This window comes from Schistocerca piceifrons, unplaced genomic scaffold (assembly GCF_021461385.2).
Source record: "Schistocerca piceifrons isolate TAMUIC-IGC-003096 unplaced genomic scaffold, iqSchPice1.1 HiC_scaffold_2171, whole genome shotgun sequence".
Classification (NCBI taxonomy): domain Eukaryota; kingdom Metazoa; phylum Arthropoda; class Insecta; order Orthoptera; family Acrididae; genus Schistocerca; species Schistocerca piceifrons.
This window is the reverse complement of record NW_025728088.1, coordinates 889,644-1,178,001: the sequence shown is the minus strand read 5'-3', so window position 1 is coordinate 1,178,001 and position 288,358 is coordinate 889,644.

Genomic DNA, 288,358 nt, shown 5'->3' with positions numbered 1-288,358 from the left:
TGTACTTAAGTCGGCATTGTGCCTTTTGTATTTAATTCCGATACAATTTCTGTGTTTCATCGTCAATACGAAGCTCAGCGGTATACAGTAAACCTGAAGTGAAGCATCGCAATCTATAACTAGTGTCACAGGAATGGTTCAAAACATAGTCAGTAAGAAGAGTCAGTCTTCATGTCCTTATGGCGTCAATGTGACTTTTCTATTTAATTCCGATGCAATTTCTGTGTTTCATCGGCAATAAGGTCAGAGGGATACAGTAAACATGAAGTAAAGCATCGGAATCTATAACTAGTGTCACAGGAATGGTTCAAAACATAGACAGTAGGAAGAGTCAGTCTTCTTGTACTTAAGTCGGCATTGTGTCTTTCCTATTTAATTCCGATGCAATTTTTGTGTATCATCGTCAATAAGAAGGACAGAGGGATACAGTAAACCTGAAGTGAAGCATCGGAATCCAAAACTAGTGTCACAGGAATGTTTCAAAGCATAGACAGTAGGAAGAGTCAGTCATCTTGTACATAAGTCGGCATTGTGCCTCTTGTATTTAATTCCGATTCAATTTCTGTGTTTCATCGTCAATAAGAATGTCCAAGGGATACAGTAAACCTGAAGTGAAGCATTGGAATCGACAACTAGTGTCACAGGAATGGTTCAGAACATAGTCAGTAGGAAGAGTCAGTCTCCTTGTACTTAAGTTTCATTGTTTCTTTTCTATTTAATTCCGATGCCATATCTGGGTTTCATCGTCAATAAGAAGGTCCAAGGGATACAGTAAACCTGGAGTGAAGCATCGGAATCTATAACTAGTGTCACAAGAATGGTTCAAAACATAGACAGTAAGAAGAGTCAGTCTTCTTGTACTTAAGTCGGCATTGTGCCTTTTGTATTTAATTCCGATACAATTTCTGTGTTTCATCGTCAATACGAAGCTCAGCGGTATACAGTAAACCTGAAGTGAAGCATCGCAATCTATAACTAGTGTCACAGGAATGGTTCAAAACATAGTCAGTAAGAAGAGTCAGTCTTCATGTCCTTATGGCGTCAATGTGACTTTTCTATTTAATTCCGATGCAATTTCTGTGTTTCATCGGCAATAAGGTCAGAGGGATACAGTAAACATGAAGTAAAGCATCGGAATCTATAACTAGTGTCACAGGAATGGTTCAAAACATAGACAGTAGGAAGAGTCAGTCTTCTTGTACTTAAGTCGGCATTGTGTCTTTCCTATTTAATTCCGATGCAATTTTTGTGTATCATCGTCAATAAGAAGGACAGAGGGATACAGTAAACCTGAAGTGAAGCATCGGAATCCAAAACTAGTGTCACAGGAATGGTTAAAAACATAGAGAGTAGGAAGAGTCAGTCCCCTTGTACTTAAGTCGGCATTGTGCCTTTAGTATTTAATTCCGATGCAATTTCTGTGTTTCATCGTCAATAAGAAAGTCCAAGGGATACAGTAAACCTGAAGTGAAGCATCGGGATCTATAACTAGTGTCACAGGAATGGTTCAAAACATAGACAGTAGGAGGAGTCAGTCTTCTTGTACTTAAGTCGGCATTGTGCCTTTTGTCTTTAATTCCGATGCAATTTCTGTGTTTCATCGTCAATAAGAAGGACCAAGGGATACAGTAAACCTGAAGTGCAGCATCGGAATCTAAAACTAGTGTCACAAGAATGGTTCAAAACATAGAGAGTAAGAAGAGTCAGTCTTCTTGTATTTAAGTCGGCATTGTGCCTTTTGTATTTAATTCTGATACAATTTCTGCGTTTCATCGTCAATAACAAGGTCAGCGGGATACAGTAAACCTGAAGTGAAGCATCGCAATCTATAACTAGTGTCTCAGGAATGGTTCAAATCATAGCCAGTATGAAGAGCCAGTCTTCTTGTACTTAAGTCGGCAATGTGCCTTTTGTATTTGATTCCGATGCAATTTCTGTGATTCATCTTCAATAAGAAGGTCCAAGGGATACAACGAACCTGAAGTGAAGCATCGGAATGTATAACTAGTGTCACAGGAATGGTTCAAAACATAGTCAGTAAGAAGAGTCAGTCTTCTTGTACTTAAGTCGGCATTGTGCCATTTGTATTTCATTCCGATGCAATTTCTGTGTTTCATCGCCAATAAGAAGGTCCAAGGGATACAGTAAACCTGAAGTGAAGCATCGGAATCTATAACTAGTGTCACAGGAATGGTTCAAAACATAGACAGTAAGAAAAGTCAGTCGTCTTGTACTGAAGTCGGCATGGTGCCTTTTCTATTTAATTCCGATACCATTTCTGTGTTTCATCGTCAATACGAAGGTCAGAGGGATACAGTAAACCTGAAGTGAAGCATCCCAATCTATAACTAGTGTCACAGTAATAGTTCAAAACATAGTCAGTAAAAAGAGTCAGTCTTCTTGTCTTTAAGTCGGCATTGTGCCTTTTGTATTTAATTCCGATGCAATATCTGTCTTTCTTCGTCAATAAGAAGGTCAGAGGGATACAGTAAACCTGAAGTGAAGCATCCGAATCTATAACTAGTGTCACAGGAATGGTTCAAAACATAGGCAGTAAGAAGAGTCAGTCTTTTTGTAGTTAAGGCGGCATTGTGCCTTTTGTGTTTAATTCCGATGCAATTTCTGTGTTTCATCGTCAATAAGAAGGTCCAAGGGATACAGTAAACCTGAAGTGAAGCATCGCAATCTATAACTAGTGTCACAGGAATGGTTCAAAACATAGACAGTAAGATGAGTCAGTCTTCTTGTCCTTAAGTCGGCCTTGTGCCTTTTGTATTTAATTCCGATGCAATTTCTGTGTTTCATCGTCAATAAGAAGGTCCAAGGGAAGCAGTAAACCTCAAGTGAAGCATCGGAATCTATAACTAGTGTCACAGGAGTGGTTCAAAACATAGTCAGTAGGAAGAGTCGGTCTTCCTGCACTTAAGTCGGCATTGTGCCTTTTGCATATACTTCCGATGCAATTTCTGTGTTTCATCGGAATAAAAAGGTCAGAGGGATACAGTAAACCTGAAGTGAAGCATCGGAATCCAAAACTAGTGTCACAGGAATGGTTAAAATCTTAGATAGTAGGAAGAGTCTGTCTTCCTGTACTTAAGTCGGCATTGTGACTTTTGTATTTAATTCCGATGCAATTTCCGTGTTTCATAGGCAATAAGGTCAGAGGGATACAGTAAACCTGAAGTAAAGCATCGGAAAATATAACTAGTGTCACAGGAATGGTTCAAAACGTAGCCAGTAGGAAGAGTCAGTCTTCTTGTACTTAAGTCGGCATTATGCCTTTTCTATTTAATTCCGATGCAATTTCTGTGATTCATCGTCAATAAGGAGGCCAAATGGATACAGTAAACCTGAAGTGAAGCATCGGACTCGACAACTAGTGTCACAGAAGTGGTTCAAAACATAGACAGAAGAAGAGTCAGTCTTCTTGTACTTAAGTCGGAATTTTGCCATTTGTATTTAATTCCGATGCAATTTCTGTGTTTCATCGTCAATAAGAAGGTCCAAGGGAAACAGTAAACCTGAGGTGCAGCATCGGAATCTATAACTAGTGTCACAAGAATGGTTCAAAACATAGAGAGTAAGAAGAGTCAGTCTTCTTGTATTTAAGTCGGCATTGTGCCTTTTGTATTTAATTCCGATACAATTTCTGTGTTTCATCGTCAATAACAAGGTCAGCGGGATACAGTAAACCTGAAGTGAAGCATCGCAATCTATAACTAGTGTCTCAGGAATGGTTCAAATCATAGCCAGTATGAAGAGTCAGTCTTCTTGTACTTAAGTCGGCATTGTGCCTTTTGTATTTGATTCCGATGTAATTTCTGTGATTCATCGTCAATAAGAAGGTCCAAGGGATACAACGAACCTGAAGTGAAGCATCGGAATCTATAACTAGTGTCACAGGAATGGTTCAAAACATAGTCAGTAAGAAGAGTCACTCTTCTTGTACTTAAGTCGGCATTGTGCCTTTTGTATTTCATTCCGATGCAATTTCTGTGTTTCATCGCCAATAAGAAGGTCCAAGGGATACAGTAAACCTGAAGTGAAGCATCGGAATCTATAACTAGTGTCACAGGAATGGTTCAAAACATAGACAGTAAGAAAAGTCAGTCGTCTTGTACTGAAGTCGGCATTGTGCCTTTTCTATTTAATTCCGATACCATTTCTGTGTTTCATCGTCAATAAGAAGGTCAGAGGGATACAGTAAACCTGAAGTGAAGCATCCCAATCTATAACTAGTGTCACAGTAATAGTTCAAAACATAGTCAGTAAAAAGAGTCAGTCTTCTTGTCTTTAAGTCGGCATTGTGCCTTTTGTATTTAATTCCGATGCAATATCTGTGTTTCGTCGTCAATAAGAAGGTCCAAGGGATACAGTAAACCTGAAGTGAAGCATCGCAATCTATAACTAGTGTCACAGGAATGGTTCAAAGCATAGACAGTAAGATGAGTCAGTCTTCTTGTCCTTAAGTCGGCCTTGTGCCTTTTGTATTTAATTCCGATGCAATTTCTGTGTTTCATCGTCAATAAGAAGTTCCAAGGGAAGCAGTAAACCTCAAGTGAAGCATCGGAATCTATAACTAGTGTCACAGGAGTGGTTCAAAACATAGTCAGTAGGAAGAGTCGGTCTTCCTGCACTTAAGTCGGCATTGTGCCTTTTGCATATACTTCCGATGCAATTTCTGTGTTTCATCGGCAATAAAAAGGTCAGAGGGATACAGTAAACCTGAAGTAAAGCATCGGAATATATAACTAGTGTCACAGGAATGGTTCAAAAAGTAGAAAGTAGGAAGAGTCAGTCTTCTTGTACTTAAGTCGGCATTGTGCCTTTTCTATTTAATTCCGATGCTATTTCTGTGATTCATCGTCAATAAGGAGGCCAAATGGATACAGTAAACCTGAAGGGAAGCATCGTACTCGGCAACTAGTGTCACAGAAATGGTTCAAAACATAGACAGAAGAAGAGTCAGTCTTCTTGTACTTAAGTCGGAATTTTGCCATTTGTATTTAATTCCGATGCAATTTCTGTGTTTCATCGTCAATAAGAAGGTCCAAGGGAAACAGTAAACCTGAAGTGAAGCATCGGAATCTATAACTAGTGTCACAGGAATGGTTCAAAACTTAGTCAGTAAGAAGAGTCAGTCTTCTTGTCCTTAAGTCGGCATTGTGCCTTTTATATTTAATTCCGATGCAATTTCTGTGTTTCCTAGGCAATAAGGTCAGAGGGATACAGTAAACCTGAAGTGAAGCATCGGAATCCAAAACTAGTGTCACAGGAATGGTTAAAATCTTAAATAGTAGGAAGAGTCAGTCTTCTTGTACTTAAGTCGGCATTGTGACTTTTGTATTTAATTCCGATGCAATTTCCGTGTTTCATCGTCAATAAGAAAGTCCAAGGGGTACAGTAAACCTGGAGTGTAGCATCGGAAACTATAACTAGTGTCACAGGATTGGTTCAAAACATAGTCAGTAAGAAGAGTCAGTCTTTTTGTACTTAAGTATTCATTGTGCCTTTTCTATTTAATTCCGATGCAATTTCTGTGTTTCATCGTCAATAAGAAGGTCAGAGGGATACAGTAAACCTGAAGTGAAGCATCGGAATCTATAACTAGTGTCACAGGAATGGTTCAAAACATAGACGGTAGGAAGAGTCAGTCTTGTTGTACTTAAGTATTCATTGTGCCTTTTCTATTTAATTCCGATGCAATTTCTGTGTTTCATCGTCAATAAGAAGGTCAGAGGGATACAATAAACCTAAAGTGAAGCATCGGAATCTATAACTAGTGTCACAGGAATGGTACAAGACATAGTCAGTAAGAGCTGTCAGTCTCCTCGTCCCTAAGTCGGCATTGTGCCTTTTGTATTTAATTCCGATGCAATTTCTGTGTTTCATCGTCAATAAGAAGGTCCAAGTGATTCAGTAAACCTGAAGTGTAGCATCGGAATCTATAACTAGTGTCACAGGAATAGTTCAAAGCATAGACTGTAAGAAGAGTCAGTCTTCGTGTACTTAAGTCGGCATTTTGCCTATTGTATTTAATTCCGATGCAATTTCTGTGTTTCATCGTTAATAAGAAGGTCCAAGGGATACAGTAAACCTGAAGTGAAGCATCGGAATCTATAACTAGTGTCACAGGAATGGTTCAAAACATAGTCAGTAAGAAGAGTCAGTGGTCTTGTACTTAAGTATTTACTGTGCCTTTTCTATTTAATTCCGATGCAATTTCTGTGTTTCATCGTCAATAAGAAGGTCCAGGGGATACAGTAGACCTGGAGTGAAGCATCGGAATCTATAACTAGTGTCAATGGAATGATTCAAAACATAGACAGTAGGAAGAGTCTGTCTTCTTGTACTTAATTCGGCATTGTGCCTTTTGTATTTATTTTCGACGCAATTTCTGTGTTTCATCGTCAATAAGAAGGTCAGAGGGATACAGTAAACCTGAAGTGCAGTATCGGAATCAATAGCTAGTGTCACAAGAATGGATCAAACATAGTCAGTAAGAAGAGTCAACCTTCTAGTCCTTAAGTCGGCATTGTGCCTTCTGTATTAATTCCGATGTAATTTCTGTGTTTCATCGTCAATAAGAAGGTCCAAGGGATACAGTAAACCTAAAGTGAAGCATCGGAATCTATAACTAGTGTCACAGGAATGGTTCAAAACATAGACAGTAGGAAGAGTCAGTCTTCTTGTACTTAAGTCGGCATTGTGCCTTTTGTATTTAATTCCGATGCAATTTCTGTGTTTCATCGTCAATAAGAAGGTCCAAGGGATACAGAAAACCTGAAGTGAAGCATCGGAATCTATAACTAGTGTCACAGGAATGGTTCTAATCATAGACAGTAAGAAGGGTCAGTCTTCTTGTACTTAAGTCGGCATTGTGCCTTTTTTATTTAATTCCGATGCAATTTCTATGTTTCATCGTCAATATAAATTTCAGAGGGATACAGTAAACCTGAAGTGAAGCATCGCAACCTATAACTAGTGTCACAGGAATGGTTCAAAACATAGATAGTAAGAAGGGTCAGACTTCGTGTACTTAAGTCGGCATTTTGCCTTTTGTATTTAATTCCGATGCAATTTCTGTGTTTCATCGTCAATAAGAAGGTCCAAGGGATACAGTAAACCTGAGGTGAAGCATCGGAATCTATAACTAGTGTCACAGGAATGGTTCAAAACATAGTCAGTAGGAAGAGTCAGTCTTCTTGTACTTAAGTATTCATTGTGCCTTTGCCATTTAATTCCGATGCAATTTCTGTGTTTCATCGTCAATAAGAAGGTCCAAGTAATACAGTAAACCTGGAGTGAAGCATCGGAATCTATAACTAGTGTCAATGGAATGATTCAAAACATAGACAGCAAGAAGAGTCAATTTTCTCGTACTTAATTCGGCATTGTGCCTTTCTTGTTTAATTCCGATGCAATTTCTGTGTTTCATCGTCAATAAGAAGGTCAGAGGGATACAGTAAACCTGAAGTGCAGTATCGGAATCTATACTAGTGTCACAGGAATGGTTCAAAACATAGTCAGTAAGAAGAGTCAGTCTTCTTGTCCTTAAGTCGGCATTGTGCCATTTGTATTAATTCCGATGCAATTTCTGTGTTTCATCGTCAATAAGAAGGTCCAAGGGAAGCAGTAAACCTCAAGTGAAGCATCGGAATCTATAACTAGTGTCACAGGAATGGTTCAAATCATAGACTGTAAGAAAAGTCAGTCTTCTTGTACTTAAGTCGGCATTGTGCCTTTTTTATTTAGTTCCGATGCAATTTCTGTGTTTCATCGTCAATAAGAAATTCAGAGGGACACAGTAAACCTGAAGTGAAGCATCGCAATCTATAACTAGTGTCACAGGAATGGTTCAAAGCAGAGTCAGTAAGAAGAGTCAGTCATCTTGTACTTAAGTCGGCATTGTGCTTTTGGATTTAATTCCGATGCAATTTCTGTGTTTCACCGTCAATAAGAAGGTCCAAGGGATACAGTAAACCTGGAGTGAAGCATCGGAATCTATAACTAGTGTCACAGAAATGGTTCAAAACATAGACAGCAAGATGGGTCAGACTTCTTCTACTTAAGGTGGCATTGTGCCTTTTGTATTTAATTCCGATGCAATTTCTGCGTTTCCTCGTCAATAAGAAGGTCCGAGGGATACAGTAAACCTGAAGTGAAGCATCGGAATCTATAACTAGTGTCACAGGCATGGTTCAAAACATAGTCAGTAAGAAGAGTCAGTCTTCCTGTCCTTAAGTCGGCATTGTGCCTATTGTATTTAATTCCGATGCAATTTTTGTGTTTCATCGTCAATACGAAGGTCCAAGGGATACAGCAAACCTGAAGTGAAGCATCGGAATCTATAACTAGTGCAACAGGAATGGTTCAAAACATAGTCAGTAAGAAGAGTCAGTCTTCTTGTCCTTATTGCGGCATTGTGACTTTTCTATTTAATTCCGATGCAATTTCTGTGTTTCATCGGCAATAAGGTGAGAGGGATACAGTAAACCTGAAGTAAAGCATCGGAATCTATAACTAGTGTCACAGGAATGGTTCAAAACATAGACAGTAGGAAGAGTCAGTCTTCTTGTACTTATGTCGGCATTGTGTCTTTTCTATTTAATTCCGATGCAATTTTTGTGTATCATCGTCAATAAGAAGGTCAGAGGGATACAGTAAACCTGAAGTGAAGCATCGGAAACCAAAACTAGTGTCACAGGAATGGTTAAAAACATAGAGAGTAGGAAGAGTCAGTCTCCTTGTTTTTAAGTCGGCATTGTGCCTTTAGTATTTAATTCCGATGCAATTTCTGTGTTTCATCGTCAATAAGAAAGTCCAAGGGATACAGTAAACCTGAAGTGAAGCATCGGGATCTATAACTAGTGTCACAGGAATGGTTCAAAACATAGACAGTAGGAGGAGTCAGTCTTCTTGTACTTAAGTCGGCATTGTGCCTTTTGTCTTTAATTCCGATGCAATTTCTGTGTTTCATCGTCAATAAGAAGGTCAGAGGGATACAGTAAACCTGAAGTGAAGCATCCCAATCTATAACTAGTGTCACAGTAATAGTTCAAAACATAGTCAGTAAAAAGAGTCAGTCTTCTTGTCTTTACGTCGGCATTGTGCCTTTTGTATTTAATTCCGATGCAATATCTGTGTTTCGTCGTCAATAAGAAGGACAGAGGGATACAGTAAACCTGAAGTGAAGCATCGGAATCTATAACTAGTGTCACAAGAATGGTTCAAAACATAGAGAGTAAGAAGAGTCAGTCTTCTTGTATTTAAGTCGGCATTGTGCCTTTTGTATTTAATTCTGACACAATTTCTGCGTTTCATCGTCAATAACAAGGTCAGCGGGATACAGTAAACCTGAAGTGAAGCATCGCAATCTATAACTAGTGTCTCAGGAATGGTTCAAAACATAGACAGTAGGAGGAGTCAGTCTTCTTGTACTTAAGTCGGCATTGTGCCTTTTGTCTTTAATTCCGATGCAATTTCTGTGTTTCATCGTCAATAAGAAGGACCAAGGGATACAGTAAACCTGAAGTGCAGCATCGGAATCTAAAACTAGTGTCACAAGAATGGTTCAAAACATAGAGAGTAAGAAGAGTCAGTCTTCTTGTATTTAAGTCGGCATTGTGCCTTTTGTATTTAATTCTGATACAATTTCTGCGTTTCATCGTCAATAACAAGGTCAGCGGGATACAGTAAACCTGAAGTGAAGCATCGCAATCTATAACTAGTGTCTCAGGAATGGTTCAAATCATAGCCAGTATGAAGAGCCAGTCTTCTTGTACTTAAGTCGGCAATGTGCCTTTTGTATTTGATTCCGATGCAATTTCTGTGATTCATCGTCAATAAGAAGGTCCAAGGGATACAACGAACCTGAAGTGAAGCATCGGAATGTATAACTAGTGTCACAGGAATGGTTCAAAACATAGTCAGTAAGAAGAGTCAGTCTTCTTGTACTTAAGTCGGCATTGTGCCATTTGTATTTCATTCCGATGCAATTTCTGTGTTTCATCGCCAATAAGAAGGTCCAAGGGATACAGTAAACCTGAAGTGAAGCATCGGAATCTATAACTAGTGTCACAGGAATGGTTCAAAACATAGACAGTAAGGAAAGTCAGTCGTCTTGTACTGAAGTCGGCATTGTGCCTTTTCTATTTAATTCCGATACCATTTCTGTGTTTCATCGTCAATACGAAGGTCAGAGGGATACAGTAAACCTGAAGTGAAGCATCCCAATCTATAACTAGTGTCACAGTAATAGTTCAAAACATAGTCAGTAAAAAGAGTCAGTCTTCTTGTCTTTAAGTCGGCATTGTGCCTTTTGTATTTAATTCCGATGCAATATCTGTCTTTCGTCGTCAATAAGAAGGTCAGAGGGATACAGTAAACCTGAAGTGAAGCATCCGAATCTATAACTAGTGTCACAGGAATGGTTCAAAACATAGGCAGTAAGAAGAGTCAGTCTTTTTGTAGTTAAGGCGGCATTGTGCCTTTTGTGTTTAATTCCGATGCAATTTCTGTGTTTCATCGTCAATAAGAAGGTCCAAGGGATACAGTAAACCTGAAGTGAAGCATCGCAATCTATAACTAGTGTCACAGGAATGGTTCAAAACATAGACAGTAAGATGAGTCAGTCTTCTTGTCCTTAAGTCGGCCTTGTGCCTTTTGTATTTAATTCCGATGCAATTTCTGTGTTTCATCGTCAATAAGAAGGTCCAAGGGAAGCAGTAAACCTCAAGTGAAGCATCGGAATCTATAACTAGTGTCACAGGAGTGGTTCAAAACATAGTCAGTAGGTAGAGTCGGTCTTCCTGCACTTAAGTCGGCATTGTGCCTTTTGCATATACTTCCGATGCAATTTCTGTGTTTCATCGGAATAAAAAGGTCAGAGGGATACAGTAAACCTGAAGTGAAGCATCGGAATCCAAAACTAGTGTCACAGGAATGGTTAAAATCTTAGATAGTAGGAAGAGTCTGTCTTCTTGTACTTAAGTCGGCATTGTGACTTTTGTATTTAATTCCGATGCAATTTCCGTGTTTCATAGGCAATAAGGTCAGAGGGATACAGTAAACCTGAAGTAAAGCATCGGAAAATATAACTAGTGTCACAGGAATGGTTCAAAACGTAGCCAGTAGGAAGAGTCAGTCTTCTTGTACTTAAGTCGGCATTGTGCCTTTTCTATTTAATTCCGATGCAATTTCTGTGATTCATCGTCAATAAGGAGGCCAAATGGATACAGTAAACCTGAAGTGAAGCATCGGACTCGACAACTAGTGTCACAGAAGTGGTTCAAAACATAGACAGAAGAAGAGTCAGTCTTCTTGTACTTAAGTCGGAATTTTGCCATTTGTATTTAATTCCGATGCAATTTCTGTGTTTCATCGTCAATAAGAAGGTCCAAGGGAAACAGTAAACCTGAGGTGCAGCATCGGAATCTATAACTAGTGTCACAAGAATGGTTCAAAACATAGAGAGTAAGAAGAGTCAGTCTTCTTGTATTTAAGTCGGCATTGTGCCTTTTGTATTTAATTCCGATACAATTTCTGTGTTTCATCGTCAATAACAAGGTCAGCGGGATACAGTAAACCTGAAGTGAAGCATCGCAATCTATAACTAGTGTCTCAGGAATGGTTCAAATCATAGCCAGTATGAAGAGTCAGTCTTCTTGTACTTAAGTCGGCATTGTGCCTTTTGTATTTGATTCCGATGTAATTTCTGTGATTCATCGTCAATAAGAAGGTCCAAGGGATACAACGAACCTGAAGTGAAGCATCGGAATCTATAACTAGTGTCACAGGAATGGTTCAAAACATAGTCAGTAAGAAGAGTCACTCTTCTTGTACTTAAGTCGGCATTGTGCCTTTTGTATTTCATTCCGATGCAATTTCTGTGTTTCATCGCCAATAACAAGGTCCAAGGGATACAGTAAACCTGAAGTGAAGCATCGGAATCTATAACTAGTGTCACAGGAATGGTTCAAAACATAGACAGTAAGAAAAGTCAGTCGTCTTGTACTGAAGTCGGCATTGTGCCTTTTCTATTTAATTCCGATACCATTTCTGTGTTTCATCGTCAATAAGAAGGTCAGAGGGATACAGTAAACCTGAAGTGAAGCATCCCAATCTATAACTAGTGTCACAGTAATAGTTCAAAACATAGTCAGTAAAAAGAGTCAGTCTTCTTGTCTTTAAGTCGGCATTGTGCCTTTTGTATTTAATTCCGATGCAATATCTGTGTTTCGTCGTCAATAAGAAGGTCCAAGGGATACAGTAAACCTGAAGTGAAGCATCGCAATCTATAACTAGTGTCACAGGAATGGTTCAAAACATAGACAGTAAGATGAGTCAGTCTTCTTGTCCTTAAGTCGGCCTTGTGCCTTTTGTATTTAATTCCGATGCAATTTCTATGTTTCATCGTCAATAAGAAGTTCCAAGGGAAGCAGTAAACCTCAAGTGAAGCATCGGAATCTATAACTAGTGTCACAGGAGTGGTTCAAAACATAGTCAGTAGGAAGAGTCGGTCTTCCTGCACTTAAGTCGGCATTGTGCCTTTTGCATATACTTCCGATGCAATTTCTGTGTTTCATCGGCAATAAAAAGGTCAGAGGGATACAGTAAACCTGAAGTAAAGCATCGGAATATATAACTAGTGTCACAGGAATGGTTCAAAAAGTAGCCAGTAGGAAGAGTCAGTCTTCTTGTACTTAAGTCGGCATTGTGCCTTTTCTATTTAATTCCGATGCTATTTCTGTGATTCATCGTCAATAAGGAGGCCAAATGGATACAGTAAACCTGAAGGGAAGCATCGGACTCGGCAACTAGTGTCACAGAAATGGTTCAAAACATAGACAGAAGAAGAGTCAGTCTTCTTGTACTTAAGTCGGAATTTTGCCATTTGTATTTAATTCCGATGCAATTTCTGTGTTTCATCGTCAATAAGAAGGTCCAAGGGAAACAGTAAACCTGAAGTGAAGCATCGGAATCTATAACTAGTGTCACAGGAATGGTTCAAAACTTAGTCAGTAAGAAGAGTCAGTCTTCTTGTCCTTAAGTCGGCATTGTGCCTTTTATATTTAATTCCGATGCAATTTCTGTGTTTCCTAGGCAATAAGGTCAGAGGGATACAGTAAACCTGAAGTGAAGCATCGGAATCCAAAACTAGTGTCACAGGAATGGTTAAAATCTTAAATAGTAGGAAGAGTCAGTCTTCTTGTACTTAAGTCGGCATTGTGACTTTTGTATTTAATTCCGATGCAATTTCCGTGTTTCATCGTCAATAAGAAAGTCCAAGGGGTACAGTAAACCTGGAGTGTAGCATCGGAAACTATAACTAGTGTCACAGGATTGGTTCAAAACATAGTCAGTAAGAAGAGTCAGTCTTTTTGTACTTAAGTATTCATTGTGCCTTTTCTATTTAATTCCGATGCAATTTCTGTGTTTCATCGTCAATAAGAAGGTCAGAGGGATACAGTAAACCTGAAGTGAAGCATCGGAATCTATAACTAGTGTCACAGGAATGGTTCAAAACATAGACGGTAGGAAGAGTCAGTCTTGTTGTACTTAAGTATTCATTGTGCCTTTTCTATTTAATTCCGATGCAATTTCTGTGTTTCATCGTCAATAAGAAGGTCAGAGGGATACAATAAACCTAAAGTGAAGCATCGGAATCTATAACTAGTGTCACAGGAATGGTACAAGACATAGTCAGTAAGAGCTGTCAGTCTCCTCGTCCCTAAGTCGGCATTGTGCCTTTTGTATTTAATTCCGATGCAATTTCTGTGTTTCATCGTCAATAAGAAGGTCCAAGTGATTCAGTAAACCTGAAGTGTAGCATCGGAATCTATAACTAGTGTCACAGGAATAGTTCAAAGCATAGACTGTAAGAAGAGACAGTCTTCGTGTACTTAAGTCGGCATTTTGCCTATTGTATTTAATTCCGATGCAATTTCTGTGTTTCATCGTTAATAAGAAGGTCCAAGGGATACAGTAAACCTGAAGTGAAGCATCGGAATCTATAACTAGTGTCACAGGAATGGTTCAAAACATAGTCAGTAAGAAGAGTCAGTGGTCTTGTACTTAAGTATTTACTGTGCCTTTTCTATTTAATTCCGATGCAATTTCTGTGTTTCATCGTCAATAAGAAGGTCCAGGGGATACAGTAGACCTGGAGTGAAGCATCGGAATCTATAACTAGTGTCAATGGAATGGTTCAAAACATAGACAGTAGGAAGAGTCAGTCTTCTTGTACTTAAGTCGGCATTGTGCCTTTTGTATTTAATTCCGATGCAATTTCTGTGTTTCATCGTCAATAAGAAGGTCCAAGGGATACAGAAAACCTGAAGTGAAGCATCGGAATCTATAACTAGTGTCACAGGAATGGTTCTAATCATAGACAGTAAGAAGGGTCAGTCTTCTTGTACTTAAGTCGGCATTGTGCCTTTTTTATTTAATTCCGATGCAATTTCTATGTTTCATCATCAATATAAATTTCAGAGGGATACAGTAAACCTGAAGTGAAGCATCGCAACCTATAACTAGTGTCACAGGAATGGTTCAAGACATAGATAGTAAGAAGGGTCAGACTTCGTGTACTTAAGTCGGCATTTTGCCTTTTGTATTTAATTCCGATGCAATTTCTGTGTTTCATCGTCAATAAGAAGGTCCAAGGGATACAGTAAACCTGAGGTGAAGCATCGGAATCTATAACTAGTGTCACAGGAATGGTTCAAAACATAGTCAGTAGGAAGAGTCAGTCTTCTTGTACTTAAGTATTCATTGTGCCTTTGCCATTTAATTCCGATGCAATTTCTGTGTTTCATCGTCAATAAGAAGGTCCAAGTAATACAGTAAACCTAGAGTGAAGCATCGGAATCTATAACTAGTGTCAATGGAATGATTCAAAACATAGACAGCAAGAAGAGTCAATTTTCTCGTACTTAATTCGGCATTGTGCCTTTCTTGTTTAATTCCGATGCAATTTCTGTGTTTCATCGTCAATAAGAAGGTCAGAGGGATACAGTAAACCTGAAGTGCAGTATCGGAATCTATACTAGTGTCACAGGAATGGTTCAAAACATAGTCAGTAAGAAGAGTCAGTCTTCTTGTCCTTAAGTCGGCATTGTGCCATTTGTATTAATTCCGATGCAATTTCTGTGTTTCATCGTCAATAAGAACGTCCAAGGGAAGCAGTAAACCTCAAGTGAAGCATCGGAATCTATAACTAGTGTCACAGGAATGGTTCAAATCATAGACTGTAAGAAAAGTCAGTCTTCTTGTACTTAAGTCGGCATTGTGCCTTTTTTATTTAGTTCCGATGCAATTTCTGTGTTTCATCGTCAATAAGAAATTCAGAGGGACACAGTAAACCTGAAGTGAAGCATCGCAATCTATAACTAGTGTCACAGGAATGGTTCAAAGCAGAGTCAGTAAGAAGAGTCAGTCATCTTGTACTTAAGTCGGCATTGTGCTTTTGGATTTAATTCCGATGCAATTTCTGTGTTTCACCGTCAATAAGAAGGTCCAAGGGATACAGTAAACCTGGAGTGAAGCATCGGAATCTATAACTAGTGTCACAGAAATGGTTCAAAACATAGACAGCAAGATGGGTCAGACTTCTTCTACTTAAGGTGGCATTGTGCCTTTTGTATTTAATTCCGATGCAATTTCTGCGTTTCCTCGTCAATAAGAAGGTCCGAGGGATACAGTAAACCTGAAGTGAAGCATCGGAATCTATAACTAGTGTCACAGGCATGGTTCAAAACATAGTCAGTAAGAAGAGTCAGTCTTCCTGTCCTTAAGTCGGCATTGTGCCTATTGTATTTAATTCCGATGCAATTTTTGTGTTTCATCGTCAATACGAAGGTCCAAGGAATACAGCAAACCTGAAGTGAAGCATCGGAATCTATAACTAGTGCAACAGGAATGGTTCAAAACATAGTCAGTAAGAAGAGTCAGTCTTCTTGTCCTTATGGCGGCATTGTGACTTTTCTATTTAATTCCGATGCAATTTCTGTGTTTCATCGGCAATAAGGTGAGAGGGATACAGTAAACCTGAAGTAAAGCATCGGAATCTATAACTAGTGTCACAGGAATGGTTCAAAACATAGACAGTAGGAAGAGTCAGTCTTCTTGTACTTATGTCGGCATTGTGTCTTTTCTATTTAATTCCGATGCAATTTTTGTGTATCATCGTCAATAAGAAGGTCAGAGGGATACAGTAAACCTGAAGTGAAGCATCGGAAACCAAAACTAGTGTCACAGGAATGGTTAAAAACATAGAGAGTAGGAAGAGTCAGTCTCCTTGTTTTTAAGTCGGCATTGTGCCTTTAGTATTTAATTCCGATGCAATTTCTGTGTTTCATCGTCAATAAGAAAGTCCAAGGGATACAGTAAACCTGAAGTGAAGCATCGGGATCTATAACTAGTGTCACAGGAATGGTTCAAAACATAGACAGTAGGAGGAGTCAGTCTTCTTGTACTTAAGTCGGCATTGTGCCTTTTGTCTTTAATTCCGATGCAATTTCTGTGTTTCATCGTCAATAAGAAGGTCAGAGGGATACAGTAAACCTGAAGTGAAGCATCCCAATCTATAACTAGTGTCACAGTAATAGTTCAAAACATAGTCAGTAAAAAGAGTCAGTCTTCTTGTCTTTACGTCGGCATTGTGCCTTTTGTATTTAATTCCGATGCAATATCTGTGTTTCGTCGTCAATAAGAAGGACAGAGGGATACAGTAAACCTGAAGTGAAGCATCGGAATCTATAACTAGTGTCACAGGAATGGTTCAAAACATAGGCAGTAAGAAGAGTCAGTCTTTTTGTAGTTAAGGCGGCATTGTGCCTTTTGTGTTTAATTCCGATGCAATTTCTGTGTTTCATCGTCAATAAGAAGGTCCAAGGGATACAGTAAACCTGAAGTGAAGCATCGCAATCTATAACTAGTGTCACATGAATGGTTCAAAACATAGACAGTAAGATGAGTCAGTCTTCTTGTCCTTAAGTCGGCCTTGTGCCTTTTGTATTTAATTCCGATGCAATTTCTGTGTTTCATCGTCAATAAGAAGGTCCAAGGGAAGCAGTAAACCTCAAGTGAAGCATCGGAATCTATAACTAGTGTCACAGGAATGGTTCAAAACATAGTCAGTAGGAAGAGTCGGTCTTCCTGCACTTAAGTCGGAATTGTGCCTTTTGCATATACTTCCGATGCAATTTCTGTGTTTCATCGGCAATAAAAAGATCAGAGGGATACAGTAAACCTGAAGTGAAGCATCGGAATCCAAAACTAGTGTCACAGGAATGGTTAAAATTTTAAATAGTAGGAAGAGTCAGTCTTCTTGTACTTAAGTCGGCATTGTGACTTTTGTATTTAATTCCGATGCAATTTCCGTGTTTCATCGTCAATAAGAAGGTCCAAGGGATACAGTAAACCTGGAGTGTAGCATCGGAATCTATAACTAGTGTCACAGGAATGGTTCAAAACATAGACAGAAAGAAGAGTCAGTCTTCGTGTACTTAAGTCGGCATTTTACCTTTTGTATTTAATTCCGATGCAATTTCTGTGTTTCATCGTCAATAAGAAGGTCCAAGGGATACAGGAAACCTGAAGTGAAGCATCGGAATCTATAACTAGTGTCACAGGAATGGTTCAAAACGTAGCCAGTAGGAAGAGTCAGTCTTCTTGTACTTAAGTCGGCATTGTGCCATTTCTATTTAATTCCGATGCAATTTCTGTGATTCATCGTCAATAAGGAGGCCAAATGGATACAGTAAACCTGAAGTGAAGCATCGGACTCGACAACTAGTGTCACAGAAATGGCTCAAAACATAGACAGAAGAAGAGTCAGTCATCTTGTACTTAAGTCGGAATTTTGCCATTTGTATTTAATTCCGATGCAATTTCTGTGTTTCATCGTCAATAAGAAGGTCCAAGAGAAACAGTAAACCTGAAGTGAAGCATCGGAATCCATAACTTGTGTCACAGGAATGGTTCAAAACATAGTCAGTAAGAAGAGTCAGTCTTCTTGTCCTTAAGTCGGCATTGTGCCTTTTATATTTAATTCCGATGCAATTTCTGTGTTTCCTAGGCAATAAGGTCAGAGGGATACAGTAAACCTGAAGTGAAGCATCGGAATCCAAAACTAGTGTCACAGGAATGGTTAAAATTTTAAATAGTAGGAAGAGTCAGTCTTCTTGTACTTAAGTCGGCATTGTGACTTTTGTATTTAATTCCGATGCAATTTCCGTGTTTCATCGTCAATAAGAAGGTCCAAGGGATACAGTAAACCTGGAGTGTAGCATCGGAATCTATAACTAGTGTCACAGGAATGGTTCAAAACATAGACAGAAAGAAGAGTCAGTCTTCGTGTACTTAAGTCGGCATTTTACCTTTTGTATTTAATTCCGATGCAATTTCTGTGTTTCATCGTCAATAAGAAGGTCCAAGGGATACAGGAAACCTGAAGTGAAGCATCGGAATCTATAACTAGTGTCACAGGAATGGTTCAAAGCATAGTCAGTAAGAAGAGTCAGTCTTCTTGTACTTAAGTCGGCATTGTGCCTTTTGTATTTAATTCCGATGCAATTTCTGTGTTTCATCGTCAATAAGAAGGTCCAAGGGAAGCAGTAAACCTCAAGTGAAGCATCGGAATCTATAACTAGTGTCACAGGAATGGTTCAAAACATAGTCAGTAGGAAGAGTCGGTCTTCCTGCACTTAAGTCGGAATTGTGCCTTTTGCATATACTTCCGATGCAATTTCTGTGTTTCATCGGCAATAAAAAGATCAGAGGGATACAGTAAACCTGAAGTGAAGCATCGGAATCCAAAACTAGTGTCACAGGAATGGTTAAAATTTTAAATAGTAGGAAGAGTCAGTCTTCTTGTACTTAAGTCGGCATTGTGACTTTTGTATTTAATTCCGATGCAATTTCCGTGTTTCATCGTCAATAAGAAGGTCCAAGGGATACAGTAAACCTGGAGTGTAGCATCGGAATCTATAACTAGTGTCACAGGAATGGTTCAAAACATAGACAGAAAGAAGAGTCAGTCTTCGTGTACTTAAGTCGGCATTTTACCTTTTGTATTTAATTCCGATGCAATTTCTGTGTTTCATCGTCAATAAGAAGGTCCAAGGGATACAGGAAACCTGAAGTGAAGCATCGGAATCTATAACTAGTGTCACAGGAATGGTTCAAAACGTAGCCAGTAGGAAGAGTCAGTCTTCTTGTACTTAAGTCGGCATTGTGCCATTTCTATTTAATTCCGATGCAATTTCTGTGATTCATCGTCAATAAGGAGGCCAAATGGATACAGTAAACCTGAAGTGAAGCATCGGACTCGACAACTAGTGTCACAGAAATGGCTCAAAACATAGACAGAAGAAGAGTCAGTCATCTTGTACTTAAGTCGGAATTTTGCCATTTGTATTTAATTCCGATGCAATTTCTGTGTTTCATCGTCAATAAGAAGGTCCAAGAGAAACAGTAAACCTGAAGTGAAGCATCGGAATCCATAACTTGTGTCACAGGAATGGTTCAAAACATAGTCAGTAAGAAGAGTCAGTCTTCTTGTCCTTAAGTCGGCATTGTGCCTTTTATATTTAATTCCGATGCAATTTCTGTGTTTCCTAGGCAATAAAGTCAGAGGGATACAGTAAACCTGAAGTGAAGCATCGGAATCCAAAACTAGTGTCACAGGAATGGTTAAAATTTTAAATAGTAGGAAGAGTCAGTCTTCTTGTACTTAAGTCGGCATTGTGACTTTTGTATTTAATTCCGATGCAATTTCCGTGTTTCATCGTCAATAAGAAGGTCCAAGGGATACAGTAAACCTGGAGTGTAGCATCGGAATCTATAACTAGTGTCAAAGGAATGGTTCAAAACATAGACAGAAAGAAGAGTCAGTCTTCGTGTACTTAAGTCGGCATTTTACCTTTTGTATTTAATTCCGATGCAATTTCTGTGTTTCATCGTCAATAAGAAGGTCCAAGGGATACAGGAAACCTGAAGTGAAGCATCGGAATCTATAACTAGTGTCACAGGAATGGTTCAAAGCATAGTCAGTAAGAAGAGTCAGTCTTCTTGTACTTAAGTCGGCATTGTGCCTTTTGCATATACTTCCGATGCAATTTCTGTGTTTCACCGGCAATAAAAAGATCAGAGGGATACAGTAAACCTGAAGTGAAGCATCGGAATCCAAAACTAGTGTCACAGGAATGGTTAAAATCTTAGATAGTAGGAAGAGTCAGTCTTCTTGTACTTAAGTCGGCATTGTGACTTTTGTATTTAATTCCGATGCAATTTCCGTGTTTCATAGGCAATAAGGTCAGAGGGATACAGTAAACCTGAAGTAAAGCATCGGAATATATAACTAGTGTCACAGGAATGGTTCAAAACGTAGCCAGTAGGAAGAGTCAGTCTTCTTGTACTTAAGTCGGCATTGTGCCTTTTCTATTTAATTCCGATGCAATTTCTGTGATTCATCGTCAATAAGGAGGTCAGAGGGATACAGTAAACCTGAAGTGAAGCATCGGAAACTATAACTAGTGTCACAGGAATGGTTCAAAACATAGTCAGTAAGAAGAGTCAGTCTTTTTGTACTTAAGGCGGCATTGTGCCTTTTGTGTTTAATTCTGATGCAATATCTGTGTTTCATCGCCAATAAGAAGGTCCATGGGATACAGTAAACCTGAAGTGAAGCATCGGAATCTATAACTAGAGTCACAGAAATGGTTCAAAACATAGACAGTAAGATGGGTCAGACTTCTTCTACTTAAGGTGGCATTGTGCCTTTTGTATTTAATTCCGATGCAATTTCTGTGTTTCGTCGTCAATAAGAAGGCCGAGGGATACAGTAAACCTGAAGTGAAGCATCGGAATCTATAACTAGTGTCACAGGCATGGTTCAAAACATAGTCAGTAAGAAGAGTCAGTCTTCCTGTCCTTAAGTCGGCATTGTGCCTATTGCATTTAATTCCGATGCAATTTCTGTGTTTCATCGTCAATAAGAAGGTCCAAGGGATACAGTAAACCTGAAGTGAAGCATCGGAATCTATAACTAGTGTCACAGGAATGGTTCAAAGCATAGACGTAGGAAGAGTCAGTCTTGTTGTACTTAAGTATTCATTGTGCCTTTTCTATTTAATTCCGATGCAATTTCTGTGTTTCATCGTCAATAAGAAGGTCAGAGGGATACAATAAACCTAAAGTGAAGCATCGGAATCTATAACTAGTGTCACAGGAATGGTACAAAACATAGTCAGTAAGAGCTGTCAGTCTCCTTGTCCCTAAGTCGGCATTGTGCCTTTAGTATTTAATTCCGATGCAATTTCTGTGTTTCATCGTCAATATGAAGGTCCAAGTGATTCAGTAAACCTGAAGTGTAGCATCGGACTCTATAACTAGTCTCACAGGAATAGTTCAAAGCATAGACAGTAAGAAGAGTCAGTCTTCGTGTACTTAAGTCGGCATTTTGCCTACTGTATTTAATTCCGATGCAATTTCTGTGTTTCATCGTTAATAAGAAGGTCCAAGGGATACAGTAAACCTGAAGTGAAGCATCGGAATCTATAACTAGTGTCACAGGAATGGTTCAAAACATAGTCAGTAAGAAGAGTCAGTGTTCTTGTACTTAAGTATTTACTGTGCCTTTTCTATTTAATTCCGATGCAATTTCTGTGTTTCATCGTCAATAAGAAGGCCCAGGGGAGACAGTAGACCTGGAGTGAAGCATCGGAATCTATAACTAGTGCCAATGGAATGATTCAAAACATAGACAGTAGGAAGAGTCAGTCTTCTTGTACTTAATTCGGCATTGTAACTTTTGTATTTAATTTCGACGCAATTTCTGTGTTTCATCGTCAATAAGAAGGTCAGAGGGATACAGTAAACCTGAAGTGCAGTATCGGAATCTATAGCTAGTGTCACAAGAATGGATCAAACATAGTCAGTAAGAAGAGTCAACGTTCTTGTCCTTAAGTCGGCATTGTGCCTTCTGTATTAATTCCGATGTAATTTCTGTGTTTCATCGTCAATAAGAAGGTCCAAGGGATACAGTAAACCTGAAGTGAAGCATCGGAATCTATAACTAGTGTCACAGGAATGGTTCAAAACATAGACAGTAGGAAGAGTCAGTCTTCTTGTACTTAAGTCGGCATTGTACCTTTTGTATTTAATTCCGATGCAATTTCTGTGTTTCATCGTCAATAAGAAGGTCCAAGGGATACAGTAAACCTGAAGTGAAGCATCGGAATCTATAACTAGTGTCACAGGAATGGTTCTAAACATAGACAGTAAGAAGGGTCAGTCTTCTTGTACTTAAGTCGGCATTGTGCCTTTTTTATTTAATTCCGATGCAATTTCTATGTTTCATCGTCAATAAGAATTTCAGAGGGATACAGTAAACCTGAAGTGAAGCATCGCAATCTATAACTGGTGTCACAGGAATGGTTCAAAACATAGATAGTAAGAAGGGTCAGACTTCGTGTACTTAAGACGGCATTTTGCCTTTTGTATTTAATTCCGATGCAATTTCTGTGTTTCATCGTCAATAAGAAGGTCCAAGGGATACAGTAAACCTGAGGTGAAGCATCGGAATCTATAACTAGTTTCACAGGAATGGTTCAAAACATAGTCAGTAGGAAGAGTCAGTCTTCTTGTACTTAAGTATTCATTGTGCCTTTTCCATTTAATTCCGATGCAATTTCTGTGTTTCATCGTCAATAAGAAGGTCCAAGGGATACAGTAAACCTGGTGTGAAGCATCGGAATCTATAACTAGTGTCAATGGAAAGATTCAAAACATAGACAGCAAGAAGAGTCAGTTTTCTTGTACTTAATTCGGCATTGTGCCTTTCTTGTTTAATTCCGATGCAATTTCTGTGTTTCATCGTCAATAAGAAGGTCAGAGGGATACAGTAAACCTGAAGTGCAGTATCGGAATCTATACTAGTGTCACAGGAATGGTTCAAAACATAGTCACTAAGAAGAGTCAGTCTTCTTGTCCTTAAGTCGGCATTGTGCCATTTGTATTAATTCCGATGCAATTTCTGTGTTTCATCGTCAATAAGAAGGTCCAAGGGATACAGTAAACCTGAAGTGAAGCATCGGAATCTATAACTAGTGTCACAGGAATGGTTCAAAACATAGACAGTAGGAAGAGTCACTCTTCTTGCACTTAAGTCGGCATTGTGCCTTTTGTATTTAATTCCGATGCAATTTCTGTGTTTCATCGTCAATAAGAAGGTCCAAGGGATACAGTAAACCTGAAGTGAAGCATCAGAATCTATAACTAGTGTCACAGGAATGGTTCAAATCACAGACTGTAAGAAAAGTCAGTCTTCTTGTACTTAAGTCGGCATTGTGCCTTTTTTATTTAGTTCCGATGCAATTTCTGTGTTTCATCGTCAATACGAAATTCAGAGGGACACAGTAAACCTGAAGTGAAGCATCGCAATCTATAACTAGTGTCATAGGAATGGTTCAAAGCATAGTCAGTAAGAAGAGTCAGTCTTCTTGTACTTAAGTCGGCATTGTGCTTTTGGATTTAATTCCGATGCAATTTCTGTGTTTCACCGTCAATAAGAAGGTCCAAGGGATACAGTAAACCTGGAGTGAAGCATCGGAATCTATAACTAGTGTCACAGAAATGGTTCAAAACATAGACAGCAAGATGGGTCAGACTTCTTCTACTTAAGGTGGCATTGTGCCTTTTGTATTAAATTCCGATGCAATTTCTGTGTTTCGTCGTCAATAAGAAGGTCCGAGGGATACAGTAAACCTGAAGTGAAGCATCGGAATCTATAACTAGTGTCACAGGCATGGTTCAAAACATAGTCAGTAAGAAGAGTCAGTCTTCCTGTCCTTAAGTCGGCATTGTGCCTATTGTATTTAATTCCGATGCAATTTCTGTGTTTCATCATCAATACGAAGGTCCAAGGGATACAGTAAACCTGAAGTGAAGCATCGGAATCTATAACTAGTGTCACAGGAATGGTTCAGAACATAGTCAGTAAGAAGAGTCAGTGTTCTTGTACTTAAGTATTCATTGTGCCTTTTCTATTTAATTCCGATGCAATTTCTGTGTTTCATCGTCAATAAGAAGGTCAGAGGGATACAATAAACCTAAAGTGAAGCATCGGAATCTATAACTAGTGTCACAGGAATGGTACAAAACATAGTCATTGAGAACAGTCAGTCTCCTTGTCCCTAAGTCGGCATTGTGCCTTTTGTATTTAATTCCGATGCAATTTCTGTGTTTCATCGTCAATAAGAAGGTCCAAGTGATACAGTAAACCTGAAGTGTAGCATCGGAATCTATAACTAGTGTCACAGGAATAGTTCAAAACATAGACAGTAAGAAGAGTCAGTCTTCGTGTACTTAAGTCGGCATTTTGCCTATTGTATTTAATTCCGATGCAATTTCTGTGTTTCATCGTCAATACGAAGGTCCAAGGAATACAGTAAACCTGAAGTGAAGCATCGGAATCTATAACTAGTGTCACAGGAATGGTTCAAAGCATAGTCAGTAAGAAGAGTCAGTGTTCTTGTACTTAAGTATTCACTGTGCCTTTTCTATTTAATTCCGATGCAATTTCTGTGTTTCATCGTTAATAAGAAGGTCCAAGGGATACAGTAGACCTGGAGTGAAGCATCGGAATCTATAACTAGTGTCAATGGAATGATTCAAAACATAGACAGTAGGAAGAGTCAGTCTTCTTGTACTTAATTCGGCATTGTGCCTTTTGTATTTAATTTCGACGCAATTTCTGTGTTTCATCGTCAATAAGAAGGTCAGAGGGATACAGTAAACGTGAAGTGCAGTATCGGAATCTATAGCTAGTGTCACAAGAATGGATCAAACATAGTCAGTAAGAAGAGTCAATCTTCTTGTCCTTAAGTCGGCATTGTGCCTTCTGTATTAATTCCGATGTAATTTCTGTGTTTCATCGTCAATAAGAAGGTCCAAGGGATACAGTAAACCTGAAGTGAAGCATCGGAATCTATAACTAGAGTCACAGGAATGGTTCAAAACATAGACAGTAGGAAGAGTCAGTCTTCTTGTACTTAAGTCGGCATTGTGCTTTTGTATTTAATTCCGATGCAATTTCAGTGTTTCATCGTCAATAAGAAGGTCCAAGGGATACAGTAAACCTGAAGTGAAGCATCGGAATTTATAACTAGTGTCACAGGAATGGTTCTAAACATAGACAGTAAGAAGGGTCAGTCTTCTTGTACTTAAGTCGGCATTGTGCCTTTTTTATTTAATTCCGATGCAATTTCTATGTTTCATCGTCAATAAGAATTTCAGAGGGATACAGTAAACCTGAAGTGAAGCATCGCAATCTATAACTAGTGTCACAGGAATGGTTCAAATCATAGACAGTAAGATGGGTCAGACTTCGTGTACTTAAGTCGCCATTTTGCCTTTTGTATTTAATTCCGATGCAATTTCTGTGTTTCATCGTCAATAAGAAGGTCCAAGGGATACAGTAAACCTGAGGTGAAGCATCGGAATCTATAACTAGTGTCACAGGAATGGTTCAAAACATAGTCAATAAGAAGAGTCAGTGTTCTTGTACTTAAGTATTCATTGTGCCTTTTCCCTTTAATTCCGGTGCAATTTCTGTGTTTCATCGTCAATAAGAAGGTCCAAGGGATACAGTAAACCTAGAGTGAAGCATCGGAATCTATAACTAGTGTCAATGGAATGATTCAAAACATAGACAGTAAGAAGAGTCAGTCTTCTTGTACTTAATTCGGCATTGTGCCTTTCTTGTTTAATTCCGATGCAATTTCTGTGTTTCATCGTCAATAAGAAGGTCAGAGGGATACAGTAAACCTGAAGTGCAGTATCGGAATCTATACTAGTGTCACAGGAATGGTTCAAAACATAGTCAGTAAGAAGAGTCAGTCTTCTTGTCCTTAAGTCGGCATTGTGCCATTTGTATTAATTACGATGCAATTTCTGACTTTCATCGTCAATCAGAAGGTCCAAGGGATACAGTAAACCTGAAGTGAAGCATCGGAATCTATAACTAGTGTCACAGGAATGGTTCAAATCGAAGACTGTAAGAAAAGTCAGTCTTCTTGTACTTAAGTCGGCATTGTGCCTTTTTTATTTAGTTCCGATGCAATTTCTGTGTTTCATCGTCAATAAGAAATTCAGAGGAGCACAGTAAACCTGAAGTGAAGCATCGCAATCTATAACTAGTGTCACAGGAATGGTTCAAAGCATAGTCAGTAAGAAGAGTCAGTCTTCTTGTACTTAAGTCTGCATTGTGCTTTTGGATTTAATTCCGATGCAATTACTGTGTTTCACCGTCAATAAGAAGGTCCAAGGGATACAGTAAACCTGGAGTGAAGCATCGGAATCTATAACTAGTATCACAGGAATGGTTCAAACATACACAGTAAGAAGAGTCAGTCTTCTTGTACTGAAGTCGGCATTGTGCCTTTTGTATTTAATTCCGATGCAATTTCTGTGTTTCATCGTCAATAAGAAAGTCAAAGGGATACAGTAAACCTCAAGTGAAGCATCGGAATCTATAACTATTGTCTCAGGAATGGTACAAATAATAGTCAGTAGGAAGAGTCGGTCTTCATGTACTTGGGTCGGCATTGTGCCTTTTGTATTTAATTCCGATGCAATTTCTGTGTTTCATCTTCAATAAGCAGGTCCAAGGGATACAATAAACCTGGAGTGAAGCATCGGAATCGATAACTAGTGTCAATGGAATGATTCAAATCATAGACAGTAAGAAGAGTCAGTCTTCTTGTACTTAATTCGGCATTGTGCTTTTTGATTTAATTCCCATGCAATTTCTGTGTTTCATCGTCAATAAGAAGGTCCAAGGGATACAGTAAACCTGAAGTGAAGCATCGGAATCTATAACTAGTGCCACAGGAGTGGTTCAAAACATAGACAGTAAGAAGAGTCAGTCTTCTTGTACTTAAGTCGGCATTGTGCCTTTTGTATTTAATTCCGATGCAATTTCTGTGTTTCATCGTCAATAAGAAGGTCCAAGGTATACAGTAAACCTGAAGTGAAGCATCGGAATCTATAACTAGTGTCACAGGAATGGTTCAAAACATAGACAGTAAGAAGGGTCAGTTTTCTTGTACTTAAGTCGGCAATGTGCCTTTTGTATTTAATTCCGATGGAATTTCTGTGTTTCAGCATCAATAAGAAGGTCCAAGGTATACAGTAAACCTGAAGTGAAGCATCGCCATCTATAACTAGTGTCACAGGAATGGTTCAAAACATAGTCAGTAAGAAGAGTCAGTCTTCTTGTACTTAAGTCGGCATTGTGCCTTTTGTATTTAATTCCGATGCAATTTCTGTGTTTCATCGCCAATAAGAAGGTCAGAGGTATACAGTAAACCTGAAGTGAAGCATCGGAATCTATAACTAGTGTCACAGGAATGGTTCAAAACATATACAGTAAGAAGGGTCAGTCTTCTTGTACTGAAGTCGGCATTGTGCCTTTTGCATTTAATTCCGATGCAATATCTGTGTTTCATCTTCAATAAGCAGGTCCAAGGGGTACAGTAAAACTGAAATCAAGCATCGGAATCTATAACTAGTGTCACAGGAATGGTTCAAAACATAGCCAGTAAGAAGAGTCGGTCTTTTTGTACTTAAGTAGCCATTGTGCCTTTTGTATTTAATTCCGATGCAATTTCTGTGTTTCATCGTCAATAAGAAGGTCCAAGGGATACAGTAAATTTGGAGTGTAGCATCGGAATCTATAACTAGAGTCATAGGAATGGTTCAAAACATAGACAGTAAGAAGAGTCAGTCTTCGTGTACTTAAGTCGGCATTTTGCCTTTTGTATTTAATTCCGATGCAATTTCTGTGTTTCATCGTCAACAAGAAGGTCCAAGGGATACAGTAAACCTGAAGTGAAGTATCGGAATCTATAACTAGTGTCACAGGAATGGTTTAAAACATAGTCAGTAAGAAGAGTCAGTGTTCTTGTACTTAAGTATTCATTGTGCTTTTTCTATTTAATTCCGATGCAATTTCTGTGTTTCATCGTCAATAAGATGGTCCAAGGGATACAGTAAACCTGGAGTGAAGCATCGGAATCTATAACCAGTGTCACAGGAATGGTTCAAAGCATAGACAGTAAAAAGAGTCAGTCTTCTTGTCCTTAAGTCGGCATTGTGCCTTTTGTATTAATTCCGATGCAATTTCTGTGTTTCATCGTCAATAAGAAGGTGCAAGTAATACAGTAAACCCGAAGTGAAGCGTCGGAATCTATAACTAGTGTCACAGGAATGGTTCAAAAAATAGACAGTAGGAAGAGTCAGTCTTCTTGTACTTAAGTCGGCATTGTGCCTTTTGTATTTAATTCCGATGCAATTTCTGTGTTTCATCGTCAATAAGAAGTTCCAAGGGATACAGTAAACCTGCAGTGAAGCATCGGAATCTATAACTAGTGTCACAGGAGTGGTTCAAAACATAGACAGTGAGAAGAGTCAGTCTTCTTGTACTTAAGTCGGCATTGTGCATTTTTTATTTAATTCCGATGCAATTTCTGTGTCTCATCGTCAATATGAATTTCAGAGGGATACAGTAAACCTGAAGTGAAGCATCGGAATCTATAACTAATGTCACAGGAATGGTTCAAAACATAGACAGTAAGAACAGTCAGTCTTCGTGTACTTAAGTTGGCATTGTGCCGTTTCTATTTAATTCCGATGCAATTTCTGTGTTTCATCGTCAATAAGAAGGTCAGAGGGATACAGTAAACCTGAAGTGCAGTATCGGAATCTATACTAGTGGCACAGGAATGGTTCAAAACATAGTCAGTAAGAAGAGTCAGTCTTCTTGTCCTTAAGTCGGCATTGTGCCTTTTGTATTAATTACGATGCAACTTCTGTGTTTCATCGTCAATAAGAAGGTCCAAGGGATACAGTAAACCTGAAGTGAAACATCGGAATCTATAACCATTGTCACAGGAATGGTTCAAAACGTAGACAGTAAGAAGAGTCAGACTTCTTGTACTTAAGTCGGCATTGTGCCTTATTTATTTAATTCCGATGCAATTTCTGTGTTTCATCGTCAATAAGTACGTCCAAGGGATACAGTAAACCTGAAGTGAAGCATCGGAATCTATAACTAGTGTCACAGGAATGGTACAAAACATAGTCAGTAGGAAGAGTCGGTCTTCATGTACTAAGGTAAGCATTGTGCCTTTTGTATTAAATCCGATGCGATTTCTGTGTTTCATCGTCAATAACAAGGTCCAAGGGATACAGTAAACCTGAAGTGAAGCATCGGAATCTATAACTAGTGTCACAGGAATGGTTCAAATCATAGACAGTAGGAAGAGTCAGTCTTCTTGTACTTAAGTCGGCATTGTGCCTTTTGTATTTAATTCCGATGCAATTTCTGTGTTTCATCGTCAATAACAAGGTCCAAGGTATACAGTAAACCTAACGTGAATCATCGCAATGTATAACTAGTGTCACAGGAAAGGTTCAAAACATAGTCAGTAAGAGGAGTCAGTCTTCTTGTACTTAAGTCGGCATTGTGCCTTTTGTATTTAATTCCGATGCAATTTCTGTGTTTAATCTTCAATGAGAAGGTCCAAGGGATACAGTAAAACTGAAATCAAGCATCGGAATCTATAACTAGTGTCACAGGAATGGTTCAAAACATAACAAGTAAGAAGAGTCGGTCTTCTTGTACTTAAGTAGGCTTTGTGCCTTTTGTATTTACTTCCGATGCAATTTCTGTGTTTCATCGTCAATAAGAAGGTCGAAGGAATAAGGTAAACCTAAAGTGAAGTATCGGAATCTTTAACTAGTGTCACAGGAATGGTTCAAAGCATAGACAGTAGGAAAAGTCAGTCGTCTTGTACTTAAGTCGGCATTGTGCCTTTTCTATTTAATTCCGATGCAATTTCTGTGTTTCATCGTCAATAAGAAGGTCAGAGGGATACAGTAAGCCTGAAGTGAAGCATCCGAATCTATAACTTGTGTCACAGGTATGGTTCAAAACATAGTCAGTAAAAAGAGTCAGTCTTCTTGTACTTAAGTCGGCATTGTGCCCATTGTATTTAATTCCGAAGCAGTTTTTGTGTTTCATCGTCAATAAGAAGGTCAGTGGGATACAGTAAACCTGAAGTGAAGCATCGGAATCTATAAATAGTGTCACAGGAATGTTTCAAAACATAGTCAGTAAAAAGAGTCAGTCTTTTTGTACTTAAGTCGGCATTGTGCCTTTTGTGTTTAATTCCGATGCAATTTCTGTGTTTCATCGTCAATAAGAAGGTCCAAGGGATACAGTAAACCTGAAGTGAAGCATCGGAATCTCTAACTAGTGTCACAGGAATGGTTCAAAACATAGATAGTGAGAAGAGTCAGTCTTCTTGTACTTAAATCGGCATTGTGCATTTTTTATTTCATTCCGATGCAATTTCTGTGTCTCATCGTCAATATGAATTTCAGAGGGATAAAGTAAACCTGAAGTGAAGCATCGGAATCTATAACTAGTGTCACAGGAATGGTTCAAAACATAGACGGTAGGAAGAGTCAGTCTTTATGTACTTAAGTCGGATTGTGCCTTTTGTATTTAATTCCGATGCAATTTCTGTGTTTCATCGTCAATAAGAAGGTCAGAGGGATACAGTAAACCTGAAGTGAAGCATCGGAATCTATAACTAGTGTCACAGGAATGGTTCAAAACATATACAGTAAGAAGGGTCAGTCTTCTTGTACTTAAGTCGGCAATGTGCCTTTTGTATTTAATTCCGATGCAATTTCTGTGTTTCATCTTCAATAAGCAGGTCCAAGGGGTACAGTAAAACTGAAATCAAGCATCGGAATCTATAACTAGTGTCACAGGAATGGTTCAAAACATAGCCAGTAAGAAGAGTCGGTCTTCTTGTACTTAAGTAGCCATTGTGCTTTTTGTATTTAATTCCGATGCAATTTCTGTGATTCATCGTCAATAAGAAGGTCCAAGGGATACAGTAAACTTGGAGTGTAGCATCGGAATCTATAACTAGAATCATAGGAATGGTTCAAAACATAGACAGTAAGAAGAGTCAGTCTTCGTGTACTTAAGTCGGCATTTTGCCTTTTGTATTTAATTCCGATGCAATTTCTGTGTTTCATCGTCAATAAGAAGGTCCAAGGGATTCAGTAAACCTGAAGTGAAGCATCGGAATCTATAACTAGTGTCACAGGAATGGTTTAAAACATAGTCGGTAAGAAGAGTCAGTGTTCTTGTACTTAAGTATTCATTGTGCCTTTTCTATTTAATTCCGATGCAATTTCTGTGTTTTATCGTCAATAAGAAGGTCAGAGCGATACAGTAAACCTGAAGTGCAGTATCGGAATCTATACTAGTGGCACAGGAATGGTTCAAAACATAGTCAGTAAGAAGAGTCAGTCTTCTTCCCCTTAAGTCGGCATTGTGCCTTTTGTATTAATTACGATGCAACTTCTGTGTTTCATCGTCAATAAGAAGGTCCAAGGGATACAGTAAACCTGAAGTGAAGCATCGGAATCTATAACTAGTGTCACAGGAATGGTTCAAAACATAGATGGTAGGAAGAGTCAGTCTTGTTGTCCTGAAGTCGGCATTGTGCCTTTTGTATTTAATTCCGATACAATGTCTGTGTTTCATCGTCAGTAGGAAAGTCAAGGGATACAGTAAACCTGAAGTGAAGCATCGGAATCTATAACTATTGTCACAGGAATGGTTCAAAACGTAGACAGTAAGAAGAGTCAGACTTCTTGTACTTAAGTCGGCATTGTGCCTTTTTTATTTAATTCCGATGCAATTTCAGTGTTTCATCGTCAATAAGAATATCAGATGGATACAGTAAACCTGAAGTGAAGCATCGGAATCTATAACTATTGTCAAAGGAATGGTTCAAAACATAGACAGTAAGATGAGTCAGACTTCTTGTACTTCAGTCGGCATTGTGCCTTTTGTATTTAATTCCGATGCAATTTCTGTGTTTCATCTTCAATAAGGAGGTCCAAGGGGTACAGTAAAACTGAAATCAAGCATCGGAATCTATAACTAGTGTCACAGGAATGGTTCAAAACATAGCCAGTAAGAAGAGTCGGTCTTCTTGTACTTAAGTAGCCATTGTGCTTTTTGTATTTAATTCCGATGCATTTTCTGTGTTTCATCGTCAATAAGAAGGTCCAAGGGATACAGTAAACTTGCAGTGTAGCATCGGAATCTATAACTAGAGTCATAGGAATGGTTCAAAACATAGACAGTAAGAAGAGTCAGTCTTCGTGTACTTAAGTCGGCATTTTGCCTATTGTATTTAATTCCGATGCAATTTCTTTGTTTCATCCTCAATAAGAAGGTCCAAGGGATACAGTAAACCTGAAGTGAAGCATCGGAATCTATAACTAGTGTCACAGGAATGGTTTAAAACATAGTAAGAAGAGTCAGTGTTCTTGTACTTAAGTATTCATTGTGCCTATTCTATTTAATTCCGATGCAATTTCTGTGTTTCATCGTCAATATGATGGTCCGAGGGATACAGTAAACCTGGAGTAAAGCATCGGAATCGATAACTAGTGTCAATGGAATGATTCAAATCATAGACAGTAAGATGAGTTAGTCTTCTTGTACTTAATTCGGCATTGTGCTTTTTGATTTTAATTCCTATGCAATTTCTGTGTTTCATCGTCAATAAGAAGGTCCAAGGGATACAGTAAACTTGAAGTGAAGCATCGGAATCTATAACTAGTGTCACAGGAATGGTTCAAAGTATAGACAGTAAGAAGAGTCAGTCTTCTTGTACTTAAGTCGGCATTGTGCCTTTTGTATTTCATTCCGATTCAATTTCTGTGTTTCATCGCTAATAAGAAGGTCAGAGGTATACAGTAAACCTGAAGTGAAGCATCGGAATCTATAACTAGTGTCACAGGAATGGTTCAAAACATAGTCAGTAAAAAGAGTCAGTCTTCTTGTACTTAAGTCGGCATTGTGCCTTTTGTATTTCATTCCGATGCAAATTTTGTGTTTCATCGTCAATAAGAAGGTCAGAGGGATACTGTAAACCTGAAGTGAAAAATCGGAATCTATAAATAGTGTCACAGGAATGGTTCAAAACATAGTCAGTAAGAATAGTCAGTCTCCTTGTACTTAAGTCGGCATTGTGCCTTTTGTATTTAATTCCGATGCAATATCTGTGGTTCATCGTCAATAAGAATGTCAGAGGGATACAGTAAACCTGAAGTGCAGTATCAGAATCTATAGCTAGAGTCACAGGAATAGATCAAAACATAGTCAGTAAGAAGAGTCAATCTTCTTGTCCTTAAGTCGGCATTGTGCCTTTTGTATTAATTCCGATGCAATTTCTGTGTTTCATCGTCAATAAGAAGGTCCAAGGGATACAGTAAACCTGAAGTGAAGCATCGGAATCTATAACTAGTGTCACAGGAATGGTTCAAAACATAGACAGTAGGAAGAGTCAGTCTTCTTGTACTTAAGTCGGCATTGTGCCTTTTGCATTTAATTCCGATGCAATTTCTGTGTTTCATCGTCAATAAGAAGGTCCAAGGGATACAGTAAACCTGAAGTGAAGCATCGGAATCTATAACTAGTGTCACAGGAATGGTTCAAACATAGACAGTGAGAAGAGTCAGTCTTCTTGTACTTAAGTCGGCATTGTGCATTTTTTATTTAATTCCGATACAATTTCTGTGTCTCATCGTCAATATGAATTTCAGAGGGATACAGTAAACCTGAAGTGAAGCATCGGAATCTATAACTAGTGTCACAGGAATCGTTCATAACATAGACATTAAGAACAGTCAGTCTTCGTGTACTTAAGACGGCATTGTGCCTTTTCTATTTAATTCCGATGCAATTTCTGTGTTTCATCGTCAATAAGAAGGTCAGAGGGATACAGTAAACCTGAAGTGAAGCATCGGAATCTATAACTAGTGTCACAGGAATGGTACAAAACATAGTCAGTAGGAAGAGTCGGTCTTCATGTACTTAGGTCGGCATTGTGGCTTTTGTATTAAATCCGATGCAATTTCTGTGTTTCATCGTCAATAACAAGGTCCAAGGGATACAGTAAACCTGAAGTGAAGCATCGGAATCTATAACTAGTGTCACAGGAATGGTTCAAAACATAGACAGTAGGAAAAGTCAGTCTTCTTGTACTTAAGTCGGCATTGTGCCTTTTGTATTTAATTCCGATGCAATTTCTGTGTTTCATCGTCAATAACAAGGTCCAAGGTGTACAGTAAACCTAACGTGAATCATCGCAATCTATAACTAGTGTCACAGGAAAGGTTCAAAACATAGTCAGTAAGAGGAGTCAGTCTTCTTGTACATAAGACGGCGTTGTGCATTTTGTATTTAATTCCGATGCAATTTCTGTGTTTCATCGTCAATAAGAAGTTCAGAGGGATACAGTAAACCTGAAGTGAAGCATCGGAATCTATAACTAGTGTCACAGGAATGGTTCAAAACATATACAGTAAGAAGGGTCAGTCTTCTTGTACTTAAGTCGGCATTGTGCCTTTTGTATTTAATTGCGATGCAATTTCTGTGTTTCATCTTCAATGAGATGGTCCAAGGGATACAGTAAAACTAAAATCAAGCATCGGAATCTATAACTAGTGTCACAGGAATGGTTCAAAGCATAGCCAGTAAGAAGAGTCGGTCTTCTTGTACTTAAGTAGGCTTTGTGCCTTTTGTATTTACTTCCGATGCAATTTCTGTGTTTCATCGTCAATAAGAAGGTCGAAGGAATAAGGTAAACCTGAAGTGAAGTATCGGAATCTATAACTAGTGTCACAGGAATGGTTCAAAGCATAGACAGTAAGAAAAATCAGTTGTCTTGTACTTAAGTCGGCATTGTGCCTTTTCTATTTAATTCCGATGCAATTTCTGTGTTTCATCGTCAATAAGAAGGTCAGAGGGATACAGTAAACCTGAAGTGAAGCATGCGAATCTATAACTAGTGTCACAGGAATGGTTCAAAACATAGTCAGTAAAAAGAGTCAGTCTTCTTGTACTTAAGTCGGCATTGTGCCTTTTGTATTTAATTCCGAAGCAGTTTTTGTGTTTCATCGTCAATAAGAAGCTCAGTGGGATACAGTAAACCTGAAGTGAAGCATCGGAAACTATAAATAGTGTCACAGGAATGTTTCAAAACATAGTCAGTAAAAAGAGTCAGTCTTCTTGTACTTAAGTCGGCATTGTGCCTTTTGTATTTAATTCCGAAGCAGTTTTTGTGTTTCATCGTCAATAAGAAGCTCAGTGGGATACAGTAAACCTGAAGTGAAGCATCGGAAACTATAAATAGTGTCACAGGAATGTTTCAAAACATAGTCAGTAAAAAGAGTCAGTCTTTTTGTACTTAAGTCAGCATTGTGCCTTTTGTGTTTAATTCCGATGCAATTTCTGTGTTTCATCGTCAATAAGAAGGTCCAAGGGATACAGTAAACCTCAAGTGAAGCATCGGAATCTATAACTAGTGTCACAGGAATGGTTCAAAACATAGACAGTGAAAAGAGTCAGTCTTCTTGTACTTAAGTCGGCATTGTGCATTTTTTATTTAATTCCGATGCAATTTCTGTGTCTCATCGTCAATATGAATTTCAGAGGTATACAGTAAACCTGAAGTGAAGCATCGGAATCTATAACTAGTGTCACAGGAATGGTTCAAAACATAGACAGTAAGAACAGTCAGTCTTCGTGTACTTAAGTCGGCATTGTGCCTTTTCAATTAAATTCCGATGCAACTTCTGTGTTTCATCGTCAATAACAAGGTCCAAGGGATACAGTAAACCTAACGTGAATCATCGCAGTCTATAACTAGTGTCACAGGAAAGGTTCAAAACATAGTCAGTAAGAGGAGTCAGTCTTCTTGTACTTAAGTCGGCATTGTGCCTTTTGTATTTAATTCCGATGCAATTTCTGTGTTTCATCGTCAATAAGAAGGTCAGAGGGATACAGTAAACCTGAAGTGAAGCATCGGAATCTATAACTAGTGTCACAGGAATGGTTCAAAACATATACAGTAAGAAGGGTCAGTCTTCTTGTACTTAAGTCGGCATTGTGCCTTTTGTATTTAATTCCGATGCAATTTCTGTGTTTAATCTTCAATGAGAAGGTCCAAGGGATACAGTAAACCTCGCGTGAAGCATAGGAATCTATAACTAGTGTCACAGGAATGGTACAAAACATAGTCAGTAGGAAGAGTCGGTCTTCATGTACTTAGGTCGGCATTGTGCCTTTTGTATTAAATCCGATGCAATTTCTGTGTTTCATCGTCAATAACAAGGTCCAAGGGATACAGTAAACCTGAAGTGAAACATCGGAATCTATAACTAGTGTCACAGGAATGGTTCAAAACATAGACAGTAGGAAGAGTCAGTCTTCTTGTACTTAAGTCGGCATTGTGCCTTTTGTATTTAATTCCGATGCAATTTCTGTGTTTCATCGTCAATAACAAGGTCCAAGGTATCCAGTAAACCTAACGTGAATCATCGCAATCTATAACTAGTGTCACAGGAAAGGTTCAAAACATAGTCAGTAAGAGGAGTCAGTCTTCTTGTACTTAAGTCGGCATTGTGCCTTTTGTATTTAATTCCGATGCAATTTCTGTGTTTCATCGTCAATAAGAAGGTCAGTGGGATACAGTAAACCTGAAGTGAAGCATCGGAATCTATAACTAGTGTCACAGGAATGGTTCAAAACATGTACAGTAAGAAGGGTCAGTCTTCTTGTACTTAAGTCGGCATTGTGCCTTTTGTATTTAATTGCGATGCAATTTCTGTGTTTCATCTTCAATGAGATGGTCCAAGGGATACAGTAAAACTAAAATCAAGCATCGGAATCTATAACTAGTGTCACAGGAATGGTTCAAAGCATAGCCAGTAAGAAGAGTCGGTCTTCTTGTACTTAAGTAGGCTTTGTGCCTTTTGTATTTACTTCCGATGCAATTTCTGTGTTTCATCGTCAATAAGAAGGTCGAAGGAATAAGGTAAACCTGAAGTGAAGTATCGGAATCTATAACTAGTGTCACAGGAATGGTTCAAAGCATAGACAGTAAGAAAAATCAGTTGTCTTGTACTTAAGTTGGCATTGTGCCTTTTCTATTTAATTCCGATGCAATTTCTGTGTTTCATCGTCAATAAGAAGGTCAGAGGGATACAGTAAACCTGAAGTGAAGCATGCGAATCTATAACTAGTGTCACAGGAATGGTTCAAAACATAGTCAGTAAAAAGAGTCAGTCTTCTTGTACTTAAGTCGGCATTGTGCCTTTTGTATTTAATTCCGAAGCAGTTTTTGTGTTTCATCGTCAATAAGAAGCTCAGTGGGATACAGTAAACCTGAAGTGAAGCATCGGAAACTATAAATAGTGTCACAGGAATGTTTCAAAACATAGTCAGTAAAAAGAGTCAGTCTTCTTGTACTTAAGTCGGCATTGTGCCTTTTGTATTTAATTCCGAAGCAGTTTTTGTGTTTCATCGTCAATAAGAAGCTCAGTGGGATACAGTAAACCTGAAGTGAAGCATCGGAAACTATAAATAGTGTCACAGGAATGTTTCAAAACATAGTCAGTAAAAAGAGTCAGTCTTTTTGTACTTAAGTCAGCATTGTGCCTTTTGTGTTTAATTCCGATGCAATTTCTGTGTTTCATCGTCAATAAGAAGGTCCAAGGGATACAGTAAACCTCAAGTGAAGCATCGGAATCTATAACTAGTGTCACAGGAATGGTTCAAAACATAGACAGTGAAAAGAGTCAGTCTTCTTGTACTTAAGTCGGCATTGTGCATTTTTTATTTAATTCCGATGCAATTTCTGTGTCTCATCGTCAATATGAATTTCAGAGGTATACAGTAAACCTGAAGTGAAGCATCGGAATCTATAACTAGTGTCACAGGAATGGTTCAAACATAGACAGTAAGAACAGTCAGTCTTCGTGTACTTATGTCGGCATTGTGCCTTTTCAATTAAATTCCGATGCAACTTCTGTGTTTCATCGTCAATAACAAGGTCCAAGGGATACAGTAAACCTAACGTGAATCATCGCAATCTATAACTAGTGTCACAGGAAAGGTTCAAAACATAGTCAGTAAGAGGAGTCAGTCTTCTTGTACTTAAGTCGGCATTGTGCCTTTTGTATTTAATTCCGATGCAATTTCTGTGTTTCATCGTCAATAAGAAGGTCAGAGGGATACAGTAAACCTGAAGTGAAGCATCGGAATCTATAACTAGTGTCACAGGAATGGTTCAAAACATATACAGTAAGAAGGGTCAGTCTTCTTGTACTTAAGTCGGCATTGTGCCTTTTGTATTTAATTCCGATGCAATTTCTGTGTTTAATCTTCAATGAGAAGGTCCAAGGGATACAGTAAACCTCGCGTGAAGCATAGGAATCTATAACTAGTGTCACAGGAATGGTACAAAACATAGTCAGTAGGAAGAGTCGGTCTTCATGTACTTAGGTCGGCATTGTGCCTTTTGTATTAAATCCGATGCAATTTCTGTGTTTCATCGTCAATAACAAGGTCCAAGGGATACAGTAAACCTGAAGTGAAACATCGGAATCTATAACTAGTGTCACAGGAATGGTTCAAAACATAGACAGTAGGAAGAGTCAGTCTTCTTGTACTTAAGTCGGCATTGTGCCTTTTGTATTTAATTCCGATGCAATTTCTGTGTTTCATCGTCAATAACAAGGTCCAAGGTATCCAGTAAACCTAACGTGAATCATCGCAATCTATAACTAGTGTCACAGGAAAGGTTCAAAACATAGTCAGTAAGAGGAGTCAGTCTTCTTGTACTTAAGTCGGCATTGTGCCTTTTGTATTTAATTCCGATGCAATTTCTGTGTTTCATCGTCAATAAGAAGGTCAGTGGGATACAGTAAACCTGAAGTGAAGCATCGGAATCTATAACTAGTGTCACAGGAATGGTTCAAAACATATACAGTAAGAAGGGTCAGTCTTCTTGTACTTAAGTCGGCATTGTGCCTTTTGTATTTAATTGCGATGCAATTTCTGTGTTTCATCTTCAATGAGATGGTCCAAGGGATACAGTAAAACTAAAATCAAGCATCGGAATCTATAACTAGTGTCACAGGAATGGTTCAAAGCATAGCCAGTAAGAAGAGTCGGTCTTCTTGTACTTAAGTAGGCTTTGTGCCTTTTGTATTTACTTCCGATGCAATTTCTGTGTTTCATCGTCAATAAGAAGGTCGAAGGAATAAGGTAAACCTGAAGTGAAGTATCGGAATCTATAACTAGTGTCACAGGAATGGTTCAAAGCATAGACAGTAAGAAAAATCAGTTGTCTTGTACTTAAGTTGGCATTGTGCCTTTTCTATTTAATTCCGATGCAATTTCTGTGTTTCATCGTCAATAAGAAGGTCAGAGGGATACAGTAAACCTGAAGTGAAGCATGCGAATCTATAACTAGTGTCACAGGAATGGTTCAAAACATAGTCAGTAAAAAGAGTCAGTCTTCTTGTACTTAAGTCGGCATTGTGCCTTTTGTATTTACTTCCGAAGCAGTTTTTGTGTTTCATCGTCAATAAGAAGCTCAGTGGGATACAGTAAACCTGAAGTGAAGCATCGGAAACTATAAATAGTGTCACAGGAATGTTTCAAAACATAGTCAGTAAAAAGAGTCAGTCTTCTTGTACTTAAGTCGGCATTGTGCCTTTTGTATTTAATTCCGAAGCAGTTTTGTGTTTCATCGTCAATAAGAAGCTCAGTGGGATACAGTAAACCTGAAGTGAAGCATCGGAAACTATAAATAGTGTCACAGGAATGTTTCAAAACATAGTCAGTAAAAAGAGTCAGTCTTTTTGTACTTAAGTCAGCATTGTGCCTTTTGTGTTTAATTCCGATGCAATTTCTGTGTTTCATCGTCAATAAGAAGGTCCAAGGGATACAGTAAACCTCAAGTGAAGCATCGGAATCTATAACTAGTGTCACAGAAATGGTTCAAAACATAGACAGTGAAAGAGTCAGTCTTCTTGTACTTAAGTCGGCATTGTGCATTTTTTATTTAATTCCGATGCAATTTCTGTGTCTCATCGTCAATATGAATTTCAGAGGTATACAGTAAACCTGAAGTGAAGCATCGGAATCTATAACTAGTGTCACAGGAATGGTTCAAACATAGACAGTAAGAACAGTCAGTCTTCGTGTACTTAAGTCGGCATTGTGCCTTTTCAATTAAATTCCGATGCAACTTCTGTGTTTCATCGTCAATAACAAGGTCCAAGGGATACAGTAAACCTAACGTGAATCATCGCAATCTATAACTAGTGTCACAGGAAAGGTTCAAAACATAGTCAGTAAGAGGAGTCAGTCTTCTTGTACTTAAGTCGGCATTGTGCCTTTTGTATTTAATTCCGATGCAATTTCTGTGTTTCATCGTCAATAAGAAGGTCAGAGGGATACAGTAAACCTGAAGTGAAGCATCGGAATCTATAACTAGTGTCACAGGAATGGTTCAAAACATATACAGTAAGAAGGGTCAGTCTTCTTGTACTTAAGTCGGCATTGTGCCTTTTGTATTTAATTCCGATGCAATTTCTGTGTTTCATCTTCAATGAGAAGGTCCAAGGGATACAGTAAACCTCGCGTGAAGCATAGGAATCTATAACTAGTGTCACAGGAATGGTACAAAACATAGTCAGTAGGAAGAGTCGGTCTTCATGTACTTAGGTCGGCATTGTGCCTTTTGTATTAAATCCGATGCAATTTCTGTGTTTCATCGTCAATAACAAGGTCCAAGGGATACAGTAAACCTGAAGTGAAGCATCGGAAACTATAAATAGTGTCACAGGAATGTTTCAAAACATAGTCAGTAAAAAGACTCAGTCTTTTTGTACTTAAGTCAGCATTGTGCCTTTTGTGTTTAATTCCGATGCAATTTCTGTGTTTCATCGTCAATTAGAAGGTCCAAGGGATACAGTAAACCTGAAGTGAAGCATCGGAATCTATAACTAGTGTCACAGGAATGGTTCAAAACATAGACAGTGAAAAGAGTCAGTCTTCTTGTACTTAAGTCGGCATTGTGCATTTTTTATTTAATTCCGATGCAATTTCTGTGTCTCATCGTCAATATGAATTTCAGAGGGATACAGTAAACCTGAAGTGAAGCATCGGAAACTATAACTAGTGTCACAGGAATGGTTCAAAACATAGACAGTAAGAACAGTCAGTCTTCGTGTACTTAAGTCGGCATTGTGCCTTTTCAGTTAAATTCCGATGCAATTTCTGTGTTTCATCGTCAATAAGAAGGTCAGAGGGATACAGTAAACCTGAAGTGCAGTATCGGAATCTATACTAGTGGCACAGGAATGGTTCAAAACATAGTCAGTAAGAAGAGTCAGTCTTCTTGCCCTTAAGTCGGCATTGGGCCTTTTGTATTAATTACGATGCAACTTCTGTGTTTCATCGTCAATAAGAAGGTCCAAGGGATACAGTAAACCTGAAGTGAAGCATCGGAATCTATAACTAGTGTCACAGGAATAATTCAAATCATAGACGGTAGGAAGAGTCAGTCTTGTTGTACTTAAGTCGGCATTGTGCCTTTTGTATTTAATTCCGATGCAATTTCTGTGTTTCATCGTCAATAAGAAAGTATACGGTAAAACTGGTGTGAAGCACCGGAATCTATAACTAGTGTCGCAGGAATGGTTCAAACATACACAGTAAGAAGAGTCAGTCCTTCTTGTACTTAAGTTGGCATTGTGCCTTTTCTATTTAATTCCGATGCAATTTCTGTGTTTCATCGTCAATAACAAGGTCCAAGGGATACAGTAAACCTGAAGTGAAACATCGGAATCTATAACTAGTGTCACAGGAATGGTTCAAAACATAGACAGTAGAAGAGTCAGTCTTCTTGTACTTAAGTCGGCATTGTGCCTTTTGTATTTAATTCCGATGCAATTTCTGTGTTTCATCGTCAATAACAAGGTCCAAGGTATACAGTAAACCTAACGTGAATCATCGCAATCTATAACTAGTGTCACAGGAAAGGTTCAAAACATAGTCAGTAAGAGGAGTCAGTCTTCCTGGACTTAAGTCGGCATTGTGCCTTTTGTATTTAATTCCGATGCAATTTCTGTGTTTCATCGTCAATAAGAAGGTCAGAGGGATACAGTAAACCTGAAGTGAAGCATCGGAATCTATAACTAGTGTCACAGGAATGGTTCAAAACATATACAGTAAGAAGGGTCAGTCTTGTTGTACTTAAGTCGGCATTGTGCCTTTTGTATTTAATTCCGATGCAATTTCTGTGTTTCATCTTCAATGAGAAGGTCCAAGGGATACAGTAAACCTCGCGTGAAGCATAGGAATCTATAACTAGTGTCACAGGAATGGTACAAAACATAGTCAGTAGGAAGAGTCGGTCTTCATGTACTTAGTCGGCATTGTGCCTTTTGTATTAAATCCGATGCAATTTCTGTGTTTCATCGTCAAATAACAAGGTCCAAGGGATACAGTAAACCTGAAGTGAAACATCGGAATCTATAACTAGTGTCACAGGAATGGTTCAAAACATAGACAGTAGTAAGAGTCAGTCTTCTTGTACTTAAGTCGGCATTGTGCCTTTTGTATTAATTCCGATGCAATTTCTGTGTTTCATCGTCAATAAGAAGGTCCAAGGGATACAGTAAACCTGAAGTGAAGCATCGGAATCTATAACTAGTGTCACAGGAATGGTTCAAATCATAGACAGTAAGATGAGTCAGTCTTCTTGTACTTAAGTCGGCATTGTGCCTTTTGTATTTAATTCCGATGCAATTTCTGTGTTTCATCGTCAATAAGAAGGTCCAAGGGATACAGTAAACCTCAAGTGAAGCTTCGGAATCTATAACTAGTGTCACGGGAATGGTTCAAAACATAGTCAGTAGGAAGAGTCGGTCTTCATGTACTTAAGTCGGCATTGTGCCTTTTGTATTAATTCCGATGCAATATGTGTGTTTCATCGTCAATAAGAAGGTCAGAGTTATACAGTAAACCTGAAGTGAAGCATCGGAATCTATAACTAGTGTCACAGGAATGGTTCAAAACATGGACAGTAGGAAGAGTCAGTCTTCTTGTACTTAAGTCGGCATTGTGCCATTTGTATTTAATTCCGATGCAATTTCTGTGTTTCATCGTCAATAAGTGGGTCCAAGGGATACAGTAAACCTGAAGTGAAGCATCGGCATCTATAACTAGTGTCACAGGAATGGCTCAAAACATAGACAGTAATAAGAGTCAGTCTTCTTGTACTTAAGTCGGCATTGTGCCTTTTGTGTTTAATTCCGATGCAATTTCTGTGTTTCATCGTCAATAAGAAGGTCAGAGGGATACAGTAAACCTGACGTGAAGCATCGGAATCTATAACTAGTGTCAATGGAATGATTCAAATCATACACAGTAAGAAGGGACAGTCCTTCTTGTACTTAAGTAGGCATTGTGCCTTTTGTATTTAATTCCGATGCAACTTCTGTGCTTCATCGCCAATAAGAAGGTCCAAGGGATACAGTAAACCTCAAGTGAAGCATCGGAATCTATAACTAGTGTCACAGGAATGGTTCAAAATATAGTCAATAAAAAGAGTCAGTCTTCTTGTACTTAGGTCGGCATTGTGCCTTTTGTATCTAATTCCGATGCAATTTTTGTGTTTCATCGTCAATAAGAAGGTCAGAGGGATACAGTAAACCTGAAGTGAAGCAACGGAAACTATAAATAGTGTCACAGGAATGGTTCAAAACATAGTCAGTAAGAAGAGTCAGTCTTTTTGTACTTAAGTCGGCATTGTGCCGTTTGTGTTTAATTCCGATGCAATTTCTGTGTTTCATCGTCAATAAGAAGGTCCAAGGGATACAGTAAACCTCAATAGAAGCATCGTAATCTATAACTTGTGACACACTAATAGTTCAAAACATAGACAGTAGGAAGAGTCAGTCCTCTTGTACTAAAGTCAGCATTGTGGCGTTTCTATTTAATTCCGATGCAATTTCTGTGTTTCATCGTCAATATGAAGGTCCAAGGGATACAGTAAACCTGAAGTGAAGCATCGGAATTTATAACTGGTGTCACAGGAATGGTTCAAAACATAGACAGTAAGAAGAGTCAGTCTTCTTGTACTTAAGTCGGCATTGTGCCTTTTGTATTTAATTCCGATGCAATTTCTGTGTTTCATCTTCAATGAGAAGGTCCAAGGGATACAGTAAACCTCGCGTGAAGCATAGGAATCTATAACTAGTGTCACAGGAATGGTACAAAACATAGTCAGTAGGAAGAGTCGGTCTTCATGTACTTAGGTCGGCATTGTGCCTTTTGTATTAAATCCGATGCAATTTCTGTGTTTCATCGTCAATAACAAGGTCCAAGGGATACAGTAAACCTGAAGTGAAGCATAGGAATCTATAACTAGTGTCACAGGAATGGTACAAAACATAGTCAGTAGGAAGAGTCGGTCTTCATGTACTTAGGTCGGCATTGTGCCTTTTGTATTAAATCCGATGCAATTTCTGTGTTTCATCGTCAATAACAAGGTCCAAGGGATACAGTAAACCTGAAGTGAATCATCGCAATCTATAACTAGTGTCACAGGAAAGGTTCAAAACATAGTCAGTAAGAGGAGTCAGTCTTCTTGTACTTAAGTCGGCATTGTGCCTTTTGTATTTAATTCCGATGCAATTTCTGTGTTTCATCGTCAATAAGAAGGTCAGTGGGATACAGTAAACCTGAAGTGAAGCATCGGAATCTATAACTAGTGTCACAGGAATGGTTCAAAACATATACAGTAAGAAGGGTCAGTCTTCTTGTACTTAAGTCGGCATTGTGCCCTTTGTATTTAATTCCGATGCAATTTCTGTGTTTCATCTTCAATGAGAAGGTCCAAGGGATACAGTAAACCTCAAGTGAAGCATCGGAATCTATAACTTGTGACACAGGAATGGTTCAAAACATAGTCAGTAAAAAGAGTCAGTCTTTTTGTACTTAAGTCGGCATTGTGCCTTTTGTGTTTAATTCCGATGCAATTTCTGTGTTTCATCTTCAATAAGAAGGTCCAAGGGATACAGTAAACCTGAAGTGAAGCATCGGAATCTATAACTAGTGTCACAGGAATGGTTCAAATCATAGACAGTAAGATGAGTCAGTCTTCTTGTACTTAAGTCGGCATTGTGCCTTTTGTATTTAATTCCGATGCAATTTCTGTGTTTCATCGTCAATAAGAAGGTCCAAGGGATACAGTAAACCTCAAGTGAAGCATCGGAATCTATAACTAGTGTCACAGGAATGGTTCAAAACATAGTCAGTAGGAAGAGTCGGTCTTCATGTACTTAAGTCGGCATTGTGCCTTTTGTATTAATTCCGATGCAATTTGTGTGTTTCATCGTCAATAAGAAGGTCAGAGTTATACAGTAAACCTGAAGTGAAGCATCGGAATCTATAACTAGTGTCACAGGAATGGTTCAAAACATGGACAGTATTAAGAGTCAGTCTTCTTGTACTTAAGTCGGCATTGTGCCATTTGTATTTAATTCCGATGCAATTTCTGTGTTTCATCGTCAATAAGAGAGTCCAAGGGATACAGTAAACCTGAAGTGAAGCATCGGCATCTATAACTAGTGTCACAGGAATGGTTCAAAACAAAGACAGTAATAAGAGTCAGTCTTCTTGTACTTAAGTCGGCATTGTGCCTTTTGTGTTTAATTCCGATGCAATTTCTGTGTTTCATCGTCAATAAGAAGGTCAGAGGGATACAGTAAACCTGACGTGAAGCATCGGAATCTATAACTAGTGTCAATGGAATGATTCAAATCATACACAGTAAGAAGGGACAGTCTTCTTGTACTTAAGTAGGCATTGTGCCTTTTGTATTTAATTCCGATGCAACTTCTGTGCTTCATCGCCAATAAGAAGGTCCAAGGGATACAGTAAACCTCAAGTGAAGCATCGGAATCTATAACTAGTGTCACAGGAATGGTTCAAAATATAGTCAATAAAAAGAGTCAGTCTTCTTGTACTTAGGTCGGCATTGTGCCTTTTGTATCTAATTCCGATGCAATTTTTGTGTTTCATCGTCAATAAGAAGGTCAGAGGGATACAGTAAACCTGAAGTGAAGCAACGGAAACTATAAATAGTGTCACAGGAATGGTTCAAAACATAGTCAGTAAGAAGAGTCAGTCTTTTTGTACTTAAGTCGGTATTGTGCCGTTTGTGTTTAATTCCGATGCAATTTCTGTGTTTCATCGTCAATAAGAAGGTCCAAGGGATACAGTAAACCTCAATAAAAGCATCGTAATCTATAACTTGTGACACACTAATAGTTCAAAACATAGACAGTAGGAAGAGTCAGTCCTCTTGTACTAAAGTCAGCATTGTGGCTTTTCTATTTAATTCCGATGCAATTTCTGTGTTTCATCGTCAATAAGAAGGTCAGTGGGATACAGTAAACCTGAAGTGAAGCATCGGAATCTATAACTAGTGTCACAGGAATGGTTCAAAACATATACAGTAAGAAGGGTCAGTCTTCTTGTACTTAAGTCGGCATTGTGCCTTTTGTATTTAATTCCGATGCAATTTCTGTGTTTCATCTTCAATGAGAAGGTCCAAGGGATACAGTAAACCTCGCGTGAAGCATAGGAATCTATAACTAGTGTCACAGGAATGGTACAAAACATAGTCAGTAGAAAGAGTCGGTCTTCATGTACTTAGGTCGGCATTGTGCTTTTTGTATTAAATCCGATGCAATTTCTGTGTTTCATCGTCAATAACAAGGTCCAAGGGATACAGTAAACCTGAAGTGAAACATCGGAATCTATAACTAGTGTCACAGGAATGGTTCAAAACATACACAGTAGGAAGAGTCAGTCTTCTTGTACTTAAGTCGGCATTGTGCCTTTTGTATTTAATTCCGATGCAATTTCTGTGTTTCATCGTCAATAACAAGGTCCAAGGTATCCAGTAAACCTAACGTGAATCATCGCAATCTATAACTAGTGTCACAGGAAAGGTTCAAAACATAGTCAGTAAGAGGAGTCAGTCTTCTTGTACTTAAGTCGGCATTGTGCCTTTTGTATTTAATTCCGATGCAATTTCTGTGTTTCATCGTCAATAAGAAGGTCAGTGGGATACAGTAAACCTGAAGTGAAGCATCGGAATCTATAACTAGTGTCACAGGAATGGTTCAAAACATATACAGTAAGAAGGGTCAGTCTTCTTGTACTTAAGTCGGCATTGTGCCTTTTGTATTTAATTCCGATGCAATTTCTGTGTTTCATCTTCAATGAGAAGGTCCAAGGGATACAGTAAACCTCAAGTGAAGCATCGGAATCTATAACTAGGGTCACAGGAATGGTTCAAATCATAGACAGTAAGATGAGTCAGTCTTCTTGTACTTAAGTCGGCATTGTGCCTTTTGTATTTAATTCCGATGCAATTTCTGTGTTTCATCGTCAATAAGAAGGTCCAAGGGATACAGTAAACCTCAAGTGAAGCTTCGGAATCTATAACTAGTGTCACGGGAATGGTTCAAAACATAGTCAGTAGGAAGAGTCGGTCTTCATGTACTTAAGTCGGCATTGTGCCTTTTGTATTAATTCCGATGCAATTTGTGTGTTTCATCGTCAATAAGAAGGTCAGAGTTGTACAGTAAACCTGAAGTGAAGCATCGGAATCTATAACTAGTGTCACAGGAATGGTTCAAAACATGGACAGTAGGAAGAGTCAGTCTTCTTGTATTTAAGTCGGCATTGTGCCTTTTGTGTTTAATTCCGATGCAATTTCTGTGTTTCATCGTCAATAAGAAGGTCCAAGGGATACAGTAAACCTGAAGTGAAGCATCGGAATCTATAACTAGTGTCACAGGAATGGTTCAAATCATAGACAGTAAGATGAGTCAGTCTTCTTGTACTTAAGTCGGCATTGTGCCTTTTGTATTTAATTCCGATGCAATTTCTGTGTTTCATCGTCAATAAGAAGGTCCAAGGGATACAGTAAACCTCAAGTGAAGCTTCGGAATCTATAACTAGTGTCACGGGAATGATTCAAAACATAGTCAGTAGGAAGAGTCGGTCTTCATGTACTTAAGTCGGCATTGTGCCTTTTGTATTAATTCCGATGCAATTTGTGTGTTTCATCGTCAATAAGAAGGTCAGAGTTATACAGTAAACCTGAAGTGAAGCATCGGAATCTATAACTAGTGTCACAGGAATGGTTCAAAACATGGACAGTAGGAAGAGTCAGTCTTCTTGTACTTAAGTCGGCATTGTGCCATTTGTATTTAATTCCGATGCAATTTCTGTGTTTCATCGTCAATAAGAGGGTCCAAGGGATACAGTAAACCTGAAGTGAAGCATCGGCATCTATAACTAGTGTCACAGGAATGGCTCAAAACATAGACAGTAATAAGAGTCAGTCTTCTTGTACTTAAGTCGGCATTGTGCCTTTTGTGTTTAATTCCGATGCAATTTCTGTGTTTCATCGTCAATAAGAAGGTCAGAGGGATACAGTAAACCTGACGTGAAGCATCGGAATCTATAACTAGTGTCAATGGAATGATTCAAATCATACACAGTAAGAAGGGACAGTCTTCTTGTACTTAAGTAGGCATTGTGCCTTTTGTATTTAATTCCGATGCAACTTCTGTGCTTCATCGCCAATAAGAAGGTCCAAGGGATACAGTAAACCTCAAGTGAAGCATCGGAATCTATAACTAGTGTCACAGGAATGGTTCAAAATATAGTCAATAAAAAGAGTCAGTCTTCTTGTACTTAGGTCGGCATTGTGCCTTTTGTATCTAATTCCGAAGCAATTTTTGTGTTTCATCGTCAATAAGAAGGTCAGAGGGATACAGTAAACCTGAAGTGAAGCAACGGAAACTATAAATAGTGTCACAGGAATGGTTCAAAACATAGTCAGTAAGAAGAGTCAGTCTTTTTGTACTTAAGTCGGCATTGTGCCCTTTGTGTTTAATTCCGATGCAATTTCTGTGTTTCATCGTCAATAAGAAGGTCCAAGGGATACAGTAAACCTCAATAGAAGCATCGTAATCTATAACTTGTGACACACTAATAGTTCAAAACATAGACAGTAGGAAGAGTCAGTCCTCTTGTACTAAAGTCAGCATTGTGGCTTTTCTATTTAATTCCGATGCAATTTCTGTGTTTCATCGTCAATATGAAGGTCCAAGGGATACAGTAAACCTGAAGTGAAGCATCGGAATTTATAACTGGTGTCACAGGAATGGTTCAAAACATAGACAGTAAGAAGAGTCAGTCTTCTTGTACTTCAGTCGGCATTGTGCCTTTTGTATTTAATTCCGATGCAATTTCTTTTTTCATCGTCAATAAGAAGGTCAGAGGGATACAGTAAACCTGAAGTGAAGCATCGCAATCTATAACTAGTGTCACAGGAATGGTTCAAAACATATACAGTAAGAAGGGTCAGTCTTCTTGTACTTAAGTCGGCATTGTGCCTTTTGTATTTAATTCCGATGCAATTTCTGTGTTTCATCTTCAATGAGAAGGTCCAAGGGATACAGTAAACCTCGCGTGAAGCATAGGTATCTATAACTAGTGTCACAGGAATGGTACAAAACATAGTCAGTAGGAAGAGTCGGTCTTCATGTACTTAGGTCGGCATTGTGCCTTTTGTATTAAATCCGATGCAATTTCTGTGTTTCATCGTCAATAACAAGGTCCAAGGGATACAGTAAACCTGAAGTGAAACATCGGAATCTATAACTAGTGTCACAGGAATGGTTCAAAACATAGACAGTAGGAAGAGTCAGTCTTCTTGTACTTAAGTCGGCATTGTGCCTTTTGTATTTAATTCCGATGCAATTTCTGTGTTTCATCGTCAATAACAAGGTCCAAGGTATCCAGTAAACCTAACGTGAATCATCGCAATCTATAACTAGTGTCACAGGAAAGGTTCAAAACATAGTCAGTAAGAGGAGTCAGTCTTCTTGTACTTAAGTCGGCATTGTGCCTTTTGTATTTAATTCCGATGCAATTTCTGTGTTTCATCGTCAATAAGAAGGTCAGTGGGATACAGTAAACCTGAAGTGAAGCATCGGAATCTATAACTAGTGTCACAGGAATGGTTCAAAACATATACAGTAAGAAGGGTCAGTCTTCTTGTACTTAAGTCGGCATTGTGCCTTTTGTATTTAATTCCGATGCAATTTCTGTGTTTCATCTTCAATGAGAAGGTCCAAGGGATACAGTAAACCTCAAGTGAAGCATCGGAATCTATAACTTGTGTCACAGGAGTGGTTCAAAACATAGTCAGTAAAAAGAGTCAGTCTTTTTGTACTTAAGTCGGCATTGTGCCTTTTGTGTTTAATTCCGATGCAATTTCTGTGTTTCATCGTCAATAAGAAGGTCCAAGGGATACAGTAAACCTGAAGTGAAGCATCGGAATCTATAACTAGTGTCACAGGAATGGTTCAAATCATAGACAGTAAGATGAGTCAGTCTTCTTGTACTTAAGTCGGCATTGTGCCTTTTGTATTTAATTCCGATGCAATTTCTGTGTTTCATCGTCAATAAGAAGGTCCAAGGGATACAGTAAACCTCAAGTGAAGCATCGGAATCTATAACTAGTGTCACAGGAATGGTTCAAAACATAGTCAGTAGGAAGAGTCGGTCTTCATGTACTTAAGTCGGCATTGTGCCTTTTGTATTAATTCCGATGCAATTTGTGTGTTTCATTGTCAATAAGAAGGTCAGAGTTATACAGTAAACCTGAAGTGAAGCATCGGAATCTATAACTAGTGTCACAGGAATGGTTCAAAACATGGACAGTATTAAGAGTCAGTCTTCTTGTACTTAAGTCGGCATTGTGCCATTTGTATTTAATTCCGATGCAATTTCTGTGTTTCATCGTCAATAAGAGGGTCCAAGGGATACAGTAAACCTGAAGTGAAGCATCGGCATCTATAACTAGTGTCACAGGAATGGTTCAAAACATAGACAGTAGTAAGAGTCAGTCTTCTTGTACTTAAGTCGGCATTGTGCCTTTTGTGTTTAATTCCGATGCAATTTCTGTGTTTCATCGTCAATAAGAAGGTCAGAGGGATACAGTAAACCTGACGTGAAGCATCGGAATCTATAACTAGTGTCAATGGAATGATTCAAATCATACACAGTAAGAAGGGACAGTCTTCTTGTACTTAAGTAGGCATTGTGCCTTTTGTATTTAATTCCGATGCAACTTCTGTGCTTCATCGCCAATAAGAAGGTCCAAGGGATACAGTAAACCTCAAGTGAAGCATCGGAATCTATAACTAGTGTCACAGGAATGGTTCAAAATATAGTCAATAAAAAGAGTCAGTCTTCTTGTACTTAGGTCGGCATTGTGCCTTTTGTATCTAATTCCGATGCAATTTTTGTGTTTCATCGTCAATAAGAAGGTCAGAGGGATACAGTAAACCTGAAGTGAAGCAACGGAAACTATAAATAGTGTCACAGGAATGGTTCAAAACATAGTCAGTAAGAAGAGTCAGTCTTTTTGTACTTAAGTCGGCATTGTGCCGTTTGTGTTTAATTCCGATGCAATTTCTGTGTTTCATCGTCAATAAGAAGGTCCAAGGGATACAGTAAACCTCAATAAAAGCATCGTAATCTATAACTTGTGACACACTAATAGTTCAAAACATAGACAGTAGGAAGAGTCAGTCCTCTTGTACTAAAGTCAGCATTGTGGCTTTTCTATTTAATTCCGATGCAATTTCTGTGTTTCATCGTCAATATGAAGGTCCAAGGGATACAGTAAACCTGAAGTGAAGCATCGGAATTTATAACTGGTGTCACAGGAATGGTTCAAAACATAGACAGTAAGAAGAGTCAGTCTTCTTGTACTTCAGTCGGCATTGTGCCTTTTGTATTTAATTCCGATGCAATTTCTTTGTTTCATCGTCAATAAGAAGGTCAGAGGGATACAGTAAACCTGAAGTGAAGCATCGCAATCTATAACTAGTGTCACAGGAATGGTTCAAAACATAGTCAGTAAGAAGAGTCAGTCTTCTTGTACTGAAGTCGGCATTGTGCCTTTTGTATTTAATTCCGATGCAATTTCTGTGTTTCATCGTCAATAAGAAGGTCCAAGGGATACAGTAAACCTGAAAAGAAGCATCGCACACTGTAACTTGTGTCACAGGAATGGTTCAAACATAGTCATTAAGAAGAGTCAGTCTTCTTGTACTTAAGTCGGCATTGTGCCTTTTCTATTTAATTCCGATGCAATTTCTGTGTTTCATCGTAAATACGAAGGTCAGAGGGATACAGTAAACCTGAAGTGGAGCATCGGAATTTATAACTAGTGTCACAGGAATGGTTCAAAACATAGACAGTAAGAAGAGTCAGTCTTCTTGTACTTATGTCGGCATTGTGCCTTTTGTGTTTAATTCCGATGCAATTTCTGTGTTTCATCGTCAATAAGAAGGTCAGAGGGATACAGTAAACCTGACGTGAAGCATCGGAATCTATAACTAGTGTCAATGGAATGATTCAAATCATAGACAGTAAGAAGGGACAGTCTTGTTGTACTTAAGTAGGCATTGTGCCTTTTGTATTTAATTCCGATGCAATTTCTGTGCTTCATCGTCAATAAGAAGGTCCAAGGGATACAGTAAACCTCAAGTGAAGGATCGGAATCTATAACTAGTGTCACAGGAATGGTTCAAACATATACAGTAAGATGTGTCAGTATTCTTGTACTTAAGTAGGCATTGTGCCATTTGTATTCAATTCCGATGCAATTTCTGTGCTTCATCGTCAATAAGAAGGTCCAAGGGATACAGTAAACCTCAAGTGAAGCATCGGAATCTATAACTAGTGTCACAGGAATGGTTCAAAACATATACAGTAAGAAGGGTCAGTCTTCTTGTACTTAAGTTGGCATTGTGCCTTTTGTATTTAATTCCGATGCAATTTCTGTGTTTCATCTTCAATGAGAAGGTCCAAGGGATACAGTAAACCTCGCGTGAAGCATAGGAATCTATAACTAGTGTCACAGGAATGGTACAAAACATAGTCAGTAGGAAGAGACGGTCTTCATGTACTTAGGTCGGCATTGTGCCTTTTGTATTAAATCCGATGCAATTTCTGTGTTTCATCGTCAATAACAAGGTCCAAGGGATACAGTAAACCTGAAGTGAAACATCGGAATCTATAACTAGTGTCACAGGAATGGTTCAAAACATAGACAGTAGGAAGAGTCAGTCTTCTTGTACTTAAGTCGGCATTGTGCCTTTTGTATTTAATTCCGATGCAATTTCTGTGTTTCATCGTCAATAACAAGGTCCAAGGTATCCAGTAAACCTAACGTGAATCATCGCAATCTATATCTAGTGTCACTGGAAAGGTTCAAAACATAGTCAGTAAGAGGAGTCAGTCTTCTTGTACTTAAGTCGGCATTGTGCCTTTTGTATTTAATTCCGATGCAATTTCTGTGTTTCATCGTCAATAACAAGGTCAGTGGGATACAGTAAACCTGAAGTGAAGCATCGGAATCTATAACTAGTGTCACAGGAATGGTTCAAAACATATACAGTAAGAAGGGTCAGTCTTCTTGTACTTAAGTCGGCATTGTGCCTTTTGTATTTAATTCCGATGCAATTTCTGTGTTTCATCTTCAATGAGAAGGTCCAAGGGATACAGTAAACCTCAAGTGAAGCATCGGAATCTATAACTTGTGTCACAGGAATGGTTCAAAACATAGAATGTAAAAAGAGTCAGTCTTTTTGTACTTAAGTCGGCATTGTGCCTTTTGTGTTTAATTCCGATGCAATTTCTGTGTTTCATCGTCAATAAGAAGGTCCAAGGGATACAGTAAACCTGAAGTGAAGCATCGGAATCTATAACTAGTGTCACAGGAATGGTTCAAATCATAGACAGTAAGATGAGTCAGTCTTCTTGTACTTAAGTCGGCATTGTGCCTTTTGTATTTAATTCCGATGCAATTTCTGTGTTTCATCGTCAATAAGAAGGTCCAAGGGATGCAGTAAACCTCAAGTGAAGCATCGGAATCTATAACTAGTGTCACAGGAATGGTTCAAAACATAGTCAGTAGGAAGAGTCGGTCTTCATGTACTTAAGTCGGCATTGTGCCTTTTGTATTAATTCCGATGCAATTTGTGTGTTTCATCGTCAATAAGAAGGTCAGAGGTATACAGTAAACCTGAAGTGAAGCATCGGAATCTATAACTAGTGTCACAGGAATGGTTCAAAACATGGACAGTAGGAAGAGTCAGTCTTCTTGTACTTAAGTCGGCATTGTGCCATTTGTATTTAATTCCGATGCAATTTCTGTGTTTCATCGTCAATAAGAGGGTCCAAGGGATACAGTAAACCTGAAGTGAAGCATCGGCATCTATAACTAGTGTCACAGGAATGGTTCAAAACATAGACAGTAAGAAGAGTCAGTCTTTTTGTACTTAAGCCGGCATTGTGCCTTTTGTGTTTAATTCCGATGCTATTTCTGTGTTTCATCGTCAATAAGAAGGTCAGAGGGATACAGTAAACCTGACGTGAAGCATCGGAATCTATAACTAGTGTCAATGGAATGATTCAAATCATACACAGTAAGAAGGGACAGTCTTCTTGTACTTAAGTAGGCATTGTGCCTTTTGTATTTAATTCCGATGCAACTTCTGTGCTTCATCGTCAACAAGAAGGTCCAAGGGATACAGTAAACCTCAAGTGAAGCATCGGAATCTATAACTAGTGTCACAGGAATGGTTCAAAATATAGTCAATAAAAAGAGTCAGTCTTCTTGTACTTAGGTCGGCATTGTGCCTTTTGTATCTAATTCCGATGCAATTTTTGTGTTTCATCGTCAATAAGAAGGTCAGAGGGATACAGTAAACCTGAAGTGAAGCAACGGAAACTATAAATAGTGTCACAGGAATGGTTCAAAACATAGTCAGTAAGAAGAGTCAGTCTTTTTGTACTTAAGTCGGCATTGTGCCGTTTGTGTTTAATTCCGATGCAATTTCTGTGTTTCATCGTCAATAAGAAGGTCCAAGGGATACAGTAAACCTCAATAGAAGCATCGTAATCTATAACTTGTGACACACTAATAGTTCAAAACATAGACAGTAGGAAGAGTCAGTCCTCTTGTACTAAAGTCAGCATTGTGGCTTTTCTATTTAATTCCGATGCAATTTCTGTGTTTCATCGTCAATATGAAGGTCCAAGGGATACAGTAAACCTGAAGTGAAGCATCGGAATTTATAACTGGTGTCACAGGAATGGTTCAAAACATAGACAGTAAGAAGAGTCAGTCTTCTTGTACTTAAGTCGGCATTGTGCCTTTTGTATTTAATTCCGATGCAATTTCTTTGTTTCATCGTCAATAAGAAGGTCAGAGGGATACAGTAAACCTGAAGTGAAGCATCGCAATCTATAACTAGTGTCACAGGAATGGTTCAAAACATAGTCAGTAAGAAGAGTCAGTCTTCTTGTACTTAAGTCGGCATTGTGCCTTTTGTATTTAATTCCGATGCAATTTCTGTGTTTCATCGTCAATAAGAAGGTCCAAGGGATACAGTAAACCTGAAAAGAAGCATCGCACACTGTAACTTGTGTCACAGGAATGGTTCAAACATAGTCAGTAAGAAGAGTCAGTCTTCTTGTACTTAAGTCGGCATTGTGCCTTTTCTATTTAATTCCGATGCAATTTCTGTGTTTCATCGTAAATACGAAGGTCAGAGGGATACAGTAAACCTGAAGTGGAGCATCGGAATTTATAACTAGTGTCACAGGAATGGTTCAAAACATAGACAGTAAGAAGAGTCAGTCTTCTTGTACTTATGTCGGCATTGTGCCTTTTGTGTTTAATTCCGATGCAATTTCTGTGTTCATCGTCAATAAGAAGGTCAGAGGGATACAGTAAACCTGACGTGAAGCATCGGAATCTATAACTAGTGTCAATGGAATGATTCAAATCATAGACAGTAAGAAGGGACAGTCTTGTTGTACTTAAGTAGGCATTGTGCCTTTTGTATTTAATTCCGATGCAATTTCTGTGCTTCATCGTCAATAAGAAGGTCCAAGGGATACAGTAAACCTCAAGTGAAGCATCGGAATCTATAACTAGTGTCACAGGAATGGTTCAAACCATAATGAGTAGGAAGAGTCGGTCTTCATGTACCTAAGTCGGCATTGTGCCTTTTGTATTTAATTCCGATGCAATTTCTGTGTTTCATCGTCAATAAGAAGGTCCAAGGGATACAGTAAACCTCAAGTGAAGCATCGGAATCTATAACTAGTGTCACAGGAATGGTTCAAAATATAGTCAGTAAAAAGAGTCAGTCTTCTTGTACTTAGGTCGGCATTGTGCCTTTTGTATTTAATTCCGATGCAATTTTTGTGTTTCATCGTCAATAAGAAGGTCAGAGGGATACAGTAAACCTGAAGTGAAGCAACGGAAACTATAAATAGTGTCACAGGAATGGTTCAAAACATAGTCAGTAAGAAGAGTCAGTCTATTTGTACTTAAGTCGGCATTGTGCCGTTTGTGTTTAATTCCGATGCAATTTCTGTGTTTCATCGTCAATAAGAAGGTCCAAGGGATACATTAAAGCTGAAGTGAAGCATCGGAATCTATAACTAGTGTCAAAGGAATGGTTCAAACATAGACAATAAGATGAGTCAGTCTTCTTGTACTTGAGTCGGCATTGTGCCGTTTGTATTTAATGCCGATGCAATTTCTGTGTTTCATCGTCAATAAGAAGGTCCAAGGGATACAGTACACCTCAAGTGAAGGATCGGAATCTATAACTAGTGTCACAGGAATGGTTAAAACATAGTGAGTAGGAAGAGTCGGTCTTCATGTACCTAAGTCGGCATTGTGCCTTTTGTATTTAATTCCGACGCAATTTCTGTGTTTCATCGTCAATAAGAAGGTCAAAGGGATACAGTAAACCTCAAGTGAAGCATCGGAATCTATAACTAGTGTCAAAGGAATGGTTCAAACATATACAGTAAGATGAGTCAGTATTCTTGTACTTAAGTAGGCATTGTGCCTTTTGTATTTAATTCCGATGCAATTTCTGTGCTTCATCGTCAATAAGAAGGTCCAAGGGATACAGTAAACCTCAAGTGAAGCATCAGAATCTATAACTAGTGTCACAGGAATGGTTCAAAGCATAATGAGTAGGAAGAGTCGGTCTTCATGTACCTAAGTCGGCATTGTGCCTTTTGTTTTTAATTCCGATGCAATTTCTGTGTTTCATCGTCAATAAGAAGGTCCAAGGGATACAGTAAACCTCAAGTGAAGCATCGGAAGCTATAACTAGTGTCACAGGAATATTTCAAAATATAGTCAGTAAAAAGAGTCAGTCTTCTTGTACTTAGGTCGGCATTGTGCCTTTTGTATCTAATTCCGATGCAATTTTTGTGTTTCTTCATCAATAAGAAGGTCAGAGGGATACAGTAAACCTGAAGTGAAGCAACGGAAACAATTAATAGTGTCACAGGAATGGTTCAAAACATAGTCAGTAAGAAGAGTCAGTCTTTTTGTACTTAAGTCGGCATTGTGCCGTTTGTGTTGAATTCCGATGCAATTTCTGTGTTTCATCGTCAATAAGAAGGTCCAAGGGATACAGTAAACCTGAAGTGAAGCATCGGAATCTATAACTAGTGTGACAGGAATGGTTCAAACATAGACAGTAAGATGAGTCAGTCTTCTTGTACTTGAGTCGGCATTGTGCCTTTTGTATTTAATTCCGATGCAATTTCTGAGTTTCATCGTCAATAAGAAGGTCCAAGGGATACAGTAAACCTCAAGTGAAGCATCGGAATCTATAACTAGTGTCACAGGAATGGTTCAAAACATAGTGAGTAGGAAGAGTCGGTCTTCATGTACCTATGTCGGCATTGTGCCTTTTGTATTTATTTCCGATGCAATTTCTGTGTTTCATCGTCAATAAGAAGGTCCAAGGGATACAATAAACCTCAAGAGAAGCATCTTAATCTATAACTTGTGACACAGTAATAGTTCAAAACATAGACAGTAGGAAGAGTCAGTCCTCTTCTACTTAAGTCAGCATTGTGCCTTTTCTATTTAATTCCGATGCAATTTCTGTGTTTCATCGTCAATATGAAGGTCCAAGGGATACAGTAAACCAGAAGTGAAGCATCGGAATCTATAACTGGTGTCACAGGAATGGTTCAAACATAGACAGTAAGAAGAGTCAGTCTTCTTGTACTTAAGTCGGCATTGTGCCTTTTGTATTTAATTCCGATGCAATTTCTTTGTTTCATCGTCAATAAGAAGGTCAGAGGGATACAGTAAACCTGAAGTGAAGCATCGGAATCTATAACTAGTGTCACAGGAATGGTTCAAAACATAGTCAGTAAGAAGAGTCAGTCATCTTGTACTTAAGTCGGCATTGTGCTTTTTGTATTTAATTCCGATGCAATTTCTGTGTTTCATCGTCAATAAGAAAGTCAGAGGGATACAGTAAACCTGAAGTGAAGCATCGGAATCTATAACTACTGTCACAGGAATGGTTCAAAACTTAGACAGTAAGAAAAGTCAGTCGTCTTGTACTTAAGTCGCCATTGTGCCTTTTCTATTTAATTCCGATGCAATTTCTGTGTTTCATCGTCAATAAAAGAAGGTCCAAGGGATACAGTAAACCTGAAGTGAAGCATCGCACACTGTAACTAGTGTCACAGGAATGGTTCAAACATAGTCAGTAAGAAGAGTCAGTCTTTTTGTACTTAAGTCGGCATTGTGCCGTTTGTGTTTAATTCCGATGCAATTTCTGTGTTTCATCGTCAATAAGAAGGTCCAAGGGATACAGTAAACCTCAAGAGAAGCATCTTAATCTATAACTTGTGACACACTAATAGTTCAAAACATAGACAGTAGGAAGAGTCAGTCCTCTTGTACTAAAGTCAGCATTGTGGCTTTTCTATTTAATTCCGATGCAATTTCTGTGTTTCATCGTCAATATGAAGGTCCAAGGGATACAGTAAACCTGAAGTGAAGCATCGGAATTTATAACTGGTGTCACAGGAATGGTTCAAAACATAGACAGTAAGAAGAGTCAGTCTTCTTGTACTTAAGTCGGCATTGTGCCTTTTGTATTTAATTCCGATGCAATTTCTGTGTTTCATCGTCAATAAGAAAGTCAGAGGGATACAGTAAACCTGAAGTGAAGCATCGGAATCTATAACTAGTGTCACAGGAATGGTTCAAAACTTAGACAGTAAGAAAAGTCAGTCGTCTTGTACTTATGTTGCCATTGTGCCTTTTCTATTTAATTCCGATGCAATTTCTGTGTTTCATCGTCAATAAGAAGGTCCAAGGGATACAGTAAACCTCAAGTGAAGCATCGGAATCTATAACTAGTGTCACAGGAATGGTTCAAAACATAATGAGTAGGAAGAGTCGGTCTTCATGTACCTAAGTCGGCATTGTGCCTTTTGTTTTTAATTCCGATGCAATTTCTGTGTTTCATCGTCAATAAGAAGGTCCAAGGGATACAGTAAACCTCAAGTGAAGCATCGGAAGCTATAACTAGTGTCACAGGAATGGTTCAAAATATAGTCAATAAAAAGAGTCAGTCTTCTTGTACTTAGGTCGGCATTGTGCCTTTTGTATCTAATTCCGATGCAATTTTTGTGTTTCATCGTCAATAAGAAGGTCAGAGGGATACAGTAAACCTGAAGTGAAGCAACGGAAACTATAAATAGTGTCACAGGAATGGTTCAAAACATAGTCAGTAAGAAGAGTCAGTCTTTTTGTACTTAAGTCGGCATTGTGCCGTTTGTGTTTAATTCCGATGCAATTTCTGTGTTTCATCGTCAATAAGAAGGTCCAAGGGATACAGTAAACCTCAATAGAAGCATCGTAATCTATAACTTGTGACACACTAATAGTTTAAAACATAGACAGTAGGAAGAGTCAGTCCTCTTGTACTAAAGTCAGCATTGTGGCTTTTCTATTTAATTCCGATGCAATTTCTGTGTTTCATCGTCAATATGAAGGTCCAAGGGATACAGTAAACCTGAAGTGAAGCATCGGAATTTATAACTGGTGTCACAGGAATGGTTCAAAACATAGACAGGAAGAAGAGTCAGTCTTCTTGTACTTAAGTCGGCATTGTGCCTTTTGTATTTAATTCCGATGCAATTTCTTTGTTTCATCGTCAATAAGAAGGTCAGAGGGATACAGTACACCTGAAGTGAAGCATCGCAATCTATAACTAGTGTCACAGGAATGGTTCAAAACATAGTCAGTAAGAAGAGTCAGTCTTCTTGTACTTAAGTCGGCATTGTGCCTTTTGTATTTAATTCCGATGCAATTTCTGTGTTTCATCGTCAATAAGAAGGTCCAAGGGATACAGTAAACCTGAAAAGAAGCATCGCACACTGTAACTTGTGTCACAGGAATGGTTCAAACATAGTCAGTAAGAAGAGTCAGTCTTCTTGTACTTAAGTCGGCATTGTGCCTTTTCTATTTAATTCCGATGCAATTTCTGTGTTTCATCGTAAATACGAAGGTCAGAGGGATACAGTAAACCTGAAGTGGAGCATCGGAATTTATAACTAGTGTCACAGGAATGGTTCAAAACATAGACAGTAAGAAGAGTCAGTCTTCTTGTACTTATGTCGGCATTGTGCCTTTTGTGTTTAATTCCGATGCAATTTCTGTGTTTCATCGTCAATAAGAAGGTCAGAGGGATACAGTAAACCTGACGTGAAGCATCGGAATCTATAACTAGTGTCAATGGAATGATTCAAATCATAGACAGTAAGAAGGGACAGTCTTGTTGTACTTAAGTAGGCATTGTGCCTTTTGTATTTAATTCCGATGCAATTTCTGTGCTTCATCGTCAATAAGAAGGTCCAAGGGATACAGTAAACCTCAAGTGAAGCATCGGAATCTATAACTAGTGTCACAGGAATGGTTCAAACCATAATGAGTAGGAAGAGTCGGTCTTCATGTACCTAAGTCGGCATTGTGCCTTTTGTATTTAATTCCGATGCAATTTCTGTGTTTCATCGTCAATAAGAAGGTCCAAGGGATACAGTAAACCTCAAGTGAAGCATCGGAATCTATAACTAGTGTCACAGGAATGGTTCAAAATATAGTCAGTAAAAAGAGTCAGTCTTCTTGTACTTAGGTCGGCATTGTGCCTTTTGTATTTAATTCCGATGCAATTTTTGTGTTTCATCGTCAATAAGAAGGTCAGAGGGATACAGTAAACCTGAAGTGAAGCAACGGAAACTATAAATAGTGTCACAGGAATGGTTCAAAACATAGTCAGTAAGAAGAGTCAGTCTTTTTGTACTTAAGTCGGCATTGTGCCGTTTGTGTTTAATTCCGATGCAATTTCTGTGTTTCATCGTCAATAAGAAGGTCCAAGGGATACAGTAAACCTCAATAGAAGCATCGTAATCTATAACTTGTGACACACTAATAGTTCAAAACATAGACAGTAGGAAGAGTCAGTCCTCTTGTACTAAAGTCAGCATTGTGGCTTTTCTATTTAATTCCGATGCAATTTCTGTGTTTCATCGTCAATATGAAGGTCCAAGGGATACAGTAAACCTGAAGTGAAGCATCGGAATTTATAACTGGTGTCACAGGAATGGTTCAAAACATAGACAGTAAGAAGAGTCAGTCTTCTTGTACTTAAGTCGGCATTGTGCCTTTTGTATTTAATTCCGATGCAATTTCTTTGTTTCATCGTCAATAAGAAGGTCAGAGGGATACAGTACACCTGAAGTGAAGCATCGCAATCTATAACTAGTGTCACAGGAATGGTTCAAAACATAGTCAGTAAGAAGAGTCAGTCTTCTTGTACTTAAGTCGGCATTGTGCCTTTTGTATTTAATTCCGATGCAATTTCTGTGTTTCATCGTCAATAAGAAGGTCCAAGGGATACAGTAAACCTGAAAAGAAGCATCGCACACTGTAACTTGTGTCACAGGAATGGTTCAAACATAGTCATTAAGAAGAGTCAGTCTTCTTGTACTTAAGTCGGCATTGTGCCTTTTCTATTTAATTCCGATGCAATTTCTGTGTTTCATCGTAAATACGAAGGTCAGAGGGATACAGTAAACCTGAAGTGGAGCATCGGAATTTATAACTAGTGTCACAGGAATGGTTCAAAACATAGACAGTAAGAAGAGTCAGTCTTCTTGTACTTATGTCGGCATTGTGCCTTTTGTGTTTAATTCCGATGCAATTTCTGTGTTTCATCGTCAATAAGAAGGTCAGAGGGATACAGTAAACCTGACGTGAAGCATCGGAATCTATAACTAGTGTCAATGGAATGATTCAAATCATAGACAGTAAGAAGGGACAGTCTTGTTGTACTTAAGTAGGCATTGTGCCTTTTGTATTTAATTCCGATGCAATTTCTGTGCTTCATCGTCAATAAGAAGGTCCAAGGGATACAGTAAACCTCAAGTGAAGGATCGGAATCTATAACTAGTGTCACAGGAATGGTTCAAACATATACAGTAAGATGTGTCAGTATTCTTGTACTTAAGTAGGCATTGTGCCATTTGTATTCAATTCCGATGCAATTTCTGTGCTTCATCGTCAATAAGAAGGTCCAAGGGATACAGTAAACCTCAAATGAAGCATCGGAATCTATAACTAGTGTCACAGGAATGGTTCAAAACATATACAGTAAGAAGGGTCAGTCTTCTTGTACTTAAGTTGGCATTGTGCCTTTTGTATTTAATTCCGATGCAATTTCTGTGTTTCATCTTCAATGAGAAGGTCCAAGGGATACAGTAAACCTCGCGTGAAGCATAGGAATCTATAACTAGTGTCACAGGAATGGTACAAAACATAGTCAGTAGGAAGAGACGGTCTTCATGTACTTAGGTCGGCATTGTGCCTTTTGTATTAAATCCGATGCAATTTCTGTGTTTCATCGTCAATAACAAGGTCCAAGGGATACAGTAAACCTGAAGTGAAACATCGGAATCTATAACTAGTGTCACAGGAATGGTTCAAAACATAGACAGTAGGAAGAGTCAGTCTTCTTGTACTTAAGTCGGCATTGTGCCTTTTGTATTTAATTCCGATGCAATTTCTGTGTTTCATCGTCAATAACAAGGTCCAAGGTATCCAGTAAACCTAACGTGAATCATCGCAATCTATATCTAGTGTCACAGGAAAGGTTCAAAACATAGTCAGTAAGAGGAGTCAGTCTTCTTGTACTTAAGTCGGCATTGTGCCTTTTGTATTTCATTCCGATGCAATTTGTGTGTTTCATCGTCAATAAGAAGGTCAGAGGTATACAGTAAACCTGAAGTGAAGCATCGGAATCTATAACTAGTGTCACAGGAATGGTTCAAAACATGGACAGTAGGAAGAGTCAGTCTTCTTGTACTTAAGTCGGCATTGTGCCATTTGTATTTAATTCCGATGCAATTTTTGTGTTTCATCGTCAATAAGAGGGTCCAAGGGATACAGTAAACCTGAAGTGAAGCATCGGCATCTATAACTAGTGTCACAGGAATGGTTCAAAACATAGACAGTAAGAAGAGTCAGTCTTTTTGTACTTAAGCCGGCATTGTGCCTTTTGTGTTTAATTCCGATGCTATTTCTGTGTTTCATCGTCAATAAGAAGGTCAGAGGGATACAGTAAACCTGACGTGAAGCATCGGAATTTATAACTAGTGTCAATGGAATGATTCAAATCATACACAGTAAGAAGGGACAGTCTTCTTGTACTTAAGTAGGCATTGTGCCTTTTGTATTTAATTCCGATGCAACTTCTGTGCTTCATCGTCAATAAGAAGGTCCAAGGGATACAGTAAACCTCAAGTGAAGCATCGGAATCTATAACTAGTGTCACAGGAATGGTTCAAAATATAGTCAATAAAAAGAGTCAGTCTTCTTGTACTTAGGTCGGCATTGTGCCTTTTGTATCTAATTCCGATGCAATTTTTGTGTTTCATCGTCAATAAGAAGGTCAGAGGGATACAGTAAACCTGAAGTGAAGCAACGGAAACTATAAATAGTGTCACAGGAATGGTTCAAAACATAGTCAGTAAGAAGAGTCAGTCTTTTTGTACTTAAGTCGGCATTGTGCCGTTTGTGTTTAATTCCGATGCAATTTCTGTGTTTCATCGTCAATAAGAAGGTCCAAGGGATACAGTAAACCTCAATAGAAGCATCGTAATCTATAACTTGTGACACACTAATAGTTTAAAACATAGACAGTAGGAAGAGTCAGTCCTCTTGTACTAAAGTCAGCATTGTGGCTTTTCTATTTAATTCCGATGCAATTTCTGTGTTTCATCGTCAATATGAAGGTCCAAGGGATACAGTAAACCTGAAGTGAAGCATCGGAATTTATAACTGGTGTCACAGGAATGGTTCAAAACATAGACAGTAAGAAGAGTCAGTCTTCTTGTACTTAAGTCGGCATTGTGCCTTTTGTATTTAATTCCGATGCAATTTCTTTGTTTCATCGTCAATAAGAAGGTCAGAGGGATACAGTACACCTGAAGTGAAGCATCGCAATCTATAACTAGTGTCACAGGAATGGTTCAAAACATAGTCAGTAAGAAGAGTCAGTCTTCTTGTACTTAAGTCGGCATTGTGCCTTTTGTATTTAATTCCGATGCAATTTCTGTGTTTCATCGTCAATAAGAAGGTCCAAGGGATACAGTAAACCTGAAAAGAAGCATCGCACACTGTAACTTGTGTCACAGGAATGGTTCAAACATAGTCAGTAAGAAGAGTCAGTCTTCTTGTACTTAAGTCGGCATTGTGCCTTTTCTATTTAATTCCGATGCAATTTCTGTGTTTCATCGTAAATACGAAGGTCAGAGGGATACAGTAAACCTGAAGTGGAGCATCGGAATTTATAACTAGTGTCACAGGAATGGTTCAAAACATAGACAGTAAGAAGAGTCAGTCTTCTTGTACTTATGTCGGCATTGTGCCTTTTGTGTTTAATTCCGATGCAATTTCTGTGTTTCATCGTCAATAAGAAGGTCAGAGGGATACAGTAAACCTGACGTGAAGCATCGGAATCTATAACTAGTGTCAATGGAATGATTCAAATCATAGACAGTAAGAAGGGACAGTCTTGTTGTACTTAAGTAGGCATTGTGCCTTTTGTATTTAATTCCGATGCAATTTCTGTGCTTCATCGTCAATAAGAAGGTCCAAGGGATACAGTAAACCTCAAGTGAAGCATCGGAATCTATAACTAGTGTCACAGGAATGGTTCAAACCATAATGAGTAGGAAGAGTCGGTCTTCATGTACCTAAGTCGGCATTGTGCCTTTTGTATTTAATTCCGATGCAATTTCTGTGTTTCATCGTCAATAAGAAGGTCCAAGGGATACAGTAAACCTCAAGTGAAGCATCGGAATCTATAACTAGTGTCACAGGAATGGTTCAAAATATAGTCAGTAAAAAGAGTCAGTCTTCTTGTACTTAGGTCGGCATTGTGCCTTTTGTATTTAATTCCGATGCAATTTTTGTGTTTCATCGTCAATAAGAAGGTCAGAGGGATACAGTAAACCTGAAGTGAAGCAACGGAAACTATAAATAGTGTCACAGGAATGGTTCAAAACATAGTCAGTAAGAAGAGTCAGTCTTTTTGTACTTAAGTCGGCATTGTGCCGTTTGTGTTTAATTCCGATGCAATTTCTGTGTTTCATCGTCAATAAGAAGGTCCAAGGGATACAGTAAACCTCAATAGAAGCATCGTAATCTATAACTTGTGACACACTAATAGTTCAAAACATAGACAGTAGGAAGAGTCAGTCCTCTTGTACTAAAGTCAGCATTGTGGCTTTTCTATTTAATTCCTATGCAATTTCTGTGTTTCATCGTCAATATGAAGGTCCAAGGGATACAGTAAACCTGAAGTGAAGCATCGGAATTTATAACTGGTGTCACAGGAATGGTTCAAAACATAGACAGTAAGAAGAGTCAGTCTTCTTGTACTTAAGTCGGCATTGTGCCTTTTGTATTTAATTCCGATGCAATTTCTTTGTTTCATCGTCAATAAGAAGGTCAGAGGGATACAGTACACCTGAAGTGAAGCATCGCAATCTATAACTAGTGTCACAGGAATGGTTCAAAACATAGTCAGTAAGAAGAGTCAGTCTTCTTGTACTTAAGTCGGCATTGTGCCTTTTGTATTTAATTCCGATGCAATTTCTGTGTTTCATCGTCAATAAGAAGGACCAAGGGATACAGTAAACCTGAAAAGAAGCATCGCACACTGTAACTTGTGTCACAGGAATGGTTCAAACATAGTCAGTAAGAAGAGTCAGTCTTCTTGTACTTAAGTCGGCATTGTGCCTTTTCTATTTAATTCCGATGCAATTTCTGTGTTTCATCGTAAATACGAAGGTCAGAGGGATACAGTAAACCTGAAGTGGAGCATCGGAATTTATAACTAGTGTCACAGGAATGGTTCAAAACATAGACAGTAAGAAGAGTCAGTCTTCTTGTACTTATGTCGGCATTGGGCCTTTTGTGTTTAATTCCGATGCAATTTCTGTGTTTCATCGTCAATAAGAAGGTCAGAGGGATACAGTAAACCTGACGTGAAGCATCGGAATCTATAACTAGTGTCAATGGAATGATTCAAATCATAGACAGTAAGAAGGGACAGTCTTGTTGTACTTAAGTAGGCATTGTGCCTTTTGTATTTAATTCCGATGCAATTTCTGTGCTTCATCGTCAATAAGAAGGTCCAAGGGATACAGTAAACCTCAAGTGAAGCATCGGAATCTATAACTAGTGTCACAGGAATGGTTCAAACCATAATGAGTAGGAAGAGTCGGTCTTCATGTACCTAAGTCGGCATTGTGCCTTTTGTATTTAATTCCGATGCAATTTCTGTGTTTCATCGTCAATAAGAAGGTCCAAGGGATACAGTAAACCTCAAGTGAAGCATCGGAATCTATAACTAGTGTCACAGGAATGGTTCAAAATATAGTCAGTAAAAAGAGTCAGTCTTCTTGTACTTAGGTCGGCATTGTGCCTTTTGTATTTAATTCCGATGCAATTTTTGTGTTTCATCGTCAATAAGAAGGTCAGAGGGATACAGTAAACCTGAAGTGAAGCAACGGAAACTATAAATAGTGTCACAGGAATGGTTCAAAACATAGTCAGTAAGAAGAGTCAGTCTATTTGTACTTAAGTCGGCATTGTGCCGTTTGTGTTTAATTCCGATGCAATTTCTGTGTTTCATCGTCAATAAGAAGGTCCAAGGGATACATTAAAGCTGAAGTGAAGCATCGGAATCTATAACTAGTGTCAAAGGAATGGTTCAAACATAGACAATAAGATGAGTCAGTCTTCTTGTACTTGAGTCGGCATTGTGCCGTTTGTATTTAATGCCGATGCAATTTCTGTGTTTCATCGTAATTAGAAGGTCCAAGGGATACAGTACACCTCAAGTGAAGGATCGGAATCTATAACTAGTGTCACAGGAATGGTTAAAACATAGTGAGTAGGAAGAGTCGGTCTTCATGTACCTAAGTCGGCATTGTGCCTTTTGTATTTAATTCCGACGCAATTTCTGTGTTTCATCGTCAATAAGAAGGTCCAAGGGATACAGTAAACCTCAAGTGAAGCATCGGAATCTATAACTAGTGTCACAGGAATGGTTCAAAGCATAATGAGTAGGAAGAGTCGGTCTTCATGTACCTAAGTCGGCATTGTGCCCTTTGTTTTTAATTCCGATGCAATTTCTGTGTTTAATCGTCAATAAGAAGGTCCAAGGGATACAGTAAACCTGAAGTGGAGCATCGGAATTTATAACTAGTGTCACAGGAATGGTTCAAAACATAGACAGTAAGAAGAGTCAGTCTTCTTGTACTTATGTCGGCATTGTGCCTTTTGTGTTTAATTCCGATGCAATTTCTGTGTTTCATCGTCAATAAGAAGGTCAGAGGGATACAGTAAACCTGACGTGAAGCATCGGAATCTATAACTAGTGTCAATGGAATGATTCAAATCATAGACAGTAAGAAGGGACAGTCTTGTTGTACTTAAGTAGGCATTGTGCCTTTTGTATTTAATTCCGATGCAATTTCTGTGCTTCATCGTCAATAAGAAGGTCCAAGGGATACAGTAAACCTCAAGTGAAGCATCGGAATCTATAACTAGTGTCACAGGAATGGTTCAAACCATAATGAGTAGGAAGAGTCGGTCTTCATGTACCTAAGTCGGCATTGTGCCTTTTGTATTTAATTCCGATGCAATTTCTGTGTTTCATCGTCAATAAGAAGGTCCAAGGGATACAGTAAACCTCAAGTGAAGCATCGGAATCTATAACTAGTGTCACAGGAATGGTTCAAAATATAGTCAGTAAAAAGAGTCAGTCTTCTTGTACTTAGTTCGGCATTGTGCCTTTTGTATTTAATTCCGATGCAATTTTTGTGTTTCATCGTCAATAAGAAGGTCAGAGGGATACAGTAAACCTGAAGTGAAGCAACGGAAACTATAAATAGTGTCACAGGAATGGTTCAAAACATAGTCAGTAAGAAGAGTCAGTCTTTTTGTACTTAAGTCGGCATTGTGCCGTTTGTGTTTAATTCCGATGCAATTTCTGTGTTTCATCGTCAATAAGAAGGTCCAAGGGATACAGTAAACCTCAATAGAAGCATCGTAATCTATAACTTGTGACACACTAATAGTTCAAAACATAGACAGTAGGAAGAGTCAGTCCTCTTGTACTAAAGTCAGCATTGTGGCTTTTCTATTTAATTCCGATGCAATTTCTGTGTTTCATCGTCAATATGAAGGTCCAAGGGATACAGTAAACCTGAAGTGAAGCATCGGAATTTATAACTGGTGTCACAGGAATGGTTCAAAACATAGACAGTAAGAAGAGTCAGTCTTCTTGTACTTAAGTCGGCATTGTGCCTTTTGTATTTAATTCCGATGCAATTTCTTTGTTTCATCGTCAATAAGAAGGTCAGAGGGATACAGTACACCTGAAGTGAAGCATCGCAATCTATAACTAGTGTCACAGGAATGGTTCAAAACATAGTCAGTAAGAAGAGTCAGTCTTCTTGTACTTAAGTCGGCATTGTGCCTTTTGTATTTAATTCCGATGCAATTTCTGTGTTTCATCGTCAATAAGAAGGTCCAAGGGATACAGTAAACCTGAAAAGAAGCATCGCACACTGTAACTTGTGTCACAGGAATGGTTCAAACATAGTCAGTAAGAAGAGTCAGTCTTCTTGTACTTAAGTCGGCATTGTGCCTTTTCTATTTAATTCCGATGCAATTTCTGTGTTTCATCGTAAATACGAAGGTCAGAGGGATACAGTAAACCTGAAGTGGAGCATCGGAATTTATAATTAGTGTCACAGGAATGGTTCAAAACATAGACAGTAAGAAGAGTCAGTCTTCTTGTACTTATGTCGGCATTGTGCCTTTTGTGTTTAATTCCGATGCAATTTCTGTGTTTCATCGTCAATAAGAAGGTCAGAGGGATACAGTAAACCTGACGTGAAGCATCGGAATCTATAACTAGTGTCAATGGAATGATTCAAATCATAGACAGTAAGAAGGGACAGTCTTGTTGTACTTAAGTAGGCATTGTGCCTTTTGTATTTAATTCCGATGCAATTTCTGTGCTTCATCGTCAATAAGAAGGTCCAAGGGATACAGTAAACCTCAAGTGAAGCATCGGAATCTATAACTAGTGTCACAGGAATGGTTCAAACCATAATGAGTAGGAAGAGTCGGTCTTCATGTACCTAAGTCGGCATTGTGCCTTTTGTATTTAATTCCGATGCAATTTCTGTGTTTCATCGTCAATAAGAAGGTCCAAGGGATACAGTAAACCTCAAGTGAAGCATCGGAATCTATAACTAGTTTCACAGGAATGGTTCAAAATATAGTCAGTAAAAAGAGTCAGTCTTCTTGTACTTAGGTCGGCATTGTGCCTTTTGTATTTAATTCCGATGCAATTTTTGTGTTTCATCGTCAATAAGAAGGTCAGAGGGATAAAGTAAACCTGAAGTGAAGCAACGGAAACTATAAATAGTGTCACAGGAATGGTTCAAAACATAGTCAGTAAGAAGAGTCAGTCTATTTGTACTTAAGTCGGCATTGTGCCGTTTGTGTTTAATTCCGATGCAATTTCTGTGTTTCATCGTCAATAAGAAGGTCCAAGGGATACATTAAAGCTGAAGTGAAGCATCGGAATCTATAACTAGTGTCAAAGGAATGGTTCAAACATAGACAATAAGATGAGTCAGTCTTCTTGTACTTGAGTCGGCATTGTGCCGTTTGTATTTAATGCCGATGCAATTTCTGTGTTTCATCGTCAATAAGAAGGTCCAAGGGATACAGTACACCTCAAGTGAAGGATCGGAATCTATAACTAGTGTCACAGGAATGGTTAAAACATAGTGAGTAGGAAGAGTCGGTCTTCATGTACCTAAGTCGGCATTGTGCCTTTTGTATTTAATTCCGACGCAATTTCTGTGTTTCATCGTCAATAAGAAGGTCCAAGGGATACAGTAAACCTCAAGTGAAGCATCGGAATCTATAACTAGTGTCAAAGGAATGGTTCAAACATATACAGTAAGATGAGTCAGTATTCTTGTACTTAAGTAGGCATTGTGCCTTTTGTATTTAATTCCGATGCAATTTCTGTGCTTCATCGTCAATAAGAATGTCCAAGGGATACAGTAAACCTCAAGTGAAGCATCGGAATCTATAACTAGTGTCACAGGAATGGTTCAAAGCATAATGAGTAGGAAGAGTCGGTCTTCATGTACCTAAGTCGGCATTGTGCCCTTTGTTTTTAATTCCGATGCAATTTCTGTGTTTAATCGTCAATAAGAAGGTCCAAGGGATACAGTAAACCTGAAGTGAAGCATCGGAATCTATAACTAGTGTGACAGGAATGGTTCAAACATAGACAGTAAGATGAGTCAGTCTTCTTGTACTTGAGTCGGCATTGTGCCTTTTGTATTTAATTCCGATGCAATTTCTGAGTTTCATCGTCAATAAGAAGGTCCAAGGGATACAGTAAACCTCAAGTGAAGCATCGGAATCTATAACTAGGGTCACAGGAATGGTTCAAAACATAGTGAGTAGGAAGAGTCGGTCTTCATGTACCTATGTCGGCATTGTGCCTTTTGTATTTATTTCCGATGCAATTTCTGTGTTTCATCGTCAATAAGAAGGTCCAAGGGATACAGTAAACCTCAAGAGAAGCATCTTAATCTATAACTTGTGACACAGTAATAGTTCAAAACATAGACAGTAGGAAGAGTCAGTCCTCTTGTACTTAAGTCAGCATTGTGCCTTTTCTATTTAATTCCGATGCAATTTCTGTGTTTCATCGTCAATATGAAGGTCCAAGGGATACAGTAAACCAGAAGTGAAGCATCGGAATCTATAACTGGTGTCACAGGAATGGTTCAAACATAGACAGTAAGAAGAGTCAGTCTTCTTGTACTTAAGTCGGCATTGTGCCTTTTGTATTTAATTCCGATGCAATTTCTTTGTTTCATCGTCAATAAGAAGGTCAGAGGGATACAGTAAACCTGAAGTGAAGCATCGGAATCTATAACTAGTGTCACAGGAATGGTTCAAAACATAGTCAGTAAGAAGAGTCAGTCATCTTGTACTTAAGTCGGCATTGTGCTTTTTGTATTTAATTCCGATGCAATTTCTGTGTTTCATCGTCAATAAGAAAGTCAGAGGGATACAGTAAACCTGAAGTGAAGCATCGGAATCTATAACTAGTGTCACAGGAATGGTTCAAAACTTAGACAGTAAGAAAAGTCAGTCGTCTTGTACTTACGTCGCCATTGTGCCTTTTCTATTTAATTCCGATGCAATTTCTGTGTTTCATCGTCAATAAAAGAAGGTCCAAGGGATACAGTAAACCTGAAGTGAAGCATCGCACACTGTAACTAGTGTCACAGGAATGGTTCAAACATAGTCAGTAAGAAGAGTCAGTCTTTTTGTACTTAAGTCGGCATTGTGCCGTTTGTGTTTAATTCCGATGCAATTTCTGTGTTTCATCGTCAATAAGAAGGTCCAAGGGATACAGTAAACCTCAAGAGAAGCATCTTAATCTATAACTTGTGACACACTAATAGTTCAAAACATAGACAGTAGGAAGAGTCAGTCCTCTTGTACTAAAGTCAGCATTGTGGCTTTTCTATTTAATTCCGATGCAATTTCTGTGTTTCATCGTCAATATGAAGGTCCAAGGGATACAGTAAACCTGAAGTGAAGCATCGGAATTTATAACTGGTGTCACAGGAATGGTTCAAAACATAGACAGTAAGAAGAGTCAGTCTTCTTGTACTTAAGTCGGCATTGTGCCTTTTGTATTTAATTCCGATGCAATTTCTGTGTTTCATCGTCAATAAGAAAGTCAGAGGGATACAGTAAACCTGAAGTGAAGCATCGGAATCTATAACTAGTGTCACAGGAATGGTTCAAAACTTAGACAGTAAGAAAAGTCAGTCGTCTTGTACTTATGTCGCCATTGTGCCTTTTCTATTTAATTCCGATGCAATTTCTGTGTTTCATCGTCAATAAGAAGGTCCAAGGGATACAGTAAACCTCAAGTGAAGCATCGGAATCTATAACTAGTGTCACAGGAATGGTTCAAAACATAATGAGTAGGAAGAGTCGGTCTTCATGTACCTAAGTCGGCATTGTGCCTTTTGTATTTAATTCCGATGCAATTTCTGTGTTTCATCGTCAATAAGAAGGTCCAAGGGATACAGTAAACCTCAAGTGAAGCATCGGAAGCTATAACTAGTGTCACAGGAATGGTTCAAAATATAGTCAGTAAAAAGAGTCAGTCTTCTTGTACTTAGGTGGGCATTGTGCCTTTTGTATCTAATTCCGATGCAATTTTTGTGTTTCTTCATCAATAAGAAGGTCAGAGGGATACAGTAAACCTGAAGTGAAGCAACGGAAACTATTAATAGTGTCACAGGAATGGTTCAAAACATAGTCAGTAAGAAGAGTCAGTCTTTTTGTACTTAAGTCGGCATTGTGCCGTTTGTGTTAAATTCCGATGCAATTTCTGTGTTTCATCGTCAAGAAGAAGGTCCAAGGGATACAGTAAACCTCAAGAGAAGCATCTTAATCTATAACTTGTGACACACTAATAGTTCAAAACATAGACAGTAGGAAGAGTCAGTCCTCTTGTACTAAAGTCAGCATTGTGGCTTTTCTATTTAATTCCGATGCAATTTCTGTGTTTGATCGTCAATATGAAGGTCCAAGGGATACAGTAAACCTGAAGTGAAGCATCGGAATTTATAACTGGTTTCACAGGAATGGTTCAAAACATAGACAGTAAGAAGAGTCAGTCTTCTTGTACTTAAGTCGGCATTGTGCCTTTTGTATTTAATTCCGATGCAATTTCTTTGTTTCATCGTCAATAAGAAGGTCAGAGGGATACAGTAAACCTGAAGTGAAGCATCGCAATCTATAACTAGTGTCACAGGAATGGTTCAAAACATAGTCAGTAAGAAGAGTCAGTCTTCTTGTACTTAAGTCGGCATTGTGCCTTTTGTATTTAATTCCGATGCAATTTCTGTGTTTCATCGTCAATAAGAAAGTCAGAGGGATACAGTAAACCTGAAGTGAAGCATCGGAATCTATAACTAGTGTCACAGGAATGGTTCAAACATAGACAGTAAGATGAGTCAGTCTTCTTGTACTTGAGTCGGCATTGTGCCTTTTGTATTTAATTCCAATGCAATTTCTGAGTTTCATCGTCAATAAGAAGGTCCAAGGGATACAGTAAACCTCAAGTGAAGCATCGGAATCTATTACTAGTGTCACAGGAATGGTTCAAAACATAGTGAGTAGGAAGAGTTGGTCTTCATGTACCTATGTCGGCATTGTGCCTTTTGTATTTATTTCCGATGCAATTTCTGTGTTTCATCGTCAATAAGAAAGTCAGAGGGATACAGTAAACCTGAAGTGAAGCATCGGAATCTATAACTAGTGTCACAGGAATGGTTCAAAACTTAGACAGTAAGAAAAGTCAGTCGTCTTGTACTTAAGTCGGCATTGTGCCTTTTGTATTTAATTCCGATGCAATTTCTGTGTTTCATCGTCAATAAGAAGGTCCAAGGGATACAGTAAACCTCAAGTGAAGGATCGGAATCTATAACTAGTGTCACAGGAATGGTTCAAAACATAGTGAGTAGGAAGAGTCGGTCTTCATGTACCTAAGTCGGCATTGTGCCTTTTGTATTTAATTCAGATGCAATTTCTGTGTTTCATCGTCAATAAGAAGGTCCAAGGGATACAGTAAACCTGAAGTGAAGCATCGGAATTTATAACTGGTGTCACAGGAATGGTTCAAAACATAGACAGTAAGAAGAGTCAGTCTTCTTGTACTTAAGTCGGCATTGTGCCGTTTGTGTTAAATTCCGATGCAATTTCTGTGTTTCATCGTCAATAAGAAGGTCCAAGGGATACAGTAAACCTCAAGAGAAGCATCTTAATCTATAACTTGTGACACACTAATAGTTCAAAACATAGACAGTAGGAAGAGTCAGTCCTCTTGTACTAAAGTCAGCATTGTGGCTTTTCTATTTAATTCCGATGCAATTTCTGTGTTTGATCGTCAATATGAAGGTCCAAGGGATAGAGTAAACCTGAAGTGAAGCATCGGAATTTATAACTGGTTTCACAGGAATGGTTCAAAACATAGACAGTAAGAAGAGTCAGTCTTCTTGTACTTAAGTCGGCATTGTGCCTTTTGTATTTAATTCCGATGCAATTTCTTTGTTTCATCGTCAATAAGAAGGTCAGAGGGATACAGTAAACCTGAAGTGAAGCATCGCAATCTATAACTAGTGTCACAGGAATGGTTCAAAACATAGTCAGTAAGAAGAGTCAGTCTTCTTGTACTTAAGTCGGCATTGTGCCTTTTGTATTTAATTCCGATGCAATTTCTGTGTTTCATCGTCAATAAGAAGGTCCAAGGGATACAGTAAACCTCAAAAGAAGCATCGCACACTGTAACTTGTGTCACAGGAATGGTTCAAACATAGTCAGTAAGAAGAGTCAGTCTTCTTGTACTTAAGTCGGCATTGTGCCTTTTCTATTTAATTCCGATGCAATTTCTGTGTTTCATCGTAAATACGAAGGTCAGAGGGATACAGTAAACCTGAAGTGGAGCATCGGAATTTATAACTAGTGTCACAGGAATGGTTCAAAACATAGACAGTAAGAAGAGTCAGTCTTCTTGTACTTATGTCGGCATTGTGCCTTTTGTGTTTAATTCCGATGCAATTTCTGTGTTTCATCGTCAATAAGAAGGTCAGAGGGATACAGTAAACCTGACGTGAAGCATCGGAATCTATAACTAGTGTCAATGGAATGATTCAAATCATAGACAGTAAGAAGGGACAGTCTTGTTGTACTTAAGTAGGCATTGTGCCTTTTGTATTTAATTCCGATGCAATTTCTGTGCTTCATCGTCAATAAGAAGGTCCAAGGGATACAGTAAACCTCAAGTGAAGCATCGGAATCTATAACTAGTGTCACAGGAATGGTTCAAAACATAATGAGTAGGAAGAGTCGGTCTTCATGTACCTAAGTCGGCATTGTGCCTTTTGTATTTAATTCCGATGCAATTTCTGTGTTTCATCGTCAATAAGAAGGTCCAAGGGATACAGTAAACCTCAAGTGAAGCATCGGAATCTATAACTAGTGTCACAGGAATGGTTCAAAATATAGTCAGTAAAAAGAGTCAGTCTTCTTGTACTTAGGTCGGCATTGTCCCTTTTGTATTTAATTCCGATGCAATTTTTGTGTTTCATCGTCAATAAGAAGGTCAGAGGGATACAGTAAACCTGAAGTGAAGCAACGGAAACTATAAATAGTGTCACAGGAATGGTTCAAAACATAGTCAGTAAGAAGAGTCAGTCTATTTGTACTTAAGTCGGCATTGTGCCGTTTGTGTTTAATTCCGATGCAATTTCTGTGTTTCATCGTCAATAAGAAGGTCCAAGGGATACATTAAAGCTGAAGTGAAGCATCGGAATCTATAACTAGTGTCAAAGGAATGGTTCAAACATAGACAATAAGATGAGTCAGTCTTCTTGTACTTGAGTCGGCATTGTGCCGTTTGTATTTAATGCCGATGCAATTTCTGTGTTTCATCGTCAATAAGAAGGTCCAAGGGATACAGTACACCTCAAGTGAAGGATCGGAATCTATAACTAGTGTCACAGGAATGGTTCAAAGCATAGTGAGTAGGAAGAGTCGGTCTTCATGTACCTAAGTCGGCATTGTGCCTTTTGTATTTAATTCCGACGCAATTGCTGTGTTTCATCGTCAATAAGAAGGTCCAAGGGATACAGTAAACCTCAAGTGAAGCATCGGAATCTATAACTAGTGTCAAAGGAATGGTTCAAACATATACAGTAAGATGAGTCAGTATTCTTGTACTTAAGTAGGCATTGTGCCTTTTGTATTTAATTCCGATGCAATTTCTGTGCTTCATCGTCAATAAGAAGGTCCAAGGGATACAGTAAACCTCAAGTGAAGCATCGGAATCTATAACTAGTGTCACAGGAATGGTTCAGAGCATAATGAGTAGGAAGAGTCGGTCTTCATGTACCTAAGCCGGCATTGTGCCTTTTGTTTTTAATTCCGATGCAATTTCTGTGTTTCATCGTCAATAAGAAGGTCCAAGGGATACAGTAAACCTCAAGTGAAGCATCGGAAGCTATAACTAGTGTCACAGGAATATTTCAAAATATAGTCAGTAAAAAGAGTCAGTCTTCTTGTACTTAGGTCGGCATTGTGCCTTATGTATCTAATTCCGATGCAATTTTTGTGTTTCTTCATCAATAAGAAGGTCAGACGGATACAGTAAACCTGAAGTGAAGCAACGGAAACTATTAATAGTGTCACAGGAATGGTTCAAAACATAGTCAGTAAGAAGAGTCAGTCTTTTTGTACATAAGTCGGCATTGTGCCGTTTGTGTTTAATTCCGATGCAATTTCTGTGTTTCATCGTCAATAAGAAGGTCCAAGGGATACAATAAACCTGAAGTGAAGCATCGGAACCTATAACTAGTGTGACAGGAATGGTTCAAACATAGACTGTAAGATGAGTCAGTCTTCTTGTACTTGAGTCGGCATTGTGCCTTTTGTATTTAATTCCGATGCAATTTCTGAGTTTCATCGTCAATAAGAAGGTCCAAGGGATACAGTAAACCTCAAGTGAAGCATCGGAATCTATAACTAGTGTCACAGGAATGGTTCAAAACATAGTGAGTAGGAAGAGTCGGTCTTCATGTACCTATGTCGGCATTGTGCCTTTTGTATTTATTTCCGATGCAATTTCTGTGTTTCATCGTCAATAAGAAGGTCCAAGGGATACAGTAAACCTCAAGAGAAGCATCTTAATCTATAACTTGTGACACAGTAATAGTTCAAAACATAGACAGTAGGAAGAGTCAGTCCTCTTGTACTTAAGTCAGCATTGTGCCTTTTCTATTTAATTCCGATGCAATTTCTGTGTTTCATCGTCAATATGAAGGTCCAAGGGATACAGTAAACCAGAAGTGAAGCATCGGAATCTATAACTGGTGTCACAGGAATGGTTCAAACATAGACAGTAAGAAGAGTCAGTCTTCTTGTACTTAAGTCGGCATTGTGCCTTTTGTATTTACTTCCGATGCAATTTCTTTGTTTCATCGTCAATAAGAAGGTCAGAGGGATACAGTAAACCTGAAGTGAAGCATCGGAATCTATAACTAGTGTCACAGGAATGGTTCAAAACATAGTCAGTAAGAAGAGTCAGTCTTCTTGTACTTAAGTCGGCATTGTGCCTTTTGTATTTAATTCCGATGCAATTTCTGTGTTTCATCGTCAATAAGAAAGTCAGAGGGATACAGTAAACCTGAAGTGAAGCATCGGAATCTATAACTAGTGTCACAGGAATGGTTCAAAACTTAGACAGTAAGAAAAGTCAGTCGTCTTGTACTTAAGTCGCCATTGTGCCTTTTCTATTTAATTCCGATGCAATTTCTGTGTTTCATCGTCAATAAAAGAAGGTCCAAGGGATACAGTAAACCTGAAGTGAAGCATCGCACACTGTAACTAGTGTCACAGGAATGGTTCAAACATAGTCAGTAAGAAGAGTCAGTCTTTTTGTACTTAAGTCGGCATTGTGCCGTTTGTGTTTAATTCCGATGCAATTTCTGTGTTTCATTGTCAATAAGAAGGTCCAAGGGATACAGTAAACCTCAAGAGAAGCATCTTAATCTATAACTTGTGACACACTAATAGTTCAAAACATAGACAGTAGGAAGAGTCAGTCCTCTTGTACTAAAGTCAGCATTGTGGCTTTTCTATTTAATTCCGATGCAATTTCTGTGTTTCATCGTCAATATGAAGGTCCAAGGGATACAGTAAACCTGAAGTGAAGCATCGGAATTTATAACTGGTGTCACAGGAATGGTTCAAAACATAGACAGTAAGAAGAGTCAGTCTTCTTGTACTTAAGTCGGCATTGTGCCTTTTGTATGTAATTCCGATGCAATTTCTGTGTTTCATCGTCAATAAGAAAGTCAGAGGGATACAGTAAACCTGAAGTGAAGCATCGGAATCTATAACTAGTGTCACAGGAATCGTTCAAAACTTAGACAGTAAGAAAAGTCAGTCGTCTTGTACTTATGTCGCCATTGTGCCTTTTCTATTTAATTCCGATGCAATTTCTGTGTTTCATCGTAAATAAGAAGGTCCAAGGGATACAGTAAACCTCAAGTGAAGCATCGGAATCTATAACTAGTGTCACAGGAATGGTTCAAAACATAATGAGTAGGAAGAGTCGGTCTTCATGTACCTAAGTCGGCATTGTGCCTTTTGTTTTTAATTCCGATGCAATTTCTGTGTTTCATCGTCAATAAGAAGGTCCAAGGGATACAGTAAACCTCAAGTGAAGCATCGGAAGCTATAACTAGTGTCACAGGAATGGTTCAAAATATAGTCAGTAAAAAGAGTCAGTCTTCTTGTACTTAGGTCGGCATTGTGCCTTTTGTATCTAATTCCGATGCAATTTTTGTGTTTCTTCATCAATAAGAAGGTCGGAGGGATACAGTAAACCTGAAGTGAAGCAACGGAAACTATTAATAGTGTCACAGGAATGGTTCAAAACATAGTCAGTAAGAAGAGTCAGTCTTTTTGTACTTAAGTCGGCATTGTGCCGTTTGTGTTAAATTCCGATGCAATTTCTGTGTTTCATCGTCAATAAGAAGGTCCAAGGGATACAGTAAACCTCAAGAGAAGCATCTTAATCTATAACTTGTGACACACTAATAGTTCAAAACATAGACAGTAGGAAGAGTCAGTCCTCTTGTACTAAAGTCAGCATTGTGGCTTTTCTATTTAATTCCGATGCAATTTCTGTGTTTGATCGTCAATATGAAGGTCCAAGGGATACAGTAAACCTGAAGTGAAGCATCGGAATTTATAACTGGTTTCACAGGAATGGTTCAAAACATAGACAGTAAGAAGAGTCAGTCTTCTTGTACTTAAGTCGGCATTGTGCCTTTTGTATTTAATTCCGATGCAATTTCTTTGTTTCATCGTCAATAAGAAGGTCAGAGGGATACAGTAAACCTGAAGTGAAGCATCGCAATCTATAACTAGTGTCACAGGAATGGTTCAAAACATAGTCAGTAAGAAGAGTCAGTCTTCTTGTACTTAAGTCGGCATTGTGCCTTTTGTATTTAATTCCGATGCAATTTCTGTGTTTCATCGTCAATAAGAAAGTCAGAGGGATACAGTAAACCTGAAGTGAAGCATCGGAATCTATAACTAGTGTCACAGGAATGGTTCAAACATAGACAGTAAGATGAGTCAGTCTTCTTGTACTTGAGTCGGCATTGTGCCTTTTGTATTTAATTCCAATGCAATTTCTGAGTTTCATCGTCAATAAGAAGGTCCAAGGGATACAGTAAACCTCAAGTGAAGCATCGGAATCTAAAACTAGTGTCACAGGAATGGTTCAAAACATAGTGAGTAGGAAGAGTCGGTCTTCATGTACCTATGTCGGCATTGTGCCTTTTGTATTTATTTCCGATGCAATTTCTGTGTTTCATCGTCAATAAGAAAGTCAGAGGGATACAGTAAACCTGAAGTGAAGCATCGGAATCTATAACTAGTGTCACAGGAATGGTTCAAAACTTAGACAGTAAGAAAAGTCAGTCGTCTTGTACTAAAGTCGGCATTGTGCCTTTTGTATTTAATTCCAATGCAATTTCTGTGTTTCATCGTCAATAAGAAGGTCCAAGGGATACAGTAAACCTCAAGTGAAGGATCGGAATCTATAACTAGTGTCACAGGAATGGTTCAAAACATAGTGGGTAGGAAGAGTCGGTCTTCATGTACCTAAGTCGGCATTGTGCCTTTTGTATTTAATTCAGATGCAATTTCTGTGTTTCATCGTCAATAAGAAGGTCCAAGGGATACAGTAAACCTGAAGTGAAGCAACGGAAACTATAAATAGTGTCACAGGAATGGTTCAAAACATAGTCAGTAAGAAGAGTCAGTCTTTTTGTACTTAAGTCGGCATTGTGCCGTTTGTGTTTAATTCCGATGCAATTTCTGTGTTTCATCGTCAATAAGAAGGTCCAAGGGATACAGTAAACCTCAATAGAAGCATCGTAATCTATAACTTGTGACACACTAATAGTTCAAAACATAGACAGTAGGAAGAGTCAGTCCTCTTGTACTAAAGTCAGCATTGTGGCTTTTCTATTTAATTCCGATGCAATTTCTGTGTTTCATCGTCAATATGAAGGTCCAAGGGATACAGTAAACCTGAAGTGAAGCATCGGAATTTATAACTGGTGTCACAGGAATGGTTCAAAACATAGACAGTAAGAAGAGTCAGTCTTCTTGTACTTAAGTCGGCATTGTGCCTTTTGTATTTAATTCCGATGCAATTTCTTTGTTTCATCGTCAATAAGAAGGTCAGAGGGATACAGTACACCTGAAGTGAAGCATCGCAATCTATAACTAGTGTCACAGGAATGGTTCAAAACATAGTCAGTAAGAAGAGTCAGTCTTCTTGTACTTAAGTCGGCATTGTGCCTTTTGTATTTAATTCCGATGCAATTTCTGTGTTTCATCGTCAATAAGAAGGTCCAAGGGATACAGTAAACCTGAAAAGAAGCATCGCACACTGTAACTTGTGTCACAGGAATGGTTCAAACATAGTCAGTAAGAAGAGTCAGTCTTCTTGTACTTAAGTCGGCATTGTGCCTTTTCTATTTAATTCCAATGCAATTTCTGTGTTTCATCGTAAATACGAAGGTCAGAGGGATACAGTAAACCTGAAGTGGAGCATCGGAATTTATAACTAGTGTCACAGGAATGGTTCAAAACATAGACAGTAAGAAGAGTCAGTCTTCTTGTACTTATGTCGGCATTGTGCCTTTTGTGTTTAATTCCGATGCAATTTCTGTGTTTCATCGTCAATAAGAAGGTCAGAGGGATACAGTAAACCTGACGTGAAGCATCGGAATCTATAACTAGTGTCAATGGAATGATTCAAATCATAGACAGTAAGAAGGGACAGTCTTGTTGTACTTAAGTAGGCATTGTGCCTTTTGTATTTAATTCCGATGCAATTTCTGTGCTTCATCGTCAATAAGAAGGTCCAAGGGATACAGTAAACCTCAAGTGAAGCATCGGAATCTATAACTAGTGTCACAGGAATGGTTCAAACCATAATGAGTAGGAAGAGTCGGTCTTCATGTACCTAAGTCGGCATTGTGCCTTTTGTATTTAATTCCGATGCAATTTCTGTGTTTCATCGTCAATAAGAAGGTCCAAGGGATACAGTAAACCTCAAGTGAAGCATCGGAATCTATAACTAGTGTCACAGGAATGGTTCAAAATATAGTCAGTAAAAAGAGTCAGTCTTCTTGTACTTAGGTCGGCATTGTGCCTTTTGTATTTAATTCCGATGCAATTTTTGTGTTTCATCGTCAATAAGAAGGTCAGAGGGATACAGTAAACCTGAAGTGAAGCAACGGAAACTATAAATAGTGTCACAAGAATGGTTCAAAACATAGTCAGTAAGAAGAGTCAGTCTATTTGTACTTAAGTCGGCATTGTGCCGTTTGTGTTTAATTCCGATGCAATTTCTGTGTTTCATCGTCAATAAGAAGGTCCAAGGGATACATTAAAGCTGAAGTGAAGCATCGGAATCTATAACTAGTGTCAAAGGAATGGTTCAAACATAGACAATAAGATGAGTCAGTCTTCTTGTACTTGAGTCGGCATTGTGCCGTTTGTATTTAATGCCGATGCAATTTCTGTGTTTCATCGTCAATAAGAAGGTCCAAGGGATACAGTACACCTCAAGTGAAGGATCGGAATCTATAACTAGTGTCACAGGAATGGTTAAAACATAGTGAGTAGGAAGAGTCGGTCTTCATGTACCTAAGTCGGCATTGTGCCTTTTGTATTTAATTCCGACGCAATTTCTGTGTTTCATCGTCAATAAGAAGGTCCAAGGGATACAGTAAACCTCAAGTGAAGCATCGGAATCTATAACTAGTGTCAAAGGAATGGTTCAAACATATACAGTAAGATGAGTCAGTATTCTTGTACTTAAGTAGGCATTGTGCCTTTTGTATTTAATTCCGATGCAATTTCTGTGCTTCATCGTCAATAAGAAGGTCCAAGGGATACAGTAAACCTCAAGTGAAGCATCGGAATCTATAACTAGTGTCACAGGAATGGTTCAAAGCATAATGAGTAGGAAGAGTCGGTCTTCATGTACCTAAGTCGGCATTGTGCCTTTTGTTTTTAATTCCGATGCAATTTCTGTGTTTCATCGTCAATAAGAAGGTCCAAGGGATACAGTAAACCTCAAGTGAAGCATCGGAAGCTATAACTAGTGTCACAGGAATATTTCAAAATATAGTCAGTAAAAAGAGTCAGTCTTCTTGTACTTAGGTCGGCATTGTGCCTTTTGTATCTAATTCCGATGCAATTTTTGTGTTTCTTCATCAATAAGAAGGTCAGAGGGATACAGTAAACCTGAAGTGAAGCAACGGAAACTATAAATAGTGTCACAGGAATGGTTCAAAACATAGCCAGTAAGAAGAGTCAGTCTTTTTGTACTTAAGTCGGCATTGTGCCGTTTGTGTTGAATTCCGATGCAATTTCTGTGTTTCATCGTCAATAAGAAGGTCCAAGGGATACAGTAAACCTGAAGTGAAGCATCGGAATCTATAACTAGTGTGACAGGAATGGTTCAAACATAGACAGTAAGATGAGTCAGTCTTCTTGTACTTGAGTCGGCATTGTGCCTTTTGTATTTAATTCCGATGCAATTTCTGAGTTTCATCGTCAATAAGAAGGTCCAAGGGATACAGTAAACCTCAAGTGGAGCATCGGAATCTATAACTAGGGTCACAGGAATGGTTCAAAACATAGTGAGTAGGAAGAGTCGGTCTTCATGTACCTATGTCGGCATTGTGCCTTTTGTATTTATTTCCGATGCAATTTCTGTGTTTCATCGTCAATAAGAAGGTCCAAGGGATACAGTAAACCTCAAGTGAAGCATCGGAATCTATAACTAGTGTCACAGGAATGGTTCAAAATATAGTCAGTAAAAAGAGTCAGTCTTCTTGTACTTAGGTCGGCATTGTGCCTTTTGTATTTAATTCCGATGCAATTTTTGTGTTTCATCGTCAATAAGAAGGTCAGAGGGATACAGTAAACCTGCAGTGAAGCAACGGAAACTATAAATAGTGTCACAGGAATGGTTCACAACATAGTCAGTAAGAAGAGTCAGTCTTTTTGTACTTAAGTCGGCATTGTGCCGTTTGTGTTTAATTCCGATGCAATTTCTGTGTTTCATCGTCAATAAGAAGGTCCAAGGGATACAGTAAACCTCAATAGAAGCATCGTAATCTATAACTTGTGACACACTAATAGTTCAAAACATAGACAGTAGGAAGAGTCAGTCCTCTTGTACTAAAGTCAGCATTGTGGCTTTTCTATTTAATTCCGATGCAATTTCTGTGTTTCATCGTCAATATGAAGGTCCAAGGGATACAGTAAACCTGAAGTGAAGCATCGGAATTTATAACTGGTGTCACAGGAATGGTTCAAAACATAGACAGTAAGAAGAGTCAGTCTTCTTGTACTTAAGTCGGCATTGTGCCTTTTGTATTTAATTCCGATGCAATTTCTTTGTTTCATCGTCAATAAGAAGGTCAGAGGGATACAGTACACCTGAAGTGAAGCATCGCAATCTATAACTAGTGTCACAGGAATGGTTCAAAACATAGTCAGTAAGAAGAGTCAGTCTTCTTGTACTTAAGTCGGCATTGTGCCTTTTGTATTTAATTCCGATGCAATTTCTGTGTTTCATCGTCAATAAGAAGGTCCAAGGGATACAGTAAACCTGAAAAGAAGCATCGCACACTGTAACTTGTGTCACAGGAATGGTTCAAACATAGTCAGTAAGAAGAGTCAGTCTTCTTGTACTTAAGTCGGCATTGTGCCTTTTCTATTTAATTCCGATGCAATTTCTGTGTTTCATCGTAAATACGAAGGTCAGAGGGATACAGTAAACCTGAAGTGGAGCATCGGAATTTATAACTAGTGTCACAGGAATGGTTCAAAACATAGACAGTAAGAAGAGTCAGTCTTCTTGTACTTATGTCGGCATTGTGCCTTTTGTGTTTAATTCCGATGCAATTTCTGTGTTTCATCGTCAATAAGAAGGTCAGAGGGATACAGTAAACCTGACGTGAAGCATCGGAATCTATAACTAGTGTCAATGGAATGATTCAAATCATAGACAGTAAGAAGGGACAGTCTTGTTGTACTTAAGTAGGCATTGTGCCTTTTGTATTTAATTCCGATGCAATTTCTGTGCTTCATCGTCAATAAGAAGGTCCAAGGGATACAGTAAACCTCAAGTGAAGCATCGGAATCTATAACTAGTGTCACAGGAATGGTTCAAACCATAATGAGTAGGAAGAGTCGGTCTTCATGTACCTAAGTCGGCATTGTGCCTTTTGTATTTAATTCCGATGCAATTTCTGTGTTTCATCGTCAATAAGAAGGTCCAAGGGATACAGTAAACCTCAAGTGAAGCATCGGAATCTATAACTAGTGTCACAGGAATGGTTCAAAATATAGTCAGTAAAAAGAGTCAGTCTTCTTGTACTTAGGTCGGCATTGTGCCTTTTGTATTTAATTCCGATGCAATTTTTGTGTTTCATCGTCAATAAGAAGGTCAGAGGGATACAGTAAACCTGAAGTGAAGCAACGGAAACTATAAATAGTGTCACAGGAATGGTTCAAAACATAGTCAGTAAGAAGAGTCAGTCTATTTGTACTTAAGTCGGCATTGTGCCGTTTGTGTTTAATTCCGATGCAATTTCTGTGTTTCATCGTCAATAAGAAGGTCCAAGGGATACATTAAAGCTGAAGTGAAGCATCGGAATCTATAACTAGTGTCAAAGGAATGGTTCAAACATAGACAATAAGATGAGTCAGTCTTCTTGTACTTGAGTCGGCATTGTGCCGTTTGTATTTAATGCCGATGCAATTTCTGTGTTTCATCGTCAATAAGAAGGTCCAAGGGATACAGTACACCTCAAGTGAAGGATCGGAATCTATAACTAGTGTCACAGGAATGGTTAAAACATAGTGAGTAGGAAGAGTCGGTCTTCATGTACCTAAGTCGGCATTGTGCCTTTTGTATTTAATTCCGACGCAATTTCTGTGTTTCATCGTCAATAAGAAGGTCCAAGGGATACAGTAAACCTCAAGTGAAGCATCGGAATCTATAACTAGTGTCAAAGGAATGGTCCAAACATATACAGTAAGATGAGTCAGTATTCTTGTACTTAAGTAGGCATTGTGCCTTTTGTATTTAATTCCGATGCAATTTCTGTGCTTCATCGTCAATAAGAATGTCCAAGGGATACAGTAAACCTCAAGTGAAGCATCGGAATCTATAACTAGTGTCACAGGAATGGTTCAAAGCATAATGAGTAGGAAGAGTCGGTCTTCATGTACCTAAGTCGGCATTGTGCCTTTTGTTTTTAATTCCGATGCAATTTCTGTGTTTAATCGTCAATAAGAAGGTCCAAGGGATACAGTAAACCTCAAGTGAAGCATCGGAAGCTATAACTAGTGTCACAGGAATATTTCAAAATATAGTCAGTAAAAAGAGTCAGTCTTCTTGTACTTAGGTCGGCATTGTGCCTTTTGTATCTAATTCCGATGCAATTTTTGTGTTTCTTCATCAATAATAAGGTCAGAGGGATACAGTAAACCTGAAGTGAAGCAACGGAAACTATTAATAGTGTCACAGGAATGGTTCAAAACATAGTCAGTAAGAAGAGTCAGTCTTTTTGTACTTAAGTCGGCATTGTGCCGTTTGTGTTGAATTCCGATGCAATTTCTGTGTTTCATCGTCAATAAGAAGGTCCAAGGGATACAGTAAACCTGAAGTGAAGCATCGGAATCTATAACTAGTGTGACAGGAATGGTTCAAACATAGACAGTAAGATGAGTCAGTCTTCTTGTACTTGAGTCGGCATTGTGCCTTTTGTATTTAATTCCGATGCAATTTCTGAGTTTCATCGTCAATAAGAAGGTCCAAGGGATACAGTAAACCTCAAGTGAAGCATCGGAATCTATAACTAGGGTCACAGGAATGGTTCAAAACATAGTGAGTAGGAAGAGTCGGTCTTCATGTACCTATGTCGGCATTGTGCCTTTTGTATTTATTTCCGATGCAATTTCTGTGTTTCATCGTCAATAAGAAGGTCCAAGGGATACAGTAAACCTCAAGAGAAGCATCTTAATCTATAACTTGTGACACAGTAATAGTTCAAAACATAGACAGTAGGAAGAGTCAGTCCTCTTGTACTTAAGTCAGCATTGTGCCTTTTCTATTTAATTCCGATGCAATTTCTGTGTTTCATCGTCAATATGAAGGTCCAAGGGATACAGTAAACCAGAAGTGAAGCATCGGAATCTATAACTGGTGTCACAGGAATGGTTCAAACATAGACAGTAAGAAGAGTCAGTCTTCTTGTACTTAAGTCGGCATTGTGCCTTTTGTATTTAATTCCGATGCAATTTCTTTGTTTCATCGTCAATAAGAAGGTCAGAGGGATACAGTAAACCTGAAGTGAAGCATCGGAATCTATAACTAGTGTCACAGGAATGGTTCAAAACATAGTCAGTAAGAAGAGTCAGTCATCTTGTACTTAAGTCGGCATTGTGCTTTTTGTATTTAATTCCGATGCAATTTCTGTGTTTCATCGTCAATAAGAAAGTCAGAGGGATACAGTAAACCTGAAGTGAAGAATCGGAATCTATAACTAGTGTCACAGGAATGGTTCAAAACATAATGAGTAGGAAGAGTCGGTCTTCATGTACCTAAGTCGGCATTGTGCCTTTTGTTTTTAATTCCGATGCAATTTCTGTGTTTCATCGTCAATAAGAAGGTCCAAGGGATACAGTAAACCTCAAGTGAAGCATCGGAAGCTATAACTAGTGTCACAGGAATGGTTCAAAATATAGTCAGTAAAAAGAGTCAGTCTTCTTGTACTTAGGTGGGCATTGTGCCTTTTGTATCTAATTCCGATGCAATTTTTGTGTTTCTTCATCAATAAGAAGGTCAGAGGGATACAGTAAACCTGAAGTGAAGCAACGGAAACTATTAATAGTGTCACAGGAATGGTTCAAAACATAGTCAGTAAGAAGAGTCAGTCTTTTTGTACTTAAGTCGGCATTGTGCCGTTTGTGTTAAATTCCGATGCAATTTCTGTGTTTCATCGTCAAGAAGAAGGTCCAAGGGATACAGTAAACCTCAAGAGAAGCATCTTAATCTATAACTTGTGACACACTAATAGTTCAAAACATAGACAGTAGGAAGAGTCAGTCCTCTTGTACTAAAGTCAGCATTGTGGCTTTTCTATTTAATTCCGATGCAATTTCTGTGTTTGATCGTCAATATGAAGGTCCAAGGGATACAGTAAACCTGAAGTGAAGCATCGGAATTTATAACTGGTTTCACAGGAATGGTTCAAAACATAGACAGTAAGAAGAGTCAGTCTTCTTGTACTTAAGTCGGCATTGTGCCTTTTGTATTTAATTCCGATGCAATTTCTTTGTTTCATCGTCAATAAGAAGGTCAGAGGGATACAGTAAACCTGAAGTGAAGCATCGCAATCTATAACTAGTGTCACAGGAATGGTTCAAAACATAGTCAGTAAGAAGAGTCAGTCTTCTTGTACTTAAGTCGGCATTGTGCCTTTTGTATTTAATTCCGATGCAATTTCTGTGTTTCATCGTCAATAAGAAAGTCAGAGGGATACAGTAAACCTGAAGTGAAGCATCGGAATCTATAACTAGTGTCACAGGAATGGTTCAAACATAGACAGTAAGATGAGTCAGTCTTCTTGTACTTGAGTCGGCATTGTGCCTTTTGTATTTAATTCCAATGCAATTTCTGAGTTTCATCGTCAATAAGAAGGTCCAAGGGATACAGTAAACCTCAAGTGAAGCATCGGAATCTATTACTAGTGTCACAGGAATGGTTCAAAACATAGTGAGTAGGAAGAGTCGGTCTTCATGTACCTATGTCGGCATTGTGCCTTTTGTATTTATTTCCGATGCAATTTCTGTGTTTCATCGTCAATAAGAAAGTCAGAGGGATACAGTAAACCTGAAGTGAAGCATCGGAATCTATAACTAGTGTCACAGGAATGGTTCAAAACTTAGACAGTAAGAAAAGTCAGTCGTCTTGTACTTAAGTCGGCATTGTGCCTTTTGTATTTAATTCCGATGCAATTTCTGTGTTTCATCGTCAATAAGAAGGTCCAAGGGATACAGTAAACCTCAAGTGAAGGATCGGAATCTATAACTAGTGTCACAGGAATGGTTCAAAACATAGTGAGTAGGAAGAGTCGGTCTTCATGTACCTAAGTCGGCATTGTGCCTTTTGTATTTAATTCAGATGCAATTTCTGTGTTTCATCGTCAATAAGAAGGTCCAAGGGATACAGTAAACCTGAAGTGAAGCATCGGAATTTATAACTGGTGTCACAGGAATGGTTCAAAACATAGACAGTAAGAAGAGTCAGTCTTCTTGTACTTAAGTCGGCATTGTGCCGTTTGTGTTAAATTCCGATGCAATTTCTGTGTTTCATCGTCAATAAGAAGGTCCAAGGGATACAGTAAACCTCAAGAGAAGCATCTTAATCTATAACTTGTGACACACTAATAGTTCAAAACATAGACAGTAGGAAGAGTCAGTCCTCTTGTACTAAAGTCAGCATTGTGGCTTTTCTATTTAATTCCGATGCAATTTCTGTGTTTGATCGTCAATATGAAGGTCCAAGGGATACAGTAAACCTGAAGTGAAGCATCGGAATTTATAACTGGTTTCACAGGAATGGTTCAAAACATAGACAGTAAGAAGAGTCAGTCTTCTTGTACTTAAGTCGGCATTGTGCCTTTTGTATTTAATTCCGATGCAATTTCTTTGTTTCATCGTCAATAAGAAGGTCAGAGGGATACAGTAAACCTGAAGTGAAGCATCGCAATCTATAACTAGTGTCACAGGAATGGTTCAAAACATAGTCAGTAAGAAGAGTCAGTCTTCTTGTACTTAAGTCGGCATTGTGCCTTTTGTATTTAATTCCGATGCAATTTCTGTGTTTCATCGTCAATAAGAAGGTCCAAGGGATACAGTAAACCTCAAAAGAAGCATCGCACACTGTAACTTGTGTCTCAGGAATGGTTCAAACATAGTCAGTAAGAAGAGTCAGTCTTCTTGTACTTAAGTCGGCATTGTGCCTTTTCTATTTAATTCCGATGCAATTTCTGTGTTTCATCGTAAATACGAAGGTCAGAGGGATACAGTAAACCTGAAGTGGAGCATCGGAATTTATAACTAGTGTCACAGGAATGGTTCAAAACATAGACAGTAAGAAGAGTCAGTCTTCTTGTACTTATGTCGGCATTGTGCCTTTTGTGTTTAATTCCGATGCAATTTCTGTGTTTCATCGTCAATAAGAAGGTCAGAGGGATACAGTAAACCTGACGTGAAGCATCGGAATCTATAACTAGTGTCAATGGAATGATTCAAATCATAGACAGTAAGAAGGGACAGTCTTGTTGTACTTAAGTAGGCATTGTGCCTTTTGTATTTAATTCCGATGCAATTTCTGTGCTTCATCGTCAATAAGAAGGTCCAAGGGATACAGTAAACCTCAAGTGAAGCATCGGAATCTATAACTAGTGTCACAGGAATGGTTCAAAACATAATGAGTAGGAAGAGTCGGTCTTCATGTACCTAAGTCGGCATTGTGCCTTTTGTATTTAATTCCGATGCAATTTTTGTGTTTCATCGTCAATAAGAAGGTCAGAGGGATACAGTAAACCTGAAGTGAAGCAACGGAAACTATAAATAGTGTCACAGGAATGGTTCAAAGCATAGTCAGTAAGAAGAGTCAGTCTATTTGTACTTAAGTCGGCATTGTGCCGTTTGTGTTTAATTCCGATGCAATTTCTGTGTTTCATCGTCAATAAGAAGGTCCAAGGGATACATTAAAGCTGAAGTGAAGCATCGGAATCTATAACTAGTGTCAAAGGAATGGTTCAAACATAGACAATAAGATGAGTCAGTCTTCTTGTACTTGAGTCGGCATTGTGCCGTTTGTATTTAATGCCGATGCAATTTCTGTGTTTCATCGTCAATAAGAAGGTCCAAGGGATACAGTACACCTCAAGTGAAGGATCGGAATCTATAACTAGTGTCACAGGAATGGTTCAAAGCATAGTGAGTAGGAAGAGTCGGTCTTCATGTACCTAAGTCGGCATTGTGCCTTTTGTATTTAATTCCGACGCAATTGCTGTGTTTCATCGTCAATAAGAAGGTCCAAGGGATACAGTAAACCTCAAGTGAAGCATCGGAATCTATAACTAGTGTCAAAGGAATGGTTCAAACATATACAGTAAGATGAGTCAGTATTCTTGTACTTAAGTAGGCATTGTGCCTTTTGTATTTAATTCCGATGCAATTTCTGTGCTTCATCGTCAATAAGAAGGTCCAAGGGATACAGTAAACCTCAAGTGAAGCATCGGAATCTATAACTAGTGTCACAGGAATGGTTCAAAGCATAATGAGTAGGAAGAGTCGGTCTTCATGTACCTAAGCCGGCATTGTGCCTTTTGTTTTTAATTCCGATGCAATTTCTGTGTTTCATCGTCAATAAGAAGGTCCAAGGGATACAGTAAACCTCAAGTGAAGCATCGGAAGCTATAACTAGTGTCACAGGAATATTTCAAAATATAGTCAGTAAAAAGAGTCAGTCTTCTTGTACTTAGGTCGGCATTGTGCCTTATGTATCTAATTCCGATGCAATTTTTGTGTTTCTTCATCAATAAGAAGGTCAGACGGATACAGTAAACCTGAAGTGAAGCAACGGAAACTATTAATAGTGTCACAGGAATGGTTCAAAACATAGTCAGTAAGAAGAGTCAGTCTTTTTGTACATAAGTCGGCATTGTGCCGTTTGTGTTTAATTCCGATGCAATTTCTGTGTTTCATCGTCAATAAGAAGGTCCAAGGGATACAATAAACCTGAAGTGAAGCATCGGAACCTATAACTAGTGTGACAGGAATGGTTCAAACATAGACTGTAAGATGAGTCAGTCTTCTTGTACTTGAGTCGGCATTGCGCCTTTTGTATTTAATTCCGATGCAATTTCTGAGTTTCATCGTCAATAAGAAGGTCCAAGGGATACAGTAAACCTCAAGTGAAGCATCGGAATCTATAACTAGTGTTACAGGAATGGTTCAAAACATAGTGAGTAGGAAGAGTCGGTCTTCATGTACCTATGTCGGCATTGTGCCTTTTGTATTTATTTCCGATGCAATTTCTGTGTTTCATCGTCAATAAGAAGGTCCAAGGGATACAGTAAACCTCAAGAGAAGCATCTTAATCTATAACTTGTGACACAGTAATAGTTCAAAACATAGACAGTAGGAAGAGTCAGTCCTCTTGTACTTAAGTCAGCATTGTGCCTTTTCTATTTAATTCCGATGCAATTTCTGTGTTTCATCGTCAATATGAAGGTCCAAGGGATACAGTAAACCAGAAGTGAAGCATCGGAATCTATAACTGGTGTCACAGGATTGGTTCAAACATAGACAGTAAGAAGAGTCAGTCTTCTTGTACTTAAGTCGGCATTGTGCCTTTTGTATTTACTTCCGATGCAATTTCTTTGTTTCATCGTCAATAAGAAGGTCAGAGGGATACAGTAAACCTGAAGTGAAGCATCGGAATCTATAACTAGTGTCACAGGAATGGTTCAAAACATAGTCAGTAAGAAGAGTCAGTCTTCTTGTACTTAAGTCGGCATTGTGCCTTTTGTATTTAATTCCGATGCAATTTCTGTGTTTCATCGTCAATAAGAAAGTCAGAGGGATACAGTAAACCTGAAGTGAAGCATCGGAATCTATAACTAGTGTCACAGGAATGGTTTAAAACTTAGACAGTAAGAAAAGTCAGTCGTCTTGTACTTAAGTCGCCATTGTGCCTTTTCTATTTAATTCCGATGCAATTTCTGTGTTTCATCGTCAATAAAAGAAGGTCCAAGGGATACAGTAAACCTGAAGTGAAGCATCGCACACTGTAACTAGTGTCACAGGAATGGTTCAAACATAGTCAGTAAGAAGAGTCAGTCTTTTTGTACTTAAGTCGGCATTGTGCCGTTTGTGTTTAATTCCGATGCAATTTCTGTGTTTCATTGTCAATAAGAAGGTCCAAGGGATACAGTAAACCTCAAGAGAAGCATCTTAATCTATAACTTGTGACACACTAATAGTTCAAACATAGACAGTAGGAAGAGTCAGTCCTCTTGTACTAAAGTCAGCATTGTGGCTTTTCTATTTAATTCCGATGCAATTTCTGTGTTTCATCGTCAATATGAAGGTCCAAGGGATAGAGTAAACCTGAAGTGAAGCATCGGAATTTATAACTGGTGTCACAGGAATGGTTCAAAACATAGACAGTAAGAAGAGTCAGTCTTCTTGTACTTAAGTCGGCATTGTGCCTTTTGTATGTAATTCCGATGCAATTTCTGTGTTTCATCGTCAATAAGAAAGTCAGAGGGATACAGTAAACCTGAAGTGAAGCATCGGAATCTATAACTAGTGTCACAGGAATCGTTCAAAACTTAGACAGTAAGAAAAGTCAGTCGTCTTGTACTTATGTCGCCATTGTGCCTTTTCTATTTAATTCCGATGCAATTTCTGTGTTTCATCGTAAATAAGAAGGTCCAAGGGATACAGTAAACCTCAAGTGAAGCATCGGAATCTATAACTAGTGTCACAGGAATGGTTCAAAACATAATGAGTAGGAAGAGTCGGTCTTCATGTACCTAAGTCGGCATTGTGCCTTTTGTTTTTAATTCCGATGCAATTTCTGTGTTTCATCGTCAATAAGAAGGTCCAAGGGATACAGTAAACCTCAAGTGAAGCATCGGAAGCTATAACTAGTGTCACAGGAATGGTTCAAAATATAGTCAGTAAAAAGAGTCAGTCTTCTTGTACTTAGGTCGGCATTGTGCCTTTTGTATCTAATTCCGATGCAATTTTTGTGTTTCTTCATCAATAAGAAGGTCGGAGGGATACAGTAAACCTGAAGTGAAGCAACGGAAACTATTAATAGTGTCACAGGAATGGTTCAAAACATAGTCAGTAAGAAGAGTCAGTCTTTTTGTACTTAAGTCGGCATTGTGCCGTTTGTGTTAAATTCCGATGCAATTTCTGTGTTTCATCGTCAATAAGAAGGTCCAAGGGATACAGTAAACCTCAAGAGAAGCATCTTAATCTATAACTTGTGACACACTAATAGTTCAAAACATAGACAGTAGGAAGAGTCAGTCCTCTTGTACTAAAGTCAGCATTGTGGCTTTTCTATTTAATTCCGATGCAATTTCTGTGTTTGATCGTCAATATGAAGGTCCAAGGGATACAGTAAACCTGAAGTGAAGCATCGGAATTTATAACTGGTTTCACAGGAATGGTTCAAAACATAGACAGTAAGAAGAGTCAGTCTTCTTGTACTTAAGTCGGCATTGTGCCTTTTGTATTTAATTCCGATGCAATTTCTTTGTTTCATCGTCAATAAGAAGGTCAGAGGGATACAGTAAACCTGAAGTGAAGCATCGCAATCTATAACTAGTGTCACAGGAATGGTTCAAAACATAGTCAGTAAGAAGAGTCAGTCTTCTTGTACTTAAGTCGGCATTGTGCCTTTTGTATTTAATTCCGATGCAATTTCTGTGTTTCATCGTCAATAAGAAAGTCAGAGGGATACAGTAAACCTGAAGTGAAGCATCGGAATCTATAACTAGTGTCACAGGAATGGTTCAAACATAGACAGTAAGATGAGTCAGTCTTCTTGTACTTGAGTCGGCATTGTGCCTTTTGTATTTAATTCCAATGCAATTTCTGAGTTTCATCGTCAATAAGAAGGTCCAAGGGATACAGTAAACCTCAAGTGAAGCATCGGAATCTATAACTAGTGTCACAGGAATGGTTCAAAACATAGTGAGTAGGAAGAGTCGGTCTTCATGTACCTATGTCGGCATTGTGCCTTTTGTATTTATTTCCGATGCAATTTCTGTGTTTCATCGTCAATAAGAAAGTCAGAGGGATACAGTAAACCTGAAGTGAAGCATCGGAATCTATAACTAGTGTCACAGGAATGGTTCAAAACTTAGACAGTAAGAAAAGTCAGTCGTCTTGTACTTAAGTCGGCATTGTGCCTTTTGTATTTAATTCCAATGCAATTTCTGTGTTTCATCGTCAATAAGAAGGTCCAAGGGATACAGTAAACCTCAAGTGAAGGATCGGAATCTATAACTAGTGTCACAGGAATGGTTCAAAACATAGTGGGTAGGAAGAGTCGGTCTTCATGTACCTAAGTCGGCATTGTGCCTTTTGTATTTAATTCAGATGCAATTTCTGTGTTTCATCGTCAATAAGAAGGTCCAAGGGATACAGTAAACCTGAAGTGAAGCAACGGAAACTATAAATAGTGTCACAGGAATGGTTCAAAACATAGTCAGTAAGAAGAGTCAGTCTTTTTGTACTTAAGTCGGCATTGTGCCGTTTGTGTTTAATTCCGATGCAATTTCTGTGTTTCATCGTCAATAAGAAGGTCCAAGGGATACAGTAAACCTCAATAGAAGCATCGTAATCTATAACTTGTGACACACTAATAGTTCAAAGCATAGACAGTAGGAAGAGTCAGTCCTCTTGTACTAAAGTCAGCATTGTGGCTTTTCTATTTAATTCCGATGCAATTTCTGTGTTTCATCGTCAATATGAAGGTCCAAGGGATACAGTAAACCTGAAGTGAAGCATCGGAATTTATAACTGGTGTCACAGGAATGGTTCAAAACATAGACAGTAAGAAGAGTCAGTCTTCTTGTACTTAAGTCGGCATTGTGCCTTTTGTATTTAATTCCGATGCAATTTCTTTGTTTCATCGTCAATAAGAAGGTCAGAGGGATACAGTACACCTGAAGTGAAGCATCGCAATCTATAACTAGTGTCACAGGAATGGTTCAAAACATAGTCAGTAAGAAGAGTCAGTCTTCTTGTACTTAAGTCGGCATTGTGCCTTTTGTATTTAATTCCGATGCAATTTCTGTGTTTCATCGTCAATAAGAAGGTCCAAGGGATACAGTAAACCTGAAAAGAAGCATCGCACACTGTAACTTGTGTCACAGGAATGGTTCAAACATAGTCAGTAAGAAGAGTCAGTCTTCTTGTACTTAAGTCGGCATTGTGCCTTTTCTATTTAATTCCGATGCAATTTCTGTGTTTCATCGTAAATACGAAGGTCAGAGGGATACAGTAAACCTGAAGTGGAGCATCGGAATTTATAACTAGTGTCACAGGAATGGTTCAAAACATAGACAGTAAGAAGAGTCAGTCTTCTTGTACTTATGTCGGCATTGTGCCTTTTGTGTTTAATTCCGATGCAATTTCTGTGTTTCATCGTCAATAAGAAGGTCAGAGGGATACAGTAAACCTGACGTGAAGCATCGGAATCTATAACTAGTGTCAATGGAATGATTCAAATCATAGACAGTAAGAAGGGACAGTCTTGTTGTACTTAAGTAGGCATTGTGCCTTTTGTATTTAATTCCGATGCAATTTCTGTGCTTCATCGTCAATAAGAAGGTCCAAGGGATACAGTAAACCTCAAGTGAAGCATCGGAATCTATAACTAGTGTCACAGGAATGGTTCAAACCATAATGAGTAGGAAGAGTCGGTCTTCATGTACCTAAGTCGGCATTGTGCCTTTTGTATTTAATTCCGATGCAATTTCTGTGTTTCATCGTCAATAAGAAGGTCCAAGGGATACAGTAAACCTCAAGTGAAGCATCGGAATCTATAACTAGTGTCACAGGAATGGTTCAAAATATAGTCAGTAAAAAGAGTCAGTCTTCTTGTACTTAGGTCGGCATTGTGCCTTTTGTATTTAATTCCGATGCAATTTTTGTGTTTCATCGTCAATAAGAAGGTCAGAGGGATACAGTAAACCTGAAGTGAAGCAACGGAAACTATAAATAGTGTCACAGGAATGGTTCAAAACATAGTCAGTAAGAAGAGTCAGTCTATTTGTACTTAAGTCGGCATTGTGCCGTTTGTGTTTAATTCCGATGCAATTTCTGTGTTTCATCGTCAATAAGAAGGTCCAAGGGATACATTAAAGCTGAAGTGAAGCATCGGAATCTATAACTAGTGTCAAAGGAATGGTTCAAACATAGACAATAAGATGAGTCAGTCTTCTTGTACTTGAGTCGGCATTGTGCCGTTTGTATTTAATGCCGATGCAATTTCTGTGTTTCATCGTCAATAAGAAGGTCCAAGGGATACAGTACACCTCAAGTGAAGGATCGGAATCTATAACTAGTGTCACAGGAATGGTTAAAACATAGTGAGTAGGAAGAGTCGGTCTTCATGTACCTAAGTCGGCATTGTGCCTTTTGTATTTAATTCCGACGCAATTTCTGTGTTTCATCGTCAATAAGAAGGTCCAAGGGATACAGTAAACCTCAAGTGAAGCATCGGAATCTATAACTAGTGTCAAAGGAATGGTTCAAACATATACAGTAAGATGAGTCAGTATTCTTGTACTTAAGTAGGCATTGTGCCTTTTGTATTTAATTCCGATGCAATTTCTGTGCTTCATCGTCAATAAGAAGGTCCAAGGGATACAGTAAACCTCAAGTGAAGCATCGGAATCTATAACTAGTGTCACAGGAATGGTTCAAAGCATAATGAGTAGGAAGAGTCGGTCTTCATGTACCTAAGTCGGCATTGTGCCTTTTGTTTTTAATTCCGATGCAATTTCTGTGTTTCATCGTCAATAAGAAGGTCCAAGGGATACAGTAAACCTCAAGTGAAGCATCGGAAGCTATAACTAGTGTCACAGGAATATTTCAAAATATAGTCAGTAAAAAGAGTCAGTCTTCTTGTACTTAGGTCGGCATTGTGCCTTTTGTATCTAATTCCGATGCAATTTTTGTGTTTCTTCATCAATAAGAAGGTCAGAGGGATACAGTAAACCTGAAGTGAAGCAACGGAAACTATTAATAGTGTCACAGGAATGGTTCAAAACATAGTCAGTAAGAAGAGTCAGTCTTTTTGTACTTAAGTCGGCATTGTGCCGTTTGTGTTGAATTCCGATGCAATTTCTGTGTTTCATCGTCAATAAGAAGGTCCAAGGGATACAGTAAACCTGAAGTGAAGCATCGGAATCTATAACTAGTGTGACAGGAATGGTTCAAACATAGACAGTAAGATGAGTCAGTCTTCTTGTACTTGAGTCGGCATTGTGCCTTTTGTATTTAATTCCGATGCAATTTCTGAGTTTCATCGTCAATAAGAAGGTCCAAGGGATACAGTAAACCTCAAGTGAAGCATCGGAATCTATAACTAGGGTCACAGGAATGGTTCAAAACATAGTGAGTAGGAAGAGTCGGTCTTCATGTACCTATGTCGGCATTGTGCCTTTTGTATTTATTTCCGATGCAATTTCTGTGTTTCATCGTCAATAAGAAGGTCCAAGGGATACAGTAAACCTCAAGAGAAGCATCTTAATCTATAACTTGTGACACAGTAATAGTTCAAAACATAGACAGTAGGAAGAGTCAGTCCTCTTGTACTTAAGTCAGCATTGTGCCTTTTCTATTTAATTCCGATGCAATTTCTGTGTTTCATCGTCAATATGAAGGTCCAAGGGATACAGTAAACCAGAAGTGAAGCATCGGAATCTATAACTGGTGTCACAGGAATGGTTCAAACATAGACAGTAAGAAGAGTCAGTCTTCTTGTACTTAAGTCGGCATTGTGCCTTTTGTATTTAATTCCGATGCAATTTCTTTGTTTCATCGTCAATAAGAAGGTCAGAGGGATACAGTAAACCTGAAGTGAAGCATCGGAATCTATAACTAGTGTCACAGGAATGGTTCAAAACATAGTCAGTAAGAAGAGTCAGTCATCTTGTACTTAAGTCGGCATTGTGCTTTTTGTATTTAATTCCGATGCAATTTCTGTGTTTCATCGTCAATAAGAAAGTCAGAGGGATACAGTAAACCTGAAGTGAAGCATCGGAATCTATAACTAGTGTCACAGGAATGGTTCAAAACTTAGACAGTAAGAAAAGTCAGTCGTCTTGTACTTAAGTCGCCATTGTGCCTTTTCTATTTAATTCCGATGCAATTTCTGTGTTTCATCGTCAATAAAAGAAGGTCCAAGGGATACAGTAAACCTGAAGTGAAGCATCGCACACTGTAACTAGTGTCACAGGAATGGTTCAAACATAGTCAGTAAGAAGAGTCAGTCTTTTTGTACTTAAGTCGGCATTGTGCCGTTTGTGTTTAATTCCGATGCAATTTCTGTGTTTCATCGTCAATAAGAAGGTCCAAGGGATACAGTAAACCTCAAGAGAAGCATCTTAATCTATAACTTGTGACACACTAATAGTTCAAAACATAGACAGTAGGAAGAGTCAGTCCTCTTGTACTAAAGTCAGCATTGTGGCTTTTCTATTTAATTCCGATGCAATTTCTGTGTTTCATCGTCAATATGAAGGTCCAAGGGATACAGTAAACCTGAAGTGAAGCATCGGAATTTATAACTGGTGTCACAGGAATGGTTCAAAACATAGACAGTAAGAAGAGTCAGTCTTCTTGTACTTAAGTCGGCATTGTGCCTTTTGTATTTAATTCCGATGCAATTTCTGTGTTTCATCGTCAATAAGAAAGTCAGAGGGATACAGTAAACCTGAAGTGAAGCATCGGAATCTATAACTAGTGTCACAGGAATGGTTCAAAACTTAGACAGTAAGAAAAGTCAGTCGTCTTGTACTTATGTCGCCATTGTGCCTTTTCTATTTAATTCCGATGCAATTTCTGTGTTTCATCGTCAATAAGAAGGTCCAAGGGATACAGTAAACCTCAAGTGAAGCATCGGAATCTATAACTAGTGTCACAGGAATGGTTCAAAACATAATGAGTAGGAAGAGTCGGTCTTCATGTACCTAAGTCGGCATTGTGCCTTTTGTTTTTAATTCCGATGCAATTTCTGTGTTTCATCGTCAATAAGAAGGTCCAAGGGATACAGTAAACCTCAAGTGAAGCATCGGAAGCTATAACTAGTGTCACAGGAATGGTTCAAAATATAGTCAGTAAAAAGAGTCAGTCTTCTTGTACTTAGGTGGGCATTGTGCCTTTTGTATCTAATTCCGATGCAATTTTTGTGTTTCTTCATCAATAAGAAGGTCAGAGGGATACAGTAAACCTGAAGTGAAGCAACGGAAACTATTAATAGTGTCACAGGAATGGTTCAAAACATAGTCAGTAAGAAGAGTCAGTCTTTTTGTACTTAAGTCGGCATTGTGCCGTTTGTGTTAAATTCCGATGCAATTTCTGTGTTTCATCGTCAAGAAGAAGGTCCAAGGGATACAGTAAACCTCAAGAGAAGCATCTTAATCTATAACTTGTGACACACTAATAGTTCAAAACATAGACAGTAGGAAGAGTCAGTCCTCTTGTACTAAAGTCAGCATTGTGGCTTTTCTATTTAATTCCGATGCAATTTCTGTGTTTGATCGTCAATATGAAGGTCCAAGGGATACAGTAAACCTGAAGTGAAGCATCGGAATTTATAACTGGTTTCACAGGAATGGTTCAAAACATAGACAGTAAGAAGAGTCAGTCTTCTTGTACTTAAGTCGGCATTGTGCCTTTTGTATTTAATTCCGATGCAATTTCTTTGTTTCATCGTCAATAAGAAGGTCAGAGGGATACAGTAAACCTGAAGTGAAGCATCGCAATCTATAACTAGTGTCACAGGAATGGTTCAAAACATAGTCAGTAAGAAGAGTCAGTCTTCTTGTACTTAAGTCGGCATTGTGCCTTTTGTATTTAATTCCGATGCAATTTCTGTGTTTCATCGTCAATAAGAAAGTCAGAGGGATACAGTAAACCTGAAGTGAAGCATCGGAATCTATAACTAGTGTCACAGGAATGGTTCAAACATAGACAGTAAGATGAGTCAGTCTTCTTGTACTTGAGTCGGCATTGTGCCTTTTGTATTTAATTCCAATGCAATTTCTGAGTTTCATCGTCAATAAGAAGGTCCAAGGGATACAGTAAACCTCAAGTGAAGCATCGGAATCTATTACTAGTGTCACAGGAATGGTTCAAAACATAGTGAGTAGGAAGAGTCGGTCTTCATGTACCTATGTCGGCATTGTGCCTTTTGTATTTATTTCCGATGCAATTTCTGTGTTTCATCGTCAATAAGAAAGTCAGAGGGATACAGTAAACCTGAAGTGAAGCATCGGAATCTATAACTAGTGTCACAGGAATGGTTCAAAACTTAGACAGTAAGAAAAGTCAGTCGTCTTGTACTTAAGTCGGCATTGTGCCTTTTGTATTTAATTCCGATGCAATTTCTGTGTTTCATCGTCAATAAGAAGGTCCAAGGGATACAGTAAACCTCAAGTGAAGGATCGGAATCTATAACTAGTGTCACAGGAATGGTTCAAAACATAGTGAGTAGGAAGAGTCGGTCTTCATGTACCTAAGTCGGCATTGTGCCTTTTGTATTTAATTCAGATGCAATTTCTGTGTTTCATCGTCAATAAGAAGGTCCAAGGGATACAGTAAACCTGAAGTGAAGCATCGGAATTTATAACTGGTGTCACAGGAATGGTTCAAAACATAGACAGTAAGAAGAGTCAGTCTTCTTGTACTTAAGTCGGCATTGTGCCGTTTGTGTTAAATTCCGATGCAATTTCTGTGTTTCATCGTCAATAAGAAGGTCCAAGGGATACAGTAAACCTCAAGAGAAGCATCTTAATCTATAACTTGTGACACACTAATAGTTCAAAACATAGACAGTAGGAAGAGTCAGTCCTCTTGTACTAAAGTCAGCATTGTGGCTTTTCTATTTAATTCCGATGCAATTTCTGTGTTTGATCGTCAATATGAAGGTCCAAGGGATACAGTAAACCTGAAGTGAAGCATCGGAATTTATAACTGGTTTCACAGGAATGGTTCAAAACATAGACAGTAAGAAGAGTCAGTCTTCTTGTACTTAAGTCGGCATTGTGCCTTTTGTATTTAATTCCGATGCAATTTCTTTGTTTCATCGTCAATAAGAAGGTCAGAGGGATACAGTAAACCTGAAGTGAAGCATCGCAATCTATAACTAGTGTCACAGGAATGGTTCAAAACATAGTCAGTAAGAAGAGTCAGTCTTCTTGTACTTAAGTCGGCATTGTGCCTTTTGTATTTAATTCCGATGCAATTTCTGTGTTTCATCGTCAATAAGAAGGTCCAAGGGATACAGTAAACCTCAAAAGAAGCATCGCACACTGTAACTTGTGTCACAGGAATGGTTCAAACATAGTCAGTAAGAAGAGTCAGTCTTCTTGTACTTAAGTCGGCATTGTGCCTTTTCTATTTAATTCCGATGCAATTTCTGTGTTTCATCGTAAATACGAAGGTCAGAGGGATACAGTAAACCTGAAGTGGAGCATCGGAATTTATAACTAGTGTCACAGGAATGGTTCAAAACATAGACAGTAAGAAGAGTCAGTCTTCTTGTACTTATGTCGGCATTGTGCCTTTTGTGTTTAATTCCGATCCAATTTCTGTGTTTCATCGTCAATAAGAAGGTCAGAGGGATACAGTAAACCTGACGTGAAGCATCGGAATCTATAACTAGTGTCAATGGAATGATTCAAATCATAGACAGTAAGAAGGGACAGTCTTGTTGTACTTAAGTAGGCATTGTGCCTTTTGTATTTAATTCCGATGCAATTTCTGTGCTTCATCGTCAATAAGAAGGTCCAAGGGATACAGTAAACCTCAAGTGAAGCATCGGAATCTATAACTAGTGTCACAGGAATGGTTCAAAACATAATGAGTAGGAAGAGTCGGTCTTCATGTACCTAAGTCGGCATTGTGCCTTTTGTATTTAATTCCGATGCAATTTCTGTGTTTCATCGTCAATAAGAAGGTCCAAGGGATACAGTAAACCTCAAGTGAAGCATCGGAATCTATAACTAGTGTCACAGGAATGGTTCAAAATATAGTCAGTAAAAAGAGTCAGTCTTCTTGTACTTAGGTCGGCATTGTGCCTTTTGTATTTAATTCCGATGCAATTTTTGTGTTTCATCGTCAATAAGAAGGTCAGAGGGATACAGTAAACCTGAAGTGAAGCAACGGAAACTATAAATAGTGTCACAGGAATGGTTCAAAACATAGTCAGTAAGAAGAGTCAGTCTATTTGTACTTAAGTCGGCATTGTGCCGTTTGTGTTTAATTCCGATGCAATTTCTGTGTTTCATCGTCAATAAGAAGGTCCAAGGTATACATTAAAGCTGAAGTGAAGCATCGGAATCTATAACTAGTGTCAAAGGAATGGTTCAAACATAGACAATAAGATGAGTCAGTCTTCTTGTACTTGAGTCGGCATTGTGCCGTTTGTATTTAATGCCGATGCAATTTCTGTGTTTCATCGTCAATAAGAAGGTCCAAGGGATACAGTACACCTCAAGTGAAGGATCGGAATCTATAACTAGTGTCACAGGAATGGTTCAAAGCATAGTGAGTAGGAAGAGTCGGTCTTCATGTACCTAAGTCGGCATTGTGCCTTTTGTATTTAATTCCGACGCAATTGCTGTGTTTCATCGTCAATAAGAAGGTCCAAGGGATACAGTAAACCTCAAGTGAAGCATCGGAATCTATAACTAGTGTCAAAGGAATGGTTCAAACATATACAGTAAGATGAGTCGGTATTCTTGTACTTAAGTAGGCATTGTGTTTTTTTTGTATTTAATTCCGATGCAATTTCTGTGCTTCATCGTCAATAAGAAGGTCCAAGGGATACAGTAAACCTCAAGTGAAGCATCGGAATCTATAACTAGTGTCACAGGAATGGTTCAAATCATAATGAGTAGGAAGAGTCGGTCTTCATGTACCTAAGCCGGCATTGTGCCTTTTGTTTTTAATTCCGATGCAATTTCTGTGTTTCATCGTCAATAAGAAGGTCCAAGGGATACAGTAAACCTCAAGTGAAGCATCGGAAGCTATAACTAGTGTCACAGGAATATTTCAAAATATAGTCAGTAAAAAGAGTCAGTCTTCTTGTACTTAGGTCGGCATTGTGCCTTATGTATCTAATTCCGATGCAATTTTTGTGTTTCTTCATCAATAAGAAGGTCAGAGGGATACAGTAAACCTGAAGTGAAGCAACGGAAACTATTAATAGTGTCACAGGAATGGTTCAAAACATAGTCAGTAAGAAGAGTCAGTCTTTTTGTACATAAGTCGGCATTGTGCCGTTTGTGTTTAATTCCGATGCAATTTCTGTGTTTCATCGTCAATAAGAAGGTCCAAGGGATACAATAAACCTGAAGTGAAGCATCGGAACCTATAACTAGTGTGACAGGAATGGTTCAAACATAGACTGTAAGATGAGTCAGTCTTCTTGTACTTGAGTCGGCATTGTGCCTTTTGTATTTAATTCCGATGCAATTTCTGAGTTTCATCGTCAATAAGAAGGTCCAAGGGATACAGTAAACCTCAAGTGAAGCATCGGAATCTATAACTAGTGTCACAGGAATGGTTCAAAACATAGTGAGTAGGAAGAGTCGGTCTTCATGTACCTATGTCGGCATTGTGCCTTTTGTATTTATTTCCGATGCAATTTCTGTGTTTCATCGTCAATAAGAAGGTCCAAGGGATACAGTAAACCTCAAGAGAAGCATCTTAATCTATAACTTGTGACACAGTAATAGTTCAAAACATAGACAGTAGGAAGAGTCAGTCCTCTTGTACTTAAGTCAGCATTGTGCCTTTTCTATTTAATTCCGATGCAATTTCTGTGTTTCATCGTCAATATGAAGGTCCAAGGGATACAGTAAACCAGAAGTGAAGCATCGGAATCTATAACTGGTGTCACAGGAATGGTTCAAACATAGACAGTAAGAAGAGTCAGTCTTCTTGTACTTAAGTCGGCATTGTGCCTTTTGTATTTACTTCCGATGCAATTTCTTTGTTTCATCGTCAATAAGAAGGTCAGAGGGATACAGTAAACCTGAAGTGAAGCATCGGAATCTATAACTAGTGTCACAGGAATGGTTCAAAACATAGTCAGTAAGAAGAGTCAGTCTTCTTGTACTTAAGTCGGCATTGTGCCTTTTGTATTTAATTCCGATGCAATTTCTGTGTTTCATCGTCAATAAGAAAGTCAGAGGGATACAGTAAACCTGAAGTGAAGCATCGGAATCTATAACTAGTGTCACAGGAATGGTTCAAAACTTAGACAGTAAGAAAAGTCAGTCGTTTTGTACTTAAGTCGCCATTGTGCCTTTTCTATTTAATTCCGATGCAATTTCTGTGTTTCATCGTCAATAAAAGAAGGTCCAAGGGATACAGTAAACCTGAAGTGAAGCATCGCACACTGTAACTAGTGTCACAGGAATGGTTCAAACATAGTCAGTAAGAAGAGTCAGTCTTTTTGTACTTAAGTCGGCATTGTGCCGTTTGTGTTTAATTCCGATGCAATTTCTGTGTTTCATTGTCAATAAGAAGGTCCAAGGGATACAGTAAACCTCAAGAGAAGCATCTTAATCTATAACTTGTGACACACTAATAGTTCAAAACATAGACAGTAGGAAGAGTCAGTCCTCTTGTACTAAAGTCAGCATTGTGGCTTTTCTATTTAATTCCGATGCAATTTCTGTGTTTCATCGTCAATATGAAGGTCCAAGGGATACAGTAAACCTGAAGTGAAGCATCGGAATTTATAACTGGTGTCACAGGAATGGTTCAAAACATAGACAGTAAGAAGAGTCAGTCTTCTTGTACTTAAGTCGGCATTGTGCCTTTTGTATGTAATTCCGATGCAATTTCTGTGTTTCATCGTCAATAAGAAAGTCAGAGGGATACAGTAAACCTGAAGTGAAGCATCGGAATCTATAACTAGTGTCACAGGAATGGTTCAAAACTTAGACAGTAAGAAAAGTCAGTCGTCTTGTACTTATGTCGCCATTGTGCCTTTTCTATTTAATTCCGATGCAATTTCTGTGTTTCATCGTAAATTATAAGGTCCAAGGGATACAGTAAACCTCAAGTGAAGCATCGGAATCTATAACTAGTGTCACAGGAATGGTTCAAAACATAATGAGTAGGAAGAGTCGGTCTTCATGTACCTAAGTCGGCATTGTGCCTTTTGTTTTTAATTCCGATGCAATTTCTGTGTTTCATCGTCAATAAGAAGGTCCAAGGGATACAGTAAACCTCAAGTGAAGCATCGGAAGCTATAACTAGTGTCACAGGAATGGTTCAAAATATAGTCAGTAAAAAGAGTCAGTCTTCTTGTACTTAGGTCGGCATTGTGCCTTTTGTATCTAATTCCGATGCAATTTTTGTGTTTCTTCATCAATAAGAAGGTCGGAGGGATACAGTAAACCTGAAGTGAAGCAACGGAAACTATTAATAGTGTCACAGGAATGGTTCAAAACATAGTCAGTAAGAAGAGTCAGTCTTTTTGTACTTAAGTCGGCATTGTGCCGTTTGTGTTAAATTCCGATGCAATTTCTGTGTTTCATCGTCAATAAGAAGGTCCAAGGGATACAGTAAACCTCAAGAGAAGCATCTTAATCTATAACTTGTGACACACTAATAGTTCAAAACATAGACAGTAGGAAGAGTCAGTCCTCTTGTACTAAAGTCAGCATTGTGGCTTTTCTATTTAATTCCGATGCAATTTCTGTGTTTGATCGTCAATATGAAGGTCCAAGGGATACAGTAAACCTGAAGTGAAGCATCGGAATTTATAACTGGTTTCACAGGAATGGTTCAAAACATAGACAGTAAGAAGAGTCAGTCTTCTTGTACTTAAGTCGGCATTGTGCCTTTTGTATTTAATTCCGATGCAATTTCTTTGTTTCATCGTCAATAAGAAGGTCAGAGGGATACAGTAAACCTGAAGTGAAGCATCGCAATCTATAACTAGTGTCACAGGAATGGTTCAAAACATAGTCAGTAAGAAGAGTCAGTCTTCTTGTACTTAAGTCGGCATTGTGCCTTTTGTATTTAATTCCGATGCAATTTCTGTGTTTCATCGTCAATAAGAAAGTCAGAGGGATACAGTAAACCTGAAGTGAAGCATCGGAATCTATAACTAGTGTCACAGGAATGGTTCAAACATAGACTGTAAGATGAGTCAGTCTTCTTGTACTTGAGTCGGCATTGTGCCTTTTGTATTTAATTCCGATGCAATTTCTGAGTTTCATCGTCAATAAGAAGGTCCAAGGGATACAGTAAACCTCAAGTGAAGCATCGGAATCTATAACTAGTGTCACAGGAATGGTTCAAAACATAGTGAGTAGGAAGAGTCGGTCTTCATGTACCTATGTCGGCATTGTGCCTTTTGTATTTATTTCCGATGCAATTTCTGTGTTTCATCGTCAATAAGAAGGTCCAAGGGATACAGTAAACCTCAAGAGAAGCATCTTAATCTATAACTTGTGACACAGTAATAGTTCAAAACATAGACAGTAGGAAGAGTCAGTCCTCTTGTACTTAAGTCAGCATTGTGCCTTTTCTATTTAATTCCGATGCAATTTCTGTGTTTCATCGTCAATATGAAGGTCCAAGGGATACAGTAAACCAGAAGTGAAGCATCGGAATCTATAACTGGTGTCACAGGAATGGTTCAAACATAGACAGTAAGAAGAGTCAGTCTTCTTGTACTTAAGTCGGCATTGTGCCTTTTGTATTTACTTCCGATGCAATTTCTTTGTTTCATCGTCAATAAGAAGGTCAGAGGGATACAGTAAACCTGAAGTGAAGCATCGGAATCTATAACTAGTGTCACAGGAATGGTTCAAAACATAGTCAGTAAGAAGAGTCAGTCTTCTTGTACTTAAGTCGGCATTGTGCCTTTTGTATTTAATTCCGATGCAATTTCTGTGTTTCATCGTCAATAAGAAAGTCAGAGGGATACAGTAAACCTGAAGTGAAGCATCGGAATCTATAACTAGTGTCACAGGAATGGTTCAAAACTTAGACAGTAAGAAAAGTCAGTCGTCTTGTACTTAAGTCGCCATTGTGCCTTTTCTATTTAATTCCGATGCAATTTCTGTGTTTCATCGTCAATAAAAGAAGGTCCAAGGGATACAGTAAACCTGAAGTGAAGCATCGCACACTGTAACTAGTGTCACAGGAATGGTTCAAACATAGTCAGTAAGAAGAGTCAGTCTTTTTGTACTTAAGTCGGCATTGTGCCGTTTGTGTTTAATTCCGATGCAATTTCTGTGTTTCATTGTCAATAAGAAGGTCCAAGGGATACAGTAAACCTCAAGAGAAGCATCTTAATCTATAACTTGTGACACACTAATAGTTCAAAACATAGACAGTAGGAAGAGTCAGTCCTCTTGTACTAAAGTCAGCATTGTGGCTTTTCTATTTAATTCCGATGCAATTTCTGTGTTTCATCGTCAATATGAAGGTCCAAGGGATACAGTAAACCTGAAGTGAAGCATCGGAATTTATAACTGGTGTCACAGGAATGGTTCAAAACATAGACAGTAAGAAGAGTCAGTCTTCTTGTACTTAAGTCGGCATTGTGCCTTTTGTATGTAATTCCGATGCAATTTCTGTGTTTCATCGTCAATAAGAAAGTCAGAGGGATACAGTAAACCTGAAGTGAAGCATCGGAATCTATAACTAGTGTCACAGGAATGGTTCAAAACTTAGACAGTAAGAAAAGTCAGTCGTCTTGTACTTATGTCGCCATTGTGCCTTTTCTATTTAATTCCGATGCAATTTCTGTGTTTCATCGTAAATAAGAAGGTCCAAGGGATACAGTAAACCTCAAGTGAAGCATCGGAATCTATAACTAGTGTCACAGGAATGGTTCAAAACATAATGAGTAGGAAGAGTCGGTCTTCATGTACCTAAGTCGGCATTGTGCCTTTTGTTTTTAATTCCGATGCAATTTCTGTGTTTCATCGTCAATAAGAAGGTCCAAGGGATACAGTAAACCTCAAGTGAAGCATCGGAAGCTATAACTAGTGTCACAGGAATGGTTCAAAATATAGTCAGTAAAAAGAGTCAGTCTTCTTGTACTTAGGTCGGCATTGTGCCTTTTGTATCTAATTCCGATGCAATTTTTGTGTTTCTTCATCAATAAGAAGGTCGGAGGGATACAGTAAACCTGAAGTGAAGCAACGGAAACTATTAATAGTGTCACAGGAATGGTTCAAAACATAGTCAGTAAGAAGAGTCAGTCTTTTTGTACTTAAGTCGGCATTGTGCCGTTTGTGTTAAATTCCGATGCAATTTCTGTGTTTCATCGTCAATAAGAAGGTCCAAGGGATACAGTAAACCTCAAGAGAAGCATCTTAATCTATAACTTGTGACACACTAATAGTTCAAAACATAGACAGTAGGAAGAGTCAGTCCTCTTGTACTAAAGTCAGCATTGTGGCTTTTCTACTTAATTCCGATGCAATTTCTGTGTTTGATCGTCAATATGAAGGTCCAAGGGATACAGTAAACCTGAAGTGAAGCATCGGAATTTATAACTGGTTTCACAGGAATGGTTCAAAACATAGACAGTAAGAAGAGTCAGTCTTCTTGTACTTAAGTCGGCATTGTGCCTTTTGTATTTAATTCCGATGCAATTTCTTTGTTTCATCGTCAATAAGAAGGTCAGAGGGATACAGTAAACCTGAAGTGAAGCATCGCAATCTATAACTAGTGTCACAGGAATGGTTCAAAACATAGTCAGTAAGAAGAGTCAGTCTTCTTGTACTTAAGTCGGCATTGTGCCTTTTGTATTTAATTCCGATGCAATTTCTGTGTTTCATCGTCAATAAGAAAGTCAGAGGGATACAGTAAACCTGAAGTGAAGCATCGGAATCTATAACTAGTGTCACAGGAATGGTTCAAACATAGACAGTAAGATGAGTCAGTCTTCTTGTACTTGAGTCGGCATTGTGCCTTTTGTATTTAATTCCAATGCAATTTCTGAGTTTCATCGTCAATAAGAAGGTCCAAGGGATACAGTAAACCTCAAGTGAAGCATCGGAATCTATAACTAGTGTCACAGGAATGGTTCAAAACATAGTGAGTAGGAAGAGTCGGTCTTCATGTACCTATGTCGGCATTGTGCCTTTTGTATTTATTTCCGATGCAATTTCTGTGTTTCATCGTCAATAAGAAAGTCAGAGGGATACAGTAAACCTGAAGTGAAGCATCGGAATCTATAACTAGTGTCACAGGAATGGTTCAAAACTTAGACAGTAAGAAAAGTCAGTCGTCTTGTACTTAAGTCGGCATTGTGCCTTTTGTATTTAATTTCGATGCAATTTCTGTGTTTCATCGTCAATAAGAAGGTCCAAGGGATACAGTAAACCTCAAGTGAAGGATCGGAATCTATAACTAGTGTCACAGGAATGGTTCAAAACATAGTGGGTAGGAAGAGTCGGTCTTCATGTACCTAAGTCGGCATTGTGCCTTTTGTATTTAATTCAGATGCAATTTCTGTGTTTCATCGTCAATAAGAAGGTCCAAGGGATACAGTAAACCTGAAGTGAAGCATCGGAATTTATAACTGGTGTCACAGGAATGGTTCAAAACATAGACAGTAAGAAGAGTCAGTCTTCTTGTACTTAAGTCGGCATTGTGACTTTTGTATTTAATTCCGATGCAATTTCTTTGTTTCATCGTCAATAAGAAGGTCAGAGGGATACAGTAAACCTGAAGTGAAGCATCGCAATCTATAACTAGTGTCACAGGAATGGTTCAAAACATAGTCAGTAAGAAGAGTCAGTCTTCTTGTACTTAAGTCGGCATTGTGCCTTTTGTATTTAATTCCGATGCAATTTCTGTGTTTCATCGTCAATAAGAAGGTCCAAGGGATACAGTAAACCTGAAAAGAAGCATCGCACACTGTAACTTGTGTCACAGGAATGGTTCAAACATAGTCAGTAAGAAGAGTCAGTCTTCTTGTACTTAAGTCGGCATTGTGCCTTTTCTATTTAATTCCGATGCAATTTCTGTGTTTCATCGTAAATACGAAGGTCAGAGGGATACAGTAAACCTGAAGTTGAGCATCGGAATTTATAACTAGTGTCACAGGAATGGTTCAAAACATAGACAGTAAGAAGAGTCAGTCTTCTTGTACTTATGTCGGCATTGTGCCTTTTGTGTTTAATTCCGATGCAATTTCTGTGTTTCATCGTCAATAAGAAGGTCAGAGGGATACAGTAAACCTGACGTGAAGCATCGGAATCTATAACTAGTGTCAATGGAATGATTCAAATCATAGACAGTAAGAAGGGACAGTCTTGTTGTACTTAAGTAGGCATTGTGCCTTTTGTATTTAATTCCGATGCAATTTCTGTGCTTCATCGTCAATAAGAAGGTCCAAGGGATACAGTAAACCTCAAGTGAAGCATCGGAATCTATAACTAGTGTCACAGGAATGGTTCAAAACATAATGAGTAGGAAGAGTCGGTCTTCAAGTACCTAAGTCGGCATTGTGCCTTTTGTATTTAATTCCGATGCAATTTCTGTGTTTCATCGTCAATAAGAAGGTCCAAGGGATACAGTAAACCTCAAGTGAAACATCGGAATCTATAACTAGTGTCACAGGAATGGTTCAAAATATAGTCAGTAAAAAGAGTCAGTCTTCTTGTACTTAGGTCGGCATTGTGCCTTTTGTATTTAATTCCGATGCAATTTTTGTGTTTCATCGTCAATAAGGTCAGAGGGATACAGTAAACCTGAAGTGAAGCAACGGAAACTATAAATAGTGTCACAGGAATGGTTCAAAACATAGTCAGTAAGAAGAGTCAGTCCATTTGTACTTAAGTCGGCATTGTGCCGTTTGTGTTTAATTCCGATGCAATTTCTGTGTTTCATCGTCAATAAGAAGGTCCAAGGGATACATTAAAGCTGAAGTGAAGCATCGGAATCTATAACTAGTGTCAAAGGAATGGTTCAAACATAGACAATAAGATGAGTCAGTCTTCTTGTACTTGAGTCGGCATTGTGCCGTTTGTATTTAATGCCGATGCAATTTCTGTGTTTCATCGTCAATAAGAAGGTCCAAGGGATACAGTAAACCTCAAGTGAAGGATGGGAATCTATAACTAGTGTCACAGGAATGGTTCAAAACATAGTGAGTAGGAAGAGTCGGTCTTCATGTACCTAAGTCGGCATTGTGCCTTTTGTATTTAATTCCGATGCAATTTCTGTGTTTCATCGTCAATAAGAAGGTCCGAGGGATACAGTAAACCTCAAGTGAAGCATCGGAATCTATAACTAGTGTCAAAGGAATGGTTCAAACATATACAGTAAGATGAGTCAGTATTCTTGTACTTAAGTAGGCATTGTGCCTTTTGTATTTAAATCCGATGCAATTTCTGTGCTTCATCGTCAATAAGAAGGTCCCAGGGATACAGTAAACCTCAAGTGAAGCATCGGAATCTATAACTAGTGTCACAGGAATGGTTCAAAGCATAATGAGTAGGAAGAGTCGGTCTTCATGTACCTAAGTCGGCATTGTGCCTTTTGTTTTTAATTCCGATGCAATTTCTGTGTTTCATCGTCAATAAGAAGGTCCAAGGGATACAGTAAACCTCAAGTGAAGCATCGGAAGCTATAACTAGTGTCACAGGAATATTTCAAAATATAGTCAGTAAAAAGAGTCAGTCTTCTTGTACTTAGGTCGGCATTGTGCCTTTTGTATCTAATTCCGATGCAATTTTTGTGTTTCTTCATCAATAAGAAGGTCAGAGGGATACAGTAAACCTGAAGTGAAGCAACGGAAACTATTAATAGTGTCACAGGAATGGTTCAAAGCATAGTCAGTAAGAAGAGTCAGTGTTTTTGTACTTAAGTCGGCATTGTGCCGTTTGTGTTTAATTCCGATGCAATTTCTGTGTTACATCGTCAATAAGAAGGTCCAAGGGATACAGTAAACCTGAAGTGAAGCATCGGAATCTATAACTAGTGTGACAGGAATGGTTCAAACATAGACAGTAAGATGAGTCAGTCTTCTTGTACTTGAGTCGGCATTGTGCCTTTTGTATTTAATTCCGATGCAATTTCTGAGTTTCATCGTCAATAAGAAGGTCCAAGGGATACAGTAAACCTCAAGTGAAGCATCGGAATCTATAACTAGTGTCACAGGAATGGTTCAAAACATAGTGAGTAGGAAGAGTCGGTCTTCATGTACCTATGTCGGCATTGTGCCTTTTGTATTTATTTCCGATGCAATTTCTGTGTTTCATCGTCAATAAGAAGGTCCAAGGGATACAGTAAACCTCAAGAGAAGCATCTTAATCTATAACTAGTGTCACAGTAATAGTTCAAAACATAGACAGTAGGAAGAGTCAGTCCTCTTGTACTTAAGTCAGCATTGTGCCTTTTCTATTTAATTCCGATGCAATTTCTGTGTTTCATCATCAATATGAAGGTCCAAGAGATACAGTAAACCAGAAGTGAAGCATCGGAATCTATAACTGGTGTCACAGGCATGGTTCAAACATAGACAGTAAGAAGAGTCAGTCTTCTTGTACTTAAGTCGGCATTGTGCCTTTTGTATCTAATTCCGATGCAATTTTTGTGCTTCTTCATCAATAAGAAGGTCAGAGGGATACAGTAAACCTGAAGTGAAGCAACGGAAACTATTAATAGTGTCACAGGAATGGTTCAAAACATAGTCAGTAAGAAGAGTCAGTCTTTTTGTACTTAAGTCGGCATTGTGCCGTTTGTGTTTAATTCCGATGCAATTTCTGTGTCTCATCGTCAATAAGAAGGTCCAAGGGATACAGTAAACCTGAAGTGAAGCATCGGAATCTATAACTAGTGTGACAGGAATGGTTCAAACATAGACAGTAAGAAAAGTCAGTCGTCTTGTACTTAAGTCGCCATTGTGCCTTTTCTATTTAATTCCGATGCAATTTCTGTGTTTCATCGTCAATAAGAAGGTCCAAGGGATACAGTAAACCTGAAGTGAAGCATCGCACACTGTAACTAGTGTCACAGGAATGGTTCAAACATAGTCAGTAAGAAGAGTCAGTCTTCTTGTACCTAAGTCGGCATTGTGCATTTTCTATTTAATTCCGATGCAATTTCTGTATTTCATCGTAAATACGAAGGTCAGAGGGATACAGTAAACCTGAAGTGAAGCATCGGAATCTATAACTAGTGTCACAGGAATGGTTCAAAACATAGACAGTAAGAAGAGTCAGTCTTCTTGTACTTAAGTCGGCATTGTGCCTTTTGTGTTTAATTCCGATGCAATTTCTGTGTTTCATCGTCAATAAGAAGGTCAGAGGGATACAGTAAACCTGACGTGACGCATCGGAATCTATAACTAGTGTCAATGGAATGATTCAAATCATAGACAGTAAGAAGGGACAGTCTTCTTGTACTTAAGTAGGCATTGTGCCTTTTGTATTTAATTTCGATGCAATTTCTGTGCTTCATCGTCAATAAGAAGGTCCAAGGGATACAGTAAACCTCAAGTGAAGCATCGGAATCTATAACTAGTGTCACAGGAATGGTTCAAAACATAATGAGTAGGAAGAGTCGGTCTTCATGTACCTAAGTCGGCATTGTGCCTTTTGTATTTAATTCCGATGCAATTTCTGTGTTTCATCGTCAATAAGAAGGTCCAAGGGATACAGAAAACCTCAAGTGAAGCATCGGAATCTATAACTAGTGTGACAGGAAAGGTTCAAAGTATAGTCAGTAAAAAGAGTCAGTCTTCTTGTACTTAGGTCGGCATTGTGCCTTTTGTATTTAATTCCGATGCAATTTTTGTGTTTCATCGTCAATAAGAAGGTCAGAGGGATACAGTAAACCTGAAGTGAAGCAACGGAAACTATAAATAGTGTCACAGGAATGGTTCAAAACATAGTCAGTAAGAAGAGTCAGTCTTTTTGTACTTAAGTCGGCATTGTGCCGTTTGTGTTTAATTCCGATGCAATTTCTGTGTTTCATCGTCAATAAGAAGGTCCAAGGGATACAGTAAACCTGAGTGAAGCATCGGAATCTATAACTAGTGTCAAAGGAATGGTTCAAACATAGACAGTAAGATGAGTCAGTCTTCTTGTACTTGAGTCGGCATTGTGCCGTTTGTATTTAATTCCGGTGCAATTTCTGTGTTTCATCGTCAATAAGAAGGTCCAAGGGATACAGTAAACCTCAAGTGAAGGATCGGAATCTATAACTAGTGTCACAGGAATGGTTCAAAACATAGTGAGTAGGAAGAGTCGGTCTTCATGTACCTAAGTCGGCATTGTGCCTTTTGTATTTATTTCCGATGCAATTTCTGTGTTTCGTCGTCAATAAGAAGGTCCAAGGGATACAGTAAACCTCAAGAGAAGCATCTTAATCCATAACTTGTGACACAGGAATAGTTCAAAACATAGACAGTAGGAAGAGTCAGTCCTCTTGTACTTAAGTCAGCATTGTGCCTTTTCTATTTAATTCCGATGCAATTTCTGTGTTTCATCGTCAATATGAAGGTCCAAGGGATACAGTAAACCTGAAGTGAAGCATCGGAATCTATAACTAGTGTCAATGGAATGATTCAAATCATAGACAGTAAGAAGGGACAGTCTTCTTGTACTTAAGTAGGCATTGTGCCTTTTGTATTTAATTTCGATGCAATTTCTGTGCTTCATCGTCAATAAGAAGGTCCAAGGGATACAGTAAACCTCAAGTGAAGCATCGGAATCTATAACTAGTGTCACAGGAATGGTTCAAAACATAATGAGTAGGAAGAGTCGGTCTTCATGTACCTAAGTCGGCATTGTGCCTTTTGTATTTAATTCCGATGCAATTTCTGTGTTTCATCGTCAATAAGAAGGTCCAAGGGATACAGAAAACCTCAAGTGAAGCATCGGAATCTATAACTAGTGTGACAGGAATGGTTCAAAGTATAGTCAGTAAAAAGAGTCAGTCTTCTTGTACTTAGGTCGGCATTGTGCCTTTTGTATTTAATTCCGATGCAATTTTTGTGTTTCATCGTCAATAAGAAGGTCAGAGGGATACAGTAAACCTGAAGTGAAGCAACGGAAACTATAACTAGTGTCAAAGGAATGGTTCAAACATAGAAAGTAAGATGAGTCAGTCTTCTTGTACTTGAGTCGGCATTGTGCCGTTTGTATTTAATTCCGGTGCAATTTCTGTGTTTCATCGTCAATAAGAAGGTCCAAGGGATACAGTAAACCTCAAGTGAAGCATCGGAATCTATAACTAGTGTCAAAGGAATGGTTCAAACATATACAGTAAGATGAGTCAGTATTCTTGTACTTAAGTAGGCATTGTGCCTTTTGTATTTAATTCCGATGCAATTTCTGTGCTTCATCGTCAATAAGAAGGTCCAAGGGATACAGTAAACCTCAAGTGAAGCATCGGAATCTATAACTAGTGTCACAGGAATGGTTCAAAGCATAATGAGTAGGAAGAGTCGGTCTTCATGTACCTAAGTCGGCATTGTGCCTTTTGTTTTTAATTCCGATGCAATTTCTGTGTTTCATCGTCAATAAGAAGGTCCAAGGGATACAGTAAACCTCAAGTGAAGCATCGGAAGCTATAACTAGTGTCACAGGAATATTTCAAAATATAGTCAGTAAAAAGAGTCAGTCTTCTTGTACTTAGGTCGGCATTGTGCCTTTTGTATCTAATTCCGATGCAATTTTTGTGTTTCTTCATCAATAAGAAGGTCAGAGGGATACAGTAAACCTGAAGTGAAGCAACGGAAACTATTAATAGTGTCACAGGAATGGTTCAAAGCATAGTCAGTAAGAAGAGTCAGTGTTTTTGTACTTAAGTCGGCATTGTGCCGTTTGTGTTTAATTCCGATGCAATTTCTGTGTTTCATCGTCAATAAGAAGGTCCAAGGGATACAGTAAACCTGAAGTGAAGCATCGGAATCTATAACTAGTGTGACAGGAATGGTTCAAACATAGACAGTAAGATGAGTCAGTCTTCTTGTACTTGAGTCGGCATTGTGCCTTTTGTATTTAATTCCGATGCAATTTCTGAGTTTCATCGTCAATAAGAAGGTCCAAGGGATACAGTAAACCTCAAGTGAAGCATCGGAATCTATAACTAGTGTCACAGGAATGGTTCAAAACATAGTGAGTAGGAAGAGTCGGTCTTCATGTACCTATGTCGGCATTGTGCCTTTTGTATTTATTTCCGATGCAATTTCTGTGTTTCATCGTCAATAAGAAGGTCCAAGGGATACAGTAAACCTCAAGAGAAGCATCTTAATCTATAACTAGTGTCACAGTAATAGTTCAAAACATAGACAGTAGGAAGAGTCAGTCCTCTTGTACTTAAGTCAGCATTGTGCCTTTTCTATTTAATTCCGATGCAATTTCTGTATTTCATCGTAAATACGAAGGTCAGAGGGATACAGTAAACCTGAAGTGAAGCATCGGAATCTATAACTAGTGTCACAGGAATGGTTCAAAACATAGACAGTAAGAAGAGTCAGTCTTCTTGTACTTAAGTCGGCATTGTGCCTTTTGTGTTTAATTCCGATGCAATTTCTGTGTTTCATCGTCAATAAGAAGGTCAGAGGGATACAGTAAACCTGACGTGAAGCATCGGAATCTATAACTAGTGTCAATGGAATGATTCAAATCATAGACAGTAAGAAGGGACAGTCTTCTTGTACTTAAGTAGGCATTGTGCCTTTTGTATTTAATTTCGATGCAATTTCTGTGCTTCATCGTCAATAAGAAGGTCCAAGGGATACAGTAAACCTCAAGTGAAGCATCGGAATCTATAACTAGTGTCACAGGAATGGTTCAAAACATAATGAGTAGGAAGAGTCGGTCTTCATGTACCTAAGTCGGCATTGTGCCTTTTGTATTTAATTCCGATGCAATTTCTGTGTTTCATCGTCAATAAGAAGGTCCAAGGGATACAGAAAACCTCAAGTGAAGCATCGGAATCTATAACTAGTGTGACAGGAATGGTTCAAAGTATAGTCAGTAAAAAGAGTCAGTCTTCTTGTACTTAAGTCGGCATTGTGACTTTTGTATTTAATTCCGATGCAATTTCTTTGTTTCATCGTCAATAAGAAGGTCAGAGGGATACAGTAAACCTGAAGTGAAGCATCGCAATCTATAACTAGTGTCACAGGAATGGTTCAAAACATAGTCAGTAAGAAGAGTCAGTCTTCTTGTACTTAAGTCGGCATTGTGCCTTTTGTGTTTAATTCCGATGCAATTTCTGTGTTTCATCGTCCATAAGAAGGTCCAAGGGATACAGTAAACCTGAAAAGAAGCATCGCACACTGTAACTTGTGTCACAGGAATGGTTCAAACATAGTCAGTAAGAAGAGTCAGTCTTCTTGTACTTAAGTCGGCATTGTGCCTTTTCTATTTAATTCCGATGCAATTTCTGTGTTTCATCGTAAATACGAAGGTCAGAGGGATACAGTAAACCTGAAGTGGAGCATCGGAATTTATAACTAGTGTCACAGGAATGGTTCAAAACATAGACAGTAAGAAGAGTCAGTCTTCTTGTACTTATGTCGGCATTGTGCCTTTTGTGTTTAATTCCGATGCAATTTCTGTGTTTCATCGTCAATAAGAAGGTCAGAGGGATACAGTAAACCTGACGTGAAGCATCGGAATCTATAACTAGTGTCAATGGAATGATTCAAATCATAGACAGTAAGAAGGGACAGTCTTGTTGTACTTAAGTAGGCATTGTGCCTTTTGTATTTAATTCCGATGCAATTTCTGTGCTTCATCGTCAATAAGAAGGTCCAAGGGATACAGTAAACCTCAAGTGAAGCATCGGAATCTATAACTAGTGTCACAGGAATGGTTCAAAACATAATGAGTAGGAAGAGTCGGTCTTCAAGTACCTAAGTCGGCATTGTGCCTTTTGTATTTAATTCCGATGCAATTTCTGTGTTTCATCGTCAATAAGAAGGTCCAAGGGATACAGTAAACCTCAAGTGAAACATCGGAATCTATAACTAGTGTCACAGGAATGGTTCAAAATATAGTCAGTAAAAAGAGTCAGTCTTCTTGTACTTAGGTCGGCATTGTGCCTTTTGTATTTAATTCCGATGCAATTTTTGTGTTTCATCGTCAATAAGAAGGTCAGAGGGATACAGTAAACCTGAAGTGAAGCAACGGAAACTATAAATAGTGTCACAGGAATGGTTCAAAACATAGTCAGTAAGAAGAGTCAGTCCATTTGTACTTAAGTCGGCATTGTGCCGTTTGTGTTTAATTCCGATGCAATTTCTGTGTTTCATCGTCAATAAGAAGGTCCAAGGGATACATTAAAGCTGAAGTGAAGCATCGGAATCTATAACTAGTGTCAAAGGAATGGTTCAAACATAGACAATAAGATGAGTCAGTCTTCTTGTACTTGAGTCGGCATTGTGCCGTTTGTATTTAATGCCGATGCAATTTCTGTGTTTCATCGTCAATAAGAAGGTCCAAGGGATACAGTAAACCTCAAGTGAAGGATGGGAATCTATAACTAGTGTCACAGGAATGGTTCAAAACATAGTGAGTAGGAAGAGTCGGTCTTCATGTACCTAAGTCGGCATTGTGCCTTTTGTATTTAATTCCGATGCAATTTCTGTGTTTCATCGTCAATAAGAAGGTCAGAGGGATACAGTAAACCTGAAGTGAAGCAACGGAAACTATAACTAGTGTCAAAGGAATGGTTCAAACATAGACAGTAAGATGAGTCGGTCTTCTTGTACTTGAGTCGGCATTGTGCCGTTTGTATTTAATTCCGGTGCAATTTCTGTGTTTCATCGTCAATAAGAAGGTCCAAGGGATACAGTAAACCTCAAGTGAAGCATCGGAATCTATAACTAGTGTCAAAGGAATGGTTCAAACATATACAGTAAGATGAGTCAGTATTCTTGTACTTAAGTAGGCATTGTGCCTTTTGTATTTAATTCCGATGCAATTTCTGTGCTTCATCGTCAATAAGAAGGTCCAAGGGATACAGTAAACCTCAAGTGAAGCATCGGAATCTATAACTAGTGTCACAGGAATGGTTCAAAGCATAATGAGTAGGAAGAGTCGGTCTTCATGTACCTAAGTCGGCATTGTGCCTTTTGTATTTAATTCCGATGCAATTTCTGTGTTTCATCGTCAATAAGAAGGTCCAAGGGATACAGAAAACCTCAAGTGAAGCATCGGAATCTATAACTAGTGTGACAGGAAAGGTTCAAAGTATAGTCAGTAAAAAGAGTCAGTCTTCTTGTACTTAGGTCGGCATTGTGCCTTTTGTATCTAATTCCGATGCAATTTTTGTGTTTCTTCATCAATAAGAAGGTCAGAGGGATACAGTAAACCTGAAGTGAAGCAACGGAAACTATTAATAGTGTCACAGGAATGGTTCAAAGCATAGTCAGTAAGAAGAGTCAGTCTTTTTGTACTTAAGTCGGCATTGTGCCGTTTGTGTTTAATTCCGATGCAATTTCTGTGTTTCATCGTCAATAAGAAGGTCCAAGGGATACAGTAAACCTGAAGTGAAGCATCGGAATCTATAACTAGTGTGACAGGAATGGTTCAAACATAGACAGTAAGATGAGTCAGTCTTCTTGTACTTGAGTCGGCATTGTGCCTTTTGTATTTAATTCCGATGCAATTTCTGAGTTTCATCGTCAATAAGAAGGTCCAAGGGATACAGTAAACCTCAAGTGAAGCATCGGAATCTATAACTAGTGTCACAGGAATGGTTCAAAACATAGTGAGTAGGAAGAGTCGGTCTTCATGTACCTATGTCGGCATTGTGCCTTTTGTATTTATTTCCGATGCAATTTCTGTGTTTCATCGTCAATAAGAAGGTCCAAGGGATACAGTAAACCTCAAGAGAAGCATCTTAATCTATAACTAGTGTCACAGTAATAGTTCAAAACATAGACAGTAGGAAGAGTCAGTCCTCTTGTACTTAAGTCAGCATTGTGCCTTTTCTATTTAATTCCGATGCAATTTCTGTGTTTCATCATCAATATGAAGGTCCAAGGGATACAGTAAACTAGAAGTGAAGCATCGGAATCTATAACTGGTGTCACAGGAATGGTTCAAACATAGACAGTAAGAAGAGTCAGTCTTCTTGAACTTAAGTCGGCATTGTGCCTCTTGTATCTAATTCCGATGCAATTTTTGTGTTTCTTCATCAATAAGAAGGTCAGAGGGATACAGTAAACCTGAAGTGAAGCAACGGAAACTATTAATAGTGTCACAGGAATGGTTCAAAACATAGTCAGTAAGAAGAGTCAGTCTTTTTGTACTTAAGTCGGCATTGTGCCGTTTGTGTTTAATTCCGATGCAATTTCTGTGTCTCATCGTCAATAAGAAGGTCCAAGGGATACAGTAAACCTGAAGTGAAGCATCGGAATCTATAACTAGTGTGACAGGAATGGTTCAAACATAGACAGTAAGAAAAGTCAGTCGTCTTGTACTTAAGTCGCCATTGTGCCTTTTCTATTTAATTCCGATGCAATTTCTGTGTTTCATCGTCAATAAGAAGGTCCAAGGGATACAGTAAACCTGAAGTGAAGCATCGCACACTGTAACTAGTGTCACAGGAATGGTTCAAACATAGTCAGTAAGAAGAGTCAGTCTTCTTGTACTTAAGTCGGCATTGTGCCTTTTCTATTTAATTCCGATGCAATTTCTGTATTTCATCGTAAATACGAAGGTCAGAGGGATACAGTAAACCTGAAGTGAAGCATCGGAATCTATAACTAGTGTCACAGGAATGGTTCAAAACATAGACAGTAAGAAGAGTCAGTCTTCTTGTACTTAAGTCGGCATTGTGCCTTTTGTGTTTAATTCCGATGCAATTTCTGTGTTTCATCGTCAATAAGAAGGTCAGAGGGATACAGTAAACCTGACGTGAAGCATCGGAATCTATAACTAGTGTCAATGGAATGATTCAAATCATAGACAGTAAGAAGGGACAGTCTTCTTGTACTTAAGTAGGCATTGTGCCTTTTGTATTTAATTTCGATGCAATTTCTGTGCTTCATCGTCAATAAGAAGGTCCAAGGGATACAGTAAACCTCAAGTGAAGCATCGGAATCTATAACTAGTGTCACAGGAATGGTTCAAAACATAATGAGTAGGAAGAGTCGGTCTTCATGTACCTAAGTCGGCATTGTGCCTTTTGTATTTAATTCCGATGCAATTTCTGTGTTTCATCGTCAATAAGAAGGTCCAAGGGATACAGAAAACCTCAAGTGAAGCATCGGAATCTATAACTAGTGTGACAGGAATGGTTCAAAGTATAGTCAGTAAAAAGAGTCAGTCTTCTTGTACTTAAGTCGGCATTGTGACTTTTGTATTTAATTCCGATGCAATTTCTTTGTTTCATCGTCAATAAGAAGGTCAGAGGGATACAGTAAACCTGAAGTGAAGCATCGCAATCTATAACTAGTGTCACAGGAATGGTTCAAAACATAGTCAGTAAGAAGAGTCAGTCTTCTTGTACTTAAGTCGGCATTGTGCCTTTTGTATTTAATTCCGATGCAATTTCTGTGTTTCATCGTCAATAAGAAGGTCCAAGGGATACAGTAAACCTGAAAAGAAGCATCGCACACTGTAACTTGTGTCACAGGAATGGTTCAAACATAGTCAGTAAGAAGAGTCAGTCTTCTTGTACTTAAGTCGGCATTGTGCCTTTTCTATTTAATTCCGATGCAATTTCTGTGTTTCATCGTAAATACGAAGGTCAGAGGGATACAGTAAACCTGAAGTGGAGCATCGGAATTTATAACTAGTGTCACAGGAATGGTTCAAAACATAGACAGTAAGAAGAGTCAGTCTTCTTGTACTTATGTCGGCATTGTGCCTTTTGTGTTTAATTCCGATGCAATTTCTGTGTTTCATCGTCAATAAGAAGGTCAGAGGGATACAGTAAACCTGACGTGAAGCATCGGAATCTATAACTAGTGTCAATGGAATGATTCAAATCATAGACAGTAAGAAGGGACAGTCTTGTTGTACTTAAGTAGGCATTGTGCCTTTTGTATTTAATTCCGATGCAATTTCTGTGCTTCATCGTCAATAAGAAGGTCCAAGGGATACAGTAAACCTCAAGTGAAGCATCGGAATCTATAACTAGTGTCACAGGAATGGTTCAAAACATAATGAGTAGGAAGAGTCGGTCTTCAAGTACCTAAGTCGGCATTGTGCCTTTTGTATTTAATTCCGATGCAATTTCTGTGTTTCATCGTCAATAAGAAGGTCCAAGGGATACAGTAAACCTCAAGTGAAACATCGGAATCTATAACTAGTGTCACAGGAATGGTTCAAAATATAGTCAGTAAAAAGAGTCAGTCTTCTTGTACTTAGGTCGGCATTGTGCCTTTTGTATTTAATTCCGATGCAATTTTTGTGTTTCATCGTCAATAAGAAGGTCAGAGGGATACAGTAAACCTGAAGTGAAGCAACGGAAACTATAAATAGTGTCACAGGAATGGTTCAAAACATAGTCAGTAAGAAGGGTCAGTCCATTTGTACTTAAGTCGGCATTGTGCCGTTTGTGTTTAATTCCGATGCAATTTCTGTGTTTCATCGTCAATAAGAAGGTCCAAGGGATACATTAAAGCTGAAGTGAAGCATCGGAATCTATAACTAGTGTCAAAGGAATGTTTCAAACATAGACAATAAGATGAGTCAGTCTTCTTGTACTTGAGTCGGCATTGTGCCGTTTGTATTTAATGCCGATGCAATTTCTGTGTTTCATCGTCAATAAGAAGGTCCTAGGGATACAGTAAACCTCAAGTGAAGGATGGGAATCTATAACTAGTGTCACAGGAATGGTTCAAAACATAGTGAGTAGGAAGAGTCGGTCTTCATGTACCTAAGTCGGCATTGTGCCTTTTGTATTTAATTCCGATGCAATTTCTGTGTTTCATCGTCAATAAGAAGGTCCGAGGGATACAGTAAACCTCAAGTGAAGCATCGGAATCTATAACTAGTGTCAAAGGAATGGTTCAAACATATACAGTAAGATGAGTCAGTATTCTTGTACTTAAGTAGGCATTGTGCCTTTTGTATTTAAATCCGATGCAATTTCTGTGCTTCATCGTCAATAAGAAGGTCCAAGGGATACAGTAAACCTCAAGTGAAGCATCGGAATCTATAACTAGTGTCACAGGAATGGTTCAAAGCATAATGAGTAGGAAGAGTCGGTCTTCATGTACCTAAGTCGGCATTGTGCCTTTTGTTTTTAATTCCGATGCAATTTCTGTGTTTCATCGTCAATAAGAAGGTCCAAGGGATACAGTAAACCTCAAGTGAAGCATCGGAAGCTATAACTAGTGTCACAGGAATATTTCAAAATATAGTCAGTAAAAAGAGTCAGTCTTCTTGTACTTAGGTCGGCATTGTGCCTTTTGTATCTAATTCCGATGCAATTTTTGTGTTTCTTCATCAATAAGAAGGTCAGAGGGATACAGTAAACCTGAAGTGAAGCAACGGAAACTATTAATAGTGTCACAGGAATGGTTCAAAGCATAGTCAGTAAGAAGAGTCAGTGTTTTTGTACTTAAGTCGGCATTGTGCCGTTTGTGTTTAATTCCGATGCAATTTCTGTGTTTCATCGTCAATAAGAAGGTCCAAGGGATACAGTAAACCTGAAGTGAAGCATCGGAATCTATAACTAGTGTGACAGGAATGGTTCAAACATAGACAGTAAGATGAGTCAGTCTTCTTGTACTTGAGTCGGCATTGTGCCTTTTGTATTTAATTCCGATGCAATTTCTGAGTTTCATCGTCAATAAGAAGGTCCAAGGGATACAGTAAACCTCAAGTGAAGCATCGGAATCTATAACTAGTGTCACAGGAATGGTTCAAAACATAGTGAGTAGGAAGAGTCGGTCTTCATGTACCTATGTCGGCATTGTGCCTTTTGTATTTATTTCCGATGCAATTTCTGTGTTTCATCGTCAATAAGAAGGTCCAAGGGATACAGTAAACCTCAAGAGAAGCATCTTAATCTATAACTAGTGTCACAGTAATAGTTCAAAACATAGACAGTAGGAAGAGTCAGTCCTCTTGTACTTAAGTCAGCATTGTGCCTTTTCTATTTAATTCCGATGCAATTTCTGTGTTTCATCATCAATATGAAGGTCCAAGGGATACAGTAAACCAGAAGTGAAGCATCGGAATCTATAACTGGTGTCACAGGCATGGTTCAAACATAGACAGTAAGAAGAGTCAGTCTTCTTGTACTTAAGTCGGCATTGTGCCTTTTGTATCTAATTCCGATGCAATTTTTGTGTTTCTTCATCAATAAGAAGGTCAGAGGGATACAGTAAACCTGAAGTGAAGCAACGGAAACTATTAATAGTGTCACAGGAATGGTTCAAAACATAGTCAGTAAGAAGAGTCAGTCTTTTTGTACTTAAGTCGGCATTCTGCCGTTTGTGTTTAATTCCGATGCAATTTCTGTGTCTCATCGTCAATAAGAAGGTCCAAGGGATACAGTAAACCTGAAGTGAAGCATCGGAATCTATAACTAGTGTGACAGGAATGGTTCAAACATAGACAGTAAGAAAAGTCAGTCGTCTTGTACTTAAGTCGCCATTGTGCCTTTTCTATTTAATTCCGATGCAATTTCTGTGTTTCATCGTCAATAAGAAGGTCCAAGGGATACAGTAAACCTGAAGTGAAGCATCGCACACTGTAACTAGTGTCACAGGAATGGTTCAAACATAGTCAGTAAGAAGAGTCAGTCTTCTTGTACTTAAGTCGGCATTGTGCCTTTTCTATTTCATTCCGATGCAATTTCTGTATTTCATCGTAAATACGAAGGTCAGAGGGATACAGTAAACCTGAAGTGAAGCATCGGAATCTATAACTAGTGTCACAGGAATGGTTCAAAACATAGACAGTAAGAAGAGTCAGTCTTCTTGTACTTAAGTCGGCATTGTGCCTTTTGTGTTTAATTCCGATGCAATTTCTGTGTTTCATCGTCAATAAGAAGGTCAGAGGGATACAGTAAACCTGACGTGAAGCATCGGAATCTATAACTAGTGTCAATGGAATGATTCAAATCATAGACAGTAAGAAGGGACAGTCTTCTTGTACTTAAGTAGGCATTGTGCCTTTTGTATTTAATTTCGATGCAATTTCTGTGCTTCATCGTCAATAAGAAGGTCCAAGGGATACAGTAAACCTCAAGTGAAGCATCAGAATCTATAACTAGTGTCACAGGAATGGTTCAAAACATAATGAGTAGGAAGAGTCGGTCTTCATGTACCTAAGTCGGCATTGTGCCTTTTGTATTTAATTCCGATGCAATTTCTGTGTTTCATCGTCAATAAGAAGGTCCAAGGGATACAGAAAACCTCAAGTGAAGCATCGGAATCTATAACTAGTGTGACAGGAATGGTTCAAAGTATAGTCAGTAAAAAGAGTCAGTCTTCTTGTACTTAGGTCGGCATTGTGCCTTTTGTATTTAATTCCGATGCAATTTTTGTGTTTCATCGTCAATAAGAAGGTCAGAGGGATACAGTAAACCTGAAGTGAAGCAACGGAAACTATAAATAGTGTCACAGGAATGGTTCAAAACATAGTCAGTAAGAAGAGTCAGTCTTTTTGTACTTAAGTCGGCATTGTGCCGTTTGTGTTTAATTCCGATGCAATTTCTGTGTTTCATCGTCAATAAGAAGGTCCAAGGGATACAGTAAACCTGAAGTGAAGCATCGGAATCTATAACTAGTGTCAAAGGAATGGTTCAAACATAGACAGTAAGATGAGTCAGTCCTCTTGTACTTGAGTCGGCATTGTGCCGTTTGTATTTAATTCCGGTGCAATCTCTGTGTTTCATCGTCAATAAGAAGGTCCAAGGGATACAGTAAACCTCAAGTGAAGGATCGGAATCTATAACTAGTGTCACAGGAATGGTTCAAAACATAGTGAGTAGGAAGAGTCGGTCTTCATGTACCTAAGTCGGCATTGTGCCTTTTGTATTTATTTCCGATGCAATTTCTGTGTTTCGTCGTCAATAAGAAGGTCCAAGGGATACAGTAAACCTCAAGAGAAGCATCTTAATCCATAACTTGTGACACAGGAATAGTTCAAAACATAGACAGTAGGAAGAGTCAGTCCTCTTGTACTTAAGTCAGCATTGTGCCTTTTCTATTTAATTCCGATGCAATTTCTGTGTTTCATCGTCAATATGAAGGTCCAAGGGATACAGTAAACCAAAAGTGAAGCATCGGAATCTATAACTAGTGTCAATGGAATGATTCAAATCATAGACAGTAAGAAGGGACAGTCTTCTTGTACTTAAGTAGGCATTGTGCCTTTTGTATTTAATTTCGATGCAATTTCTGTGCTTCATCGTCAATAAGAAGGTCCAAGGGATACAGTAAACCTCAAGTGAAGCATCGGAATCTATAACTAGTGTCACAGGAATGGTTCAAAACATAATGAGTAGGAAGAGTCGGTCTTCATGTACCTAAGTCGGCATTGTGCCTTTTGTATTTAATTCCGATGCAATTTCTGTGTTTCATCGTCAATAAGAAGGTCCAAGGGATACAGAAAACCTCAAGTGAAGCATCGGAATCTATAACTAGTGTGACAGGAATGGTTCAAAGTATAGTCAGTAAAAAGAGTCAGTCTTCTTGTACTTAGGTCGGCATTGTGCCTTTTGTATTTAATTCCGATGCAATTTTTGTGTTTCATCGTCAATAAGAAGGTCAGAGGGATACAGTAAACCTGAAGTGAAGCAACGGAAACTATAACTAGTGTCAAAGGAATGGTTCAAACATAGACAGTAAGATGAGTCAGTCTTCTTGTACTTGAGTCGGCATTGTGCCGTTTGTATTTAATTCCGGTGCAATTTCTGTGTTTCATCGTCAATAAGAAGGTCCAAGGGATACAGTAAACCTCAAGTGAAGCATCGGAATCTATAACTAGTGTCAAAGGAATGGTTCAAACATATACAGTAAGATGAGTCAGTATTCTTGTACTTAAGTAGGCATTGTGCCTTTTGTATTTAATTCCGATGCAATTTCTGTGCTTCATCGTCAATAAGAAGGTCCAAGGGATACAGTAAACCTCAAGTGAAGCATCGGAATCTATAACTAGTGTCACAGGAATGGTTCAAAGCATAATGAGTAGGAAGAGTCGGTCTTCATGTACCTAAGTCGGCATTGTGCCTTTTGTTTTTAATTCCGATGCAATTTCTGTGTTTCATCGTCAATAAGAAGGTCCAAGGGATACAGTAAACCTCAAGTGAAGCATCGGAAGCTATAACTAGTGTCACAGGAATATTTCAAAATATAGTCAGTAAAAAGAGTCAGTCTTCTTGTACTTAGGTCGGCATTGTGCCTTTTGTATCTAATTCCGATGCAATTTTTGTGTTTCCTCATCAATAAGAAGGTCAGAGGGATACAGTAAACCTGAAGTGAAGCAACGGAAACTATTAATAGTGTCACAGGAATGGTTCAAAGCATAGTCAGTAAGAAGAGTCAGTCTTTTTGTACTTAAGTCGGCATTGTGCCGTTTGTGTTTAATTCCGATGCAATTTCTGTGTTTCATCGTCAATAAGAAGGTCCAAGGGATACAGTAAACCTGAAGTGAAGCATCGGAATCTATAACTAGTGTGACAGGAATGGTTCAAACATAGACAGTAAGATGAGTCAGTCTTCTTGTACTTGAGTCGGCATTGTGCCTTTTGTATTTAATTCCGATGCAATTTCTGAGTTTCATCGTCAATAAGAAGGTCCAAGGGATACAGTAAACCTCAAGTGAAGCATCGGAATCTATAACTAGTGTCACAGGAATGGTTCAAAGCATAGTGAGTAGGAAGAGTCGGTCTTCATGTACCTATGTCGGCATTGTGCCTTTTGTATTTATTTCCGATGCAATTTCTGTGTTTCATCGTCAATAAGAAGGTCCAAGGGATACAGTAAACCTCAAGAGAAGCATCTTAATCTATAACTAGTGTCACAGTAATAGTTCAAAACATAGACAGTAGGAAGAGTCAGTCCTCTTGTACTTAAGTCAGCATTGTGTCTTTTCTATTTAATTCCGATGCAATTTCTGTGTTTCATCATCAATATGAAGGTCCAAGGGATACAGTAAACCAGAAGTGAAGCATCGGAATCTATAACTGGTGTCACAGGAATGGTTCAAACATAGACAGTAAGAAGAGTCAGTCTTCTTGAACTTAAGTCGGCATTGTGCCTTTTGTATCTAATTCCGATGCAATTTTTGTGTTTCTTCATCAATAAGAAGGTCAGAGGGATACAGTAAACCTGAAGTGAAGCAACGGAAACTATTAATAGTGTCACAGGAATGGTTCAAAACATAGTCAGTAAGAAGAGTCAGTCCTTTTGTACTTAAGTCGGCATTGTGCCGTTTGTGTTTAATTCCGATGCAATTTCTGTGTCTCATCGTCAATAAGAAGGTCCAAGGGATACAGTAAACCTGAAGAGAAGCATCGGAATCTATAACTAGTGTGACAGGAATGGTTCAAACATAGACAGTAAGAAAAGTCAGTCGTCTTGTACTTAAGTCGCCATTGTGCCTTTTCTATTTAATTCCGATGCAATTTCTGTGTTTCATCGTCAATAAGAAGGTCCAAGGGATACAGTAAACCTGAAGTGAAGCATCGCACACTGTAACTAGTGTCACAGGAATGGTTCAAACATAGTCAGTAAGAAGAGTCAGTCTTCTTGTACTTAAGTCGGCATTGTGCCTTTTCTATTTAATTCCGATGCAATTTCTGTATTTCATCGTAAATACGAAGGTCAGAGGGATACGGTAAACCTGAAGTGAAGCATCGGAATCTATAACTAGTGTCACAGGAATGGTTCAAAACATAGACAGTAAGAAGAGTCAGTCTTCTTGTACTTAAGTCGGCATTGTGCCTTTTGTGTTTAATTCCGATGCAATTTCTGTGTTTCATCGTCAATAAGAAGGTCAGAGGGATACAGTAAACCTGACGTGAAGCATCGGAATCTATAACTAGTGTCAATGGAATGATTCAAATCATAGACAGTAAGAAGGGACAGTCTTCTTGTACTTAAGTAGGCATTGTGCCTTTTGTATTTAATTTCGATGCAATTTCTGTGCTTCATCGTCAATAAGAAGGTCCAAGGGATACAGTAAACCTCAAGTGAAGCATCGGAATCTATAACTAGTGTCACAGGAATGGTTCAAAACATAATGAGTAGGAAGAGTCGGTCTTCATGTACCTAAGTCGGCATTGTGCCTTTTGTATTTAATTCCGATGCAATTTCTGTGCTTCATCGTCAATAAGAAGGTCCAAGGGATACAGAAAACCTCAAGTGAAGCATCGGAATCTATAACTAGTGTGACAGGAATGGTTCAAAGTATAGTCAGTAAAAAGAGTCAGTCTTCTTGTACTTAGGTCGGCATTGTGCCTTTTGTATTTAATTCCGATGCAATTTTTGTGTTTCATCGTCAATAAGAAGGTCAGAGGGATACAGTAAACCTGAAGTGAAGCAACGGAAACTATAAATAGTGTCACAGGAATGGTTCAAAACATAGTCAGTAAGAAGAGTCAGTCTTTTTGTACTTAAGTCGGCATTGTGCCGTTTGTGTTTAATTCCGATGCAATTTCTGTGTTTCATCGTCAATAAGAAGGTCCAAGGGATACAGTAAACCTGAAGTGAAGCATCGGAATCTATAACTAGTGTCAAAGGAATGGTTCAAACATAGACAGTAAGATGAGTCAGTCTTCTTGTACTTGAGTCGGCATTGTGCCGTTTGTATTTAATTCCGGTGCAATTTCTGTGTTTCATCGTCAATAAGAAGGTCCAAGGGATACAGTAAACCTCAAGTGAAGGATCGGAATCTATAACTAGTGTCACAGGAATGGTTCAAAACATAGTGAGTAGGAAGAGTCGGTCTTCATGTACCTAAGTCGGCATTGTGCCTTTTGTATTTATTTCCGATGCAATTTCTGTGTTTCGTCGTCAATAAGAAGGTCCAAGGGATACAGTAAACCTCAAGAGAAGCATCTTAATCCATAACTTGTGACACAGGAATAGTTCAAAACATAGACGTTAGGAAGAGTCAGTCCTCTTGTACTTAAGTCAGCATTGTGCCTTTTCTATTTAATTCCGATGCAATTTCTGTGTTTCATCGTCAATATGAAGGTCCAAGGGATACAGTAAACCTGAAGTGAAGCATCGGAATCTATAACTGGTGTCCCAGGGATGGTTCAAAACATAGACAGTAAGAAGAGTCAGTCTTCTTGTACTTAAGTCGGCATTGTGCCTTTTGTATTTAATTCCGATGCAATTTCTTTGTTTCATCGTCAATAAGAAGGTCAGAGGGATACAGTAAACCTGAAGTGAAGCATCGCAATCTATAACTAGTGTCACAGGAATGGTTCAAAACATAGTCAGTAAGAAGAGTCAGTCTTCTTGTACTTAAGTCGGCATTGTGCCTTTTGTATTTAATTCCGATGCAATTTCTGTGTTTCATCGTCAATAAGAAGGTCAGAGGGATACAGTAAACCTGAAGTGAAGGATCGGAATCTATAACTAGTGTCACAGGAATGGTTCAAAACTTAGACAGTAAGAAAAGTCAGTCGTCTTGTACTTAAGTCGCCATTGTGCCTTTTCTATTTAATTCCGATGCAATTTCTGTGTTTCATCGTCAATAAGAAGGTCCAAGGGATACAGTAAACCTGAAGTGAAGCATCGCCCACTGTAACTAGTGTCACAGGAATGGTTCAAACATAGTCAGTAAGAAGAGTCAGTCTTCTTGTACTTAAGTAGGCATTGTGCCTTTTGTATTTAATTCCGATGCAATTTCTGTGCTTCATCGTCATTAAGAAGGTCCAAGGGATACAGTAAACCTGAAGTGAAGCATCGGAATCTATAACTAGTGTCACAGGAATGGTTCAAATCATAGACAGTAAGAAAAGTCAGTCGTCCTTTACTTAAGTCGGTATTGTGCCTTTTCTATTTAATTTCGATGCAATTTCTGTGTTTCATCGTCTATAAGAAGGTCAGAGGGATACAGTAAACCTGAAGTGAAGCATCCGAATCTATAACTAGTGTCACAGGAATGCTTGAAAACATAGTCAGTAAAATGGGTCAGTCTTCTTGTACTTAGGTCGGCATTGTGTCTTTTGCATTTAATTCCGTTGCAATTTAGTGTTTCATCGTCAATAAGAAGGTCAGAGGGATACAGTAAACCTGAAGTGAAGCTTCGGAAACTATAAATAGTGTCGCAGGAATGGTTCAAAACATAGTCAGTAAGTAGAGTCATTCTTTTTGTACTTAAGTCGGCATTGTGCTTTTTGCGTTTAATTCCAATGCAATTTCTGTGTTTCGTCGTCAATTAGAAGGTCCAAGGGATACAGTAAACCTCAAGCGAAGCATCGGAATCTATAACTAGTGTCACAGGAATGGTTCAAACATAGTGAGTAGGAAGAGTCGGTCTTCATGTACCTAAGTCCTCATTGTGCCTTTTGTAATTAATTCCGATGCAATTTCTGTGTTTCATCGTCAAAAAGAAAGTCCAAGGGATACAGTAAACCTGAAGTGAAGCATCGGAATCTATAACTAGTGTCACAGGAATGGTTCAAATCATAGACAGTAAGAAGGGACAGTCTTCTTGTACTTAAGTAGGCATTGTGCCTTTTGTATTTAATTCCGATGCAATTTCTGTGCTTCATCGTCAATAAGAAGGTCCAGGGGATACAGTAAACCTCAAGTGAAGCATCGGAATCTATAACTAGTGTCACAGGAATGGTTCAAAACATAATGAGTAGGAAGAGTCGGTCTTCATGTACCTAAGTCGGCATTGTGCCTTTTGTATTTAATTCCGATGGAATTTCTGTGTTTCATCGTCAATAAGAAGGTCCAAGGGATACAGTAAACCTCAAGTGAAGCATCGGAATCTATAACTAGTGTCACAGGAATGGTTCAAAATATAGCCAGTAAAAAGAGTCAGTCTTCTTGTACTAAGGTCGGCATTGTGCCTTTTGTATTTAATTCCGATGCAATTTTTGTGTTTCATCGTCAATAAGAAGGTCAGAGGGATACAGTAAACCTGAAGTGAAGCAACGGAAACTATAAATAGTGTCACAGGAATGGTTCAAAACATAGTCAGTAAGAAGAGTCAGTCTTTTTGTACTTAAATCGGCATTGTGCCGTTTGTGTTTAATTCCGATGCAATTTCTGTGTTTCATCGTCAATAAGAAGGTCGAAGGGATACAGTAAACCTGAAGTGAAGCATCGGAATCTATAACTAGTGTCAAAGGAATGGTTCAAACATAGACAGTAAGATGAGTCAGTCTTCTTGTACTTGAGTCGGCATTGTGCCGTTTGTATTTAATTCCGATGCAATTTCTGTGTTTCATCGTCAATAAGAAGGTCCAAGGGATACAGTAAACCTCAAGTGAAGGATCGGAATCTATAACTAATGTCACAGGAATGGTTCAAAACATAGTGAGTAGGAAGAGTCGGTCTTCATGTACCTAAGTCGGCATTGTGATTTTTGTATTTAATTCCGATGCAATTTCTGTGTTTCATCGTCAATAAGAAGGTCCAAGGGATACAGTAAACCTCAAGTGAAGCATCGGAATCTATAACTAGTGTCAAAAGAATGGTTCAAACATACACAGTAAGATGAGTCAGTATTCTTGTACTTAAGTAGGCATTGTGCCTTTTGTATTTAATTCCGATGCAATTTCTGTGCTTCATCGTCAATAAGAAGGTCCAAGGGATACAGTAAACCTCAAGTGAAGCATCGAAATCTATAACTAGTGTCACAGGAATGGTTCAAAACATAATGAGTAGGAAGAGTCGGTCTTCATGTACCTAAGTCGGCATTGTGCCTTTTGTATTTAATTCCGTTGCAATTTCTGTGTTTCATCGTCAATAAGAAGGTCCAAGGGATACAGTAAACCTCAAGTGAAGCATCGGAATCCATAACTAGTGTCACTGGAATGGTTCAAAATATAGTCAATAAAAAGAGTCAGTCTTCTTGTACTTAGGTCGGCATTGTGCCTTTTGTATCTAATTCCGATGCAATTTTTGTGTTTCTTCGTCAATAAGAAGGTCAGAGGGATGCAGTAAACCTGAAGTGAAGCAACGGAAACTATTAATAGTGTCACAGGAATGGTTCAAAACATAGTCAGTAAGAAGAGTCAGCCTTTTTGTACTTAAGTCGGCATTGTGCCGTTTGTGTTTAATTCCGATGCAATTTCTGTGTTTCATCGTCAATAAGAAGGTCCAAGGGATACAGTAAACCTGAAGTGAAGCATCGGAATCTATAACTAGTGTCACAGGAATGGTTCAAACATAGACAGTAAGATGAGTCAGTCTTCTTGTACTTGAGTCGGCATTGTGCCTTTTGTATTTAATTCCGATGCAATTTCTGAGTTTCATCGTCAATAAGAAGGTCCAAGGGATACAGTAAACCTCAAGTGAAGCATCGGAATCTATAACTAGTGTCACAGGAATGGTCCAAAACATAGTGATTAGGAAGAGTCGGTCTTCATGTACCTATGTCGGCATTGTGCCTTTTGTATTTATTTCCGATGCAATTTCTGTGTTTCATCGTCAATAAGAAGGTCCAAGGGATACAGTAAACCGCAAGAGAAGCATCTTAATCTATAACTTGTGACACACTAATAGTTCAAAACATAGACAGTAGGAAGAGTCAGTCCTCTTGTACTTAAGTCAGCATTGTGCCTTTTCTATTTAATTCCGATGCAATTTCTGTGTTTCATCGTCAATAAGAAGGTCCAAGGGATACAGTAAACCTGAAGTGAAGCATCGCAATCTATAACTAGTGTCACAGGCATGGTTCAAAACATAGTCAGTAAGAAGAGTCAGTCCTCTTGTACTTAAGTCGGCATTGTGCCTTTTGTATTTAATTCCGATGCAATTTCTGTGTTTCATCGTCAATAAGAAAGTCAGAGGGATACAGTAAAACTGAAGTGAAGCATCGGAATCTATAACTAGTGTCAATGGAATGATTCAAATCATAGACAGTAAGAAGGGACAGTCTTCTTGTACTTAAGTAGGCATTGTGCCTTTTGTATTTAATTCCGATGCAATTTCTGTGCTTCATCGTCAATAAGAAGGTCCAAGGGATACAGTAAACCTCAAGTGAAGCATCGGAATCTATAACTAGTGTCACAGGAATGGTTCAAAACATAATGAGTAGGAAGAGTCGGTCTTCATGTACCTAAGTCGGCATTGTGCCTTTTGTATTTAATTCCGATGCAATTTCTGTGTTTCATCGTCAATAAGAAGGTCTAAGGGATACAGTAAACCTCAAGTGAAGCATCGGAATCTATAACTAGTGTCACAGGAATGGTTCAAAATATAGTCAGTAAAAAGAGTCAGTCTTCTTGTACTTAGGTCGGCATTGTGCCTTTTGTATTTAATTCCGATGCAATTTTTGTGTTTCATCGTCAATAAGAAGGTCAGAGGGATACAGTAAACCTGAAGTGAAGCAACGGAAACTATAAATAGTGTCACAGGAATGGTTCAAAACATAGTCAGTAAGAAGAGTCAGTCTTTTTGTACTTAAATCGGAATTGTGCCGTTTGTGTTTAATTCCGATGCAATTTCTGTGTTTCATCGTCAATAAGAAGGTCCAAGGGATACAGTAAACCTGAAGTGAAGCATCGGAATCTATAACTAGTGTCAAAGGAATGGTTCAAACATAGACAGTAAGATGAGTCAGTCTTCTTGTACTTGAGTCGGCATTGTGCCGTTTGTATTTAATTCCGATGCAATTTCTGTGTTTCATCGTCAATAAGAAGGTCCAAGGGATACAGTAAACCTCAAGTGAAGCATCGGAATCTATAACTAGTGTCAAAAGAATGGTTCAAACATACACAGTAAGATGAGTCAGTATTCTTGTACTTAAGTAGGCATTGTGCCTTTTGTATTTAATTCCGATGCAATTTCTGTGCTTCATCGTCAATAAGAAGGTCCAAGGGATACAGTAAACCTCAAGTGAAGCATCGGAATCTATAACTAGTGTCACAGGAATGGTTCAAAACATAATGAGTAGGAAGAGTCGGTCTTCATGTACCTAAGTCGGCATTGTGCCTTTTGTATTTAATTCCGATGCAATTTTTGTGTTTCATCGTCAATAAGAAGGTCAGAGGGATGCAGTAAACCTGAAGTGAAGCAACGGAAACTATTAATAGTGTCACAGGAATGATTCAAAACATAGTCAGTAAGAAGAGTCAGTGTTTTTGTACTTAAGTCGGCATTGTGCCGTTTGTGTTTAATTCCGATGCAATTTCTGTGTTTCATCGTCAATAAGAAAGTCCAAGGGATACAGTAAACCTGAAGTGAAGCATCGGAATCTATAACTAGTGTCACAGGAATGGTTCAAACATAGACAGTAAGATGAGTCAGTCTTCTTGTACTTGAGTCGGCATTGTGCCTTTTGTATTTAATTCCAATGCAATTTCTGAGTTTCATCGTCAATAAGAAGGTCCAAGGGATACAGTAAACCTCAAGTGAAGCATCGGAATCTATAACTAGTGTCACAGGAATGGTTCAAAACATAGTGAGTAGGAAGAGTCGGTCTTCATGTACCTATGTCGGCATTGTGCCTTTTGTATTTATTTCCGATGCAATATCTGTGTTTCATCGTCAATAAGAAGGTCCAAGGGATACAGTAAACATCAAGAGAAGCATCTTAATCTATAACTTGTGACACACTAATAGTTCAAAACATAGACAGTAGGAAGAGTCAGTCCTCTTGTACTTAAGTCAGCATTGTGCCTTTTCTATTTAATTCCGATGCAATTTCTGTGTTTCATCGTCAATATGAGGGTCCAAGGGATACAGTAAACCTGAAGTGAGGCATCGGAATCTATAACTGGTGTCACAGGAATGGTTCAAACATAGACAGTAAGAAGAGTCAGTCTTCTTGTACTTAGGTCGGCATTGTGCCTTTTGTATTTAATTCCGATGCAATTTCATTCTTTCATCGTCAATAAGAAGGTCAGAGGGATACAGTAAACCTGAAGTGAAGCATCGCAATCTATAACTAGTGTCACAGGCATGGTTCAAAACATAGTCAGTAAGAAGAGTCAGTCTTCTTGTACTTATGTCGGCATTGTGCCTTTTGTATTTAATTCCGATGCAATTTCTGTGTTTCATCGTCAATAAGAAAGTCAGAGGGATACAGTAAAACTGAAGTGAAGCATCGGAATCTATAACTAGTGTCACAGGAATGGTTCAAAACTTAGACAGTAAGAAAAGTCAGTCGTCTAGTACTTAAGTCGCCATTGTGCCTTTTCTATTTAATTCCGATGCAATTTCTGTGTTTCATCGTCAATAAGAAGGTCCAAGGGATACAGTAAACCGGAAGTGAAGCATCGCACACTGTAACTAGTGTAACAGGAATGGTTCAAACATAGTCAGTAAGAAGAGTCAGTCTTCTTGTACTTAAGTCGGCATTGTGCCTTTTCTATTTAATTCCGATGCAATTTCTGTGATTCATCGTAAATACGAAGGTCAGAGGGATACAGTAAACCTGAAGTGAAGCATCGGAATCTATAACTAGTGTCACAGGAATGGTTCAAAACATAGACAGTAAGAAGAGTCAGTCTTCTTGTACTTAAGTCGGCATTGTGCCTTTTGTGTTTAATTCCGATGCAATTTCTGTGTTTCATCGTCAATAAGAAGGTCAGAGGGATACAGTAAACCTGAAGTGAAGCATCGGTATCTATAACTAGTATCACAGGAATTGTTCAAAACATAATGAGTAGGAAGAGTCGGTCTTCATGTACCTAAGTCGGCATTGTGCCTTTTGTATTTAATTCCGATGCAATTTCTGTGTTTCATCGTCAATAAGAAGGTCCAAGGGATACAGTAAACCTCAAGTGAAGCATCGGAATCTATAACTAGTGTGACAGGAATGGTTCAAAATATAGTCAGTAAAAAGAGTCAGTCTTCTTGTACTTAGGTCGGCATTGTGCCGTTTGTGTTTAATTCCGATGCAATTTCTGTGTTTCATCGTCAATAAGAAGGTCCAAGGGATACAGTAAACCTGAAGTGAAGCATCGGAATCTATAACTAGTGTCAAAGGAATGGTTCAAACATAGACAGTAAGATGAGTCAGTCTTCTTGTACTTGAATCGGCATTGTGCCGTTTGTATTTAATTCCGGTGCAATTTCTGTGTTTCATCGTCAATAAGAAGGTCCAAGGGATACAGTAAACCTCAAGTGAAGGATCGGAATCTATAACTAATGTCACAGGAATGGTTCAAAACATAGTGTGTAGGAAGAGTCGGTCTTCATGTACCTAAGTCGGCATTGTGCCTTTTGTATTTAATTCCGATGCAATTTCTGTGTTTCATCGTCAATAAGAAGGTCCAAGGGATACAGTAAACCTCAAGTGAAGCATCGGAATCTATAACTAGTGTCAAAAGAATGGTTCAAACATACACAGTAAGATGAGTCAGTATTCTTGTACTTAAGTCGGCATTGTGCCTTTTGTATTTAATTCCGATGCAATTTCTTTGTTTCATCGTCAATAAGAAGGTCAGAGGGATACAGTAAACCTGAAGTGAAGCATCGCAATCTATAACTAGTGTCACAGGAATGGTTCAAAACATAGTCAGTAAGAAGAGTCAGTCTTCTTGTACTTAAGTCGGCATTGTGCCTTTTGTATTTAATTCCGATGCAATTTCTGTGTTTCATCGTCAATAAGAAGGTCAGAGGGATACAGTAAACCTGAAGTGAAGGATCGGAATCTATAACTAGTGTCACAGGAATGGTTCAAAACTTAGACAGTAAGAAAAGTCAGTCGTCTTGTACTTAAGTCGCCATTGTGCCTTTTCTATTTAATTCCGATGCAATTTCTGTGTTTCATCGTCAATAAGAAGGTCCAAGGGATACAGTAAACCTCAAGTGAAGCATCGCCCACTGTAACTAGTGTCACAGGAATGGTTCAAACATAGTCAGTAAGAAGAGTCAGTCTTCTTGTACTTAAGTAGGCATTGTGCCTTTTGTATTTAATTCCGATGCAATTTCTGTGCTTCATCGTCAATAAGAAGGTCCAAGGGATACATTAAACCTGAAGTGAAGCATCGGAATCTATAACTAGTGTCACAGGAATGGTTCAAATCTTAGACAGTAAGAAAAGTCAGTCGTCCTTTACTTAAGTCGGTATTGTGCCTTTTCTATTTAATTTCGATGCAATTTCTGTGTTTCATCGTCTATAAGAAGGTCAGAGGGATACAGTAAACCTGAAGTGAAGCATCGGAAACTATAAATAGTATCACACGAATGGTTCAAAACATAGTCAGTAAGTAGAGTCAGTCTTTTTGTACTTAAGTCGGCATTGTGCTTTTTGCGTTTAATTCCAATGCAATTTCTGTGTTTCGTCGTCAATTAGAAGGTCCAAGGGATACAGTAAACCTCAAGCGAAGCATCGGAATCTATAACTAGTGTCACAGGAATGGTTCAAACATAGTGAGTAGGAAGAGTCGGTCTTCATGTACCTAAGTCGGCATTGTGCCTTTTGTAATTAATTCCGATGCAATTTCTGTGTTTCATCGTCAATAAGAAAGTCCAAGGGATACAGTAAACCTGAAGTGAAGCATCGGAATCTATAACTAGTGTCACAGGAATGGTTCAAATCATAGACAGTGAGAAAAGTCAGTCGTCTTGTACTTAAGACGTCATTGTGCCCTTTGTATTTAATTCAGATGCAATTTCTGTGTTTCATCGTCAATAAGAAGGTCCAAGGGATACAGTAAACCTGACGTGAAGCATCGGAATCTATAACTAGTGTCAATGGAATGATTCAAATCATAGACAGTAAGAAGGGACAGTCTTCTTGTACTTAAGTAGGCATTGTGCCTTTTGTATTTAATTCCGATGCAATTTAGTGTTTCATCGTCAATAAGAAGGTCCAAGGGATACAGTAAACCTCAAGTGAAGCATCGGAATCTATAACTAGTGTCAAAAGAATGGTTCAAACATACACAGTAAGATGAGTCAGTATTCTTGTACTTAAGTAGGCATTGTGCCTTTTGTATTTAATTCCGATGCAATTTCTGTGCTTCATCGTCAATAAGAAGGTCCAAGGGATACAGTAAACCTCAAGTGAAGCATCGGAATCTATAACTAGTGTCACAGGAATGGTTCAAAACATAATGAGTAGGAAGAGTCGGTCTTCATGTACCTAAGTCGGCATTGTGCCTTTTGTATTTAATTCCGATGCAATTTTTGTGTTTCATCGTCAATAAGAAGGTCAGAGGGATGCAGTAAACCTGAAGTGAAGCAACGGAAACTATTAATAGTGTCACAGGAATGATTCAAAACATAGTCAGTAAGAAGAGTCAGTGTTTTTGTACTTAAGTCGGCATTGTGCCGTTTGTGTTTAATTCCGATGCAATTTCTGTGTTTCATCGTCAATAAGAAAGTCCAAGGGATACAGTAAACCTGAAGTGAAGCATCGGAATCTATAACTAGTGTCACAGGAATGGTTCAAACATAGACAGTAAGATGAGTCAGTCTTCTTGTACTTGAGTCGGCATTGTGCCTTTTGTATTTAATTCCAATGCAATTTCTGAGTTTCATCGTCAATAAGAAGGTCCAAGGGATACAGTAAACCTCAAGTGAAGCATCGGAATCTACAACTAGTGTCACAGGAATGGTTCAAAACATAGTGAGTAGGAAGAGTCGGTCTTCATGTACCTATGTCGGCATTGTGCCTTTTGTATTTATTTCCGATGCAATATCTGTGTTTCATCGTCAATAAGAAGGTCCAAGGGATACAGTAAACATCAAGAGAAGCATCTTAATCTATAACTTGTGACACACTAATAGTTCAAAACATAGACAGTAGGAAGAGTCAGTCCTCTTGTACTTAAGTCAGCATTGTGCCTTTTCTATTTAATTCCGATGCAATTTCTGTGTTTCATCGTCAATATGAGGGTCCAAGGGATACAGTAAACCTGAAGTGAGGCATCGGAATCTATAACTGGTGTCACAGGAATGGTTCAAACATAGACAGTAAGAAGAGTCAGTCTTCTTGTACTTAGGTCGGCATTGTGCCTTTTGTATTTAATTCCGATGCAATTTCATTCTTTCATCGTCAATAAGAAGGTCAGAGGGATACAGTAAACCTGAAGTGAAGCATCGCAATCTATAACTAGTGTCACAGGCATGGTTCAAAACATAGTCAGTAAGAAGAGTCAGTCTTCTTGTACTTATGTCGGCATTGTGCCTTTTGTATTTAATTCCGATGCAATTTCTGTGTTTCATCGTCAATAAGAAAGTCAGAGGGATACAGTAAAACTGAAGTGAAGCATCGGAATCTATAACTAGTGTCACAGGAATGGTTCAAAACTTAGACAGTAAGAAAAGTCAGTCGTCTAGTACTTAAGTCGCCATTGTGCCTTTTCTATTTAATTCCGATGCAATTTCTGTGTTTCATCGTCAATAAGAAGGTCCAAGGGATACAGTAAACCGGAAGTGAAGCATCGCACACTGTAACTAGTGTAACAGGAATGGTTCAAACATAGTCAGTAAGAAGAGTCAGTCTTCTTGTACTTAAGTCGGCATTGTGCCTTTTCTATTTAATTCCGATGCAATTTCTGTGATTCATCGTAAATACGAAGGTCAGAGGGATACAGTAAACCTGAAGTGAAGCATCGGAATCTATAACTAGTGTCACAGGAATGGTTCAAAACATAGACAGTAAGAAGAGTCAGTCTTCTTGTACTTAAGTCGGCATTGTGCCTTTTGTGTTTAATTCCGATGCAATTTCTGTGTTTCATCGTCAATAAGAAGGTCAGAGGGATACAGTAAACCTGAAGTGAAGCATCGGTATCTATAACTAGTATCACAGGAATTGTTCAAAACATAATGAGTAGGAAGAGTCGGTCTTCATGTACCTAAGTCGGCATTGTGCCTTTTGTATTTAATTCCGATGCAATTTCTGTGTTTCATCGTCAATAAGAAGGTCCAAGGGATACAGTAAACCTCAAGTGAAGCATCGGAATCTATAACTAGTGTGACAGGAATGGTTCAAAATATAGTCAGTAAAAAGAGTCAGTCTTCTTGTACTTAGGTCGGCATTGTGCCGTTTGTGTTTAATTCCGATGCAATTTCTGTGTTTCATCGTCAATAAGAAGGTCCAAGGGATACAGTAAACCTGAAGTGAAGCATCGGAATCTATAACTAGTGTCAAAGGAATGGTTCAAACATAGACAGTAAGATGAGTCAGTCTTCTTGTACTTGAATCGGCATTGTGCCGTTTGTATTTAATTCCGGTGCAATTTCTGTGTTTCATCGTCAATAAGAAGGTCCAAGGGATACAGTAAACCTCAAGTGAAGGATCGGAATCTATAACTAATGTCACAGGAATGGTTCAAAACATAGTGTGTAGGAAGAGTCGGTCTTCATGTACCTAAGTCGGCATTGTGCCTTTTGTATTTAATTCCGATGCAATTTCTGTGTTTCATCGTCAATAAGAAGGTCCAAGGGATACAGTAAACCTCAAGTGAAGCATCGGAATCTATAACTAGTGTCAAAAGAATGGTTCAAACATACACAGTAAGATGAGTCAGTATTCTTGTACTTAAGTCGGCATTGTGCCTTTTGTATTTAATTCCGATGCAATTTCTTTGTTTCATCGTCAATAAGAAGGTCAGAGGGATACAGTAAACCTGAAGTGAAGCATCGCAATCTATAACTAGTGTCACAGGAATGGTTCAAAACATAGTCAGTAAGAAGAGTCAGTCTTCTTGTACTTAAGTCGGCATTGTGCCTTTTGTATTTAATTCCGATGCAATTTCTGTGTTTCATCGTCAATAAGAAGGTCAGAGGGATACAGTAAACCTGAAGTGAAGGATCGGAATCTATAACTAGTGTCACAGGAATGGTTCAAAACTTAGACAGTAAGAAAAGTCAGTCGTCTTGTACTTAAGTCGCCATTGTGCCTTTTCTATTTAATTCCGATGCAATTTCTGTGTTTCATCGTCAATAAGAAGGTCCAAGGGATACAGTAAACCTCAAGTGAAGCATCGCCCACTGTAACTAGTGTCACAGGAATGGTTCAAACATAGTCAGTAAGAAGAGTCAGTCTTCTTGTACTTAAGTAGGCATTGTGCCTTTTGTATTTAATTCCGATGCAATTTCTGTGCTTCATCGTCAATAAGAAGGTCCAAGGGATACATTAAACCTGAAGTGAAGCATCGGAATCTATAACTAGTGTCACAGGAATGGTTCAAATCTTAGACAGTAAGAAAAGTCAGTCGTCCTTTACTTAAGTCGGTATTGTGCCTTTTCTATTTAATTTCGATGCAATTTCTGTGTTTCATCGTCTATAAGAAGGTCAGAGGGATACAGTAAACCTGAAGTGAAGCATCGGAAACTATAAATAGTATCACAGGAATGGTTCAAAACATAGTCAGTAAGTAGAGTCAGTCTTTTTGTACTTAAGTCGGCATTGTGCTTTTTGCGTTTAATTCCAATGCAATTTCTGTGTTTCGTCGTCAATTAGAAGGTCCAAGGGATACAGTAAACCTCAAGCGAAGCATCGGAATCTATAACTAGTGTCACAGGAATGGTTCAAACATAGTGAGTAGGAAGAGTCGGTCTTCATGTACCTAAGTCGGCATTGTGCCTTTTGTAATTAATTCCGATGCAATTTCTGTGTTTCATCGTCAATAAGAAAGTCCAAGGGATACAGTAAACCTGAAGTGAAGCATCGGAATCTATAACTAGTGTCACAGGAATGGTTCAAATCATAGACAGTGAGAAAAGTCAGTCGTCTTGTACTTAAGACGTCATTGTGCCCTTTGTATTTAATTCAGATGCAATTTCTGTGTTTCATCGTCAATAAGAAGGTCCAAGGGATACAGTAAACCTGACGTGAAGCATCGGAATCTATAACTAGTGTCAATGGAATGATTCAAATCATAGACAGTAAGAAGGGACAGTCTTCTTGTACTTAAGTAGGCATTGTGCCTTTTGTATTTAATTCCGATGCAATTTAGTGTTTCATCGTCAATAAGAAGGTCAGAGGGATACAGTAAACCTCAAGTGAAGCATCGGAATCTATAACTAGTGTCAAAAGAATGGTTCAAACATCCACAGTAAGATGAGTCAGTATTCTTGTACTTAAGTAGGCATTGTGCCTTTTGTATTTAATTCCGATGCAATTTCTGTGCTTCATCGTCAATAAGAAGGTCCAAGGGATACAGTAAACCTCAAGTGAAGCATCGGAATCTATAACTAGTGTCACAGGAATGGTTCAAAACATAATGAGTAGGAAGAGTCGGTCTTCATGTACCTAAGTCGGCATTGTGCCTTTTGTATTTAATTCCGATGCAATTTTTGTGTTTCATCGTCAATAAGAAGGTCAGAGGGATGCAGTAAACCTGAAGTGAAGCAACGGAAACTATTAATAGTGTCACAGGAATGATTCAAAACATAGTCAGTAAGAAGAGTCAGTGTTTTTGTACTTAAGTCGGCATTGTGCCGTTTGTGTTTAATTCCGATGCAATTTCTGTGTTTCATCGTCAATAAGAAGGTCCAAGGGATACAGTAAACCTGAAGTGAAGCATCGGAATCTATAACTAGTGTCACAGGAATGGTTCAAACATAGACAGTAAGATGAGTCAGTCTTCTTGTACTTGAGTCGGCATTGTGCCTTTTGTATTTAATTCCAATGCAATTTCTGAGTTTCATCGTCAATAAGAAGGTCCAAGGGATACAGTAAACCTCAAGTGAAGCATCGGAATCTATAACTAGTGTCACAGGAATGGTTCAAAACATAGTGAGTAGGAAGAGTCGGTCTTCATGTACCTATGTCGGCATTGTGCCTTTTGTATTTATTTCCGATGCAATATCTGTGTTTCATCGTCAATAAGAAGGTCCAAGGGATACAGTAAACATCAAGAGAAGCATCTTAATCTATAACTTGTGACACACTAATAGTTCAAAACATAGACAGTAGGCAGAGTCAGTCCTCTTGTACTTAAGTCAGCATTGTGCCTTTTCTATTTAATTCCGATGCAATTTCTGTGTTTCATCGTCAATATGAGGGTCCAAGGGATACAGTAAACCTGAAGTGAAGCATCGGAATCTATAACTGGTGTCACAGGAATGGTTCAAACATAGACAGTAAGAAGAGTCAGTCTTCTTGTACTTAGGTCGGCATTGTGCCTTTTGTATTTAATTCCGATGCAATTTCATTGTTTCATCGTCAATAAGAAGGTCAGAGGGATACAGTAAACCTGAAGTGAAGCATCGCAATCTATAACTAGTGTCACAGGCATGGTTCAAAACATAGTCAGTAAGAAGAGTCAGTCTTCTTGTACTTATGTCGGCATTGTGCCTTTTGTATTTAATTCCGATGCAATTTCTGTGTTTCATCGTCAATAAGAAAGTCAGAGGGATACAGTAAAACTGAAGTGAAGCATCGGAATCTATAACTAGTGTCACAGGAATGGTTCAAAACTTAGACAGTAAGAAAAGTCAGTCGTCTAGTACTTAAGTCGCCATTGTGCCTTTTCTATTTAATTCCGATGCAATTTCTGTGTTTCATTGTCAATAAGAAGGTCCAAGGGATACAGTAAACCGGAAGTGAAGCATCGCACACTGTAACTAGTGTAACAGGAATGGTTCAAACATAGTCAGTAAGAAGAGTCAGTCTTCTTGTACTTAAGTCGGCATTGTGCCTTTTCTATTTAATTCCGATGCAATTTCTGTGTTTCATCGTAAATACGAAGGTCAGAGGGATACAGTAAACCTGAAGTGAAGCATCGGAATCTATAACTAGTGTCACAGGAATGGTTCAAAACATAGACAGTAAGAAGAGTCAGTCTTCTTGTACTTAAGTCGGCATTGTGCCTTTTGTGTTTAATTCCGATGCAATTTCTGTGTTTCATCGTCAATAAGAAGGTCAGAGGGATACAGTAAACCTGAAGTGAAGCATCGGAATCTATAACTAGTATCACAGGAATTGTTCAAAACATAATGAGTAGGAAGAGTCGGTCTTCATGTACCTAAGTCGGCATTGTGCCTTTTGTATTTAATTCTGATGCAATTTCTGTGTTTCATCGTCAATAAGAAGGTCCAAGGGATACAGTAAACCTCAAGTGAAGCATCGGAATCTATAACTAGTGTGACAGGAATGGTTCAAAATATAGTCAGTAAAAAGAGTCAGTCTTCTTGTACTTAGGTCGGCATTGTGCCGTTTGTGTTTAATTCCGATGCAATTTCTGTGTTTCATCGTCAATAAGAAGGTCCAAGGGATACAGTAAACCTGAAGTGAAGCATCGGAATCTATAACTAGTGTCAAAGGAATGGTTCAAACATAGACAGTAAGATGAGTCAGTCTTCTTGTACTTGAATCGGCATTGTGCCGTTTGTATTTAATTCCGGTGCAATTTCTGTGTTTCATCGTCAATAAGAAGGTCCAAGGGATACAGTAAACCTCAAGTGAAGGATCGGAATCTATAACTAATGTCACAGGAATGGTTCAAAACATAGTGTGTAGGAAGAGTCGGTCTTCATGTACCTAAGTCGGCATTGTGCCTTTTGTATTTAATTCCGATGCAATTTCTGTGTTTCATCGTCAATAAGAAGGTCCAAGGGATACAGTAAACCTCAAGTGAAGCATCGGAATCTATAACTAGTGTCAAAAGAATGGTTCAAACATACACAGTAAGATGAGTCAGTATTCTTGTACTTAAGTCGGCATTGTGCCTTTTGTATTTAATTCCGATGCAATTTCTTTGTTTCATCGTCAATAAGAAGGTCAGAGGGATACAGTAAACCTGAAGTGAAGCATCGCAATCTATAACTAGTGTCACAGGAATGGTTCAAAACATAGTCAGTAAGAAGAGTCAGTCTTCTTGTACTTAAGTCGGCATTGTGCCTTTTGTATTTAATTCCGATGCAATTTCTGTGTTTCATCGTCAATAAGAAGGTCAGAGGGATACAGTAAACCTGAAGTGAAGGATCGGAATCTATAACTAGTGTCACAGGAATGGTTCAAAACTTAGACAGTAAGAAAAGTCAGTCGTCTTGTACTTAAGTCGCCATTGTGCCTTTTCTATTTAATTCCGATGCAATTTCTGTGTTTCATCGTCAATAAGAAGGTCCAAGGGATACAGTAAACCTGAAGTGAAGCATCGCCCACTGTAACTAGTGTCACAGGAATGGTTCAAACATAGTCAGTAAGAAGAGTCAGTCTTCTTGTACTTAAGTAGGCATTGTGCCTTTTGTATTTAATTCCGATGCAATTTCTGTGCTTCATCGTCAATAAGAAGGTCCAAGGGATACATTAAACCTGAAGTGAAGCATCGGAATCTATAACTAGTGTCACAGGAATGGTTCAAATCATAGACAGTAAGAAAAGTCAGTCGTCCTTTACTTAAGTCGGTATTGTGCCTTTTCTATTTAATTTCGATGCAATTTCTGTGTTTCATCGTCTATAAGAAGGTCAGAGGGATACAGTAAACCTGAAGTGAAGCATCCGAATCTATAACTAGTGTCACAGGAATACTTGAAAGCATAGTCAGTAAAATGGGTCAGTCTTCTTGTACTTAGGTCGGCATTGTGTCTTTTGCATTTAATTCCGATGCAATTTAGTGTTTCATCGTCAATAAGAAGGTCAGAGGGATACAGTAAACCTGAAGTGAAGCATCGGAAACTATAAATAGTATCACAGGAATGGTTCAAAACATAGTCAGTAAGTAGAGTCAGTCTTTTTGTACTTAAGTCGGCATTGTGCTTTTTGCGTTTAATTCCAATGCAATTTCTGTGTTTCGTCGTCAATTAGAAGGTCCAAGGGATACAGTAAACCTCAAGCGAAGCATCGGAATCTATAACTAGTGTCACAGGAATGGTTCAAACATAGTGAGTAGGAAGAGTCGGTCTTCATGTACCTAAGTCGGCATTGTGCCTTTTGTAATTAATTCCGATGCAATTTCTGTGTTTCATCGTCAATAAGAAAGTCCAAGGGATACAGTAAACCTGAAGTGAAGCATCGGAATCTATAACTAGTGTCACAGGAATGGTTCAAATCATAGACAGTGAGAAAAGTCAGTCGTCTTGTACTTAAGACGTCATTGTGCCTTTTGTATTTAATTCAGATGCAATTTCTGTGTTTCATCGTCAATAAGAAGGTCCAAGGGATACAGTAAACCTGACGTGAAGCATCGGAATCTATAACTAGTGTCAATGGAATGATTCAAATCATAGACAGTAAGAAGGGACAGTCTTCTTGTACTTAAGTAGGCATTGTGCCTTTTGTATTTAATTCCGATGCAATTTCTGTGCTTCATCGTCAATAAGAAGGTCCAGGGGATACAGTAAACCTCAAGTGAAGCATCGGAATCTATAACTAGTGTCACAGGAATGGTTCAAAACATAATGAGTAGGAAGAGTCGTTCTTCATGTACCTAAGTCGGCATTGTGCCTTTTGTAATTAATTCCGATGCAATTTCTGTGTTTCATCGTCAATAAGAAGGTCCAAGGGATACAGTAAACCTCAAGTGAAGCATCGGAATCTATAACTAGTGTCACAGGAATCGTTCAAAATATAGTCAGTAAAAAGAGTCAGTCTTCTTGTACTAAGGTCGGCATTGTGCCTTTTGTATTTAATTCCGATGCAATTTTTGTGTTTCATCGTCAATAAGAAGGTCAGAGGGATACAGTAAACCTGAAGTGAAGCAACGGAAACAAAAAATAGTGTCACAGGAATGGTTCAAAACATAGTCAGTAAGAAGAGTCAGTCTTTTTGTACTTAAATCGGCATTGTGCCGTTTGTGTTGAATTCCGATGCAATTTCTGTGTTTCATCGTCAATAAGAAGGTCCAAGGGATACAGTAAACCTGAAGTGAAGCATCGGAATCTATAACTAGTGTCAAAGGAATGGTTCAAACATAGACAGTAAGATGAGTCAGTCTTCTTGTACTTGAGTCGGCATTGTGCCGTTTGTATTTAATTCCGATGCAATTTCTGTGTTTCATCGTCAATAAGAAGGTCCAAGGGATACAGTAAACCTCAAGTGAAGGATCGGAATCTATAACTAATGTCACAGGAATGGTTCAAAACATAGTGAGTAGGAAGAGTCGGTCTTCATGTACCTAAGTCGGCATTGTGCCTTTTGTATTTAATTCCGATGCAATTTCTGTGTTTCATCGTCAATAAGAAGGTCCAAGGGATACAGTAAACCTCAAGTGAAGCATCGGAATCTATAACTAGTGTCAAAAGAATGGTTCAAACATACACAGTAAGATGAGTCAGTATTCTTGTACTTAAGTAGGCATTGTGCCTTTTGTATTTAATTCCGATGCAATTTCTGTGCTTCATCGTCAATAAGAAGGTCCAAGGGATACAGTAAAGCTCAAGTGAAGCATCGGAATCTATAACTAGTGTCACAGGAATGGTTCAAAACATAATGAGTAGGAAGAGTCGGTCTTCATGTACCTAAGTCGGCATTGTGCCTTTTGTATTTAATTCCGTTGCAATTTCTGTGTTTCATCGTCAATAAGAAGGTCCAAGGGATACAGTAAACCTCAAGTGAAGCATCGGAATCTATAACTAGTGTCACTGGAATGGTTCAAAATATAGTCAATAAAAAGAGTCAGTCTTCTTGTACTTAGGTCGGCATTGTGCCTTTTGTATCTAATTCCGATGCAATTTTTGTGTTTCTTCGTCAATAAGAAGGTCAGAGGGATGCAGTAAACCTGAAGTGAAGCAACGGAAACTATTAATAGTGTCACAGGAATGGTTCAAAACATAGTCAGTAAGAAGAGTCAGCCTTTTTGTACTTAAGTCGGCATTGTGCCGTTTGTGTTTAATTCCGATGCAATTTCTGTGTTTCATCGTCAATAAGAAGGTCCAAGGGATACAGTAAACCTGAAGTGAAGCATCGGAATCTATAACTAGTGTCACAGGAATGGTTCAAACATAGACAGTAAGATGAGTCAGTCTTCTTGTACTTGAGTCGGCATTGTGCCTTTTGTATTTAATTCCGATGCAATTTCTGAGTTTCATCGTCAATAAGAAGGTCCAAGGGATACAGTAAACCTCAAGTGAAGCATCGGAATCTATAACTAGTGTCACAGGAATGGTTCAAAACATAGTCAGTAAGAAGAGTCAGTCTTCTTGTACTTAAGTCGGCATTGGGCCTTTTGTATTTAATTCCGATGCAATTTCTGTGTTTCATCGTCAATAAGAAGGTCCAAGGGATACAGTAAACCGCAAGAGAAGCATCTTAATTTATAACTTGTGACACACTAATAGTTCAAAACATAGACAGTAGGAAGAGTCAGTCCTCTTGTACTTAAGTCAGCATTGTGCCTTTTCTATTTAATTCCGATGCAATTTCTGTGTTTCATCGTCAATATGAAGGTCCAAGGGATACAGTAAACCTGAAGTGAAGCATCGGAATCTATAACTGGTGTCACAGGAATGGTTCAAACATAGACAGTAAGAAGAGTCAGTCTTCTTGTACTTAAGTCGGCATTGTGCCTTTTGTATTTAATTCCGATGCAATTTCTTTGTTTCATCGTCAATAAGAAGGTCAGAGGGATACAGTAAACCTGAAGTGAAGCATCGCAATCTATAACTAGTGTCACAGGCATGGTTCAAAACATAGTCAGTAAGAAGAGTCAGTCTTCTTGTACTTAAGTCGGCATTGTGCCTTTTGTATTTAATTCCAATGCAATTTCTGTGTTTCATCGTCAATAAGAAAGTCAGAGGGATACAGTAAAACTGAAGTGAAGCATCGGAATCTATAACTAGTGTCAATGGAATGATTCAAATCATAGACAGTAGGAAGGGACAGTCTTCTTGTACTTAAGTAGGCATAGTGCCTTTTGTATTTAATTCCGATGCAATTTCTGTGCTTCATCGTCAATAAGAAGGTCCAAGGGATACAGTAAAACTCAAGTGAAGCATCGGAATCTATAACTAGTGTCACAGGAATGGTTTAAAACATAATGAGTAGGAAGAGTCGGTCTTCATGTACCTAAGTCGGCATTGTGCCTTTTGTATTTAATTCCGTTGCAATTTCTGTGTTTCATCGTCAATAAGAAGGTCCAAGGGATACAGTAAACCTCAAGTGAAGCATCGGAATCTATAACTAGTGTCACTGGAATGGTTCAAAATATAGTCAATAAAAAGAGTCAGTCTTCTTGTACTTAGGTCGGCATTGTGCCTTTTGTATCTAATTCCGATGCAATTTTTGTGTTTCTTCGTCAATAAGAAGGTCAGAGGGATGCAGTAAACCTGAAGTGAAGCAACGGAAACTATTAATAGTGTCACAGGAATGGTTCAAAACATAGTCAGTAAGAAGAGTCAGCCTTTTTGTACTTAAGTCGGCATTGTGCCGTTTGTGTTTAATTCCGATGCAATTTCTGTGTTTCATCGTCAATAAGAAGGTCCAAGGGATACAGTAAACCTGAAGTGAAGCATCGGAATCTATAACTAGTGTCACAGGAATGGTTCAAACATAGACAGTAAGATGAGTCAGTCTTCTTGTACTTGAGTCGGCATTGTGCCTTTTGTATTTAATTCCGATGCAATTTCTGAGTTTCATCGTCAATAAGAAGGTCCAAGGGATACAGTAAACCTCAAGTGAAGCATCGGAATCTATAACTAGTGTCACAGGAATGGTTCAAAACATAGTCAGTAAGAAGAGTCAGTCTTCTTGTACTTAAGTCGGCATTGTGCCTTTTGTATTTAATTCCGATGCAATTTCTGTGTTTCATCGTCAATAAGAAGGTCCAAGGGATACAGTAAACCGCAAGAGAAGCATCTTAATTTATAACTTGTGACACACTAATAGTTCAAAACATAGACAGTAGGAAGAGTCAGTCCTCTTGTACTTAAGTCAGCATTGTGCCTTTTCTATTTAATTCCGATGCAATTTCTGTGTTTCATCGTCAATATGAAGGTCCAAGGGATACAGTAAACCTGAAGTGAAGCATCGGAATCTATAACTGGTGTCACAGGAATGGTTCAAACATAGACAGTAAGAAGAGTCAGTCTTCTTGTACTTAAGTCGGCATTGTGCCTTTTGTATTTAATTCCGATGCAATTTCTTTGTTTCATCGTCAATAAGAAGGTCAGAGGGATACAGTAAACCTGAAGTGAAGCATCGCAATCTATAACTAGTGTCACAGGCATGGTTCAAAACATAGTCAGTAAGAAGAGTCAGTCTTCTTGTACTTAAGTCGGCATTGTGCCTTTTGTATTTAATTCCAATGCAATTTCTGTGTTTCATCGTCAATAAGAAAGTCAGAGGGATACAGTAAAACTGAAGTGAAGCATCGGAATCTATAACTAGTGTCAATGGAATGATTCAAATCATAGACAGTAAGAAGGGACAGTCTTCTTGTACTTAAGTAGGCATAGTGCCTTTTGTATTTAATTCCGATGCAATTTCTGTGCTTCATCGTCAATAAGAAGGTCCAAGGGATACAGTAAAACTCAAGTGAAGCATCGGAATCTATAACTAGTGTCACAGGAATGGTTCAAAACATAATGAGTAGGAAGAGTCGGTCTTCATGTACCTAAGTCGGCATTGTGCCTTTTGTATTTAATTCCGATGCAATTTCTGTGTTTCATCGTCAATAAGAAGGTCTAAGGGATACAGTAAACCTCAAGTGAAGCATCGGAATCTATAACTAGTGTCACAGGAATGGTTCAAAATATAGTCAGTAAAAAGAGTCAGTCTTCTTGTACTTAGGTCGGCATTATGCCTTTTGTATTTAATTCCGATGCAATTTTTGTGTTTCATCGTCAATAAGAAGGTCAGAGGGATACAGTAAACCTGAAGTGAAGCAACGGAAACTATAAATAGTGTCACAGAAATGGTTCAAAACATAGTCAGTAAGAAGAGTCAGTCTTTTTGTACTTAAATCGGCATTGTGCCGTTTGTGTTTAATTCCGATGCAATTTCTGTGTTTCATCGTCAATAAGAAGGTCCAAGGGATACAGTAAACCTGAAGTGAAGCATCGGAATCTATAACTAGTGTCAAAGGAATGGTTCAAACATAGACAGTAAGATGAGTCAGTCTTCTTGTACTTGAGTCGGCATTGTGCCGTTTGTATTTAATACCGATGCAATTTCTGTGTTTCATCGTCAATAAGAAGGTCCAAGGGATACAGTAAACCTCAAGTGAAGGATCGGAATCTATAACTAATGTCACAGGAATGGTTCAAAACATAGTGAGTAGGAAGAGTCGGTCTTCATGTACCTAAGTCGGCATTGTGCCTTTTGTATTTAATTCCGATGCAATTTTTGTGTTTCATCGTCAATAAGAAGGTCCAAGGGATACAGTAAACCTCAAGTGAAGCATCGGAATCTATAACTAGTGTCACAGGAATGGTTCAAAACATAATGAGTGGGAAGAGTCGGTCTTCATGTACCTAAGTCGGCATTGTGCCTTTTGTATTTAATTCCGTTGCAATTTCTGTGTTTCATCGTCAATAAGAAGGTCCAAGGGATACAGTAAACCTCAAGTGAAGCATCGGAATCTATAACTAGTGTCACTGGAATGGATCAAAATATAGTCAATAAAAAGAGTCAGTCTTCTTGTACTTAGGTCGGCATTGTGCCTTTTGTATCTAATTCCGATGCAATTTTTGTGTTTCTTCGTCAGTAAGAAGGTCAGAGGGATGCAGTAAACCTGAAGTGAAGCAACGGAAACTATTAATAGTGTCACAGGAATGGTTCAAAACAGAGACAGTAAGAAGAGTCAGCCTTTTTGTACTTAAGTCGGCATTGTGCCGTTTGTGTTTAATTCCGATGCAATTTCTGTGTTTCATCGTCAATAAGAAGGTCCAAGGGATACAGTAAACCTGAAGTGAAGCATCGGAATCTATAACTAGTGTCACAGGAATGGTTCAAACATAGACAGTAAGATGAGTCAGTCTTCTTCTACTTGAGTCGGCATTGCGCCTTTTGTATTTAATTCCGATGCAATTTCTGAGTTTCATCGTCAATAAGAAGGTCCAAGGGATACAGTAAACCTCAAGTGAAGCATCGGAATCTATAACTAGTGTCAAAAGAATGGTTCAAACATACACAGTAAGATGAATCAGTATTCTTGTACTTAAGTAGTCATTGTGCCTTTTGTATTTAATTCCGATGCAATTTCTGTGCTTCATCGTCAATAAGAAGGTCCAAGGGATACAGTAAACCTCAAGTGAAGCATCGGAATCTATAATTAGTGTCACAGGAATGGTTCAAACATAGACAGTAAGAAGAGTCAGTCTTCTTGTACTTAAGTCGGCATTGTGCCTTTTGTATTTAATTCCGATGCAATTTCTTTGTTTCATCGTCAATAAGAAGGTCAGAGGGATACAGTAAACCTGAAGTGAAGCATCGCAATCTATAACTAGTGTCACAGGCATGGTTCAAAGCATAGTCAGTAAGAAGAGTCAGTCTTATTGTACTTAAGTCGGCATTGTGCCTTTTGTATTTAATTCCGATGCAATTTCTGTGTTTCATCGTCAATAAGAAAGTCAGAGGGATACAGTAAAACTGAAGTGAAGCATCGGAATCTATAACTAGTGTCAATGGGATGATTCAAATCATAGACAGTAAGAAGGGACAGTCTTCTTGTACTTAAGTAGGCATTGTGCCTTTTGTATTTAATTCCGATGCAATTTCTGTGCTTCATCGTCAATAAGAAGGTCCAAGGGATACAGTAAACCTCAAGTGAAGCATCGGAATCTATAACTAGTGTCAAAAGAATGGTTCAAACATACACAGTAAGATGAGTCAGTATTCTTGTACTTAAGTAGGCATTGTGCTTTTTGTATTTAATTCCGATGCAATTTCTGTGCTTCATCGTCAATAAGAAGGTCCAAGGGATACAGGAAACCTCAAGTGAAGCATCGGAATCTATAACTAGTGTCACAGGAATGGTTCAAAACATAATGAGTAGGAAGAGTCGGTCTTCATGTACCTAAGTCGGCATTGTGCCTTTTGTATTTAATTCCGATGCAATTTTTGTGTTTCATCGTCAATAAGAAGGTCGGAGGGATGCAGTAAACCTGAAGTGAAGCAACGGAAACTATTAATAGTGTCACAGGAATGATTCAAAACATAGTCAGTAAGAAGAGTCAGTGTTTTTGTACTTAAGTCGGCATTGTGCCGTTTGTGTTTAATTCCGATGCAATTTCTGTGTTTCATCGTCAATAAGAAGGTCCAAGGGATACAGTAAACCTGAAGTGAAGCATCGGAATCTATAACTAGTGTCACAGGAATGGTTCAAACATAGACAGTAAGATGAGTCAGTCTTCTTGTACTTGAGTCGGCATTGTGCCTTTTGTATTTAATTCCGATGCAATTTCATTGTTTCATCGTCAATAAGAAGGTCAGAGGGATACAGTACACCTGAAGTGAAGCATCGCAATCTATAACTAGTGTCACAGGCATGGTTCAAAACATAGTCAGTAAGAAGAGTCAGTCTTCTTGTACTTATGTCGGCATTGTGCCTTTTGAATTCTAATTCCGATGCAATTTCTGTGTTTCATCGTCAATAAGAAAGTCAGAGGGATACAGTAAAACTGAAGTGAAGCATCGGAATCTATAACTAGTGTCACAGGAATGGTTCAAAACTTAGACAGTAAGAAAAGTCAGTCGTCTAGTACTTAAGTCGCCATTGTGCCTTTTCTATTTAATTCCGATGCAATTTCTGTGTTTCATCGTCAATAAGAAGGTCCAAGGGATACAGTAAACCGGAAGTGAAGCATCGCACACTGTAACTAGTGTAACAGGAATGGTTCAAACATAGTCAGTAAGAAGAGTCAGTCTTCTTGTACTTAAGTCGGCATTGTGCCTTTTCTATTTAATTCCGATGCAATTTCTGTGTTTCATCGTAAATACGAAGGTCAGAGGGATACAGTAAACCTGAAGTGAAGCATCGGAATCTATAACTAGTGTCACAGGAATGGTTCAAAACATAGACAGTAAGAAGAGTCAGTCTTCTTGTACTTAAGTCGGCATTGTGCCTTTTGTGTTTAATTCCGATGCAATTTCTGTGTTTCATCGTCAATAAGAAGGTCAGAAGGATACAGTAAACCTGAAGTGAAGCATCGGAATCTATAACTAGTATCACAGGAATTGTTCAAAACATAATGAGTAGGAAGAGTCGGTCTTCATGTACCTAAGTCGGCATTGTGCCTTTTGTATTTAAGTCCGATGCAATTTCTGTGTTTCATCGTCAATAAGAAGGTCCAAGGGATACTGTAAACCTCAAGTGAAGGATCGGAATCTATAACTAATGTCACAGGAATGGTTCAAAACATAGTGAGTAGGAAGAGTCGGTCTTCATGTACCTAAGTCGGCATTGTGCCTTTTGTATTTAATTCCGATGCAATTTCTGTGTTTCATCGTCAATAAGAAGGTCCAAGGGATACAGTAAACCTCAAGTGAAGCATCGGAATCTATAATTAGTGTCAAAAGAATGGTTCAAACATACACAGTAAGATGAGTCAGTATTCTTGTAATTAAGTAGGCATTGTGCCTTTTGTATTTAATTCCGATGCAATTTCTGTGCTTCATCGTCAATAAGAAGGTCCAAGGGATACAGTAAACCTCAAGTGAAGCATCGGAATCTATAACTAGTGTCACAGGAATGTTTCAAAACATAATGAGTAGGAAGAGTCGGTCTTCATGTACCTAAGTCGGCATTGTGCCTTTTGTATTTAATTCCGTTGCAATTTCTGTGTTTCATCGTCAATAAGAAGGTCCAAGGGATACAGTAAACCTCAAGTGAAGCATCAGAATCTATAACTAGTGTCACTGGAATGGTTCAAAATATAGTCAGTAAAAAGAGTCAGTCTTCTTGTACTTAGGTCGGCATTGTGCCTTTTGTATCTAATTCCGATGCAATTTTTGTGTTTCTTCGTCAATAAGAAGGTCAGAGGGATGCAGTAAACCTGAAGTGAAGCAACGGAAACTATTAATAGTGTCACAGGAATGGTTCAAAACATAGTCAGTAAGAAGAGTCAGCCTTTTTGTACTTAAGTCGGCATTGTGCCGTTTGTGTTTAATTCCGATGCAATTTCTGTGTTTCATCGTCAATAAGAAGGTCCAAGGGATACAGTAAACCTGAAGTGAAGCATCGGAATCTATAACTAGTGTCACAGGAATGGTTCAAACATAGACAGTAAGATGAGTCAGTCTTCTTGTACTTGAGTCGGCATTGTGCCTTTTGTATTTAATTCCGATGCAATTTCTGAGTTTCATCGTCAATAAGAAGGTCCAAGGGATACAGTAAACCTCAAGTGAAGCATCGGAATCTATAACTAGTGTCACAGGAATGGTTCAAAACATAGTGAGTAGGAAGAGTCGGTCTTCATGTACCTATGTCGGCATTGTGCCTTTTGTATTTATTTCCGATGCAATTTCTGTGTTTCATCGTCAATAAGAAGGTCCAAGGGATACAGTAAACCGCAAGAGAAGCATCTTAATCTATAACTTGTGACACACTAATAGTTCAAAACATAGACAGTAGGAAGAGTCAGTCCTCTTGTACTTAAGTCAGCATTGTGCCTTTTCTATTTAATTCCGATGCAATTTCTGTGTTTCATCGTCAATATGAAGGTCCAAGGGATACAGTAAACCTGAAGTGAAGCATCGGAATCTGTAACTGGTGTCACAGGAATGGTTCAAACATAGACAGTGAGAAGAGTCAGTCTTCTTGTACTTAAGTCGGCATTGTGCCTTTTGTATTTAATTCCGATGCAATTTCTTTGTTTCATCGTCAATAAGAAGGTCAGAGGGATACAGTAAACCTGAAGTGAAGCATCGCAATCTATAACTAGGGTCACAGGCATGGTTCAAAACATAGTCAGTAAGAAGAGTCAGTCTTCTTGTACTTAAGTCGGCATTGTGCCTTTTGTATTTAATTCCGATGCAATTTCTGTGTTTCATCGTCAATAAGAAAGTCAGAGGGATACAGTAAAACTGAAGTGAAGCATCGGAATCTATAACTAGTGTCAATGGAATGATTCAAATCATAGACAGTAAGAAGGGACAGTCTTCTTGTACTTAAGTAGGCATTGTGCCTTTTGTATTTAATTCCGATGCAATTTCTGTGCTTCATCGTCAATAAGAAGGTCCAAGGGATACAGTAAACCTCAAGTGAAGCATCGGAATCTATAACTAGTGTCACAGGAATGGTTCAAAACATAATGAGTAGGAAGAGTCGGTCTTCATGTACCTAAGTCGGCATTGTGCCTTTTGTATTTAATTCCGATGCAATTTTTGTGTTTCATCGTCAATAAGAAGGTCAGAGGGATGCAGTAAACCTGAAGTGAAGCAACGGAAACTATTAATAGTGTCACAGGAATGATTCAAAACATAGTCAGTAAGAAGAGTCAGTGTTTTTGTACTTAAGTCGGCATTGTGCCGTTTGTGTTTAATTCCGATGCAATTTCTGTGTTTCATCGTCAATAAGAAGGTCCAAGGGATACAGTAAACCTGAAGTGAAGCATCGGAATCTATAACTAGTGTCACAGGAATGGTTCAAACATAGACAGTAAGATGAGTCAGTCTTCTTGTACTTGAGTCGGCATTGTGCCTTTTGTAATTAATTCCAATGCAATTTCTGAGTTTCATCGTCAATAAGAAGGTCCAAGGGATACAGTAAACCTCAAGTGAAGGATCGGAATCTATAACTAGTGTCACAGGAATGGTTCAAAACATAGTGAGTAGGAAGAGTCGCTCTTCATGTACTATGTCGGCATTGTGCCTTTTGTATTTATTTCCGATGCAATATCTGTGTTTCATCGTCAATAAGAAGGTCCAAGGGATACAGTAAACCTCAAGAGAAGCATCTTAATCTATAACTTGTGACACACTAATAGTTCAAAACATAGACAGTAGGAAGAGTCAGTCCTCTTGTACTTAAGTCAGCATTGTGCCTTTTCTATTTAATTCCGATGCAATTTCTGTGTTTCATCGTCAATATGAGGGTCCAAGGGATACAGTAAACCTGAAGTGAAGCATCGGAATCTATAACTGGTGTCACAGGAATGGTTCAAACATAGACAGTAAGAAGAGTCAGTCTTCTTGTACTTAGGTCGGCATTGTGCCTTTTGTATTTAATTCCGATGCAATTTCATTGTTTCATCGTCAATAAGAAGGTCAGAGGGATACAGTAAACCTGAAGTGAAGCATCGCAATCTATAACTAGTGTCACAGGAATGGTTCAAAACATAGTCAGTAAGAAGAGTCAGTCTTCTTGTACTTATGTCGGCATTGTGCCTTTTGTATTTAATTCCGATGCAATTTTTGTGTTTCATCGTCAATAAGAAAGTCAGAGGGATACAGTAAAACTGAAGTGAAGCATCGGAATCTATAACTAGTGTCACAGGAATGGTTCAAAACTTAGACAGTAAGAAAAGTCAGTCGTCTAGTACTTAAGTCGCCATTGTGCCTTTTCTATTTAATTCCGATGCAATTTCTGTGTTTCATCGTCAATAAGAAGGTCCAAGGGATACAGTAAACCGGAAGTGAAGCATCGCACACTGTAACTAGTGTAACAGGAATGGTTCAAACATAGTCAGTAAGAAGAGTCAGTCTTCTTGTACTTAAGTCGGCATTGTGCCTTTTCTATTTAATTCCGATGCAATTTCTGTGTTTCATCGTAAATACGAAGGTCAGAGGGATACAGTAAACCTGAAGTGAAGCATCGGAATCTATAACTAGTGTCACAGGAATGGTTCAAAACATAGACAGTAAGAAGAGTCAGTCTTCTTGTACTTAAGTCGGCATTGTGCCTTTTGTGTTTAATTCCGATGCAATTTCTGTGTTTCATCGTCAATAAGAAGGTCAGAGGGATACAGTAAACCTGAAGTGAAGCATCGGAATCTATAACTAGTATCACAGGAATTGTTCAAAACATAATGAGTAGGAAGAGTCGGTCTTCATGTACCTAAGTCGGCATTGTGCCTTTTGTATTTAATTCCGATGCAATTTCTGTGTTTCATCGTCAATAAGAAGGTCAGAGGGATACAGTAAACCTCAAGTGAAGCATCGGAATCTATAACTAGTGTGAGAGGAATGGTTCAAAATATAGTCAGTAAAAAGAGTCAGTCTTCTTGTACTTAGGTCGGCATTGTGCCGTTTGTGTTTAATTCCGATGCAATTTCTGTGTTTCATCGTCAAGAAGAAGGTCCAAGGGATACAGTAAACCTGAAGCGAAGCATCGGAATCTATAACTAGTGTCAAAGGAATGGTTCAAACATAGACAGTAAGATGAGTCAGTCTTCTTGTACTTGAGTCGGCATTGTGCCGTTTGTATTTAATTCCGGTGCAATTTCTGTGTTTCATCGTCAATAAGAAGGTCCAAGGGATACAGTAAACCTCAAGTGAAGGATCGGAATCTATAACTAGTGTCACAGGAATGGTTCAAAACATAGTGAGTAGGAAGAGTCGGTCTTCATGTACCTATGTCGGCATTGTGCCTTTTGTATTTATTTCCGATGCAATTTCTGTGTTTCATCGTCAATAAGAAGGTCCAAGGGATACAGTAAACCTCAAGAGAAGCATCTTAATCTATAACTTGTGACACAGAAATAGTTCAAAACATAGACAGTAGGAAGAGTCAGTCCTCTTGTACTTAAGTCAGCATTGTGCCTTTTCTATTTAATTCCGATGCAATTTCTGTGTTTCATCGTCAATATGAAGGTCCAAGGGATACAGTAAACCTGAAGTGAAGCATCGGAATCTATAACTGGTGTCACAGGAATGGTTCAAACATAGGCAGTAAGAAGAGTCAGTCTTCTTGTACTTAAGTCGGCATTGTGCCTTTAGTATTTAATTCCGATGCAATTTCTTTGTTTCATCGTCAATAAGAAGGTCAGAGGGATACAGTAAACCTGAAGTGAAGCATCGCAAACTATAACTAGGGTCACAGGCATGGTTCAAAACATAGTCAGTAAGAAGAGTCAGTCTTCTTGTACTTAAGTCGGCATTGTGCCTTTTGTATTTAATTCCGATGCAATTTCTGTGTTTCATCGTCAATAAGAAAGTCAGAGGGATACAGTAAAACTGAAGTGAAGCATCGGAATCTATAACTAGTGTCAATGGAATGATTCAAATCATAGACAGTAAGAAGGGCAGTCTTCTTGTACTTAAGTAGGCATTGTGCCTTTTGTATTTAATTCCGATGCAATTTCTGTGCTTCATCGTCAATAAGAAGGTCCAAGGGATACAGTAAACCTCAAGTGAAGCATCGGAATCTATAACTAGTGTCACAGGAATGGTTCAAAACATAATGAGTAGGAAGAGTCGGTCTTCATGTACCTAAGTCGGCATTGTGCCTTTTGTATTTAATTCCGATGCAATTTCTGTGTTTCATCGTCAATAAGAAGGTCTAAGGGATACAGTAAACCTCAAGTGAGGCATCGGAATCTATAACTAGTGTCACAGAAATGGTTCAAAATATAGTCAGTAAAAAGAGTCAGTCCTCTTGTACTTAGGTCGGCATTGTGCCTTTTGTATTTAATTCCGATGCAATTCTTGTGTTTCATCGTCAATAAGAAGGTCAGAGGGATACAGTAAACCTGAAGTGAAGCAACGGAAACTATAAATAGTGTCACAGGAATGGTTCAAAACATAGTCAGTAAGAAGAGTCAGTCTTTTTGTACTTAAATCGGCATTGTGCCGTTTGCGTTTAATTCCGATGCAATTTCTGTGTTTCATCGTCAATAAGAAGGTCCAAGGGATACAGTAAACCTGAAGTGAAGCATCGGAATCTATAACTAGTGTCAAAGGAATGGTTCAAACATAGACAGTAAGATGAGTCAGTCTTCTTGTACTTGAGTCGACATTGTGCCGTTTGTATTTAATTCCGATGCAATTTCTGTGTTTCATCGTCAATAAGAAGGTCCAAGGGATACAGTAAACCTCAAGTGAAGCATCGGAATCTATAACTAGTGTCAAAAGAATGGTTCAAACATACACAGTAAGATGAGTCAGTATTCTTGTACTTAAGTAGGCATTGTGCCTTTTGTATTTAATTCCGATGCAATTTCTGTGCTTCATCGTCAATAAGAAGGTCCAAGGGATACAGTAAACCGCAAGTGAAGCATCGGAATCTATAACTAGTGTCACAGGAATGGTTCAAAACATAATGAGTAGGAAGAGTCGGTCTTCATGTACCTAAGTCGGCATTGTGCCTTTGGTATTTAATTCCGATGCAATTTTTGTGTTTCATCGTCAATAAGAAGGTCAGAGGGATGCAGTAAACCTGAAGTGAAGCAACGGAAACTATTAATAGTGTCACAGGAATGATTCAAAACATAGTCAGTAAGAAGAGTCAGTGTTTTTGTACTTAAGTCGGCATTGTGCCGTTTGTGTTTAATTCCGATGCAATTTCTGTGTTTCATCGTCAATAAGAAGGTCCAAGGGATACAGTAAACCTGAAGTGAAGCATCGGAATCTATAACTAGTGTCACAGGAATGGTTCAAACATAGACAGTAAGATGAGTCAGTCTTCTTGTACTTGAGTCGGCATTGTGCCTTTTGTATTTAATTCCAATGCAATTTCTGAGTTTCATCGTCAATAAGAAGGTCCAAGGGATACAGTAAACCTCAAGTGAAGCATCGGAATCTATAACTAGTGTCACAGGAATGGTTCAAAACATAGTGAGTAGGAAGAGTCGGTCTTCATGTACCTATGTCGGCATTGTGCCTTTTGTATTTATTTCCGATGCAATATCTGTGTTTCATCGTCAATAAGAAGGTCCAAGGGATACAGTAAACCTCAAGAGAAGCATCTTAATCTATAACTTGTGACACACTAATAGTTCAAAACATAGACAGTAGGAAGAGTCAGTCCTCTTGTACTTAAGTCAGCATTGTGCCTTTTCTATTTAATTCCGATGCAATTTCTGTGTTTCATCGTCAATATGAGGGTCCAAGGGATACAGTAAACCTGAAGTGAAGCATCGGAATCTATAACTGGTGTCACAGGAATGGTTCAAACATAGACAGTAAGAAGAGTCAGTCTTCTTGTACTTAGGTCGGCATTGTGCCTTTTGTATTTAATTCCGATGCAATTTCATTGTTTCATCGTCAATAAGAAGGTCAGATGGATACAGTAAACCTGAAGTGAAGCATCGCAATCTATAACTAGTGTCACAGGAATGGTTCAAAACATAGTCAGTAAGAAGAGTCAGTCTTCTTGTACTTATGTCGGCATTGTGCCTTTTGTATTTAATTCCGATGCAATTTCTGTGTTTCATCGTCAATAAGAAAGTCAGAGGGATACAGTAAAACTGAAGTGAAGCATCGGAATCTATAACTAGTGTCACAGGAATGGTTCAAAACTTAGACAGTAAGAAAAGTCAGTCGTCTAGTACTTAAGTCGCCATTGTGCCTTTTCTATTTAATTCCGATGCAATTTCTGTGTTTCATCGTCAATAAGAAGGTCCAAGGGATACAGTAAACCGGAAGTGAAGCATCGCACACTGTAACTAGTGTAACAGGAATGGTTCAAACATAGTCAGTAAGAAGAGTCAGTCTTCTTGTACTTTAGTCGGCATTGTGCCTTTTCTATTTAATTCCGATGCAATTTCTGTGTTTCATCGTAAATACGAAGGTCAGAGGGATACAGTAAACCTGAAGTGAAGCATCGGAATCTATAACTAGTATCACAGGAATTGTTCAAAACATAATGAGTAGGAAGAGTCGGTCTTCATGTACCTAAGTCGGCATTGTGCCTTTAGTATTTAATTCCGATGCAATTTCTGTGTTTCATCGTCCATAAGAAGGTCCAAGGGATACAGTAAACCTGAAGTGAAGCATCGGAATCTATAACTAGTGTCAAAGGAATGGTTCAAACATAGACAGTAAGATGAGTCAGTCTTCTTGTACTTGAGTCGGCATTGTGCCGTTTGTATTTAATTCCGGTGCAATTTCTGTGTTTCATCGTCAATAAGAAGGTCCAAGGGATACAGTAAACCTCAAGTGAAGGATCGGAATCTATAACTAGTGTCACAGGAATGGTTCAAAACATAGTGAGTAGGAAGAGTCGGTCTTCATGTACCTAAGTCGGCATTGTGCCTTTTGTATTTATTTCCGATGCAATTTCTGTGTTTCATCGTCAATAAGAAGGTCCAAGGGATACAGTAAACCTCAAGAGAAGCATCTTAATCTATAACTTGTGACACAGGAATAGTTCAAAACATAGACAGTAGGAAGAGTCAGTCCTCTTGTACTTAAGTCAGCATTGTGCCTTTTCTATTTAATTCCGATGCAATTTCTGTGTTTCATCGTCAATATGAAGGTCCAAGGGATACAGTAAACCTGAAGTGAAGCATCGGAATCTATAACTGGTGTCCCAGGAACGGTTCAAAACATAGACAGTAAGAAGAGTCAGTCTTGTTGTACCTAAGTCGGCATTGTGCCTTTAGTATTTAATTCCGATGCAATTTCTTTGTTTCATCGTCAATAAGAAGGTCAGAGGGATACAGTAAACCTGAAGTGAAGCATCGCAATCTATAACTAGTGTCACAGGAATGGTTCAAAACATAGTCAGTAAGAAGAGTCAGTCTTCTTGTACTTAAGTCGGCATTGTGCCTTTTGTATTTAATTCCGATGCAATTTCTGTGTTTCATCGTCAATAAGAAGGTCAGAGGGATACAGTAAACCTGAAGTGAAGCATCGGAATCTATAACTAGTGTCACAGGAATGGTTCAAAACTTAGACACTAAGAAAAGTCAGTCGTCTTTTACATAAGTCGCCATTGTGCCTATTCTATTTAATTCCGATGCAATTTCTGTGTTTCATCGTCAATAAGAAGGTCCAAGGGATACAGTAAACCTGAAGTGAAGCATCGCACACTGTAACTAGTGTCACAGGAATGGTTCAAACATAGTCAGTAAGAAGAGTCAGTGTTCTTGTACTTAAGTCGGCATTGTGCCTTTTCTATTTAATTCCGATGCAATTTCTGTGTTTCATCGTAAATACGAAGGTCAGAGGGATACAGTAAACCTGAAGTGAAGCATCGGAATCTATAACTAGAGTCACAGGAATGGTTCAAAACATAGACACTAAGAAGGGTCAGTCTTCTTGTACTTAAGTAGGCATTGTGCCTTTTGTATTTAATTCCGATGCAATTTCTGTGCTTCATCGTCAATAAGAAGGTCCAAAGGATACAGTAAACCTGAAGTGAAGCATCGGAATCTATAACTAGTGTCACAGGAACGGTTCAAATCATAGACAGTAAGAAAAGTCAGTCGTCTTTTACTTAAGTCGGTATTGTGCCTTTTCTATTTAATTTCGATGCAATTTCTGTGTTTCATCGTCTATAAGAAGGTCAGAGGGATACAGTAAACCTGAAGTGAAGCATACGAATCTATAACTAGTGTCACAGGAATGCTTGAAAACATAGTCAGTAAAATGGGTCAGTCTTCTTGTACTTAGGTCGGCATTGTGTCTTTTGCATTTAATTCCGATGCAATTTTTGTGTTTCATCGTCAATAAGAAGGTCAGAGGGATACAGTAAACCTGAAGTGAAGCATCGGAAACTATAAATAGTATCACAGGAATGGTTCAAAACATAGTCAGTAAGTAGAGTCAGTCTTTTTGTACTTAAGTCGGCATTGTGCTTTTTGCGTTTAATTCCGATGCAATTTCTGTGTTTCGTCGTCAATTAGAAGGTCCAAGGGATACAGTAAACCTCAAGCGAAGCATCGGAATCTATAACTAGTGTCACAGGAATGGTTCAAACATAGTGAGTAGGAAGAGTCGGTCTTCATGTACCTAAGTCGGCATTGTGCCTTTTGTAATTAATTCCGATGCAATTTCTGTGTTTCATCGTCAATAAGAAGGTCCAAGGGATACAGTAAACCTGAAGTGAAGCATCGGAATCTATAACTAGTGTCACAGGAATGGTTCAAATCATAGACAGTAAGAAAAGTCAGTCGTCTTGTACTTAAGACGTCATTGTGCCTTTTGTATTTAATTCCGATGCAATTTCTGTGTTTCATCGTCAATAAGAAGGTCCAAGGGATACAGTAAACCTGACGTGAAGCATCGGAATCTATAACTAGTGTCAATGGAATGATTCAAATCATAGACAGTAAGAAGGGACAGTCTTCTTGTACTTAAGTAGGCATTGTGCCTTTTGTATTTAATTCCGATGCAATTTCTGTGCTTCATCGTCAATAAAAAGGTCCAAGGGATACAGTAAACCTCAAGTGAAGCATCGGAATCTATAACTAGTGTCACAGGAATGGTTAAAACATAATGAGTAGGAAGAGTCGGTCTTCATGTACCTAAGTCGGCATTGTGCCTTTTGTATTTAATTCCGATGCAATTTCTGTGTTTCATCGTCAATAAGAAGGTCCAAGGGATACAGTAAACCTCAAGTGAAGCATCGATATCTATAACTAGTGTCACAGGAATGGTTCAAAATATAGTCAGTAAAAAGAGTCAGTCTTCTTGTACTTAGGTCGGCATTGTGCCTTTTGTATTTAATTCCGATGCAATTTTTGTGTTTCATCGTCAATAAGAAGGTCAGAGGGATACAGTAAACCTGAAGTGAAGCATCGCAATCTATAACTAGTGTCACAGGAATGGTTCAAAACATAGTCAGTAAGAAGAGTCAGTCTTCTTGTACTTATGTCGGCATTGTGCCTTTTGTATTTAATTCCGATGCAATTTCTGTGTTTCATCGTCAATAAGAAAGTCAGAGGGATACAGTAAAACTGAAGTGAAGCATCGGAATCTATAACTAGTGTCACAGGAATGGTTCAAAACTTAGACAGTAAGAAAAGTCAGTCGTCTAGTACTTAAGTCGCCATTGTGCCTTTTCTATTTAATTCCGATGCAATTTCTGTGTTTCATCGTCAATAAGAAGGTCCAAGGGATACAGTAAACCGGAAGTGAAGCATCGCACACTGTAACTAGTGTAACAGGAATGGTTCAAACATAGTCAGTAAGAAGAGTCAGTCTTCTTGTACTTAAGTCGGCATTGTGCTTTTCTATTTAATTCCGATGCAATTTCTGTGTTTCATCGTAAATACGAAGGTCAGAGGGATACAGTAAACCTGAAGTGAAGCATCGGAATCTATAACTAGTGTCACAGGAATGGTTCAAAACATAGACAGTAAGAAGAGTCAGTCTTCTTGTACTTAAGTCGGCATTGTGCCTTTTGTGTTTAATTCCGATGCAATTTCTGTGTTTCATCGTCAATAAGAAGGTCAGAGGGATACAGTAAACCTGAAGTGAAGCATCGGAATCTATAACTAGTATCACAGGAATTGTTCAAAACATAATGAGTAGGAAGAGTCGGTCTTCATGTACCTAAGTCGGCATTGTGCCTTTTGTATTTAATTCCGATGCAATTTCTGTGTTTCATCGTCAATAAGAAGGTCCAAGGGATACAGTAAACCTCAAGTGAAGCATCGGAATCTATAACTAGTGTGACAGGAATGGTTCAAAATATAGTCAGTAAAAAGAGTCAGTCTTCTTGTACTTGAGTCGGCATTGTGCCGTTTGTATTTAATTCCGGTGCAATTTTTGTGTTTCATCGTCAATAAGAAGGTCCAAGGGATACAGTAAACCTCAAGTGAAGGATCGGAATCTATAACTAGTGTCACAGGAATGGTTCAAAACATAGTGAGTAGGAAGAGTCGGTCTTCATGTACCTAAGTCGGCATTGTGCCTTTTGTATTTATTTCCGATGCAATTTCTGTGTTTCATCGTCAATAAGAAGGTCCAAGTTATACAGTAAACCTCAAGAGAAGCATCTTAATCTATAACTTGTGACACAGGAATAGTTCAAAACATAGACAGTAGGAAGAGTCAGTCCTCTTGTACTTAAGTCAGCATTGTGCCTTTTCTATTTAATTCCGATGCAATTTCTGTGTTTCATCGTCAATAAGAAGGTCCAAGGGATACAGTAAACCTGAAGTGAAGCATCGGAATCTATAACTAGTGTCACAGGAATGGTTCAAAACTTAGACAGTAAGAAAAGTCAGTCGTCTTTTACTTAAGTCGCCATTGTGCCTATTCTATTTAAATCCGATGCAATTTCTGTGTTTCATCGTCAATAAGAAGGTCCAAGGGATACAGTAAACCTGAAGTGAAGCATCGCACACTGTAACTAGTGTCACAGGAATGGTTCAAACATAGTCAGTAAGAAGAGTCAGTGTTCTTGTACTTAAGTCGGCATTGTGCCTTTTCTATTTAATTCCGATGCAATTTCTGTGTTTCATCGTAAATACGAAGGTCAGAGGGATACAGTAAACCTGAAGTGAAGCATCGGAATCTATAACTAGTGTCACAGGAATGGTTCAAAACATAGACACTAAGAAGGGTCAGTCTTCTTGTGCTTAAGTAGGCATTGTGCCTTTTGTATTTAATTCCGATGCAATTTCTGTGCTTCATCGTCAATAAGAAGGTCCAAGGGATACAGTAAACCTGAAGTGAAGCATCGGAATCTATAACTAGTGTCACAGGAATGGTTCAAATCATAGACAGTAAGAAAAGTCAGTCGTCCTTTACTTAAGTCGGTATTGTGCCTTTTCTATTTAATTTCGATGCAATTTCTGTGTTTCATCGTCTATAAGAAGGTCAGATGGATACAGTAAACCTGAAGTGAAGCATCCGAATCTATAACTAGTGTCACAGGAATGCTTGAAAACATAGTCAGTAAAATGGGTCAGTCTTCTTGTACTTAGGTCGGCATTGTGTCTTTTGCATTTAATTCCGATGCAATTTTTGTGTTTCATCGTCAATAAGAAGGTCAGAGGGATACAGTAAACCTGAAGTGAAGCATCGGAAACTATAAATAGTATCACAGGAATGGTTCAAAACATAGTCAGTAAGTAGAGTCAGTCTTTTTGTACTTAAGTCGGCATTGTGCTTTTTGCGTTTAATTCCGATGCAATTTCTGTGTTTCGTCGTCAATTAGAAGGTCCAAGGGATACAGTAAACCTCAAGCGAAGCATCGGAATCTATAACTAGTGTCACAGGAATGGTTCAAACATAGTGAGTAGGAAGAGACGGACTTCATGTACCTAAGTCGGCATTGTGCCTTTTATAATTAATTCCGATGCAATTTCTGTGCTTCATCGTCAATAAGAAGGTCCAAGGGATACAGTAAACCTGAAGTGAAGCATCGGAATCTATAACTAGTGTCACAGGAATGGTTCAAATCATAGACAGTAAGAAAAGTCAGTCGTCATGTACTTAAGACGTCATTGTGCCTTTTGTATTTGATTCCGATGCAATTTCTGTGTTTCATCGTCAATAAGAAGGTCCAAGGGATACAGTAAACCTGACGTGAAGCATCGGAATCTATAACTAGTGTCAATGGAATGATTCAAATCATAGACAGTAAGAAGGGACAGTCTTCTTGTACTTAAGTAGGCATTGTGCCTTTTGTATTTAATTCCGATGCAATTTCTGTGCTTCATCGTCAATAAAAAGGTCCAAGGGATACAGTAAACCTCAAGTGAAGCATCGGAATCTATAACTAGTGTCACAGGAATGGTTAAAACATAATGAGTAGGAAGAGTCGGTCTTCATGTACCTAAGTCGGCATTGTGCCTTTTGTATTTAATTCCGATGCAATTTCTGTGTTTCATCGTCAATAAGAAGGTCCAAGGGATACAGTAAACCTCAAGTGAAGCATCGATATCTATAACTAGTGTCACAGGAATGGTTCAAAATATAGTCAGTAAAAAGAGTCAGTCTTCTTGTACTTAGGTCGGCATTGTGCCTTTTGTATTTAATTCCGATGCAATTTTTGTGTTTCATCGTCAATAAGAAGGTCAGAGGGATACAGTAAACCTGAAGTGAAGCATCGCAATCTATAACTAGTGTCACAGGAATGGTTCAAAACATAGTCAGTAAGAAGAGTCAGTCTTCTTGTACTTATGTCGGCATTGTGCCTTTTGTATTTAATTCCGATGCAATTTCTGTGTTTCATCGTCAATAAGAAAGTCAGAGGGATACAGTAAAACTGAAGTGAAGCATCGGAATCTATAACTAGTGTCACAGGAATGGTTCAAAACTTAGACAGTAAGAAAAGTCAGTCGTCTAGTACTTAAGTCGCCATTGTGCCTTTTCTATTTAATTCCGATGCAATTTCTGTGTTTCATCGTCAATAAGAAGGTCCAAGGGATACAGTAAACCGGAAGTGAAGCATCGCACACTGTAACTAGTGTAACAGGAATGGTTCAAACATAGTCAGTAAGAAGAGTCAGTCTTCTTGTACTTAAGTCGGCATTGTGCCTTTTCTATTTAATTCCGATGCAATTTCTGTGTTTCATCGTAAATACGAAGGTCAGAGGGATACAGTAAACCTGAAGTGAAGCATCGGAATCTATAACTAGTGTCACAGGAATGGTTCAAAACATAGACAGTAAGAAGAGTCAGTCTTCTTGTACTTAAGTCGGCATTGTGCCTTTTGTGTTTAATTCCGATGCAATTTCTGTGTTTCATCGTCAATAAGAAGGTCAGAGGGATACAGTAAACCTAAAGTGAAGCATCGGAATCTATAACTAGTATCACAGGAATTGTTCAAAACATAATGAGTAGGAAGAGTCGGTCTTCATGTACCTAAGTCGGCATTGTGCCTTTTGTATTTAATTCCGATGCAATTTCTGTGTTTCATCGTCAATAAGAAGGTCCAAGGGATACAGTAAACCTCAAGTGAAGCATCGGAATCTATAACTAGTGTGACAGGAATGGTTCAAAATATAGTCAGTAAAAAGAGTCAGTCTTCTTGTACTTGAGTCGGCATTGTGCCGTTTGTATTTAATTCCGGTGCAATTTCTGTGTTTCATCGTCAATAAGAAGGTCCAAGGGATACAGCAAACCTCAAGTGAAGGATCGGAATCTATAACTAGTGTCACAGGAATGGTTCAAAACATAGTGAGTAGGAAGAGTCGGTCTTCATGTACCTAAGTCGGCATTGTGCCTTTTGTATTTATTTCCGATGCAATTTCTGTGTTTCATCGTCAATAAGAAGGTCCAAGGGATACAGTAAACCTCAAGAGAAGCATCTTAATCTATAACTTGTGACACAGGAATAGTTCAAAACATAGACAGTAGGAAGAGTCAGTCCTCTTGTACTTAAGTCAGCATTGTGCCTTTTCTATTTAATTCCGATGCAATTTCTGTGTTTCATCGTCAATAAGAAGGTCCAAGGGATACAGTAAACCTGAAGTGAAGCATCGGAATCTATAACTAGTGTCACAGGAATGGTTCAAAACTTAGACAGTAAGAAAAGTCAGTCGTCTTTTACTTAAGTCGCCATTGTGCCTATTCTATTTAAATCCGATGCAATTTCTGTGTTTCATCGTCAATAAGAAGGTCCAAGGGATACAGTAAACCTGAAGTGAAGCATCGCACACTGTAACTAGTGTCACAGGAATGGTTCAAACATAGTCAGTAAGAAGAGTCAGTGTTCTTGTACTTAAGTCGGCATTGTGCCTTTTCTATTTAATTCCGATGCAATTTCAGTGTTTCATCGTAAATACGAAGGTCAGAGGGATACAGTAAACCTGAAGTGAAGCATCGGAATCTATAACTAGTGTCACAGGAATGGTTCAAAACATAGACACTAAGAAGGGTCAGTCTTCTTGTGCTTAAGTAGGCATTGTGCCTTTTGTATTTAATTCCGATGCAATTTCTGTGCTTCATCGTCAATAAGAAGGTCCAAGGGATACAGTAAACCTGAAGTGAAGCATCGGAATCTATAACTAGTGTCACAGGAATGGTTCAAATCATAGACAGTAAGAAAAGTCAGTCGTCCTTTACTTAAGTCGGTATTGTGCCTTTTCTATTTAATTTCGATGCAATTTCTGTGTTTCATCGTCTATAAGAAGGTCAGATGGATACAGTAAACCTGAAGTGAAGCATCCGAATCTATAACTAGTGTCACAGGAATGCTTGAAAACATAGTCAGTAAAATGGGTCAGTCTTCTTGTACTTAGGTCGGCATTGTGTCTTTTGCATTTAATTCCGATGCAATTTTTGTGTTTCATCGTCAATAAGAAGGTCAGAGGGATACAGTAAACCTGAAGTGAAGCATCGGAAACTATAAATAGTATCACAGGAATGGTTCAAAACATAGTCAGTAAGTAGAGTCAGTCTTTTTGTACTTAAGTCGGCATTGTGCTTTTTGCGTTTAATTCCGATGCAATTTCTGTGTTTCGTCGTCAATTAGAAGGTCCAAGGGATACAGTAAACCTCAAGCGAAGCATCGGAATCTATAACTAGTGTCACAGGAATGGTTCAAACATAGTGAGTAGGAAGAGTCGGACTTCATGTACCTAAGTCGGCATTGTGCCTTTTGTAATTAATTCCGATGCAATTTCTGTGTTTCATCGTCAATAAGAAGGTCCAAGGGATACAGTAAACCTGAAGTGAAGCATCGGAATCTATAACTAGTGTCAAAGGAATGGTTCAAACATAGACAGTAAGATGAGTCAGTCTTCTTGTACTTGAGTCGGCATTGTGCCGTTTGTATTTAATTCCGATGCAATTTCTGTGTTTCATCGTCAATAAGAAGGTCCAAGGGATACAGTAAACCTCAAGTGAAGCATCGGAATCTATAACTAGTGTCACAGGAATGGTTCAAAATATAGTCAGTAAATAGAGTCAGTCTTCTTGTACTTAGGTCGGCATTGTGCCTTTTGTATTTAATTCCGATGCAATTTTTGTGTTTCATCGTCAATAAGAAGGTCAGAGGGATACAGGAAACCTGAAGTGAAGCAACGGAAACTATAAATAGTGTCACAGGAATGGTTCAAAACATAGTCAGTAAGAAGAGTCAGTCTTTTTGTACTTAAATCGGCATTGTGCCGTTTGTGTTTAATTCCGATGCAATTTCTGTGTTTCATCGTCAATAAGAAGGTCCAAGGGATACAGTAAACCTGAAGTGAAGCATCGGAATCTATAACTAGTGTCAAAGGAATGGTTCAAACATAGACAGTAAGATGAGTCAGTCTTCTTGTACTTGAGTCGGCATTGTGCCGTTTGTATTTAATTCCGATGCAATTTCTGTGTTTCATCATCAATAAGAAGGTCCAAGGGATACAGTAAACCTCAAGTGAAGGATCGGAATCTACAACTAGTGTCACAGGAATGGTTCAAAGCATAGTGAGTAGGAAGAGTCGGTCTTCATGTACCTAAGTCGGCATTGTGCCTTTTGTATTTAATTCCGATGCAATTTCTGTGTTTCATCGTCAATAAGAAGGTCCAAGGGATAGAGTAAACCTCAAGTGAAGCATCGGAATCTGTAACTAGTGTCAAAAGAATGGTTCAAACATACACAGTTAGATGAGTAGGTATTCTTGTACTTAAGTAGGCATTGTGCCTTTTGTATTTAATTCCGATGCAATTTCTGTGCTTCATCGTCAATAAGAAGGTCCAAGGGATACAGTAAACCTCAAGTGAAGCATCGGAATCTATAACTAGTGTCACAGGAATGGTTCAAAACATAATGAGTAGGAAGAGTCGGTCTTCATGTACCTAAGTCGGCATTGTGCCTTTTGTATTTAATTCCGATGCAATTTTTGTGTTTCATCGTCAATAAGAAGGTCAGAGGGATGCAGTAAACCTGAAGTGAAGCATCGGAATCTATAACTAGTGTCACAGGAATGGTTCAAACATAGACAGTAAGATGAGTCAGTCTTCTTGTACTTGAGTCGGCATTGTGCCTTTTGTATTTAATTCCGATGCAATTTCTGAGTTTCATCGTCAATAGGAAGGTCCAAGGGATACAGTAAACCTCAAGTGAAGCATCGGAATCTATAACTAGTGTCACAGGAATGGTTCAAAACATAGTGAGTAGGAAGAGTCGGTCTTCATGTACCTATGTCGGCATTGTGCCTTTTGTATTTATTTCCGATGCAATTTCTGTGTTTCATCGTCAATAAGAAGGTCCAAGGGATACAGTAAACCTCAAGAGAAGCATCTTAATCTATAACTTGTGACACACTAATAGTTCAAAGCATAGACAGTAGGAAGAGTCAGTCCTCTTGTACTTAAGTCAGCATTGTGCCTTTTCTATTTAATTCCGATGCAATTTCTGTGTTTCATCGTCAATATGAAGGTCCAAGGGATACAGTAAACCTGAAGTGAAGCATCGGGATCTATAACTGGTGTAACAGGAATGGTTCAAGCATAGACAGTAAGAAGAGTCAGTCTTCTTGTACTTAAGTCGGCATTGTGCCTTTTGTATTTAATTCCGATGCAATTTCTTTGTTTCATCGTCAATAAGAAGGTCAGAGGGATACAGTAAACCTGAAGTGAAGCATCGGAATCTATAACTAGTATCACAGGAATTGTTCAAAACATAATGAGTAGGAAGAGTCGGTCTTCATGTACCTAAGTCGGCATTGTGCCTTTTGTATTTAATTCCGATGCAATTTCTGTGTTTCATCGTCAATAAGAAGGTCCAAGGGATACAGTAAACCTCAAGTGAAGCATCGGAATCTATAACTAGTGTGACAGGAATGGTTCAAAATATAGTCAGTAAAAAGAGTCAGTCTTCGTGTACTTAGGTCGGCATTGTGCCGTTTGTGTTTAATTCCGATGCAATTTCTGTGTTTCATCGTCAATAAGAAGGTCCAAGGGATACAGTAAACCTGAAGTGAAGTATCGGAATCTATAACTAGTGTCAAAGGAATGGTTCAAACATAGACAGTAACATGAGTCAGTCTTCTTGTACTTGAGTCGGCATTGTGCCGTTTGTATTTAATTCCGGTGCAATTTCTGTGTTTCATCGTCAATAAGAAGGTCCAAGGGATACAGTAAACCTCAAGTGAAGGATCGGAATCTATAACTAGTGTCACAGGAATGGTTCAAAACATAGTGAGTAGGAAGAGTCGGTCTTCATGTACCTAAGTCGGCATTGTGCCTTTTGTATTTATTTCCGATGCAATTTCTGTGTTTCATCGTCAATAAGAAGGTCCAAGGGATACAGTAATCCTCAAGAGAAGCATCTTAATCTATAACTTGTGACACAGGAATAGTTCAAAACATAGACAGTAGGAAGAGTCAGTCCTCTTGTACTTAAGTCAGCATTGTGCCTTTTCTATTTAATTCCGATGCAATTTCTGTGTTTCATCGTCAATATGAAGGTCCAAGGGATACAGTAAACCTGAAGTGAAGCATCGGAATCTATAACTGGTGTCCAAGGAACGGTTCAAAGCATAGACAGTAAGAAGAGTCAGTCTTGTTGTACCTAAGTCGGCATTGTGCCTTTTGTATTTAATTCCGATGCAATTTCTTTGTTTCATCGTCAATAAGAAGGTCAGAGGGATACAGTAAACCTGAAGTGAAGCATCGCAATCTATAACTAGTGTCACAGGAATGGTTCAAAACATAGTCAGTAAGAAGAGTCAGTCTTCTTGTACTTAAGTCGGCATTGTGCCTTTTGTATTTAATTCCGATGCAATTTCTGTGTTTCATCGTCAATAAGAAGGTCCAAGGGATACAGTAAACCTGAAGTGGAGCATCGCACACTGTAACTAGTGTCACAGGAATGGTTCAAACATAGTCAGTAAGAAGAGTCAGTGTTCTTGTACTTAAGTCGGCATTGTGCCTTTTCTATTTAATTCCGATGCAATTTCTGTGTTTCATCGTAAATACGAAGGTCAGAGGGATACAGTAAACCTGAAGTGAAGCATCGGAATCTATAACTAGTGTCACAGGAATGGTTCAAAACATAGACACTAAGAAGGGTCAGTCTTCTTGTACTTAAGTAGGCATTGTGCCTTTTGTATTTAATTCCGATGCAATTTCTGTGCTTCATCGTCAATAAGAAGGTCCAAGGGATACAGTAAACCTGAAGTGAAGCATCGGAATCTATAACTAGTGTCACAGGAATGGTTCAAATCATAGACAGTAAGAAAAGTCAGTCGTCCTTTACTTAAGTCGGTATTGTGCCTTTTCTATTTAATTTCGATGCAATTTCTGTGTTTCATCGTCTGTAAGAAGGTCAGAGGGATACAGTAAACCTGAAGTGAAGCATCCGAATCTATAACTAGTGTCACAGGAATGCTTGAAAACATAGTCAGTAAAATGGGTCAGTCTTCTTGTACTTAGGTCGGCATTGTGTCTTTTGCATTTAATTCCGATGCAGTTTTTGTGTTTCATCGTCAATAAGAAGGTCAGAGGGATACAGTAAACCTGAAGTGAAGCATCGGAAACTATAAATAGTATCACAGGAATGGTTCAAAACATAGTCAGTAAGTAGAGTCATTTTTTTTGTACTTAAGTCGGCATTGTGCTTTTTGCGTTTAATTCCGATGCAATTTCTGTGTTTCGTCGTCAATTAGAAGGTCCAAGGGATACAGTAAACCTCAAGCGAAGCATCGGAATCTATAACTAGTGTCACAGGAATGGTTCAAACATAGTGAGTAGGAAGAGTCGGTCTTCATGTACCTAAGTCGGCATTGTGCCTTTTGTAATTAATTCCGATGCAATTTCTGTGTTTCATCGTCAATAAGAAGGTCCAAGGGATACAGTAAACCTGAAGTGAAGCATGGGAATCTATAACTAGTGTCACAGGAATGGTTCAAATCATAGACAGTAAGAAAAGTCAGTCGTCTTGTACTTAAGACGTCATTGTGCCTTTTGTATTTAATTCCGATGCAATTTCTGTGTTTCATCGTCAATAAGAAGGTCCAAGGGATACAGTAAACCTGACGTGAAGCATCGGAATCTATAACTAGTGTCAATGGAATGATTCAAATCATAGACAGTAAGAAGGGACAGTCTTCTTGTACTTAAGTAGGCATTGTGCCTTTTGTATTTAATTCCGATGCAATTTCTGTGCTTCATCGTCAATAAGAAGGTCCAAGGGATACAGTAAACCTCAAGTGAAGCATCGGAATCCATAACTAGTGTGACAGGAATGGTTCAAAATATAGTCAGTAAAAAGAGTCAGTCTTCGTGTACTTAGGTCGGCATTGTGCCGTTTGTGTTTAATTCCGATGCAATTTCTGTGTTTCATCGTCAATAAGAAGGTCCAAGGGATACAGTAAACCTGAAGTGAAGCATCGGAATCTATAACTAGTGTCAAAGGAATGGTTCAAACATAGACAGTAAGATGAGTCAGTCTTCTTGTACTTGAGTCGGCATTGTGCCGTTTGTATTTAATTCCGGTGCAATTTCTGTGTTTCATCGTCAATAAGAAGGTCCAAGGGATACAGTAAACCTCAAGTGAAGGATCGGAATCTATAACTAGTGTCACAGGAATGGTTCAAAACATAGTGAGTAGGAAGAGTCGGTCTTCATGTACCTAAGTCGGCATTGTGCCTTTTGTATTTATTTCCGATGCAATTTCTGTGTTTCATCGTCAATAAGCAGGTCCAAGGGATACAGTAATCCTCAAGAGAAGCATCTTAATCTATAACTTGTGACACAGGAATAGTTCAAAACATAGACAGTAGGAAGAGTCAGTCCTCTTGTACTTAAGTCAGCATTGTGCCTTTTCTATTTAATTCCGATGCAATTTCTGTGTTTCATCGTCAATATGAAGGTCCAAGGGATACAGTAAACCTGAAGTGAAGCATCGGAATCTATAACTGGTGTCCCAGGAACGGTTCAAAACATAGACAGTAAGAAGAGTCTGTCTTGTTGTACCTAAGTCGGCATTGTGCCTTTTGTATTTAATTCCGATGCAATTTCTTTGTTTCATCGTCAATAAGAAGGTCAGAGGGATACAGTAAACCTGAAGTGAAGCATCGCAATCTATAACTAGTGTCACAGGAATGGTTCAAAACATAGTCAGTAAGAAGAGTCAGTCTTCTTGTACTTAAGTCGGCATTGTGCCTTTTGTATTTAATTCCGATGCAATTTCTGTGTTTCATCGTCAATAAGAAGGTCAGAGGGATACAGTAAACCTGAAGTGATGCATCGGAATCTATAACTAGTGTCACAGGAATGGTTCAAAACTTAGACAGTAAGAAAAGTCAGTCGTCTTGTACTTAAGTCGCCATTGTGCCTATTCTATTTAATTCCGATGCAATTTCTGTGTTTCATCGTCAATAAGAAGGTCCAAGGGATACAGTAAACCTGAAGTGAAGCATCGCACACTGTAACTAGTGTCACAGGAATGGTTCAAACATAGTCAGTAAGAAGAGTCAGTGTTCTTGTACTTAAGTCGGCATTGTGCCTTTTCTATTTAATTCCGATGCAATTTCTGTGTTTCATCGTAAATACGAAGGTCAGAGGGATACAGTAAACCTGAAGTGAAGCATCGGAATCTATAACTAGTGTCACAGGAATGGTTCAAAACATAGACACTAAGAAGGGTCAGTCTTCTTGTACTTAAGTACGCATTGTGCCTTTTGTATTTAATTCCGATGCAATTTCTGTGCTTCATCGTCAATAAGAAGGTCCAAGGGATACAGTAAACCTGAAGTGAAGCATCGGAATCTATAACTAGAGTCACAGGAATGGTTCAAATCATAGACAGTAAGAAAAGTCAGTCGTCCTTTACTTAAGTCGGTATTGTGCCTTTTCTATTTAATTTCGATGCAATTTCTGTGTTTCATCGTCTATAAGAAGGTCAGAGGGATACAGTAAACCTGAAGTGAAGCATCCGAATCTATAACTAGTGTCACAGGAATGCTTGAAAACATAGTCAGTAAAATGGGTCAGTCTTCTTGTACTTAGGTCGGCATTGTGTCTTTTGCATTTAATTCCGATGCAATTTTTGTGTTTCATCGTCAATAAGAAGGTCAGAGAGATACAGTAAACCTGAAGTGAAGCATCGGAAACTATAAATAGTATCACAGGAATGGTTCAAAACATAGTCAGTAAGTAGAGTCATTTTTTTTGTACTTAAGTCGGCATTGTGCTTTTTGCGTTTAATTCCGATGCAATTTCTGTGTTTCGTCGTCAATTAGAAGGTCCAAGGGATACAGTAAACCTCAAGCGAAGCATCGGAATCTATAACTAGTGTCACAGGAATGGTTCAAACATAGTGAGTAGGAAGAGTCGGTCTTCATGTACCTAAGTCGGCATTGTGCCTTTTGTAATTAATTCCGATGCAATTTCTGTGTTTCATCGTCAACAAGAAGGTCCAAGGGATACAGTAAACCTGAAGTGAAGCATCGGAATCTATAACTCGTGTCCAAGGAACGGTTCAAAACATAGACAGTAAGAAGAGGCAGTCTTGTTGTACCTAATTCGGCATTGTGCCTTTTGTATTTAATTCCGATGCAATTTCTTTGTTTCATCGTCAATAAGAAGGTCAGAGGGATACAGTAAACCTGAAGTGAAGCATCGCAATCTATAACTAGTGTCACAGGAATGGGTCAAAACATAGTCAGTAAGAAGAGTCAGTCTTCTTGTACTTAAGTCGGCATTGTGCCTTTTGTATTTAATTCCGATGCAATTTCTGTGTTTCATCGTCAATAAGAAGGTCCAAGGGATACAGTAAACCTGAAGTGGAGCATCGCACACTGTAACTAGTGTCACATGAATGGTTCAAACATAGTCAGTAAGAAGAGTCAGTGTTCTTGTACTTAAGTCGGCATTGTGCCTTTTCTATTTAATTCCGATGCAATTTCTGTGTTTCATCGTAAATACGAAGGTCAGAGGGATACAGTAAACCTGAAGTGAAGCATCGGAATCTATAACTAGTGTCACAGGAATGGTTCAAAACATAGACACTAAGAAGGGTCAGTCTTCTTGTACTTAAGTAGGCATTGTGCCTTTTGTATTTAATTCCGATGCAATTTCTGTGCTTCATCGTCAATAAGAAGGTCCAAGGGATACAGTAAACCTGAAGTGAAGCATCGGAATCTATAACTAGTGTCACAGGAATGGTTCAAATCATAGACAGTAAGAAAAGTCAGTCGTCCTTTACTTAAGTCGGTATTGTGCCTTTTCTATTTAATTTCGATGCAATTTCTGTGTTTCATCGTCTATAAGAAGGTCAGAGGGATACAGTAAACCTGAAGTGAAGCATCCGAATCTATAACTAGTGTCACAGGAATGCTTGAAAACATAGTCAGTAAAATGGGTCAGTCTTCTTGTACTTAGGTCGGCATTGTGTCTTTTGCATTTAATTCCGATGCAGTTTTTGTGTTTCATCGTCAATAAGAAGGTCAGAGGGATACAGTAAACCTGAAGTGAAGCATCGGAAACTATAAATAGTATCACAGGAATGGTTCAAAACATAGTCAGTAAGTAGAGTCATTTTTTTTGTACTTAAGCCGGCATTGTGCTTTTTGCGTTTAATTCCGATGCAATTTCTGTGTTTCGTCGTCAATTAGAAGGTCCAAGGGATACAGTAAACCTCAAGCGAAGCATCGGAATCTATAACTAGTGTCACAGGAATGGTTCAAACATAGTGAGTAGGAAGAGTCGGTCTTCATGTACCTAAGTCGGCATTGTGCCTTTTGTAATTAATTCCGATGCAATTTCTGTGTTTCATCGTCAATAAGAAGGTCCAAGGGATACAGTAAACCTGAAGTGAAGCATCGGAATCTATAACTAGTGTCACAGGAATGGTTCAAATCATAGACAGTAAGAAAAGTCAGTCGTCTTGTACTTAAGACGTCATTGTGCCTTTTGTATTTAATTCCGATGCAATTTCTGTGTTTCATCGTCAATAAGAAGGTCCAAGGGATACAGTAAACCTGACGTGAAGCATCGGAATCTATAACTAGTGTCAATGGAATGATTCAAATCATAGACAGTAAGAAGGGACAGTCTTCTTGTACTTAAGTAGGCATTGTGCCTTTTGTATTTAATTCCGATGCAATTTCTGTGCTTCATCGTCAATAAGAAGGTCCAAGGGATACAGTAAACCTCAAGTGAAGCATCGGAATCTATAACTAGTGTGACAGGAATGGTTCAAAATATAGTCAGTAAAAAGAGTCAGTCTTCGTGTACTTAGGTCGGCATTGTGCCGTTTTTGTTTAATTCCGATGCAATTTCTGTGTTTCATCGTCAATAAGAAGGTCCAAGGGATACAGTAAACCTGAAGTGAAGCATCGGAATCTATAACTAGTGTCAAAGGAATGGTTCAAACATAGACAGTAAGATGAGTCAGTCTTCTTGTACTTGAGTCGGCATTGTGCCGTTTGTATTTAATTCCGGTGCAATTTCTGTGTTTCATCGTCAATAAGAAGGTCCAAGGGATACAGTAAACCTCAAGTGAAGGATCGGAATCTATAACTAGTGTCACAGGATTGGTTCAAAACATAGTGAGTAGGAAGAGTCGGTCTTCATGTACCTAAGTCGGCATTGTGCCTTTTGTATTTATTTCCGATGCAATTTCTGTGTTTCATCGTCAATAAGAAGGTCCAAGGGATACAGTAATCCTCAAGAGAAGCATCTTAATCTATAACTTGTGACACAGGAATAGTTCAAAACATAGACAGTAGGAAGAGTCAGTCCTCTTGTACTTAAGTCAGCATTGTGCCTTTTCTATTTAATTCCGATGCAATTTCTGTGTTTCATCGTCAATATGAAGGTCCAAGGGATACAGTAAACCTGAAGTGAAGCATCGGAAACTATAACTGGTGTCCCAGGAACGGTTCAAAACGTAGACAGTAAGAAGAGTCTGTCTTGTTGTACCTAAGTCGGCATTGTGCCTTTTGTATTTAATTCCGATGCAATTTCTTTGTTTCATCGTCAATAAGAAGGTCAGAGGGATACAGTAAACCTGAAGTGAAGCATCGCAATCTATAACTAGTGTCACAGGAATGGTTCAAAACATAGTCAGTAAGAAGAGTCAGTCTTCTTGTACTTAAGTCGGCATTGTGCCTTTTGTATTTAATTCCGATGCAATTTCTGTGTTTCATCGTCAATAAGAAGGTCAGAGGGATACAGTAAACCTGAAGTGATGCATCGGAATCTATAACTAGTGTCACAGGAATGGTTCAAAACTTAGACAGTAAGAAAAGTCAGTCGTCTTGTACTTAAGTCGCCATTGTGCCTATTCTATTTAATTCCGATGCAATTTCTGTGTTTCATCGTCAATAAGAAGGTCCAAGGGATACAGTAAACCTGAAGTGAAGCATCGCACACTGTAACTAGTGTCACAGGAATGGTTCAAACATAGTCAGTAAGAAGAGTCAGTGTTCTTGTACTTAAGTCGGCATTGTGCCTTTTCTATTTAATTCCGATGCAATTTCTGTGTTTCATCGTAAATACGAAGGTCAGAGGGATACAGTAAACCTGAAGTGAAGCATCGGAATCTATAACTAGTGTCACAGGAATGGTTCAAAACATAGACACTAAGAAGGGTCAGTCTTCTTGTACTTAAGTACGCATTGTGCCTTTTGTATTTAATTCCGATGCAATTTCTGTGCTTCATCGTCAATAAGAAGGTCCAAGGGATACAGTAAACCTGAAGTGAAGCATCGGAATCTATAACTAGAGTCACAGGAATGGTTCAAATCATAGACAGTAAGAAAAGTCAGTCGTCCTTTACTTAAGTCGGTATTGTGCCTTTTCTATTTAATTTCGATGCAATTTCTGTGTTTCATCGTCTATAAGAAGGTCAGAGGGATACAGTAAACCTGAAGTGAAGCATCCGAATCTATAACTAGTGTCACAGGAATGCTTGAAAACATAGTCAGTAAAATGGGTCAGTCTTCTTGTACTTAGGTCGGCATTGTGTCTTTTGCATTTAATTCCGATGCAATTTTTGTGTTTCATCGTCAATAAGAAGGTCAGAGAGATACAGTAAACCTGAAGTGAAGCATCGGAAACTATAAATAGTATCACAGGAATGGTTCAAAACATAGTCAGTAAGTAGAGTCATTTTTTTTGTACTTAAGTCGGCATTGTGCTTTTTGCGTTTAATTCCGATGCAATTTCTGTGTTTCGTCGTCAATTAGAAGGTCCAAGGGATACAGTAAACCTCAAGCGAAGCATCGGAATCTATAACTAGTGTCACAGGAATGGTTCAAACATAGTGAGTAGGAAGAGTCGGTCTTCATGTACCTAAGTCGGCATTGTGCCTTTTGTAATTAATTCCGATGCAATTTCTGTGTTTCATCGTCAATAAGAAGGTCCAAGGGATACAGTAAACCTGAAGTGAAGCATCGGAATCTATAACTAGTGTCACAGGAATGGTTCAAATCATAGACAGTAAGAAAAGTCAGTCGTCTTGTACTTAAGACGTCATTGTGCCTTTTGTATTTAATTCCGATGCAATTTCTGTGTTTCATCGTCAATAAGAAGGTCCAAGGGATACAGTAAACCTGACGTGAAGCATCGGAATCTATAACTAGTGTCAATGGAATGATTCAAATCATAGACAGTAAGAAGGGACAGTCTTCTTGTACTTAAGTAGGCATTGTGCCTTTTGTATTTAATTCCGATGCAATTTCTGTGCTTCATCGTCAATAAGAAGGTCCAAGGGATACAGTAAACCTCAAGTGAAGCATCGGAATCTATAACTAGTGTCACAGGAATGGTTCAAAACATAATGAGTAGGAAGAGTCGGTCTTCATGTACCTAAGTCGGCATTGTGCCTTTTGTATTTAATTCCGATGCAAATTTTGTGTTTCATCGTCAATAAGAATGTCAGAGGGATGCAGTAAACCTGAAGTGAAGCAACGGAAACTATTAATAGTGTCACAGAAATGGTTCAAACATAGTCTGTAAAAAGAGTCAGTGTTTTTGTACTTAAATCGGCATTGTGCCGTTTGTGTTTAATTCCGATGCAATTTCTGTGTTTCATTGTCAATAAGAAGTTCCAAGGGATACAGTAAACCTGAAGTGAAGCATCGGAATCTATAACTAGTGTCACAGGAATGGTTCAAACATAGACAGTAAGATGAGTCAGTCTTCTTGTACTTGAGTCGGCATTGTGCCTTTAGTATTTAATTCCGATGCAATTTCGAGCTTCATCGTCAATAAGAAGGTCCAAGGGATACAGTAAACCTTAAGTGAAGCATCGGAATCTATAACTAGTGTCACAGGAATGGTTCAAAACATAGTGAGTAGGAAGAGTCGGTCTTCATGTACCTATGTCGGCATTGTGCCTTTTGTATTTATTTCCGATGCAATTTCTGTGTTTCATCGTCAATAAGAAGGTCCAAGGGATACAGTAAACCTCAAGAGAAGCATCTTAATCTATAACTTGTGACACACTAATAGTTCAAAACATAGACAGTAGGAAGAGTCAGTCCTCTTGTACTTAAGTCAGCATTGTGCCTTTTCTATTTAATTCCGATGCAATTTCTGTGTTTCATCGTCAATATGAAGGTCCAAGGGATACAGTAAACCTGAAGTGAAGCATCGGAATCTATAACTGGTGTAACAGGAATGGTTCAAGCATAGACAGTAAGAAGAGTCAGTCTTCTTGTACTGAAGTCGGCATTGTGCCTTTTGTATTTAATTCCGATGCAATTTCTTTGTTTCATCGTCAATAAGAAGGTCAGAGGGATACAGTAAACCTGAAGTGAAGCATCGCAATCTATAACTAGTGTCACAGGCATGGTTCAAAACATAGTCAGTAAGAAGAGTCAGTCTTCTTGTACTTAAGTCGGCATTGTGCCTTTTGTGTTTAATTCCGATGCAATTTCTGTGTTTCATCGTCAATAAGAAGGTCAGAGGGATACAGTAAACCTGACGTGAAGCATCGGAATCTATAACTAGTATCACAGGAATTGTTCAAAACATAATGAGTAGGAAGAGTCGGTCTTCATGTACCTAAGTCGGCATTGTGCCTTTTGTATTTAATTCCGATGCAATTTCTGTGTTTCATCGTCAATAAGAAGGTCCAAGGGATACAGTAAACCTCAAGTGAAGCATCGGAATCTATAACTAGTGTGACAGGAATGGTTCAAAATATAGTCAGTAAAAAGAGTCAGTCTTCTTGTACTTAGGTCGGCATTGTGCCTTTTGTATTTAATTCCGATGCAATTTTTGTGTTTCATCGTCAATAAGAAGGTCAGAGGGATACAGTAAACCTGAAGTGAAGCAACGGAAACTATAAATAGTGTCACAGGAATGGTTCAAAACATAGTCAGTAAGAAGAGTCAGTCTTTTTGTACTTAAGTCGGCATTGTGCCGTTTGTGTTTAATTCCGATGCAATTTCTGTGTTTCATCGTCAATAAGAAGGTCCAAGGGATACAGTAAACCTGAAGTGAAGCATCGGAATCTATAACTAGTGTCAAAGGAATGGTTCAAACATAGACAGTAAGATGAGTCAGTCTTCTTGTACTTGAGTCGGCATTGTGCCGTTTGTATTTAATTCCGGTGCAATTTCTGTGTTTCATCGTCAATAAGAAGGTCCAAGGGATACAGTAAACCTCAAGTGAACGATCGGAATCTATAAATGGTGTCACAGGAATGGTTCAAAACATAGTGAGTAGGAAGAGTCGGTCTTCATGTACCTAAGTCGGCATTGTGCCTTTTGTATTTATTTCCGATGCAATTTCTGTGTTTCATCGTCAATAAGAAGGTCCAAGGGATACAGTAAACCTCAAGAGAAGCATCTTAATCTATAACTTGTGACACAGGAATAGTTCAAAACATAGACAGTAGGAAGAGTCAGTCCTCTTGTACTTAAGTCAGCATTGTGCCTTTTCTATTTAATTCCGATGCAATTTCTGTGTTTCATCGTCAATATGAAGGTCCAAGGGATACAGTAAACCTGAAGTGAAACATCGGAATCTATAACTGGTGTCACAGGAATGGTTCAAAACATAGACAGTAAGAAGAGTCAGTCTTGTTGTACTTAAGTCGGCATTGTGCCTTTTGTATTTAATTCCGATGCAATTTCTTTGTTTCATCGTCAATAAGAAGGTCAGAGGGATACAGTAAACCTGAAGTGAAGCATCGGAATCTATAACTGGTGTCCCAGGAATGGTTCAAAACATAGACAGTAAGAAGAGTCAGTCTTCTTGTACTTAAGTAGGCATTGTGCCTTTTGTATTTAATTCCGATGCAACTTCTGTGCCTCATCGTCAATAAGAAGGTCCAAGGGATACAGTAAATTTGAAGTGAAGCATCGGAATCTATAACTAGTGTCACAGGAATGGTTCAAATCATAGACAGTAAGAAAAGTCAGTCGTCCTTTACTTAAGTCGGTATTGTGCCTTTTCTATTTAATTTCGATGCAATTTCTGTGTTTCATCGTCCATAAGAAGGTCAGAGGGATACAGTAAACCTGAAGTGAAGCATCCGAATCTGTAACTAGTGTCACAGGAATGCTTGAAAACATAGTCAGTAAAATGGGTCAGTCTTCTTGTACTTAGGTCGGCATTGTGTCTTTTGCATTTAATTCCGATGCAATTTTTGTGTTTCATCGTCAATAAGAAGGTCAGAGGGATGCAGTAAACCTGAAGTGAAGCATCGGAAACTATAAATAGTATCACAGGAATGGTTCAAAACATAGTCAGTAAGTAGAGTCAATCTTTTTGTACTTAAGTCGGCATTGTGCTTTTTGCGTTTAATTCCGATGCAATTTCTGTGTTTCGTCGTCAATTAGAAGGTCCAAGGGATACAGTAAACCTCAAGCGAAGCATCGGAATCTATAACTATTGTCACAGGAATGGTTCAAACATAGTGAGTAGGAAGAGTCGGTCTTCATGTACCTAAGTCGGCATTGTGCCTTTTGTAATTAATTCCGATGCAATTTCTGTGTTTCATCGTCAATAGGAAGGTCCAAGGGATACAGTAAACCTGAAGTGAAGCATCGGAATCTATAACTAGTGTCACAGGAATGGTTCAAATCATAGACAGTAAGAAAAGTCAGTCGTCTTGTACTTAAGACGTCATTGTGCCTTTTGTATTTAATTCCGATGCAATTTCTGTGTTTCATCGTCAATAAGAAGGTCCAAGGGATACAGTAAACCTCAAGTGAAGCATCGGAATCTATAACTAGTGTCACAGGAATGGTTCATAACATAGTCAGTAAGAAGAATCGGTCTTCATGTACTTAAGTCGGCATTTTGCCTTTTGTATTAATTCCGATGCAATTTGTGTGTTTCATCGTCAATACGAAGGTCAGAGGTATACAGTAAACCTGATGTGAAGCATCGGAATCTATAACTAGTGTCACAGGAATGGTTCAAAACATGGACAGTAGGAAGAGTCAATCTTCTTGTACTTAAGTCGGCATTGTGCCATTTTTATTTAATTCTGATGCAATTTCTGTGTTTCATCGTCAATACGAAGGTCCAAGGGATACAGTAAACCTGAAGTGAAGCATCGGAATCTATAACTAGTGTCACAGGGATGGTTCAACACATAGACAGTAAGAAGAGTCAGTCTTCTTGTACTTAAGTTGGCATTGTGCCTTTTGTATTTAATTCCGATGCCATTTCTGTGTTTCATCGTCAATAAGAAGGTCAGAGGGATACAGTAAACCTGAAGTGAAGCATCGCAATCTATAACTAGTGTCACAGGAATGGTTCAAAACTTAGTCAGTAAGAAGAGTCAGTCTTCTTGTACTTATGTCGGCATTGTGCTTTTTGTATTTAATTCCGATGCAATTTCAGTGTTTCATCGTCAATAAGAAGGTCAGAGGGATACAGTAAACCTGATGTGAAGCATCGGAATCTATAACTAGTGTCACAGGAATGGTTCAAATCATAGAAAGTAAGAAGGGTCAGTCTTCTTGTACTTAAGTAGGCATTGTGCCTTGTGTATTTAATTCCGATGCAATTTCTGTGCTTCATCGTCAATAGGAAGGTCCAAGGGATACAGTAAACCTGAAGTGAAGCAACGGAATCTATAACTAGTGTCACAGGAATGGTTTAAATCATAGACAGTAAGAAAAGTCAGTCGTCTTGTACTTAAGTCGTCATTGTGCCTTATCTATTTAATTCCGACGCAAATATCTGTGTTTCATCGTCAATGAGAAGGTCAGAGGGATACAGTAAACCTGAAGTGAAGCATCGCAATCTATAACTAGTGTCACAGGAATGGTTCAAAATATAGTCAGTAAAAAGAGCCAGTCTTCTTGTACTTAAGTCGGCATTGGGCCTTTTGTATTTGATTCCGATGCAATTTTTGTGTTTCATCGTCAATAAGAAGGTCAGAGGGATACAGTAAACTTGAAGTGAAGCATCGGAAACTATAAATAGTGTCACAGGAATGGTTCAAAACATAGTCAGTAAGAAGAGTCAGTCTTTTTGTACTTAAGTCGGCAATGTGCCGTTTGTGTTTAATTCCGATGCAATTACTGTGTTTCATCGTCAATAAGAAGGTCCAAGGGATACAGTAAACCTGAAGTGAAGTTTCGGAATCTATAACTAGTGTCACCGGAATGGTTCAAAACATAGACAGTAAGAAGAGTCAGACCTCTTGTACTTCAGTCAGCATTGTGCCTTTTCTATTTAATTCCGATGCAATTTCTCTGTTTCATCGTCCATAAGAAGGTCAGAGGGATAGAGTAAACTTGAAGTGAAGCATCGGAATCTATAACTAGTGTCACAGGAATGGTTCAAAACATAGACACTAAGAAGAGCCAGTCTACTTGTACTTAAGTAGGCATTGTGCCTTTTGTATTTAATTCCGATGCAATTTCTGTGCTTCATCGTCAATAAGAAGGTCCAACGGGTACAGTAAACCTGAAGTGAAGCATCGGAATCTATAACTAGTGTCACAGGAATGGTTCAAATCATAGACAGTAAGAAAAGTCAGTCGTCCTTTACTTAAGTCGGCATTGTGCCTTTTCTATTTAATTCCGATGCAATTTTTGTGTTTCATCGTCCATAAGAAGGTCAGAGGGATACAGTAAACTTGAACTGAAGCATCTGAATCTATAACTAGTGTCACAGGAATGGTTCAAAACATGGACAGTAGGAAGAGTCAGTCTTGTTGTACTTAAGTCGGCATTGTGCCATTTGTATTTAATTCCGATGCAATTTCTGTGTTTCATCGTCAATAAGAGGGTCCAAGGGATACAGTAAACCTGAAGTGAAGCATCGGAATCTATAACTAGTGTCACAGGAATGGTTCAAAACATAGACAGTAAGAAGAGTCAGTCTTCTTGTACTTAAGTCGGCATTGTGCCTTTTGTGTTTAATTCCGATGCAATATCTGTGTTTCATCGTCAATAAGAAGGTCAGAGGGATACAGTAAACCTGACGTGAAGCATCGGAATCTATATCTAGTGTCAATGGAATGATTCAAATCATAGACAGTAAGAAGGGACAGTCTTCTTGTACTTAAGTAGGCATTGTGCCTTTTGTATTTAATTCCGATGCAATTTCTGTGCTTCATCGTCAATAAGAAGGTCCAAGGGATGCAGTAAACCTCAAGTGAAGCTTCGGAATCTATAACTAGTGTCACAGGAATGGTTCAAAACATAATGAGTAGGAAGAGTCGGTCTTCATGTACCTAAGTCGGCATTGTGCCTTTTGTATTTAATTCCGATGCAATTTCTGTGTTTCATCGTCAATAAGAAGGTCCAAGGGATACAGTAAACCTCAAGTGAAGCATCGGAATCTATAACTAGTGTCACAGGAATGGTTCAAAATATAGTCAGTAAAAAGAGTCAGTCTTCTTGTACTTAGGTCGGCATTGTGCCTTTTGTATCTAATTCCGATGCAATTTTTGTGTTTCATCGTCAATAAGAAGGTCAGAGGGATACAGTAAACCTGAAGTGAAGCAACGGAAACTATAAATAGTGTCACAGGAATGGTTCAAAACATAGTCAGTAAGAAGAGTCAGTCTTTTTGTACTTAAGTCGGCATTGTGCCGTTTGTGTTTAATTCCGATGCAATTTCTGTGTTTCATCGTCAATAAGAAGGTCCAAGGGATACAGTAAACCTCAAGAGAAGCATCTTAATCTATAACTTGTGACACACTAATAGTTCAAAACATAGACAGTAGGAAGAGTCAGTCCTCTTGTACTTAAGCCAGCATTGTGCCATTTCTATTTAATTCCGATGCAATTTCTGTGTTTCATCGTCAATATGAAGGTCCAAGGGATACAGTAAACCTGAAGTGAAGTATCGGAATCTATAACTTGTGTCACAGGAATGGTTCAAAACATAGACAGTAAGAAGAGTCAGTCTTCTTGTACTTAAGTCGGCATTGTGCCTTTTGTATTTAATTCCGATGCAATTTCTTTGTTTCATCGTCAATAAGAAGGTCAGAGGGATACAGTAAACCTGATGTGAAGCATCGCAATCTATAACTAGTGTCACAGGAATGGTTCAACACATAGTCAGTAAGAAGAGTCAGTCTTCTTGTACTTAACTCGGCATTGTGCCTTTTGTATTTAATTCCGATGCAATTTCTGTGTTTCATCGTCAATAAGAAAGTCAGAGGGATACAGTAAACCTTAAGTGAAGCATCGGAATCTATAACTAGTGTCACAGGAATGGTTCAAATCTTAGACAGTAAGAAAAGTCAGTCGTCTTGCACTTAAGTCGCCATTGTGCCTTTTCTATTTAATTCCGATGCAATTTCTGTGTTTCATCGTCAATAAGAAGGTCCAAGGGATACAGTAAACCTGAAGTGAAGCATCGCACACTGTAACTAGTGTCACAGGAATGGTTCAAACATAGTCAGTAAGAAGAGTCAGTCTTCTTGTACTTAAGTCGGCATTGTGCCTTTTCTATTTAATTCCGATGCAATTTCTGTGTTTCATCGTAAATACGAAGGTCAGAGGGATACAGTACACCTGAAGTGAAGCATCGGAATCTATAACTAGTGTCACAGGAATGGTTCAAAACATAGACAGTAAGAAGAGTCAGTCTTCCTGTACTTAAGTCGGCATTGTACCTTTTGTGTTTAATTCCGATGCAATTTCCGTGTTTCATCGTCAATAAGAAGGTCAGAGGGATACAGTAAACCTGACGTGAAGCATCGGAATCTATAACTAGTGTCAATGGAATGATTCAAATCATAGACAGTAAAAAGGGACAGTCTTCTTATATTTAAGTAGGCATTGTGCCTTTTGTATTTAATTCCGATGCATTTTCTGTGCTTCATCGTCAATAAGAAGGTCCAAGGGATACAGTAAACCTCAAGTGAAGCATCGGAATCTATAACTAGTGTAACAGGAATGGTTCAAAATATAGTCAGTAAAAAGAGTCAGTCTTCTTGTACTTAGGTCGGCATTGTGCATTTTGTACTTAATTCCGATGCAATTTTTGTGTTTCATCGTCAATAAGAAGGTCAGAGGGATACAGTAAACCTGAAGTGAAGCAACGGAAACTATAAATAGTGTCACAGGAATGGTTCAAAACATAGTCAGTAAGAAGAGTCAGTCTTTTTGTACTTAAGTCGGCATTGTGCCGTTTGTGTTTAATTCCGATGCAATTTCTGTGTTTCATCGTCAATATGAAGGTCCAAGGGATACAGTAAACCTGAAGTGAAGCATCGGAATCTGTAACTAGTGTCAAAGGAATGGTTCAAACATAGACAGTAAGGTGAGTCAGTCTTCTTGTACTTGAGTCGGCATTGTGCCGTTTATATTTAATTCCGACGCAATTTCTGTGTTTCATCGTCAATAAGAAGGTCCAAGGGATACAGTAAACCTCAAGTGAAGCATCGGAATCTATAGCTAGTGTCAAAGGATTGGTTCAAACATAGACAGTAAGATGAGTCAGTCTTCTTGTACTTAAGTAGGCATTGTGCCTTTTTTATCTAATTCCGATGCAATTTTTGTGTTTCATCGTCAGTAAGAAGGTCAGAGGGATACAGTAAACCTGAAGTGAAGCAACGGAAACTATAAATAGTGTCACAGGAATGGTTCAAAACATAGTCAGTAAGAAGAGTCAGTCTTTTTGTACTTAAGTCGGCATTATGCCGTTTGTGTTTAATTCCGATGCAATTTCTGTGTTTCATCGTCAATAAGAAGGTCCAAGGGATACAGTAAACCTGAAGTGAAGCATCGGAATCTATAACTAGTGTCACAGGAATGGTTCAAACATAGACAGTAAGATGAGTCAGTCTTCTTGTACTTGAGTCGGCATTGTGCCTTTTGTATTTAATTCCGATGCAATTTCTGAGTTTCATCGTCAATAAGAAGGTCCAAGGGATACAGTAAACCTCAAGTGAAGCATCGGAATCTATAACTAGTGTCACAGGAATGGTTCAAAGCATAGTGAGTAGGAAGAGTCGGTCTTCATGTACCTTAGTGGGCATTGTGCCTTTTGTATTTATTTCCGATGCAATTTCTTTGTTTCATCGTCAATAAGAAGGTCCAAGGGATACAGTAAACCTCAAGAGAAGCATCTTAATCTATAACTTGTGTCACACTAATAGTTCAAAACATAGACAGTAGGAAGAGTCAGTCCTCTTGTACTTAAGTCAGCATTGTGCCTTTTCTATTTAATTCCGATGCAATTTCTGTGTTTCATCGTCAATAAGAAAGTCAGAGGGATACAGTAAACCTGAAGTGAAGCATCGGAATCTATAACTAGTGTAACAGGAATGGTTCAAAACAAAGTCAGTAAGAAGAGTCAGTCTTCTTGTACTGAAGTCGGCATTGTGCCTTTTGTATTTAATTCCGATGCAATTTCTGTGTTTCCTCGTCAATAAGAAAGTCAGAGGGATACAGTAAACCTGAAGTGAAGCATCGGAATCTATAACTAGTGTCACAGGAATGGTTCAAATCTTAGACAGTAAGAAAAGTCAGTCGTCTTGTACTTAAGTCGCCATTGTGCCTTTTCTATTTAATTCCGATGCAATTTCTGTGTTTCATCGTCAATAAGAAGGTCCAAGGGATACAGTAAACCTGAAGTGAAGCATCGCACACTGTAACTAGTGTCACAGGAATGGTTCAAACATAGTCAGTAAGAAGAGTCAGTCTTCTTGTACTTAAGTCGCCTATGTGCCTTTTCTATTTAATTCCGATGCAATATCTGTGTTTCATCGTAAATACGAAGGTCAGAGGGATACAGTAAACCTGAAGTGAAGCATCGGAATCTATAACTAGTGTCACAGGAATGGTTCAAAACATAGACAGTAAGAAGAGTCAGTCTTCTTGTACTTAAGTCGGCATTGTGCCTTTTGTATTTAATTCCGATGCAATTTCTGTGTTTCATCGTCAATAAGAAGGTCAGAGGGATACAGTAAACCTGACGTGAAGCATCGGAATCTATAACTAGTGTCAATGGAATGATTCAAATCATAGACAGTAAGAAGGGACAGTCTTCTTGTACTTAAGTAGGCATTGTGCCTTTTGTATTTAATTCCGATGCAATTTCTGTGCTTCATCGTCATTAAGAAGGTCCAAGGGATACAGTAAACCTCAAGTGAAGCATCGGAATCTATAACTAGTGTCACAGGAATGGTTCAAAACATAATGAGTAGGAAGAGTAGGACTTCATGTACCTAAGTCGGCATCGTGCCTTTTGTATTTAATTCCGATGCAATTTCTGTGTTTCATCGTCAATAAGAAGGTCCAAGGGATACAGTAAACCTGAAGTGAAGCATCGGAATCTATAACTAGTGTCAAAGGAATGGTTCAAACATAGACAGTAAGATGAGTCAGTCTTCTTGTACTTGAGTCGGCATTGTGCCGTTTGTATTTAATTCCGATGCAATTTCTGTGTTTCATCGTCAATAAGAAGGTCCAAGGGATACAGTAAACCTCAAGTGAAGGATCGGAATCTATAACTAGTGTCACAGGAATGGTTCAAAACATAGTGAGTAGGAAGAGTCGGTCTTCATGTACCTAAGTCGGCATTGTGCCTTTTGTATTTATTTCCGATGCAATTTCTGTGTTTCATCGTCAATAAGAAGGTCCAAGGGATACAGTAAACCTCAAGAGAAGCATCTTAATCTATAACTTGTGACACAGGAATAGTTCAAAACATAGACAGTAAGAAGAGTCAGTCTTCTTGTACTTAAGTCGGCATTGTGCCTTTTGTATTTAATTCTGATGCAATTTCTGTGTTTCATCGTCAATAAGAAAGTCAGAGGGATACAGTAAACCTGAAGTGAAGCATCGGAATCTATAACTAGTGTCACAGGAATGGTTCAAAACTTAGACAGTAAGAAAAGTCAGTCGTCTTGTACTTAAGTCGCCATTGTGCCTTTTCTATTTAATTCCGATGCAATTTCTGTGTTTCATCGTCAATAAGAAGGTCCAAGGGATACAGTAAACCTAAAGTGAAGCATCGCACACTGTAACTAGTGTCACAGGAATGGTTCAAACATAGTCAGTAAGAAGAGTCAGTCTTCTTGTACTTAAGTCGGCATTGTGCCTTTTGTGTTTAATTCCGATGCAATTTCTGTGTTTCATCGTCAATAAGAAGGTCAGAGGGATACAGTAAACCTGACGTGAAGCATCGGAATCTATAACTAGTGTCAATGGAATGATTCAAATCATAGACAGTAAGAAGGGACAGTCTTCTTGTACTTAAGTAGGCATTGTGCCTTTTGTATTTAATTCCGATGCAATTTCTGTGCTTCATCGTCAATAAGAAGGCCCAAGGGATACAGTAAACCTCAAGTGAAGCATCGGAATCTATAACCAGTGTCACAGGAATGGTTCAAAACATAATGAGTAGGAAGAGTCGGTCTTCATGTACCTAAGTCGGCATCGTGCCTTTTGTATTTAATTCCGATGCAATTTCTGTGTTTCATCGTCAATAAGAAGGTCCAAGGCATACAGTAAACCTCAAGTGAAGCATCGGAATCTATAACTAGTGTCACAGGAATGTTTCAAAATATAGTCAGTAAAAAGAGTCAGTCTTCTTGTACTTAGGTCGGCATTGTGCCTTTTGTATTTAATTCCGATGCAATTTTTGTGTTTCATCGTCAATAAGAAGGTCAGAGGGATACAGTAAACCTGAAGTGAAGCATCGGAATCTATAACTAGTGTCAAAGGAATGGTTCAAACATAGACAGTAAGATGAGTCAGTCTTCTTGTACTTGAGTCGGCATTGTGCCGTTTGTATTTAATTCCGATGCAATTTCTGTGTTTCATCGTCAATAAGGAGGTCCAAGGGATACAGTAAACTTCAAGTGAAGGATCGGAATCTATAACTAGTGTCACAGGAATGGTTCAAAAGCATAGTGAGTTGGAAGAGTCGGTCTTCATGTACCTAAGTCGGCATTGTGCCTTTTGTATTTATTTCCGATGCAATTTCTGTGTTTCATCGTCAATAAGAAGGTCCAAGGGATACAGTAAACCTCAAGAGAAGCATCTTAATCTATAACTTGTGACACAGGAATAGTTCAAAACATAGACAGTAGGAAGAGTCAGTCCTCTTGTACTTAAGTCAGCATTGTGCCTTTTCTATTTAATTCCGATGCAATTTCTGTGTTTCATCGTCAATATGAAGGTCCAAGGGATACAGTAAACCTGAAGTGAAGCATCGGAATCTATAACTGGTGTCACAGGAATGGTTCAAAACGTAGACAGTAAGAAGAGTCAGTCTTCTTGTACTTAAGTCGGCATTGTGCCTTTTGTATTTAATTCCGATGCAATTTCTTTCTTTCATTGTCAATAAGAAGGTCAGAGGGATACAGTAAACCTGAAGTGAAGCATCGCAATCTATAACTAGTGTCACAGGAATGGTTCAAAACATAGTCAGTAAGAAGAGTCAGTCTTCTTGTACTTAAGTCGGCATTGTGCCTTTTGTATTTAATTCCGATGCAATTTCTGTGTTTCATCGTCAATAAGAAGGTCAGAGGGATACATTAAACCTGAAGTGAAGCATCGGAATCTATAACTAGTGTCACAGGAATGGTTCAAAATTTAGACAGTAAGAAAAGTCAGTCGTCTTGTACTTAAGTCGCCATTGTGCCTTTTCTATTTAATTCCGATGCAATTTCTGTGTTTCATCGTCAATAAGAAGGTCCAAGGGATACAGTAAACCTGAAGTGAAGCATCGCACACTGTAACTAGTGTCACAGGAATGGTTCAAACATAGTCAGTAAGAAGAGTCAGTGTTCTTGTACTTAAGTCGGCATTGTGCCTTTTCTATTTAATTCCGATGCAATTTCTGTGTTTCATCGTAAATACGAAGGTCAGAGCGATACAGTAAACCTGAAGTGAAGCATCGGAATCTATAAGTAGTGTCACAGGAATGGTTCAAAACATACACACTAAGAAGGGTCAGTCTTCTTGTACTTAAGTAGGCATTGTGCCTTTTCTAATTAATTCCGATGCAATTTCTGTGCTTCATCGTCAATACGAAGGTCCAAGGGATACAGTAAACCTGAAGTGAAGCATAGGAATGTATAACTAGTGTCACAGGAATGGTTCAAATCATAGACAGTAAGAAATGTCAGTCGTCCTTTACATAAGTCGGTATTGTGCCTTTTCTATTTAATTTCGATGCAATTTCTGTGTTTCATCGTCTATAAGAAGGTCAGAGGGATACAGTAAACCTGAAGTGAAGCATCCGAATCTATAACTAGTGTCACAGGAATGCTTGAAACATAGTCAGTAAAATGGGTCAGTCTTCTTGTACTTAGGTCGGCATTGTGTCTTTTGCATTTAATTCCGATGCAATTTTTGTGTTTCATCGTCAATAAGAAGGTCCAAGGGATACAGTAAACCTGAAGTGAAGCATCGGAATCCATAACTAGTGGCACAGGAATGGTTCAAATCATAGACAGTAAGAAAAGTCAGTCGTCTTGTACTTAAGTCGTCATTGTGCCTTTTGTATTTAATTCCGATGCAATTTCTGTGTTTCATCGTCAATAAGAAGGTCCAAGGGATACAGTAAACCTCAAGTGAAGCATCGGAATCTATAACTAGTGTCACAGGAATGGTTCAAAACATAGTCAGTGGGAAGAATCGGTCTTCATGTACTTAAGTCGGCATTGTGCCTTTTGTATTAATTCCGATGCAATTTGTGTGTTTCATCGTCAATAAGAAGGTCAGAGGTATACAGTAAACCTGAAGTGAAGCATCGGAATCTATAACTAGTGTCACAGGAATGGTTCAAAACATGGACAGTAGGAAGAGTCAGTCTACTTGTACTTAAGTCGGCATTGTGCCATTTGTATTTAATTCCGATGCAATTTCTGTGTTTCATCGTCTATACGAAGGTCCAACAGATACAGTAAACCTGAAGTGAAGCATCGGAATCTATAACTAGTGTCACAGGGATGGTTCAAAACGTAGACAGTAAGAAGAGTCAGTCTTCTTGTACTTAAGTCGGCATTGTGCCTTTTTAATTTAATTCCGATGCAATTTCTGTGTTTCATCGTCAATAAGAAAGTCAGAGGGATACAGTAAACCTGAAGTGAAGCATCGCAATCTATAACTAGTGTCACAGGAATGGTTCAAAACATAGTCAGTAAGAAGAGTCAGTCTTCTTGTACTTATGTCGGCATTGTGCTTTTTGTATTTAATTCCGATGCAATTTCAGTGTTTCATCGTCAATAAGAAGGTCAGAGGGATACAGTAAACCTGATGTGAAGCATCGGAATCTATAACTAGTGTCACAGGAATGGTTCAAATCATAGACAGTAAGAAGGGTCAGTCTTCTTGTACTTAAGTAGGCATTGTGCCTTTTGTATTTAATTCCGATGCAATTTCTGTGCTTCATCGTCAATAAGAAGGTCCAAGGGATACAGTAAACCTGAAGTGAAGCAACGGAATCTATAACTAGTGTCACAGGAATGGTTTAAATCATAGACAGTAAGAAAGGTCAGTCGTCTTGTACTTAAGTCGTCATTGTGCCTTTTCTATTTAATTCCGACGCAATTTCTGTGTTTCATCGTCAATGAGAAGGTCAGAGGGATACGGTAAACCTGAAGTGAAGCATCCGAATCTATAACTAGTGTCACAGGAATGGTTCAAAATATAGTCAGTAAAAGGAGCCAGTCTTCTTGAACTTAGGTTGGCATTGTGCCTTTTGTATTTGATTCCGATGCAATTTTTGTGTTTCATCGTCAATAAGAAGGTCAGAGGGATACAGTAAACTTGAAGTGAAGCATCGGAAACTATAAATAGTGTCACAGGAATGGTTCAAAACATAGTCAGTAAGAAGAGTCAGTCTTTTTGTACTTAAGTCGGCAATGTGCCGTTTGTGTTTAATTCCGATGCAATTTCTGTGTTTCATCGTCAATAAGAAGGTCCAAGGGATACAGTAAACCTGAAGTGAAACATCGGAATCTATAACTAGTGTCACCGGAATGGTTCAAAACATAGACAGTAAGAAGAGTCAGACCTCTTGTACTTCAGTCAGCTTTGTGCCTTTTCTATTTAATTCCGATGCAATTTCTGTGTTTCATCGTCCATAAGAAGGTCAGAGGGATACAGTAAACTTGAAGTGAAGCATCGGAATCTATAACTAGTGTCACAGGAATGGTTCAAAACATAGACACTAAGAAGGGTCAGTCTACGTGTACTTAAGTAGGCATTGTGTCTTTTGTATTTAATTCCGATGCAATTTCTGTGCTTCATCGTCAATAAGAAGGTCCAAGGGGTACAGTAAACCTGAAGTGAAGCATCGGAATCTGTAACTAGTGTCACAGGAATGGTTCAAATCATAGACAGTAAGAAAAGTCAGTCGTCCTTTACTTAAGTCGGCATTGTGCCTTTTCTATTTAATTCCGATGCAATATCTGTGTTTCATCGTCTATGAGAAGGTCAGAGGGATACAGTAAACCTGAAGTGAAGCATCCGAATCTATAACTAGTGTCACAGGAATGATTCAAAACATAGTCAGTTAGATGAGTCAGTCTTCTTGTCCTTAAGTCGGCATTGTGACTTTTGTATTTAATTCCGATGAAATTTCTCTATGTCATCGTCAATAAGAAGGTGCAAGGGATACAGTAAACCTGAAGTGAAACTTCGGAATCTATAACTAGTGTCACCGGAATGGTTCAAAACATAGACAGTAAGAAGAGTCAGACCTCTTGTACTTCAGTCAGCATTGTGCCTTTTCTATTTAATTCCGATGCAATTTCTGTGTTTCATCGTCAATATGAAGGTCCAAGGGATACAGTAAACCTGAAGTGAAGCATCGGAATCTATAACTGGTGTCACAGGAATGGTTCAAAGCATAGACAGTAAGAAGAGTCAGTCTTCTTGTACTTAAGTCGGCATTGTGCCTTTTATATTTAATTCCGATGCAATTTCTTTGTTTCATCGTCAATAAGACGGTCAGAGGGATACAGTAAACCTGAAGTGAAGCATCGCAATCTATAACTAGTGTCACAGGAATGGTTCAAAACATAGTTAGTAAGAAGAGTCAGTCTTCTTGTACTTAAGTCGGCATAGTGCCTTTTGTATTTAATTCCGATGCACTTTTTGTGTTTCATCGACAGTAAGAAGGTCAGAGGGATACAGTAAACCTGAAGTGAAGCTTCGGAATATATAACTAGTGTCACAGGAATGGTTCAAAACTTAGACAGTAAGAAAAGTCAGTCGTCTTGTACTTAAGTCGCCATTGTGCCTTTTCTATCTAATTCCGACGCAATTTCTGTATTTCATCGTCAATAAGAAGGCCCAAGGGATACAGTAAACATGAAGTGAAGCATCGCAATCTGTAACTAGTGTCACAGGAATGATTCAAACATAGTCAGTAAGAAGAGTCAGTCTTCTTGTACTTAAGTCGGCATTGTGCCTTTTCCATTTAATTCCGATGCAAATTCTGTTTTTCATCGTCTATAAGAAGGTCAGAGGGATACAGTAAACCTGAAGTGAAGCATCCGAAACTATAACTAGTGTCACAAGAATGCTTCATAACATAGTCAGTAAAATGGGTCAGTCTTCTTGTACTTAGGTCGGCATTGTGCCTTTTGTAATTAATTCCGATGCAATTTTTGTGTTTCATCGTCAATAAGAAGGTCAGAGGGATACAGTAAACCAGAAGTGATGCAGCGGAAACTATAAATAGTGTCACAGGAATGGTTCAAAACATAGTCAGTAAGTAGAGTCAGTCTTTTTGTACTTAAGTCGGCATTGTGCCTTTTGTGTTTAATTCCGATGCAATTTCTGTGTTTCGTCGTCAATAAGAAGGTCCAAGGGATACAATAAACCTGAAGTGAAGCATCGGAATCTATAACTAGTGTCACAGGAATGGTTCAAAGCATACACAGTAAGATGAGTCAGTGTTCTTATACTTAAGTCGGCATTGGGCCTTTTGTATTTAATTCCGATGCAATTTCTGTGTTTCATCGTCAATAAGAAGGTCCAAGGGATACAGTAAACCTCAAGTGAAGCATCGGAATCTATAACTAGTGTCACAGGAGTGGTTCAAACCATAGTCAGTAGGAAGAGTCGGTCTTCATGTACTTAAGTCGGCATTGTGCCTTTTGTATTTAATTCCGATGCAATTTCTGTGTTTCATCGCCAATAAGAAGGTCCAAGGGATACAGTAAACCTCAAGTGAAGCTTCGGAATCTATAACTAGTGTCACAGGAACGGTTCAAAACATAATCTGTAAGATGAGTCAGTCTTCTTGTACTTAAGTCGGCATTGTGCATTTTGTATTTAATTCCGATGCAATTTCTGTGTTTTATCGTCAATAAGAAGGTCAGAGGGATACATTAAACTGAAGTGAAGCATCGCAATCTGTAACTAGTGTCACAGGAATGGTTTAAAACATAGTCAGTAAGAAGAGTCAGTCTTCTTGTACTTAAGTCGGTATTGTGCCTTTTGTATTTAATTCCGATGCAATTTCTGTGTTTCATCGCAATAAGAAGGTCAGAGGGATACAGTAAACCTGAAGTGAAGCATCGGAATCTATAACGAGTGTCACAGGAATGGTTCAAATCATAGACACTAAGAAGGGTCAGTCTTCTTGTACTTAAGTAGGCATTCTGCCTTTTGTATTTAATTCTGATGCAATTTCTGTGCTTCATCGTCAATAAGAAGGTCCAAGGGATACAGTAAACCTGGAGTGAAGCATCGGAATCTATAACTAGTCTCACAGGAATGGTTCAAATCATAGACAGTAAGAAAAGTCAGTCGTCCTTTACTTAAGTCGGCATTGTGCCTTTTCTATTTAATTCCGATGCAATTTCTGTGTTTCATCGTCTATAAGAAGGTCAGAGGGATACAGTAAACCTGAAGTGAAGCATCGGAATCAATAACTATTGTCACAGGAATGGTTCAAAACATAGACAGTAAGAAGAGTCAGACTTCTTGTACTTAAGTCGGCATTGTGCCTTTTGTATTTAATTCTGATGCAATTTCTGTGTTTCATCGTCAATAAGAGGGTCCAAGGGATACAGTAAACCTCGCGTGAAGCATAGGAATCTATAACTAGTGTCACAGGAAGGGTACAAAACATAGTCAGTAGGAAGAGTCGGTCTTCATGTACTTAGGTCGGCATTGTGCCTTTTGTATTTAATTCCGATGCAATTTCTGTGTTTCATCGTCAATAACAAGGTCCAAGGTATACAGTAAACCTAACGTGAATCATCGCAATCTATTACTAGTGTCACAGGAAAGGTCCAAGGGATACAGTAAACCTCAAGAGAAGCATCTTATTCTATAACTTGTGACACAGGAATAGTTCAAAACATAGACAGTAGGAAGAGTCAGTCCTCTTGTACTTAAGTCAGCATTGTGCCTTTTCTATTTAATTCCGATGCAATTTCTGTGTTTCATCGTCAATATGAAGGTCCAAGTGATACAGTAAACCTGAAGTGAAGCATCGCACACTGTAACTAGTGTCACAGGAATGGTTCAAACATAGTCAGTAAGAAGAGTCAGTGTTCTTGTACTTAAGTCAGCATTGTGCCTTTTCTATTTAATTCCGATGCAATTTCTGTGTCTCATCGTAAATACGAAGGTCAGAGGGATACAGTAAACCTGAAGTGAAGCATCGTAATCTATAACTGGTGTCACAGGAATGGTTCAAAACATAGACAGTAAAAAGAGTCAGTCTTCTTGTACTTAAGTCGGCATTGTGCCTTATGTATTTAATTCCGATGCAATTTCTTTGTTTCATCGTCAATAAGAAGGTCAGAGGGATACAGTAAACCTGAAGTGAAGCATCGCAATCTATAACTAGTGTCACAGGAATGGTTCAAAACATAGTCAGTAAGAAGAGTCAGTCTTCTTGTACTTAAGTCGGCATTGTGCCTTTTGTATTTAATTCCGATGCAATTTCTGTGTTTCATCGTCAATAAGAAGGTCAGAGGAATACAGTAAACCTGAAGTGAAGCATCGGAATCTATAACAAGTGTCACAGGAATGGTTCAAAACTTAGACAGTAAGAAACGTCAGTCGTCTTGTACTTAAGTCGCCATTGTGCCTTTTCTATTTAATTCCGATGCAATTTCTGTGTTTCATCGTCAATAAGAAGGTCCAAGGGGTACAGCAAACCTGAAGTGAAGCATCGCACACTGTAATTAGTGTCACAAGAATGGTTCAAACATAGTCAGTAAGAAGAGTCAGTGTTCTTGTACTTAAGTCGGCATTGTGCCTTTTCTGTTTAATTCCGATGCAATTTCTGTGTTTCATCGTCAATGAGAAGGTCAGAGGGATACAGTAAACCTGAAGTGAAGCATCCGAATCTATAACTAGTGTCACAGGAATGGTTCAAAATATAGTCAGTAAAAAGAGCCAGTCTTCTTGAACTTAGGTCGGCATTGTGCCTTTTGTATTTGATTTCGATGCAATTTTTGTGTTTCATCGTCAATAAGAAGGTCAGAGGGATACAGTAAACCTGAAGTGAAGCATCGGAAACTATAAATAGTATCACAGGAATGGTTCAAAACATAGTCAGTAAGTAGAGTCAGTCTTTTTGTACTTAAGTCGGCATTGTGCCTTTTGCGTTTAATTCCGATGCAATTTCTGTTTTTCGTCGTCAATTAGAAGGTCCAAGGGATACAGTAAACCTCAAGCGAAGCATCGGAATCTGTAACTAGTTTCACAGGAATGGTTCAAACACAGTGAGTAGGAAGAGTCGGTCTTCATGTACCTAAGTCGGCATTGTGCCTTTTGTATTTAATTCCGATGCAATTTCTGTGTTTCATCGTCAATAAGAAGGTCAGAGGGATACAGTAAACCTGAAGTGAAGCATCGCAATCTATAACTAGTGTCACAGGAATGGTTCAAACACAGTCAGTAAGAAGAGTCAGTCTTCTTGTACTTATGTCGGCATTGTGCTTTTTGTATTTAATTCCGATGCAATTTCAGTGTTTCATCGTCAATAAGAAGGTCAGAGGGATACAGTAAACCTGATGTGAAGCATCGCAATCTATAACTAGTGTCACAGGAATGGTTCAAATCATAGACAGTAAGAAGGGTCAGTCTTCTTGTACTTAAGTAGGCATTGTGCCTTTTGTATTTAATTCCGATGCAATTTCTGTGCTTCATCGTCAATAAGAAGGTCCAAGGGATACAGTAAACCTGAAGTGAAGCAACGGAATCTATAACTAGTGTCACAGGAATGGTTTAAATCATAGACAGTAAGAAAACTTAGTCGTCTTGTACTTAAGTCGTCATTGTGCCTTTTCTATTTAATTCCGACGCAATTTCTGTGTTTCATCGTCAATGAGAAGGTCAGAGGGATACAGTAAACCTGAAGTGAAGCATCCGAATCTATAACTAGTGTCACAGGAATGGTTCAAAATATAGTCAGTAAAAAGAGCCAGTCTTCTTGAACTTAGGTCGGCATTGTGCCTTTTGTATTTGATTTCGATGCAATTTTTGTGTTTCATCGTCAATAAGAAGGTCAGAGGGATACAGTAAACTTGAAGTGAAGCATCGGAAACTATAAATAGTGTCACAGGAATGGTTCAAAACATAGTCAGTAAGAAGAGTCAGTCTTTTTGTACTTAAGTCGGCAATGTGCCGTTTGTGTTTAATTCCGATGCAATTTCTGTGTTTCATCGTCAATAAGAAGTTCCAAATGATACAGTAAACCTGAAGTAAAGCATCGGAATGTATAACTACTGTCACCGGAATGGTTCAAAACATAGACAGTAAGAAGAGTCAGACCTCTTGTACTTCAGTCAGCATTGTGCCTTTTGTATTTAATTCCGATGCAATTTCTGTGCTTCATCGTCAATAAGAAGGTCCAAGGGGTACAGTAAACCTGAAGTGAAGCATCGGAATCTATAACTAGTGTCACAGGAATGGTTCAAATCATAGACAGTAAGAAAAGTCAGTCGTCCTTTACTTAAGTCGGCATTGTGCCTTTTCTATTTAATTCCGATGCAATTTCTGTGTTTCATCGTCTATGAGAAGGTCATAGGGATACAGTAAACCTGAAGTGAATCATCCGAATCTATAACTAGTGTCACAGGAATGATCAAAACATAGTCAGTTAGATGAGTCAGTCTTCTTGTCCTTAAGTCGGCATTGTGAATTTTTATTTTATTCCGATGAAATTTCTCTGTGTCATCGTCAATAAGAAGGTCCAAGGGATACAGTAAACCAGAAGTGAAGCTTCGGAATCTATAACTAGTGTCACCGGAATGGTTCAAAACATAGACAGTAAGAAGAGTCAGACCTCTTGTACTTCAGTCAGCATTGTGCCTTTTCTATTTAATTCCGATGCAATTTCTGTGTTTCATCGTCAATATGAAGGTCCAAGGGATACAGTAAACCTGAAGTGGAGCATCGGAATCTATAACTGGTGTCACAGGAATGGTTCAAAACATAGACAGTTAGAAGAGTCAGTCTTCTTGTACTTAAGTCGGCATTGTGCCTTTTGTATTTAATTCCGATGCAATTTTTTTGTTTCATCGTCAATAAGAAGGTCAGAGGGATACAGTAAACCTTAAGTGAAGCATCGCAATCTATAACTAGTGTCACAGGAATGGTTCAAACATAGTCAGTAAGAAGAGTCAGTTTTCTTGTACTTAAGTCGGCATAGTGCCTTTTGTATTTAATTCCGATGCAATTTTTGTGTTTCATCGACAATAAGAAGGTCCGAGGGATACAGTAAACCTGAAGTGAAGCATCGGAATCTATAACTAGTGTCACAGGAATGGTTCAAAACTTAGACAGTAAGAAAAGTCAGTCGTCTTGTTCTTAAGTCGCCATTGTGCCTTTTCTATCTAATTCCGACGCAATTTCTGTATTTCATCGTCAATAAGAAGGTCCAAGGGATACAGTAAACATGAAGTGAAGCATCGCAATCTGTAACTAGTGTCACAGGAATGGTTCAAACATAGTCAGTAAGAAGAGTCAGTCTTCTTGTACTTAAGTCGGCATTGTGCATTTTGTATTTAATTTCAAGCAATTTCTGTGTTTCATCGTCCATAAGAAGGTCAGAGGGATACAGTAAACCTGAAGTGAAGCATCGGAATTCATAACTAGTGTCACAGGAATGGTTCAAATCATAGACAGTAAGAAATGTCAGTCGTCCTTTACTTAAGTCGGCATTGTGCCTTTTCTATTTAATTCCGATGAAATTTCTGTGTTTCATCGTCTATAAGAAGGTCAGAGGGATACAGTAAACCTGAAGTGAAGCATCCGAATCTATAACTAGTGTCACAGGAATGCTTCAAAGCATAGTCAGTAAAATGGGTCAGTCTTCTTGTACTTAGGTCGGCATTGTGCCTTTTGTAATTAATTCCGATGCAATTCTTGTGTTTCATCGTCAATAAGAAGGTCAGAGGGATACAGTAAACCAGAAGTGATGCATCGGAAACTATAAATAGTGTCACAGGAATGGTTCAAAGCATAGTCAGTAAGTAGAGTCAGTCTTTTTGTACTTAAGTCGGCATTGTGCCTTTTGTGTTTAATTCCGATGCAATTTCTGTGTTTCGTCGTCAATAAGAAGGTCCAAGGGATACAATAAACCTGAAGTGAAGCATCGGAATCTATAACTAGTGTCACAGGAATGGTTCAACGCATACACAGTAAGATGAGTCAGTGTTCTTATACTTAAGTCGGCATTGTGCCTTTTGTATTTAATTCCGATGCAATGTCTGTGTTTCATCGTCAATAAGAAGGTCCAAGGGATACAGTAAACCTCAAGTGAAGCATCGGAATCTATAACTAGTGTCACAGGAATGGTTCAAACCATAGTCAGTAGGAAGAGTCGGTCTTCATGTACTTAAGTCGGCATTGTGCCTTTTGTATTTAATTCCGATGCAATTTCAATGTTTTATCGCCAATAAGAAGGTCCAAGGGATACAGTAAACCTCAAGTGAAGCATCGGAATCTATAACTAGTGTCACAGGAATGGTTCAAAACATAATCAGTAAGATGAGTCAGTCTTCTTGTACTTAAGTCGGCATTGTGCCTTTTGTATTTAATTCCGATGCAATTTCTGTGTTTCATCGTCAATAAGAAGGACAGAGGGATACAGTAAACCTGAAGAGAAGCATCGCAATCTATAACTAGTGTCTCAGGAATGGTTCAAAGCATAGTCAGTAAGTAGAGTCAGTCTTCTTGTACTTAAGTCGGTATTGTGCCTTTTGTATTTAATTCCGATGCAATTTCTGTGTTTCATCGCAATAAGAAGGTCAGAGGGATACAGTAAACCTGAAGTGAAGCATCGGAATCTATAACTAGTGTCACAGGAATAGTTCAAAACAGAGACAGTAGATAGAGTCAGTCCTCTTGTACTTAAGTCAGCATTGTGCCTTTTCTATTTAATTCCGATGCAATTTCTGTGTTTCATCGTCAATATGAAGGTCCAAGGGATACAGTAAACCTGAAGTGAAGCATCGCACACTGTAACTAGTGTCACAGGAATGGTTCAAACATAGTCAGTAAGAAGAGTCAGTGTTCTTGTACTTAAGTCAGCATTGTGCCTTTTCTATTTAATTCCGATGCAATTTCTGTGTCTCATCGTAAATACGAAGGTCAGAGGGATACAGTAAACCTGAAGTGAAGCATCGTAATCTATAACTGGTGTCACAGGAATGGTTCAAAACATAGACAGTAAGAAGAGTCAGTCTTCTTGTACTTAAGTCGGCATTGTGCCTTTTGTATTTAATTCCGATGCAATTTCTTTGTTTCATCGTCAATAAGAAGGTCAGAGGGATACAGTAAACCTGAAGTGAAGCATCGCAATCTATAACTAGAGTCACAGGAATGGTTCAAAACATAGTCAGTAAGAAGAGTCAGTCTACTTGTACTTAAGTCGGCATTGTGCCTTTTGTATTTAATTCCGATGCAATTTCTGTGTTTCATCGTCAATAAGAAGGTCAGAGGAATACAGTAAACCTGAAGTGAAGCATCGGAATCTATAACAAGTGTCACAGGAATGGTTCAAAACTTAGACAGTAAGAAAAGTCAGTCGTCTTGTACTTAAGTCGCCATTGTGCCTTTTCTATTTAATTCCGATGCAATTTCTGTGTTTCATAGTCAATAAGAAGGTCCAAGGGGTACACCAAACCTGAAGTGAAGCATCGCACACTGTAACTAGTGTCACAGGAATGGTTCAAACATAGTCAGTAAGAAGAGTCAGTGTTCTTGTACTTAAGTCGGCATTGTGCCTTTTCTATTTAATTCCGATGCAATTTCTGTGTTTCATCGTAAATACGAAGGTCAGAGGGATACAGTAAACCTGAAGTGAAGCATCGGAATCTATAACTAGTGTCACAGGAATGGTACAAAACATAGACACTAAGAAGGGTCAGTCTTCTTGTACTTATGTAGGCATTGTGCCTTTTGTATTTAATTCCGATGCAATTTCTGTGCTTCATCGTCAATAAGAAGGTCCAAGGGATACAGTAAACCTGAAGTGAAGCATCGGAATCTATAACTAGTGTCACAGGAATGGTTCAAATCATAGACAGTAAGTAAAGTCAGTCGTCCTTTACTTAAGTCGGTATTGTGCCTTTTCTATTTAATTTCGATGCGATTTCTGTCTTTCATCGTCTATAAGAAGGTCAGAGGGATACAGTAAACCTGAAGTGAAGCATCCGAATCTATAACTAGTGTCACAGGAATGCTTGACAACATAGTCAGTAAAATGGGTCAGTCTTCTTGTACTTAGGTCGGCATTGTGTCTTTTGCATTTAATTCCGATGCAATTTTTGTGTTTCATCGTCAATAAGAAGGTCAGAGGGATACAGTAAACCTGAAGTGAAGCATCGGAAACTATAAATAGTATCACAGGAATGGTTCAAAACATAGTCAGTAAGTAGAGTCAGTCTTTTTGTACTTAAGTCGGCATTGTGCCTTTTGCGTTTAATTCCGATGCAATTTCTGTGTTTCGTCGTCAATTAGAAGGTCCAAGGGATACAGTAAACCTCAAGCGAAGCATCGGAATCTGTAACTAGTTTCACAGGAATGGTTCAAACACAGTGAGTAGGAAGAGTCGGTCTTCATGTACCTAAGTCGGCATTGTGCCTTTTGTATTTAATTCCGATGCAATTTCTGTGTTTCATCGTCAATAAGAAGGTCAGAGGGATACAGTAAACCTGAAGTGAAGCATCGCAATCTATAACTAGTGTCACAGGAATGGTTCAAACACAGTCAGTAAGAAGAGTCAGTCTTCTTGTACTTATGTCGGCATTGTGCTTTTTGTATTTAATTCCGATGCAATTTCAGTGTTTCATCGTCAATAAGAAGGTCAGAGGGATACAGTAAACCTGATGTGAAGCATCGCAATCTATAACTAGTGTCACAGGAATGGTTCAAATCATAGACAGTAAGAAGGGTCAGTCTTCTTGTACTTAAGTAGGCATTGTGCCTTTTGTATTTAATTCCGATGCAATTTCTGTGCTTCATCGTCAATAAGAAGGTCCAAGGGATACAGTAAACCTGAAGTGAAGCAACGGAATCTATAACTAGTGTCACAGGAATGGTTTAAATCATAGACAGTAAGAAAACTTAGTCGTCTTGTACTTAAGTCGTCATTGTGCCTTTTCTATTTAATTCCGACGCAATTTCTGTGTTTCATCGTCAATGAGAAGGTCAGAGGGATACAGTAAACCTGAAGTGAAGCATCCGAATCTATAACTAGTGTCACAGGAATGGTTCAAAATATAGTCAGTAAAAAGAGCCAGTCTTCTTGAACTTAGGTCGGCATTGTGCCTTTTGTATTTGATTTCGATGCAATTTTTGTGTTTCATCGTCAATAAGAAGGTCAGAGGGATACAGTAAACTTGAAGTGAAGCATCGGAAACTATAAATAGTGTCACAGGAATGGTTCAAAACATAGTCAGTAAGAAGAGTCAGTCTTTTTGTACTTAAGTCGGCAATGTGCCGTTTGTGTTTAATTCCGATGCAATTTCTGTGTTTCATCGTCAATAAGAAGTTCCAAATGATACAGTAAACCTGAAGTAAAGCATCGGAATGTATAACTACTGTCACCGGAATGGTTCAAAACATAGACAGTAAGAAGAGTCAGACCTCTTGTACTTCAGTCAGCATTGTGCCTTTTGTATTTAATTCCGATGCAATTTCTGTGCTTCATCGTCAATAAGAAGGTCCAAGGGGTACAGTAAACCTGAAGTGAAGCATCGGAATCTATAACTAGTGTCACAGGAATGGTTCAAATCATAGACAGTAAGAAAAGTCAGTCGTCCTTTACTTAAGTCGGCATTGTGCCTTTTCTATTTAATTCCGATGCAATTTCTGTGTTTCATCGTCTATGAGAAGGTCATAGGGATACAGTAAACCTGAAGTGAATCATCCGAATCTATAACTAGTGTCACAGGAATGATCAAAACATAGTCAGTTAGATGAGTCAGTCTTCTTGTCCTTAAGTCGGCATTGTGAATTTTTATTTTATTCCGATGAAATTTCTCTGTGTCATCGTCAATAAGAAGGTCCAAGGGATACAGTAAACCAGAAGTGAAGCTTCGGAATCTATAACTAGTGTCACCGGAATGGTTCAAAACATAGACAGTAAGAAGAGTCAGACCTCTTGTACTTCAGTCAGCATTGTGCCTTTTCTATTTAATTCCGATGCAATTTCTGTGTTTCATCGTCAATATGAAGGTCCAAGGGATACAGTAAACCTGAAGTGGAGCATCGGAATCTATAACTGGTGTCACAGGAATGGTTCAAAACATAGACAGTTAGAAGAGTCAGTCTTCTTGTACTTAAGTCGGCATTGTGCCTTTTGTATTTAATTCCGATGCAATTTTTTTGTTTCATCGTCAATAAGAAGGTCAGAGGGATACAGTAAACCTTAAGTGAAGCATCGCAATCTATAACTAGTGTCACAGGAATGGTTCAAACATAGTCAGTAAGAAGAGTCAGTTTTCTTGTACTTAAGTCGGCATAGTGCCTTTTGTATTTAATTCCGATGCAATTTTTGTGTTTCATCGACAATAAGAAGGTCCGAGGGATACAGTAAACCTGAAGTGAAGCATCGGAATCTATAACTAGTGTCACAGGAATGGTTCAAAACTTAGACAGTAAGAAAAGTCAGTCGTCTTGTTCTTAAGTCGCCATTGTGCCTTTTCTATCTAATTCCGACGCAATTTCTGTATTTCATCGTCAATAAGAAGGTCCAAGGGATACAGTAAACATGAAGTGAAGCATCGCAATCTGTAACTAGTGTCACAGGAATGGTTCAAACATAGTCAGTAAGAAGAGTCAGTCTTCTTGTACTTAAGTCGGCATTGTGCATTTTGTATTTAATTTCAAGCAATTTCTGTGTTTCATCGTCCATAAGAAGGTCCAAGGGATACAGTAAACCTCAAGTGAAGCATCGGAATCTATAACTAGTGTCACAGGAATGGTTCAAACCATAGTCAGTAGGAAGAGTCGGTCTTCATGTACTTAAGTCGGCATTGTGCCTTTTGTATTTAATTCCGATGCAATTTCAATGTTTTATCGCCAATAAGAAGGTCCAAGGGATACAGTAAACCTCAAGTGAAGCATCGGAATCTATAACTAGTGTCACAGGAATGGTTCAAAACATAATCAGTAAGATGAGTCAGTCTTCTTGTACTTAAGTCGGCATTGTGCCTTTTGTATTTAATTCCGATGCAATTTCTGTGTTTCATCGTCAATAAGAAGGACAGAGGGATACAGTAAACCTGAAGAGAAGCATCGCAATCTATAACTAGTGTCTCAGGAATGGTTCAAAGCATAGTCAGTAAGTAGAGTCAGTCTTCTTGTACTTAAGTCGGTATTGTGCCTTTTGTATTTAATTCCGATGCAATTTCTGTGTTTCATCGCAATAAGAAGGTCAGAGGGATACAGTAAACCTGAAGTGAAGCATCGGAATCTATAACTAGTGTCACAGGAATAGTTCAAAACAGAGACAGTAGATAGAGTCAGTCCTCTTGTACTTAAGTCAGCATTGTGCCTTTTCTATTTAATTCCGATGCAATTTCTGTGTTTCATCGTCAATATGAAGGTCCAAGGGATACAGTAAACCTGAAGTGAAGCATCGCACACTGTAACTAGTGTCACAGGAATGGTTCAAACATAGTCAGTAAGAAGAGTCAGTGTTCTTGTACTTAAGTCAGCATTGTGCCTTTTCTATTTAATTCCGATGCAATTTCTGTGTCTCATCGTAAATACGAAGGTCAGAGGGATACAGTAAACCTGAAGTGAAGCATCGTAATCTATAACTGGTGTCACAGGAATGGTTCAAAACATAGACAGTAAGAAGAGTCAGTCTTCTTGTACTTAAGTCGGCATTGTGCCTTTTGTATTTAATTCCGATGCAATTTCTTTGTTTCATCGTCAATAAGAAGGTCAGAGGGATACAGTAAACCTGAAGTGAAGCATCGCAATCTATAACTAGAGTCACAGGAATGGTTCAAAACATATTCAGTAAGAAGAGTCAGTCTACTTGTACTTAAGTCGGCATTGTGCCTTTTGTATTTAATTCCGATGCAATTTCTGTGTTTCATCGTCAATAAGAAGGTCAGAGGAATACAGTAAACCTGAAGTGAAGCATCGGAATCTATAACAAGTGTCACAGGAATGGTTCAAAACTTAGACAGTAAGAAAAGTCAGTCGTCTTGTACTTAAGTCGCCATTGTGCCTTTTCTATTTAATTCCGATGCAATTTCTGTGTTTCATAGTCAATAAGAAGGTCCAAGGGGTACACCAAACCTGAAGTGAAGCATCGCACACTGTAACTAGTGTCACAGGAATGGTTCAAACATAGTCAGTAAGAAGAGTCAGTGTTCTTGTACTTAAGTCGGCATTGTGCCTTTTCTATTTAATTCCGATGCAATTTCTGTGTTTCATCGTAAATACGAAGGTCAGAGGGATACAGTAAACCTGAAGTGAAGCATCGGAATCTATAACTAGTGTCACAGGAATGGTACAAAACATAGACACTAAGAAGGGTCAGTCTTCTTGTACTTATGTAGGCATTGTGCCTTTTGTATTTAATTCCGATGCAATTTCTGTGCTTCATCGTCAATAAGAAGGTCCAAGGGATACAGTAAACCTGAAGTGAAGCATCGGAATCTATAACTAGTGTCACAGGAATGGTTCAAATCATAGACAGTAAGTAAAGTCAGTCGTCCTTTACTTAAGTCGGTATTGTGCCTTTTCTATTTAATTTCGATGCGATTTCTGTCTTTCATCGTCTATAAGAAGGTCAGAGGGATACAGTAAACCTGAAGTGAAGCATCCGAATCTATAACTAGTGTCACAGGAATGCTTGACAACATAGTCAGTAAAATGGGTCAGTCTTCTTGTACTTAGGTCGGCATTGTGTCTTTTGCATTTAATTCCGATGCAATTTTTGTGTTTCATCGTCAATAAGAAGGTCAGAGGGATACAGTAAACCTGAAGTGAAGCATCGGAAACTATAAATAGTATCACAGGAATGGTTCAAAACATAGTCAGTAAGTAGAGTCAGTCTTTTTGTACTTAAGTCGGCATTGTGCCTTTTGCGTTTAATTCCGATGCAATTTCTGTGTTTCGTCGTCAATTAGAAGGTCCAAGGGATACAGTAAACCTCAAGCGAAGCATCGGAATCTGTAACTAGTTTCACAGGAATGGTTCAAACACAGTGAGTAGGAAGAGTCGGTCTTCATGTACCTAAGTCGGCATTGTGCCTTTTGTATTTAATTCCGATGCAATTTCTGTGTTTCATCGTCAATAAGAAGGTCAGAGGGATACAGTAAACCTGAAGTGAAGCATCGCAATCTATAACTAGTGTCACAGGAATGGTTCAAACACAGTCAGTAAGAAGAGTCAGTCTTCTTGTACTTATGTCGGCATTGTGCTTTTTGTATTTAATTCCGATGCAATTTCAGTGTTTCATCGTCAATAAGAAGGTCAGAGGGATACAGTAAACCTGATGTGAAGCATCGCAATCTATAACTAGTGTCACAGGAATGGTTCAAATCATAGACAGTAAGAAGGGTCAGTCTTCTTGTACTTAAGTAGGCATTGTGCCTTTTGTATTTAATTCCGATGCAATTTCTGTGCTTCATCGTCAATAAGAAGGTCCAAGGGATACAGTAAACCTGAAGTGAAGCAACGGAATCTATAACTAGTGTCACAGGAATGGTTTAAATCATAGACAGTAAGAAAACTTAGTCGTCTTGTACTTAAGTCGTCATTGTGCCTTTTCTATTTAATTCCGACGCAATTTCTGTGTTTCATCGTCAATGAGAAGGTCAGAGGGATACAGTAAACCTGAAGTGAAGCATCCGAATCTATAACTAGTGTCACAGGAATGGTTCAAAATATAGTCAGTAAAAAGAGCCAGTCTTCTTGAACTTAGGTCGGCATTGTGCCTTTTGTATTTGATTTCGATGCAATTTTTGTGTTTCATCGTCAATAAGAAGGTCAGAGGGATACAGTAAACTTGAAGTGAAGCATCGGAAACTATAAATAGTGTCACAGGAATGGTTCAAAACATAGTCAGTAAGAAGAGTCAGTCTTTTTGTACTTAAGTCGGCAATGTGCCGTTTGTGTTTAATTCCGATGCAATTTCTGTGTTTCATCGTCAATAAGAAGTTCCAAATGATACAGTAAACCTGAAGTAAAGCATCGGAATGTATAACTACTGTCACCGGAATGGTTCAAAACATAGACAGTAAGAAGAGTCAGACCTCTTGTACTTCAGTCAGCATTGTGCCTTTTGTATTTAATTCCGATGCAATTTCTGTGCTTCATCGTCAATAAGAAGGTCCAAGGGGTACAGTAAACCTGAAGTGAAGCATCGGAATCTATAACTAGTGTCACAGGAATGGTTCAAATCACAGACAGTAAGAAAAGTCAGTCGTCCTTTACTTAAGTCGGCATTGTGCCTTTTCTATTTAATTCCGATGCAATTTCTGTGTTTCATCGTCTATGAGAAGGTCATAGGGATACAGTAAACCTGAAGTGAATCATCCGAATCTATAACTAGTGTCACAGGAATGATCAAAACATAGTCAGTTAGATGAGTCAGTCTTCTTGTCCTTAAGTCGGCATTGTGAATTTTTATTTTATTCCGATGAAATTTCTCTGTGTCATCGTCAATAAGAAGGTCCAAGGGATACAGTAAACCAGAAGTGAAGCTTCGGAATCTATAACTAGTGTCACCGGAATGGTTCAAAACATAGACAGTAAGAAGAGTCAGACCTCTTGTACTTCAGTCAGCATTGTGCCTTTTCTATTTAATTCCGATGCAATTTCTGTGTTTCATCGTCAATATGAAGGTCCAAGGGATACAGTAAACCTGAAGTGGAGCATCGGAATCTATAACTGGTGTCACAGGAATGGTTCAAAACATAGACAGTTAGAAGAGTCAGTCTTCTTGTACTTAAGTCGGCATTGTGCCTTTTGTATTTAATTCCGATGCAATTTTTTTGTTTCATCGTCAATAAGAAGGTCAGAGGGATACAGTAAACCTTAAGTGAAGCATCGCAATCTATAACTAGTGTCACAGGAATGGTTCAAACATAGTCAGTAAGAAGAGTCAGTTTTCTTGTACTTAAGTCGGCATAGTGCCTTTTGTATTTAATTCCGATGCAATTTTTGTGTTTCATCGACAATAAGAAGGTCCGAGGGATACAGTAAACCTGAAGTGAAGCATCGGAATCTATAACTAGTGTCACAGGAATGGTTCAAAACTTAGACAGTAAGAAAAGTCAGTCGTCTTGTTCTTAAGTCGCCATTGTGCCTTTTCTATCTAATTCCGACGCAATTTCTGTATTTCATCGTCAATAAGAAGGTCCAAGGGATACAGTAAACATGAAGTGAAGCATCGCAATCTGTAACTAGTGTCACAGGAATGGTTCAAACATAGTCAGTAAGAAGAGTCAGTCTTCTTGTACTTAAGTCGGCATTGTGCATTTTGTATTTAATTTCAAGCAATTTCTGTGTTTCATCGTCCATAAGAAGGTCAGAGGGATACAGTAAACCTGAAGTGAAGCATCGGAATTCATAACTAGTGTCACAGGAATGGTTCAAATCATAGACAGTAAGAAATGTCAGTCGTCCTTTACTTAAGTCGGCATTGTGCCTTTTCTATTTAATTCCGATGAAATTTCTGTGTTTCATCGTCTATAAGAAGGTCAGAGGGATACAGTAAACCTGAAGTGAAGCATCCGAATCTATAACTAGTGTCACAGGAATGCTTCAAAGCATAGTCAGTAAAATGGGTCAGTCTTCTTGTACTTAGGTCGGCATTGTGCCTTTTGTAATTAATTCCGATGCAATTCTTGTGTTTCATCGTCAATAAGAAGGTCAGAGGGATACAGTAAACCAGAAGTGATGCATCGGAAACTATAAATAGTGTCACAGGAATGGTTCAAAGCATAGTCAGTAAGTAGAGTCAGTCTTTTTGTACTTAAGTCGGCATTGTGCCTTTTGTGTTTAATTCCGATGCAATTTCTGTGTTTCGTCGTCAATAAGAAGGTCCAAGGGATACAATAAACCTGAAGTGAAGCATCGGAATCTATAACTAGTGTCACAGGAATGGTTCAAAGCATACACAGTAAGATGAGTCAGTGTTCTTATACTTAAGTCGGCATTGTGCCTTTTGTATTTAATTCCGATGCAATGTCTGTGTTTCATCGTCAATAAGAAGGTCCAAGGGATACAGTAAACCTCAAGTGAAGCATCGGAATCTATAACTAGTGTCACAGGAATGGTTCAAACCATAGTCAGTAGGAAGAGTCGGTCTTCATGTACTTAAGTCGGCATTGTGCCTTTTGTATTTAATTCCGATGCAATTTCAATGTTTTATCGCCAATAAGAAGGTCCAAGGGATACAGTAAACCTCAAGTGAAGCATCGGAATCTATAACTAGTGTCACAGGAATGGTTCAAAACATAATCAGTAAGATGAGTCAGTCTTCTTGTACTTAAGTCGGCATTGTGCCTTTTGTATTTAATTCCGATGCAATTTCTGTGTTTCATCGTCAATAAGAAGGACAGAGGGATACAGTAAACCTGAAGAGAAGCATCGCAATCTATAACTAGTGTCTCAGGAATGGTTCAAAGCATAGTCAGTAAGTAGAGTCAGTCTTCTTGTACTTAAGTCGGTATTGTGCCTTTTGTATTTAATTCCGATGCAATTTCTGTGTTTCATCGCAATAAGAAGGTCAGAGGGATACAGTAAACCTGAAGTGAAGCATCGGAATCTATAACTAGTGTCACAGGAATAGTTCAAAACAGAGACAGTAGATAGAGTCAGTCCTCTTGTACTTAAGTCAGCATTGTGCCTTTTCTATTTAATTCCGATGCAATTTCTGTGTTTCATCGTCAATATGAAGGTCCAAGGGATACAGTAAACCTGAAGTGAAGCATCGCACACTGTAACTAGTGTCACAGGAATGGTTCAAACATAGTCAGTAAGAAGAGTCAGTGTTCTTGTACTTAAGTCAGCATTGTGCCTTTTCTATTTAATTCCGATGCAATTTCTGTGTCTCATCGTAAATACGAAGGTCAGAGGGATACAGTAAACCTGAAGTGAAGCATCGTAATCTATAACTGGTGTCACAGGAATGGTTCAAAACATAGACAGTAAGAAGAGTCAGTCTTCTTGTACTTAAGTCGGCATTGTGCCTTTTGTATTTAATTCCGATGCAATTTCTTTGTTTCATCGTCAATAAGAAGGTCAGAGGGATACAGTAAACCTGAAGTGAAGCATCGCAATCTATAACTAGAGTCACAGGAATGGTTCAAAACATATTCAGTAAGAAGAGTCAGTCTACTTGTACTTAAGTCGGCATTGTGCCTTTTGTATTTAATTCCGATGCAATTTCTGTGTTTCATCGTCAATAAGAAGGTCAGAGGAATACAGTAAACCTGAAGTGAAGCATCGGAATCTATAACAAGTGTCACAGGAATGGTTCAAAACTTAGACAGTAAGAAAAGTCAGTCGTCTTGTACTTAAGTCGCCATTGTGCCTTTTCTATTTAATTCCGATGCAATTTCTGTGTTTCATAGTCAATAAGAAGGTCCAAGGGGTACACCAAACCTGAAGTGAAGCATCGCACACTGTAACTAGTGTCACAGGAATGGTTCAAACATAGTCAGTAAGAAGAGTCAGTGTTCTTGTACTTAAGTCGGCATTGTGCCTTTTCTATTTAATTCCGATGCAATTTCTGTGTTTCATCGTAAATACGAAGGTCAGAGGGATACAGTAAACCTGAAGTGAAGCATCGGAATCTATAACTAGTGTCACAGGAATGGTACAAAACATAGACACTAAGAAGGGTCAGTCTTCTTGTACTTATGTAGGCATTGTGCCTTTTGTATTTAATTCCGATGCAATTTCTGTGCTTCATCGTCAATAAGAAGGTCCAAGGGATACAGTAAACCTGAAGTGAAGCATCGGAATCTATAACTAGTGTCACAGGAATGGTTCAAATCATAGACAGTAAGTAAAGTCAGTCGTCCTTTACTTAAGTCGGTATTGTGCCTTTTCTATTTAATTTCGATGCGATTTCTGTCTTTCATCGTCTATAAGAAGGTCAGAGGGATACAGTAAACCTGAAGTGAAGCATCCGAATCTATAACTAGTGTCACAGGAATGCTTGACAACATAGTCAGTAAAATGGGTCAGTCTTCTTGTACTTAGGTCGGCATTGTGTCTTTTGCATTTAATTCCGATGCAATTTTTGTGTTTCATCGTCAATAAGAAGGTCAGAGGGATACAGTAAACCTGAAGTGAAGCATCGGAAACTATAAATAGTATCACAGGAATGGTTCAAATCATAGTCAGTAAGTAGAGTCAGTCTTTTTGTACTTAAGTCGGCATTGTGCCTTTTGCGTTTAATTCCGATGCAATTTCTGTGTTTCGTCGTCAATTAGAAGGTCCAAGGGATACAGTAAACCTCAAGCGAAGCATCGGAATCTGTAACTAGTCTCACAGGAATGGTTCAAACACAGTGAGTAGGAAGAGTCGGTCTTCATGTACCTAAGTCGGCATTGTGCCTTTTGTATTTAATTCCGATGCAATTTCTGTGTTTCATCGTCAATAAGAAGGTCAGAGGGATACAGTAAACCTGAAGTGAAGCATCGCAATCTATAACTAGTGTCACAGGAATGGTTCAAACATAGTCAGTAAGAAGAGTCAGTCTTCTTGTACTTATGTCGGCATTGTGCTTTTTGTATTTAATTCCGATGCAATTTCAGTGTTTCATCGTCAATAAGAAGGTCAGAGGGATACAGTAAACCTGATGTGAAGCATCGCAATCTATAACTAGTGTCACAGGAATGGTTCAAATCATAGACAGTAAAAAGGGTCAGTCTTCTTGTACTTTAGTAGGCATTGTGCCTTTTGTATTTAATTCCGATGCAATTTCTGTGCTTCATCGTCAATAAGAAGGTCCAAGGGATACAGGAAACCTGAAGTGAAGCAACGGAATCTATAACTAGTGTCACAGGAATGGTTTAAATCATAGACAGTAAGAAAAGTCAGTCGTCTTGTACTTAAGTCGTCATTGTGCCTTTTCTATTTAATTCCGACGCAATTTCTGTGTTTCATCGTCAATGAGAAGGTCAGAGGGATACAGTAAACCTGAAGTGAAGCATCCGAATCTATAACTAGTGTCACAGGAATGGTTCAAAATATAGTCAGTAAAAAGAGCCAGTCTTCTTGAACTTAGGTCGGGATTGTGCCTTTTGTATTTGATTTCGATGCAATTTTTGTGTTTCATCGTCAATAAGAAGGTCAGAGGGATACAGTAAACTTGAAGTGAAGCATCGGAAACTATAAATAGTGTCACAGGAATGGTTCAAAACATAGTCAGTAAGAAGAGTCAGTCTTTTTGTACTTAAGTCGGCAATGTGCCGTTTGTGTTTAATTCCGATCCAATTTCTGTGTTTCATCGTCAATAAGAAGTTCCAAATGATACAGTAAACCTGAAGTAAAGAATCGGAATCTATAACTACTGTCACCGGAATGGTTCAAAACATAGACAGTAAGAAGAGTCAGACCTCTTGTACTTCAGTCAGCATTGTGCCTTTTGTATTTAATTCCGATGCAATTTCTGTGCTTCATCGTCAATAAGAAGGTCCAAGGGGTACAGTAAACCTGAAGTGAAGCATCGGAATCTATAACTAGTGTCACAGGAATGGTTCAAATCATAGACAGTAAGAAAAGTCAGTCGTCCTTTACTTAAGTCGGCATTGTGCCTTTTCTATTTAATTCCGATGCAATTTCTGTGTTTCATCGTCTATGAGAAGGTCATAGAGATACAGTAAACCTGAAGTGAATCATCCGATTCTATAACTAGTGTCACAGGAATGATCAAAACATAGTCAGTTAGATGAGTCAGTCTTCTTGTCCTTAAGTCGGCATTGTGACTTTTTTATTTAATTCCGATGAAATTTCTCTGTGTCATCGTCAATAAGAAGGTCCAAGGGATACAGTAAACCTGAAGTGAAGCTTCGGAATCTATAACTAGTGTCACCGGAATGGTTCAAAACATAGACAGTAAGAAGAGTCAGACCTCTTGTACTTCAGTCAGCATTGTGCCTTTTCTATTTAATACCGATGCAATTTCTGTGTTTCATCGTCAATATGAAGGTCCAAGGGATACAGTAAACCTGAAGTGGAGCATCGGAATCTATAACTGGTGTCACAGGAATGGTTCAAAACATAGACCGTTAGAAGAGTCAGTCTTCTTGTACTTAAGTCGGCATTGTGCCTTTTGTATTTAATTCCGATGCAATTTTTTTGTTTCATCGTCAATAAGAAGGTCAGAGGGATACAGTAAACCTGAAGTGAAGCATCGCAATCTATAACTAGTGTCAGAGGAATGGTTCAAAACATAGTCAGTAAGAAGAGTCAGTTTTCTTGTACTTAAGTCGGCATAGTGAATTTTGTATTTAATTCCGATGCAATTTTTGTGTTTCATCGACAATAAGAAGGTCCGAGGGATACAGTAAACCTGAAGTGAAGCATCGGAATCTATAACTAGTGTCACAGGAATGGTTCAAAACTTAGACAGTAAGAAAAGTCAGTCGTCTTGTTCTTAAGTCGCCATTGTGCCTTTTCTATCTAATTCCGACGCAATTTCTGTATTTCATCGTCAATAAGAAGGTCCAAGGGATACAGGAAACATGAAGTGAAGCATCGCAATCTGTAACTAGTGTCACAGGAATGGTTCAAACATAGTCAGTAAGAAGAGTCAGTCTTCTTGTACTTAAGTCGGCATTGTGCCTTTTGTGTTTAATTCCGATGCAATTTCTGTGTTTCGTCGTCAATAAGAAGGTCCAAGGGATACAATAAACCTGAAGTGAAGCATCGGAATCTATAACTAGTGTCACAGGAATGGTTCAAAGCATACACAGTAAGATGAGTCAGTGTTCTTATACTTAAGTCGGCATTGTGCCTTTTGTATTTAATTCCGATGCAATGTCTGTGTTTCATCGTCAATAAGAAGGTCCAAGGGATACAGTAAACCTCAAGTGAAGCATCGGAATCTATAACTAGTGTCACAGGAATGGTTCAAACCATAGTCAGTAGGAAGAGTCGGTCTTCATGTACTTAAGTCGGCATTGTGCCTTTTGTATTTAATTCCGATGCAATTTCAATGTTTTATCGCCAATAAGAAGGTCCAAGGGATACAGTAAACCTCAAGTGAAGCATCGGAATCTATAACTAGTGTCACAGGAATGGTTCAAAACATAATCAGTAAGATGAGTCAGTCTTCTTGTACTTAAGTCGGCATTGTGCCTTTTGTATTTAATTCCGATGCAATTTCTGTGTTTCATCGTCAATAAGAAGGACAGAGGGATACAGTAAACCTGAAGAGAAGCATCGCAATCTATAACTAGTGTCTCAGGAATGGTTCAAAGCATAGTCAGTAAGTAGAGTCAGTCTTCTTGTACTTAAGTCGGTATTGTGCCTTTTGTATTTAATTCCGATGCAATTTCTGTGTTTCATCGCAATAAGAAGGTCAGAGGGATACAGTAAACCTGAATTGAAGCATCGGAATCTATAACTAGTGTCACAGGAATGGTTCAAATCATAGACACTAAGAAGGGTCAGTATACTTGTACTTAAGTAGGCATTTTGCCCTTTGTATTTGATTCCGATGCAATTTCTGTGCATCATCGTCAATAAGACGGTCCAAGGGATACAGTAAACCTGGAGTGAAGCATCGGAATCTACAACTAGTCTCACAGGAATGGTTCAAATCATAGACAGTAAGAAAAGTCAGTCGTCCTTTACTTAAGTCGGCATTGTGCCTTTTCTATTTAATTCCGATGCAATTTCTGTGTTTCATCGTCGATAAGAAGGTAAGAGGGATACAGTAAACCTGAAGTGAAGCATCTGAATCTATAACTAGTGTCACAGGCATGCTTCAAAACATAGTCAGTAAAGTGGGTCAGTCCTCTTGTACTTAGGTCGGCATTGTGCCTTTTGTATTTAATTCCGATGCAATTTTTGAGTTTCATCGTCAATAAGAAGGTCAGAGGGATACAGTAAACCTGAAGTGAAGCATCGGAAACTATAAATAGTGTCACAGGAATGGTTCAAAGCATAGTCAGTAAGTTGAGTCAGTCTTTTTGTACTTAAGTCGGCATTGTGCTTTTTGTGTTTAATTCCGATGCAATTTCTGTGTTTCGTCGTCAATAAGAAGGTCCAAGGGATACAGTAAACCTGAAGTGAAGCATCGGAATCTATAACTAGTGACACAGGAATGGTTCAAATCATAGACGGTAGGAAGAGTCAGTCTTGTTGTACTTAAGTCGGCATTGTGCCTTTTGTGTTTAATTCCGATGCAATTTCTGTGTTTCATCGTCAATAAGAAAGTCCAAGGGATACAGTAAACCTGAAGTGAAGCATTGGAATCTATAACCATTGTCACAGGAATGGTTCAAAACATAGACAGTAAGAAGAGTCAGACTTCTTGTACTTAAGTCGGCATTGTGCCTTTTGTATTTTATTCTGATGCAATTTCTGTGTTTCATCGTCAATAAGAAGGTATACAGTAAAACTGGTGTGAGGCATCGGAATCTATAACTAGTGTCACAGGAATGGTTCAAACATACACAGTAAGAAGAGTCAGTCTTCTTGTACTTAAGTTGGCATTGTGCCTTTTCTATTTAATTCCGATGCAATTTCTGTGTTTCATCGTCAATAAGAAGGTCCAAGGGATACAGTAAACCTCGCGTGAAGCATAGGAATGTATAACTAGTGTCGCAGGAATGGTACAAAACATAGTCAGTAGGAAGAGTCGCTTTTCATGTACTTAGGTCGGCATTGTGCCTTTTGTATTAAATCCGATGCAATTTCTGTGTTTCATCGTCAATAACAAGGTCCAAGGGATACAGTAAACCTGAAGTGAAGCATCGGAATCTATAACTAGTGTCACAGGAATGGTTCAAATCATAGACAGTAGGAAGAGTCAGTCTTCTTGTACTTAAGTCGGCATTGTGCCTTTTGTATTTAATTCCGATGCAATTTCTGTGTTTCATCGTCAATAACAAGATCCAAGGTATACAGTAAACCTAACGTGAATCATCGCAATCTATAACTAGTGTCACAGGAATGGTTCAAAACATAGTCAGTAAGAAGAGTCAGTCTTCTTGTACTTAAGTCGGCATAGTGCCTTTTGTATTTAATTCCGATGCAAGTTTGTGTTTCATCGACAATAAGAAGGTCAGAGGGATACAGTGAACCTGAAGTGAAGCATCGGAATCTATAACTAGTGTCACAGGAATGGTTCAAAACTTAGACAGTAAGAAAAGACAGTCCTCTTGCACTTAAGTCGCCATTGTGCCTTTTCTATCTAATTCCGACGCAATTTCTGTATTTCATCGTCAATAAGAAGGTCCAAGGGATACAGTAAACATGAAGTGAAGCATCGCAATCTGTAACTAGTGTCACAGGAATGGTTCAAACATAGTCAGTAAGAAGAGTCAGTCTTCTTGTACTTAAGTCGGCATTGTGGCTTTTGGAATTAATTTCCATGCAATTTCTGTGTTTCATCGTCCATAAGAAGGTCAGAGGGATACAGTAAACCTGAAGTGTAGCATCGGAATTCATAACTAGTGTCACAGGAATGGTTCAAATCATAGACAGTAGAAAAGTCAGTCGTCCTTTACTTAAGTCGGCATTGTGCCTTTTCTATTAAATTCCGATGCAATTGCTGTGTTTCATTGTCTATAAGAAGGTCAGAGGGATACAGTAAACCTGAAGTGAAGCATCCGAATCTATAACTAGTGTCACAGGAATGCTTCAAAACATAGTCAGTAAAATGGGTCAGTCTTCTTGTACTTAGGTCGGCACTGTGCCTTTTGTAATTAATTCCGATGCAATTTTTGTGTTTGATCGTCAATAAGAAGGTCAGAGGGATACAATAAACCAGAAGTGATGCATCGGAAACTATAAATAGTGTCACAGGAATGGTTCAAAGCATAGTCAGTAAGTAGAGTCAGTCTTTTTGTACTTAAGTCGGCATTGTGCCTTTTGTGTTTAATTCCGATGCAATTTCTGTGTTTCGTCGTCAATAAGAAGGTCCAAGGGATACAATAAACCTGAAGTGAAGCATCGGAATCTATAACTAGTGTCACAGGAATGGTTCAAAGCATACACAGTAAGATGAGTCAGTGTTCTTATACTTAAGTCGGCATTGTGCCTTTTGTATTTAATTCCGATGCAATGTCTGTGTTTCACCGTCAATAAGAAGGTCCAAGGGATACAGTAAACCTCAAGTGAAGCATCGGAATCTATAACTAGTGTCACAGGAATGGTTCAAACCATAGTCAGTAGGAAGAGTCGGTCTTCATGTACTTAAGTCGGCATTGTGCCTTTTTTATTTAATTCCGATGCAATTTCTGTGTTTCATCGCCAATAAGAAGGTCCAAGGGATACAGTAAACCTCAAGTGAAGCATCGGAATCTATAACTAGTGTCACAGGAATGGTTCAAAACATAATCAGTAAGATGAGTCAGTCTTCTTGTACTTAAGTCGGCATTGTGCCTTTTGTATTTAATTCCGATGCAATTTCTGTGTTTCATCGTCAATAAGAAGGTCAGAGGGATACAGTAAACCTGAAGTGAAGCATCGCAATCTATAACTAGTGTCACAGGAATGGTTTAAAACATAGTCAGTAAGAAGAGTCAGTCTTCTTGTACTTAAGTCGGTATTGTGCCTTTTGTATTTAATTCCGATGCAATTTTTGTGCATCATCGTCAATAAGAAAGTCCAAGGGATACAGTAAACCTGAAGTGAAGCATTGGAATCTATAACTATTGTCACAGGAATGGTTCAAAACATAGACAGTAAGAAGAGTCAGACTTCTTGTACTTAAGTCGGCATTGTGCCTTTTGTATTAAATCCGATGCAATTTCTGTGTTTCATCGTCAATAACGAGGTCCAAGGGATACAGTAAACCTGAAGTGAAGCAAATGAATCTATAACTAGTGTCACAGGAATGGTTCAAAACATAGACAGTAGGAAGAGTCAGTCTTTTTGTACTTAAGTCGGCATTGTGCCTTTTGTATTTAATTCCGATGCAATTTCTGTGTTTCATCGTCAATAACAAGGTCCAAGGTATACAGTAAACCTAACGTGAATCATCGCAATCTATAACTAGTGTCACAGGAAAGGTTCAAATCATAGTCAGTAAGAGGAGTCAGTCTTCTTGTACTTAAGTCGGCATTGTGCCTTTTGTATTTAATTCCGATGCAATTTCTGTGTTTCATCGTCAATAAGAAGGTCAGAGGGATACAGTAAACCTGAAGTGAAGCATCGGAATCTATAACTAGTGTCACAGGAATGGTTCAAAACATATACAGTAAGAAGGGTCAGTCTTCTTGTACTTAAGTCGGCATTGTGCCTTTTGTATTAATTCCGATGCAATTTGTGTGTTTCATCGTCAATAAGAAGGTCAGAGGTATACAGTAAACCTGAAGTGAAGCATCGGAATTTATAACTAGTGTCACAGGAATGGTTCAAAACATGGACAGTAGGAAGAGTCAGTCTTCTTGTACCTATGTCGGCATTGTGCCTTTTGTGTTTAATTCCGATGCAATTTCTGTGCTTCATCGTCAATAAGAAGGTCCAAGGGATACAGTAAACCTCAAGTGAAGCATCGGAATCTATAACTAGTGTCACAGGAATGGTTCAAAACATATTGAGTAGGAAGAGTCAGTCTTCATGTACCTAAGTCGGCATTGTGCCTTTTGTATTTAATTCCGATGCAATTTCTGTGTTTCGTCGTCAATAAGAAGGTCCAAGGGATACAGTAAACCTCAAGTGAAGCATCGGAATCTATAACTAGTGTCACAGGAATGGTTCAAAATATAGTCAGTAAAAAGAGTCAGTCTTCTTGTACTTAGGTCGGCATTGTGAATTTTGTATCTAATTCCGATGCAATTTTTGTGTTTCATCGTCAATAAGAAGGTCAGAGGGATACAGTAAACCTGAAGTGAAGCAACGGAAACTATAAACAGTGTCACAGGAATGGTTCAAAATATAGTCAGTAAGAAGAGTCAGTCTCTTTGTACTTAAGTCGGCATTGTGCCGTTTGTGTTTAATTCCGATGCAATTTCTGTGTTTCATCGTCAATAAGAATGTCCAAGGGATACAGTAAACCTGAAGTGAAGCATCGGAATCTATAACTAGTGTCACAGGAATGGTTCAAACATAGACAGTAAGATGAGTCAGTCTTCTTGTACTTAAGTCGGCATTGTGCCTTTTGTATTTAATTCCGATGCAATTTCTTTGTTTCATCGTCAATAAGAAGGTCAGAGGGATACAGTAAACCTGAAGTGAAGCATCCGAATCTATAACTAGTGTCACAGGAATGCTTCAAAGCATAGTCAGTAAAATGGGTCAGTCTTCTTGTACTTAGGTCGGCATTGTGCCTTTTGTTATTAATTCCGATGCCATTTTTGTGTTTCATCGTCAATAAGAAGGTCAGAGGGATACAGTAAACCAGAAGTGATGCATCGGAAACTATAAATAGTGTCACAGGAATGGTTCAAAGCATAGTCAGTAAGTAGAGTCAGTCTTTTTGTACTTAAGTCGGCATTGTGTCTTTTGTGTTTAATTCCGATGCAATTTCTGTGTTTCGTCGTCAATAAGAAGGTCCAAGGGATACAATAAACCTGAAGTGAAGCATCGGAATCTATAACTAGTGTCACAGGAATGGTTCAAAGCATACACAGTAAGATGAGTCAGTGTTCTTATACTTAAGTCGGCATTGTGCCTTTTGTATTTAATTCCGATGCAATGTCTGTGTTTCATCGTCAATAAGAAGGTCCAAGGGATACAGTAAACCTAAAGTGAAGCATCGGAATCTATAACTAGTGTCACAGGAATGGTTCAAACCATAGTCAGTAGGAAGAGTCGGTCTTCATGTACTTAAGTCGGCATTGTGCCTTTTGTATTTAATTCCGATGCAATTTCAATGTTTCATCGCCAATAAGAAGGTCCAAGGGATACAGTAAACCTCAAGTGAAGCATCGGAATCTATAACTAGTGTCACAGGAATGGTTCAATACATAATCAGTAAGATGAGTCAGTCTTCTTGTACTTAAGTCGGCATTGTGCCTTTTGTATTTAATTCCGATGCAATTTCTATGTTTCATCGTCAATAAGAAGGTCAGAGGGATACAGTAAACCTGAAGAGAAGCATCGCAATCTATAACTAGTGTCACAGGAATGGTTTAAAACATAGTCAGTAAGAAGAGTCAGTCTTCTTGTACTTAAGTCGGTATTGTGCCTTTTGTATTTAATTCCGATGCAATTTCTGTGTTTCATCGCAATAAGAAGGTCAGAGGGATACAGTAAACCTGAAGTGAAGCATCGGAATCTATAACTAGTGTCACAGGAATGGTTCAAATCATAGACACTAAGAAGGGTCAGTCTTCTTGTACTTAAGTAGGCATTTTGCCTTTTGTATTTAATTCCGATGCAATTTCTGTGCATCATCGTCAATAAGAAGGTCCAAGGGATACACTAAACCTGGAGTGAAGCATCGGAATCTATAACTAGTCTCACAGGAATGGTTCAAATCATAGACAGTAAGAAAAGTCAGTCGTCCTTTACTTAAGTCGGCATTGTGCCTTTTCTATTTAATTCCGATGCAATTTCTGAGTTTCATCGTCGATAAGAAGGTAAGAGGGATACAGTAAACCTGAAGTGAAGCATCTGAATCTATAACTAGTGTCACAGGCATGCTTCAAAACATAGTCAGTAAAGTGGAGCAGTCTTCTTGTACTTAGGTCGGCATTGTGCCTTTTGTATTGAATTCCGATGCAATTTTTGTGTTTCATCGTCAATAAGAAGGTCAGAGGGATACAGTAAACCTGAAGTGATGCATCGGAAACTATAAATAGTGTCACAGGAATGGTTCAAAGCATAGTCAGTAAGTAGAGTCAGTCTTTTTGTACTTAAGTCGGCATTGTGTCTTTTGTGTTTAATTCCGATGCAATTTCTGTGTTTCGTCGTCAATAAGAAGGTCCAAGGGATACAATAAACCTGAAGTGAAGCATCGGAATCTATAACTAGTGTCACAGGAATGGTTCAAAGCATACACAGTAAGATGAGTCAGTGTTCTTATACTTAAGTCGGCATTGTGCCTTTTGTATTTAATTCCGATGCAATGTCTGTGTTTCATCGTCAATAAGAAGGTCCAAGGGATACAGTAAACCTAAAGTGAAGCATCGGAATCTATAACTAGTGTCACAGGAATGGTTCAAACCATAGTCAGTAGGAAGAGTCGGTCTTCATGTACTTAAGTCGGCATTGTGCCTTTTGTATTTAATTCCGATGCAATTTCAATGTTTCATCGCCAATAAGAAGGTCCAAGGGATACAGTAAACCTCAAGTGAAGCATCGGAATCTATAACTAGTGTCACAGGAATGGTTCAATACATAATCAGTAAGATGAGTCAGTCTTCTTGTACTTAAGTCGGAATTGTGCCTTTTGTATTTAATTCCGATGCAATTTCTATGTTTCATCGTCAATAAGAAGGTCAGAGGGATACAGTAAACCTGAAGAGAAGCATCGCAATCTATAACTAGTGTCACAGGAATGGTTTAAAACATAGTCAGTAAGAAGAGTCAGTCTTCTTGTACTTAAGTCGGTATTGTGCCTTTTGTATTTAATTCCGATGCAATTTCTGTGTTTCATCGCAATAAGAAGGTCAGAGGGATACAGTAAACCTGAAGTGAAGCATCGGAATCTATAACTAGTGTCACAGGAATGGTTCAAATCATAGACACTAAGAAGGGTCAGTCTTCTTGTACTTAAGTAGGCATTTTGCCTTTTGTATTTAATTCCGATGCAATTTCTGTGCATCATCGTCAATAAGAAGGTCCAAGGGATACAGTAAACCTGGAGTGAAGCATCGGAATCTATAACTAGTCTCACAGGAATGGTTCAAATCATAGACAGTAAGAAAAGTCAGTCGTCCTTTACTTAAGTCGGCATTGCGCCTTTTCTATTTAATTCCGATGCAATTTCTGTGTTTCATCGTCGATAAGAAGGTAAGAGGGATACAGTAAACCTGAAGTGAAGCATCTGAATCTATAACTAGTGTCACAGGCATGCTTCAAAACATAGTCAGTAAAGTGGGTCAGTCTTCTTGTACTTAGGTCGGCATTGTGCCTTTTGTATTGAATTCCGATGCAATTTTTGTGTTTCATCGTCAATAAGAAGGTCAGAGGGATACAGTAAACCTGAAGTGAAGCATCGGAAACTATAAATAGTGTCACAGGAATGGTTCAAAGCATAGTCAGTAAGTAGAGTCAGTCTTTTTGTACTTAAGTCGGCATTGTGCTTTTTGTGTTTAATTCCGATGCAATTTCTGTGATTCGTCGTCAATAAGAAGGTCCAAGGGATACAGTAAACCTGAAGTGAAACATCGGAATCTATAACTAGTGACACAGGAATGGTTCAAATCATAGACGGTAGGAAGAGTCAGTCTTGTTGTACTTAAGTCGGCATTGTGCCTTTTGTATTTAATTCCGATGCAATTTCTGTGTTTCATCGTCAATAAGAAAGTCCAAGGGATACAGTAAACCTGAAGTGAAGCATTGGAACCTATAACTATTGTCACAGGAATGGTTCAATACATAGACAGTAAGAAGAGTCAGACTTCTTGTACTTAAGTCGGCATTGTGCCTTTTGTATTTAATTCTGATGCAATTTCTGTGTTTCATCGTCAATAAGAAGGTATACAGTAAAACTGGTGTGAAGAATCGGAATCTATAACTAGTATCACAGGAATGGTTCAAACATACACAGTAAGAAGAGTCAGTCTTCTTGTACTTAAGTTGGCATTGTGCCTTTTCTATTTAATTCCGATGCAATTTCTGTGTTTCATCGTCAATAAGAAGGTCCAAGGGATACAGTAAACCTCGCGTGAAGCATAGGAATCTATAACTAGTGTCACAGGAATGGTACAAAACATAGTCAGTAGGAAGAGTCGTTCTTCATGTACTTAGGTCGGCATTGTGCCTTTTGTATTAAATCCGATGCAATTTCTGTGTTTCATCGTCAATAACAAGGTCCAAGGGATACAGTAAACCTGAAGTGAAGCATCGGAAACTTTAACTAGTGGCACAGGAATGGTTCAAAACATAGACAGTAGGAAGAGTCAGTCTTCTTGTACTTAAGTCGGCATTGTGCCTTTTGTATTTAATTCCGATGCAATTTCTGTGTTTCATCGTCAATAACAAGGTCCAAGGTATACAGTAAACCTAAAGTGAATCATCGCAATCTATAACTAGTGTCACAGGAATGGTTCAAAACATAGTCAGTAAGAAGAGTCAGTCTTCTTGTACTTAAGTCGGCATAGTGCCTTTTGTATTTAATTCCGATGCAAGTTTTGTGTTTCATCGACAATAAGAAGGTCAGAGGGATACAGTAAACCTGAAGTGAAGCATCGGAATCTATAACTAGTGTCACAGGAATGGTTCAAAACTTAGACAGTAAGAAAAGTCAGTCGTCTTGTACTTAAGTCGCCATTGTGCCTTTTCTATCTAATTCCGACGCAATTTCTGTATTTCATCGTCAATAAGAAGGTCCAAGGGATACAGTAAACATGAAGTGAAGCATCGCAATCTATAACTAGTGTCACAGGAATGGTTCAAAACATAGTCAGTAAGAAGAGTCAGTCTTCTTGTACTTAAGTCGGCATAGTGCCTTTTGTATTTAATTCCGATGCAAGTTTTGTGTTTCATCGTCCATAAGAAGGTCAGAGGGATACAGTAAACCTGAAGTGTAGCATCGGAATTCATGACTAGTGTCACAGGAATGGTTCAAATCATAGACAGTAGAAAAGTCAGTCGTCCTTTACTTAAGTCGGCATTGTGCCTTTTCTATTAAATTCCGATGCAATTTCGGTGTTTCATCGTCTATAAGAAGGTCAGAGGGATACAGTAAACCTGAAGTGAAGCATCCGAATCTATAACTAGTGTCACAGGAATGCTTCAAAACATAGTCAGTAAAATGGGTCAGTCTTCTTGTACTCAGGTCGGCACTGTGCCTTTTGTAATTAATTCCGATTCAATTTTTGTGTTTCATCGTCAATAAGAAGGTCAGAGGGATACAGTAAACCAGAAGTGATGCATCGGAAACTATAAATAGTGTCACAGGAATGGTTCAAAACATAGTCAGTAAGTAGAGTCAGTCTTTTTGTACTTAAGTCGGCATTGTGCCTTTTGTGTTTAATTCCGATGCAATTTCTGTGTTTCGTCGTCAATAAGAAGGTCCAAGGGATACAATAAACCTGAAGTGAAGCATCGGAATCTATAACTAGTGTCACAGGAATGGTTCAAAGCATACACAGTAAGATGAGTCAGTGTTCTTATACTTAAGTCGGCATTGTGCCTTTTGTATTTAATTCCGATGCAATGTCTGTGTTTCATCGTCAATAAGAAGGTCCAAGGGATACAGTAAACCTCAAGTGAAGCATCGGAATCTATAACTAGTGTCACAGGAATGGTTCAAACCATAGTCAGTAGGAAGAGTCGGTCTTCATGTACTTAAGTCGGCATTGTGCCTTTTGTATTTAATTCCGATGCAATTTCTGTGTTTCATCGCCAATACGAAGGTCCAAGGGATACAGTAAACCTGAAGTGAAGCATCGCAATCTATAACTAGTGTCACAGGAATGGTTTAAAACATAGTCAGTAACAAGAGTCAGTCTTCTTGTCCTTAAGTCGGTATTGTGCCTTTTGTATTTAATTCCGATGCAATTTTTGTGCATCATCGTCAATAAGAAAGTCCAAGGGATACAGTAAACCTGAAGTGAAGCATTGGAATCTATAACTATTGTCACAGGAATGGTTCAAAACATAGACAGTAAGAAGAGTCCGACTTCTTGTACTTAAGTCGGCATTGTGCCTTTTCTATTTAATTCCGATTCAATTTCTGTGTTTCATCGTCAATAAGAAGGTCCAAGGGATACAGTAAACCTCGCGTGAAGCATAGGAATCTATAACTAGTGTCACAGGAATGGTACAAAGCATAGTCAATAGGAAGAGTCGCTCTTCATGTACTTAGGTCGGCATTGTGCCTTTTGTATTAAATCCGATGCAATTTCTGTGTTTCATCGTCAATGACGAGGTCCAAGGGATACAGTAAACCTGAAGTGAAGCAAATGAATCTATAACTAGTGTCACAGGAATGGTTCAAAACATAGACAGTAGGAAGAGTCAGTCTTTTTGTACTTAAGTCGGCATTGTGCCTTTTGTATTTAATTCCGATGCAATTTCTGTGTTTCATCGTCAATAACATGGTCCAAGGTATACAGTAAACCTAACGTGAATCATCGCAATCTATAACTAGTGTCACAGGAAAGGTTCAAATCATAGTCAGTAAGAGGAGTCAGTCTTCTTGTACTTAAGTCGGCATTGAGCCTTTTGTATTTAATTCCGATGCAATTTCTGTGTTTCATCGTCAATAAGAAGGTCAGAGGGATACAGTAAACCTGAAGTGAAGCATCGGAATCTATAACTAGTGTCACAGGAATGGTTCAAAACATATACAGTAAGAAGGGTCAGTCTTCTTGTACTTAAGTCGGCATTGTGCCTTTTGTATTAATTCCGATGCAATTTGTGTGTTTCATCGTCAATAAGAAGGTCAGAGGTATACAGTAAACCTGAAGTGAAGCATCGGAATTTATAACTAGTGTCACAGGAATGGTTCAAAACATGGACAGTAGGAAGAGTCAGTCTTCTTGCACTTAAGTCGGCATTCTGCCTTTTGTGTTTAATTCCGATGCAATTTCTGTGCTTCATCGTCAATAAGAAGGTCCAAGGGATACAGTAAACCTCAAGTGAAGCATCGGAATCTATAACTAGTGTCACAGGAATGGTTCAAAACATAATGAGTAGGAAGAGTCGGTCTTCATGTACCTAAGTCGGCATTGTGCCTTTTGTTATTAATTCCGATGCAATTTCTGTGTTTCATCGTCAATAAGAAGGTCCAAGGGATACAGTAAACCTCAAGTGAAGCATCGGAATCTATAACTAGTGTCACAGGAATGGTTCAAAATATAGTCAGTAAAAAGAGTCAGTCTTCTTGTACTTAGGTCGGCATTGTGCCTTTTGTATCTAATTCCGATGCAATTTTTGTGTTTCATCGTCAATAAGAAGGTCAGAGGGATACAGTAAACCTGAAGTGAAGCAACGGAAACTATAAACAGTGTCACAGGAATGGTTTAAAATATAGTCAGTAAGAAGAGTCAGTCTTTTTGTACTTAAGTCGGCATTGTGCCGTTTGTGTTTAATTCCGATGCAATTTCTGTGTTTCATCGTCAAAACGAATGTCCAAGGGATACAGTAAACCTGAAGTGAAGCATCGGAATCTATAACTAGTGTCGCAGGAATGGTTCAAACATAGACAGTAAGATGAGTCAGTCTTCTTGTACTTAAGTTGGCATTGTGCCTTTTGTATTTAATTCAGATGCAATTTCTGTGATTCATCGTCAATAAGAAGGTCAGAGGGATACAGTAAACCTGAAGTGAAGCATCGCAATCTATAACTAGTGTCACAGGAATGGTTTAAAACATAGTCAGTAAGAAGAGTCAGTCTTCTTGTACTTAAGTCGGTATTGTGCCTTTTGTATTTAATTCCGATGCAATTTTTGTGCATCATCGTCAATAAGAAAGTCCAAGGGATACAGTAAACCTGAAGTGAAGCATTGGAATCTATAACTATTGTCACAGGAATGGTTCAAAACATAGACAGTAAGAAGAGTCAGACTTCTTGTACTTAAGTCGGCATTGTGCCTTTTGTATTAAATCCGATGCAATTTCTGTGTTTCATCGCCAATAACGAGGTCCAAGGGATACAGAAAACCTGAAGTGAAGCAAATGAATCTATAACTAGTGTCACAGGAATGGTTCAAAACTAAGACAGTAGGAAGAGTCAGTCTTTTTGTACTTAAGTCGGCATTGTGCCTTTTGTATTTAATTCCGATGCAATTTCTGTGTTTCATCGTCAATAACAAGGTCCAAGGTATACAGTAAACCTAACGTGAATCATCGCAATCTATAACTAGTGTCACAGGAAAGGTTCAAATCATAGTCAGTAAGAGGAGTCAGTCTTCTTGTACTTAAGTCGGCATTGTGCCTTTTGTATTTAATTCCGATGCAATGTCTGTGTTTCATTGTCAATAAGAAGGTCCAAGGGATACAGTAAACCTAAAGTGAAGCATCGGAATCTATAACTAGTGTCACAGGAATGGTTCAAACCATAGTCAGTAGGAAGAGTCGGTCTTCATGTACTTAAGTCGGCATTGTGCCTTTTGTATTTAATTCCGATGCAATTTCAACGTTTCATCGCCAATAAGAAGGTCCAAGGGATACAGTAAACCTCAAGTGAAGCATCGGAATCTATAACTAGTGTCACAGGAATGGTTCAAACATAGTCAGTAAGAAGAGTCAGTCTCCTTGTACTTAAGTCGGCATTGTGCCTTTTGTATTTAATTTCGATGCAATTTCTGTGTTTCATCGTCCATAAGAAGGTCAGAGGGATACAGTAAACCTGAAGTGTAGCATCGGAATTCATGACTAGTGTCACAGGAATGGTTCAAATCATAGACAGTAGAAAAGTCAGTCGTCCTTTACTTAATTCGGCATTGTGCCTTTTCTATTAAATTCCGATGCATTTTCGGTGTTTCATCGTCTATAAGAAGGTCAGAGGGATACAGTAAACCTGAAGTGAAGCATCCGAATCTATAACTAGTGTCACAGGAATGGTTCAAAACATAATCAGTAAGATGAGTCAGTCTTCTAGTACTTAGGTCGGCATTGTGCCGTTTGTGTTTAATTCCGATGCAATTTCTGTGCATCATCGTCAATAAGAAGGTCCAAGGGATACAGTAAACCTGGAGTGAAGCATCGGAATCTATAACTAGTCTCACAGGAATGGTTCAAATCATAGACAGTAAGAAAAGTCAGTCGTCCTTTACTTAAGTCGGCATTGTGCCTTTTCTATTTAATTCCGATGCAATTTCTGTGTTTCATCGTCGATAAGAAGGTAAGAGGGATACAGTAAACCTGAAGTGAAGCATCTGAATCTATAACTAGTGTCACAGGCATGCTTCAAAACATAGTCAGTAAAGTGGGTCAGTCTTCTTGTACTTAGGTCGGCATTGTGCCTTTTGTATTGAATTCCGATGCAATTTTTGTGTTTCATCGTCAATAAGAAGGTCAGAGGGATACAGTAAACCTGAAGTGAAGCATCGGAAACTATAAATAGTGTCACAGGAATGGTTCAAAGCATAGTCAGTAAGTAGAGTCAGTCTTTTTGTACTTAAGTCGGCATTGTGCTTTTTGTGTTTAATTCCGATGCAATTTCTGTGATTCGTCGTCAATAAGAAGGTCCAAGGGATACAGTAAACCTGAAGTGAAGCATCGGAATCTATAACTAGTGACACAGGAATGGTTCAAATCATAGACGGTAGGAAGAGTCAGTCTTGTTGTACTTAAGTCGGCATTGTGCCTTTTGTATTTAATTCCGATGCAATTTCTGTGTTTCATCGTCAATAAGAAAGTCCAAGGGATACAGTAAACCTGAAGTGAAGCATTGGAACCTATAACTATTGTCACAGGAATGGTTCAATACATAGACAGTAAGAAGAGTCAGACTTCTTGTACTTAAGTCGGCATTGTGCCTTTTGTATTTAATTCTGATGCAATTTCTGTGTTTCATCGTCAATAAGAAGGTATACAGTAAAACTGGTGTGAAGAATCGGAATCTATAACTAGTGTCACAGGAATGGTTCAAACATACACAGTAAGAAGAGTCAGTCTTCTTGTACTTAAGTTGGGATTGTGCCTTTTCTATTTAATTCCGATGCAATTTCTGTGTTTCATCGTCAATAAGAAGGACCAAGGGATACAGTAAACCTCGCGTGAAGCATAGGAATCTATAACTAGTGTCACAGGAATGGTACAAAACATAGTCAGTAGGAAGAGTCGCTCTTCATGTACTTAGGTCGGCATTGTGCCTTTTGTATTAAATCCGATGCAATTTCTGTGATTCATCGTCAATAACAAGGTCCAAGGGATACAGTAAACCTGAAGTGAAGCATCGGAATCTATAACTAGTGGCACAGGAATGGTTCAAAACATAGACAGTAGGAAGAGTCAGTCTTCTTGTACTTAAGTCGGCATTGTGCCTTTTGTATTTAATTCCGATGCAATTTCTGTGTTTCATCGTCAATAACAAGGTCCAAGGTATACAGTAAACCTAAAGTGAATCATCGCAATCTATAACTAGTGTCACAGGAATGGTTCAAAACATAGTCAGTAAGAAGAGTCAGCCTTCTTGTACTTAAGTCGGCATAGTGCCTTTTGTATTTAATTCCGATGCAAGTTTTGTGTTTCATCGACAATAAGAAGGTCAGAGGGATACAGTAAACCTGAAGTGAAGCATCGGAATCTATAACTAGTGTCACAGGAATGGTTCAAAACTTAGACAGTAAGAAAAGTCAGTCGTCTTGTACTTAAGTCGCCATTGTGCCTTTTCTATCTAATTCCGACGCAATTTCTGTATTTCATCGTCAATAGGAAGGTCCAAGGGATACAGTAAACATGAAGTGAAGCATCGCAATCTGTAACTAGTGTCACAGGAATGGTTCAAACATAGTCAGTAAGAAGAGTCAGTCTCCTTGTACTTAAGTCGGCATTGTGCCTTTTGTATTTAATTTCGATGCAATTTCTGTGTTTCATCGTCCATAAGAAGGTCAGAGGGATACAGTAAACCTGAAGTGTAGCATCGGAATTCATGACTAGTGTCACAGGAATGGTTCAAATCATAGACAGTAGAAAAGTCAGTCGTCCTTTACTTAATTCGGCATTGTGCCTTTTCTATTAAATTCCGATGCAATTTCGGTGTTTCATCGTCTATAAGAAGGTCAGAGGGATACAGTAAACCTGAAGTGAAGCATCCGAATCTATAACTAGTGTCACAGGAATGGTTCAAAACATAATCAGTAAGATGAGTCAGTCTTCTTGTACTTAAGTCGGCATTGTGCCTTTTGTATTTAATTCCGATGCAATTTCTGTGTTTCATCGTCAATAAGAAGGTCATAGGGATACAGTAAACCTGAAGTGAAGCATCGCAATCTATAACTAGTGTCACAGGAATGGTTTAAAACATAGTCAGTAAGAAGAGTCAGTCTTCTTGTACTTAAGTCGGTATTGTGCCTTTTGTGTTTAATTCCGATGCAATTTCTGTGTTTCGTCGTCAATAAGAAGGTCCAAGGGATACAATAAACCTGAAGTGAAGCATCGGAATCTATAACTAGTGTCACAGGAATGCTTCAAAACATAGTCAGTAAAATGGGTCAGTCTTCTTGTACTCAGGTCGGCACTGTGCCTTTTGTAATTAATTCCGATGCAATTTTTGTGTTTCATCGTCAATAAGAAGGTCAGAGGGATACAGTAAACCAGAAGTGATGCATCGGAAACTATAAATAGTGTCACAGGAATGGTTCAAAACATAGTCAGTAAGTAGAGTCAGTCTTTTTGTACTTAAGTCGGCATTGTGCCTTTTGTGTTTAATTCCGATGCAATTTCTGTGTTTCGTCGTCAATAAGAAGGTCCAAGGGATACAATAAACCTGAAGTGAAGCATCGGAATCTATAACTAGTGTCACAGGAATGGTTCAAAGCATACACAGTAAGATGAGTCAGTGTTCTTATACTTAAGTCGGCATTGTGCCTTTTGTATTTAATTCCGATGCAATGTCTGTGTTTCATCGTCAATAAGAAGGTCCAAGGGATACAGTAAACCTCAAGTGAAGCATCGGAATCTATAACTAGTGTCACAGGAATGGTTCAAACCATAGTCAGTAGGAAGAGTCGGTCTTCATGTACTTAAGTCGGCATTGTGCCTTTTGTATTTAATTCCGATGCAATTTCTGTGTTTCATCGCCAATACGAAGGTCCAAGGGATACAGTAAACCTCAAGTGAAGCATCGGAATCTATAACTAGTGTCACAGGAATGGTTCAAAACATAATCAGTAAGATGAGTCAGTCTTCTTGTACTTAAGTCGGCATTGTGCCTTTTGTATTTAATTCCGATGCAATTTGTGTGTTTCATCGTCAATAAGAAGGTCATAGGGATACAGTAAACCTGAAGTGAAGCATCGCAATCTATAACTAGTGTCACAGGAATGGTTTAAAACATAGTCAGTAAGAAGAGTCAGTCTTCTTGTACTTAAGTCGGTATTGTGCCTTTTGTATTTAATTCCGATGCAATTTTTGTGCATCATCGTCAATAAGAAAGTCCAAGGGATACAGTAAACCTGAAGTGAAGCATTGGAATCTATAACTATTGTCACAGGAATGGTTCAAAACATAGACAGTAAGAAGAGTCAGACTTCTTGTACTTAAGTCGGCATTGTGCCTTTTCTATTTAATTCCGATTCAATTTCTGTGTTTCATCGTCAATAAGAAGGTCCAAGGGATACAGTAAACCTCGCGTGAAGCATAGGAATCTATAACTAGTCTCACAGGAATGGTACAAAGCATAGTCAATAGGAAGAGTCGCTCTTCATGTACTTAGGTCGGCATTGTGCCTTTTGTATTAAATCCGATGCAATTTCTGTGTTTCATCGTCAATGACGAGGTCCAAGGGATACAGTAAACCTGAAGTGAAGCAAATGAATCTATAACTAGTGTCACAGGAATGGTTCAAAACATAGACAGTAGGAAGAGTCAGTCTTTTTGTACTTAAGTCGGCATTGTGCCTTTTGTATTTAATTCCGATGCAATTTCTGTGTTTCATCGTCAATAACATGGTCCAAGGTATACAGTAAACCTAACGTGAATCATCGCAATCTATAACTAGTGTCACAGGAAAGTTTCAAATCATAGTCAGTAAGAGGAGTCAGTCTTCTTGTACTTAAGTCGGCATTGAGCCTTTTGTATTTAATTCCGATGCAATTTCTGTGTTTCATCGTCAATAAGAAGGTCAGAGGGATACAGTAAACCTGAAGTGAAGCATCGGAATCTATAACTAGTGTCACAGGAATTGTTCAAAACATAATGAGTAGGAAGAGTCGGTCTTCATGTACCTAAGTCGGCATTGTGCCTTTTGTATTTAATTCCGATGCAATTTCTGTGTTTCATCGTCAATAAGAAGGTACAAGGGATACAGTAAACCTCAAGTGAAGCATCGGAATCTATAACTAGTGTCACAGGAATGGTTCAAAATATAGTCAGTAAAAAGAGTCAGTCTTCTTGTACTTAGGTCGGCATTGTGCCTTTTGTATCTAATTCCGATGCAATTTTTGTGTTTCATCGTCAATAAGAAGGTCAGAGGGATACAGTAAACCTGAAGTGAAGCAACGGAAACTATAAACAGTGTCACAGGAATGGTTTAAAATATAGTCAGTAAGAAGAGTCAGTCTTTTTGTACTTAAGTCGGCATTGTGCCGTTTGTGTTTAATTCCGATGCAATTTCTGTGTTTCATCGTCAAAACGAATGTCCAAGGGATACAGTAAACCTGAAGTGAAGCATCGGAATCTATAACTAGTGTCACAGGAATGGTTCAAACATAAACAGTAAGATGAGTCAGTCTTCTTGTACTTAAGTCGGCATTGTGCCTTTTGTATTTAATTCCGATGCAATTTCTTTGTTTCATCGTCAATAAGAAGGTCAGAGGGATACAGTAAACCTGAAGTAAAGCATCGCAATCTGTAACTAGTGTCACAGGAATGGTTCAAAACATAGTGAGTAGGAAGAGTCGGTCTTCATGTACCTAAGTCGGCATTGTGCCTTTTGTATTTATTTCCGATGCAATTTCTGTGTTTCATCGTCAATAAGAAGGTCCAAGGGATACAGTAAACCTCAAGAGAAGCATCTTAATCTATAACTTGTGACACACTAATAGTTCAAAACATAGACAGTAGGAAGAGTCAGTCCTCTTGTACTTAAGTCAGTATTGTGCCTTTTCTATTTAATTCCGATGCAATTTCTGTGTTTCATCGTCAATATGAAGGTCCAAGGGATACAGTAAACCTGAAGTGAAGCATCGGAATCTATAACTGGTGTCACAGGAATGGTTCAAAACATAGACAGTAAGAAGAGTCAGTCTTCATGTACTTAAGTCGGCATTGTGCCTTTTGTATTTAATTCCGATGCAATTTCTTTGTTTCATCGTCAATAAGAAGGTCAGAGGGATACAGTAAACCTGATGTGAAGCATCGGAATCTATAACTGGTGTCACAGGAATGGTTCAAAACATAGACAGTAAGAAGAGTCAGTCTTCATGTACTTAAGTCGGCATTGTGCCTTTTGTATTTAATTCCGATGCAATTTCTTTGTTTCATCGTCAATAAGAAGGTCAGAGGGATACAGTAAACCTGAAGTGAAGCATCGCAATCTATAACTAGTGTCACAGGAATGGTTCAAAACATAGTCAGTAAGAAGAGTCAGTCGTCTTGTACTTAAGTCGCCATTGTGCCTTTTGTATTTAATTCCGATGCAATTTCTGTGTTTCATCGTCAATAAGAAGGTCCAAGGGATACAGTAAACCTGAAGTGAAGCATCGCACACTGTAACTAGTGTCACAGGAATGGTTCAAACATAGACAGTAAGATGAGTCAGTCTTCTTGTACTTGAGTCGGCATTGTGCCGTTTGTATTTAATTCCGATGCAATTTCTGTGCTTCATCGTCAATACGAAGGTCCAAGGGATACAGTAAACCTCAAGTGAAGCATCGGAATCTATAACTAGTGTCACAGGAATAGTTCAAAACATAATGAGTAGGAAGAGTCGGTCTTCATGTACCTAAGTCGGCATTGTGCCTTTTGTATTTAATTCCGATGCAATTTCTGTGCTTCATCGTCAATAAGAAGGTCCAAGAGATACAGTAAACCTCAAGTGAAGCATCGGAATCTATAACTAGTGTCACAGGAATGGTTCAAAATATAGTCAGTAAGAAGAGTCAGTCCTTTTGTACTTAAGTCGGCATTGTGCCGTTTGTGTTTAATTCCGATGCAATTTCTGTGTTTCATCGTCAATAAGAAGGTCCAAGGGATACAGTAAACCTCAAGTGAAGCATCGGAATCTATAACTAGTGTCACACGAATGGTTCAAAATATAGTCAGTAAAAAGAGTCAGTCTTCTTGTACTTGAGTCGGCATTGTGCCGTTTGTATTTAATTCCGATGCAATTTCTGTGTTTCATCGTCAATAAGAAGGTCCAAGGGATACAGTAAACCTCAAGTGAAGGATCGGAATATATAACTAGTGTCACAGGAATGGTTCAAAACATAATCAGTAAGATGAGTCGGTCTTCATGTACCTAAGTCGGCATTGTGCCTTTTGTATTTATTTCCGATGCAATTTCTGTATTTCATCGTCAATAAGAAGGTCCAAGGGATACAGTAAACCTCAAGAGAAGCATCTTAATCTATAACTTGTGACACATGAATAGTTCAAAACATATACAGTAGGAAGAGTCAGTCCTCTTCTACTTAAGTCAGCATTGTGCCTTTTCTATTTAATTCCGATGCAATTTCTGTGTTTCATCGTAAAAACGAAGGTCAGAGGGATACAGTAAACCTGAAGTGAAGCATCCGAATCTATAACTAGTGTCACAGGAATGCTTGAAAACATAGTCAGTAAAATGGGTCAGTCTTCTTGTACTTAGGTCGGCATTGTGTCTTTTGCATTTAATTCCGATGCAATTTTTGTGTTTCATCGTCAATAGAAAGGTCAGAGGGATACAGTAAACCTGAAGTGAAGCATCGGAAACTATAAATAGTATCACAGGAATGGTTCAAAACATAGTCAGTAAGTAGAGTCAGACTTTTTGGACTTATGTCGGCATTGTGCCTTTTGCGTTTAATTCCGATGCACTTTCTGTGTTTCGTCGTCAATTAGAAGGTCCAAGGGATACAGTAAACCTCAAGCGAAGCATCGGAATCTATAACTAGTGTCACAGGAATGGTTCAAACTAAGTGAGTAGGAAGAGTCGGTCTTCATGTACCTAAGTCGGCATTGTGCCTGTTGTATTTAATTCCGATGCAATTTCTGTGTTTCATCGTCAATAAGAAGGTCCAAGGGATACAGTAAACCTGAAGTGAAGCATCGGAATCTATAACTAGTGTCACAGGAATGGTTCAAATCATAGACAGTAAGAAAAGTCAGTCGTCTTGTACTTAAGTCGTCATTGTGCCTTTTCTATTTAATTCCGACGCAATTTCTGTGTTTCATCGTCAATGAGAAGGTCAGAGGGATACAGTAAACCTGAAGTGATGCATCCGAATCTATAACTAGTGTCACAGGAATGGTTCAAAACATAGACAGTAAGAAGAGTCAGTCTTCTTGTACTTGAGTCGGCATTGTGCCTTTTGTGTTTAATTCCGATGCAATTTCTGTGTTTCATCGTCAATAAGATGGTCCAAGGGATACAGTAAAACTGAAGTGAAGCATCGGAATCTATAACTAGTGTCACCGGAATGGTTCAAAACATAGACAGTAAGAAGAGTCAGACCTCTTGTACTTCAGTCAGCATTGTGCCTTTTCTATTTAATTCCGATGCAATTTCTGTGTTTCATCGTCCATAAGAAGGTCAGAGGGATACAGTAAACTTGAAGTGAAGCATCCGAATCTATAACTAGTGTCACAGGAATGCTTAAAAAAAAATAGTCAGTAAAATGGGTCAGTCTTCTTGAACTTAGGTCGGCATTGTGCCTTTTGTAATTAATTCCGATGCAATTTTTTTGTTTCATCGTCAATAAGAAGGTCAGGGGGATACAGTAAACCAGAAGTGATGCATCGGAAACTATAAATAGTGTCACAGGAATGGTTCAAAACATAGTCAGTAAGTAGAGACAGTTTTTTGTACTTAAGTCGGCATTGTGCCTTTTGTGTTTAATTCTGATGCAATTTCTGTGTTTCGTCGTCGATAAGAAGGTCCAAGGGGTACAATAAACCTGAAGTGAAGCATCGGAATCTATAACTAGTGTCACAGGAATGGTTCAAAACATACACAGTAAGATGAGTCAGTGTTCTTATACTTAAGTCGGCATTGTGCCTTTTGTATTTAATTCCGATGCAATTTCTGTGTTTCATCGTCAATAAGAAGGTCCAAGGGATACAGTAAACCTGAAGTGAAGCATCGCAATCTATAACTAGTGTCACAGGAATGGTTTAAAACATAGTCAGTAAGAAGAGTCAGTCTTCTTGTACTTAAGTCGGTATTGTGCCTTTTGTATTTAATTCCGATGCAATTTCTGTGTTTCATCGCAATAAGAAGGTCAGAGGGACACAGTAAACCTGAAGTGAAGCATCGGAATCTATAACTAGGGTCACAGGAATAGTTCAAATCATAGACACTAAGAAGGGTCACTCTTCTTGTACTTAAGTAGGCATTGTGCCTTTTGTATTTAATTCCGATGCAATTTCTGTGCTTCATCGCCAATAAGAAGGTCCAAGGGATACAGTAAACCTGGAGTGAAGCATCGGAATCTATAACTAGGCTCACAGGAATGGTTCAAATCATAGACAGTAAGAAAAGTCAGTCGTCCTTTACTTAAGTCGGCATTGTGCCTTTTCTATTTAATTCCGATGCAATTTCTGCGTTTCATCGTCTATAAGAAGGTCAGAGGGATACAGTAAACCTGAAGTGAAGCATCTGAATCTATAACTAGTGTCACAGGAATGCTTCAAAACATAGTCAGTAAGAAGAGTCAGTCTTCTTGTACTTAATTCGGTATTGTGCCTTTTGTATTTAATTCCGATGCAATTTCTGTGTTTCATCGCAATAAGAAGGTCAGAGGGATACAGTAAACCTGAAGTGAAGCATCGGAATCTATAACTAGTGTCACAGGAATAGTTCAAATCATAGACACTAAGAAGGGTCAGTCTTCTTGTACTAATGTAGGCATTGTGCCTTTTGTATTTAATTCCGATGCAATTTCTGTGCTTCATCGTCAATAAGAAGGTCAGAGGGATACAGTAAACCTGAAGTGAAGCATTGGACACTATAAATAGTGTCACAGGAATGGTTCAAAGCATAGTCAGTAAGTAGAGTCAGTCTTTTTGTACTTAAGTCGGCATTGTGCCTTTTGTGTTTAATTCCGATGCAATTTCTGTGTTTCGTCGTCAATAAGAAGGTCCAAGGGATACAATAAACCTGAAGTGAAGCATCGGAATCTATAACTAGTGTCACAGGAATGGTTCAAAGCATAGAAAGTAAGATGAGTCAGTGTTCTTGTACTTAAGTCGGTATTGTGCCTTTTGTATTTTATTTCGATGCAATTTCTGTGTTTCATCGTCAATATGAAGGTCCAAGGGATACAGTAAACCTCAAGTGAAGCATCGGAATCTATAACTAGTGTCACAGGAATAGTTCAAAACATAGACAGTAGGAAGAGTCAGTCTTCTTGTACTTAAGGCGGCATCGTGCATTTTGTCTTTAATTCCGATGCCATTTCTGTGTTTCATCGTCAATAAGAAAGTGAGTGGGATACAGTAAACCTGAAGGGAAACATCGGAATCTATAGCTAGTGTCACAGGAATGGTTCAAAACATAATCGGTAAGATGAGTCAGTCTTCTTGTCCTTAAGTCGGCATTGTGACTTTTGTATTTAATTCCGATGAAATTTCTCTGTTTCATCGTCAATAAAAGGTCCATGGAATACAGTAAACCTGAGGTGAAGCATCGCAATCTATAACTAGCGTCACAGCAATGGTTCAAATCATAGTCAGTAAGAAGAGTCAGTCTTCTTGTACTTAAGTCGGCATTGTGCCATTTGTATTTAATTCCGATGCAATTTCTGTGTTTCATCGCAATAAGAAGGTCAGAGGGATACAGTAAACCTGAAGTGAAGCATCGGAATCTATAACTAGTGTCACAGGAAAGGTTCAAAACATAGACAGTAAGAAGGGTCAGTCTTCTTGTACTTAAGTCGGCATTGTGCCTTTTGTATTTAATTCTGATGCAATTTCTGTGTTTCATCGTCAATAAGAAGGTCCAAGGGATACAGTAAAACTGAAGTCAAACATCGGAATCTATAACTAGTTTCACAGGAATGGTTCAAAACATAGCCAGTAAGAAGAGTCAGTCTTCTTGTACTTAAGTAGGCATTGTGGCGTTTCTATTTAATTCCGATGCAATTTCTGTGTTTCATCGTCAATAAGAAGGTCAGAGGGATACAGTAAACCTGAAGGGAAGCATCGGAATCTATAACTAGTGTCACAGGAATATTTCAAAACCTAGACAGTAGGAAGAGTGAGTCTTCTTGAACTTAAGTCGGCATTGTGCCATTTGTATTTAATTCCGATGCCATTTCTGTGTTTCATCGTCAATAAGAAAGTTAGAGGGATACAGTAAACCTGAAGGGAAGCATCGGAAACTATAGCTAGTGTCACAGGAATGGTTCAAAACATAGTCAGTAAGATGAGTCAGTCTTCTTGTCCTTAAGTCGGCATTGTGACTTTTGTATTTAATTCCGATGAAATTTCTCTGTTTCATCGTAAATAAGAAGGTCCAAAGGATACAGTAAACCTGAGGTGAAGCATCGGAATCTATAACTAGTGTCACAGGAATTTTTCAAAACATACACAGTAGGGAGAGTCAGTCTTCTTGTACTTAAGTCGGCATTGCGCCTTTTGTATTTAATTCCGATGCAATTTCTGTGTTTCATCGTCAATAAGAAGGTCCAAGGGATACAGTAAAACTGAAGTCAAACATCGGAATCTATAACTAGTTTCACAGGAATGGTTCAAAACATAGCCAGTAAGAAGAGTCAGTCTTCTTGTACTTAAGTAGGCATTGTGGCGTTTCTATTTAATTCCGATGCAATTTCTGTGTTTCATCGTCAATAAGAAGGTCAGAGGGATACAGTAAACCTGAAGGGAAGCATCGGAATCTATAACTAGTGTCACAGGAATAGTTCAATACATAGACAGTAGGAAGAGTCAGTCTTCTTGAACTTAAGTCGGCATTGTGCCTTTTGTATTTAATTCCGATGCCATTTCTGTGTTTCATCGTCAATAAGAAAGTCAGAGGGATACAGTAAACCTGAAGGGAAGCATCGGAAACTATAGCTAGTGTCACAGGAATGGTTCAAAACATAGTCAGTAAGATGAGTCAGTCTTCTTGTCCTTAAGTCGGCATTGTGACTTTTGTATTTAATTCCGATGAAATTTCTCTGTTTCATCGTAAATAAGAAGGTCCAAAGGATACAGTAAACCTGAGGTGAAGCATCGGAATCTATAACTAGTGTCACAGGAATTTTTCAAAACATACACAGTAGGGAGAGTCAGTCTTCTTGTACTTAAGTCGGCATTGCGCCTTTTGTATTTAATTCCGATGCAATTTCTGTGTTTCATCGTCAATAAGAAGGTCCAAGGGATACAGTAAACCTGAAGTGAAGCATCGGAATCTATAACTAGTGTCACAGGAATGGTTCAAACATATACAGTAAGAAGAGTCAGTCTTCGTGTACTTAAGTCGGCATTTTGCCTTTTGTATTTAATTCCGATGCAATTTCTGTGTTTCATCGTCAATAAGAAGGTCCAAGGGATACAGTAAACCTGAGGTGAAGCATTGGAATCCACAAATAGTGTCACAGGAATGGTTCGAAACATAGTCAGTAAGAAGAGTCAGTCTTCTTGTACTTAAGTCGGCGTTGTACCTCTTCCACTTAATTCCGATGCAATTTCTGTGTTTCATCGTCAAAAAGAAAGTCCATGGGATACAGTAAACCTGGAGTGAAGCATCGGAATCTATAACTAGTGACAGTGGAATGGTTCAAACATAGACAGTCAGAAGAGTCAGTCCTCTTGTACTTAAGTCGGCATTGTGCCTTTTGTATTTAATTCCGATGCAATTTCTGTGTTTCATCGTCAATAAGAAGCTGAGAGGGATACAGTAAACCTGAAGTGAAGCATCGGATTCTATAGCTAGTGTCAGAGGAATGGTTCAAATCATAGTCGGTAAGAAGAGTCAGTCTTCTTGTCCTTACGTCTGCATTGTGTCTTTTGTATTTGATTCCTATGCAATTTCTGTGTTTCATCGTCAATAAGAAGGTCCAAGGGATACAGTAAACGTGGAGGGAAGCATCGGTGTCTATAACTAGTGTCACAGGATTGGTTCAAAAATAGACAGTAAGATGAGTCAGTCTTCTTGTACTTAATTCGGCAGTGTGCCTTTTGAATTTAATTCCGATGCAATTTCTGTGTTTCATCGTCAATAAGAAGGTCAGAGGGATACACTAAACCTGACGTGAAGCATCGGAATCTACAACCAGTGTCATAGGAATGGTTTAAAACATAGACAGTAAGAAGAGTCAGTCTTCATGTACTTAATTCGGCATTGTGCCATTTCTATTTAATTCCGATGCAATTTCTGTGTTTCATCGAAAATAAGAAGGTCAGAGGGATACAGTAAACTTGAAGTGAAGCATCGGAATCTATAACTAGTGTCACAGAAATGGTTCAAAACATAGTCAGTAAGAAGTGTCAGTCTTCTTGTACTTAAGTTGGCATTGTGCCTTTCGTATTTAATTCCGATGCAATTTCTGTGTTTCACCGGCAATAAGAAGGTCAGAGGTATACAGTAAACCTGAAGTGAAGCATCGGAATCTATAACTAGTGTCACAGGAATGGTTCAAACATAGACAGTAGGAAGAGTCAGTCTTCTTGTACTTAAGTCGACATTGTGCCCTTTGTATTTAATTCCGATGCAATTACTGTGTTTCATCGTCAATAAGAAGGTACAAGGGAAACAGTAAATCTGAAGTGAAGCATCGGAATCTATAACTAGTGTCACAGGAATGGTGCAAAACGTAGTCAAGTAAGAAGAATCTGTCTTCTTGTCCTTTAGTCGGCATTGTGCCTTTTGTATGTAATACCGATGCAATTTCTGTGTTTCATTGGCAATAAGGTCAGAGGGATACAGTAAACCTGAAGTGAAGCATCGGAATCTGTAATTAGTGTCACAGGAATGGTTCAAAGCATAGACAGTAGGAAGAGTCAGTCTTCTTGTACTTAAGTCGGCATTGTGCTTTTGTATTTAATTCCGATGCAATTTCTGTGTTTCATCGCCAATAAGAAGGACAGAGGGATACAGTAAACCGGAAGTGAAGCATCGGAATACAAAACTAGTTGCACAGGAATGGTTCAAATCAGAGACAGTAAGAAGAGTCAGACTTCTTTTACTTAAGTCGACATTGTGCCTTTTGTATTTAATTCCGATGCAATTTCTGTGTTTCATAGTCAATAAGAAGGTCCAAGGGATACAGTAAAGCTGAAGTGAAGCATCAGAATCTATAACTAGTGTCACAGGAATGGTTCAAAACATAGACAGTAAGAAGAGTCAGTCTTCTTGTACATTGTGAATTTTCCATTTAATTCCGATGCAATTTCTGTGTTTCATCGTCAATAAGAATGTCAGAGGTATACAATAAAACTGAAGTGAAGCATCGGAATCTATAACTAGTGTCACAGGAATGGTTCGAAACATAGTCAGTAAGGACAGTCAGTCTTCTTGTCCTTAAGTCGGCATTGTGCCTTTTGTATTTAATTCCGATGCAATTTCTGTGTTTCATTGTCAAAAAGAAGGTCCAAGGAATACAGTAAACCTGGAGTGTAGCATCGGAATCTATAACTAGTGTCACAGGAATGGTTAAAAGCATAGTCAGTAAGAACAGTCAGTCTTCTTGTACTTAAACCATCATTGTGCATTATCTATTTAATTCTGATGCAATTTCTGTGTTTCATCGTCAATAAGAAGGTCCAAGGGATACAGTAAACCTGGAGTGAAGCACTGGAGGCTATAACTAGTGTCACAGGAATGGTTCGAATCATACACAGTGAGAAGAGTCAGACTTCTTGTACTTAAGTTGGCATTGTGCCTTTCCTATTTAATTCCGATGCAATTTCTATGTTTCATCGTAAATAAGAAGGTCAGAGGGATACAGTAAACATGAAGTGAAGCATCGGAATCTATAACTAGTGTCACAGGAATGGTTCAAAGCATAGTCAGTAAGAAGAGTCAGTCTTCTTGTACTTAAGTTGGCATTGTGCCATTCGTATTTAATTCCGATGCAATTTCTGTGTTTCATCGGCAATAAGGTCAGAGGGGTACAGTAAACCTGAAGTGAAGCATCGGAATCTATAACTAGTGTAACAGGAATGGTTCAAAGCTTAGACAGTAGGAAGAGTCAGTATTCGTGTACTGAAGTCGGCATTTTGGCTTTTGTATTTAATTCCGATGCAATTTCTGTGTTTCATCGTCAATAAGAAGGTACAAGGGATACAGTAAACATGAAGTGAAGCATTGGTATCTGTAACTAGTGTCACAGGAATGGTTCTAAACATAGGCAGTCAGAATAGTCAGCCTTCTTGTACTTAAGTCATCAATGTGCATTTTCGATTTAATTCTGATGGAATTTCTGTGTTTCATCGTCAATAAGAAGGTCCAAGGGATACAGTAACCCTGGAGTGAAGCATCGGAGTCTATAACTAGTGTCACAGGAATGGTTCAAATCATAGACAGTAAGAAGAGTCAGACTTCTTTTACTTTATGCGACATTGTGCCTTTTGTATTTAATTCCGATGCAGTTTCTGTGTTTCATCGTCAATAAGAAGGTCCAAGGGATACAGTAAACCTGAAGTGAAGCATCGGAATCTATAATTAGTGTCACAGGAATGGTTCAAAACATAGACAGTAAGAAGAGTCAGTCTTCTTGTACTTAGGTCGGCATTGTGCATTTTGTGTTTAGTACCGATGCAATTTCTGTGTTTCAACGTCAATAAGAAGGTCAGAGGGATACAGTAAACCTGAAGTGAAGCATCGGAATCTATAACTAGTGTCAAAGGAGTGGTTCAAAACATAGTCAGTAAGAAGTGTCAGTCTTCTTGTACTTAAGTTGGCATTGTGCCTTTCGTATTTAATTCCGATGCAATTTCTGTGTTTCACCGGCAATAAGAAGGTCACAGGGATACAGTAAACCTGAAGTGAAGCATCGGAATCGATAACTAGTGTCACAGGAATGGTTCAAACATAGACAGTAGAAGAGTCAGTCTTCTTGTCTTTAAGTCGGCATTGTGCCTTTTGTATTTAATACCGATGCAATTTCTGTGTTTCATCGGCAATAAGGTCAGAGGGATACAGTAAACCTGAAGTGAAGCATCGGAAGCTATAACTAGTGTCACAGGAATGGTTCGAAGCATAGACAGTAGGAAGAATCAGTCTTCTTGTACTTAAGTCGGCATTGTGCTTTTGTATTTAATTCCGATGCAATTTCTGTGTTTCATCGTCAATAAGAAGGTCAGAGGGATACAGTAAACCTGAAGTGAAGCATCGGAATACAAAACTAGACTCACAGGAATGGTTTAAATCATAGACAGTAAGAAGAGTCAGACTTCTTTTACTTAAGTCAACATTGTGCCTTTTGTATTTAATTCCGATGCAATTTCTGTGTTTCATTGTCAAAAAGAAGGTCCAAGGAATACAGTAAACCTGGAGTGTAGCATCGGAATCTATAACTAGTGTCACAGGAATGGTTAAAAGCATAGTCAGTAAGAACAGTCAGTCTTCTTGAACTTAAACCATCATTGTGCATTATCTATTTAATTCTGATGCAATTTCTGTGTTTCATCGTCAATAAGAAGGTCCAAGGGATACAGTAAACCTGGAGTGAAGCACTGGAGGCTAGAACTAGTGTCACAGGAATGGTTCGAATCATACACAGTGAGAAGAGTCAGACTTCTTGTACTTAAGTTGGCATTGTGCCTTTCCTATTTAATTCCGATGCAATTTCTATGTTTCATCGTAAATAAGAAGGTCAGAGGGATACAGTAAACATGAAGTGAAGCATCGGAATCTATAACTAGTGTCACAGGAATGGTTCAAAGCATAGTCAGTAAGAAGAGTCAGTCTTCTGGTACTTAAGTTGGCATTGTGCCATTCGTATTTAATTCCGATGCAATTTCTGTGTTTCATCGGCAATAAGGTCAGAGGGGTACAGTAAACCTGAAGTGAAGCATCGGAATCTATAACTAGTGTAACAGGAATGGTTCAAAGCTTAGACAGTAGGAAGAGTCAGTATTCTTGTACTTAAGTCGGCATTGTGCTTTTGTATTTAATTCCGATGCAATTTCTGTGTTTCATCGTCAACAAGAAGGTCCAAGGGATACAATAAAACTGAAGTGATGCATCGGAATCTATAACTAGTGTCACAGGAATGGTTCGAAACATAGTCAGTAAGGACAGTCAGTCATCTTGTACTTAAGTCACCATTGTGCCTTTTGTATTTAATTCCGATGCAATTTCTGTGTTTCATCGTCAATAAGAAGGTCAGAGGGATACAGTAAACCTGAAGTGAAGCATCGGAATCCAAAACTAGTGTCACAGTAATGGTTCAAAACATAGACAGTAGGAAGAGTCAGTCTTCTTGTACACAAGTCGGCATTGTGCCTTTTGTATTTAATTCCGATGCAATTTTTGTGTTTCATCGTCAATAGGAAGGTCCATGGGATACAGTAAACCTGAAGTGAAGCATCGGAATCTATAACTAGGGTCACAGAAATGGTGCAAAACATAGACAGTAAGAAGAGTCAGTCTTCGTGTACTTAAGTCGGCATTGTGCCTTTTGTGTTTAGTACCGATGCAATTTCTGTGTTTCAACGTCAATAAGAAGGTCAGAGGGATACAGTAAACCTGAAGTGAAGCATCGGAATCTATAACTAGTGTCTCAGGAATGGTTAAAACATAGTCAGTAACAATAGTCAGTCTTCTTGTACTTAAACCATCATTGTGCATTTTCTATTTAATTCTGATGCAATTTCTGTGTTTCATCGTCAATAAGAAGGTCCAAGGGATACAGTAAGCCTGGAGTGAAGCACTGGAGTCTGTAACTAGTGTCACAGGAATGGTTCAAATCATAGACAGTGAGAAGAGTCAGACTTCTTGTACTTAAGTTGGCATTGTGCCTTTTCTATTTACTTCCGATGCAATTTCTATGTTTCATCGTAAATAAGAAGGTCAGAGGGATACAGTGAACATGAAGTGAAGCATCGGAATCTATAACTAGTGTCACAGGAATGGTTCAAAGCATAGTCAGTAAGAAGAGTCAGTCTTCTTGTACTTAAGTTGGCATTGTGCCTTTCGTATTTAATTCCGATGCAATTTCTGTGTTTCATCGGCAGTAAGGTCAGAGGGGTACAGTAAACCTGAAGTGAAGCATCGGAATCTATAACTAGTCTAACAGGAATGGTTCAAAGCTTAGACAGTAGGAAGAGTCAGTCTTCTTGTACTTAAGTCGGCATTGTGCTTTTGTATTTAATTCCGATGCAATTTCTGTGTTTCATCGTCAGCAAGAAGGTCCAAGGGATACAATAAAACTGAAGTGAAGCATCGGAATCCAAAACTAGTGTCACAGTAATGGTTCAAAACATAGACAGTAGGAAGCGTCAGTCTTCTTGTACACAAGTCGGCATTGTGCCTTTTGTATTGAATTCCGATGCAATTTTTGTGTTTCATCGTCAATAAGAAGGTCCAAGGGATACAGTAATCCTGGACTGAAGCATCGGAGTCTATAACTAGTGTCTAGGAATGGTTCAAATCATAGACAGTAAGAAGAGTCAGACTTCTTTTACTTAAGTCGACATTGTGCCTTTTGTATTTAATTCCGATGCATTTTCTGTGTTTCATCGTCAATAAGAAGGTCCAAGGGATACAGTAAGCTTGGAGTGAAGCATCGGAGTCTATAACTAGTGTCACAGGATAGGTTCAAAAATAGACAGTAAGAAGAGACAGTCTTCTTGTACTTAATTCGGCATTGTGCCTTTTGTATTTAATTCCGATGCAATTTCTGTGTTTCATTGTCAATAAGAAGGTCAGAGGGATACAGTAAACCTGAAGTGAAGCATCGGAATCCATAACTAGTGTCACAGGAGTGGTTCAAATCATAGTCAGTTTTCTTGTACTTAAGTCGGCATTGTGCATTTTGTAGTTAATTACGATGCAATTTCAGTGATTCATCGTCAATAAGAAGGTAGAAGGGATTCAGTAAACCTGGAGTGAAGCATCGGAATCTATACCTAGTGTCACAGGGACGGTTCAAAACATAGACAGTAAGATGAGTCAGTACTCTTGTACTTAAGTCGGCATTGTGCTTTTTGTATTTATTTCCGATGCAATTTCTGTGTTTCATCGTCGCTAAGAAGGTCAGAGGAATACAGTATTCCTGAAGTTAAGCATCGGAATCTATAACTAGTGTCACAAGAATGTTTAAAAGCATAGTCAGTAAGAAGAGTCAATCTTCTTGTAGTTAAGTCGGCATTGTGCCTTTTGTATTGAATTCCGTTGCAATTTCTGTTTCATCGTCAATAAAAAGGTACAAGGGATACAGTAAACCTGAAGTGAAGCATCGGAATCTTTAACTAGTGTCACAGGAATGGTTCAAATCATAGACAGTAGGAAGAGTCAGTCTTCTAGTACTTAAGTCGGCATTGTGCCTTTTCTATTTAATTCCGATGCAATTTCTGTTTTTCATCGTCAATAAGAAGGTCCAAGGGATACAGTAAACCTGAAGTGAAGCATCGGAATCTATAACTAGTGCCACAGGAATGGTTCAAAACATAGTCAGTAAGAAGACTCAGTCTTCTTGTACTTAAGTTGGCATAGTGCCTTTCGTAATTAATTCCGATGCAATTTCTGTGTTTCACCGGCAATAAGAAGGCAAAGGGATACAGTAAACCTGAAGTAAGGCATCGGAATCTATAACTAGTGTCACAGGAATGGTTCAAACATAGACAGTAAGAAGAGTCAGTCTTCTTGTACTTAAGTCGGCATTGAGCCTTTTGTATTTAATTCCGATGCAATTTCTGTGTTTCATCGTCAATAAGAAGGTCAGAGGTATGCAGTAAACCTGAGGTGAGGCATCGGAATCTATAACTAGTGTCACAGGAACGGTTCAAAACATAGTCAGTAAGAAGAGTCAGTCTTCTTGTCCTTAACTCGGCATTGTGCCTCATGTATTTAATTCCGATGCAATTTCTGTGCTTCATTGTCAATAAGAGGGTCCAAGGGATACTGTAAACCTGTAGTGAAGCATCGGAACTATAACTAGTGTCACAGTAATGGTTCAAAACATAGACAGTAAGATGAGTCAGACGTCTTGTACATAAGTCGGCATTGTGCCTTTTGTATTTAATTCCGATGCAATTTCTGTGTTTCATCGTCAATAAGAAGGTCCAAGGGATACAGTGAACCTGAAGTGAAGCATCGGAATCTATAACTAGTGTCACTAGAATGGTTCAGAATATAGACAGTAAGAAGAGTCTGTCTTCTTGTAGTTAAGTCGGCATTGTGCCTTTTGTATTTAATGCCGATGCAATTTCTGTGATTCTTCGTCAATACGAAGGCCCAATTGATACAGTAAACCTGAAGTGAAGCATCGGACGCTATAACTAGTATCACAGAAATGGTTCAAAACATAGACAGTAGAAGAGTCAGTCTTCTTGTACTTCAGTCGGCATTGTGCCTTTTGTATTTAATTCCTATGCAATTTCTGAGTTTCATCGTCAATAAGATGGTCAAAGGGAAACAGTAAACCTGAAGTGAAGCATCGGAATCTATAACTAGTGTCACAGGAATGGTTCAAAGCATAGTCACTAAGAAGAGTCTGTCTTCTTGTCCTTAAGTCGGCATTGTGCCTTTTGTATTTAATACCGATGCAATTTCTGTGTTTCATCGGCAATAAGGTCAGAGGGATACAGTGAACCTGAAGTGAAGCATCGGAATCCAAAACAAGTGTCACAGGAATGGTTCAAAACATAGACAGTAGGAAGAGTCAGTCTTCTTGTACTTAAGTCGGCATTGTGCCTTTTGTATTTAATTCCGATGCAATTTCTGTGTTTCATCGTCCATAAGAAGGTCAGAGGGATACAGTAAACCTGAAGTGACGCATCGCAATCTATAACTAGTGTCACACAAATGGTTCAAAACATAGTCAGTATGAAGAGTCAGTCTCCTTGTACTTAAGTCGGCATTGTGCCTTTTGTATTTGATTCCGATGCAATTTCTGTGTTTCATCATCAATAAGAAGGTCAGAGGGATATAGTAAACCTGAAGTGAAGCATCGGAATCTATAACTAGTGTCACAGGAATGGTTGAAAACAAAGACAGTAAGAAGGGTCAGTCTTCCTGTACTTAAGTCGGCATTGTGCTTTTTGTATTTAATTCCTATGCAATTTCTGTGTTTCATCGTCAATAAGAAGGTCCAAGGGATAGAGTAAAACTGAAGTCAAGCAACGGAATCTATAACTAGTGTCACAAGAATGGTTCAAAACATAGCCAGTAAGAAGAGTCAGTCTTCTTGTACTTAAGTGGGCATTGTGCCTTTTCTATTTAATTCCGATGCAATTTCTGTTTTTCTTCGTCAATAAGAAGGTCCAAGGGATACAGTAAACCTGAAGTGAAGCATCGGAATCTATAACTAGTGTCACAGGAATGGTTCAAATTATAGTCAGTAAGAGGGGTCAGTCTTCTTGTACTTAAGTTGGCATTGTGCCTTTCGTAATTAATTCCGATGCAATTTCTGTGTTTCACCGGCAATAAGAAGGTCAGAGGGATACAGTAAATTTGAAGTGAAGCATCGGAATCTATAACTAGTGTCACAGGAATGGTTCAAACATAGACAGTAAGAAGAGTCAGTCTTCTTGTACTTAAGTCGGCATTGAGCCATTTGTATTTAATTCCGATGCAATTTCTGTGTTTCATCGTCAATAAGAAGGTCAGAGGTATACAGTAAACCTGACGTGAGGCATCGGAATCTATAACTAGTGTCACAGGAATGGTTCAAACATAGTCAGCAAGAAGAGTCAGTCTTCTTGTACATAAGTAGGCATTGTGGCGTTTCTATTTAATTCCGATGCAATTTCTGTGTTTCATCGTCAATAAGAAGGTCAGAGGGATACAGTTAACCTGAAGTGAAGCATCGGGATCTATAAGTAGTGTCACAGGAATGGTTCAAAACATAGTCAGTAAGAAGAGTCAGTCTTCTTGTACTTAAGTCGGCATTGTGCCTTTTGTATTTAATTCCGATGTAATTTCTGTGTTTCATCGTCAATAAGAAGGTTCAAGGGATACAGTGAACCTGAAGTGAAGCATCGGAATCTATAACTAGTGTCACTGGAATGGTTCAAAGTATAGACAGTGAGAAGAGTCTGTCTTCTTGTAGTTAAGTCGGCATTGTGCCTTTTGTATTTAATTCCGATGCAATTTCTGTGATTCTTCGTCAATAAGAAGGCCCAAGATATACAGTAAACCTGAAGTGAAGCATCGGACGTTATAACTAGTGTCACAGAAATGGTTCAAAACATAGACAGTAGAAGAGTCAGTCTTCTTGTACTTAAGTCGGCATTGTGCCTTTTGTATTTAATTCCGATGCAATTTCTGTGTTTCATCGTCAATAAGATGGTCAAAGGGAAACAGTAAACCTGAAGTGAAGCATCGGAATCTATAACTAGTGTCACAGGAATGGTTCAAAACATAGACAGTAGGAAGAGTCAGTATTCTTGTACTTAAGTCGGCATTGTGCCTTTTGAATTTAATTCCGATGCAATTTCTGTGTTTCATCGTCAATAAGAATGTCAGAGGGATACAGTAAACCTGAAGCGAAGCATCGGAATCCAAAACAAGTGTCACAAGAATGGTTCAAAACATAGACAGTAGGAAGAGTCAGTCTTCTTGTACTTAATTCGGAATTGTGCCTTTTGTATTCAACTCCGATGCAATTTCTGTGTTTCATCGTCAATAAGAAGGTCCAAGGGATACAGTAAACCTGAAGTGAAGCATCGGAATCTATAACTAGTGTCAAAGGAATTGTTCAAAACATAGACAGTAAGAAGAGTTAGTCTTCTTGTACTTAAGTCGGCATTGTGCCTTTTGTATTTAATTCCGATGCAATTTCTGTGTTTCATCGTCAATAAGAAGGTGCAAGGGATTCATTAAACCTGAAGTGAAACATCGGAAACTATAACTAGTGTCACAGGAATGGTTCAAAACAGAGACAGAAGAAGAGTCAGTCTTCTTGTACTTAAGTCGGCATTGTGCCTTTTGTATTTAATTCCGATGCAATTTCTGTGTTTCATCGTCCATAAGAAGGTCAGAGGGATACAGTAAACCTGAAGTGACGCATCGCAATCTATAACTAGTGTCACAGGAATGGTTCAAAACATAGTCAGTATGAAGAGTCAGTCTCCTTGTACTTAAGTCGGCATTGTGCCTTTTGTATTTAATTCCGATGCTATTTCTGTGTTTCATCATCAATAAGAAGGTCAGAGGGATACAGTAAACCTGAAGTGAAGCCTCGGAATCTATAACTAGTGTCACAGGAATGGTTAAAAACATAGACAGTAAGAAGGGTCAGTCTTCTTGTACTTAAGTCGGCATTGTGCTTTTTGTATTTAATTCCTATGCAATTTCTGTGTTTCATCGTCAATAAGAAGGTCCAAGGGATAGAGTAAAACTGAAGTCAAGCAACGGAATCTATAACTAGTGTCACAGGAATGGTTCAAAACATAGCCAGTAAGAAGAGTCAGTCTTCCTGTACATAAGTAGGCATTATGGCGTTTCTATTTAATTCCGATGCAAGTTCTGTGTTTCATCGTCAATAAGAAGGTCAGAGGGATACAGTTAACATGAAGTGAAGCATCGGGATTTATAACTAGTGTCACAGGAATGGTTCAAAACATAGTCAGTAAGAAGAGTCAGTCTTCTTGTACTTAAGTCGGCATTGTGCCTTTTGTATTTAATTACGATGCAATTTCTGTGTTTCGTCGTCAATAAGAAGGTCCAAGGGATACAGTAAACCTGAAGTGAAGCATCGGAATCTATAACTAGTGTCACAGGAATGGTTGAAAACATAGACAGTAAGAAGGGTCAGTCTTCTTGTACTTAAGTCGGCATTGTGCATTTTGTATTTAATTCCTATGTAATTTCTGTGTTTCATCGTCAATAAGAAGGTCCAAGGGATAGAGTAAAACTGAAATCAAGCAACGGAATCTATAACTAGTGTCACACGAATGGTTCAAAACATAGCCAGTAAGAAGAGTCAGTCTTCTTATACTTAAGTCGGCATTGAGCCTTTTGTATTTAATTCCGATGCAATTTCTGTGTTTCATCGTCAATAAGAAGGTCAGAGGTATACAGTAAACCTGACGTGAGGCATCGGAATCTATAACTAGTGTCACTGGAATGGTTCAAACATAGTCAGCAAGAAGAGTCAGTCTTCTTGTACATAAGTAGGCATTGTGGCGTTTCTATTTAATTCCGATGCAATTTCTGTGTTTCATCGTCAATAAGAAGGTGCAAGGGATTCATTAAACCTGAAGTGAAACATCGAAAACTATAACTAGTGTCACAGGAATGGTTCAAAACAGAGACAGAAGAAGAGTCAGTCTTCTTGTACTTAAGTCGGCATTGTGCCTTTTGTATTTAATTCCGATGCAATTTCTGTGTTTCATCGTCCATAAGAAGGTCAGAGGGATACAGTAAACCTGAAGTGACGCATCGCAATCTATAACTAATGTCACAGGAATGGCTAAAAACATAGACAGTAAGAAGGGTCAGTCTTCCTGTACTTAAGTCGGCATTGTGCTTTTTGTATTTAATTCCTATGCAATTTCTGTGTTTCATCGTTAATAAGAAGGTCCAAGGGATAGAGTAAAACTGAAGTCAAGCAACGGAATCTATAACTAGTGTCACAGGAATGGTTCAAAACATAGCCAGTAAGAAGAGTCAGTCTTCCTGTACATAAGTAGGCATTGTGGCGTTTCTATTTAATTCCGATGCAAGTTCTGTGTTTCATCGTCAATAAGAAGGTCAGAGGGATACAGTTAACCTGAAGTGAAGCATCGGGATTTATAACTAGTGTCACAGGAATGGTTCAAAACATAGTCAGCAAGAAGAGTCAGTCTTCTTGTACTTAAGTCGGCATTGTGCCTTTTGTATTTAATTACGATGCAATTTCTGTGTTTCGTCGTCAATAAGAAGGTCCAAGGGATACAGTAAACCTGAAGTGAAGCATCGGAATCTATGACTAGTGTCACAGGAATGGTTCAAAACATAGACAGTAAGAAAAGTCAGTCGTCTTGTACTTAAGTCGGCATTGTGCCTTCTCTATTTAATTCCGATGCAATTTCTGTGTTTCATCGTCAATAAGAAGGTCAGAGGAATACAGTAAACCTGAGGTGAAATATCGGAATCTATAACTAGTGTCACAGGAATGGTTCAAAACATAGACAGTAAGAAGAGTCAGTCTTCTTGTACTTAAGTCGGCATTGTGCATTTTGTATTTAATTCCGATGTAATTTCTGTGTTTCATCGTCAATAAGAAGGTCAGAGGAATACAGTAAACCTGAGGTGAAATATCGGAATCTATAACTAGTGTCACAGGAATGGTTCAAAACATAGTCCGTAAGAGGAGTCAGTCTTTTTGTACTTAAGTAGGCTTTGTGCCTTTTATGTTTAATTCCGATGAAATTTCTGTGTTTCATCGTCAATAAGAAGGTGCAAGGGATACAGTAAACCTGAAGTGAAGCATCGGAAACCATAACTAGTGTCACAGGAATGGTTCAAATCATAGACAGTAAGATGAGACAGTCTTCTTGTACTTAAGTCGGCATTGTGCCTTTTGTATTTAATTCCGATGCAATTTCTTTGTTTCAGCGTCAATAAGAAGGTCCAAGAAATACAGTAAACCTCAAGTGAAGCATCGGAATCTAAAACTAGTGTCACAGGAATGGTTCCAAAAACATAGACAGTAAGAAGAGTCAGTCTTCTTGTACTTAAATCGGCATTGTGCTTTTGTATTTAATTCCGATGCAATTTCTGTGTTTCATCATCAATAAGAAGGTCAGAGGGATACAGTAAACCTGAAGTGAAGCATCGGAATCTATAACTAGTGTCACAGGAATGGTTAAAAACATAGACAGTAAGAAGGGTCAGTCTTCTTGTACATAAGTAGGCATTGTGGCGTTTCTATTTAATTCCGATGCAATTTCTGTGTTTCATTGTCAATAAGAAAGTCAGAGGGATACAGTTAACCTGAAGTGAACCATCGGGATCTATAACTAGTGTCACAGGAATGGTTCAAAACATAGTCAGTATGAAGAGTCAGACTTCTTGTCCTTAAGTCGGCATTGTGCCTTTTGTATTTAATTCCGATGCAATTTCTGTGTTTCATCGTCAATAAGAATGTCCAAGGGATACAGTAAACATGAAGTGAAGCATCGGAATCTATAACTAGTGTCAATGGAATGGTTCAAAACATAGACAGTAAGAAGAGTCAGTCTTCTTGTACTTAAGTCGGCATTGTGCCTTTTGTATTTAATTCCGATGCAATTTCTGTGTTACATCGTCAATAAGAAGGTCAGAGGGATGCAGTAAACCTGAAGTGAAGCATCGGAATCTATAGCTAGTGTCACAGGAATGGTTCAAAACATAGTCAGTATGAAGAGTCAGACTTCTTGTCCTTAAGTCGGCATTGTGCGTTTTGTATTTAATTCCGCTGCAATTTATGTGTTTTATCGTCAATGAGAAGGTCCAAGGGATACAGTAAAACTGGAGTAAAGCATCGGAATCTATAACTAGTGTCACAGGAATGGATCAAAACATAGACAGTAAGAATAGTCAGTCTTCTTGTACTTAAGTCATCAATGTGCATTTTCGATTTAATTCTGATGGAATTTCTGTGTTTCATCGTCAATAAGAAGGTCAAAGGGATACAGTAACCCTGGAGTGAAGCATTGCAGGCTATAACTAGTGTCACAGGAATGGTTCAAATCATAGACAGTAAGAAGAGTCAGACTTCTCTTATTAAGTCGACATTGTGCCTTTTGTATTTAATTCCGATGCAATTTCTGTGTTTCATCGTCAATAAGAAGGTCCAAGGGATACTGTAAACCTTAAGTGAAGCATCGGAATCTATAACTAGTGTCACAGGAATGGTTCAAAAAATGGACAGTAAGAAGAGTCAGTCTTCTTGTACTTAAGTCGGCATTGTGCCTTTTGTATTTAATACCAATGCAATTTCTGTGTTTCATCGTCAATAAGAAGGTCAGAGGGATACAGTAAACCTGAAGTGAAGCATCGGAATCTATAACTAGTGTCACAGGAATGGTTCAAAACATAGTCAGTAAGAAGTGTCAGTCTTCTTGTATTTAAGTTGGCATTGTGCCTTTCGTATTTAATTCCGATGCAATTTCTATGTTTCACCGGCAATAAGAAGGTCAGAGGGATACAGTGAACCTGAAGTGAAGCATCGGAATCTATAACTAGTGTCACTGGAATGGTTCAAAGTATAGACAGTGAGAAGAGTCTGTCTTCTTGTAGTTAAGTCGGCATTGTGCCTTTTGTATTTAATTCCGATGCAATTTCTGTGATTCTACGTCAATAAGAAGGCCCAAGATATACAGTAAACCTGAAGTGAAGCATCGGACGCTATAACTAGTGTCACAGAAATGGTTCAAAACATAGACAGTAGAAGAGTCAGTCTTCTTGTACTTAAGTCGGCATTGTGCCTTTTGTATTTAATTCCGATGCAATTTCTGTGTTTCATCGTCAATAAGATGGTCAAAGGGTAACAGTAAACCTGAAGTGAAGCATCGGAATCTATAACTAGTGTCACAGGAATGGTTCAAAACATAGACAGTAGGAAGAGTCAGTATTCTTGTACTTAAGTCGGCATTGTGCCTTTTGTATTTAATTCCGATGCAATTTCTGTGTTTCATCGTCCATAAGAAGGTCAGAGGGATACAGTAAACCTGAAGTGACGCATCGCAATCTATAACTAGTGTCACAGGAATGGTTCAAAACATAGTCAGTATGAAGAGTCAGTCTCCTTGTACTTAAGTCGGCATTGTGCCTTTTGTATTTAATTCCGATGCTATTTCTGTGTTTCATCATCAATAAGAAGGTCAGAGGGATACAGTAAACCTGAAGTGAAGCCTCGGAATCTATAACTAGTGTCACAGGAATGGTTAAAAGCATAGACAGTAAGAAGGGTCAGTCTTCTTGTACTTAAGTCGGCATTGTGCTTTTTGTATTTAATTCCTATGCAATTTCTGTGTTTCATCGTCAATAACAAGGTCCAAGGGATAGAGTAAAACTGAAGTCAAGCAACGGAATCTATAACTAGTGTCACAGGAATGGTTCAAAACATAGCCAGTAAGAAGAGTCAGTCTTCCTGTACATAAGTAGGCATTGTGGCGTTTCTATTTAATTCCGATGCAAGTTCTGTGTTTCATCGTCAATAAGAAGGTCAGAGGGATACAGTTAACATGAAGTGAAGCATCGGGATTTATAACTAGTGTCACAGGAATGGTTCAAAACATAGTCAGTAAGAAGAGTCAGTCTTCTTGTACTTAAGTCGGCATTGTGCCTTTTGTATTTAATTACGATGCAATTTCTGTGTTTCGTCGTCAATAAGAAGGTCCAAGGGATACAGTAAACCTGAAGTGAAGCATCGGAATCTATGACTAGTGTCACAGGAATGGTTCAAAACATAGACAGTAAGAAAAGTCAGTCGTCTTGTACTTAAGTCGGCATTGTGCCTTCTCTATTCAATTCCGATGCAATTTCTGTGTTTCATCGTCAATAAGAAGGTCAGAGGAATACAGTAAACCTGAGGTGAAATATCGGAATCTATAACTAGTGTCACAGGAATGGTTCAAAACATAGACAGTAAGAAGAGTCAGTCTTCTTGTACTTAAGTCGGCATTGTGCATTTTGTATTTAATTCCGATGTAATTTCTGTGTTTCATCGTCAATAAGAAGGTCAGAGGAATACAGTAAACCTGAGGGGAAATATCGGAATCTATAACTAGTGTCACAGGAATGGTACAAAACATAGTCCGTAAGAGGAGTCAGTCTTTTTGTACTTAAGTCGGCTTTGTGCCTTTTGTGTTTAATTCCGATGAAATTTCTGTGTTTCATCGTCAATAAGAAGGTGCAAGGGATACAGTAAACCTGAAGTGAAGCATCGGAAACCATAACTAGTGTCACAGGAATGGTTCAAATCATAGACAGTAAGATGAGACAGTCTTCTTGTACTTAAGTCGGCATTGTGCCTTTTGTATTTAATTCCGATGCAATTTCTTTGTTTCAGCGTCAATAAGAAGGTCCAAGAGATACAGTAAACCTCAAGTGAAGCATCGGAATCTATAACTAGTGTCACAGGAATGGTTCCAAAAACATAGACAGTAAGAAGAGTCAGTCTTCTTGTACTAAATCGGCATTGTGCTTTTGTATTTAATTCCGATGCAATTTCTGTGTTTCATCATCAATAAGAAGGTCAGAGGGATACAGTAAACCTGAAGTGAAGCATCGGAATCTATAACTAGTGTCACAGGAATGGTTAAAAACATAGACAGTAAGAAGGGTCAGTCTTCTTGTACATAAGTAGGCATTGTGGCGTTTCTATTTAATTCCGATGCAATTTCTGTGTTTCATTGTCAATAAGAAAGTCAGAGGGATACAGTTAACCTGAAGTGAACCATCGGGATCTATAACTAGTGTCACAGGAATGGTTCAAAACATAGTCAGTATGAAGAGTCAGACTTCTTGTCCTTAAGTCGGCATTGTGCCTTTTGTATTTAATTCCGATGCAATTTCTGTGTTTCATCGTCAATAAGAATGTCCAAGGGATACAGTAAACATGAAGTGAAGCATCGGAATCTATAACTAGTGTCAATGGAATGGTTCAAAACATAGACAGTAAGAAGAGTCAGTCTTCTTGTACTTAAGTCGGCATTGTGCCTTTTGTATTTAATTCCGATGCAATTTCTGTGTTACATCGTCAATAAGAAGGTCAGAGGGATGCAGTAAACCTGAAGTGAAGCATCGGAATCTATAGCTAGTGTCACAGGAATGGTTCAAAACATAGTCAGTATGAAGAGTCAGACTTCTTGTCCTTAAGTCGGCATTGTGCGTTTTGTATTTAATTCCGCTGCAATGTATGTGTTTTATCGTCAATGAGAAGGTCCAAGGGATACAGTAAAACTGGAGTAAAGCATCGGAATCTATAACTAGTGTCACAGGAATGGATCAAAACATAGACAGTAAGAATAGTCAGTCTTCTTGTACTTAAGTCATCAATGTGCATTTTCGATTTAATTCTGATGGAATTTCTGTGTTTCATCGTCAATAAGAAGGTCAAAGGGATACAGTAACCCTGGAGTGAAGCATTGCAGGCTATAACTAGTGTCACAGGAATGGTTCAAATCATAGACAGTAAGAAGAGTCAGACTTCTTTTATTAAGTCGACATTGTGCCTTTTGTATTTAATTCCGATGCAATTTCTGTGTTTCATCGTCAATAAGAAGGTCCAAGGGATACTGTAAACCTTAAGTGAAGCATCGGAATCTATAACTAGTGTCACAGGAATGGTTCAAAAAATGCACAGTAAGAAGAGTCAGTCTTCTTGTACTTAAGTCGGCATTGTGCCTTTTGTATTTAATACCAATGCAATTTCTGTGTTTCATCGTCAATAAGAAGGTCAGAGGGATACAGTAAACCTGAAGTGAAGCATCGGAATCTATAACTAGTGTCACAGGAATGGTTCAAAACATAGTCAGTAAGAAGTGTCAGTCTTCTTGTATTTAAGTTGGCATTGTGCCTTTCGTATTTAATTCCGATGCAATTTCTGTGTTTCACCGGCAATAAGAAGGTTAGAGGGATACAGTGAACCTGAAGTGAAGCATCGGAATCTATAACTAGTGTCACTGGAATGGTTCAAAGTATAGACAGTGAGAAGAGTCTGTCTTCTTGTAGTTAAGTCGGCATTGTGCCTTTTGTATTTAATTCCGATGCATTTTCTGTGATTCTTCGTCAATAAGAAGGCCCAAGATATACAGTAAACCTGAAGTGAAGCATCGGACGCTATAACTAGTGTCACAGAAATGGTTCAAAACATAGACAGTAGAAGAGTCAGTCTTCTTGTACTTGAGTCGGCATTGTGCCGTTTGTATTTAATTCCGATGCAATTTCTGTGTTTCATCGTCAATAAGATGGTCAAAGGGAAACAGTAAACCTGAAGTGAAGCATCGGAATCTATAACTAGTGTCACAGGAATGGTTCAAAACATAGACAGTAGGAAGAGTCAGTATTCTTGTACTTAAGTCGGCATTGTGCCTTTTGAATTTAATTCCGATGCAATTTCTGTGTTTCATCGTCAATAAGAATGTCAGAGGGATACAGTAAACCTGAAGCGAAGCATCGGAATCCAAAACAAGTGTCACAAGAATGGTTCAAAACATAGACAGTAGGAAGAGTCAGTCTTCTTGTACTTAATTCGGAATTGTGCCTTTTGTATTCAATTCCGATGCAATTTCTGTGTTTCATCGTCAATAAGAAGGTCCAAGGGATACAGTAAACCTGAAGTGAAGCATCGGAATCTATAACTAGTGTCAAAGGAATTGTTCAAAACATAGATAGTAAGAAGAGTTAGTCTTCTTGTACTTAAGTCGGCATTGTGCCTTTTGTATTTAATTCCGATGCAATTTCTGTGTTTCATCGTCAATAAGAAGGTGCAAGGGATTCATTAAACCTGAAGTGAAACATCGGAAACTATAACTAGTGTCACAGGAATGGTTCAAAACAGAGACAGAAGAAGAGTCAGTCTTCTTGTACTTAAGTCGGCATTGTGCCTTTTGTATTTAATTCCGATGCAATTTCTGTGTTTCATCGTCCATAAGAAGGTCAGAGGGATACAGTAAACCTGAAGTGACGCATCGCAATCTATAACTAGTGTCACAGGAATGGTTCAAAACATAGTCAGTATGAAGAGTCAGTCTCCTTGTACTTAAGTCGGCATTGTGCCTTTTGTATTTAATTGCGATGCTATTTCTGTGTTTCATCATCAATGAGAAGGTCAGAGGGATACAGTAAACCTGAAGTGAAGCCTCGGAATCTATAACTAGTGTCACAGGAATGGTTAAAAACATAGACAGTAAGAAGGGTCAGTCTTCTTGTACTTAAGTCGGCATTGTGCTTTTTGTATTTAATTCCTATGCAATTTCTGTGTTTCATCGTCAATAAGAAGGTCCAAGGGATAGAGTAAAACTGAAGTCAAGCAACGGAATCTATAACTAGTGTCACAGGAATGGTTCAAAACATAGCCAGTAAGAAGAGTCAGTCTTCCTGTACATAAGTAGGCATTGTGGCGTTTCTATTTAATTCCGATGCAAGTTCTGTGTTTCATCGTCAATAAGAAGGTCAGAGGGATACAGTAATCCTGATGTGAAGCATCGGAATCTATAACTAGTGTCACAGGAATGGTTCAAAATATAGTCAGCAAGAAGAGTCAGTCTTCTTGTCCATAACTCGGCATTGTGCTTCATGTATTTAATTCCGATGCAATTTCTGTGCTTCATTGTCAATAAGAAGGTCCAAGGGATACTGTAAACCTGTAGTGAAGCATCGTAACTATAACTAGTGTACCAGTAATGGTTCAAAACATAGACAGTAAGATGAGTCAGACGTCTTGTACATAAGTCGGCATTGTGCCTATTGTATTTAATTCCGATGCAATTTCTGTGTTTCATCGTCAATAAGAAGGTTCAAGGGATACAGTAAACCTGAAGTGAAGCATCGGAATCTATAACTAGTGTCACTGGAATGGTTCAAAGTATAGACAGTGAGAAGAGTCTGTCTTCTTGTAGTTAAGTCGGCATTGTGCCTTTTGTATTTAATTCCGATGCAATTTCTGTGATTCTTCGTCAATAAGAAGGCCCAAGATATACAGTAAAACTGAAGTGAAGCATCGGACGCTATAACTAGTGTCACAGAAATGGTTCAAAACATAGACAGTAGAAGAGTCAGTCTCCTTGTACTTAAGTCGGCATTGTGCCTTTTGTATTTAATTCCGATGCAATTTCTGTGTTTCATCGTCAATAAGATGGTCAAAGGGAAACAGTAAACCTGAAGTGAAGCATCGGAATCTATAACTAGTGTCACAGGAATGGTTCAAAACATAGACAGTAGGAAGAGTCAGTCTTCTTGTACTTAAGTCGGCATTGTGCCTTATGAATTTAATTCCGATGCAATTTCTGTGTTTCATCGTCAATACGAATGTCAGAGGGATACAGTAAACCTGTAGCGAAGCATCGGAATCCAAAACAAGTGTCACAGGAATGGTTCAAAACATAGACAGTAGGAAGAGTCAGTCTTCTTGTACTTAATTCTGAATTGTGCCTTTTGTATTTAATTCCGATGCAATTTCTGTGTTTCATCGTCAATAAGAAGGTCCAAGGGATACAGTAAACCTGAAGTGAAGCATCGGAATCTATAACTAGTGTCAAAGGAATTGTTCAAAACATAGACAGTAAGAAGAGTCAGTCTTCTTGTACTTAAGTCGGCATTGTGCCTTTTGTATTTAATTCCGATGCAATTTCTGTGTTTCATCGTCAATAAGAAGGTCCAAGGGATAGAGTAAAACTGAAATCAAGCAACGGAATCTATAACTAGTGTCACAAGAATGGTTCAAAACATAGCCAGTAAGAAGAGTCAGTCTTCTTTTACTTAAGTCGGCATTGAGCCTTTTGTATTTAATTCCGATGCAATTTCTGTGTTTCATCGTCAATAAGAAGGTCAGAGGTATACAGTAAACCTGACGTGAGGCATCGGAATCTATAACTAGTGTCACTGGAATGGTTCAAACATAGTCAGCAAGAAGAGTCAGTCTTCTTTTACATAAGTAGGCATTGTGGCGTTTCTATTTAATTCCGATGCAATTTCTGTGTTTCATCGTCAATAAGAAGGTCAGAGGGATACAGTAAACCTGAAGTGAAGCATCGGAATCTATAACTAGTGTCACAGGAATGGTTCAAAATATAGTCAGCAAGAAGAGTCAGTCTTCTTGTCCATAACTCGGCATTGTGCTTCATGTATTTAATTCCGATGCAATTTCTGTGCTTCATTGTCAATAAGAAGGTCCAAGGGATACTGTAAACCTGTAGTGAAGCATCGTAACTATAACTAGTGTACCAGTAATGGTTCAAAACATAGACAGTAAGATGAGTCAGACGTCTTGTACATAAGTCGGCATTGTGCCTTTTGTATTTAATTCCGATGCAATTTCTGTGTTTCATCGTCAATAAGAAGGTTCAAGGGATACAGTAAACCTGAAGTGAAGCATCGGAATCTATAACTAGTGTCACTGGAATGGTTCAAAGTATAGACAGTGAGAAGAGTCTGTCTTCTTGTAGTTAAGTCGGCATTGTGCCTTTTGTATTTAATTCCGATGCAATTTCTGTGATTCTTCGTCAATAAGAAGGCCCAAGATATACAGTAAAACTGAAGTGAAGCATCGGACGCTATAACTAGTGTCACAGAAATGGTTCAAAACATAGACAGTAGAAGAGTCAGTCTCCTTGTACTTAAGTCGGCATTGTGCCTTTTGTATTTAATTCCGATGCAATTTCTGTGTTTCATCGTCAATAAGATGGTCAAAGGGAAACAGTAAACCTGAAGTGAAGCATCGGAATCTATAACTAGTGTCACAGGAATGGTTCAAAACATAGACAGTAGGAAGAGTCAGTCTTCTTGTACTTAAGTCGGCATTGTGCCTTATGAATTTAATTCCGATGCAATTTCTGTGTTTCATCGTCAATAAGAATGTCAGAGGGATACAGTAAACCTGAAGCGAAGCATCGGAATCCAAAACAAGTGTCACAGGAATGGTTCAAAACATAGACAGTAGGAAGAGTCAGTCTTCTTGTACTTAATTCTGAATTGTGCCTTTTGTATTTAATTCCGATGCAATTTCTGTGTTTCATCGTCAATAAGAAGGTCCAAGGGATACAGTAAACCTGAAGTGAAGCATCGGAATCTATAACTAGTGTCAAAGGAATTGTTCAAAACATAGACAGTAAGAAGAGTCAGTCTTCTTGTACTTAAGTCGGCATTGTGCCTTTTGTATTTAATTCCGATGCAATTTCTGTGTTTCATCGTCAATAAGAAGGTGCAAGGGATTCATTAAACCTGAAGTGAAACATCGAAAACTATAACTAGTGTCACAGGAATGGTTCAAAACAGAGACAGAAGAAGAGTCAGTCTTCTTGTACTTAAGTCGGCATTGTGCCTTTTGTATTTAATTCCGATGCAATTTCTGTGTTTCATCGTCCATAAGAAGGTCAGAGGGATACAGTAAACCTGAAGTGACGCATCGCAATCTATAACTAGTGTCACAGGAATGGTTAAAAACATAGACAGTAAGAAGGGTCAGTCTTCTTGTACTTAAGTCGGCATTGTGCTTTTTTATTTAATTCCTATGCAATTTCTGTGTTTCATCGTTAATAAGAAGGTCCAAGGGATAGAGTAAAACTGAAGTCAAGCAACGGAATCTATAACTGGTGTCACAGGAATGGTTCAAAACATAGCCAGTAAGAAGAGTCAGTCTTCCTGTACATAAGTAGGCATTGTGGCGTTTCTATTTAATTCCGATGCAAGTTCTGTGTTTCATCGTCAATAAGAAGGTCAGAGGGATACAGTTAACCTGAAGTGAAGCATCGGGATTTATAACTAGTGTCACAGGAATGGTTCAAAACATATTCAGCAAGAAGAGTCAGTCTTCTTGTACTTAAGTCGGCATTGTGCCTTTTGTATTTAATTACGATGCAATTTCTGTGTTTCGTCGTCAATAAGAAGGTCCAAGGGATACAGTAAACCTGAAGTGAAGCATCGGAATCTATGACTAGTGTCACAGGAATGGTTCAAAACATAGACAGTAAGAAAAGTCAGTCGTCTTGTACTTAAGTCGGCATTGTGCCTTCTCTATTTAATTCCGATGCCATTTCTGTGTTTCATCGTCAATAAGAAGGTCAGAGGAATACAGTAAACCTGAGGTGAAATATCGGAATCTATAACTAGTGTCACAGGAATGGTTCAAAACATAGACAGTAAGAAGAGTCAGTCTTCTTGTACTTAAGTCGGCATTGTGCATTTTGTATTTAATTCCGATGTAATTTCTGTGTTTCATCGTCAATAAGAAGGTCAGAGGAATACAGTAAACCTGAGGTGAAATATCGGAATCTATAACTAGTGTCACAGGAATGGTTCAAAACATAGTTTGTAAGAGGAGTCAGTCTTTTTGTACTTAAGTCGGCTTTGTGCTTTTGGGTTTAATTCCGATGAAATTTCTGTGTTTCATCGTCAATAAGAAGGTGCAAGGGATACAGTAAACCTGAAGTGAAGCATCGGAAACCATAACTAGTGTCACAGGAATGGTTCAAATCATAGACAGTAAGATGAGACAGTCTTCTTGTACTTAAGTCGGCATTGTGCCTTTTGTATTTAATTCCGATGCAATTTCTTTGTTTCAGCGTCAATAAGAAGGTCCAAGAGATACAGTAAACCTCAAGTGAAGCATCGGAATCTATAACTAGTGTCACAGGAATGGTTCCAAAAACATAGACAGTAAGAAGAGTCAGTCTTCTTGTACTTAAATCGGCATTGTGCTTTTGTATTTAATTCCGATGCAATTTCTGTGTTTCATCATCAATAAGAAGGTCAGAGGGATACAGTAAACCTGAAGTGAAGCATCGGAATCTATAACTAGTGTCACAGGAATGGTTAAAAACATAGACAGTAAGAAGGGTCAGTCTTCTTGTACATAAGTAGGCATTGTGGCGTTTCTATTTAATTCCGATGCAATTTCTGTGTTTCATTGTCAATAAGAAAGTCAGAGGGATAGAGTTAACCTGAAGTGAACCATCGGGATCTATAACTAGTGTCACAGGAATGGTTCAAAACATAGTCAGTAAGAAGAGTCAGTCTTCTTGTACTTAAGTCGGCATTGTGCCTTTTGTATTTAATTCCGATGCATTTTCTGTGTTTCGTAGACAATAAGAAGGTCCAAGGGATACAGTAAACCTCAAGTGAAGCTTCGGAATCTATAACTAGTGTCACAGGAATGGTTCAAAACATAGTCAGTAGGAAGAGTCGGTCTTCATGTACTTAAGTCGGCATTGTGCCTTTTGTATTTAATTCCGATGCAATTTCTGTGTTTCATCGTCAATAAGAATGTCCAAGGGATACAGTAAACATGAAGTGAAGCATCGGAATCTATAACTAGTGTCAATGGAATGGTTCAAAACATAGACAGTAAGAAGAGTCAGTCTTCTTGTACTTAAGTCGGCATTGTGCCTTTTGTATTTAATTCCGATGCAATTTCTGTGTTACATCGTCAATAAGAAGGTCAGAGGGATGCAGTAAACCTGAAGTGAAGCATCGGAATCTATAGCTAGTGTCACAGGAATGGTTCAAAACATAGTCAGTATGAAGAGTCAGACTTCTTGTCCTTAAGTCGGCATTGTGCGTTTTGTATTTAATTCCGCTGCAATTTATGTGTTTTATCGTCAATGAGAAGGTCCAAGGGATACAGTAAAACTGGAGTAAAGCATCGGAATCTATAACTAGTGTCACAGGAATGGATCAAAACATAGACAGTAAGAATAGTCAGTCTTCTTGTACTTAAGTCATCAATGTGCATTTTCGATTTAATTCTGATGGAATTCCTGTGTTTCATCGTCAATAAGAAGGTCCAAGGGATACAGTAACCCTGGAGTGAAGCATTGCAGTCTATAACTAGTGTCACAGGAATGGTTCAAATCATAGACAGTAAGAAGAGTCAGACTTCTTTTATTAAGTCGACATTGTGCCTTTTGTATTTAATTCCGATGCAATTTCTGTGTTTCATCGTCAATAAGAAGGTCCAAGGGATACTGTAAACCTTAAGTGAAGCATCGGAATCTATAACTAGTGTCACAGGAATGGTTCAAAAAATGGACAGTAAGAAGAGTCAGTCTTCTTGTACTTAAGTCGGCATTGTGCTTTTTGTATTTAATACCAATGCAATTTCTGTGTTTCATCGTCAATAAGAAGGTCTGAGGGATACAGTAAACCTGAAGTGAAGCATCGGAATCTATAACTAGTGTCACAGGAATGGTTCAAAACATAGTCAGTAAGAAGTGTCAGTCTTCTTGAATTTAAGTTGGCATTGTGCCTTTCGTATTTAATTCCGATGCAATTTCTGTGTTTCACCGGCAATAAGAAGGTCAGAGGGATACAGTAAACCTGAAGTGAAGCATCGGAATCTATAACTAGTGTCACAGGAATGGTGCAAAACGTAGTCAGTAAGAAGAGTCTGTCTTCTTGTCCTTAAGTCGGCATTGTGCCTTTTGTATTTAATACCGATGCAATTTCTGTGTTTCATCGGGAATATGGTCAGAGGGATACAGTAAACCTGAAGTGAAGCATCGGAATCTATAAATAGTGTCACAGGAATGGTTCAAAGCATAGACAGTAGGAAGAATCAGTCTTCCTGTACTTAAGTCGGCATTGTGCTTTTGTATTTAATTCCGATGCAATTTCTGTGTTTCATCGTCAATAAGAAGGTCCAAGGGATACTGTAAACCTTAAGTGAAGCATCGGAATCTATAACTAGTGTCACAGGAATGGTTCAAAAAATGGACAGTAAGAAGAGTCAGTCTTCTTGTACTTAAGTCGGCATTGTGCCTTTTGTATTTAATACCAATGCAATTTCTGTGTTTCATAGTCAATAAGATGGTCAAAGGGAAACAGTAAACCTGAAGTGAAGCATCGGAATCTATAACTAGTGTCACAGGAATGGTTCAAAACATAGACAGTAGGAAGAGTCAGTCTTCTTGTACTTAAGTCGGCATTGTGCCTTTTGAATTTAATTCCGATGCAATTTCTGTGTTTCATCGTCAATAAGAATGTCAGAGGGAAACAGTAAACCTGAAGCGAAGCATCGGAATCTAAAACAAGTGTTACAGGAATGGTTCAAAACATAGACAGTAGGAAGAGTCAGTCTTCTTGTACTTAATTCGGAATTGTGCCTTTTGTATTCAATTCCGATGCAATTTCTGTGTTTCATCGTCAATAAGAAGGTCCAAGGGATACAGTAAACCTGAAGTGAAGCATCGGAATCTATAACTAGTGTCAAAGGAATTGTTCAAAACATAGACAGTAAGAAGAGTCAGTCTTCTTGTACTTAAGTCGGCATTGTGCCTTTTGTATTTAATTCCGATGCAATTTCTGTGTTTCATCGTCAATAAGAAGGTGCAAGGGATTCATTAAACCTTAAGTGAAACATCGGAAACTATAACTAGTGTCACAGGAATGGTTCAAAACAGAGACAGAAGAAGAGTCAGTCTTCTTGTACTTAAGTCGGCATTGTGCCTTTTGTATTTAATTCCGATGCAATTTCTGTGTTTCATCGTCCATAAGAAGGTCAGAGGGATACAGTAAACCTGAAGTGACGCAACGCAATCTATAACTAGTGTCACAGGAATGGTTCAAAACATAGTCAGTATGAAGAGTCAGTCTCCTTGTACTTAAGTCGGCATTGTGCCTTTTGTATTTAATTCCGATGCTATTTCTGTGTTTCATCATCAATAAGAAGGTCAGAGGGATACAGTAAACCTGAAGTGAAGCATCGGAATCTATAACTAGTGTCACAGGAATGGTTAAAAACATAGACAGTAAGAAGGGTCAGTCTTCTTGTACTTAAGTCGGCATTGTGCTTTTTGTATTTAATTCCTATGCAATTTCTGTGTTTCATCGTCAATAAGAAGGTCCAAGGGATAGAGTAAAACTGAAGTCAAGCAATGGAATCTATAACTAGTGTCACAGGAATGGTTCAAAACATAGCCAGTAAGAAGAGTCAGTCTTCCTGTACATAAGTAGGCATTGTGGCGTTTCTATTTAATTCCGATGCGAGTTCTGTGTTTCATCGTCAATAAGAAGGTCAGAAGGATACAGTTAACCTGATGTGAAGCATCGGGATTTATAACTAGTGTCACAGGAATGGTTCAAAACATAGTCAGTAAGAAGTGTCAGTCTTCTTGTACTTAAGTCGGCATTGTGCCTTTTGTATTTAATTACGATGCAATTTCTGTGTTTCGTCGTCAATAAGAAGGTCCAAGGGATACAGTAAACCTGAAGTGAAGCATCGGAATCTATGACTAGTGTCACAGGAATGGTTCAAAACATAGACAGTAAGAAAAGTCAGTCGTCTTGTACTTAATTCGGCATTGTGCCTTCTCTATTTAATTCCGATGCAATTTCTGTGTTTCATCGTCAATAAGACGGTCTGAGGGATACAGTAAACCTGAAGTGAAGCATCCGAATCTGTAACTACTGTCACAGGAATGGTTCAAAGCATAGTCAGTAAAAAGAGTCAGTCTTCTTGTACTTAAGTCGGCATTGTGCATTTTGTATTTAATTCGAAGTAATTTCTGTGTTTCATCGTCAATAAGAAGGTCAGAGGAATACAGTAAACCTGAGGTGAAATATCGGAATCTATAACTAGTGTCACAGGAATGGTTCAAAACATAGTCCGTAAGAGCAGTCAGTCTTTTTGTACTTAAGTCGGCTTTGTGCCTTTTGTGTTTAATTCCGATGAAATTTCTGTGTTTCATCGTCAATAAGAAGGTGCAAGGGATACAGTAAACCTGAAGTGAAGCATCGGAAACCATAACTAGTGTCACAGGAAAGGTTCAAATCATAGACAGTAAGATGAGACAGTCTTCTTGTACTTAAGTCGACATTGTGCCTTTTGTATTTAATTCCGATGCAATTTCTTTGTTTCAGCGTCAATAAGAAGGTCCAAGAGATACAGTAAACCTCAAGTGAAGCATCGGAATCTATAACTAGTGTCACAGGAATGGTTCAAAACATAGACAGTAGGAAGAGTCAGTCTTCTTGTACTTAAGTCGGCATTGTGCCTTTTGTATTAAATTCCGATGCCATTTCTGTGTTTTATCGTCAATACGAAAGTCAGAGGGATACAGTAAACCTGAAGTGAAGCATCGGAATCTATAGCTAGTGTCACAGGAATGGTTCAAAGCATAGACAGTAAGAAGAGTCAGTCTTCTTGTACTTAAATCGGCATTGTGCTTTTGTATTTAATTCCGATGCAATTTCTGTGTTTCATCATCAATAAGAAGGTCAGAGGGATACAGTAAACCTGAAGTGAAGCATCATAATCTATAACTAGTGTCACAGGAATGGTTAAAAACATAGACAGTAAGAAGGGTCAGTCTTCTTGTACATAAGTAGGCATTGTGGCGTTTCTATTTAATTCCGATGCAATTTCTGTGTTTCATCGTCAATAAGAAAGTCAGAGGGATACAGTTAACCTGAAGTGAACCATCGGGATCTATAACTAGTGTCACAGGAATGGTTCAAAACATAGTCAGTAAGAAGAGTCAGTCTTCTTGTACTTAAGTCGGCATTGTGCCTTTTGTATTTAATTCCGATGCATTTTCTGTGTTTCGAAGACAATAAGAAGGTCCAAGGGATACAGTAAACCTCAAGTGAAGCTTCGGAATCTATAACTAGTGTTACAGGAATGGTTCAAAACATAGTCAGTAGGAAGAGTCGGTCTTCATGTACTTAAGTCGGCATTGTGCCTTTTGTATTTAATTCCGATGCAATTTCTGTGTTTCATCGTCAATAAGAATGTCCAAGGGATACAGTAAACATGAAGTGAAGCATCGGAATCTATAACTAGTGTCAATGGAATGGTTCAAAACATAGACAGTAAGAAGAGTCAGTCTTCTTGTACTTAAGTCGGCATTGTGCAATTTGTATTTAATTCCGATGCAATTTCTGTGTTTCATCGTCAATGAGCAGGTCCAAGGGATACAGTAAACCTGGAGTGAAGCATCGGAATCTATAACTAGTGTCACAGGAATGGTTCCAAAAACATAGACAGTAAGAAGAGTCAGTCTTCTTGTACTTAAATCGGCATTGTGCTTTTGTATTTAATTCCGATGCAATTTCTGTGTTTCATCATCAATAAGAAGGTCAGAGGGATACAGTAAACCTGAATTGAAGCATCATAATCTATAACTAGTGTCACAGGAATGGTTAAAAACATAGACAGTAAGAAGGGTCAGTCTTCTTGTACATAAGTAGGCATTGTGGCGTTTCTATTTAATTCCGATGCAATTTCTGTGTTTCATCGTCAATAAGAAAGTCAGAGGGATACAGTTAACCTGAAGTGAACCATCGGGATCTATAACTAGTGTCACAGGAATGGTTCAAAACATAGTCAGTAAGAAGAGTCAGTCTTCTTGTACTTAAGTCGGCATTGTGCCTTTTGTATTTAATTCCGATGCATTTTCTGTGTTTCGAAGACAATAAGAAGGTCCAAGGGATACAGTAAACCTCAAGTGAAGCTTCGGAATCTATAACTAGTGTCACAGGAATGGTTCAAAACATAGTCAGTAGGAAGAGTCGGTCTTCATGTACTTAAGTCGGCATTGTGCCTTTTGTATTTAATTCCGATGCAATTTCTGTGTTTCATCGTCAATAAGAATGTCCAAGGGATACAGTAAACATGAAGTGAAGCATCGGAATCTATAACTAGTGTCAATGGAATGGTTCAAAACATAGACAGTAAGAAGAGTCAGTCTTCTTGTACTTAAGTCGGTATTGTGCCTTTTGTATTTAATTCCGATGCAATTTCTGTGTTACATCGTCAATAAGAAGGTCAGAGGGATGCAGTAAACCTGAAGTGAAGCATCGGAATCTATAGCTAGTGTCACAGGAATGGTTCAAAACATAGTCAGTATGAAGAGTCAGACTTCTTGTCCTTAAGTCGGCATTGTGCGTTTTGTATTTAATTCCGCTGCAATTTCTGTGTTTTATCGTCAATGAGAAGGTCCAAGGGATACAGTAAAACTGGAGTGAAGCATCGGAATCTATAACTAGTGTCACAGGAATGGATCAAAACATAGATAGTAAGAAGAGTCAGTCTTCTTGTCCCTAAGCCGGCATTGTGCCTTTTGTATTTAATTCCGATGCAATTTCTGTGTTTCATCGTCAATAAGAAGGTCAGAGGGATACAGTAAACCTGAAGTGAAGCATCGCAATCTATAACTAGAGTCACAGGAATGGTTCAAAACATAGTCATTAAGATGAGTCAGTCTTCTTGTACTTAAGTTGGCATTGTGCCTTTCGTACTTAATTCCGATGCAATTTCTGTGTTTCACCGGCAATACGAATGTCAGAGGGATAGAGTAAACCTGAAGTGAAGCATCGGAATCTATAACTAGTGTCACAGGAATGGTTGAAACAATGACAGTAGAAGAGTCAGTCTTCCTGTACTTAAGTCAGCATTGTGCATCTTGTATTTAATTCCGATGCAATTTCTGTGTTTCATCGTCAATAAGAAGGTCCAAGGGAAACAGTAAACCTGAAGTGAAGCATCGGAATCTGTAACTAGTGTCACAGGAATGGTTCAAAACATAGTCAGTAAGAAGAGTCTGTCTTCTTGCCCTGAAGTCGGCCATGTGCCATTTGTATTTAATTCCGATGCAATTTCTGTGTTTCATCGTCAATAAGAAGGACCAAGGGATACAGTAAACCTGGAGTGTAGCATCGGAGTCAATGACTAGTGTCACAGGAATGGTTAAAAACATAGACAGTAAGAAGAGTCAGTCTTCGTGTACTTAAGTCGGCATTGTGCTTTTGTATTTAATTCCGATGCAATTTCTGTGTTTCATCGTCAATAAGAAGGTCCAAGGGATACTGTAAACCTTAAGTGAAGCATCGGAATCTATAACTAGTGTCACAGGAATGGTTCAAAAAATGGACAGTAAGAAGAGTCAGTCTTCTTGTACTTAAGTCGGCATTGTGCCTTTTGTATTTAATACCAATGCAATTTCTGTGTTTCATCGTCAATAAGATGGTCAAAGGGAAACAGTAAACCTGAAGTGAAGCATCGGAATCTATAACTAGTGTCACAGGAATGGTTCAAAACATAGACAGTAGGAAGAGTCAGTCTTCTTGTACTTAAGTCGGCATTGTGCCTTTTGAATTTAATTCCGATGCAATTTCTGTGTTTCATCGTCAATAAGAATGTCAGAGGGAAACAGTAAACCTGAAGCGAAGCATCGGAATCTAAAACAAGTGTTACAGGAATGGTTCAAAACATAGACAGTAGGAAGAGTCAGTCTTCTTGTACTTAATTCGGAATTGTGCCTTTTGTATTCAATTCCGATGCAATTTCTGTGTTTCATCGTCAATAAGAAGGTCCAAGGGATACAGTAAACCTGAAGTGAAGCATCGGAATCTATAACTAGTGTCAAAGGAATTGTTCAAAACATAGACAGTAAGAAGAGTCAGTCTTCTTGTACTTAAGTCGGCATTGTGCCTTTTGTATTTAATTCCGATGCAATTTCTGTGTTTCATCGTCAATAAGAAGGTGCAAGGGATTCATTAAACCTTAAGTGAAACATCGGAAACTATAACTAGTGTCACAGGAATGGTTCAAAACAGAGACAGAAGAAGAGTCAGTCTTCTTGTACTTAAGTCGGCATTGTGCCTTTTGTATTTAATTCCGATGCAATTTCTGTGTTTCATCGTCCATAAGAAGGTCAGAGGGATACAGTAAACCTGAAGTGACGCATCGCAATCTATAACTAGTGTCACAGGAATGGTTCAAAACATAGTCAGTATGAAGAGTCAGTCTCCTTGTACTTAAGTCGGCATTGTGCCTTTTGTATTTAATTCCGATGCTATTTCTGTGTTTCATCATCAATAAGAAGGTCAGAGGGATACAGTAAACCTGAAGTGAAGCATCGGAATCTATAACTAGTGTCACAGGAATGGTTAAAAACATAGACAGTAAGAAGGGTCAGTCTTCTTGTACTTAAGTCGGCATTGTGCTTTTTGTATTTAATTCCTATGCAATTTCTGTGTTTCATCGTCAATAAGAAGGTCCAAGGGATAGAGTAAAACTGAAGTCAAGCAATGGAATCTATAACTAGTGTCACAGGAATGGTTCAAAACATAGCCAGTAAGAAGAGTCAGTCTTCCTGTACATAAGTAGGCATTGTGGCGTTTCTATTTAATTCCGATGCGAGTTCTGTGTTTCATCGTCAATAAGAAGGTCAGAAGGATACAGTTAACCTGATGTGAAGCATCGGGATTTATAACTAGTGTCACAGGAATGGTTCAAAACATAGTCAGTAAGAAGAGTCAGTCTTCTTGTACTTAAGTCGGCATTGTGCCTTTTGTATTTAATTACGATGCAATTTCTGTGTTTCGTCGTCAATAAGAAGGTCCAAGGGATACAGTAAACCTGAAGTGAAGCATCGGAATCTATGACTAGTGTCACAGGAATGGTTCAAAACATAGACAGTAAGAAAAGTCAGTCGTCTTGTACTTAATTCGGCATTGTGCCTTCTCTATTTAATTCCGATGCAATTTCTGTGTTTCATCGTCAATAAGACGGTCTGAGGGATACAGTAAACCTGAAGTGAAGCATCCGAATCTGTAACTACTGTCACAGGAATGGTTCAAAGCATAGTCAGTAAAAAGAGTCAGTCTTCTTGTACTTAAGTCGGCATTGTGCATTTTGTATTTAATTCGAAGTAATTTCTGTGTTTCATCGTCAATAAGAAGGTCAGAGGAATACAGTAAACCTGAGGTGAAATATCGGAATCTATAACTAGTGTCACAGGAATGGTTCAAAACATAGTCCGTAAGAGCAGTCAGTCTTTTTGTACTTAAGTCGGCTTTGTGCCTTTTGTGTTTAATTCCGATGAAATTTCTGTGTTTCATCGTCAATAAGAAGGTGCAAGGGATACAGTAAACCTGAAGTGAAGCATCGGAAACCATAACTAGTGTCACAGGAAAGGTTCAAATCATAGACAGTAAGATGAGACAGTCTTCTTGTACTTAAGTCGACATTGTGCCTTTTGTATTTAATTCCGATGCAATTTCTTTGTTTCAGCGTCAATAAGAAGGTCCAAGAGATACAGTAAACCTCAAGTGAAGCATCGGAATCTATAACTAGTGTCACAGGAATGGTTCAAAACATAGACAGTAGGAAGAGTCAGTCTTCTTGTACTTAAGTCGGCATTGTGCCTTTTGTATTAAATTCCGATGCCATTTCTGTGTTTTATCGTCAATACGAAAGTCAGAGGGATACAGTAAACCTGAAGTGAAGCATCGGAATCTATAGCTAGTGTCACAGGAATGGTTCAAAGCATAGACAGTAAGAAGAGTCAGTCTTCTTGTCCTTAAGTCGGCATTGTGCAATTTGTATTTAATTCCGATGCAATTTCTGTGTTTCATCGTCAATGAGCAGGTCCAAGGGATACAGTAAACCTGGAGTGAAGCATCGGAATCTATAACTAGTGTCACAGGAATGGTTCCAAAAACATAGACAGTAAGAAGAGTCAGTCTTCTTGTACTTAAATCGGCATTGTGCTTTTGTATTTAATTCCGATGCAATTTCTGTGTTTCATCATCAATAAGAAGGTCAGAGGGATACAGTAAACCTGAAGTGAAGCATCATAATCTATAACTAGTGTCACAGGAATGGTTAAAAACATAGACAGTAAGAAGGGTCAGTCTTCTTGTACATAAGTAGGCATTGTGGCGTTTCTATTTAATTCCGATGCAATTTCTGTGTTTCATCGTCAATAAGAAAGTCAGAGGGATACAGTTAACCTGAAGTGAACCATCGGGATCTATAACTAGTGTCACAGGAATGGTTCAAAACATAGTCAGTAAGAAGAGTCAGTCTTCTTGTACTTAAGTCGGCATTGTGCCTTTTGTATTTAATTCCGATGCATTTTCTGTGTTTCGAAGACAATAAGAAGGTCCAAGGGATACAGTAAACCTCAAGTGAAGCTTCGGAATCTATAACTAGTGTCACAGGAATGGTTCAAAACATAGTCAGTAGGAAGAGTCGGTCTTCATGTACTTAAGTCGGCATTGTGCCTTTTGTATTTAATTCCGATGCAATTTCTGTGTTTCATCGTCAATAAGAATGTCCAAGGGATACAGTAAACATGAAGTGAAGCATCGGAATCTATAACTAGTGTCAATGGAATGGTTCAAAACATAGACAGTAAGAAGAGTCAGTCTTCTTGTACTTAAGTCGGTATTGTGCCTTTTGTATTTAATTCCGATGCAATTTCTGTGTTACATCGTCAATAAGAAGGTCAGAGGGATGCAGTAAACCTGAAGTGAAGCATCGGAATCTATAGCTAGTGTCACAGGAATGGTTCAAAACATAGTCAGTATGAAGAGTCAGACTTCTTGTCCTTAAGTCGGCATTGTGCGTTTTGTATTTAATTCCGCTGCAATTTCTGTGTTTTATCGTCAATGAGAAGGTCCAAGGGATATAGTAAAACTGGAGTGAAGCATCGGAATCTATAACTAGTGTCACAGGAATGGATCAAAACATAGATAGTAAGAAGAGTCAGTCTTCTTGTCCCTAAGCCGGCATTGTGCCTTTTGTATTTAATTCCGATGCAATTTCTGTGTTTCATCGTCAATAAGAAGGTCAGAGGGATACAGTAAACCTGAAGTGAAGCATCGCAATCTATAACTAGAGTCACAGGAATGGTTCAAAACATAGTCATTAAGATGAGTCAGTCTTCTTGTACTTAAGTTGGCATTGTGCCTTTCGTACTTAATTCCGATGCAATTTCTGTGTTTCACCGGCAATACGAATGTCAGAGGGATAGAGTAAACCTGAAGTGAAGCATCGGAATCTATAACTAGTGTCACAGGAATGGTTGAAACAATGACAGTAGAAGAGTCAGTCTTCTTGTACTTAAGTCAGCATTATGCATCTTGTATTTAATTCCGATGCAATTTCTGTGTTTCATCGTCAATAAGAAGGTCCAAGGGAAACAGTAAACCTGAAGTGAAGCATCGGAATCTGTAACTAGTGTCACAGGAATGGTTCAAAACATAGTCAGTAAGAAGAGTCTGTCTTCTTGCCCTGAAGTCGGCCATGTGCCATTTGTATTTAATTCCGATGCAATTTCTGTGTTTCATCGTCAATAAGAAGGACCAAGGGATACAGTAAACCTGGAGTGTAGCATCGGAGTCAATGACTAGTGTCACAGGAATGGTTAAAAACATAGACAGTAAGAAGAGTCAGTCTTCGTGTACTTAAGTCGGCATTTTGGCTTTTGTATTTAATTCCGATGCAATTTCTGTGTTTCATCGTCAATAAGAAGGTACAAGGGATACAGTAAACCTGAAGTGAAGCATCGGAATCTATAACTAGTGTCACAGGAATGGTTCAAAACATAGGCAGTAAGAATAGTCAGTCTTCTTGTACTTAAGTCATCAATGTGCATTTTCGATTTAATTCTGATGGAATTTCTGTGTTTCATCGTCAATAAGGAGGTCCAAGGGATACAGTAACCCGGGAGTGAAGCATTGCAGTCTATAACTAGTGTCACAGGAATGGTTCAAATCATAGACAGTAAGAAGAGTCAGACTTCTTTTATTAAGTCGACATTGTGCCTTTTGTATTTAATTCCGATGCAATTTCTGTGTTTCATCGTCAATAAGAAGGTCCAAGGGATACTGTAAACCTTAAGTGAAGCATCGGAATCTATAACTAGTGTCACAGGAATGGTTCAAAAAATGGACAGTAAGAAGAGTCAGTCTTCTTGTACTTAAGTCGGCATTGTGCCTTTTGTATTTAATACCAATGCAATTTCTGTGTTTCATCGTCAATAAGAAGGTCAGAGGGATACAGTAAACCTGAAGTGAAGCATCGGAATCTATAACTAGTGTCACAGGAATGGTTCAAAACATAGTCAGTAAGAAGTGTCAGTCTTCTTGTATTTAAGTTGGCATTGTGCCTTTCGTATTTAATTCCGATGCAATTTCTGTGTTTCACCGGCAATAAGAAGGTCAGAGGGATACAGTAAACCTGAAGTGAAGCATCGGAATCTATAACTAGTGTCACAGGAATGTTTCAAACATAGACAGTAGAAGAGTCAGTCTTCTTGTACTTAAGTCGGCATTGTGCCTTTTGTATTTAATTCCGATGCAATTTCTGTGTTTCATCGTCAATAAGAAGGTCCAAGGGAAACAGTAAATCTGAAGTGAAGCATCGGAATCTATAACTAGTGTCACAGGAATGGTGCAAAACGTAGTCAGTAAGAAGAGTCTGTCTTCTTGTCCTTAAGTCGGCATTGTGCCTTTTGTATTTAATACCGATGCAATTTCTGTGTTTCATCGGGAATAAGGTCAGAGGGATACAGTAAACCTGAAGTGAAGCATCGGAATCTATAACTAGTGTCACAGGAATGGTTCAAAGCATAGACAGTAGGAAGAATCAGTCTTCCTGTACTTAAGTCGGCATTGTGCTTTTGTATTTAATTCCGATCCAATTTCTGTGTTTCATCGTCAATAAGAAGGTCAGAGGGATACAGTAAACCTGAAGTGAAGCATCGGAATCCAAAACTAGTGTCACAGTAATGGTTCATTACATAGACAGTAGGAAGAGTCAGTCTTCTTGTACTTAATTCGGCATTGTGCCTTTTGTATTTAATTCCGATGCAATTTCTGTGTTTCATCGTCAATGAGAAGGCCAGAGGGATACAGTAATCCTGAAGTTAAGCATCGGAATCTATAACTAGTGTCACAGGAATGGTTCAAAGCATAGTTCGTAAGAAGAGACAGTCTTCTTGTAGTTAAGTCGGCATTGTGCCTTTTGTATTGAATTCCGTTGCAATTTCTGTTTCATCCTCAATAAAAAGGTACAAGGGATACAGTAAACCTGAAGTGAAGCATCGGAATCTACAACTAGTGTCACAGGAATTGTTCAAAACATAGACAGTAAGAAGAGTCAGTTTTCTTGTACTTAAGTCGGCATTGTGCCTCTTCTATTTAATTCCGATGCAATTTCTGTGTTTCATCGTCAAGAAGAATGTCAGAGGAATACAGTAAACCTGAAGGAAGCATCGGAAGCTATAACTAGTGTCACAGGAATGGTTCAAGACATAGACAGTAGGAAGAGTCAGTCTTCTTGTACTTAAGTCGGCATTGTGCCTTTGGAATTTAATTCCGATGCAATTTCTGTGTTTCATCGTCAAGAAGAATGTCAGAGGGATACAGTAAACCTGAAGTGAAGCATCGGAATCCAAAACAAGTGTCACAGGAATGGTTCAAAACATAGACAGTAGGAAGAGTCAGTCTTCTTGTACTTAAGTCGGCATTGTGCCTTTTGTATTCAATTCCGATGAAATTTCTGTGTTTTATAGTCCATAAGAAGGTCAGAGGGATAGAGTAAACCTGAAGTGAAGCATCGGAACCTATAACTAGTGTCACAGGAATGGTTCAAAGCATAGGCAGTAAGAATAGTCAGTCTTCTTGTACTTAAGTCATCAATGTGCATTTTCGATTTAATTCTGATGGAATTTCTGTGTTTCATCGCCAATAAGAAGGTCCAAGGCATACAGTAACCCTGGAGTGAAGCATTGGAGTCTATAACTAGTGTCACAGGAATGATTCAAATCATAGACAGTAAGAAGAGTCAGACTTCTTTTACTTAAGTCGACATTGTGCTTTTTGTATTTAATTCCGATGCAATCTCTGTGTTTCATCGTCAATAAGAAGGTCCAAGGGATACAGTAAACCTTAAGTGAAGCATCGGAATCTATAACTAGTGTCATAGGAATGGTTCAAAACATGGACAGTAAGAAGAGTCAGTCTTCTTGTACTTAAGTCGGCATTGTGCCTTTTGTATTTAATACCGATGCAATTTCTGTGTTTCATCGTCAATAAGAAGGTCCGAGGGATACAGTAAACCTGAACTGAAGCATCGGAATCTATAACTAGTGTCACAGGAATGGTTCAAAACATAGTCAATAGGAAGTTTCAGTCTTCTTGTACTTAAGTTGGCATTGTGCCTTTCGTATTTAATTCCGATGCACTTTCTTTGTTTCACCGGCAATAAGAAGGTCAGAGGGATACAGTAAAAATGAAGTGAAGCATCGGAATCTATAACTAGTGTCACAGGAATGGTTCAAAGCATAGTCAGTATGAAGAGACAGTCTTCTTGTAGTTAAGTCGGCATTGTGCCTTTTGTCTTGAATTCCGTTGCAATTTCTGTTTCATCGTCAATAAAAAGGTACAAGGGATACAGTAAACCTGAAGTGAAGCATCGGAATCTATAACTAGTGTCACAGGAATGGTTCATATCATAGACAGTAGGAAGTTTCAGTCTTCTAGTACTTAAGTCGGCATTGTGCCTTTTCTATTTAATTCCGATGCAATTTCTGTTCTCATCGTCAATAAGAAGGTCCAAGGGATACAGTAAACCTGAAGTGAAGCATCAGAATCTACAACTAGTGTCACAGGAATTGTTCAAAACATAGACAGTAAGAAGAGTCAGTCTTCTTGTACTTAAGTCGGCATTGTGCCTCCCCTATTTAATTCCAATGCAATTTCTGTGTTTCATCGTCAAAAAGAAGGTCAGAGGGATACAGTAAACTTGAAGTGAAGCATCGGAATCTATAACTAGTGTCACAGGAGTGGTTCAAAACATAATCAGTAAGAAGAGTCAGTCTTCTTGTACTTAAGTTGGCATTGTGCCTTTCGTAATTAATTCCGATGCAATTTCTGTGTTTCACCGACAATAAGTAGTTCAGAGGGATACAGTAAACCTGAAGTGAAGCATCGGAATCTATAACTAGTGTCACAGGAAGGGTTCAAACATAGACAGTAAGAAGAGTCAGTCTTCTTGTACTTAAGTCGGCATTGAGCCTTTTGTGTTTAATTCCGATGCAATTTCTGTGTTTCATCGTCAATAAGAAGGTCAGAGGTATACTGTAAACCTGACGTGAAGCATCGCAATCTATAACTAGTGTCACCGGAATGGTTCAAAACATAGTCAGTAAGAAGAGTCAGTCTTCTTGTCCTTAACTCAGCATTGTGCCTCATGTATTTAATTCCGAAGCAATTTCTGTGTTTCATTGTCAATAAGAAAGTGTAACGGATACTGTAAACCTGTACTGAAGCATCGGAACTATAACTAGTGTCACAGTAATGGTTAGAAACATAGACAGTAAGATGAGTCTTACGTCTTGTACATAAGTTGGCATTGTGCCTTTCGTATTTAATTCCGATGCAATTTCTGTGTTTCACCGGCAATAAGAAGGTCAGAGGGATACAGTAAACCTGAAGTGAAGCATCGGAATCTATAACTAGTGTCACAGGAATGTTTCAAACATAGACAGTAGAAGAGTCAGTCTTCTTGTACTTAAGTCGGCATTGTGCCTTTTGTATTTAATTCCGATGCAATTTCTGTGTTTCATCGTCAATAAGAAGGTCCAAGGGAAACAGTAAATCTGAAGTGAAGCATCGGAATCTATAACTAGTGTCACAGGAATGGTGCAAAACGTAGTCAGTAAGAAGAGTCTGTCTTCTTGTCCTTAAGTCGGCATTGTGCCTTTTGTATTTAATACCGATGCAATTTCTGTGTTTCATCGGGAATAAGGTCAGAGGGATACAGTAAACCTGAAGTGAAGCATCGGAATCCATAACTAGTGTCACGGGAATGGTTCTAAGCATAGACAGTAGGAAGAATCAGTCTTCCTGTACTTAAGTCGGCATTGTGCTTTTGTATTTAATTCCGATGCAATTTCTGTGTTTCATCGTCAATAAGAAGGTCAGAGGGATACAGTAAACCTGAAGTGAAGCATCGGAATACAAAACTAGTGTCACAGGAATGGTTCAAATCATAGACAGTTAGAAGAGTCAGACATCTTTTAGTTAAGTCGACATTGTGCCTTTTGTATTTAATTCCGATGCAATTTCTGTGTTTCATTGTCAATAAGAAGGTACAAGGGATAGAGTAAACCTGTAGTGTAGCATCGGAATCTATGACTAGTGTCACAGGAATGGTTCAAAACATAATCAGTAAGAATAGTCAGTCTTCTTGTACTTAAATCATCATTGTGCATTTTCTATTTAATTCTGATTCAATTTCTGTGTTTCATCGTCAATAAGAAGGTCCAAGGGATACAGTAAACCTGGAGTGAAGCACCGGAGTCTATAACTAGTGTCACAGGAATGGATCAAATGATAGACAGAGAGAAGAGTCAGACTTCTTGTACTTAAGTTGGCATTGTGCCTTTTCCATTTAAATCCCATGCAATTTCTGTGTTTAATCGTAAATAAGAAGGTCAGAGGGATACAGTAAACCTGAAGTGAAGCATCGGAATCTATAACTAGTGTCACAGGAATGGTTCAAAGCATAGTCAGTATAAAGAGTCAGTCTTCTTGTACTTAAGTTGGCATTGTGCCTTTCGTATTTAATTCCGATGCAATTTCTGTGTTTCATCGGCAATAAGGTCAGAGGGATACAGTAAACCTGAAGTGAAGCATCGGAATCTATAACTAGTGTAACAGGAATGGTTCAAAGCATAGACAGTAGGAAGAGTCAGTCTTCTTGTACTTAAGTCGGCATTGTACATTTGTATTTAATTCCGATGCAATTTCTGTGTTTCATCGTCAACAAGAAGGTCCAAGGGATACAATAAACCTGAAGTGAAGCATCGGAATCTATAACTAGTGTCACAGGAATGGTTCGAAACATACTCAGTAAGGATAGTCAGTCATATTGTACTTAAGTCAGCATTGTGCCTTTTGTATTTAATTCCGATGCAATTTCCGTGTTTCATCGTCAATAAGAAGGTCAGAGGGATACAGTAAACCTGAAGTGAAGCATCGGAATCCAAAACTAGTGTCACAGTAATGGTTCATTACATAGACAGTAGGAAGAGTAAGTCTTCTTGTACACAAGTCGGCATTGTGCCTTTTGTATTTAATTCCGATGCAATTTTTGTGTTTCATCGTCAATAAGAAGGTCCAAGGGATACAGTAAACCTGAAGTGAAGCATCGGAATCTATAACTAATGTCACAGGAATGGTTCAAAACATTGTCAGTAAGAATAGTCAGTCTTCTTGTACTTAAGTCATCATTGTGCATTTTCTATTTAATTCTGATGCAATTTCTGTGTTTCTTCGTCAACAAGAAGGTCCAAGGGATACAGTAAACCTGGAGTGAAGCATCGGAGTCTATAACTTGTGTCACAGGAATGGTTCAAAACATAGTCAGTAAGAATAGTCAGTCTTCTTGTACTTAAGTCATCATTGTGCATTTTCTATTTAGTTCCGATGCAATTTCTGTGTTTGATCGTCAATAAGAAGGTCCAAGGGATACAGTAAGCTTGGAGTGAAGCATCGGAGTCTATAACTAGTGTCACAGGATAGGTTCAAAAATAGACAGTAAGAAGAGACAGTCTTCTTGTACTTAATTCGGCATTGTGCCTTTTGTATTTAATTCCGATGCAATTTCTGTGTTTCATCGTCAATGAGAAGGCCAGAGGGATACAGTAATCCTGAAGTTAAGCATCGGAATCTATAACTAGTGTCACAGGAATGGTTCAAAGCATAGTCAGTAAGAAGAGACAGTCTTCTTGTAGTTAAGTCGGCATTGTGCCTTTTGTATTGAATTCCGTTGCAATTTCTCTTTCATCGTCAATAAAAAGGTACAAGGGATACAGTAAACCTGAAGTGAAGCATCGGAATCTACAACTAGTGTCACAGGAATTGTTCAAAACATAGACAGTAAGAAGAGTCAGTTTTCTTGTACTTAAGTCGGCATTGTGCCTCTTCTATTTATTTCCGATGCAATTTCTGTGTTTCATCGTCAAGAAGAATGTCATAGGGATACAGTAAACCTGAAGGAAGCATCGGAAGCTATAACTAGTGTCACAGGAATGGTTCAAGACATAGACAGTAGGAAGAGTCAGTCTTCTTGTACTTAAGTCGGCATTGTGCCTTTTGAATTTAATTCCGATGCAATTTCTGTGTTTCATCGTCAAGAAGAATGTCAGAGGGATACAGTAAACCTGAAGTGAAGCATCGGAATCCAAAACAAGTGTCACAGGAATGGTTCAAAACATAGACAGTAGGAAGAGTCAGTCTTCTTGTACTTAAGTCGGCATTGTGCCTTTTGTATTCAATTCCGATGAAATTTCTGTGTTTCATAGTCCATAAGAAGGTCAGAGGGATAGAGTAAACCTGAAGTGAAGCATCGGAATCTATAACTAGTGTCACAGGAATGGTTCAAAGCATAGGCAGTAAGAATAGTCAGTCTTCTTGTACTTAAGTCATCAATGTGCATTTTCGATTTAATTCTGATGGAATTTCTGTCTTTCATCGCCAATAAGAAGGTCCAAGGCATACAGTAACCCTGGAGTGAAGCATTGGAGTCTATAACTAGTGTCACAGGAATGATTCAAATCATAGACAGTAAGCAGAGTCAGACTTCTTTTACTTAAGTCGACATTGTGCTTT